The sequence below is a fragment of the Dipodomys merriami genome, unplaced genomic scaffold (genome assembly GCF_024711535.1).
Source record: "Dipodomys merriami isolate MVZ:Mamm:240054 unplaced genomic scaffold, mDipMer1.0.p SCAF_11, whole genome shotgun sequence".
Taxonomy (NCBI): Eukaryota; Metazoa; Chordata; class Mammalia; order Rodentia; family Heteromyidae; genus Dipodomys; species Dipodomys merriami.
Genome location: NW_027202382.1, coordinates 27433201 through 27664516, shown reverse-complemented (window position 1 = coordinate 27664516; position 231316 = coordinate 27433201). Strand labels below are relative to the sequence as shown.

The window sequence follows — 231316 nt, the reverse complement described above, 5'->3', positions numbered from 1 at the left end:
TGCCAATTTTTACATCTTACAACTGTGAAAATAGGACTACCTTTCTAAAACATATGTATGCTGCATGGAACTTAGTCTTAGCTTCATGAGCTCCATTCACTGCTCTAAATAATCATTGTCTGTGCCCCTGTTTCCTGCTAGCTTGAGGCTAGCACTCTACCACGGCGCCACTTCTGGCTTTTTCTGAGATGTTTCTTGGGAGTAAGAGTCTCATGAACTTTCCTATCCCTGCTGGCTTTGAACCACAATTCTCAGATCTCAGCCTCCTGAGAAGCTAGGATTATGCCTGTGAGCCCACTAGTGCCCAGTTGACCAGGCCATTCTTGTGAAAACGTTTGGAAACTATATCCTTATGTAGGTGGGGATATGCTCTATCTAGTTCCCATTTCAGAGTTGTTGTGTTGTTGTTGTTTAATGTTTCTGTGGCTGGAATACCTACCCAGTGATTAACCTGGAACTCATCTCCTTGTAGGTAAGGTTGGGCTTTGAGGCATCTGCTTAGGTCATGTAGAGGCTGGGGTTGCCTTGATTCTCATTCTGGATTGTGTAGGGGATAGCGGAGACCACTAGATGACACTCTTCTGAGCAAGCAGCCCATTTCTGTAATGGGATATTAGAGAACAAATGGTTTCACTCTTTATCTTCAAGTTTCGTCATTGTAAACTCTACTAATAAAACTACCATCTAGTCCATTCACCCCCATCAGAGACCCAGATTGTAGCATGAAGTTTTGGAACATGTAAATGTGTGTGTGTGTCTGTCTGTCTGTCTGCGTGTGTGCGTGCGCGCACGTACATACGCTCATGCGCATTAGTACTAGGACTTGAACTCAAATCCTGGACCCTGTCGCTTAGATTTTCTATTCCAGGATATCTTTCTACCACTTGAGCCCCAGCTCTATATTTGGTGTTTTAGTGGTTAAAAGAGTTTCACAGACTTTTTCTGCGCTGGCTGGCTTTCAACTGCAATCCACAGATCTCAGCCTCATGAATAACCAGGATTACAGGAGTGAGCCCATTAACAAATACTTATGTATCAGGTATACCATATAAATATATATGCCATATAGATAGATAGATAGATAGATAGATAGATAGATAGATAGATAGATAGATAGATAGAGATGTATATGTATATGGTAGGCCATGTTGTGAGCCCTTGGAGAGCACAGCCTTTTACATTTTGTGGGTAGATAGACCCACGGTGAGCAAGTAAAAGTATGGTGTGATATATCAAAGGGTAGTAGTACAAGGGCTGTGTGGGTGGTGAGGGTAAGTTCGGGATGTGATAAAAGCTAATTCAGGGTTTGGAGGCATGACTTAGTTGGTAGAGTTAGAGTGCTAGCCAATGAGTGAAAGTGTCAGGTACCAAGTTTGAGTCCTGCTCTTGGACCTAAGAAAAAGCTGATTCAGCCGGGCACCGGTGGCTCACGCCTGTAATCGTAGCTACTCAGGAGGCTGAGATCTGAGGATCGCAGTTCAAAGCCAGCCCAGGCAGGAAAGACTGTAAGAGTCCTATCTCTAATAAACCACTAGAAAACCGGAAGTGGCTCAAGTGGTAGAGCACTTGCCTTGAGCTGAAGAGCTGAGGGACAGCACCCAGGCCCAGAGTTCAAGCCCCGCAACCGACCAAAAAAAAAAGAATGCTGATTCAATGGAGTGGTTGAGAGGAAAGTCAGATATGCTCTGCATATCAGCTTTCAACTGCAATCCACAGATCTCAGCCTCACGAATAATCAGGATTACAGGAGTGAGCCAACAACATCTGATTAGGATATGTGTTAGATGTAAGGCAGGATGGAAGAAGAGTGGAACTGGAGACATGTGGAGAGTAGAAGTTCTGAAGTAAGGAAGGCAGAGGTATGTTATGGCTGCTGGGCAGGAGCAAGGGATCAAGTGAAGGTTTTAAGGTCTTATAATACTTTTGTACACTGATATGAATGAGTTGATAAAGAGCCCAATTCAAGATGCAGGAGAGAAGTGGGTATTTGTAGAAGCAGTGCTGGTTGTGAGTTGGCAAGAGTGCTGAGATACATCAAAGACCTGGGAGTCAAAGCAGACTCTCTGAAAACATTACAGGATGGAATAGGAGAAACCCTAGGTCTCCTTGGCACAGGCCGAAATTTTCTTAATAGAGACCCAGAAACACAACAAATCAAAGAAAGGTTGGACAAATGGGATTGCATGAAATTGCAGAGCTTCTGCATGGCAAAGGACATAGCTAGCAAGATCAATAGAAAGCCCACGGATTGGGAGACGATCTTCACTAGCCATACAACAGACAAGGGTCTCATATCTAAAATATACCTGGAACTCAAAAATACATCCCCCAACAACAATTTCTCAAAGAAACAATTGCCCAATAAATAAGTGGGTTAAAGACTTAAAGAGAAACTTTTCTGAAGAGGAAAGAAGGATGGCCAATAGACACATGAAGAAATGCTCAAACTCTCTAGCCATAAAAGAAATGCAAATCAAAACAACATTGAGATACCACCTCACCCCAGTTAGAATGGCTAGAATCAAGAACTCTAATAACAACAGATGCTGGAGGGGATGTGGACAGAAGGGAACCTTACTGCATTGTTGGTGGGAGTGTAAACTTGTTCAACCACTTTGGAAAGCAGTATGGAGGTTCCTCAAAAGACTCCACATAGAGCTTCCCTATGTCCTAGCAATCCCACTTTGGGGAATTTACCCAAATGTTCACAAACAAGAACATACTAAAGCTACCAGCACAACTATGTTTATTGCAGCATTATTTACCATAGCTAAGATAGGGAACCAACCCAGATGCCCCTCAGTAGATGAATGGATCAAGAAAATGTGGTATATATACACAATGGAATTCTATGCCTCCATCAGAAAGAATGACATTGTCCCATCTGTTAGGAAATGGAAAGACTTGGAAAAAATTATATTAAGTGAAGTAAGCCAGGCCCAAAGAAACATAGGTCCCATGGTTTCCCTTATTTGCAATTACTAGCATATGTCTGAGACAAGCAGAAATGGTCAGATAAGTTGATGTTAGGCGAAATGAACCCCAAGATAAGGATTCAAATGTTTTTTCTTTCTTGCTATTGTTTCTAACATATTTATAAGATGATTTCTTTGTTGCTTTGATGTGGGTATAATTTGTGGAGGGGAAGGGAAAAAACAAAGGAGGAAGCAACAATGTTTGATAAGAAATGTACTCATTACCTTGCCCATGTAATTGTACGTTATTTTCACAATTAAAAAAAAAAAAAGAAACCTCCCATGCTCCTTGATCAGGAGGATTAACATCTTGAAAATGGCTATACTGCCAAAGGCTATCTACAAATCAATGCAATACCCATCAATGTCCCAGAATCATTCTTTAATGAAATAAGCTTCTGCATGGCAAAGGACATAACTAACAAGATAAATAGAAAGCCCACAAATTGGGAGAAGATCTTCACTAGCCATACAACAGACATAGGCCTCATATCTAAAATATACTTTCAACTCAAAAAATTAAATCCCCAAAAACAAATCCCCAAAGAAACAACCACCCCATTAATAAGTGGGCTAAAGACTTAAAGAGAGACTTCTCTGGAGAGGAAATTAGAATGACCAATGGACACATGAAGAAATGCTCAACATCTCTGACCATAAAAGAAATTCAAATCAAAAGAACAATGAGATTCCACCTAATCCCAGGTAGAATGGCCATAATTAAGAAATCTAATAACAGATATTGGTGGAGATGTGGCCAAAATGGAACAATACTACAACAACAAAATGTTGTGACTAAGTACAGAGGGTGAACCAATGCAACAGAGATACTCACAAGATAATATGTTGGAAATGAACTTTACAACTTGAGGGAGGATTGGGTGGAAAGGAAAGTGGGAGAAAAACGAGGTAGGGGTTAACAATTGTCGACAAGGACTGTACTCATTACCTTACATATGTAACTATAACCCCTGTGTACATCACCTTAACAATAAAATTAAATTAAAAAAAGAGTGCTGAGATACATTGCATAATTGAAGCACATATCCTCAGCCTAGAGGCCACCAATTCATCCCTAATCAAAGGAAGGAGAGCAAGGACAAGGGCGCGCACGCGCGCGCGCACACACACACATGTATGTCAGTATGTAGGATGGTTGAGGTACATGCAACACTTTTTTTTCTTTTTTGTGCTCAGGGCCTCATACTTTCAAGGTAAGCGCTCTATCACTTGAGCTATTCCCCCACTACTCATTTTTTTTGTCCTTTTTTTTGTGTCAGTTGTGGGGCCTGAACTCTGGGCCTGGGTGCTGTCCCTCAGCTCTTCAGCTCAAGGCTAGAGCCACAGTGCCACTTTCAGCTTTTTCTGCTTATGTGGTGCTGAGGAATCAAACCCAGGGCCTCATGCATGCACGGCAAGCACTCTACCACAGAGCCGCCTTCCCAGCCCTTTTTGTTGTCTTTTAAGGCTGGGTCTCACAGTACAGTCCAGGTCAACAAGGAACTTGCTATGTAGCTCAAACTGACTTCAAAGTTACATTTCCCATGCCTCAGCCTTCTTAGTCCTGGGATTACAAGCATGTACCACCATTCCCATACCGCCAACATCTTTTTTGAATGCTTCAGTTTTCTCAATTTGGAGATTCCACTTATTTACTGGATATTTATTTTTCTTTTGGTATGTGCAGATGATAAAGACTATTTCTTGGCTCCATTTTAACAAGGCAGAAATCTTAAGAGATTTATTTTCTTATAATCATTTCCCTTCCAGATAATGGCAAATTACGTGAACCATTTCTAGGTCAACCAGGCAACTGAGAAATTTTGATTTTGACCACAGCTGAAGCAATTTGCTGTGGTGATGGCTGGAGGCACAGAAGGGTTCCTGAAGCCAGTGGGGCAGTGAGGGAAGGAGGGTTATAATTGATTTCAGATGCGCTCTGAATAACACTAAAGATAAATGTCCCAGAGGTAGATTATTGGAGAGCTCTTTCCCTGTTTCTAATAAAAGTTTCTTTAAAATTCCAAGATTTTTTTTCCTTGTAGATGCACATCATTATTCCAGCATGAATTAATGCTCCTGAAAAAAACCTAGACATATTTGTTAATGATTATCCATTTATTCTAATCATGAAAAGACTATACTGTCCTAGTTAAAACCCTGAAAAATATAGATATCTAAAAAACCAAAATTGATCAGTACATATGCATATGCATGTAGTTATCTTACTGAGATCATATAATTTTGCCCATTAATTTATATAGCTTTTTTCCTCATGATGGCAAACTTTTCAAAGTATAAAGTCAATATCCTTTTTATATAGTAGTTTTTTTTTCCCCTTATCATTTTCTATGTTATCTTTGGGGTTTCTAGAAATAAGTTCTTAGGGCCAGCACAGGGCTTGGGACAAGCAGGAATTAGGAAGAAGGGCTTAAGCTGGGCCTTCTGTATAATTTTTGTTGTTGCAGTTGTTTTGGAGCCTTGGATGGCCTTAAACCCATGATCTTCTTTGCAGAAAATTCTTGAAGAAAGGTTCTAAGCATATCAATGTTTGTGAATCATTATTATTTTAAATCACATTATACTTAATGCATATCGAGTGTTTCTTTAGTTTAAATGATGTCACAGACAATAGAGATGGTCTTCAAGTACTTAAAATATTTCAACTTGTATGTGCGTGCGTGCGTGCGTGCGTGCTTGCGTGTGTGTGTGTGTGTGTGTGTGTGTGTGTGTGTGTGTATGTGTTGGTATAAAGGCTTGAACTCAGGATCTCAAGTTTTCATTGTTTTTTTTCCACCAACAGTGAACTACTTCTCTAGTCTAACATTTTTCTGCTTACTTGGAGATGGAGTTTCACAGACTTTTCTGCCTGGGGTGTCTTTAAACTTTGATCCTTGAGCACTCAGTAGCTAAAGTTACAGACATACATGAGTCTCTAGTGCCTAGCCAAGTTATGGCTTTTTTGACTAACAATGGTATGAATGAAAGTGATATACATTCAGTAGAAACTATTCTCTACTTTTGAATTTGGATCCTTTCCTGGGCTAGCAGTATGTGGTATAATAACCTCTCCCAATGACACGCTGGGGGCCCTGGCTCCTGGTCAGCCTGGGGGTCATCAGCGTAACAGCAGCTCTATGCTGCCAGCATTTCTTTCTTCTTTCTTTTTCTTTTCTTTTCTTTTTTTTTTTTTTGGTCGGTCGTGGGGCTTGAACTCTGGGCCTGGGCGCTGTCCCTCAGCTCTTCAGCTCTAAGGCGAGCACTCTACCACTTGAGCTACAGTGCCACTTCCGGTTTTCTGGTGGTTTATTGGAGATAGGAGTCTAACGGTCTCTCCTGCCCGGGCTGGCTTTAAACATGATCCTCAGATCTCAGCCTCCTGAGTAGCTAGGATTACAGGCGTGAGCCACCAGCGCCCAGCTTCTTCTTTATTTTTCTATGTTGGTCCTGGGGCTTGAACTCAGGGCCTGGATGTTGTTCCTTTTTGCTTAAGACTAGTACTGTACCATTTGAGCCATAGTTCCACTTCTTGTTGTTTGCTGGTTAATTGCCAATAGGAATCCCACAGACTTTCCTGCCTGGGTTGGCTTTAAACCTATCATCCTCATATATTGGCCTTCTGAGTAGCTAGGGTTACAAGTGTGAGACATTGGAGATTAGCTTGAATTATAATTTGTTTCTTCCTTTCAAACTCAACACCACTTATCTGTTCTTTCTGTATCCTTCTGGATAGTGCTTCTGAATAGACGCATTGACTGTGGATATCGTTATCATGTTCCTGTCTTTATGGAAAATGCTCCAATTTCTTGCCATTCCAGGGGATGGTTGTAAGCTTTCAGTAGATTCTGTTTATCAAGTTAAGGAAGTTCACTTTTAGTATTACTTGCCAAAAATTCTGTAGAATCATAAATTATTTTTGAATAATAAAAAGTCCATTTCCCCTATCCATTGTCATGTTCATCCTATTTCCTTTTTTATTTTGTTAAAATGGCTGAATTATGCTAATTAAAATGTCTGATGTGAGCCTATCTGGAATTTAACTCAATGTCTTCTTTATTGTGCGTATTATGGGATTCAACATGATACTATTTTACTATTTCAATTTATTTATGTAGTTATTTCAATTTAATAGAAGAGTGGTTTATTCGTTTTATTCTTTGGGAATCAAAGGCTTTATAAACATACAATGAGTTAAGGAACCTTCCTTAATTTTTTGTTCTTTAAAAGGCAACACTTAATGCAGCTGATCTGCAAAAACAGTTGACTCAGTATACTCATTTGTGTGTGTGTGTGTGTGTGTGTGTGTATTTCATAATGATAACAAACTTTATTCTGGGAAGTTGTCTACAGAAATGGACACAAACAGTTCTTCCTATACCCTTGAAACTTGACTAATGAAAGTCCGTTATGCCTTTTCCTTCAGTTTGAGCCTGTATGACTGCCATTGGCCAATAGAATTCAGTCATACATTGTATTGTTACTAGTGGGTCTTAAGGGGCAGAGAACTTCTGTCTTGGTTCTCCTGGGATCACCTCATGTAAAGCAATGCACACTATATGAGTCTACAGAGAGAAGGTGAGATTCTACAGAGTTTGTCAAGGGACAAAGATAGACAGAGAGATGAAGAGACACAGAGAGACAGGGATAGGTTCAGCTAGTCCCCATCCATCCCACCCACCTTGATTGAAGCACCAGATACATGATCAAATCCGTGTTGGAACCTCCAGCTCCAGGGCTGCTTCATTAGCAGAATGTGTTGTTGAGTCCCAGCTATATCAAAATTTCTGAATCTTGGGAGCAGTAAATGATTCTTGTACTGAATTGTTATATATGCTTGGGACTATTTTGGTCTCTTATGATTTACTGCGATCTTTTGGATCATCTTCTTTTCTACCCACACCTCATATTGTTTTTAAATATTGTTGCATTAAAAAAAGTATGATAATGTGCTGGGTGCCAGTGGTTCATGCTTATAATCCTAGCTACTCAGGAGGCTGAGATCTGGGGTTTGAAGCCGGTGCAAGCAGAAACTCTGTGAGATTCTTCTCTCCAACTAACCACCAAAAAGCCAGGAGTAGAGCTCTGGCTCAAGTGGTAGAGTGCTAGACTTGAACAAAAAAGCTCAGATACAATGGCCTGAGTTCAGGATTCAGGACTGCTGTGAGCACATGAGTGTGAACACACACACAAATCTGGTAACATAATTCTTTCAGCTTATTCTTGTCAGTCAAAATATTGCAATCATTGTGTCTGTTTTTTTCTTTCAGATGAACTTCAGAGTCTTTTTTTTTTTTTTACTTTCCTAATGAGAATTGGAATCACATTCAATTTGCTAGTTTGGAGGGGGAAGAGTATGCGCAAGTTTATCTTTACAGTCTGAAACACAATTGGTCTTTTTTTATCTTCAAATGCCCATACATGTTTTTTGTTTGTTTGTTTGTTTGTTTACAATATTTTGTTGTCTTTACATGTTTTATTCCTTCACTTACACATTTGTTGTGAATTCAGAATTTCTTGATGGGCTCAGATGCAAAAGTGTAATAGCCTATTACTATCATTTGTACAAGATTTTGCACAATATGCATCGCATGATAATCTGGGCACATGGAATTATTTTATTTTCTACCCTTTTATCCCCTCTCTGTTTCATACTCTTTTCCCATTCACTTTTTAAATTTTCATGGTGCTTGGAATCATGATATGTATATTAATGTCATCCTTTGTCACATCTAAATTTGCAAATGGATAACCCATTTCCAGAATGCCTGGTAAAGAATAAGCCTTTGGACAAAACAGTTCTACACAGCCGAGGCTGACCAAACATGAGCCCTCTGTTGGTGACTCTGTCCTGTTGGCATTCCTCCTAGCTCACTGGGCAACAAGGCCTTTCTTGCCAGGGGACTCACGGACTATGTATTGCTGTGTCTCCACAGCCTCTTCTGAGAAACGTGAGCAGGTCATTTTCCTGGCCCTGCTGTGTGGGATGAACCAGAGGGTTCTTGGCTGTGACATCTGTTGCTTCTATCTTTTTCTCAAGCAACAGCTTTTCCTCTTTTTCCCAGTGGGTGTTTATTTCACTTGCTTTAAAGTAACTTTAAAGCTTGACTTACAATTTTGCTGTCAACAGTGATTGCAAGACCCTCAGCATGTAGCTGTTCACACATAAGCCATAGCAAAGCACAGCCCCAACAGGGCAGGAGCCTCACTTGTGGCCTGAAAGGAAAGATCCATTCAGTTACTTTCATGGCTTCTTATTTATCTCTATAATATATATGTATATACACATCTATTTTATTTATTTGTTTGTTTGTTTTACTGGTCCTGGGGCTTGAACTCAGGGCTTGGGCACTGTCCCTGAGCTGCTTTTGCTCAAAGCTAGCACTCTACCACTTGAACCACACAGCACCATTTCTGGCTTTTTTCTGAGTAGTTTATTGGAGATCAGAGTCTCACAGACTTTCCTGCCTGGGCTGGCTTTGAACTATGATCCTCAGATCTCAGCCTCCAGAGTAGCTAGAATGACAGGCAATTGCCACGGGTGCCTGGCTTTTTTGTTAAATAGTGTACAAGTGGTTTCAATTCAACATGTCAATGAAAGAGTATAATGCGTCTTGACTGTTACCCCCATTGTTCTCTCCTGTCCCTCCCAACCCCACTCATCCCCATGTTATCAGGTTCCATTTTCACATACATATATTGAATGTTGTAACTACATTCTCCCACCCTTCCTTTCTCCATTCCTCCTCCCTTCCTCTCTGGTATTCATTTCCTTAAACTATAAGTTAGATGTTCAAAGGACTTCCACCATTGCAATTCTCCCCCTGGTATACCATACTTTAGTAAATATATTTGTGTATATATGCATATGACTGTGTATATGTTTTCATATATGTTTATAGTTTCTATGTTACATTAACTTCCATCTATGAGAGAAAACATGCATTGTGGATTTGTATTTAAAGGAAACCTCTTGGTATGTGACTGCTGTCATTGCGATCATGTTTTAATGGCTGCAGATTGGCTCTTCCTTCCAACCTGTAGGCTTCAAGTAGGTAATTAGACCTGAAATGTCATTGGTGCTGTAATTGCTGTCATTCCCATTTGCCTGTGTCCAGTGGATAGTGTGGTGTGTCTGCTATGTTCACTGGGCACTATTTTACTTCAAAGCAATTGGTCCTCAAATTCAATTGGTCATTTAAAAAAATCCATAAACAAAGGAAAATTATTTTTCTAATTTTACATTACTTTCTTCTCTAATCATCTTAATTCAGTGCTCCTTAGCACATTTTTCTAAGTGAGAAGAAAACAAATTTAGAAATAAGTATGAGATTAGCCAACCTCCAAATTAGTTTCTATGGAAAAAATTATATAAGTAAAGTGTATGCATTGGATGATTTCCAAAGAAATATAAACATCTCTATATAATCAGGTGCTCTCAACAACAAATTTAAGATCGTGAGCTGTGATCATTGTGATTACAACTAATTAGTAGGTAATTATTAATCAGGTAATTGCAACGAATTATTTAATGAGCCTCACTTAGCATTTGCTTTAGTGCTACCAAGCTTGGTTTTAAAACTCCATATATGGCCAGGCACTAGTAGTTCATGTCTATAATCCTAGCTATTCAGGTGGCTGAGATCTGAGGATCATGGTTCAAGGTCAGCCTGGACAGGAGAGCCCGTGACAATAAACTACTCACAAAAAGCTGGAATTGACACTATGGCTCAAGTGGTAGAGCGCTAGCTTTGAGCAAAAGAAACTCAGTGACAGCATCCAGGCCCTAAGTTCAAACCCCAGGACTGGCACAAACAAAACAAAACCAAAACCCTCCATATATGACATGCCCTTTCCCAGTAATTAGGATGTAATTGCTACATAAAACTAAATACCCTTAAGCCAAATAAAACTAACAAAGTAAAGATATTAGCTACTGTGGATAGTAGGTAATTATATTCTAGAAATTAGAAGAAAACTCAGCTGCACAGAGGCTGGATTGAGACAAAGAGATCATGATGACTCCACACTTCCTTATGAATGTCATACACCAGTAAGGTAGGCTGAGAAATGAAGCAGAGAGCTTCTGACTCACCTCTACAATCTGTGCTTAGTTCTGAGAGACAAAAGATTCCTTGTCTAGAAAAAAAGCTCCCACCCCACCTCATCTATGTGAATTCTTTTGTAAAGGCATCAGATCTACTTTGCTGCCTCTCGAACTTCCATACACTCTCCCCACTGCCAATAAGGAATCTCTTTTTACTCAATGTCAGCAGCCTGACAGTTGCATAGGTTAAAGGAGCCAAGGACAGTGATGGGTTATGTCCCAAGATATGCCTTTGCTTCCAGTAAGGGGTCATATGTCAGGGAAGAAATGCAAAGAATGTGGAGAGTACAGAGAAGTCTTCCATGGCAGTATATCCGAACAAATCTAAACCTCAGAGTGTATCCAGTTTCCTATAATGGTCAGAGGCCTGAAGCCACACTAAAAAACTGTGCATACCTATGTGTCTAAGATGGAGATTTAGAGTAGATGAAGCGTGATAAGAAGCTATACATTCTGCTTCTGGGTAAGAGGAAGACCTAAATGGTTATCTCTTTGTTTAAACATAAAAAACAAAAAACAAAAACCCAGCCAGGCTCATGCCTGTAATTGCAGCTACTCAGGAGGCTGAGATTGGAGGACTGAAGTTCAATGTCAGCCTGGACAGGGAAGTCTGTGAGATTTGTATCTACAATTAACCACCAGAAAATCAGAAGTGAAACTGTGGTTCTAATGTTTTTTTTTTGCCTTGAGCAAAAAAAGCTCAGAGACAGTGTTCAGGCCCTGAGTTCAAGCTCCACAACTGACAAAACAAAACATCAACAGCAAAATAACACAAGGTTAATGAAGTACTCATGAATTTGGATTTTCCATACTACTATGTTTGGATAAATGTCCCTCAAAGTTCTCTGGGTTAAAGGCTTGGCATCATGGTGGTACTATTGGGAAATAGTGAAGTCTTTAGAAGTTCCATAAGTGATTGAAGGTGTTCCCTTAAAGGGGATTGTGGGAACTCAGTTGCTCTCTTTTGTCTCTTTTTTGGCTTCTTTGCCATGTGCTCCATCCACCCTGTACTTCTGACCATTACCATCTGGCACCCCCATCAGAGAATCAAAGAAATGGGTCTACCTAATCTCATACTGGAGACCCCAGGATTTTGAAGTAAATAAACCTTTCCTCTTTATAAGCAAATTATCTTGGGTATTTTGTTACAGTCATGTGAAGGTGATTAACATTCCATTATAAGAATTTATAATGTTTTTAGAAACTTAAACATATTTTAAGGACTGAGTATTACACTAAATGATATTTTCTTAGTTATTTCTCTGTTATCAAATATTTGTATTCTTTTTTTTTTTTTTTTTTTTTTTTTGGGTCCGGTTGTGGGGCCTGAACTCTGGGCCTGGGCACTGTTCCTCAGCTTTTCAGCTCAAGGCTAGCGCTCTAGCCTTGAGCCATAGCGCCACTTCCGGCTTTTTTCTTTTTGCTTATGTGGTGCTGAGGAATTGAACCCAGGGCCTCATGCATGCAAGGCAAGCGCTCTACCACTGAGCCACCTTCCCAGCCCCAAATATTTGTATTCTTAACTATCAAAAAGATATAATAAGCAAATCTGTGATAAAAATCTGCTGTAATTTAATTATTGTATTAGTATAGCAGAACTGGTAGATTTAGAATTACTTTAACACCTTTATATCGGTGATACCTCTGTTTATCTCTCAGCATTCTGTACATTTTGATTTGTTTTTTTTTAACCACAATATTGATTCCTAAGGATGAAAATATTACTTTATAATTAATCTCTGTTTAAGAAAGTTGCTTATTTTTGTGAGGTCAATGGTAAAATTGGCCATTATGATAAGGGCATTAGGAAGCATTTGCAAAACATTGCACATTTTGCATACTGCTTTGCTACATCCATATCAACAATATATTGCAAAATTAAAAATGGGGTTTATGCCTAGTGCTGGTGGCTTATGCCTATAATTCAAGCTACCCAGGAGGCTGAGATCTAAGGATCAAGGTTTGCAGCCAGTCGGGGCAGGAAAGTCTATGAGACTCATATGTCCAATTAAGCACCAAGAAATCTGGAAATGTAGCTGTGGCTCAAGTGATAGAGTGCTAATCTTGATCACAAAAGCTTAGGGATAATGTCCAGGCCCTGAGTTCAAGCCCCAGTACTGGCACACACACACACACACACACACACACACACACACACACACACACACACAATTGGGGTTTACAAAATCACATGTATCTCTGATCCTCATTTTGTAATTCCAATATTTATGTCTGAACAAATATATACATATTGAAAAGATAAGCTTTTCAAAATTCATGCAACAGTAAGGTTATAGTTCATTAATAATTCTTGGACTTCCTTGTTATTTTAAAATAATAATATTTATATATTATTTTTATAATCATTACATTTGATATTTTATACTTTAAGTCAACCTAAGAAGAATTAAATGAAAACATCTGTGTTAAAAATTTTAAATTGTTAATATGTTTAATCTACAGAAGCTATGGAATTTCATCAGAACTTTAGATACTCGCAGTTGGATGGTCAAAATTTCATGACATTTGATACTTATTTTCCATTGCTAAAGCAGACAGATCCTTTTTCAAGCAGATGAAAAATTGAGAATGTTAGAGAAATCTAAACAGTTCCACTTAAACTCAATAGTCATTTTTGAAGCCCAAACTAGAGTAAAATTTTTCTGGGTATGAATTAGCCAGCTGTAGCTTTTTAGCCTGCTTAATATTCTATATTGAGTGACACATGCAGCCAAATAAAGCAGCTGTAGCCCTCTGTAACCAGTAAAATGAGGAGCAAATGCTCTGGAGAAAATGAAGTCAAAACCTGGAAAATCGGCTGAACTATCTGGGTTGTTATCTGCTGAATAGGTGTGCCCTTTCACTGTGGAATTGGTGGTATGAAGGAACCCTGAAAATCCAGGGGTGTGGTGCTTATGGAAAGAACAATTCTAGCTGGCTCAGGGTCTCTCACACAAGAGGCCAATCCTTGCTGGGTGTGGTTCAAATTACCCCAGAGGCACCAGCAACAACTGTGCTAGTGTGTCAGCCTTGGAGCCAGGCTTTCCTGACTCAGATAAACAGCCCACATGTGCAACTCAGGAGCCAAGTCTCCATTTCCTACTCAGAAATTCCCATTGACCATAGCTAGTTCTTTCAGATCCAGCTGTCTAAGATGGCTTACCCTGATACTGATTTCCATCACTCCCCTGTCCAGGCAGCAGCAATCCTAAGAAGCAATCACCCTAGAGACACTGAAAAAACTCCTGTTCTAGAGAGAGAGGCAGTCTGGTGGGCCATGGAGTTTCCTTGGTCTTGCTCAGGTTCTGATAGATTGGACTACCAGTCGGCCCTGGGTCCCATCTTCACCAATTCCCACAGAAGATCTTTGTATCAGGAAGTAGATTCAAGTATACACATGATGTTGATCGAGATGCAGTGATGTGAATTAGGCAAGTTTTCAACCCCTAGTCTTCACTGGTGGTGATTGTGGAGAAACGAGGCTTCCAGGTGACATTCTGGCTTCTGTGGCTGGGAAAGGGAAACGGATACGCCCTAAGAAATTTGGGTGGGAACTTTAAGATGGTTTCAAGACAAGAGTTGGAGTGAACAAAACAGGAGAAAGGTAGATGAGACTGAAAGCAGATGGGTGTTTAATAATAAGGTATTTAGAGTCTTTCTTAAGGATGATAGAAAAAGGTAAATATGCTGCGTTTTGTTTTGAGGCTGCTCAGCATCTATTCCAATTTTTGGGGGGGAGACAATAAAAGAGAAAATTAGGTTTTTACCAAATGCTCGGGGCAGCATTTTGGCCTACTGAGCCAAAACCAGATGAAGGAGAGACATTGTTTGGGAACATCTTATCTCTGCCCATTCCTATCACCCACAACCCTGGAGAAAGTTTGCCCGAGGGCTCTAATTGGGAATTAGCACCCAATCAGAACATTGTGAGACCCAACCAATAAAGTGTCATCTTCCACAACACCTAACTGTAATATAGGCAACCAATCAGAACACAGCCCAAGGTATAAGAATCCCTAGATCAGAGCTACCGAGATGAGAAACAAAGAAAGAGCCACCTGTTGAAGACGAGAGGGTGGATGAGGGTGGAGGCCGTGGCTGATACTTTGGGATAAAGTTTTTCCACACATTCTTTCCACTGTCCTGGATTTTATTTGTTAAATTCCTGAGACAGGATCCAGAGGAGGCTCAGCAGGGCTGACTGTAGAGCTGCAACACTGGCAGGTGTGGTCTGCCACTGAACTACAACACTAATGAAGCATCAACCCCAACAGGCTGCAACCCTAATGGTCTCTCTCAGTTATAGAGCCAGAAGGGCTATGTGAGAACAACAGCAGAAAATTCTGTATCAACAGTACCTAAATTTCCATTTCAAAAATCACCTCTCTCCACTGACAGTCTTTTTGCCAAAAATTTAGCTTATGGGCAGAATTTTGAAAATCTCTATTTAATTATAATTAGTTTCATTTCAGCATTGTTCTCTGGGGATGGTATCAGGCTCCCTGACATTAAACTCTCCAGAGAAGTCTCTTTTTTATAAGTTTTGAAACCTTCCTTCAATCCAGGAGCTTCCCTAAATCCTTCCCATAAATTCTTCCTTTGTTTATAATAGACTCCATTTCTGGGGATCACAGAGAACCTTAGCTAGTTCCTTTCACCCCACAGAAGGCAAAATCTTGGAAGTTGAACCTTGAGATGGTCATGATTTTAGCATGATTTTACTGAAACAGAGCAGACAATTCTGTTTTTGAGAGGATAAAGCTATAACTTCAAAAATGTAAGATGTGAAAGAGTTCATTGGAGGCCAGTATGTATATTTCATTATTTGTTTAGAGTAGAGACTGAGAAAGTGACTTGATTACTTTTTCTCTCTAGTTTTTTTACATCATACTGCCTAGCCTCCACTTTCTCTTCCTTCCCTTTTACAGTTTTCTCAGTCACAACTTGATTTTCAGTTCTTTTTGGTAGTTTAGTGGAGACAAGAGTCTCACAGACTTTATTGCCTGGGCTAGCTTCAAACTGGGATCCTCAGCTCAGCCTGCTGAGAAGCTAGTATTGTGGATGTAAACCATCAATGGCTCAAGAACATTACTTATATCCAGGGAAATTCCCCTGTATTTTTATCTAGACAATATTCCTCCATTTCCCTCTACCTCAAAGTCAACAACTCTGATTTCTTTTTTTCCAAGATTACTTCCTAGTATGTTGGGTGAGCCAATGAGAGAGTTGCCTGGGTTTGTAAGTTACAGGGCTGGTAAAATATTACTAGAAATTTAACTAGAGAGACACAATTGTACTTAGTCCTCCTCTCAGGAAGAGTTGTGTAGTTGGCTGAAGAATGTTCTTTGCCTAGTTAGGCACTTAATATCGGAGATACTGGCTACTTCTAAGAAGTATGCGTTAGTTGTTCTTAATGGCTCATGGTTTTCCTGCAGAATTCAGTCTCTCTTTTCAGCAAAGGTTATACACATCTATAATCATATCTATTTGATATTCCCCCTAATAATTATTCTACTATACTTTCAAGTTATTTGGCTCAGAAACGTTCCCAGATTCTTTGGGCCCAAAGTGAAAGACAAACATGTGCTGAATAAGTTCAGGGCAACTCTGTCACCTTAAATATGAACAGGAAGATACTTATGAGGTCTATCTTCTTGCTTATTGCTAAGATACCCTTGATGGAGAAAATCTGACAAGGGAAGGAAGGGAGCATGGAGACTGGGCAGTGTGGAGGAAGGTGTCTATTTACTCCTTTTCCCAGTGAAGGCTTCATGAAGCCTTAGGCTCATCACCAATTGGTGCAACTCCAGTGTCCCATGCTTTCAGTCTACTTCTCTGACCTAGATAGAGGGGTGACCACATCACTTAGCAATGACAGGCTCCTTAATTCTTTCAAAAGGCAATATTTATCTATGAATTAAGATGTATGTGGTTGTCCAATCTTCCAGCACTACATTTTTACTGTACAGGCTTATTGTCCATCCAGTCCATTAAAGCCTCCTTCTCCCTTTTTTGGTATTGTCCCAAACCTTGAACATGGTTGAATTAAGATGGTAGCCAGGCCTAGGAATTCTGTCTTTGGGAAGGGGAGGGGATAGGCCAACATCCAAGAAAATGGATACAAATGGGGATCTATGTTTATTTGGGAGGTTCTGTAGCTCTGATTACCTTGAGGATTTGGGATCATGACCCTCCAAATCATGGAAGTAAACGTGACACTTCTCTCTCTCTCTCTCTCTCTCTCTCTCTCTCTCTCTCTCTCTCTCTCTCTCTCTCTCTCTCTCTCTCTCTCTCTCTCTCTCTCTCCATATATATATATTCTTTTTTGGGGGGGAGGGTCCGGTTGTAGGGCCTGAACTCAGGGCCTGGGCGCTGTCCCTCAGCTCTTCAGCTCAAGGCTAGCGCTCTACCACTTGAGCCACAGGGCCACTTCTAGTTTTTTTCTTTTTGCTTATGTGGTGCTGAGGAATCGAACCCAGGGCCTCATGCATGCAAGGCAAGTGCTCTACCACTGAGCCACCTTCCCAGCCCCTATATATGTATATATATATATATATATATATATATATATATAGTATATTTTTTCATTTAAAAGTCACTTCATAACTTGTAGTACAGTTAATCAGGGATTGAGGTGGGCTAGAAGTTACTAGAGCCTAGTAGTTTGAGATTAGCTTAGACAACATGGTGAAACTGTCTCAAAAAAAAAAAAACCAACAAAAAATACAACAAAGCAGACTGTGATGGCAAATATTTGTAATCCTAGCATTCTGAGGCAGGAGGATTGTGAATAAGAGGCTAGCCTGGCTATGTTGTTAAAGAAACAACAACAAAAAAACAAAACTAGGAAGTGGTGCTGGCTCAAGTGGTAGAGCACTCACCTTGAGCTGAAGAGCTGAGGACAGTGCCCAGGCCCAGAGTTCAAGCCCCATGACCAACAAAACAAAACAAAAACCCAGCTAAAATAAAAAAGGTTATTGTACAAAACAAAAGGAAAAAATCCATAACCTGTCACCATAACAATTTCTAGTGATATCTTGTTAGTTATTTCTCAGTTATTTCAAAACATTGACATATGCTTATTATAGTTGTATAGTATATGTTGTTTTATTTTACCTTTATTATCCAATCACAAGGATTTTCCTAGTTTGCATCCTTGAGATTGTTACTGTCTTAGGTTCCAAATGTGCCACAAGGCTTACAGAGAATAGGATGCGTAATTATTTTCTAGTCCTGGGCATTTTAGGTTGTCTCCATTTTGTGTAGTGTAAAGTAACTCTGTGATGAACACTTCTTTGCACATAATTTTTCTATGCTTTGGCACTTATGCACAAGTATGAAAGGAGATGCCTTCTAGGGGCATTACTGTTTGCTTAGGACCATGCATACCTTCCACGCAACACACATATGAATAGCTAACAAAGAATTAATAAATAGTCAAGACAGTAGAATATATCCTGCTCATGTTATAGTATTGTACCAGAACTCTAAGCTATAGGAGTCTGCTTGGAAGAGAATATATTATTGCTCTTTTGTTGGACTTATGTATTTAGGCAGAACTGATTTTTTTCTTTCTTTTTTTTGTGAGTCATGGGGCTTGAATTCAGGGCATTGGCACTGTCCCTGAGCACTTTTCCTCAAGGCTAGTGTTCTCTACTCTTTTGAACCATAGCTTTACTTACAGTTTTTGAGTGGTTAATTGGAGATAACCTCACAAGGACTCCTCAGATCTCAGCTTCCAGAGTAGTTAGTATTACAGACATGAGACACTGGTGCCCCACTAAGAACTGGGGTTTGAACTCAAGATCTTGTGCTTGTTTACAAGGCTATTACTCTATCACTTGAGCCATGCCTCTAGCCTTAAGTTCTTTTAATTGCTTATTATATTATCTTGTTGCTGTCTATTTTTATTGATGTCTTCAATTTTATATATACTACCACAACTTTTACACTGTGGTAGTGGTTCAAATATATATATATATATATATATATATATATATATATATATATATATATGTATTATATATTCAAGCTATAGATATTCAAAATATATATATTATGTACATTCAAAGTATATATTATCTGCATATATTTCAAATATATGCATTTCATACGTTATATGTATAATTTGAATGCTTATTATCATTAATTAGTGTTACCTGTTTGAATTAAATAATATTTTTTGTTTTTCATTCCAAAGTTTTAAGACATTTTGGCAGACCTGAAGTTAAATTTTTTTGTTTTTTTGTTCTTTGCTCTTGATTAATTTAAGAGGTTTTAATTATGCCAAGTTGTTAAATTACTTTAATACTTTGTGGTTCTTTTCAATGTCCTGTCATAATAAAGTTGCCACATTTGTTATACCTATATTTGATATCTTATAAAGCAAAACTATTAATATAACAGATTTTGAAATAGTGCGGTAGAACAGTGATCATCAGACTAGGCTTCAGGAAGTCGTGGAGCATCTGGAAAAGTAGATTCTGTCTCATCGGCTGCCTATTAAATGAATTTATTGCTGTACAACCCAGAGGTGGCTGACCTTGGTAGTTGTCAGAAGCAGCATTACCCTTTAAGGCTAAAGGAAAGAATCTGAGCCCTTATTATGTTTGACCACAGTATGGTGATGCTTTTACCAGAATCTCCTCTCAAGATCTGTGGGGCTCCCGGTAGATTACTCATGTGATGCCATCAGGCCTGTGTTCACCATGTTCCTGGGCCAACACAGCAGTCTCTTTCTGGCCTGTGTCTGATCTTTGAATAACATCTTATAATATGATAGGTGAAAATACATTAAAACAAAAATTATGATAAGCAAAGCACTCACCTTCAAGATGATTTTTTAAAATATTGACTCAAAGTTGAAATGTAATTATTCAAAGTGATAATGAGGATAAAAATAATATGTGGTAAAACATAGCGCTGTTTTTCAAATTATCTTCAGTCACAGCTATTGTGGCTTTGTAAGAAGAAAACTGCACTTGGGCATAGTGGCAGTACACACCCGTAACCCCACAGTCAGGAGGCTGAGTCTGGAAGATCTTTAAAAAAGTGTAAATGCATACAAGCTGAAAGTTTATTTTTCTAAGGAAAACACTGATTATACAATCTTGGAGAGAGACTTTCTCAGTGTGACAGCAGAAATTTCAGCAAAGTTGTTAGATTTGCCTGCCCAAGAAATAGAACATACTTAGTATAAAAGAAAAAAATAGTCAAAGCATTAAGAGATGAACCATATACAGGAAGCAGAGAAACAAAGACAATGAGAAATGTGCTTACAATCCACATAACAGATTGAAAATACCAGCCATAAACTATAGGTTTATTAGAAAAAATAAGTGTATAACAATTGAAAAATAGTAAAGGAAATCAGTGGAGAGTTTTCAATGGCCAACAAATATGTGAAAAAAGCTGCACTGCAGATGATAATAAAATGCAGCTCAAATATGTTTACTTTCTTCCATCAAACTGTAGATTAAGAGTTGTTATACTCAATTTAACAGCACAAGGAAACACTTTCACCATTGACAGGAACATAGACTAATACATCTGACATGTATTTTGCATCTAATATTTGTTAATTGAGTAAAATTTCAGGAGGACAAGTCTCTGTTTATCATTTATGTAACATTGTTCATAAATAGGAAACTTGGATTTTATATCACACTAACCCAAATTTGTCCCTTGACAGGGAGCCAGGCAGCTGGAGGAAGAAAATTCAATAGAGATTGCCTCTTCTTCCTTCAGTAAGGTATATGGCATGACTTCTGCAACATGCTTGTGACCGAGAGAGACATAGTGTTATGTAAACGTAGAAGTGTGGTATGGGGGCTGATAGATGACACTCTAGTCCTCATGAATCAGAATCTCTAGAGATAAGTCTAGGGAATTTGCAAGCTACCCAGAAGACTCCTAAATATGCTGAGATCTGAACACCGCTGACCTAAATGCCAGAAACAAAGGGGGAACGAATTAATGCAAGTCCTTTGAGATGTTCCATAACCATTCCAATCAGTAACTTGGATGTTGATTGAAGTATTGTTCTCCACAAAAAATTTTAGATCTCACAGAGCTGGCAGTTAATGAATATCTTGAAAAACTGTATCCAAGGCAATGGACCAAGACAAGAAGATCAAGATGAAATTCGATAGCAATAAATGTAAGGTCAATAGGGTTCAAATACCAACTATATACAGTGCAAGATGACAAAGATAGCCTTGCCTTGCTTGCACTGATGACTGAAAAAAATGCTTTAATTTATTAATTGATTCCATGTCAGTCAACATTGGAGTTAGCTGCTCAGGAAGGTTCACATAATTTTAGGATGGACTAATGAATTGAAGTTACTAAAAGCTGACAAGAAAATAGAACTTTATTTTGTGCCAATCAACACATCAAATGTATTCAGTTTAGCTACCAAATAATAAGCTATTCATAAACTAACCAATGAGAGAAAATCAAAAGGGTCATGAAATAATGAATATAGGGAGGCAGGGAAAGAAGGATTTTTCAGCCTGAAAGAGAATTAACCAATGCTATGGCCAAAAATGAAACTGGGTATTTCCTACTAAATACAGACTAAGAAATCTAGTTTAAATGACACTAGAAAATTTTGATGATAAAGTAAAGATATTTAACTCACAGAGTTATTATAAAATTTAAGTGAAACAATTGGAAATAACATGTGTCATATAATATTTACTCATGAAATAAAAGCTTGTCCAATAACACTTTTATCTGTACTTTCTGAATCTACCATAATCTCAGCCAAATAGACTATATCTTCTGCCTGCTGAGATCCATCAATACCTTCCTCAAAAAAAAACCTTACTGAGACCAAAGCTATGTCACCCTGCTCCTTCTCTTTTAATCAGTGGAAGCACAAATGAAGGCCTCATCATACTTATTGCTTCTTTACCCTTAGGCAAACCACTCTGCATTCCCCTACCCTCCAACCTCTCTTGACAGTTCTCCTGGAATGAGCTACAGCTCTGTGGACCACAGTACTTATTTGCATTATTTTCAGCCTATTGTCTGAGTTTTCCTTCTGCTTCCTTTGTTTAAGCAAAAGCATTGTCTTTCCCAAGAATACCTGAAGCTCTCCTATGTAACTACGTGTACCTTAGGACCAGAGCTGATGTCTTATAGCCGCCACTCTCCTACCATTTCATACAAAGCTTCTCCAGCAAAGCTTATTGCCTTATGTTTTATTGCCCTCTGCTTTATTTGCTTGCTACCCTCTGCCAACTTTCCAAAGATTTCCTCTACTATGAGTTCTAAAACATTGGCACATGGCTAGTAGTCTTCTCCAATCTCATTCTGTATGGCCTGAAGATGGCATTCACAGCACGGTCTGTACATTCTATGCAGCTACTTGTCCTCTCTTCTGCAAGCCCCCCCCCCCGCCCCCGCCCATGTAAATTATTGAAGCTTCTAATTGATCCACTTACCAAATTACGGAATCATCTGGTCTATTATCTATGACCATAATCTCCTATCAACAGTTTCTTCAACCTCTTTATAACATGTGATCCAGTAACTCTTCAGGAATCTTTTTTCTTCATTTCCTTTGTCTCCAGTTTAGAGTCTAGGACTCAGAATTTCAAAACCACTCCTTCCTGCTGTCAGGATTTCTCTGTCCCCTCTGTTTTGTTCATCAGCTGGGTCTTACAAATACCTGATCCTAGAGGAATTCACTCTCCGTCCATATCCATCTGTACCAAGTGCTCTGGGAGGAGGGAGTGTGGCGACAGTACTAGTCTGCTCACCCATTCTCCACAACAAAAATTCAGTCCTCCTACTTTCTCTCCTTTCATTCTGAAGTTTTGGACAAGAGAGTCATACATGTGGGTGAAATATTATGTATAGAAGGAAGTTTCTGGTATAAGTCTAGGGGCAAATGTCTACCTCCTATTCATAAACTTCCCAGTACATCCATGAGCAACCTGCTCCCAGTGCTCAGTTTCACAGAACAAACTCAATTCTGATTCAGCACAGCATTTGAGTTTTACAGTTTAGAATTCTTTTATTATAAGGTGCTCAAATTCCAGCCCCCAGGGCCTAAAGTGAGAGAGAACGATAGGTTGTATATAAATTTTTCTATTGTCAACCTGGAAATCATAGTTTGGGTAAGTATAATTATTATTCAGTTGTGTGATTATTCAATTAATGTTTATGTTGTTTGCCAGACTCAAAGATTCATTAGGGAAAAGACCATATTTACTTTTACTCACCATGTGTCCCCAGCCCAAGATACAGTTCTGATATTTTATAGGCATTTAATAGTCAATTAAATGAATACATTATTTTCTACTCTTAGGTATGTAACAATGTATTTGAATTTCTCTTACCTCATCAGTCCAAAATTTTACTTCCTCTAAGATTCATGCTGTTTGGGATCACCTGTCCTCATGGTCTCTTTTTCATCCTCACACTTCATTTCATATTAGTTATTTACAATTATAAAAATAAGTTGTCACCATCTGAAACCACCTTTGAACCAATCAGGATAACCTTGACAGCAAATAACAGAAAACTCCACTTTAATGTGTCCTAAAAACCTAAGGAAGTTGGTAACCGAAGCTGATTTTGTAATACATACCTATACAGCTCTGACTTTGCTTTTCTGCAGTCCTTGTGGCTCAAGCTGTCACCATACTGAAACAAGATGGCTGTGCCATAGTTTCATGGGAAACACCCAGACACTACAACCTTCAAAGGAAGAAGAAGTACTGATTTTTTTCTTATGCCTGCTTTCCAGAAGCTTCTCAGCAGACTTTTGCCATCAGAACTAATACACCACACTGGGCCCAGTCTTAAATCAACCCTTAATAGTCAGGAGTTGCATAATTTGTTCAGTCTAATCATTTGGAATAGATTGAGATTTATAGGAGTCAGCCATCTTGGTCTCTATCACCATTTACTTGAACTGTAATTTAGAATTCCAACTCTGATTGTACTTGCTACTGATATAACTTTTTCACTTTTTGACCACTATAGAATTTTTCCTTTGTTTTCTTTGTCTTCTGCAGTCTCTCAGTCTCCATCATATTTTTTAAACAATATTCAGACTGGTTTCCTGGTGATGTTGTCTCCTTTTCTTGATCCAATATTCAAGACTTTTACAGCATGTTCCATTTCTTTTTTAAAATATAATTTTACGGTTATTAATAAGGTGTTTGTTGTATATAGGGGTTACAATTCTAAAACTCAGGTAATGAGTACAATGCCTCCTCGACAATGTCACCCCTTCTTTTGCTTGCATGTTCCACTCTATTGTCACCATTACGGTTCAGCCTTCTTCATTCTTTTTCTGCAGTCGCTAAGCCAAAAAATGTCATAGGAAAAAGTCATAGCTCTACAAATTTGAATCACCATAAGTCATGTTAAACTAAACATAGCTCATATTGCCACATAGCCATTCTTCTTTCTGGTCAATTTGCTTTACAGGTTGTGGGTTGTGTTCTATTATATAAATTTACTCAGTTATATGATTTGGGGAAATAATTTAAGCTTTCTGAAACTCATTTATGTAACCTCTAAAGTGAAAAGAATAGTGCCCATTCCAAGGCCTGTTTTTACCCCATAAGTAGTTAAACTAAGGTCTGGGAATGTGGCTTAGTGGTAGAGTGCTTGCCTCGCATGCATGAGGCCCTGGGTCCAAATCTTGAGTACCACATAAACAGAAAACCTGCAATGGTCAAGTTGTAGAGTACTAGCCATGAGTCAGAGAAGCTCAGGGACAGTGTCCAGTCCCTGAGTTCAAGCCCCAAGCCAAAAAAAAAAAAGAAGTCAAACTATGGAAAGCAATGTGTCTATTCATGGCATGCATATTCATTAATGGTAGCTTCTATTTTAGTAGAAAGATCCTACCTTTCCCTACCACCATGTCCTGTACTTGGAATCTGTTCCTCTTTCCCATTGCTTCCCATTCTTTTTAATTGTCTTGATTTTTTGTTTTTGTAACAATACAGATCACTATTTGTAGATCTCTTGGTTTCCTTTCATTTCCAAATATACAAGGAACTGTATTCATTTTATGTACACCAAATGGCTAGCACATGACTTGGCACATGAAATATCTAGTGTTTAGACTAGTGAATTTAATATGTCCTCATTTTTAATGTTGATTTGATGAGATTAAGGTAAGAACAGGGAATAGGAATCATAATACAATGGTTTGGAAATTTGGTTAAATATTTGTTTGTGATAGTGAAAAGTATTCAAAAGTATGCCTGAAAGAGACTTGGATTCAAGAGATGTTTAAACAAAAAGATTCATTTAGCTCTGATAATTAACATAAACAAAACACAGATGAGTAAGCTAGCTTTATTTGTAAATAACCATTCATGATCCAAATCATTCCTCTGTATGACAGAGACTTCTCTATTCAATATTGCATCATGTCTCAAATATAAACAGTAAACCAAAGGGCTACAGACAATGATCACTCTGCTTTATGGGAGCAATAAAAGGAGGAGAACAAACACTTCCCTAGTAACTAGGCAGACATGTTACCCTTTCTGGGGGCAGGATGGGAATATACTATGTTTCTTGGGCACTTATTTGGAGGTTCAAGCAGGGGAGCACAGTGAAGAATGGTCCTAGCCAGGCGCTGGTGGCTCACACCTGTAATTCTGGTTACTCAGGAGGCTGAGATCTGAGGACGGTGGTGCAAAGCCAGCCCACGCAGGAAAGTCCATAAGATCCTTATCTCCAATAAACCACCAGAAAACTGGAAGTGGTGCTGTGGCTCAAGTGGTAGAGCATTAGTCTTGAGCTGAAGAGCTGAGGGACAGCGCCCAGGCCCAGAGCTTAAGCCTCACAACGACAAAAAAAAAAAAAAAAAAAAAAAGGAAAGAAAAAGAAAAGAAAAGAATGGTCCTTTACAGGGGAAGGTCATCATCTGTAATCAAGGTCAGAGATTTGGGAGGAGCCCAGTGAATAAGGAGGGGGACATCCACTTAGCCAGTCAGATTAGCAGAATCAACCCTAGTGAGCAACAGATAGTCTCACATTCAATCAACCACATTTCATACAAACTACCTAAATTGAATTTCTAGGGCCAATTCTTACATTACATTAAATGATCCTCCTTTTCTTACTCTTTATCTTTAAATAGTTGTACAAAGGAGTAGAATTCAACAAAGCGATTTAAATGAACTTTCTGGAAATGGATTTAGGAGAGACTATTAGAATGATTTTCTTTCCTTTTCTTTCTTTTGTTTTGTACTAGTGTAGGAGTCTTGAAGTCAGGAGTTTACGTTTTCACTCAGCCTGCTTGCTCATAGCTGACACTCTAACAGGCCCTGAGTTCATGTTTATTGTTGGGTAATCTGAAAACATATCTATAACTTACATTGATATTGAAGGAGAATAGATCAGCATTAGATCCAGAGAAGGAATACTTTTGAGGACTATAGAAAGTATAGATTGAAGATTGAAATAAAACCTAGCTTTGAAGTTCAGTTCTCTTGTTTGTCAACTGTAACTTTGAGTACTTAACTTCTCTTTGGGAATTAGGAAAAGATAATTGTTACTAAATTTCCTTTTCCCCCTTGTTGACTTTAATATATACCTTGATTTTTCTATTTTCATTTATCTCAGTTTTCAGATCCTTTGTTCTATGATTACTTTTCAGAGGAGTACCTCATTACTTTGCCTCTTTTTGCTTTTTATTTATTTGTGTATTTATTCGGTGAGAGGATTGACCCAGTGCCTTGTGTATGCTAAGCAGACACTCTTCCACTCCCAGTAGCTACTGACTTTTATTTTACTTAGGATTATCCGTGTGGGAACTTAATAAAACATATTCCAATAAATATAGAAATCAATTTGGAAGTGAATTTTAAGTCTTACCTATTAGTAAGTTCACCTTCATTCTAAATAGATTACACAGGAATTAGATAATAATAGATAATTATTCTTCTAAATACGATTTATTGATTTTTATTTATGTGTTTTTGTGCCAGTATGAACTTAGAGCTTGCCCCGTTCTCATTCAAGACTGGCACTCTTGAGCCACAGCTCTACTTCAGTGTTAGTTGGAATTAACAGTCTCACAGACTTTGCTGCTTGGGCTGACCTCAAACTATGATACTGAGATCTCAGATAGAATTACAAGCATGAGCCACTGGTGCCCAGCAATACAGATTTTCTAAATGTATAGTCACACAACATTCTTTATAGCTTCTGACTTTAGTTTTATTGAATTCCTCTTATAAATTGAGAAATTGAGGAACAGAATGTTCAGTATTGTGTCCTAGTTTGTATCTATAAAGTGACATAATCAAGATTCAAAACTAGATCTTTTTCTATTGGACCACAGTACTTTCTTCCTTATCTATGATTTTTATGTTTTATACCTTCCTACTTCTTGCAAATGTAGCATTGGTTTTATTCCTGAGATTTTTTTGTGTGTTTATTCTTATGGTGATTGCAAGTTCCTGTGCTCTATGCAAGATGTACTAGGTGTTGATACTATAGTATAGTTGCTCAGGTTTTTTTCTCCCTATTAAAAACATGAAATGTTACTGATCCAACTGAATCTAGTTGTTTTTTCTCTTTCTTTCTGGGGAGCTTGCCAGGATCTTGAAGTCTTAAATCACACATCTTAAATCTTTTACCACAATACCCGTACCCCAAAACATAGTATTCTAAATGTAAATAATGTAGCAATTTCCTCATATTTATTTTTGTATTTAAAAGAATCACACATTCCATCTGCAGTTCAAGATGAGCCAATAGGCAGATGTGTTACTTCACAAAAACGTGGGAGGAAAATCTACCCAGAGCATTATATTTAAAACAGATGTCCTAGACTCTGAACCGATTTGAAGAAAAGAGAAATTCATATCATAGAATGAAAAAGGAAAAAGTACTTGGAAAAAAAGAAACATTCATGTTACTTTATATTTCAAGAGGGAGATATGTTAAAATATTTTCTTTGGTTAAAGTTAATCAAGTATGGAAAAATTGATACTAAAGGAGGAAATGGAATAAAAGAAACTTTAAAGACTTCCAGACACTTTGAGTCCCGTAAGCTTTTCTGCTGTATTAGTTTGACTCTGTAACTGGAGAAATTGCTGACGAAACAAATTAGTACAAGACATTTCTCCGTTGTCGAATTAAGCTTCCAGAATCATGGAATTTACATTATACTTGGAGACACTCTGTAAAATGTGCTCTTCTGTTTCCCAAGCAATTGAAGACAACTGAATGTGAGCCCCTGACCCTCTGTCTGTCTGGGGAAACTTTTCTCTCCCTCTGTCTCTCTGTCTCTCTCTGTCTGTCTTTCTGTCTTTCTGTCTGTCTCTCTCCCCTAAATGCCTATTCACTTAAAAGCAAAACTGTCTAGTTTCTTTGGGAATTTAATGTTATATGAATGCTAATTTCTTGCTGAAATTGTATTGTAGACCCAGCCAAATAAAATGAAAGTGAGTAGTGTAAGTTTGTCCACATTTTTTAGATGTAGTACTATTTTTTTTAATTTTATTATTAAGTAGTTGTACAAATGGACTATACTTCTGTAAGTTGGGTTATAAATACAATGCATCTTGCTCAATCTCATCCCTTCCATCATTTCCCCTCATTCTCTCCTCTCCCATCCCTATTCTCAAGTGCTTGCCAGGTAGCACTCTACCACTTGAGCCACATCCTCCACCATTTTTAATTATTTTTCCACTAAGGTCGCACATGTTCAAAGTCCAGATGAGCCTGGACTTTGAACATTTTAGTAGCTAGAACAACAGACACAGCACCACACCCATCTTTTTATTGGTTGAGATGAAATCTCATAAATTCCCTCACTATGCCCAGTCTTCCATCCCTGAGGCTGACCTAAAATCTGTAATCTTCCCAATCTCTACCCGTAGAGTAGGTAGGATTAGCAGACGTGAGCCACCGAGCCAGACTCCTGCCTATAGTTCTTATATGACTTCTGGGTTAAGTACATTTCAGTTATTTCATGGGAGTTCAGAATTCTTCTGTAGAATGCAGCCTCTGTTTTATAGCCCTTAGGAGTCAAGAAAGATAAAGATGAAACTCAAAGTTTTGTGACTATCCCTTCAAAATAATGTCCCAGCCCTGAATTCCCCTGTTCTTTTAAATTTGTTGGGTCTTTCTTTTGAAGTGAGGTGGAAGCTATAATAACAATTGAAGGATACAAGGGATTTTTGACTTTTATAGGACAGTAAATGCTTTGATTTTTTATGTAAAACATCCATAGGATGTATACTAGAAGTAAGCAACACTATACTTAGGACATTAGCACTGGTTTTCAAATACTTCATTTATTTTGAAATATTCTGGAATAATTTTATAACCATTTCAGAATATTTAAACAAAGACAAAAGATAAGTTAATAATTAAATTCTTGTGTGTGTGTGTGTGTGTGTGTGTGTGTGTGTGTGTGTGTGTGTGTGTGTGTGTGTGTGTGTTGGTCATGGGGCTTGATCTCTGGGCCTGGGCACTGTCCCTGAGCTCTTCAGCTCAAGGTGAGCACTCTACCACTTAAGCCACATGGCCACTTCTGGTTTTCTGGTGGTTTATTGGAGATAAGAATTTTATGGACTTTCCTGCCTGGGCTGGCTTTGAACCATGATCCTCAGATCTCAGCCTCCTTGAGTAGCTATGATTACAGGTGTGAGCCACAAAGGCCTGGCTAATAATTAAATTCTTAATCATTAAATTGGGACATGTACAAGGATGTTTAAAATCACTGATGATTAAAAATATGATTTTAGGAATTATTTCTAAAATGGTTGCTTCTTTTAAAAATTCCATTAAACAATAAAAGAATCACTTTTTAAAATTCTCTATATCATTGATTGGCTCTTTAGCAATGTAAATAGAAACAAAGCTTTGAAATAAAATATGGAAACTGAGACCATACCAGAAAAAACTAACAACCTTCTTCCCAGCTCAGAGGAACTGGATAAGAGGGGAATATCAGGCTTTATTTTTGCCTTGATATGTGATATGTGCATGAGTCTGTGAGTGTGTATGTACATGCATGTGACATGAGTGGGTGAGTGAGGATATGTGAATATGTATGCATGTGAGCATGGACGCGTGTGCATTCATGCATATAAGTGGGTATATGGGTATATGCATATGTGTATGAATATATGTAGGCATGCATGCATATGTTCATGGATGTAACAGGAGTGGGTGACTGTGGATATGTGCATATGCATGTATACACGTGGACATGAGTGCATACACATGGCATGAGTGGGTGAATGTGGGTGTGTGCATGTGTATGCATGTGTCTGGACACACGTCCATGTCTCTAGCATGAGAAGGTGAGTGTGGATGTGTATTTGTGGGTATCCGTGTATGTGGGCATATGTAAATGGATGTGACAGCAGGTGCATGTGGATGTGTGCATGTATGTGTGTGAATTTCTGCAGTGATGGATGAGATGGGAAAAGGACAGAAGCAGTCTACATAAAGGGGGTAGCCATCAAATAAATAATGTCTAAAAGCTACAAATGAATAAATATGACTCTATTAGGGAAGAGAAGGGGAACAACAGAAGAGTGAGACAAAGGACAAGGCAGGAACCAATGCAACAGCGACATACACAAGACAAGATGTTGGAAATGATCTGTACAACTTGGGGGGGAGTAGGGGACGGGAAAGTAGGAGAAAAATGAGGGAAGGGGTAACAAGTTTGACAAGAAATGTACTTATTACCTTACTTATGTAACTGTAACTCCTCTGAACATCACCTTGACAATAAAAAATATGACTCTAAACATGCTCCTGAGACACATGAAGTAAATATGGAAGGAATCAGTTGTAAGAATAAAAAGCACTGTCATACAAAAGCAGAGAATGGGCAGGAGTCCTGGTGAAAGACCTTTTAGTTATGTGCAGATATAATTTTGAAAAATATAAAAGCTAAATTCAACATACATTAAAATATTTAAAGAGGCTATATTAATACAATAGAAGTTATTTTGATTTCATGGTAAAAGAGAAAATCAGAATGCAAGTTGTATATTTAGTGTAAGCCCCCTTATTAGCAACAACAACAAATAAAAACATAAATATGGAAGGAAAATATGTGGAAGTAATGAGATTTATGTGATTTTTTTGCCTTATCAATAAGTGATCTTAGTTGGTGTTGATGGTTCATGCCTATCGTCCTAACTATTCAGGAGGCTGAGATCTGAGGCTCTCAGTTCCAAGCCAGACTGGGTAGGGAAGTCTATGAGGCTCTTGTATCAAATTAAATACCAAAAAGCTGAAGATGAAAAAAAATAAAGCTGAAGATGGCTCTGTGGATCAAAGTGGTAGAGCACTAACCTTGAGCACAAAAGCTCAGGGACAGTGTCCAAGCCCTGAGTTCAAGCCCCAGTACTGACACCAAAAAAAATATAATCTTTCATAAGACAAAACCAAAACTAAAAATAACTAGTGCCCAAATGTGAAAACTGGGCAGAAATTCATATTTCCCTGCTATCCCAGGCTGGTCAAGGGATGCTGGCAGGTACATGCTCAGCCTCCATACAGTCTTGCTCACATAGTCTTGATCAGATAGCCTTCATTTCAACCTGTATCTCAGGGAAAGGAAAAGTGGTTTCCTTTCTAAGTCCCTCACCCCTTGGCTTCCCTGACTCTTGATAGTTAAGTGAGTTGAACAGCATACCCAAAGAAGATGCATCTGAGCCTCAGGTGCCTGTGACTGTAACTTTATTTGGAAATAGAGACTTTTCAGATATGAGTTAGTGAAAGATCTCCAGATGTGATTATCCTGGTTGAAGGATGAGTCCTAAGTGACCAGTGCCATTATTATAAAAGAAAAGAGACAATAAGTTACAAATATAGAACAGACATAGGGAAGAAGGCCAGTGAAGATGAAGGCAGAGATTGATTGGAGTGGTATAACCACAAGTCAACAACACCATAAGCCACCAGAAGCTGGAAAAAGCATGGAAGGACTCTGCCCTACCACTTTTGGAGAACATGTGCCTGCCAATACTTTGGTTCTGAATACTTTGATACTTCTGGGCTCTAGTTCTATGAGAGAATATGTTTCTGTTGTTTAGGGTTTTTTTTTGTCATTTTTTACAGCCACTCTAGAAAACTAATAAGTCTAGTACACTAAGCCAATGCTAATGGAGGAGAAGCAAGACTGAGCCAGCACATATTTTCCAGGCTTTCTTTCCCCTAAACCAGTTCCCTAAACTGCTGTTTGATAGGCCCTGTGCTGGGCCTCAGGGCTGGAGGATCAGCTTGACAAAGGGACTGTGTAGAAAGGCTGTATGCAAGGCCTGTCTCACAAGTCAGATAGGCCACTGAAGGACTGTGTTTTAGTGAAAAGAATTCGGGAGTGTGGAGAATAGTAAGGAGAATGAATAATAATGGAGGAAACTGGAGAAATGTCAGGACAGTGTTATAGTTTCGATGTTGAATAGTCTCTCAAAGGCCCATGGGTTAAATGTTTGTTGTTAGGAAGTAGTGGAACCTATGAGGGGAGGAGCCTAGTGGAAAGTCCTCGGCCAGGTAATTGGGGGTAAGCCTCTCAAGGGAATTGTGGGTAGACCCCTGAAGGGAATTGTGGGGCTCTGGATGCCCCTACTTTCTCTTTCCTTCCTGGTTCATGAGATAAGCACTTTGCTTTGTTCTGATGTACCGCCTGTCCACAGGCTCTGAAACAATGAGGCCAAATGATCATGGTTTGGAATTTCAAGAGATGTGAGCCAAAATAACCCTTTTCTCTTTATAAGTTGTTTCTTTCCAGTTGTTACACAGAGAGCTGTGTAACACAGATAGGGACTTTCACCTGAGGACCAATTCTGAGTACCTCAAAGTCCTAAGAAGGAGAAGCCTGTGATATTTGAGAAAGGAAAATCCAACTTGTCTATTATTTTACAGTATCAACTACAAGAAAGTAAACACAAAAAATTGTGGTTGGTGGAATCATGCAGAAGGAAACATGATAAGACATTGTAGTATGGTAGATTTAAAAACTTTCATAATAACACACCCAGTATTTTCTGAATATCTGACCACGTAGTAATCCAGATGCTGTTTACTTGGTACTTAAGTCTCCAGTTGAACTGAGGTGCTGTGAGGCCCTTTACTTACTTATGGAGATTTGGAAGCTTTAATTGGGGTGAGTGTACACAGTTCTTGAGTGGCAAAGCTGGGCCTCCTAACCCATGACAAGGTCTTGCAGTAGGAAGATGACAGAGTTGGCTAGAATGATACAGGTTTGTATTAAGGCAGTGGCAATCTGTACTGGTGGAGTCAACAGATGTAAGGGTAGTTCCAAAGGCCTATCTAAGGGACTTGGTGACCAACTGTGTAAGGAAAGGAGAGTTTAAAATGATACAAGCAAAGATACTGTAGTGGGGAAATGCAGTGAGACTACTCAGTCCACAGTGAAAATGTCAAAGATTTCATTGAGCGAAAAGTGCTGATGCGCCAGGACAGCACCTGGAGTTGGAATCCCAGGAAACAGCCCCGAGTGGCAGCCCACATCAGCTTTTAAACTTTTGGGCTAGGGCGGGGAAAGGGGGAGGCTGGGTGTTGGTTTTAGCCAATGATTGTTACAAGAAATTTGCAGGTGCTGGAAAGGTAGCTCAGTGGTAGAGTGCTTGCCTTGCATGCATGAGGCCCTGGGTTCGATTCCTCAGCACCACATAAGCAGAAAAAGCTGAAAGTGGCACTGTGGCTCAAGTGGTAGAGCACTAGCCTTGAGCTGAAGAGCTGAGGCACAGCACTCAGGCCCCATGACTGGCAAAAAAGAAAAAGAAAAAAAAAAGAAAAAAAAAAGAAATTTGCACCTTAAGTTTAAATTTCCTGCCAAGGTTTTGCTGTCAGGAAGCAGGGAAATAGAACAAAGGCTGGTGATAGTTGAGCTGGGTGAGGGCTTGCATTGCTCAGAAAATAGCAGAAGCAGAGTTGGAGTTACAGAGTTACAGGGTTACAGAGTTCCAATTACAGTTACTAGCTAAAATAGCTAGTTACCAGGAAAGTCTTATCCACAGCACACTTACATTTATGTCTTAAAATCATTCATAATCCATCCAATCCAAGTCAAATATTATATTCCATCTTTACTTCCACCACCATATCAATACTTCTCTCAACTTTTCCTTTCTCCTTTTGGAGTTCTTGTATATTGAACCCAGCATTTCTAACATTAAGTGTTTTGTGGGTTCAACTTAATATAATCTGCCTTAAGCAGTTTATTGTATCTTGAGCTACAACAGGAAAAGGACTGAATCTCATCTGAGATACCAAGTGGAACCCTATTCAGCAGTGAACTTTGTAGCAAAGACACAAAGCTCAAGTATCTAGACAACTGCTTCTCTTCTGAGTGGTTAGATTCCTAGAGAATCCTAGGATATTATCAATGCCTTAAATATATATATTTTTAAAGTTTTTTTTACTTCATTTTCTCTTGGTGCATACTTTATACGACACTTAAAATTTTCCTGAGTTGGCTTGCTAAGGCTCCCATAACAAAAATGGATTAAAATTATAGGAGGGCTGGGAAGGTGGCTTAGTGGTAGAGTGCTTGCCTTGCACGCATGAAGCCCTGGGTTTGATTTCCTCAGCACCACATAAGCAGAAAAAGCTGGAAGTGGTGCTGTGGCTCAAGTGGTAGAGCGCTAGCCTTGAGCTGAAGAGCTGAGGGATAGTGCCTAGTCCCAGAGTTCAGGCCCCACAGCAAAAATAAATAAAAAATAAAATAAAATAAAATTATAGGAGCTTAGTTCTAGATGCTAGAAGTCTAAGATTAAGATGTTAGTAGGGTGAATTTCTTCACCATCTCTCTGTATTCACACAATCTTCCCTCTGTGGGCATGCTTGTCTATTACGAAACTGCTTCTTATAAGTAGAATAGGGTTCACTTTATTTCATTTATTGTTTGTGTGGGTCCTGGAGCTTGAACTCAGAGCCTGGGTACTGTCCTTGAACTTCTTTTGCTCAAGGCTAGTGCTTTCCTACTTGAGCCATGACAGTTCCACACCTGGCTTTTTTTTGGTAATTTAGTGGAGATAAGAGTCTCATAGACTTTCCTTCCCTAGGCTGCCTTCTGAATTATGATCCTCAGATCTCAGTAATTAGGATTATAGGCATGAGCCACCAATGCTGGATTTCAAAGACCCCATTTTAACTGAACATACTACAGAGCTGGGAATGTGGCTTAGTGGTAGAGTGCTTGCCTAGCATGCATGAAGCCCTGGGTTCGATTCCTCTGTACCACATAAACAGAAAAAGCTGGAACTGGTGCTGTGGCTCAAGTGGTAGAGTGCTAGCCTTAAGCAAATGAAGACCAGGCACAGTGCCCAGGCCTTGAGTTCAAACTCCAGGACTGGCACAAAAAAGTGTTAACTGAATACACTACAGATCTTACTTTTCCATAGGTTCACTGGAGATGAGGATTTTGCCATATAGTTTTGAGAGTAAAGGAACAATTTATCCCTAACACTGCCCAAGATCTTGGGCAGTTCTGAACTCTATTCACTATCCTCAACTGTTTCTTGAAATGGTGAGATCAAGGCATTCAGTACACTTATTGAATCTGTGCAGAGCCAAAAGTGACTTCACTGTGGGATATGCAGAGAAGTTTTCCTCCCTCTTCCTTCATATGTGGCCTGTTTCCCAGAGCTAAATAGGAATTTCAGTCATTCTTTGGCTTTATTGCTGGCCATGGGGACATCTACATCTGATATTTGCAATGGATGAGAACATGGTTGGGTGGAAACTGAAGCTATTATTTGTTTAGACAGAAGTACACGGAGAGGCCGAAGGACTGGTGTGATCTCAGAGGGTGGATTGGAATTGGAAAGAAACATTAGAAGTCAGCTCCATGGAGTTGCTAGAATGATGGATCTTTTCCCTCAGTGCATCTCTCTCTGTGACAAGTCATTGCACTGACGCCATGGAAGAAAGTTTCCCTCCCACCCCATACATAATCCTGCTTGTTAGAGGAAAATTGTTTGAAAGTCTGTGTTTACTTTCTCATAGAACAAAGTGTATGTGTGTGTGTGTGTGTGTGTGTGAGAGAGAGAGAGAGAGAGAGAGAGAGAGAGAGACAGAGAGAGAGACAGAGAGAGAGAGACAGAGAGAGAGAGAGAGAGAGAGAGAGAGAGAGAGAGAGAGAGAGAGAGAGAGAGAGAGAGAGAGAGAGACGGGGGCGGGGGGGGTCTTGTGCTTTCCAGGCAGGTGCTTTATCACATGAACCATGCCACCAGTCTAATGGGAAAGTTTTTTAGTATGCTTTGTTTGATTTGGATTCATATAAGACTTACTTTGTGCTTTATTTTGGTTGACTATTTGTATTAGATCTCTACCAGCATGAGTAATGTTTCCTGGAGTCATGAGAGCATGATTTTCTTATTTTCAAGGTAGAGCAATTTTTCTGAGGACTAGGTCTCAGTGATCCACTCATCACGTGTCAGTGCCACAGAATATAATATTACCTCTCAAAAATTCAGCCTAGCTGGGCACTGGTGGCTCATACTTGTAATCCTAGCTATTTAGGGGGCTGAGATCAAAGCCAGCCTGGGGGCAGAAAAGTCTCTATGATGCTCTTATTTTCAATTAACCACTCAAAAAACTGGGAGTGGAGCTGTGGCTCAAAGTGGTAGAGCACTAGCCTTGAGCAAAAGAGGTCAGGGACTGCACCCAGGCCCTAAGTTCAAGCCTCATGACTGACCAAAAAAAAAAAAATTCAGTCAATTCTCAAACACAGAGAAGAGACTATCCAACTTAGGTGGAGAGAATTGTACCACGTTAGAAAAATCAGTGGTTGAATGATCTGAGCATCTATTTTTTTCTTAGCTTGTATTAGTTAAATAAGGAGAGGATTACATTGTTACATCTCCACACATTTCAGTCTCACACCCCCTTCTATCATACACCCTTCCTCAAGAATCTGCTTTTATTTCACCTGAGTGATCCAATAGGCTCACAAAACATTTTGGTATTTTTTTTTTTTTGAGCAGCAGGAGCACTGATTTTTGGATCTTGAAAGGAAGAATTATCTTATCCCTCCTCTGCAGATACTCTTTGTTTTTGTATAAGGTGGTTATAATTCTTGGTATTTAAAAAGTACAAAGTAATTAAGGCGATCCTACCTCTCATTTTGATCAGAATAGTCCTAGTGTTAACCTGTAAGCTTGGTGTAGTTAATAAATAGCCCTTTCATTCTTTAGATTGTCCCTGTTTAGATGATAAAGGATCTTTGTGTGTGTGTGTGTGTGTGTGTGTGTGTGAGTGTGTGTGTGTGTGTGTGTGTGTGTGTGTGTGTGTGTTGGTCTTGGGACCTGAACTCAGATCAAGGCCTGTGTGCTGTCCTTGAGCTTTTTTGTTCAGGGCTGGTACTCTACCATTTGGACCGCAGCTCCACTTCTGGCCTTTTAATGGTTAATTAGAAATAAGAGTCTTATAGATTTCTTTGCCTGGGCTAATTTCAAACATTGATCCTCAGATCTCAGCCTCCTGCGTAGCTAGGATGACAAGCGGAGCCTGTAACCTTAGTGCATACTGGATGTTTGAACAGTGAATTAATATATACCTACCCTTATCCTTCATTAGGGGAACAAAGATCTATGTCTCACCTGTGGCTTTCTGTACTTCATCATCCAACACAAATTGGAGTAGTACAATTCAGAAGCATAATTCAGCCACAGAAGTGATCATGTTTCCTTATATCGACATAAAGAGCAACTGTCCATTTTTTTTCTTTAAAAATAATGTAGTGATCAGGCCTGGCAAGTGCTTCATGGTCTTTTGGCTAAGATCAAATGTAGGTCTGAAGCCATTAAGGTTCTGGGAGGTAAAACTATTAACATAAAAGCAGAGTGACTCTACACATTGCTGGATTTTTATGTTATTTTCTTATTATATGGGATTTTTACATTTAACCTGGTGATGAGAATAACAACATTTAACTTTGCTATTAACATTGGTCCATTTGATCAGGATTTCCAGTTGTCTTCACGTGAGTTTCAAAAGGGTTAGTAGTTTTTGCTAGTTTGTCCTTGGACCTCTCCTTTTTAGAACACCTTGAGATCCTGGGACTAGAAGTCCTTTTACCTGTATAAAATAAATAACTGCTAAACCTTTCCACAATGACTAGGAACAAATGCTTGCATATGGAAAGGTCTTTGAGTACTCTGAGAGCAGGCAGGGCCTGGTATTGAAATCCTACTCTCCAGACAGAAAATGTGACACTAACACTCCAATTAGCATTAGCAGAACCTGTGGCCTAAAAACAGCTCTGGAAACCCGGACAATTGCTCCCAGGCATTTACTTAACACCTGTGTGCCAGGACAAAGGAAGGTTTATGGGGTGGGATCCTGCTAAGTGAACAAATGCCTAAAGGAATGGAGGAAACTAATTAAGGAGGAAAATCAGAAGTCCTCTGGGATTTCACTTCCTAAAGAGCTCCAAACAATTATGGGCTGGATTACCAGGTTCTGCTGATGTCATGTTGTTGGTCCTACTCTAGTTGCAAATCCCCACCATATATCAGCCCCAGGCATTGCGGAACACCTGCTGGGATGGGGCCTTCAAAGTGAAGCCTGGAAGTACAGAAAATACAGAAAGAGCTTGGGGCTAAGAGTTAAGACAGAAGGAAGTCCTATCCTGCTGTTGCTAGCTATATCTGAGATAACCTAAGTAGAGGGGACTGTGGGGTAGCATACAGGGGGATATTTCAGGTGGTCAGGGCACATGCAGAAAATGCAGAGCTAAGGAATAATGCTGAAGAGCTTCTGAGTATTCCAGCATCATAATACGGGCATCTAGGAGTGTCCTCAAGTACAGGTGAGCATAAGAGGAAATAAGGGTGAAATTGGGTCAGTCAGGATTTGGGTTAAGATGATGAACAAAGCACCTCATCTGCATGCCCTTCCGAGAGCAAACTTTGCAGGGGCAAAATCCATAAAGTGCCTGTGGGCAGAGAGGCATGTTGTGTAAGTCTGGAAGGAAAGGCAAGACTCAGAATGAGTTCAAGTGAGTAGGACAGAGATTCAAACCCTTAATGCAGGCCTCCAGTGGGAAAATAACTACCATCTACCCCTGAGTGACATACTGATTCATCATTAAAAATGGCACTTTATAAATAAAATAGAGCCAAGTGTGGTAGTACACACCAATAATCCCAGCTATGGCTGAAACTGGAGGAGCACTTGAGCTCAAGAGTTTGAGATCAGCCTGGACTACATAGTGAGACCTCCATCTTAAAACCAATGAGGAAATAATGCACACATACTTACATACATACATAGAAAGGGAATGCACACATCTGTACATACATGCATAGGAAATAAATCAGTCTTATGTAACTCTAGAGATTTCTTGAATTCTTGAATGAATCCCAAATACTTTTTCCATCATGTTTGGAGCTCTCAAGAAAAGAACTTTACATTTTGTAATTTAAGATTGTGTCAAGCAGTTGAAGTCCCATTTTAACATTCCCATCAGCTTCCGAAAGCTTTGTCTTTGCTTATTTTGATACTGAGCAAAGTTGTGGTAACAGTTGCTGAGGAAGAAGAGTACATGGAGTGGAAGAGTGCATGGAGTGGTTACACTTTCCGGCTTTGGATAGATGCAGACAGATTTAAGAAGCCGCTCTGACACTTGGGAGGTGTTTTGTCATCAGTAAAGTAGAGCAAATGACAATTGGGGATTAAATGAGATTTAAGCCCAAGCCATTGCATAGGAAGTTCTTGTTGTATGACAAAACCAAAGGATTTATGAACAGATCTGTTAGGGAAACAATTAACTATTGTTCTTCCAAATGCTGGAGAGTGGAAATCTGATTTTACTCTAATGTTGTCCAAGAACTTATCATTTGGTCAATCATTGACAGATTGTGGCTTTGCCTAACAATGTTCTCACCTGTAAATTCATTGATAACAGATGGAAATATTATTAACACTCCTATAGGTTTTGTTGATCCCTAAGGTAAACTGTGCAGATAGATAAACCCTCTCTATCTTTGTAGGTCACAAATTACATTATCATGGTAAAAAATAAGATCAAAACACTGAAGATTTGCAGGGCATTGAAAAGTCTTCGTATAAATATCAGTGAAGGACAAAATTACAACAATCTAGTTTAATGGTCTTATTTAGCTTTAGTTTATTATTCTAGAATCTGACACCTCATTCCATAAAATAGAATAGTTATTCTATTATTCTGCTGAGCAGAAGAGGTTGACTTTATAGACAGAAAAGTGTTAAAGAAAACAAGGAGAGAAAAGCAGATTGGTCATTTCAAAGCTACTTAAGATGAGCACAGTGGGACAGAACAAAAGAAAAATAAGTGATTGGTGAACATTGGGTTCTTTTGGGTTACCTTTCTGTGTAGGAACTGAGACAGACAGAAGAAACTTCAGTATCATAGTAATTAATGCTGGCCGATTTGGGAAACTTGGTAATTATCTCTAATACTGACAGCTCAAATCAGTGGCTTAGTACTTCTATTTTGACTTTTAGCCCAGTCTGCTGAGGCCTCACATATGAACCTACTCCAAAGCAATAGCCTCTGTTTTTATTTGCAACACTCCAAAGGTGGACACAAACCCTGTCTATTTGTCTAAATCCATACATCATACAACACCAAGAGTGAATTGTAGTTGTTAGTATTATGCTCACCTGTGGTCCTCAGCTCCACCCAGACTGGGCCCCCCTCCCATGCCTGGAGTTCCCTCCATACAGGTGACTCCTCCCTCACTCCGCCCAGATCCACCTGGGCTCCCATCCACCTCACTTCCGACCCCCAGACCCTCCTGCTACCTGGATGGGGATGGAGGCCATGTGCTCCCTTGTAGGGAAAATATGGCTCCTCTAATAAACCTTATAATCATCTTTCTCCTGTGCCTGCCTGCCGATACGTGGTCCCCTGGGATGGATATGTGGGATCCTCCTTCAGTAGTCACTATAGGTGATTATGATGGTTCAGTGTAGGCTCATTAGTATAACAAAGGTTACTACTCAGGTGGGGATTTTTGTAGTATTGGAGATTATGTATTATGCAGGTTTAGGGACTATAAAGAAATCTCTGTGCCTTCCTCTCATTGTTTTAAAGGGAGGTACTGGTGGCTCACGACTGTAATTCTAGCTACTGAGGAAGCTGAATTCAGAGAATCATAGTTTGAAGCCAGTCCAGACAGAAGAGTCTATGAGACTCTTATCTCTAGTTAACCAGTAAAATACTGGATTGGAGGTGTGGTTCATGCTGTAGCATGCCCACTGTGAGCATATGAGAATGTGAGTTCAAGTCATAGTACCAGCATATACCCCAAAAATTGTCAAAGAAATATAATATTTTAAGAGAGGCATGGTAATGGGGGTATAGTGGCTGTAATCCCAGTTATGGGTGATGGAGATAGAAAGATCATGATCTGGGGTCAGCTCTGGGCAAAAGTGAGAAGCCTTATCTGAAAAATAAAACATGAAGTCCTGAAGCTTGGTTCAAGAGATAGAGTACTTGCCTAGCATGTTCAAGGAAGGCCCTGAGTTAAAACACTGCTGTCATTCAAAAGCGTTTTGTACTGTTTATCATGTACCAGAAACTGCCTTTCTGTCTGAAATGCATCTTCTCATTTAGTTCAACAAGGATTCCATGAATACTCAATATTAAATGTAAATGTGCCCTTTATTAAGAAAAAATAGGAATTATCAAGGGATTGAAAGAGAGTACAAGCTCCTTTCCCATTCTGTACCCACTAAAAATATCATTTGACTTGCCCAAATTGTATGTATAATTTTTCTATATGTATCTTGTCCACAAAACAAGTTATCTTGATAGACTTGAATTTCTTCTGAGTTCTTCCATTTCTTTTGATTTCTAATCCAATAGGACAACAAGGGAGAGAAAAAAAACTTCAGGAAGTTTGAGAAGTACCGGTTTAAAGGTTGAAATGTCTTTCACTGGACTTCTAAGATCACCCTGCATATGATAAGGCATAGGGCTGCTCCTTAGGTAATTAGGAATTGGTCAGACAGGATGTAGTCTGCTCTGGATGGAACTAGAGCTGTACCACTCCTTCCAAAGAATTGCACAATATAGGCTATTTCTCTCTTCCAGAAATCTTTGGCTCCCCATCTTGCTTCACTATACCATGTCTTTCTGCCCCTAATACTTTCCTCTGGGAGCTCTCTCTTTTATTCTCTCTACCCGTCCAAAGTCTACTATTCTGTCATGTTAAAATGGTGATTTTTTTCAAACAAAGACCCTGCACATCAGAATGCCAAATGGGGCTATAAAAAGGCAGGCTCTAGGCACCATTCCAGGCTTCCCAAAGGAAATGGTCTGAAGGTGAGACACTAGGAATCTGCATTTTATATAGACCACTAGGCTGTCTTTGTACATTCAAGTTTGATAACCAACATTAGAAAATGGTGTGTTGTTTCTCCTAGGAAAGTTAAATGTCTAACTGATATGATCACTTTATACTAACAGCTATTAAATGAAAAGAAGGATATAGTCTTTCCATAGCCATTGTTCTCATCCCTAAGTTTATAGTAAGATCCCCTTGAGAGCTATGAAAATATTAAAAACCTTTCATGAGCCAAACTAGAGCCCAATTAAATCAGAATTATCAGAGAGGCCTTAGTCACCAGTATTATTTAAAGACTCTCACCAGGTAATTTGAATCTACAGTCACAATGAAAAACCACTCTTCTATGGAATGGAAGGAGGATAAGAAGTAGAGCAATGATTCCCAATTTAATATACACATAGATCACTTGGAGAATCTTATTTACATGGAGATTATGGATCTACAACTGGATCTTGCCTGAGAGGTTGTAATTTCTCTTTTTTTGAGATGGGATCTCACTATGAACCACATTGGACTTGAACATGAAATCCTTTTGCCTCTGCTTCCTGAGTGCTGTGACTATAGACATGTACCATCATGCTTGGCAGGAATTTGTACTGTGAAAACACATTTTCAGGACTCAGAACAAAGCATGAGAGGGTTCTTCTCAAATGTTCTTTGCAGCAGAATCAGCAGAACTGATGCTGTGTAATAGCTTGATGCTCAGACTGCACTCAAACAAATCTGCCAGAATTCTTGGGAGAAGAATTAGGCACAGGTTCCTCTTTTTTTTGTTTTTTAAATTTCTTGGGTGATTTTTATGTATAGCAAGGGCTGGGAACAAGTGCAGAGTGGAACAATAAATGCATGATAAATCTCAAAGAAGAGAGGGCATTTTAACCACATAGAAGCTCAAAGAAACAGTGATTGATCTCTAAACTGAGTGTGAGAAAATCTATATCACTGAACTTTCAAAATAGTAATTTGTTTCGCTTGGTTTATAGGAAAAGTATTGTGTTCTCCCTTAAGATTTACACACCACAAACACACTCACATACACACATGCGCACACGCACAAACACATGCACTTGCTTTGTACTCCTGTGTTCTTGAAGTTCCCAAGTTCAAATTATGATTAGGAGAAGTTTCATGCTTGGTGATTCTGTCATGTCACATTACTTTGCTGACTTTCTAAGACATGAAATCCAGATTTAAGAGATTTGTTTAAAACAAACAGTTTGGTGCACATGGAGACAAGAAACTAAATGGTACTGGCCAAGAAACTATCTGGAAGGGCCTCTCACTACTCTCAAATGCCTCTTGCTTGTCAGTTTCTGGGAGCATCCCAACTGGTTGTTTGGCGCATTGGTCTGATGACATGTAGGGGCTGTTAGACAGAGGGATTTCAGCATCTCACTCTGTTTAACTCCATCAGGACATGTATTTCACCTTTGTGAAATAACTAACAGAAGATTTTGGTTTACAAATCAGAGATTCTAAAAATAAATTCTTACCGGCACTGTTTCATTTGGCCTTTGCATTTTTCTCACTGTGTACTAAGAGGGGACTGATCTGATGTCAAAATGTTAGCTGTTAGGAAAACAGAGTAGAAGGGACAGAAGAGGGAGTGTAGAGATAAACTCAACAACCAAAACAGGCTTATTCAGAACAAACCTGAGTGGTACCTTCTGCACTGAAGTAGAGAGTAAGCAAGCCTCTCTTATAGGCTGAGGGTTTTTTAAAGAATATATGGGGGAAATGAGGTCAGGTGCAGGACAATTCAGGGATATGGGGCTGCAGGCAACCTAGATTAAGAGAGACGATTTAGTTGAGCAAAACTTAATAGCCAATTGCCATTCTCCTTGGAGAAACAGAGTTTGACCTGTCCTGATTCCATCGATAGCTAGCTTCTACTGCTATGACAGAATATCTAAGCAAATCAACTTACAGGAGGGAAGATTTATTTTGGCTCCTGCTTTCCGAGGTTGTGATTGATCCATGGTCAGATGGTGCCATGGCTTTCAGGCCTGTGGAGAAACAGAGCATCATGGTGGCCCGAGGATGTGGCAGATGATGCTATTCATCTCATGGTGGCCAGGAAGCAGCATGAGAGGTTGGGGTTTAGAACAAAATATAGGCTCCAAAGGCACATCCCCAAGGACCTGTGTCCTATAGCTTGAGCCCACTATCTGTGTTTCCATCACTTCTGAATAGCCATTAAATTGTGAGGCCAGAATCCTTATGATGCAGTTACATCTCCAAAGGCCTGCTGGGAACACGGCTGCATTGAGGACCGAGGCTTCAATCTATGAGCCAGATTCAAAGCACTATGTATCTCCAACTGACTCTGAACTCATAATCCTCCTGACTCAAGCTCCACAGTACTAGGATTACTGGTATGTGCTATCACTCCCAATAGCCCCTAAGTGCTTTAAGTGAATCTGGTTGGTTGCTTTTCTCTTGATGTTATCTCAGCCAACCAGGCAAATCTTCCCTAGTGATATTTGTGTTGTGAAAGATATAACCTACAAGGTTCCTGACTTCCTTGCATGTCTGAGTCCTGTGATGTTTTTATCTTGAGCTAAAGGTTGCAGCATTATAAGCCCCATATTTCCTAAAAGGAATAAGGTAGTATGCTTCCAAATGATTTCTCTAAAGGGAAGATGGGACAGTATATAAAATTCTCACTGAAGTCCTATTGACACGATTAAGAACATACAAATTCAAATAATCCGATTTTGATGAATTTAGGAAGTATTATCCTATTCCTTCTGCTTTTAACATGCAATATAGGGAAGAGGTGATGCTGGAGATAAAGAGGGTTAAAATGCCAGTTGGTGAGCCCTGTACTGTGGCTGCAGTGCCTGCCTGCCTGTAATCACAGCACTGAGCTGGAGAGAGAAGGATTCCAACTTAGAGGTCAGCCAGGGCTATGTAGCATGACCCTGTTTTCAATTGTTGTTTCTTATCTTTCAGAATCAGTCTTAGAAAATTGAGTAATTTGCCTCTTATCTGGATAATTATTAAGATTAAATGGGTTTATTTATTTACTTTCCTGTGCAATCAGTGTTAGCTACCTGTTATGTAGGACTCCCTTCAGAGGAGGAAGATGTATGGGAGAAGTCCCTGCACTTAAGTACAGATAATCTCTTTTTAGAGAGAAAAGAGGAATATAGCAAGGAAGAGTAGAAAGACTGACTATTGCCTGCCAGCAAGAGTAGTGAGGCCAGTTTCCCAGAGAGATATGAAAGAATCTCCTCACCAGGATGTTTGTATTAGCAAAGTGTGTGTATCTGTGGGTTTGTACAAATTCATGTAGGCATATGGTTGTCTTATAGATCTTAGACTCCATATGGCTAAACAACTGTTAACAACTAAGTTTTAAATTAGGAATTTAAGCCAGATACCAGTGACTTAGGCCTATCATCATAGCTACTCAGGAGGGTGAGATCTGAGAACTGCAGTTTGAAACCACGTTGGGCAAATCCATGAGATTCTTATATCCAAAAAGTTGGATGTGGAAGTATGGCTTAAGTAGCACAGCATCAGTCTTGAGCAGAAAAAAATAGGCAAGATGAGGCCTTGAGTTCAAGCCCCAGTACTGGCACATGCATACAAAATAGGAATTTAATTAATTAATAGAAACTGATTCAGATTTTCAAATTGTCAGTTTTAGGAATTTATGTCTTCCAGGAATTTATTTAATCTAACTTGGTAAAGTTTTGATACCAACAGTGATGATGATGTTAGAGAAATATACAAGACCATAACTTTGATAACAATTTAATGAACTCTCTCCTTGTTTTAATTCTTTCAGCAATTTAATGAGTTAAGCAAGGCTGATGTTGGCCCCACTGGTTGAGGAAACTGGATCTTAGGGAAATAGTGACTTGATTCAAGTACATACTTCGAGGAAAAATAGGACTAGAACTCTAACTCCAGGTCCTTTCCATGAAAGTTGATCATTACAGTATTCCTGCAGTTCCTCAACCCAGCTTTTGGCCCTCACCCTTTCTCTTACCTGTTAAACAGAATAGATTCCAGAACTTCTTTGTGAACCATTTGGTTTCTGTTTCTTAATTTTCCAGCTGAACTCCTTTTTCTGGGAGTCACAAACCACATAACGAAAGATAAAATAATGTGTTTGTTTTATTCTTTTTCTTGGTGAAAGGTCTTGGCGCACGAGGATAAGTTAGCTTTACTTGGAAATTTAAGATAATCAGAAATTGATTGCTGGAATCATTTTAATCACTTTATCATTTTAATCTTTTCATGCAGAATTAAAGATGGTCATAAGTCATGAGCTACAGGCAAGAAGGGTTGCAATATGTGTTTCTTCTAAAAGCAAAAAAATAATAATAATTAGAAGACTTTATCTTGGAAAGAATGAGGGCTTTGGAATCTGAGAGCTCTGACTTAAATCCCACCCAGCTAGTTAGTTACTGTCAACTCCAGTTGTCTCAATTACAAAATAAAGGTGATATTAAGATGGCTGCAGAGTTATTTTAAGAATTAAAGGGGGTAATATAAGGAAATTTCTAGTATGGCACCATTAAGGAGCTGAACTCATTGCAGCAACTATTTTATTACCTTATTAGCATGGAGAATTCTGGCTCTCTGAGAGCAATGGATAATCTTTTTATGTTTGCTGAGACCTTTCCTCCAGGTTCCTTCAAATGCATCAGGAAGAGAATCAGGGTTCAAAAGTCTTAGAAGAAGGTGCTGGATGATATGTTTACCTTCTCTTTGGCTAGAAGCCATTGTAGCCTTGATCACTGAGTGAAATCTGTAGTTAAGGGATTAGGTGTTACAGCCAGACTAATAGGCTGTGTATCTTTGTAAGCTTGATTTCCGATATCCATAGGAAGCAAATAAGATAATGTGCCTATTGCAGAATTCGCTAAAAATGCAATGAGATAATCTACAGAAGAGACTGTGACTATCAGAAAGAAATCAGTAAGGGTTGCTTTACCAGAGCAGCTCAAATTGGAGAAGAATGTGAAGGATGAAAATGATTTCTTGGTTCTCCATGAACTCCACATTGTGGATGCTTTCCCAGTCTGAAAACTATTTTTGAGTTTCCTGGTCATCTTTTTTTCATTAATTAATTACTTTACTTATAATCTCTTAAGAGCTAGTGCCTACTTCCCATCTTCTTCTAGAAACTAGATGACGGAAAGCCAATGAAATGTGATAGGTAGGTGAAATAGAACATGTCACCCAGGGTAGTAACCCCTGTGAACAGAGGGGTTACTTTTCTAACTTAGTAGTTGTTCTCATTCTTTTGTGGGGACTCCAAGAGGGAATCTTTCTAATTACTGTTAGAAAAAGCTGTCTGTTGGGGAGATGGAAGGAAGTGACCTGGGAGACAGAGGAACTTGGGGAAATGATGTTCAACACAGAGGGAACAAATGTTTTAAGAACCTGAAAAGGGGAGGAATAATTGTATGTTTCTAGATCTAAGAGTTAGAAAGTGGCTTGAGGAACTAGGGAGGGTCACACAATAAATTCAAGTGATGGCAGTCCAGGGGGTATCAAATGGGAACCAGAAGTCACATAAAGTTTTGCCACCCAGATATTTCAGAGGGAAACTATGTAGACGGAGCAGCTGTTATAAGCCAGTTGTATATTGCTGTCCTCTCCCTGAATTCTCACAGTAACACTCCTGGGTAGGTACTAATGTCATTTTCCTAATAGTAAAAATAAATGATTTAATTTGATCATTTAATCACAATTTGATGATAAGACAAACCATATACATTTTGAGATAATAAAATGAATTTTAAATAGGATCTTTTCCAAGGTCATGAAGCAAGTTCATGTTATAACTAGGCATCTTAATTCATTCACTTTAACATAGTTACTTTGCTTGCTGAAAAAGTCTATGAACTAATTCCATTGCAAATGTCAGCAGTTGTATGGAAGAAATGTGAGGTAGATGTGTTATTGGCCGGCAATAATTCACTAGGTGTTGAATAGTATAATTGATAAGGAGAAACGGATGTGAAATTTGATATAATTACAATTATTGATAAGGTAGAACAGTGTGTACCACACTACCAACTTTGAAACAATCTAAAACTATTTGACTATCCAAATGCAGACTCCATTCATTAAATGAGTTTTTATTCAACTATAAAATTATCTTCTCTCAAGGAAATGTGAGCAAATTCAGGCACTATATGGAATGTACATTGGGTAAAATTGAACTATGTAACTTGAAGGTAGGGACAGAATGGGGAAAAGTTGGGGAGAATGATAGAAGAGGTGGCATTGATCAAAATGCATTATACTTATAATCTGACTCATAGAATTGTAACCTCTTTACATAACTACTTAAAGATGAAGAAAAACTACCTCTCATCATAAAAATATTCCCTAGTTCATCTGGATTCTTAGGAATCCAGGACTAAGGAGTTCCCCCTCCCCCTACACACAACTTTTCAGGAAACCGTATGGTTCGAAGAGTAGTTGCCAGAATTCTTTCACCAAACCCCGAGGAATTCCCGTTGATCACATATGGCGGCTTCTATGAGCTCAGTCTCTTGCCTCCATTTTAATCAATAGCAGACCACTGGGTACTTACCAATTAAAAAAAGCCATCCACATATTTGGCTTGCCTTGGCATCAACTTCTACTTCAACAAATCTAGCCCTGAAAAAGAGATCTGTGCCAAGTCACGCAGGCTCACTGCCTCTTAATGTTCTAGGGAGTTGGGGTGGGTGGGGGCACAGGAATCTTCTACCCCCAAGATTGTTCTTCTGACTTCTTTTCTGAAAGACTGCTGGTATGACAAAGTGACTTCAGACTTGGCTTGAGACCCACAGAACATCCTCCTAAGAGTAGCATCCCGCCTTCTAAATCACCACCCACTGTCATCACCTTCTCAAAAGAGGTCACACAGAACTTTCCGAGGCTCTCTGGAGACCGATGGAGTAGGCATTTTCCATCTGATTTTACAAAATTGTTATTAATAGATCAACTTTCCCTCTTTTCTAGGAGCCACGGGCAAATTCATATGATCCATTTCTGCACTACTTGTTCTTTGCTTGAATTAGTTACTCCAACCATATTCGAATTCAATTTCTTGTTCCTATAGCTTTTCCATGTGTCTCCACAAATATTCTAACCACTAGGTTTGTAGCTGCCCTTTCAGAGTGAAGATTCCCTTCTGAGACTGGTGTCCATAGCTAAACCTTTTGGGGATGGATAATACCTTTTTCATATGCGATGCCCATATATGGTTTCCCTATTATAGATAGCTTTGGACTGTTCCTGCAGTTCTTCCCACTTTTTCCTTCTTCCTTGGCCAAGAGCACTAATTCTCATGCTGTATCTATCAGTCACTGCAAGGGTGTTAGTGCTGGGCGAGAGGGGGGGGGGGCGGGGGGAGCGGAGGGGAGTGTGAGGGTATATAGTTCCATTCCAGCTGAGATCATATTGGTCACCTTCTTGAATAATGTTTTCCATGATTCCCATTGTATCTGAAGTTGAAAACTATCCAGCTAATCTGATGCTCTGCTGGGAATCTCCTATGAGTAGGACTTTGATGTGTGCTGACTTTTCACCCTAGAGCAAAAATCTTTAATAGTTGACTATGATCTGTCCTTTGAGAGACTAGGATTGGGGAAGAGAACATTGGAATTTTATTCCGTGGAGCAAGGAACTTGGTAGAAACCTATTGAGGACCTATTGAGGACTGGGTTCATTCTCAGCAGTGAGTTACTATGTTGTTTGATTTCAGGAAGCAGATTCTGCACTTAGCCTGAGAAGTATAGCTTACTCTGAAAATTTAATCCGAATGAGGATGAGGATTGGGAATAAAGCATAGGCTAAGTATGCATAAGAGCTTAGATTCATTCCCTAGCACCAAAAGCAATTCAAAAACAAAAAGTACATGAAAAATGAGCTATGATACAGTGGCTCATTCCTATAATCCTAGCTACTCAGGAGGTTGTGATCTGAGGACTGTGGTTTGAAGCCAGGTCAAGCTGGAAAGTCTGTCAGGATTTTATCTCCAATTAACCAACAATAAATTGAAAGTGGAGCTGTGGCTCAAGTGGTAGTGTTAGTCTTGAGCAAAAAAACTAACAGACAGCACCTAGGTTCTGAATTCAAGCCCCTGTATTCTCTCTCTCTCTCACACACACACACACACACACACACACGCATACATACACACACACACAACTTAATGAGCTCCTAGTTCATTAATCATTGTGATCACGAATGTAGTTAGTGCTGAGATAGTTTCTTCTATTCAATGGCCTGTCACCATGGGCAGGGAAGAGAAAGACAGAGAAGGAAAGAAAAACAGTGATTTATTCCAGATTTCTCTTTAGCTAAGGTGTTCAAATTTCTTATGTAAAATTACCTTAGGGCAATGGAGTTGGCTTGCTTAAAAATAAGTAAAAAAAAATAGCCTAAAATCGACATCTTCGGGGGGGGGGGGGACTTTAATTCCTGAAAAGGTCAAAGGAGGTTGTTACAGGATTTCTCTTCCATCCTAGTATCAGAAGTTTTTGTCTTGTTTTTGTTTTCTGCTTTCACTTGTACTTGCCAATTCTTTTTCTTTCTTTCTTTCTTTCTTTCTTTCTTTCTTTCTTTCTTTCTTTCTTTCTTTCTTTCTTTTCTTTTCTTTTTTTTAAAAAAACAAATGTATATACAAAATGCAGGGTACCAAAATCAAGTAAAATGACAACAGGGGATATACCATAGGGGAAGAACATACAAAGGAAGCAAAAAAAAATCACATACTACATTTAAAACAACACCACCAAAGACAGACTTCTTGGGGTCCATTTTACTTAGCATCATCTGATATGGTCATATGTACATAGCTTTTGAGCTTTTTAGCTTATCTGATAAGATAATCCTATATGTATACTAATTATTGCAAATAGGGGAAACCATGGGACCTAAATTTCTTTGGGACTGGCTTACTTCACTTAATATGATATTTTCTAAGTCTTTCCATTTCCTAACAAATGGGCTGGTATCATCTTTTCTGATGGAAGCATAGAATTCCATGATACACACACACACACACACACACACACACACACACACACACACACATACACTTCTCAATCCACTTATCTACTGAGGGACATCTGGGTTGGTTTTTTATCTTAGCTGTGGTAAATAATGCTGCAATAAATATAGTTGTGCTGGTAGCTTTAGTATGGCCTTGTTTGTTTTCATTTGGGTAAATGCCCAAAAATGGGATTGCTGGGTCATAGAGGAGTTCTATGTGGAATCTTTTGAGGAACCTCCATAGTGCTTTCCAAAGTGGTTGAACAAGTTTACACTCCCACCAACAATGCAGTAGGGTTCCCTTCTGGCCACATCCCCTCCAGCATTTGTTGTTATTAGAATTCTTGATTCTAGCCATTCTAACTGGGGTGAGGTAGAATCTCAATGTTGTTTTGATTTGCATTTCTTTTATGGCCAGAGAAGTTGAACATTTCTTCATATGTCTATTGGCCATTCTTACTTCCTCTTCAGAGAAGTCCCTCTTTAAGTCTTTAGCCCACTGGTTAATGGGAGAGTTGTTTCTTTGAGGATTTGTTTTTGGAGATTTAATATTTTTGAGTTCTAAGTATATTTTAGATATGAAGCCCTTGTCTATTGTACAGCTAGTGAAGATCTTTTCCCAGTCTGTGCGCTTTCTATTGATCTTATTAGTTATGTCCTTTGCCATGCAGACGCTCTGCAGTTTCATGCAATACCATTTGTTCAACCTTTCTTTGATTTGTTGTTTCTGAGTCTTTATTAAGAAAACTTTGGCCTGTGCCAAGAAGACCTATAGTTTCTCCTATTCCTTCCTGTAATGTTTTCAGTGTATCTGCTTTTCCTTTGAGGTGTCTGTCTGCTTTTCCTTTGAGGTGTCTGATCCATCTGGAGTTGAGTCTGGTGCAGGGTGATATATAAGAATTGAATTTTAGTTTTCAACAAGTCTTTAACCAATTTTGTCAGCAGTGTTTACTGAAGAGGCTATCTTTCTTTCATCTATTTTTTTGCTCCCTTAACAAAGATTAGGTGGCTATAGGTCTGTGGGTTCATTTCTGGGTCTTTGGTTTTATTCCATTGGTCTTCAGTTCTGTTCTTGTGTCAGTACCAAAATATTTTGATTACTATGGCCTTGTATGAGAATGGAAACATCACCACAGAAACAACCAAGATCCAGAACATTATAAGGGAATACTTCTCAAATCTTTATGCTAATAAGTTTGAGAATCAGGATGAAATGGAAGAATTTCTAGCAAATATTGGATATGCCCAAACTAAACCAAGATGAGTTAAACAAACTTAACACCTATATCAAGCACCAAAATAGAAACAGCAATAAGAGACCTCCCAACCAAGAAAAGCCCAGGACCAGATGGGTTCACTGCTGAATTCTACAAGACCTTGAAAGCAGAACTCACACCAATACTCCTCCAACTCTTCAATGAAATTAAAAATGAAAGTTTACTACCAAACTCCTTCAATGAAGCCATCATCACCCTCATACCACAACCAGGCAGGGACTCATCAAAGAAAGAGAACTAGAGACCCATTTCTTTGATGAACATCGATGCAAACTTTCTCAACAAAATTCTGGCCAATCGACTTCAACAAGTCATCAAAAAAATCATATACTATGATCAAACAATATATGCAAATCAATTAATGTAAGACATCACATCAACAAGATCAAGAAGAACCACATGATTATCTCAGTAGCACAGAAAAAGCATTTGACAAGATCCAGCACCCCTTTATGATGAAAGCTCTAGAGAAGCTAGGAATCCAGGGAACATTTCTTAATACAATATAGGCTGTGTATGACAAACTTATAGCTAACATTATACTTAATTGCCAATTCTTTTAAACCACATCCTAGTACCTGGCAAACATGTGGAAATCCAAAACTAAAAACAGCATAGCACAAAACTAAGGACAAATCGGAGAAAGTTACTTTTCTTAAACATTGAATAAGTTTAGGAAAATATAAAGATATAAGCCTGTGGAAAAATAAATTTCCTTATATGAGAATAAATTTAACAAGGAAAAAGAGATTTGCTATCCAAGAATAGAGAGTTGTTTGGCAACCCTCTCTGAAGATTTGGTTCCTTTTCCCAGGCCAAGGTCTTTCCTAATAGTTATTTCTTGCTGAAAGGTTGTTGAAGGAAGTAGAATCCAGCTACATGAGAGGCCATAAGTAGAATGATTATGGTCTGAGAGAATCCTGGAGACAAAACACAAAACTCTGTATAAACAATGATGAAAGCAAAAAGGGCTAGGAGCATGGCTCAAGTGGTAATGCACCTGCCTAGCAAGTGTGAGGCTGCGAGTCAAACCCCAGTACCACCAAAATAAACAAATTATACTCAAATGAAGACATGTGCTGTACTCTAGTACATATAGAGTGATATTCTATAGCTTACATAAAATACTGAACTTCTAGATAAAATAATACCATTCTATATACAATCACAAATTCTATATGGACTAGTATCATATATACTGAAATATGGTTTGGTACATATTAAATATTATATATATTATGTATGTTACCTATTGTCTTACATGGTATATAGTATATATAAAATGTAAAAATACATGATGCCTATGATATATTATGGTATATATAGCATTTTGTATATTTAAATTTGTCCATAATCTATTTAATGAAAAGCAGTGATTTACTAGGTAAAAAGAGGAAATTACTTCAATTATATAAAAACTTTCCTTTAATATAAATATATACAATAAAATAAAATACTCTTTTTAAAGATCTCTAAGAAAAGTTGAATTTTCAAAAGTTCTTGGCATAGAAGAAACAGATTATGTCAGGTGCTGATGGCTCATGCCTATCATCTTGGCTACCTGAGAGGCTGAGATTTAAAGATGGATGCTCAAAGTAAGCTGGGGCAAAAAAGACCTGCAAGACTCTTCTCTCTAATTATCCAGCAAAAATCTGGAGGTGGAGGTATAGTTCAAGTGATCGAGTGCCAGTCATAAGCAAAAACAAAAAGCTAAGTAAGAGTGCAAGGTCCTGATTTCAAGCTCCAGTAACCACACAGAAAAAAGAAAGAAAAAGAGAGAGAATGAAAGAAACAAAGAAAAGGAACATTAGAATTTAGTAGGTATTTGTAGAGGTATGGCATAACTTAGTATTAGTTATGGGGCTGTGGCAACACTGGAGTAAGAATAGGGTGGTAAGAAGTTTAGCTAGAGAGAAACAAAGATTCTAAGACAAAGGAGAAATTCAGTAGGCAGTGAAGATTGTGTATAAATAGATGGAAACCTGGAATTTATAATGGAATTTAAAATTTAAGGCTAGAAGAGACTTTAGGAGAAAATAGAACACAGCCACTCTTGCTCACCTGTCAAACAAGACACCATCACATGCATTTTCAGGGGATGCTAACTTTGAAACCAGTGAGGCTTAAACTCAAATCTGTCTCTCTGTCTCTGTCTCTGTCTCTGTCTCTTTGTCCCCCCCCCCCCCCGGGTAAATAGAGCCTTTGAATTCCAAATTTCTTTGTCTAACACCGGCAGAGAAAGTGTTGCTTTGTGGAGAAAGAAAAAAGTGTTCTCAGGAGTGTGTAGAACATTGCTAATTACTATGTGAATGTTAATTTTCCACTCTCTCTAATCATTTAGGATGTCCATGCTTAGAGATTAGGAATCAAATTTGATGTGAAGATTTACTCAAAGTGAGACTTCCTTTCCCTGGTTTGTTTTTCTTCCCCTTTTTGTACTTTGTCACCCCTCATATCTGAATGACAAACTTGGACATATGCAGTGATTCTAAGTGACTACACTGTTTCTCAAGAGACAGCAATTCCTTTCTTATGCCTAGAAATACATAAAGAGTAGCCTTATTATGGAGAATAGCAGGGCAGATGACCAACAGCTGTCCCTGTAGGTGCCTAACTGAATGTGATGGCTGAATTAGGAAAGAACTAAGATTATTGCACAGCAGCAGATGGTGGAATGGAGAGTATTGGCTAACGAGTCTTTCCTGACAAGCCACTGGGGTGATAGAACTAAGCCTTTGGGTCACTGTGGATATGAGGTGAAAATTGTTTTTCAACTTTGAGATAATAGGCATCTGTCATGTTCTAGCAGAATCATCTGGACATGCACAAGATCAGAATGCAACTTGAAGCTCACTCACTAAGTAGGATTGTTGGAGAACTGAAGCTTTGAAAAGTCCATTATCTTGGGAGAGGCCATTCTGTACACTTAACCTATGCACTTTGGGGTTTGAGTGCCTTAGTCACTCTAGACAGAAGTAAATGGACATTGGCTCAAACTCCTTCTTTTTCTCCTTATTTTGTTTTTTCTATGACACATATACAGGGATGATTCTGTATATTATACAAATCAAGAGCCACGTGACTTGTGGTTATATGATCTTCACTCATAACTGTTTCCAACATGTAATATATCCCAGGGAATATATCCCAGGGGCATCTACATCAATTTGCCTATGAACAGACATGAGCCATCGTGCCCTTTCTCGGGCTGTGGTCTCAGTGGGCAAATGGAAAACAGACAGGCTGAATGCTGTGCTGTCTGACAGCAGCTTGGTCTGATGCCATTTGATAGTCCATATTTCAAATAAGGCACTAAGCCTTGCTCTTTATCCTCTCAGAACGAGAACCATGGGTCCAGGCCTAAAAAAGGAAAACGTTCAAAGCAGAACATGAAGAACTATGTTCCATTATAAGCTCAGGAGAAGAGGTGAAAAGTTTAAGCAAATGAAAAACAGAATCATCGTCAATGGCTAGGGATTGTGGTTCACATTCAACGTACCCAGCCATTAACCAACTTACCCAAGCTATCTTTTGGGGAGTGAAAGAAAAATATAAGCTATAAGATAGATGTTGAGTTATTTTTTTCCTTAGCATGACAAAATATAAGCTTACCCATCTTTTTCTTGATCTTTTGTGCTCTAGAGGAAAGATTTGAATACAGAGTGAAAGAACAGAGCATGGGCATAGGGAGGTAAAGCTGGTCTAATCAGAGACGGGAAAGGCCTGTATTATTTAGGATAAACAAGAAGGAGAGGGAGATTTAATTAGTTCCTGATGTTCCATAGAACACAGGCCAGAGATCTTAAAACCTAGTGGCTTATTTTTATTTGTGAATATATTTGATTTTTTATTTTAAATGAGTTTTCCATCTGTGTTGGTAGGATTCCAGTCAACGAACTTCAATTCTGGCTGCTTTGATCTTGTGCTCACCTTTCAAACCCATGAAAAGGTCTTTTTCTCCCCTTTATGTAAAAGTACTTGCAGCCAGTATTTAATATGAAAGAGACGTTCATCAAATTTGGGATAGGCATATTGAAGCTATTCAGGAGTTAGTACTTTCTTTCCCTGTCTCTTTTTTTTTTTCTTTTTTCATACTTTACCCTCCTCTGAATCTCAGCCCCTTGACTTTGTTTCCTGTTGTGGTTTTGTACAGATGAGGGAGATATAGCTGGAAATCCATAGAAGCCATTAGAAATGTGGCCTGAGAAGAATAGAAGGGAAATGCTGGGTAAAAGAAAAGTGTGTTAATTCTTCTGTGAAAGCTCTGAGTGACAGTGGGCTGAAAGTGGTTAACTCAGAGATCTGACAATTTCATTACTGTGTCTGCCAGATCTTGAAGTGACTTAGAGGTGATGTTTAGAAGATAATTTTCTGTGGGCACATTTCTTTCCTCTCTATCTCTAGGAAAGCTTTTTGTCCACACAGTGTTTAAATAGAGCAAATCAAGTAGGTCTCTTTGTGAACATTTGCAAATAAAATGGAATTTTGTATTCCAAAATCCAACTGGTGGTATTAAAATAGATCTCAAGTGAAAAAGGTTTTCAGTTTCTGGGTCATGAGGTCCAGTAATATGGGAAAATTTTAGAAGAAACTAATATTTTCCACTAAACTTCCTGCATAAAGTTTTTGTACTCTAATATTCAGTTAGGGGTTTTGTGTTGTGTTGTTTTGTTTCGTTTTGTTGAGACAGGGTCTCACTACATAGCGTGGATTGGCCTTTAACTTGTCATCTTCCTGTTTCACACTTCTGAGTTCTGGGATTATAGACTTTTTATGCCACCACTCCTGGCTAACATTTTTCCCCCCTCTAGACTGTAAACATAATTAACAGCATTTGTTGTTTTTGTTATTGTTTTTGTTGTTGTTTTATTTTTGCCACTTGTGGGTTTGGCCTCTGGGACTGGGCACTGTCCCTGAGCTTCTTTGGCTCAAGGCTAGCACTCTACCACCTTAGCCATAGCACCACTTCTGGCTGCTTCTGAGTAGTCTATTGGAAATAATAGTCTTGTGGACTTTCTTGCCCAGACTAGCTTTGAACTGCAATCCCAGATCTCAGCCTCTTGGGTAGCTAGGACTACAGGTGTGAGCCACTGGCACCTGGCAATATTTATGTTTTTCCAGCCTTTAGAGAAAGGTATTTAGTGAGAAAATTCTGATTAACATGAACTTAGGAAATAAGACAGAGTAACCATAGTTGCACATCAAATAGAATTCATTACCTGACCAAAAGTTTTCTTTACATTATAGACTCTGGGAATGTAAGTTTATATTTACTTTCATTTACCGTAATATAATTATTATGTAACTTCTCATTAATATAGCTTTCAATAAAAAGCACTGAAGTTCTAAACTTTAACTTTCTGTTTTTCATGAAACAACAACTAACAACTATGTTCTTTGATTATACTCCCAACTTCTGTAGCCAACATGTCTTGAAGGAAGTTCTTCATATTCTACTCAAAGAAATTTGATATCTTGTGCAATAATTAAAACTTTTTTACATGAAGTCTATAGGATGGGAGCTTTCTGGAAAGATCTTGAGTTAGTGAAATTGTAGCGAAGGAGAAAGAAGGCAAGACAATGTGAACATAAAAAAAATTTCCACATTGAATCACACATTCCAGATGATGGAAAAGAAAGGCTGGAGCAATAGGTCAGCTGTTTTAATGTCTCTCCCCGAATTAAAGAGGGGAGGGGACTTTATAGATCCCAGCTGTGCTTACTTTCGTGTTTCCTGGCTCTTTACTCTGCTGTATTCTGTAGTCTTTGTGTCCAAAGCTCAAGGGAGCATTTGACCAGCAGCTCCTGCACGAGCTAGTTTCCTTTCTTTTTTTTTTTAAGTAAAGAATATCTGAGATATTTTTGTTATGTCCAGCATATTACCATGAAGTTCTTAAATACCAGGCCAAGGCAATGGGAAAGAAGAAGAGAACAGAAGGAAGGAAGGAAGGAAGGAAGGAAGGAAGGAAGGAAGGAAGGAAGGAAGGAAGGAAGGAAGAAAGAAGAAGGGAAAGAAGAAAGGAAGAAAAGGAGGGAGGGAGAAAGAAAAGAAAAATGAATAGAAATTTGAAAGTGACTCAGTATATTCTGTTAAATTTCAAGGAAGGAATGAGAAAAGGATGCAAACAAGGAAGAAGGTAAAGAACTAAGAAATGAATTGGCCAGAAGGGCCTTAGTTTTTACTTCCTTCCTAGGTCAGTTGTTCTTCAATGCTAATGTACATTGTAATAATCTGGAAAGATTATAATCTGTGGAATCCCAGAATGGACTCACAATTTCTCATTTGTTTGGGCTGGTTAGAAGCATAGGAATGGTCATTTTAGCAAGAGCATTAATAGTCATGCTAGCTCACTTTTGGGAGCCTGGAGAGATTGCCTGAGTATGGGCAGGTGTACGTACTGCTATAAGCCAAGAGGAGGCCACATAAACAGAAAGGAGAATGAACATTTCCAGCCAGTTTAGGGGGTGATAACATGGAAGGAGGACTTGCCTAGTGAACAAAAGTAATGTTAGTGTGTTCAAGAGGACATGACTAGCTACCAAGATCCATTTGAGCTTAGAACATGCAGGTTTGCCTGAAGACCACCCAGACATAGAAGACTACCAAGTGGCAGCTAAGAAATGGATTAAATAGTCAGATGCCAGTGGCTTACACCCATAATCCTAGTTGCTCAAGAGGCTGAGATGTGAGGATAGAGGTTTGAAGCCAGTTTGGGCAGACAAATGTGAGAGAGTCTTTTTTTTTTTTTTTCCGGTCAATCATGGGGCTTGAACTCAGGGCCTGGGAAATTGTCCCTGAGCTTTTTCATTCAAGGTTAGTGTTCTACCACTTTGAGCCACACCTCCACTTCTGGTTTCCTGGGGGTTAATTGGAGATAAGAGTCTCAGGGACTTTCTGCCTGGACTAGCTTCCATCCATGATCCTCAGATCTCAGCCTTCTCAGTAAGGTAAGTTTACATGTGTAAGCCGCTAGCACCTGGTTCGAGAGACTCTATCTCCACCAAAAAGCAAGCAAAAATCTGGAAGAGGAGGTGTGGCTCAAATGAGAAGAGCACCGGCCTTGAGTAGAAAAGCTGAGATGTGCTGAGGTCAAGCCCCAATACCAGCCCAAAGAGAGAGAGGTGGGATGGGGGGAAGGGAGAGAGATTAAAGTAGCCTGCTTGTGTCTAAATTCTCAGATTACTAGGTGAGTTTCATATCCCAACCTTTCTCTGTAAGATACTTATTGCATAATACTAGAGAAAACATAAGAAAGTTCTACTGGAAATTAATAACAAAGCAAATGAATTGCTCTTATTTCCAGATGGTGAATTCTTTCTACTGAACTTATTTCCATTACTTTTTTTTTACCAGGGTACCTACCTGCTGTTAGAAAGGAGGTTGAGATTTAAAAGTAGCCAGTGGAAAACTTGCCCAGGTGTTTAAAGTCAAACTCTACCTGTGAGACTCTCTCTCAACTCCTTTCCTTTTGGTAATGGGATTGAACTCAGGGCCTCCTACTTACTAAGCAAGTGCTCTTCCAGTTGAACCATTTCACAGCCCTTTTTACTTTAGTTTATTTTAGACATGATCACCCTTTTGCCTAGGCTAGCATCAGACTACCATCTTCCTGCCTTTCTAATAGCTGGGATAAGAGATGTGTACTACCATGCTTGGCCCTTGTTTTTTCTTTTTATGCTTTTCTTTTTCCATTAATGTTATTTCAAACCATTTCCAAGGAAATATTATTATTAGTATGTGCATGTGTGCACATGTGTGTGTGTAGAACACACACACATGCACACATGTGTGTGTGCGCGCGCGCACACACACACACACACAAGCCAGAACTGGGACTTGAACTTCATAGCCTCTCTCTTGGCTTTTTGTTCAAGGTGCTCTACCACATGAGCCACATTTCCACTTCTGGATTTTTGTTGGTTAATTGGAGATAAGAGCCTCACAGACTTTTCTGCCCAACACATGATCCTCAGATCACAGTGTCCTAAGTAATTAAAACTGTAGTCACCAGTATCTGGTAAATTATTATTTTAAATCCACAATATGTTTCTCTAATACTTTTATGCATGAACATAGGCGATTATTTCACACATGACTGCTGTAATATTTCCTATCTTAGTAAATGATATATCCTTTCTTCCTATTACTCAGGGCAAAACCTTGGCATCATCTTTTCTTCTGTCTTTCTTGTATGTCAGCATAGTGGACTCATTCAGGTGTGGGGAATGTCTGGCCCTCAGAACATGTAAGTCCAGGATAGACTCATGTGCTTCTCATTGGCTTCCCACAGTTGTCTGCTGAGTTGATAATTAGGTATGGCCTGCAAATGCTGTTGTAAATATCCAAAAGCCCCTTGGTAGAAAAAGTATCCCCACACTTAAAAGCAAAACTCTTCCATTTAAAACATATACAGAATCTGTGTTGGGTACCAGTGGCTCACAGCTGTAATCTTAGCTACTCAGGAGGCTGAGATCTGAACTGCGATTCAAAGCCAAGCCAGGCAGGAAAGTCCATGAAACTCTTATCTCCAATTAACCACCAGAAAACCAAAAGTGGCACTATGTCTCAAAGTGGTAGAACACTAGCCTTATGCAGAAGAGCTCAGGGATAGCACCCAGGTCCTGAGTTCAAGCCCCATGACTGACAAAGAAAGAAAGAAAGAAAGAAAGAAAGAAAGAAAGAAAGAAAGAAAGAAAGAAAGAAAGAAAGAAAGAAAGAAAGAAAGAAAGAAAGAAAGAAAGAGAAAGAAAGAGAAAGAAAGAGAAAAGGAAAGAAAGAAAAGCTCTTCTTTTAAAATGTATAACAGAATCTATGGTGGGCATCATTAGCTTGCCGCTGTAATCTTAGCTACTGAGGAGGCTGAGATCTGAAGAATCTCATTTTGAGCCCATCAGCCTGGGTAGACAAATCCAAGAAACTCTTATCTTCAATTATCTGGCAAAAAGCTGAAAGTAGAGGTGTGGTCAAATGGCAAGGCACCAGTCTTGAGTGAAAAGCCAAGCAAGAATATAAGGCACTGAGTTCAAGCCCCAGTACTGGTGAATGTATATGCATGGGTACACACACACATGCACACACACACATATCTGACTTTCTCTCTCATCTGTCTTTCCTCTTTGGCTATATTGGCTCTACTTCCTTGCTGTTCATTGACTAAAGGATGCCAGTAACATCTTAGGACCACTGCCCTTTGCGTCTCTTCTCTCTGGAAGACACAGTGTTGCCCATTTCTCACCCTGTTGTCTGCTTTTACCAGGGCTATCAAATACTATCTTTCTAAAAGGTCATTTGCCACAATTTTATCCAACTTATGTCCATTTCTTTAATTTTCTTCATACCTGACATATTATTTGTTTGTTGTTTTTTTTTCCTGGATCTTCCCACTGGCTTAGAACATAGCTCTTGTGGGAGAGCTAGTTTTGTTCATTGCTATAGTTCCAAAGCCTAAAATAAGACTTTTCTGCCTTTATTAAGACTTGCTTTTGCCTTCTTTGACCTAATTTTGGAATGGAATTACAAGTCACCTTTAAACTTCCAAAATTAATTTTATGTACTTGTTTTGCTAATACATTCTCATGGAATCATGTTTATATTGTATCTAATATTGAATTGCTTTTCCCAATAAAACCTAAAAGATCTAATGAGATCTAAAATATCTCATTGGAAATAGCAATTTGAACTTTTTTTAAAGTCCCATTTAATTTCCTCAATTACATTATTTCTTGATTTTCTTCTTTCTGTGACTGCTTCTCCTGTAGTGGTTTTGTCTAAATAAAACATTAGAATAACAGCATCCATAGCCAGCCTGTGTTTTCTTAATAATCTTATTGGATTGTGTAAAATATCATTTGGTGGCTTCTACTCTTCTAGATATAATTTGAATGTCTTCTCTAAAACACATGGTAAAATTTAATTTCCTTGGCACAGTATTAAAAGATGGTCCTTTAAGAGGTGACTAGACTTACTATTTAGCTTGTTAGCTATGTCCCTTGCCATGCAGAAACTTCAGTTTGATGCAGTCCCATTTTCCAGTCTTTCTTTGATTTGTTGTGAGTCTGGATTTTTCCTTGAGAAGTTTTTAATCTGTGCCTAGGAACACTAGTGTTTTCCCTGACCATCCTATAATAGTTTTATGGTTTCTTACCTTCATTGAGGTCATTTTGAAATGATTCTGGTGCAGGGTATTATATAAGGATCTTGTTTCCGTTTTCTTCATGTAGATAGCCAGTTTTGCCAGTATCATTTGTTAAAGAGGCTGTCTTTCTTTCAACCTAAGTTTTTGGGCCTCTTATCACATATTAGGTGGCTATAGGTCTGTGGGTTCATTTCTGGGTCTTCTATTATGTTCCAGGGATCCACAGGCCTATTCTTGTGCCAGTACCAACTGTTTGTATTACTATGTTTGTATTACTGTTTGTATTACTATGGCTTTGTAATAGAGTTTGAACTTTGGGATTGATATTCCTCCAACACTGTTTTTCTGCTAAGGATTGTTTTTGTTATTCAAGATCTTTTGTGATTTTATATGAATTATTGGATTGCTTTCTCTATTTCATTGAAGAATGTTGTTGGGATTTTTATAGGTATTGCTTTAAATTTGTAAATTACTTTGGGAAGTATTGCCATTTTCATTATGTTAATTCTTCCAATCCAGGAGCATGGATGGTCCATTTTCTTTAATCTTCAATTTCCTTTATCAAATGTTAAGATTTGTACCAGCTATACATCAGACAAGGGCCTAATATTGAAAATATACTTAGTGCTCAAAAAAATTAAACCCCCAAAAAGGAAACCCTCCAAGAAACAACAACCCAATTAATAAATGGACTAATGACTTAAAGCGAGACTTCTCAGGATAAGAAGTTAAAATGGCCAGTTGACACATGAAGACATGATTAACATCTCTGGCCATAAAGGAAATTCAAATAAAAACAACACTGAGATTCCACCTCATCCCAGTTAGAATGGCTGCTATCAAGAAAGCTAATAACAATTGCTGGTCTATATGTGGCCAAAAGGGAACTCTATTACATTGTTGGTGGGAATGTATGCTTGTTCAACCACTCTGGAAAGCAGTATGGAGATTCCTCAAAAATCTCAACATAGAGCTATCCTGTGTCCCACCAATTTCACTCTTGGGCATTTATCCATTAGAGCACAACCAAGGCCACACTAAGGCTACCAACACAATCATATTCATTGCAGTATTATTTACCAGAGAAACATACGTTATATGGTTTCCCTCTCTTTGGAGGTAGTTAAAATGTGCCTATAAATCTACAAGTAAACACACTGGATGGTAAGCAAGGGGTTATAAATTTATTAACTGAAGCATAATAGGCTCGATGGACACTGCAAATAATGTAATTCTTTAGAAAGACTAAATCAAAACCCCTGGAAATATCCAGGAAATGGGTACTTGCAAAATGGGAAAGTGAGGCCAAGGGGAGAGAAATAGAAGAATGAAGGGTAGAAGGAAGGAGAATGCAGGCAAGAGTTCATTGTATATACCACAAAAATATTGAGAAACATAAGGGCCATGTGGGTTGAAGGGGAGGTGAAGATGTTGAAGTGATGACATTGCACTTATAAACTGATAAATTAAAGAAGGCATGGTTTGGGAGGTGTGGGTGAGAATGTTGAAAGGGGTGACATTGGTCGAGATGCACTGTATTCATAAACTGCTTTGGTGAACAGCAACTCCTCTCTATAAGTACTTATATATAATAAAAGTATTTTTAAGTGACTAGGTCATAAGGGCTCTACCTCACTAACAGGTTAATGTGATTTTAGCTAAAGTGAGTTGGTTATGAGGCAGTGGGTTCCTGATAAAAAGACAAGTCCCACTCCCATCCTCTCTCTCTCATACAGGCTTGCTTCCTTCCCTGCTTTGCTATGAGGTACCATGGAGGTCCGTGTCAGCACCAGGCTTTTGAACTTTTCGGTGCTCAGAAATATGGGTCAAATAAACCTCTATTGTTTAAAAATCACCCATCTATGGGGTCCTGTACCAGTAACAAAAAATACATGGAGAACATCCCTTCCCTTCCCTCTTTGCATAGGCCAGGAAGACATAAGGATCCTTATATCTTTAGACAAAGTAACTGTCCTAGGGCTGGGACAGAAAATTCACTTCTTTTCAAAATGTGTAGGCCAAAAGCAGACTTAAATTGTAGTTTCAGAACTGCCTTTTCAGTGAGTTCTTGGTTGCCAAGACCCCTCTCAGTTTATACTGTTATTTCCCAAGTGAGGCTAACCAGATTGATAAACGCTATACCCAGCACCTGGGATAAGGTGGAATCTCAGTGTTGTTTTTATTTGAATTTCCTTTATGGCTAGAGATGTTAACCATTTTCTTCATGGGTCTACTGGCCATTTTCACTTCTTATCCTGAGAAGTCTCTCTTGAAGTCATTAGCCCATTTATTAATTGGTTTTTTTTTGAGGGTTTCCTTTTTGGGGGTTAAATTTTTTTGAGCACTACCTATATTTTCAACTTTGGGCCCTTGTCTGGTATATAGCGGGTACAAATCTTAACATTTGAAATTATACAGTTTGCTCTTCAGTGTCTAAATGATTTTTAACTTTGAACACTCACATAACCTTTGCTTATAGGATTTCAGGAACAATAATGTCCAATTAGACATGTAGCTGCCATTTGGAAGTGGGAAGGGGTTCCCATGGTGACAAAGCAAGAGTAAGGTTTTATTGATAAACTAAGCTGTTTTACCTCATGTGATTTTGTGGTGGTAAATTCCAGTAGTGGAATTTTGCACACTACTGCCTACTTCCGAATTCAACTACAGACACTTGTCCATTGTATTATCTCAGCTGCCTTTACCAAATTCTAAAAACAAACACTAGAATTGAACACTCTCTATATAGGTCACAAGTTTTTTTTTGGGTCCGGTCGTGGGGCTTGAACTCTGGGCCTGGGCGCTGTCCCTCAGCTCTTCAGCTCAAGACTAGCACTCTACCACGTGAGCCCCAGTGCCACTTCCAGCTTTTTTTCTTTTGGCTTATGTGGTGCTGAGGAATTGAACCTAGGGCCTCATGCATGCAAGGCAAGCGCTCTACCACTGAGCCACCTTCCCATCCCCAAGTTTAATAAATTTTATATTCAGTATAGTTGTAGATTTCTACCCATGATAAAGTTTAATTTTTATAAATCAGACACAGTAAGAGGCTAAGAACAATAACTAAAATAGAACTGTTATAAGAATATAAGATTTAAATCTTATGAATTATTTCTGTAATTTCCCATGTAACATTTCATATGATCATAGATAACTGAAACTATAAAAGATAAGGTGAAGTGGGCACTGGTGGCTCATGCCTGTAATCCTAGCTACTCAGGAGGCTGAGATCTGGGAATCATGGCTTGAAGCCACCAGGGCAGAAAAGTCTGTGAGACTCTTATCTCCAATTGAACAAAAAAAAAACACAGGTAGATCTATGGCCCAAGTGGTAGAGTGCTAGCCTTGAACAAAACAGCAAAGGGAAAGTGCTCAGGCACTGAGTTTAAGCCCCAGTATATCACTAAATAAATAAATAGGAACATTATGGAATGGAGATGATCTATTATAAAAAAAATGGAGAAGGCTGTGGGGAATGATGTACAAAATCAAGGCCTTATAACAGGCATTCATTATAGTGCTATTTTTAAAAAAAGCTCCTCCTGTCCTCCCTCCCCGACCCCCACCCCCCAGAAGGGACTCAAATCATATAGACATTTCTGTCAATGGAACAATCTACTGTTGATTGGTCCAGGTGGGTGGAGCAGCTCTTTCCATTTCAATTAGTCACTCAGGGACATTGTTCCTCTTGTTGCTTTATCCATCCCTAGAGTGTTTTGCACCATGTTTGAATTATATCAAAGAGAGATCACAGACATTTTTTTCAGTCAAATCTTATGGAAAGTTGCATGATACTCTTCCACTCAACAATCTTCCACACTGTTGGTGAGAATTAATCACATGATCACAACTGGCTGAGAGATGGAGGCTCTGGCGGCACATCCAGGGGCCCCACTAAAATTCTATTAGCAGGAAAGAAGAGAAGAAAGGATTTCTGATGACCACTAGCAGACCTCCCCACCATGCTCATCTCTAGGAAAATGAATCTCCTGAGAAGTATGGAGATCCAACTCAATCATGGTTTCCTGAGAGCTTAAAGTTAGCTATGGCTCAGAGGCCAAAAAGGGAGTCTTTGACCCCTCACACAATAACAGAAAACTTCATTGTTTTTTACTTATTGGAATCAACTGTGGAGATTATTTTCTATCACCACCAAAATGTCTTGGTGTAAAGTACAGAATATTTTTGCTTTTTATTTTTTGCCTTTGTAGAAGGGGAAATCTAAGTTATGTTCTAAAAGGTGAGCTGTAGTCAGGGCTCTCCGCAAATCTCAGCCCTTTTGTTCTACCCTGGGCCTTCTTCAGAGGCTCTGCCCCCCTCCATCCCCCACTGCACAAAAGAACACAAGATAATCTTTCTCCAAATGGTCCAGGACTTCTGAGTTTTCTCCTCCCCCGAGAATGTCTTGGATACTGAGAGAAAAATATAACAGTGTTAAATAAATACAGGAATGCATTGGCTCATATAATATAAAAGTCCAGGGGACACATTATAGATGATACTGCTTGATCCAGGAGGTCAAATACGATATCAGAGTATGTTTGTCAATGCTACTTTTCTGGGTGTTGGCTTGCTCCTTTGCCAGTCCTCATTCTAGTAGTTTCTAACATTTCAAACTTTCAGATTCAGAGTTCTAACTACAGCCCTAATGGAGAGCAAATCTCTTTCTTATCGCCACCAACAAAAGAATCCAAGATCATTGCTCCATTGCCTTGCCTCATCCCTTGCTCATCTTAAAATAAATCAGTGCAACTACAAAGTTGAATGCTCTGAATGACCAGGACCACATTATATGCTGCATCCAGAGCAAAAGGTTAACACCCCACCACACAGTAGAAAGAAAAACATGGTGCTATTGACCAAAGGGAGCAAGGATATCAGGTGACAAAATCACAAATGCCTGCTAATCCAGTGACCTGTGGAGTTGATACTTCTGAATAATTTTAGGATGACTCTTAAATACTTGCTTTTAAGTAAGGAAATTCTTTAAACCTTTCAAACAACTAATTTACCCAAATCATCCTCTTGCAGTGTCATAGCCCACATGTTTGTGGTTATCATATCTCCATGGCCTTCCCTTGCAGGCGAGCATCTATCTTCCCACTAGGACCTAGTGACAGTGAATTATATCACAGTATTTACCAGGCTGTTTCTTGTAGTTTGATTTTACAGACTGTTTCCGTTTTCTATAACTTCACCCCATACTTTATTTCTAATGCAAATGCTTAGAAAATCGTAGGCCAGGGACTAGGAGCTCATACTCACAGGAGACTAAGATCTGAGAATCATGGTTCAAAGCCAGCAGGAGCAGAGAAGTCCATGGGATTCTTATCTCAAGTTAACCATTGAACAGCTGGCAAGAAACAAGCAGCACACCTTACAGGTTCATATGCCTATGCTACTCAGGAGGCTGAGATCTGAGGATCATAGTTTGAAGCAAGCCCAGGTAAGAAAATCCGTGATATTCTTATCTCCAATTAATCATAGAAAGAGTTGGAAGTGGAACTGTGACTCAAGTGGTAGAGAGCTAGCCTGGAGCAAAAAAGGAGGTCAGGGATATCTCGTAGGCCCAGAGTTCAAGCTCCAGTACTGGCAAAAATAAAGCTGGAAGTGGAGTGTGGCTCAAGTGGTAGAGCAGCAGCTTTGAGCAGAAAAAGCCAAGTAAAACTGTGAAGCCCTGAGTTCAGTCAAGCCACAGAATTGGCACACACACACACACACACACACACACACACACACACACACACACACACACACACATTATGTATTGACATAGATAAATGGAAATCATCCATTATAATAATAGTTTGTAAAAGAATTGTAGGAAATCAAGCATTTAATTGTCCCAATAACTGAACAGATCTTTCCAAGATTAATTTAAGATTAGTCCTATTGATAGGTAGATATTCTCCAGGGCTTGAAACTGACAGGGCATATCTCAAAATAATAGCAAGACTGATATCACTAATGGGGACTAGTTAGGGAGCAGAGATTGTAGTTTTAACATTGTCATCTTGCAGCAAAGTTAGATTAGGAGGAACTTAATTCAATGTATGTGGAGGAGATTAAGAACACAGACTGGGTTAAAAATCTTAGTTCTATGACTTACTCTGTCTATTTGATATTAGATCAGTAACTCGACTTCATTATCTATCAATTTCTCCATTTATAAATTGGAAATAATAATAATATTGGCCTCTCAGCATTGATGTGATGCTTAGATGAGTTAGTAGGTGTAAAAATGTTTAGAGTATTTTAAGAGCTATAAAAGTAACAGAATGGCCATATACATATAAAATTACTTCAGTGATGATGATCATTATTTTTTTCATGAAAATTCATACATAAATATTCAGCACACAAAGGAAAAGAAGCATTATTCAGTAGCAAGTTCCTTGAAGAAACAACCGAAGCACAAAGCCCACATGTTCTTTTATGAACCCAGCCTAAATTATCCACATGTGAGTAAGAAAGTGGGAATGACATAGTAATGGAAAAACAGGCTAATCAGCCCGCCCCACTTCCACATTCAACGGTGGAATAATTTATGGGAAAGCTCTCTCTCTCTTTCCAAGTTTCTAAAAGCTGCAATCACATCACTATATGGAGAGAGCTACAAAATCAAGCTCCAAACAATGAAAACATCAGTTTCTTAATGGAACAGCTCCAACCATCTGGCATTCATATGTTGTTTGTGGGGGTGGTTATTGTACAGGCGTAGTGACCCAACTCCACCTCCAGGCACAAAGCTTTCATGCAGGAAGTTTTTACCCTGGGCACTTGTGGCTGATTAGTATTACCAGAAGACGGTTTCCCCCACTCCAGTTCCTTTGTTACAATTACAAATTCAGGTCTATTATTTTTTTTTTTCCATGAGCACACATAAAGAAGGAAACTTCAAATATATTTGTAAGGAAAAAGAGTAGATAGAAGGACATTTTAGTATTTCAGAAAGAAATTTGTTAAGAAAATCTTAAAAAATATCTTTTAAAAGAAGTGTCCTGCTTCATAGGCTGGATATAGGCTTAATGGTAAGCAGTGATCTCCTCTAAATGGATTGCAATGAGATATTTAGGTAGCTCTTGTTTTACTTTAAAAATTTTAATGGAAAAAAAAACTTGAACCACACAAAGTAATAACATTTCATAGGTTTTTGCATAACTGTCTTTGTTTTTTGCTGGTCATGGGGCTTGAACTCAGGGCCTGGGCTCAGTCCCTGAGCTTCTCAGTGTTCAAAGCTAGCACTCTACCACTTGAGCCACAGTGCCACTTCCAGCTTTTATTTGAGTAGTTTCTAGGAGATAAGAGTCTGATGGACTTTTCTGTCTGAACTGCCTTGGAACAGTGATGCTTAGATTTCAGCCTCCTGAGTAGCTAGGACTACAGGCGTGAGCCACCAGTGTCCAGCTCATAACTCAATTTTATAAGTTTATTTTCTTTTCCCCTTTACTATCAATATGACCTATAGTTAAAGGTTTATTTTAGTTGGTATCAAGGTTTCAATGGCCCTCCTTCTCTCCTTCCTTCCTTCCTCCCTTCCTTCCCTACCTCCTTCCTTCCTTCCCTCCCTCCCTTCCTTCCTTCCTTCTTCCCTCCCTCCCTTCCTTCCTTCTTTCCTTCCTTCCTTTTTTCCCCCTCTCTTCCTTCTGCACTTCTTTTCTCTCAAAAAGAACAAAAATTTCTAATATATGTAAATACTAAATATATACTAATGTCTTGGACCACTTGGGTTCCTATAATAAAATGGACTAAACAGTAGCATAAAAAATGTTAAAGGTTCAGCAGTAGAGTGCTTCCTTAGCTGTGCCCTTCCAGGCCTTACAAAATATGTTTTTAATTGACTAATAATAATTGCATATATTTTATGGGTGTGGATGGCTTTTAAACAACAAGAACATATTACTCATAATTCTAGAGATTGGGAAGTCTAAGGTCAAAATACTGAAAGATTGTGTCTGGTGAAGGCCTTTTTTCTGGTTCACAGATAGTGTCTTCTTGTGCTGCTCTCACATGGCAGAACTGGCAGGGTAGCTCTTTGAGGCCTCTTATATAAGGCCACTAATCCTGTTCATGAGAGAATAGACAGAATCACCTCCCAAACACCCCACCTTTTAATACTATCACCCTGATTATTAGAATTCAACGGGAATTTGAAGAGGACCTAAGCGTTCAGACCACAGCTCAAATGCTAGAGGTGAAGTTAAGAGCATTTACTATTTATTGCTAAAAAGAAAATAAACTTTGGGGGAGTATGGGAAGGGATGGGAAGGGGAAACAGAGGAGGCAACAACGCTTGATAAGAAATGTACTGGTTATCTTGCCCATGTAATTGTAACTCCTCTGTACAGTATTCTCACAATAAAAAATAAATAAATACATTTTTTTAAAAAATAAAAAAAAATTGGTTATGCATTCAGCACCAGAAACTAAAGAGAGTAAGACAATAAACCTAAGATCAGTATAAAGGATTTGACCATGCACAAAACAATGAATGATTACACAACAATGAGTGAATAGGATTAATATATCTTAAATCTGTTTCTTTGTTTAGAGATTAGAAAATGACTGTTAGCAAAGCAAATTGTGTTTACAAAAAACAATCTACAGTATTAGGGTAAATGAAAGGGTAAGATACACTTAAGAAAATTTTATACCAATTCCAAGTCAGGCCATTTGGAAATCTCAATCAAAAGACTATTAAATAAAATGTATTTAAAGATAATTGAATGACTTAAGTAGGATATTAACTATTGAAGATACATGGCAAGGTCTGGTTTTCTCTAAGAAACAAATAGTGAGGCTAGTTAAGAGTTTAGAGGATGAAATGGAGTCATGGCTCAAGTGGTAGTGTATAAGCCTTAAATGAAAAAGCCAGGCAAGAATGCAAGACTCTAACTTCAAGACCCAGTACCAGCATGGGGGGGGGGGTAACAAGAAAAAAGAGAGAATATAGTGGGGTTGTTGAAGAGTAGTATCTATGAAAGGAAAAGGTGGAGAAGCAATATGGGGCAGGGAATAACATCAGATCAAGTTGTAGATCCTATAAAGTCTTTGCTAGCCCAAGATGGATCTTGGGAGCAAAGGTAGCCCACTAGAGATGTTTATCATTGGACAGAAATGGCTAGGCCTGTCTTTAATTAGTCATTGGTTGCCATGAGAAGAGAATACTCTTGATTTTTACTAGGTGCCCAGTCACTGGCTGAAGGAATAGTCCAGTTAGTATACAACCTCATCTCTAAAGCTAGAAAGGACTGAGAAGGTGCTAACTACTGTAGTCTATCAGCTAACTATACTTTCCCCTGACTGGTCCCTTGAAGGAGATTAGAATAGTACATATCCCTGTCTGCCATAATCTTACCCTTTGCTCTACATGGATCTGTTTCTAAGTTTGTTGAGGAAGCAATGCCTCCAGGAATCTGGAGGGAAAACTTAGAAGAAGGTTAGTAGGATTGACTGTTTTCATTAGTGCACTTAGTCCGAGAAACACAATTGGTACCCATCCTATTCCTCCCCTATTGTGCATGTTGATCCCTCAAACCCTCAGTTAAACACCTTTGCCAGGCTTCATAACTTGGCCTTCTCCTGGACCTAAACCCCTATTCCTCAGCAGTCTGTGTCCTTGGTACCAGTACTTTATTTTTGTAGTTGCTGTGTTTTCCTATTCATAGACACAATTGGTTAAAGGAGTATCAGTAGACACTGAAGCCATGCCCAAAGAAGTCTTACACATATTTCTCTGCTTCCATTTTAATAACAGCATCTCTATCTCCTCCTAGTAATCATCAGAGTGAATTATCCCAGAAAGGTTGTTGGTCATACTTCTGTCTCTAAACACAAGGACCCCAACATTCAATCACAGCTTATGGCACCAAGACATTAGTGTTGTCCCCTAAGGAAAATGTAGCAGCTCTAACCCTAAAGAACCCTAGTGGTACAGAGAGAAGACAAACATCCCAATGGTAGTGATGGCAAGTGGGGCCATTTTTGCCTTTATCTTCTTGGTTCATGTGTCCTTTTTTCCCCTCGTTGAAGACACAATACTATATGAAAGTCTCTGGCCCAATGCAAATATTACATCCTGAAAGGTAGTTCCCACCCTTGCCTTCTCCAAGTTGGCACTTCAGCTCTGTTTTCATCAGGATGGTTCATCTCTCAGCAGAAAGCTTCAGAATGGTAGAGAATATGCTGAGATCACATGGGCTTTATTTCCCTATAAACAATGCCCTGGGTTGTATGTTATACAGGATTCTAGGCCTGTGGATCAGACATTCCAAAGGTAATGATATATCCAGACTATGAACTGTTAATCCTTCTAAGTTGGAAGAGGCCCAACCTAGCCCAACCTAGCCAAACTTAGTTGACCAGGTCAATTTGGTTTCCTTTAAGATTAGTTCATACTAGGGATTCATAGTTATTCTCTATCCCTGGCACCTTAGATATTCAAAAGTAACACTAGACAGATGAGCTTTCTAAATACAGGTCTATGTGGTCATGCCCAGGCCCAGCCTTCCTGAGGGCCACGTCATTCGTTGTCTAATGGTGTCATTGCTGATAAAGACTGGCTCAGCATTCCTGCTATGGAAATGAACAGGAATTCGATCTCTTATCTATCCTTTATGGTTGAAGAGCTCTGAAGGGGAGGATCATGTTCATTCAAGTTCATTTTGGAATTGATTATGATATTCAGTTTAATTTGTACTTGCCAAAACTTGTCCCTAATGGGTGAAGTCCATGCTTTCTGAGTCTAAATTTCTACAAGTCAGTGCAGATCTATCTCTGGAAAGAAGTCTATTTATTTTCACTGTCAGTCTTTCAAGAACTTTAAGTCCCTCTAAAGAACTGTAAATATAATTTTTCATACTTTTCAATTCCTTCCTTCCTTCCTTCTTTCCTTCCTTGTCCTTCTTCCCTTCCTTCCTCTCTCTGCCTATCCCTCCTTCCTTCACTTGCTTCTTTTCTTTCTCTCATTTTTTTAGAGATCAGAGATATTAAGCTCACCAACATATTTTATCAAGGTTAATTTGTTATCCTCTTCCTTTATTCTGCTCCCACTGCATCTCTGAAAGATGCACACGCATGTGTGTAGGTGTACGTGTGTACGTGTGTGTGTGTGTGTGTGTGTGTGTGTGTGCATGCACATGACTGTACAGGGGCTCAAACTCAGGGCCTTGTGTTCTTGATAGTGCTCTACCACTTGAGCCACACTTTTACTTCCAGCATTTTGCTGGTTAATTTGAGATAAAACTCTCATGGGCCTGGGTTATCTTTGGGCCTCCATACTCAAATCTCAACCTCCTAAGTAGCTAGAATTACATGTGTGAGCCACCAGCACTTAGAATTTCATGTATTGTGAATATATTAGTAATTTGCTCTCAAATGTTGCTGACTAGTCTATGTGTGTCCGTGTATGTGTGTGTACGTGTGTGTGTGTGTGTGTGTGTGTGTGTGTGTGTTGCTTTTGGAATTTATTCTCTCTGCTCTTGGCAGAGAAATGTGGGGGGGGGGAGGGTTGTCAGAGACATTTGCTTAGATATAATCAGTGCTTAATCCAGCAGAGTGTGTGCAAAGGTTTGACATCTCCCTAACTTACTAATACTCTCTAATGCTGTAGAGAGTGGATCATTTGAATCCTTTTGTCTGATCCATACAGTCAAAGATAAAGAACACCGCTGAACCCTTGTGATTACATTTAAAAAATGTGAGTGAATGTAAACTAGTTAGTGCTCAAGTAGGTCAGAACAGGTAGATGCCTCTTCCAGAACATAAATACTCTGTATGTCTGTGTAACAGTTTCATAACTTTGCTTACCTTCTCAAAGGAAAAATTCAGAGCCTCCTGCTGAAGGAACATTAGCCCCTACTTGTTCTGCTTTGTTCTGGAAGGTATCAAGGGCCATGGAAGCAAAACAACAGGAATGACAATAAATCACACATTGCAGAAAACGTCTCTTCCTCAATCTTGTATCGAATGGACAATACTGTTCACAATCCTTCAATTACTCATTGCATCGCTTGAGGCAGACGACCTGTCGGTTACAACATCTCACAAAAACTCTTCTTCAACAAGTCATATTTTCTATGAAAGAAAGGAACAGATAATTTTTTGCACATTGTGTACAGAATTCTTCTCTGTTCTGAAAGGATGCAGATATTCTAAATATGTGAAAATTTTACTTAAAAATTAATGTTTTCAACTCATTAAAAACCCTTAAAATGGTGTGAGGTAGGGATCAATGTGTCAATCATCTCAGCATCATTAAATGAAATATGTTTGTCATACCAGTTTTCATCAACTCATTGGTCATTGGTCACTTATATGTAGTTTTGCTTCTGAACCTTTCATTACATTATTTGTCCTCAAGCCAGTTGTAGTCTTTAAGAATTCCCTTGGGCTAGGAATGAGAATGTGGCTTAGTGGTAGAGTGCTTGCCTAGCATGCAGTGCCACATAAACAGAAAAAGCCAACAGTGGAGCTGTGGCTCAAGTGGTAGAGTGCTAGCCTTGAGCAAAAGAAACTGAGGGACAGCGCCCAAACCCTGAGTTCAAACCCCATGACTGGCAAAAAAAAAAAAAAAAAAAAAAAAAGAATTCCCTTGGTTATTCCTAGTCTCTCCCCTTCTATACAGATTTTAGAGTTACTTTATCCAGGTTTGTGAAATTATTGCAATGCAAAGTACAGTGTTTTGTTTTGTATGTTTGTTTGTTTTTGTCCTTGGGCTTGAACTCTGGGCCTGTGTGCTGTCCCTGAGCTCTTCAGCTCAAGGCTAGCACTCTACCCCTTTAAGCCACAGCATCACTTCCATTTTCTGGTGGTTAAGTGGAGAGAAGAGTCTCACAGATTTTCTTGCCTAGACTGGCTATGAACCATGATCCTCAGACCTCAGCCTCCTGAGTAGCTAGGATTACAGGTGTGAACCACCAGCACCTGGCCTAGTGGTTTTTTGTTGTTTGTTTGTTTGCCTGCTAGTCTTGGGGCTTGAACTCAGGGCCTGGGTACTATCCCTGAGCTTCTTTTGCTCAAGGCTAGCTACCACTTGAGTCACAGTGGCCTTTTCTGTTTATGTGGTATTGAGGAATGGAACCCTGGGCTTCATGCATGATAGGCAAGCACTCTGCCCCAGTGTATTTTATTTTATTTATTTATTTATTTATTTTTGTTTTTTTGTGTTTTTTTTGGTCCAGTTGTGGGGCCTGAATTCTGGGCCTGGGTGCTGTCCCGCAGCTCTTTAGCTCAAGGCTAGCGCTCTACCACTTGAGCCACAGCACCACTTCCGGCTTTTTTCTTTTTGCTTATGTGGTGCTGAGGAATTGAACCTAGGGCCTCAGGCATGCAAGGCATACGCTCTACCACTGAGCCACCTTCCCAGCCCCCCCAGTGTATTTTATATACAGAATTCTTTTGCCCACAAATTTGGTGTATCTTTTTATTATGTATATTAATAAAATGGCCTAATTTTCTTCACACAGACACTAGTTTTTTACCCAAGTTATGATATGACATGCTGCTATTGTAAGTAGGACTTTTTTAGAATAAAAGCTGGGACTTTTTTTTTTTTTAACATATTGATCTTCTATTCAAGAATGTTGCTAAGTTCTTATATTTAACATAATCCTTTATTAAATTTGCTTACATTTCATAAATCATATTTTTCTTTTCTCTTAATTCTTAAACTGTGTAGATTCTTTTTATTCTTCTTTTATTATGTTGGCAAGGGCTTCATTACACTGTGGAGTATATACGGCCAAAGCTATTTTTTGTTTTATTAACTTTAAAAGGAAGTGTCTATTGAATTAACATTAAAAATAATGCTTGTAGAATGGAAATGGTGGCATAAACTTGTAACCCTAGTAGTCAGAGTTGAATACAGGTGAGTCTCCAGACCAAAGATAGCTAACAGAGAGTTCCAGTGTACTCATTACCTTGTTCATGTAACTGTAACCCCTCTGTACAGTATTTTTTATAATAAAAAAACATACAAAAAAGAATAATACAGCAAGATTGTCTTAAAAAAAAAAAAAAGAAAGAAAGCTAAGCAGGGTCATACAAACTTGTAATCCCTGCACTTGGGAAGCAGAGGAAAGAAGCCCTCCAGGCTGGGTTACACAGTAAGACTCCATCTCAAAACACCAAAAAAACAAAAAACAAAAAAACCAAACAACCCATAAAAAAACCCATACAACTTTCAAATTCAATAATAGTTTAAATTACGTTCACCTTCATCATTTAAAAAATCTGTATGTTTTATAGTACTTGCTTATTATTTAAAACATCTATGTCCACTAAGGTTTAGTTTTTACCCTAAAAAGCAGAACTAGCTCCTTCCGGCTTGAGCCTGCCAAAGGGCCACCCTTCTATCCTTGGTATGATCCCACCCCCTCTGGCTCTGATCAGGGTTACTAAACCTCCAGCTCTTGAAAAAAAAAAGTCTTATTTCTTTTCTCTATTGTCACTGTTGGCTTTATAGAAATTGATCTATTTTACCAGTGTTTTTTTATTTTATTTTTTTTTTATAAAACTAGCATTTCCCTCAGTGCTGGTGGCTTATGCCTCTAATTAGCTATACTCAAAAGCTGAGAGCTGAAGTTCATGGTTTAAAGCCTGCCTGGGCAGGAAAAGTTTTTAAGATTCTTACCTTCAGTCAACCACCAAAAAGCCAGAAATGGAGCTGTGACTCAAGTGGTAGAATGCTAGCCTTGAGCAAAAAAAGGTCAGGGACAGTGCCCAGGCCCTGAGTTCAAGCCCCAAAACTGGCACAAAAACAAAAGAAAACAGAGCAAAAAACACCAAGCAGTTTGTTTGGTTCACCCTTTCTATCATTTCTTTGTATCTTGGTCTACTTTTAATGTTCAAGTTGTATATATAATTGTATTTCTTTTTCTTTTTTATTATTTTTATTGTGAAAATACTGTACAGAGGGGTTACAATTACTTTTATTTATTTTTCTAAATTCTTTTCCTCTTCCTTGCTTTCAGAGCTAAACCTTTTTACTTGGATAAAGGAGACAGCAGAGACAGGATTTGTTAGCCCTTGGTCTATTTCAAACATTACCTGCGTTATTTATGCAAATATATGAGATCACAAAGGTGAGTACCCAGTCACTGTTTCTGAAACAGCTCACTGGGGCCCTGACCACATGGTGGCTGCCAGGCTGGTGTGCATGTAGCTCTAACTTTGAGTCCCTGTTTCTTCAGTCTCCTTTGCGGTTTCTTCCCTAAAGAGAGTGTTGTTGCTTTTTAAGTCTAAATTGGGCTGCCCTGCCCACCACTATCTTTGGTCTTTTAAAATAGAAAGGTTTTCTAAGGAAAATGGGAGAAACTCAGGAGATTCTAATACCCAGCTTGAAGAAGGACAGAAACTGTACCTGGGGAAATTGAAAACCTTTTCTCTAGGAGACTGAATTCTCTCAGCATATTGTCTCACTAAAATATATTCTTTGAATATATCAAAAATGTATTTTTTGAACCAATCTCTATTTAATAGATCGGAGGGAAAGTTTTCAACTGGTCTCTGTGATGATGGTTTTGGTTACTCTCTAGGTTTATTTTTTATTTAATTTTTATTGTTTATTTTATTTTATTTTTGCCATAGGGAAGGGAATATAGGGAAGAAAAAGACAATTGGGAGACTTGGCAAACCCTTTTGAACAAATAATAGTGCCACGGGCAGTGATAGCTAATTTTTCAATCCAAAGGAAATGTTCCTGATTAATAATAATCTGACAGAGTCTACAGTATTCTTTAACATATGAATATAAAAATGCTGCTAGTATGTCCATCATCAAACATTTTCTCTGGACACACACACACATACACACACATATATATATATATTTTTTTTTCTTCTCTCTCTCTCATGCTTGATGACACCAATTGCTTTTTAGCTCTGTTGAAACTATTTACAGAAACAGATCTTGAGAAATGCACCTTAGCAGAGAACAGGAGAGAAAGTTTAGGACAGAAAACATTAGGATGACTCTCCAACGAATAAATTTGAATGACCAAAAGAAGATTCTGGACAGGAGAAAACATGAATCAAGTGAATCAAGGTGAGTCCCCTTTTTTATTTCCCTTAAAATAACTTCCCCCAGGTTAGTGATTTAAGGAACCTATTCAAATACTTTATCTCACTTTGATAAAGACAACCTGGAGCCCTATAAATTAGATTGTATGGGTGTAGCCCCATTTTTACAGACTAGAAAGCAACTTCACTGAGAACATGACACTAGTGTAGATGGGTTAGTCTGTGTGCAGGTTTTGTATTGTATCTCATTTTCCCCTTTTATACTGCACACACAATGATCTACTTTTGATTGTAAAGTTATTGACCTAAAGCAAGCTGTGGAGGCAGTCTTCCTGAGACAGGCCTATGCTTGTCAGAAATACAAGTCTAGCCAGGCTGACCTTTGAGTTTGTGTTCTCCAGTTCATTTAGGCCATGGCAGAGCAAAATAAATAAGAGATAAAATGTTTCACAGCAAATAATGTTCTCTTTCTTCTTGACTCTCCTTTCCCTCCTCCCTTTCTCCCTCCCCCTCTCCCTCCTCCTCCTTCCCTCCTCTTTCTTTCTTTCAGTGCTGATAAGAACCAAGGGCCTTGACATGCTAGACAAGAGTTTTACCATTTAGGTACACTGACATCCTCTAACATACTCCTGAATATTCATACCCTGTTAGGACAGATGATCCCGCTTGTAGCTAGAAAAGACTGCCTAGTAGTTAAAATGTATGTGGCATGGAAGCCATTGCATTCCTTAGGACTACAAGGCATAAAAATCAATATATTTTTAAATATTCAAGCCTAGTGCTAAAAATCTCATTTGTAGCCAGGCACAGTAGCTCACATCTGTAATCCTAGCTACTCACTTCATCTTTTGAGGCTATCCCTGGCAAAAAGTTGAGCCCTTATCTGAACCTATCTGACCAGGTTTTGAGAGACCCCATCCCAAGTGATACACAGCTGTCATTCCAGCTACACAGGAAATATAAACAGGAGAACCTCAGTCTAGGTGAAAATTGAGGCCCTATTTGAGAACTAATGAAAGCAAAAAGGGCTGAGAGTGTAGGTCAAGTGGTGGAACACCTCCCCAACAAGAACAAGGTTCTGAGTTCAAATCCAGTACTATTAAGAAAGGAAAGGAAGAACGAAACTCAAGCAGAAATTACATTTGCATTGTGTGTTTGATAGTTGGGGAAAGGCTAACCATGGAAATAATTTTAAAACATTTTTTTCTCTTCATTAGCCATAGAAGTATTGATATTGAAAAACCTAATAAGTGAAGCATGTAAAAAAGTGAAGCATGGGAAAAAATAGCAAATAAGGGACTTTTCTAGTTAAAGTAAAAGCCTTTTTCATATAACCAATATATACTTTTTGTAGATTTTTTTAGGATTATATTGAACATTTTTCTATTTATCCTAATATATACCTTAGAGTTTAAGCTCAACCCCTGTCATTATTTGTAAGATAAGGGAGTGATTCTATATTTATATTTTATTTTATATTTATTTGCAAGGTAAGTGAATGTTTTTTTAAATATTTATATGTGTATGCATTTATATGCATTTCTGAGGGCTGTATACAAACATTAGCTCTATGCATGTATCAAAAATTAATGATTCACATTCGAAGTCAATTATTGTGAAAAGAATCATAAATTGGTAGGAAAAGAGAGAAAGCAGAGTCTTTAAAAAGCTGATCTTCAAAAAGAAACCAGAACAATGGTTTTAGAAAAGACTCAGCTTTGGGATGTAAGTGATCAATAGCCAGGACTCAGCTTTGGGAAGTAAGTGATCAATAGTGAGGACTCAGCTTTGAGCATCCTGAGTTGGGTCAAGGTTCTCAGCAGTGAATGGCGTGAAATGATCATGATGCCTTCAACCCGTCACTCACCGGTGGCTTGAGAAGTTTCCATCTGCTGCAAGAAGCCTTAAGGTACACCCCACCCCCACCCCGCCCCTCCAACTCTAGCTCCAGGGTTGGTGGTGCCCTCAGCCTCCGAGTCCAGGATTACAACCACGACAGCAGCACTCCCTGGCTGTCGGAGACCCAGTGGGATGAAAGAGTCCTGAGGTGTGGGCAATGCCCTGTGCCATTCCATGCCTGAGCTGATGAAGCTTTTGTTCCCAAAGCAGCTACAATTGATGAGGCAACTGGTGGCACACGGGAAGGCAGAGAATTGGGATGACTCCAGGCACCCTGGCAAGCCAGAGGAGGGAGGGAGGTGGTTAGGATGGTATGGCCAGAGAACCACCTCCTCCCACCGCTGGGTGCTCTCAAAGCACCAGGATGGGCTCCAGGAGCTGGCCCCCTCCGCTGAGCGTCCCGAGGCCTCGCGTAGGGCCGGCCGGCAGCTCCCGCCCACACCTCCAGGTGTGCCGTCCCCACCCTTACATTACTCTTAGGGAAAATTGATGGTTTGCCCTGGCAAAGTTAATTCCGCGAGGGAAGGGGGAAGAGAAATGTATATTCCTGGGTCTGGAAAACGAAGATTGCAGAAGGCAGCAGTTGTTTTTGGTCTGGAGTCTGGGGGACATAAAAAAAAAATCTGAGGCAGAATCTTTAGCCGCCTTTCTTCGAGCAAAGTCCGCTCTGTGTGGCCGCCTGCAGCCAGGGCTGAGCGCGGAGAAACTTTGCGCCTTCCGGAAAGATTAGAAACGGGCGCTGGGAGAGAGTGAGGCCTGACACCCGGGATTTTGCGGGAAGGGGTGGGGGGGGGCGCAGGATGTTTTCCAGAGCTTTCCACGTGGGGATGGACGAGCCGATTCACGGTGCGGAGAGCACAGCAGAGTCCTGCAGGCTGTCCCGGGGCGCTCGGGTGAGTGCGGGAGGGGTCGAGGCGCGGGTGGCCGGGCGTGCAGGGGGAGGTGGGCGTGTCCGCACCGGGGCTGGGGGGGAGGGCGGGAGGAGTGGGGGGGCAGAGGCTTGGTGAGATAATGAATGGCAGGCTTAGGCTCCCCGCCCCCCTCCAGTCAGCAGACCTGCGGGAGAGCAAGCGGGGCGCGGGAAGTTTGGCGAATGAATGGGGTGAAGGGGATGGCAGAAGTCAGGGGCGCAGGAGACACCACCGAGGTAAAAGGGGGTGTAGGGGGGAAGAATAAACTGGGACAGGGCGTCTGGGGGTGCGGGGAGTTGTTGACTGGTGCTACGTGGAGAAAAGAAAAGAAGGAGGAGGGAGGAGGGCCGGAGGCCGGAGGCCGGCCCTCCCTCGGCACCGCCGCCAGCTCCCGGGCTGGTGACTTCCTCGTCCCCCTGGCCCAGCGCGGCCGCTGGCACTTGGGTGTCCCGGGGCCGAGCGGGTCGAGCACTGGGCGCGGGGCACCGGGACTTGGTGGAGCCGCCCGAAGGCAGCCTCGGGGCGGTGGGAACCGGATTCCTGGCGGCCTGGGCAGGTAAAAGGGGCGGGGACAGCGCCCCCTGTGCGCGGAGTCCCCAGGCGGCCTCGGCTCTGGCCGGGCGCGCTGGGTCCCGCGGGTCCCACCGAGGACGGCTCTGGTGGTGCACGCGAGTGTGAGTGTGCGCGCTCCCGGGCCGGGTGTGAGTGTGAGTGCGCCCCCTCCTCGCGTCCCCCCGGCTGGGTATGAGTGTGAGTGCGCGCGCGCGCCCGGGGGGCCGGGTGTGAGTGTAATTACGCGCACACACACACACACACACACACTCCCGGGCCAGGTGTGAGTGTGAGTGCGCCCCAGTGTGCGCGCTCCCAGGCCGGGTGTGAGTGGGTGCGCGAGCGCGCGCGTGCCCGGCGGCCTGCAGGAGGCGACGGGAGCATCGCCTCTCGCCCCAACCAGTTAACCCAGCCCCGGGAGGGAAGTAGTCGCTGCCACCCGGGCCGCCCATGGCTCCCATCCCATGGCCAGGTCAGTGCGTCCGGGGAGAAAGGGGGGTCCATCCAAGGGATACGCAGAGGGGGCTTTGGGGGTGGGAACCGGGGAGGGCTGAGCCCGGGCCGCTCCGAGTTCCCTCCGGGGGCGCCGGGGACCTAGACGCCGGGGCGGCTCGGATCCTGCAGCGCTGCGCGGGTGGCACCGTCCATGCCCGTCCTCACCGGCTCTGCACACTTGGTGTAGGTTTTGGTGCAGTCGCCTTGCAAGTGTGCTATGCCAGGAACTAAGAAATGGCCAGGCAAAGGAAGGATCTGACTTTCGGTGGATGGCTTTTAAAAAAACATCTCTCGGCTCTTTTGGCTTGGGTAGGATGAGTTTGTTATGAATGGATTTAAAGTTTATGCTTGGTTTTTTTTTCTTTGCTTGTTCACTTGGCCTTTGATGTGTTAAGAGTGAGAGCGTCCAGGAATTGTGACTGCCTTCAGTCTGGGACCTGAGAATGTTAAGCTGTTCTCTCTCTCTCTCTCTCTCTCTCTCTCTCTCTCTCTCTCTCTCTCTCTCTCTCTCTCTCTCTCCACACACACACACACACACACCTCCAGCTTCCATGAAACCTATGGAGTTTTGGTAAATGTTGGTTTCCACAGAGCGTTGACTTGTGAAAGTGTCACTGAGAATATCTTTTTTCTTATTCCAAGAGGAAAGCCATTGGCAGTTGTAAACATGGAAAATGTAAAACAAAATTCTCTATTCCTTCAGGCTTTAAGTCTGTTTTTCATCCATTTGCGTAAGCATCCCTTGCTCAGCCAGCACAATTGGGAAGTCAGAAGTCTGCAACTCAGTCTGCAGTTCTGGCTGAAGAGGGACTGACTCAACAGACACTTGGAAAACTGTTGAATTCCTCCAAGAAGTTACTCCTTTGTCACACAGGGTGAATACCAAGGAAAAGAGAGGTTTGTTTCACTAGACTCATGCAGCTTCATTAACACACCAAAGCTTTGTGTGTCACCTACTTATTTCTGTCCTTGGCTCTCCAGAGGCAGCTTTATGAGCAACAATCCTCAGCTTATAAGTATATTAGGGCTGTGTTTCTTTTCTTGACTGTTGAGCATAAAGAAGCCTAATAGCACAAGAAGGAATGAGGGTGGAAGGCTGAGTGAGGGACAGGCTGGTGGACTGGGTGTCATGATCCTAGCCTACTGGTGCATGGCGTCCCCTAGTGGCATGACCCTAGCCGGCCAGGTCAGCTCCTCATCTCCATCTCCTCATTTGGAAAACCAAAGGGTTTGGTGGTCTTTGCCACTTCTTCCAGCAACCCAATAACTAGAGACTGGTAGATGGTCAACCCATAGCAGAATAGTAGGAAGAGAGGAAAGGCTAAAATGGGGAGATGATTGGGAAGGCAACAAAACTAGGAGGGTAGGATGGAAGAAAACCAGTACTAGGGGATGCCTGGAAAGGCCTGAACCTTCAGTGAACAGTTGATTTTCTCTACTTTTTTCCCCTTTTTCATTTCCAGAAGGGAGTCCGTAATGCTTTTTCCCCCTTAAGCTCCAAGTCTTTGTCATTTAAAACTGGAAGCTGCTTAGCCTTAAAATTGACCAGGCCAATGTGATCCTTGTTGTCTGACTTATTTCTGCTAGGTGTCAGTGGACCAACTTGCCATCAGCATTGATTGTCCCAGGGAAGAGTAATTGCCCAGGGCTGTGGGCATTCAGCGTGGCTCTCACAGTGGAGGTGGTGGGGGGAGATTAGAAGGAGGGGGAGAGAGTGGGGTGGAGAGAAAGATTAACAGAGTGGGAATGGAAGTGGTGGCCCTTTTGAAACTTTTACTTATACTCAAAATTAATCTTCTTCAAAATGTTAAGTTGATTTTTTATCCCCAAATTGTATCAAAGACTGTGAGCTTTTACTGTCTCTCTTCTGTTTGACTTATTAGAACATTCAAGGGAAATGTAAATCTCCATTGTGGAGTCTTTTTGATACATATGACATTCAGTCTAAAATTAGTAAATTATTTTAGGGCAAAGGATCATTTAAATGCTTAGTGAGGAAAGCTGTAATCTGAGCAGAATACACTGTATCATTTCAGCCCAGTAACAGGACTTTAGAAATGTATTTGGAATTCAAGTTTTTAAATGTCTGTGTTTGATGTATGAGGCCTGTCATGCTTTTATTTATTCATTATTTATGTTTATCAATGTACTGTACACTTAAAGAACATGATTCACTTTAAAAGTGAAGTGTAATATAGTAAAAAAAAAACTAAAAGAAGGTCTCAGTTTAAAATCTGAAAATATTCTCTGGTCTTGCTATTACAGTTGGGTTTCTTACTTTTGTCTATTATGTTACCCCCAAAGCAACAATACTTTAAAGATAATATTGTATTATTATTTAACCATCTTGTAGAGAGAGTTAAATTTTTAAGAAATCTCTTAGATCATTGGGAGAAAGGGAGAAAATTTGAATTCAGTAAGCAAACATTGAACTTGTATGATGAGAAGAAGAAAAGAGCTAGAAAGAGGTGCAAAGCAGAGTATAGACTGAATAGGTATATGAGTGTTATTTGGCTTGGCTGTGTAATAGCTCTGGGGTCTGTAAACCTTGGCATGCCGGCAGATGGAAAATTAAATTCTGACTCTGGCGAGGACTTCACAAGTCAAGCTTGAAGGATGATGTGCCTTTTAAAGGATGAAGTGGGGAGAGCAAAGATCTGTTATCCTGAGCCAGTGTAGTTGAAGTCCCTAGTGACAAATGCTGAAAGGTAAAAGTAGTGCATTATGGGAAGCTGGGATGTTATTTTAACAAGTCGTGCGACTTATAAGAGTCTTATTTAACCCCAAGCTACATGAAAACACGGAGTAACACATTTTAGGGGTCTAGTGAAAGGTGAAGGGTGAAAAGATACCAGGGTACCAAGTTTTTTTTTTTAATTTTAAGACATTAACTACCTTTCATTGGAGCCTTAGCCAAAATTTGGTACAAAAGTCAATGCACAAACATAAAGTTCTTAGGAGTTCAAAACATGTATTAGGCAAAACTTCTGAACCTCTTAAAATTAAAAGGTAGAATTTCCAACCATGTAAAACCTTTAGGAACAATTACATTAGCAAAAAAGCAAAAACATTTGGCAACAATTCAGATTTAAACCAAATACCCAAATTATTCAAATCACCTAAAATAATTTTTGTTCATATTTAGAATAGCATAGCCATTTTCAGTAAAAATGTCTACTCTTCCCATTTCTTAATCATCCCAGAACATGTAGCTAGCCATCTTCCTCCCTAGATTTAAATAACAAATACAGATTTTTATTCATGTAGGAGATTCTGCCATTTATCAGAATAGAATCATGAAAGTTTAATATCAAAAATGATCTCAAGCCAGTTGCCCAGTGGCTCATGCCTGCAATCCTAGCTACTGTACTTAGGAGGCTGAGATCTGGGGATGGTGATTGGAAGCCAGCCCAGGCAGAAAAGCCCTGTGAGACTCTTATCTCCAATTAACCACTCAAAAACTGAAAGTGGCGCTGTGACTCAAGTGGTAGAACGCTAGCCTTGAATACAAAGAGGCTCAGGGACAGCACTCAGGCCCTGAGTTCAAGCCTTACAACCGACCCCCAAAAAATCCCTTATCCAAAATGCTTACTTACAAGTCTTAGGTAGGAAATAAATTACGTTTTCTACTTTTTTTCTCCTTAGGGTCTTACCTATATGACTGGCTTTGAATCCTTATCCTCCTCCTTCAGCCTCCCAATTACTGGGATGACAGATGTTCACTACCACCCAGGGCTTCAGTTCTCTACTTTCTAGTAACACCTAATGACTGAGATTTTATGATGATGGTAGACTCCGTTGTAATTTGTGGCTAGTAAATTTTAGGATACTGTCACCAGTTTATTAGTTTTACTATATAAAATTTTTAGAATAAACTAGTATGTGGCTTCTCTCTCACTCCTTCCAGATTGATAGTGTTCTTTGTACTTTTTGAGGAACTTAGTAAAAACGGATGAGGTTATTGGTTTACAGCTGGGCCTTGGGCTTTTTGAGCATGGAACTGATGACCATGGGGACATTTTTGTTGTTCTTTGTTTAGGGAAGGGCCTGCTGTTTAATGATAATTTAAACATGACTCTGGCAACTGGCATTCTTGACCTTGTTTATGTTATACATAGTATTCAACCACAGCAGTCCCATATTTGCAGCACAGAAGAGAAACAATTATTATTAGCTTAGAAATGGGGTTAATACCCTTGTAAAGAATGAGGACAGGCTGTATGGAATGTGGAGGCTTTTTTAAAATGAAGAATGTATTTTATAGAAATAGCTCACTCAAGTTCTGTAGATTATTATTTAAGGTCTTAATATTTTAATTGCTAGCACTTTCTTATGTCTCTGGTAGAATCTTTATGGGATCCATTAGGAAGAGGTGTTGAACCTCCCCCACCACATTGGATAGATTTTTTTTTTCAGCCATAGGTCAAAGGTAGAGCTGCTTTCAGTAAAGGTTTTGAATTACCCTTGAACTTGGAGTGGCTAGACTACTAAAAAGAAAGATAAGAGATTTGATTAGCTTCTTTTTACTATCTTCAGGATACAATTTGAGTGAATGACCTTCTCAGCAGTATTTTTTACCTTCTGCAAGAAGACTGGGGTTTTGGAATGTTTAGTAAATTAAGCTAGCTGAGTTGAAGGAGCCCAAAGTTAGTGTATTTTATTTCTCAGGAGCTCAAAAGGGCACTATTTTAGTCCCACTGTGTGTGTGTGTGTGTGTGTGTGTGTGTGTGTGTGTGTGTGTGTGTGTGTGTGTTGGGAATGGGGGTGGCATTTAAATGCCTTGACATACTGTTTAGTAAATTAGTATGATTTTGAAGTCCTGTTATTATTATATTATTGACCTGTTGGTACAGACCAAAGGATATTATATTAATAATTGTCGTCTGACCAGTGCTATACAAATTCTAACTCTTCAAGTTCATGTAAAATTCAGTCTTTCCCACCAAAAGAAAAAAAAATGAAAGGGGACTATATCACTGCATTCATGGATTTAGGTTATAATTTATTTTCTTTTTGTGGTACTGTTTTTAAAAAGTGATATAATGACAGGGCAGAGTCTTAACTTTAGTCCAGTGCTAAAACAAACATGTACAAGCCTGAGAGAGGCAATCAGGCTGGGTTCATTGTATTATGGGAATAAAGGGAAACGACTTCAAAACCAGCCCTCCCTTTTTTTTTTTTTTCTAAGAGAAAAAGAAAATTTGACTAATGACACTTGGTCTGAGATCTCTATTGTAGGGTGGGATTTCCAAGGTTGTAATTTCTTAGTTAAAGGAACTCTGTTCATTATGATGGTTTGGATTGCCTAGGATTTTAAAGGTTTAAAACTCACTGGGCAAGGGCTGCTGTGAGCCTTATCCTTGGTAAGATTCTCTTAATTCATCATGTAAATACTGACACAATGACGAGATGAGATTTTGGGTCAATCTACTACATCCAGTTCTCTTCTTGGTGTTCTGTGACTAAACTCTCACCACCTTTATTGAAATTTTGCCCTAAGGGAAGGGTATTTCAAACTCTTCAATGGAGAACTGTATCTTGGGCCGAGGAATCAAGTTCTGTTCAACTCTGAGTTGAATACAATTCAGGTATATGCAATTAACTGTTGCAAATGAGCCTTGTGCTAGGTCCCAGGGGTGGGTGAGGGTGAAGAAGGCAGGATTTCTACCCTCCATGAGAAGCAAGCAGTCGGGTAACAGATGATTGCAATTCAATGTATCAAGGTTTTGAGACTGATAAGCTCTGGTACTATGGGATCCTCACTGGGGAAGGAGGGGAGTGGGAGGAGGGAAGAGGGGCGGTGGCTGACCTTTAGTGGTCAAGATAGTGGAGGTGGTAAGGAGGAAGGTCAAGGAGGGATGGAGGGATCCTGGGAGATTATTTTCTGGTGGGACTCTGGGAGATAAACTGAGCCTAGAGGAGGAAGAAAGGAATCTAAGGAGGAGGGCCTAGGAGGATTTCTACTTTGTTTAGTTGTGACTGGATTAATCAAAATGCTTCCCCTTTTATTATCATAAAATAGAGATATGCACTGATTACCCACTTGCCAAATCTGGTTTTCTTTTCTGTGTTCCTGGGCTTAATTCTTTACATTACTCATTCATTTGTCTTTGAACATTCATTTGTTGAATACTCAATCTATCCTGGAGGACAGTGGAGAAGGAGACCAACCCCCCCCCCCCCTTGTCAGGAAGCCTGCCTGCTGTCATATTTTGTGTATCACTAAAGTTTGGATTTACCTTCACACATGGGTGTTTTTTTTTTCTTTCTAGTTTTTCATTTTTAGGAACTCTTTTCTTCAAAATATCTTAGTGTTTTATGGTCAGATAGCTTCTCCCCCCTTAGGGAAGGAGATAGAGTTTAGTATTCTTGACTTCATTTTATGAACTTGAAATGTTCTGCCAAGATTTACCTGCTCATTGGAACGTTCCAGAGGCAGACACAGCCGGGTCTTATCTGTAGCTCTGGCTGCCTTCCATCTCATTTTGGACCCAACTCGTGTTTGAGTTTTCCTGTGCAACTTATGGCTTGTTTCCTAGAAAACTGGGCATCTGGTGTTTATGGGAAGTGAGACTTATTTGAGGTCATGCTTGCGTGATGCTTTTTTACTTAAGTATTTGTTGAAGCCACTCAGGAATACAAACACCACAGCAAAGCATTCTAATCAGAAGAAAAGAACGGCATATACTTATAAAGATACACATTTTGGGCGGGAGTGAGGTGGGGTGGGGGCAGGCAGTGATTCAAACAGTATGGATATGCCTGAAGTTACCACTTCAGCCTTACCAATCTGATACTACTGCTTTGTTATGATTTGGACAAGCAAATGGTAAACCTTCCATTCTTGCCCCTTTTTTATTCACATGTAGGAAACTATGGGGCTGTGTGTGTGTGTGTGTGTGTGTGTGTGTGAAGTTTTTATATACTCCTACATACTCATGTGCATGTGTCTGTACCCTGCATGCTGCATGTGTCTGTACCTGTCTCTTTTCCCTCTGTTCTCTTTCAACCTTTTAAAGAGGTTGTACCCGAGGCTAGCACTGAAGATGACAAGTCTGAAGCAAGCCAGAAGATCCTGCACAGCATTTTACTGGAACTGTTACAGCATGACATTACACAATTAAGAGTTCTTGTCAGAGTGATATGGATGTCTAGCAGTTATGAATGGGAAATGAAACTATTTCCAGCTGTGTGACAATCAAGATGATAAATATCACTGTAGAGCCTGTTATTCCCACGAGGACTCTGCTGCATCTGGGTCTCAGGCAAGAGGAGACAAGGGCATTCTGGAGCACGTGTGTCCCCAAACAAGGCACCAGTGGAAACCTATCACCACTTCTCGAGTCATTGTAGGCAGCATTCATTGTGGGAACACTAAACAAAGGACCTTCACCCCCACTCCTGTTAAAAAGTCTGTAATCTGCTGATGATAAGAATGGTGTGTTTTTACTGAGGAAGTAAGAGCTGAAACAGAATTGCCTTTTGCTAAGGGGCTACTTTGCCCTCTTGAACTGTGATTTGTTGGAAGAAGGATTATGTTTATGTCAAGAAAATGAGGCATTTGTCTTGTTCTCACTATCTATATTGTAGTTCCATAGAGGACTGCTTTCTTTACTTTCTGAGTAGTCCCAGAGATGGAAAGGTTCAAAGGCTAGGACCGGATGGCTGGCTTTTCCAGCAGGATTCAGCAGGATCTGTTTTCCAGTCACTTTATCTGAGATCCTGACCATTGAGTTTCATGCAGCTGATATCTTGGAGCAATTTTTGGTGGAGAGAGAGGGGGGTGGAGGGAAGGACAGGGAGGGGAGTGTAAAATAGCTAAAAACTATGGATCCTGCTCTGGAGTAGCTTATTGAACAAAGAGGGACATAGACACAGATGACTAAAGATCAGGCAGCCAGGGATAAATGCTGCAAACCAAAGTTTATCAAGCTGCATGTGTCTGAATGAATGGGTTGGTAAGTATTCCTTGGACTAGAAGAATTATTTGCATGACAGCAAGGGGCTGGTTTCTGGTCCATGGAGAAGTTCATTCCTTTCAGAAAGTATCGTTAGGAAAGACAGGGCATGCACGTGAGTGACAGGTTCAGCCTGGAATTTCTGGTTTCAGGTAGAGTGGTGGTGTGTATGTGAAGGTTGAGGAAGGTTCTGGAGATGGTTGGGGGTTAAAAAGGGCATGTTGATGCCATTTACAGATGGGACATGAAGGTGTGAAGATTGGTACAGGAAGTTTGTTAGTTTTAGACTCAACTAAAACCACTCTGGCAGAGTTGTTCGGCAGATTGCTGGAAACTTGAGTCTGAGCTTAGCTGAGAAGTCCCAGCTTGCAAGGTTCAGTCAGCAGTAACGTGTGTGTGTGTGTGTGTGTGTGTGTGTGTGTGTGTGTGTGTGTGTGTGTGTGTGTGTGTGTGTGTGTGTGTGTGTGTGTGTGTGTGTGTGTGTGTGTGTGTGTGTGTGTGTGTGTTTGAGTCTGAGCTTAGCTGAGAAGTCCCAGCTTGCAAGGTTCAGTCAGCAGTAACGTGTGTGTGTGTGTGTGTGTGTGTGTGTGTGTGTGTGTGTGTGTGTGTGTGCGTACTAGTTCTGGGGTTGGAACTTAGGGCCTGGCCACTGTCCCTTTGCTTTTAAGCTTAAGGCTGGCACTCTACTAGTTGAGCCACATCTCCACTTCAGGCCTTTTAGTGACTAATTGGAGATAAGATTTTCATGGACTTTTCTTCCCCAGCTGGCTTTGAACTGTGATCCTCAGTTCTCAGCCTCCTGAGTAACTAGTATTAGAGGTGAGAACCCCTAGTACCCAGCAGTATTAATTGTTATATGTTGAACAAGTGTTATGTGAGAGTGGGAGTGGCAAACTGGAGAGAACTTTCAGAGCAAGGAGGGGGATAGGTTCAATATTTTTACATGAACAAGACAGTTTGTTTCTTTAGGCTGTGATTGTCAGGCCTTTTCCATCTGAAAGTGGCAATGTATGTAATAAAACTAGCCTTGCAGGGGATAGAACCCAGGACCTTGAGCATGCTGGAACTATATCCCCAGCCCAGATTCTCTGGTTTACGCTAATACCAATCACTTGTAGGATGGAAAACAATATAGGGCAAGTAAATGTCCTTGTAAAGACCAGCTCTCATTGGGAATGCCACTCATGATTCGTTGTGACTGTTCTGCCTTAGTATAGGTATTTGTACATGAAACTTTGGCATCATTTATTGTTTAGTTTGTTCTGATAAATGAATGGATTTTAGCGTTTTTGTTTCTTGTGGATTAAGGGTTTCTGTTTCCTGAGTGCTTGAAAAGAGCATGGTTTTCTAAAGGTGACAAGTATGATTTCTATTCATTAGTTCAGCTACTACATTAATACTATTCACATGCTCTTGGCCCTGTTTGTCTGCTTGAACTGTTACAGGACAATAGTGCTCCTTTGGTGCTTCTCTATGAGTAGGCTGGGCTTCTGTCTATTTCTTTGTTTCTTCTTTCCTTTTTTCCCCCTGGTGCTTGGACCCAAATGTCAATTTCTTTGTAATACTTTCTATGTGAAATAACAGTATGAAATAATATAAAATAACCCTCTGTGATTTTTTTTTGTCTCCTGATATTAATGTTGCCAATTCGCTTTTCTTCTCTCAAATGACTTCATTTATCCATGTGATTTTAAACTGATGTCATTGTAGATCATATATTTGCTGCAAAGCAATATTTAGTTGGATTGGTCTTAAAGAACTTTTTCACCGGGAAACATTACTTTTATTGTAATGTGAATTTTTTATTAGAATTGTTCTTGTTATTTTTGTTTAGAAATTGAGGTGGGAAAATAAGATGCATGCCTTTTCTACTTGAATTCCTTGTTTTCATAGTTAAGTATATACTTGGAAGTTCAGATAGGTGTGGAATTTCTTTTCTTTTCTTTTTTTAAATGGCAGTTCTAGGGCTTGAACTCAGAGTCTGAGTGCTGTCCCTGAGCTTTTTTTGCTCAAGGCTAGTGTTCTACCACTAGAGCCACAGTTTCACTTCCACCTTTTTGGTGATTAATTGGAGATAAGAGTCTTAATGGATGCTCCTGGGCTCTCTTTGAGCCTCAATCTTTAATTCTCAGCTTCCTAAGTTAGCTAGACTTACAGGTGTGAGCTGCTGGTGCTTGGCCTGTGGAGATTTTATTTCACGTATTTTGGCATTGATTCATCATCTTTATTTATCTTCTTCTTAGGCTGATTACTGTATGGAACTAGCCAGGACTCCGGATTGTTGACCTGGCAAAACTTTATTTTCAGAATTGGAAACAACAGCTGAGTTTGTCTGCTTCTCCAAGGACATCTCACCCCTCAGTCAAGGCTTTGGCACGTTGAACTTTGGGATGAGTTTCAATTCCTACTCAAGATTTGACTATTTCAGAGTAGAATTCCACAAATCAACACTGAATTCACATCTCATTCAGATATGGGATAACACATTATGTAATAGCATTTCATTAGGAATCAGCCCATGTTTCATGTTCAAGTAGGGTCTTTCTGCAAGAGATTTATTATGAATGTATTTCACCTTTGCTATGGATTAAATCATGCCCCAACTAATACTAATATAGTGAAGCCCTAACCCCCCAATATATCTATGTTTAGAGGTAGGGTAATTGACATTAGTCAATTGGATTAGTCTCTAATCCAATAGGATTGTGGTCTTATAAACTGAGGTAGCTTTCTCCATTCACATGCGTGGAGGAAAGACCATGTGATCATCTAGTGAGAAGTAGAACTGTGGGAAAATAAATGTACATCATGTAAACCATGCAACTAGTCTAAGATGATACAGTATTCCATTCATTTTGGCCAGAAAGAAAAGCAGAATTAATTTGTAGTGGCCAGTAACTGTTTCAGGCAGATGCTAGTGGCTTCTTTTTCTGTCTGTCTCTTTCTTTTTCTCTCTTCATCCTGTTTGAATGGCATGAATAACTCAGTAAATGTTCTTAAAGTATGTAAAAATTATTGAACTTTTAAACACTGTTTGTTTTTATGTGAAATACTGCTTAACGTGCTCCTGTTTTGTTGTTGCTGTTGTTGTTTCTAAACCCTTTCCTCTTCCTCTCCCCTTTCTGTGCTGGGTGTTGAACACAGAGCCTAGACACTGTCCATTAGCTTTTTTTAAAAAACAAAACAAAATTCTTAAGGTATACTCTACCATTTAAGCCATAGTTCCACTACCGGATTTTTGGTGGTTAACTGGAGGTAAGACGTTCTTAGCTAGGCTGGGTTTGAACTGCAGTCATCAGGTCTCAACCTCCTGAGTAGCTAGGATTACCGGCATGAGACACCAGTGCCTATATTTTACCCCTTTTTTGAGACAAGTTCTGGGTAACCCAGACTAGACTCAGACTCTTGCTCTTTCTGCCCCAACCTATTACATTCAGGGATTATAGGTCTGTATTGCCTCATCTGACTAATGTATTGTTAAATGTAGTTTTAAAAATGGTTTTTGAAAGCATATTATGACAATACTTAAATAAGACCATTCATATTTACAGTTATCTAATGAATACATTTTTCATTTAATCCTATTAGTTTTATGGCTTATTTCCATTATGGACTGTTTTATGGTCTGCTTTTTACCAGAGGTAACAAATTTGTGGTTTTGTTTCTATGGTCCATTTTTAAAACCTACTCTTAAATGTGGCAACATATTCTGAATCATTTTTAATAGCCTAGTAATAATCCTTTAAGTTATTAAACTGTTCATTCAACCATTGTCCTATTTTTGGACATTGAGTTTTACATCCATTTCCTTGCTAGCTTAAAAAAAAAAAACATTTCACCCACAGCTTTTCACGTAATTTATTTTTACGGTATCAAAGAATTGATTCACTAATTTGAGAGTAGTTTCATTTGGATTTTCAGTAGACTTACAAAGGTTCTCGAACTTCGTATGCATGTGTGTGTGTCTCCTGGGGCTTGAACTCAGAGCCTGGGTGCTGTCCCTGAGCTTTTTTGCTCAAGACTAGCACTCTACCACTTGAGCCATTGCTCTACTTCTGGTCTTAGTCTTTCTTGTCCAGGCTGGCTTCAAATTAAGACCTTTAGATCTCAGCCTCCTGAGCAGCTAGTGCCACCAGCTAGTGCCCTGCTTCTTAAACATTTTTAACTTACAAAACCTATTGATTATGGAAATGAAAATGTAAACATAAAAAGGAGCCATAATGTCCACCTAAAGATAGTCTTATTTACTTGCAGCCTTTCCCATGCATTTTCTCTAGCTGAGAGCCCATTAAGTACAGCTATGGTCCTGTCCTTTCTCACCATACCTATAGGTGACCTTAGTTCCTTTCAGTAGCTGTGCCTTGCTGCACTGAGCACCTTTGTGTGCAAGGCTTTTTCCGAACTTCAGGTGATTTCCGTAGAGTACAATCCCAGTGACAGAATTTGCTGCCTTAAGCAGCAAAGAGGATTTTTTTTAAATGACTAGTGATAAGAAATAGATTTCCAAAACAGTGTTAGTGTTTCATACATCAGGGTTTGAGAAGAATGTAAAGGTAGAAATTAGTATGAACGAAATGTGGGTAGAACTCAGAAAAGAGCTAGGCTTTAATACAAAGAGGCTCAGGGACAGCACTCAGGCCCTGAGTTCAAGCCTTACAACCGACCCCCAAAAAATCCCTTATCCAAAATGCTTACTTACAAGTCTTAGGTGGAGATGGCCGGATGTCCTTGTTGGCTAGTTTTCTGCTGTGGTCATGCTCTGCACTCATCTGCTTTTGCATTCTGGCTTGATCTCCCTCAAGCTTCTCTTGGTGCTCTGCCTTTTTGAACACAGACTTTAATTTGCCACCGTAGTTATTTATTTTCCTTCCCAAGACTGTGATTTGAACTCAGTCTCTGCTGCTTTTACTCCTTGGCTTCTACTCTACCACATAAGCCATGTTTCCAACCCCCAAACTTTTGTTTTTTTTAGTTGCATTCATTTTTTGGCCAGTCCTGGGGGCTTAAACTCAGGGCCTGGGCACTGTTCCTGAGCTGCTTTTTTTGCTTAAGGCTGGCTTCCTACTACTTGAGCCATAACACCACTTCTGACTTTTTATGTTTCTGTGGTACTGAGGAATCAAACCCAGGATTTCAGGCATGCAAGGCAAGTACTCTACCACTAAGCCACGTTCCTAGCCCTAGATGCATTCACTTTTAAGCCAATGAAATAATATTCCTGGGAATGAGTATCATTCTGTGAGATAATGGGTTAACTACTAGAAAATGGAGCAAGCACTTTAAAAATTGATAACAAAGAATTAAAAACTAAAATATATTTACACCTGTACTTCTTTCATGGGTATATGTTGTATCAGTCCCTGTAGCCTTTTTTTTTTTTTTAGTTCCCAAGTGTCATTGGTATTATAGCCAAGAACCACTTTCGTCTTTAGGGAAATAAAATGACCTTCCTTAAGAGGTTTCATTTATCTATCACTAAACACTAAAAGTCACATGCAATACAGTTAAGTTATGACTTCTTTTTGTTGGTCATGGGGCTTGAACTCTGGGTGCTGTCAGCTCAAGGCTAGTGCTCTACCACTTGGGCCACAGGGCCACTTCCAATTATGACATTTAATTACTAATCTAATCATATGTTAGACCTTAGGAATATAAATGGATAATATGAACTAAGAAACTAAACAACCCTAGGACTGGGAACTAAATGACAATGCTATGCAATACATGATGCTAGAATTTAGGTTTTTGTTTAGTTTCCTATGGAATGAAATGAAATTTGATGAGTACAGGAAGGAAATGTGGAAAGAGGAAATAGGAGTGAGAATTTTGAAAGAGACCACAACTGAAGGTCCATTCCAGGGTACTAGCCATGTGTTAGAAAAGGGCCACACAGGGGTTGGGAAGGTAGCTCAGTGGTAGAGCGCTTGCCTTGCATGCATGAGTCCTTGGGTTCGATTCCTCAGCACCACATAAGCAGAAAAAGCTGGAAGTGGTGCTTGGCTCCAGTGGTAGAGCACTAGCCTTGAGCTGAAGAGCTGAGGGACAGCGCGCAGGCTCAGAGTTCAGGCCCCATGACTGGCAAAGAAAGAAAGAAAGAAAGAAAGAAAGAAAGAAAGAAAGAAAGAAAGAAAGAAAGAAAGAAAGAAAGAAAGAGCCACACAGTTGGCTGTCTTTTCAAAGAAGAAGGGTCAATCATTGTGTGATCCAGAGAGTCCATGGGATTAAGGACTAACCAGGGCGCATGGCCCTTCATAGAGCTAGAAGGAGAGAGGATGTCATCGATGGTTTGTCAGAGATTGATGATGATGATGATGATGATGATGATGATGATGGGGGAAGAGGAAGAAGAGGAGGAGGAGAAAGAAGGAGGAAGATAAGGAGAAGAGGAGGAGGAGGAGGAGATATGAAGGAGAAGGAGAAGAAGGAGAAGGAGAAAAAGAAGGAGGAGGAGGAGGAGGAGGAGGAGGAGGAGGAGGAGGAGGAGGAGGAGGAGGAGGAGGAGGAGGAGATATGAAGGAGAAGGAGAAGAAGGAGAAGGAGGAGGAGGAAAGAAGAAGTAGTGCTAGTACTGGGGCTTGATCTCAGGATCTCCTGTTGTCCCTTGACATTTTTACTCAAGGCCTGTCATGCAACCTCTTGAGCTACACCTCCGCTTCTAGCTTTCTATTGGTTAACTGGAGCTAAGAGGCTCCCAGACTCTCCTATTGGGCTGGTTTTGAGCCTTGATCTTCACATCTCAGCCTCCTTAGTGGCTAGGATTATAGGTGTGAGCCACTGGTATCTAGTTAGACAGTAAATATTTTAAAGTGATGGCCAGTGTCTCCAAACACAATCTTTAGAAATGTAACAGTGTAGTTTTTTTCTTTCTTTCTAATAGTATTGTTTGCTGTAAGTCTGTGGCAGTGGAGAACCATGAAAAATTCTAAAACAGTTCATTGCCCCAGTAGACTTCTGCTTCAGGAGCATTATTCGCTACAGAGCCAAAAGGAATGATTGTAGTTGGAAGGGGCTGTAATTTTTTTCTTGTGTAGGCTGTTTATAAAAGCATCGTTCTATGTATGGTTTTCCAAGTATAAAATTTATGTTCTCTACAAAAGATACATTTATGAAGGTAAAAGAAAGATACAGGAATGAGAAAAATGGAAGGTTAGTACTCTGAAATGACTTTAAAGATGAATGTTCAAGGATGGTCACATTCTGAGGTCTGAAGTGTTTGGGCTTCCATATGTACATTTCTGAGGAATAAGGTTGGGACCATAATGGCAGTGAAGTGAGGAGTTTGGGACACATCGAATGTGAAGGATATACAGGAAGGTGATTCTAGAATGTCTTTGGATATGTCAGAACACTGCCCAGTGAAGAACTCCACATTTGGTGTTTAAAACAATGAAGTAAGATTGCCTTGCCAGTAATATCCAACCTTTGCTTATTTCCTGAATTACTTGGAGCATGCTTTTGTAACATAACATGTACAGGAGCCCTACTTCAGACCATTTGATTCAGTATTTGAGAGAGAGGCTAGGGCAGCCATGTAGTGATTCTAATGTGTGTCCAGGGTCTAAGGTGAATGGTGTGGAAGCTAGTGGGGACACTCAGAGAAATGGTAGGAGAGAGACAGAGGGGCCTTCCCCTCTGTCTGCTGTGCCTGGCATCCTCTGCCATCTTTGTGATGGACATGCAAACTGGGGTCTGTGATGGACATGCAAACTGGGGTTTGTTTGATGGAAGACATGATGGGAGGAATGAAAAGGAGCAGAGAGAAATGAGCAATCATATCTGTTATTGTGGGCACAATTGGGATTAGAATGCACTGATGCATAGTGACTGATATATCTTTGGTTTTCTCCCTGGGGCCTCTGCAGGCTGTGAACAGAAGCAGAACAGACCAGTTTGGATCTTAATTGGAGTGAAATGTCAAAGGGCAGGTTGGTAGAAAGGAGTATGGAGGTTCCAGGCTGTTATGGTAGCTCAGGGGGCTGAGCATGGTATCAGGGCTGAGTACTGTGAGAACTGAGGTGGAAAGAAGAGATCTGCTTCTCAGCAGGAACAGGACAGGAAGCTGCGTAATTCACTGTCCAAGGATAGTATAGTGTACATGAGTGCAAACAGCTGTATAGATGTACATTTCAGTCAGAAAGAGGGATTTTGAAGTGGCATTGGGAAATGCTGGTGATAAAGGCCTAAGTAGAGTTGTCAGATGAAGAAATAACTGGGAAGACATTTTTAGATGTGTTAAAATTGTTCTTGATTCTGACTTGCTTAATGACTGAGCTGTTTGGAGGGTAAGGACATTGACTAGAATACTTGGGAGGTTCCTTTCAGCCCCATGATTTAACAAAATGTCATTTTCTTTTTTTTTGGGGGGGGGGTACAGTCATGGGGCCTGAACTCTGGGTCTGGGCGCCGTCCCTCAGCTCTTCAGCTCAAGGCTAGCGCCCTACCACTTGAGCCACAGCGCCACTTCTGGCTTTTTTTCTTTTTGCTTATGTGGTGCTGAGGAATCAAACCCAGGGCCTCATGCATGCAAGGCAAGCGCTCTACCACTGGGCCACCTTCCCAGCCCCCAAAATGTCATTTTCTTGAGAGCTTACTGTTCCTTTCCTCCTTGCTATTTGTTTGTTTGTTTATTTATTTATGTGTGTCAGTTCTAGGGCTTGAACTCAGGACCTGGTTGCTGCCCCTGAGGGTTTTTTTGCTCAAGGCTAGTGCTCTACCACTTGAGCCACAGCTCAAGTGCCTCCCCCTTTCCCTCTCTTGTTTGTTGGCTGGTTTCCTGCCCTGGTCGGCTTCAAATTGCGATCCTCAGCTCTCAGCTTCCTGAATAGCTAGGATTACAGGCATGAGCTACCAGCGCCTGGCCAACTCATCATTTTATATGGTACCAAGCTGGCCTGAAAATAGCCCCAGTAGTGTCAGAGAAGGCTAACTATAGCAAGAAATCTAAAGAAAGACTGTGACAACACAGACCATTTTTCAAACCTTACAGCTGTTAGGTGGGCCCAGTATGCTTGTTGCCAGGGTCACTCCCAAGCTTCTCTTCACTGGGTCAGGATGGATTGTTAGTGAAAACTGGCCCCTTGTGTAGTATACTCACTACACTTTGAACAATCACAGGTCACCTGGTGACCTCAACTCCAAGATCCAACTAGTGTGCACAGCAATCCCATTTTTATTGATCTTCTTGTAATTGTAAATGTTTGACAGATTATAGCCTCTTTACATGCCTTGAGAGTGCATCCATGCATGTTTTATCCAGTTCACTCAGGGTCAAGGAGTACAATGGTCAAACATGCATTTCCGTCTGCCAGTGTCTCCACCACACAGCTGGCTTCTGAGGCCTATAATGGGCAATTAGGACAGGAAGGAGAGGCATTGCTTCAGTTCTTTTTTTAAGGTAACATTAATTGGATTCATCTTTTACCGCATGGTAAGGGTCATGGTTATTACATGTACCATTTTGGTTTGGCATTTAAACTCTTTATTGTGGATTGGTTAGTCCTGGGCATTTCAGATTTAGTTTTGTGGTAGGATGTTTTGTCTGAAGTTTGAATCTGTATTTGGAACTGAGATGAAGTTGCCTGTTGAAAATAACAAAAAACAAAAAACAAATTCCCCCTAAGTGGAAAGGATTGTATAAGGAAATAAATCCTTATTCTAGAAAATAGAAAAATAATCCTTTAATTGTTTATTGTTCTTGTTGTAGCAAAAGCAACTTTGATTTTCAGTTTGATAATTGGAGAATGTTTTCTACATGACGCAAAGCTTAGTATTGGTACAAGAAAATTTGAAAATGGAACTTCTAAGAGTGACATTCTAGAACTTTCATAAAGCCACAGCCTAAATCCACTGGTCTGCCTTGAGTAGTCAGAGGAATTTCCTTTTCTCTTGTTTGAGGTTTTCTTCCATCCTTCTTTCTCTTTTCTTTCCCTTCTATTTTGGCAGGTTCCTCTAATGGTGTCTTTCTCTTTGTTATTTTGTTGGTTATGGTGTTTGAACTTGTCCTTGAACCTTTTTGCTCAATGCTAGCGCTCTACCAACTTGAGCCACAGCTCCACTTCTGGATTTTTGGTGGTTCATTGGATATAAGAGTCTAATGGACTTTCCTGCCCACACTGACTTGGAACTATGATCCTTAGATCTTAGCCTCCTGAGTAGCAAGGATTACCGGCCACCAGTGCCTGGCTCTATTAGTTTTTTAACCATTACCTGAAATGATTCAGTGTGAAAGTGTCAAGTATGAAAGGTATGAAAGGATCAAGTGGGAGTGAATAAACACTTTGAGTGATTTTTTTTTCCAAATTCAACTCCATCTAATATACTGTCCCTCTTATCCTGCCACATCTGAACATCTTTGTAGACAGTTTGGACTGTAATTTAAAGATACAAAAATACCAGTGCTTTGTTCTCATCTTGGCTGCAAGATCAGATGTAACCACTGGATTGTTTTAGTCACCTAATTTCTTCCTTTGTGGACTGTCAGTAGATTGGATGTGTTTGTGGATGTCTGTGCACATGGGCATATTGCTTATTTTTTTGTCTTGGGGCTTGAACTCAGGGGCCTGGGTGCTTTCCTTGAGCTCTTTGAGCCACAGCTCTACTTCCAGTTTTCTGATGGTTACTTGGAGATAAGAGACTCATGGACTCTTAAAACCATGATCTTCAGATCTCAGCTCTTGAGTAGTTAGGATTACAGATGAGCCACCAGCACCTGGCTCACATGTTGCATTTGTGTTGTAAAAACATGAACAGTTTAGCAAGCATTTATTCTCAACAGATACTGTGTATCAGAACATCCAGAGATACGTGTATGTACAGTGCTGAGTGGCGCATATAGTTTTTCATTCAACTGATATGGGAAGGATCCAAGACAACACATTTTTAGCAGAATACTGGAGGGCCATAGTGTCCTTGAGAAAAACTACATTTGGGAACATCCATTTTTATAAGTATGTTTCTCAAGATAGCAGCATTATTTTCCTTTGTGGTACTTAAGTTTGAACCAGAGCCTCATGCTTTATCAGCAGTTCTCTACTAATTGAGCTACAATTCTTGCCCGTTTTGCCATTGTTATTTCTCAGGTAGGATGTAGAGCTTTTGCCTGGACTAGCCTAGAATATGATTCTCCTGTGTACTTTTATTTACAGCTTTTTGTATAGCTGGAATCATGTGGTACTACCACATCTGGAAGCATTTTTCAGAGTTGTCGATGTGAGATGGTCTTTACATTAGACTATAGACTTGATTTCATTATAGTGTATTCTCTAAAGACTTCTAACCCGGAAAAAGAAGGAATCATTGAGAAAGAGGAAGAAAAAGAAACAGTTGATCCCATCCCTGTCTTTAGCAACTTCATAAACCTTGAAGTGTTTGATAGATTTAGAAGAGCAGCTGGGTGTCCTTGATGGCCTTTTTGATTTGCATGATTCAAAATCATATTTAGGAGAAAAATGTGTAGCCTTTGACATGTCTGTCTTTGGAGAAGGTAGTGAGCTTCCTGTTATTGAAGTGTTACACCAGGGTGCTATAGAACAGAGATTTCTGCAGGGATTAAAGCATTTAATAAGAGATGGAACTAGACAACCTCAGAAGTTGCCTTCCCATCAAGAAATCCTGTAAGTTTTTAAACACCATCCGTAAAATAGGACACTAAAAAAAAAAATCCAACCTAAAATAAGACTAAACTATAGTTGGTCGATAGATTACTTAAAACAAATACAGACACACAGCCACAATACTCACGTATGTGCACAGATGATAAATGTCAGGATAGTTTTAGGTTGCCTTTGAAGTTTATTGTTTGCAGGTGTAGACGCTCTTACGTTTTGGTTGTATTTCTAGAAGTAAAGTGCTCTTCAGCAGTCTTTGATGATTGGTTTTTACATTATGTCTGTTGAGAGTCTGGAAAGTACTACAAAATCTTTCCTTTAAAGATCAGAGGAACTAAAGATAAAATAAAGTAAAATTTCTCCTGGTATTTGGTATTCATATTCTTGGGCTAGGATTTGCCTTCAGAGGAGAGAGAAAGCCATGATATTTTGTGGGAGCTCAAGTAGGCACTATGAAAGTTTCCTGTCATTAGTGAATAATACATATTTCAAGAAACATGAAAGTGTGTTGCCTTTTGAATTCGGACTCCTAAATAAGCTAGTTCAAGGGCCATATCTGCTGTGGGTTTTGATTTCTTTGAGACGTGGCATCAGTCAAACACGGTCAGCTTTGTCCCACTCTCCCGTTTTTTGGTGATATTGGTGCTTTTTCCCTTATTGTGAAAAGCCACAATAGGTAGTGATGTTTCTGCTCTAATTGCCAGTGATTTTAAATATCAATGTGCTTCAACACAGGTGGATTTAACTTCTATCTTATTTCCCCGGTCCTTTTGCTTCCACTGCTGAGGGTCCTAGGGAATGAAAATTAAGGCCATATGTGTGTTAAAGTCAGGAAACCCTGACTGGCTATCTTGTTCTCTCTCTCCCCATATATTGATACAAGAAGAAAACTTGGACAGTAGGGATAGCCATTCTCCTGTAATATCTGTATGCTATTCCCCTGTAGGTTCTTTATAACATGTGCATGCATGAACACTGCATGTTTTCCCTTCACATCATGTGTAAATATGTAGATGTACTTCCAGTTTTGAAATAAGTTCCATTTTAAAGTGAAGATATCTTGCATAAAGTTTCATCCATATTTGATGGCCAACAACCACATGCCTTATATGTACATGTGCATATATACATATATACACAGTGCACATGTATACACATATACATAAATGCACACATGTATATATACACGTACATATATAAACACACACATATAGATAAATAAATATATTCCAAATTATGAAATAACAAATAAAAGTATATAAAAATATAAACTACATAAACAGTAGGGATAACAAATGCATATTTGTAAAACAAAATATTTAAATCATTTTGTAACCTCCCAACTATAATAAAACCTACTTTTATATGTATTATCCATTGATTAGAAAATATTTAAGTGAAGAATCATCCAAACTTTCACAAGATAGAAATATTAGCTATTAACATTCTTGGTATGTGCCCTTTCTTACATGCAGATGCGTATGTACTTAGTATTGTTTTCTATTTTTAAAATTATCTTCAAGTAGTGTACAAAGTGGATTCACTTCAACATGTCAGTTTATGAATGCAATACATCTTGATCAATGTTATACCTTTTATCATTCTCCCTTATCTCTCCCAACCCCATCTATCCCCTCAAATTACCTGGTTCCATTTTTACGTATGTACATTGAATATTTATGATAATTTCCTGGTCTTAAACAACTTGTTCTATTATGAAAGTGATGCATGGGACTGAGGATATAGCTTAGTGATAAAGTGCTTGCCTAACATGTGTGAGATCTGGGATTCCAGCCCTTGCACTGAAAAAGAGTATACATATTCACTCTCAGCTTTCCTCTCTGTCCCTGTTTTCCATTTTGGGTAATTTCTTTGCAGTAATGGTCCAGCTTACACATTCTCTTTTCAGCTGCTTTGTTTTTCTATCTGTTTGTTTATTTTGTGCCAGTCCGAGGTCTTGAACTCAGGGCCTGGGTGTTGTCCCTGAACTAGCTAGCAGAGCTAGCCCTCTACCACTGGGCCACAGCTCTACTTCTGGTTTTTTGGTGGTTCATTGGAGATATGAGTCTCATGGACTTACCTGCCTGTACTGACTTTGAACCATGATCCTCTTTTGTTGAATAGCTAGGATTTCACGTGTGAGCCACTGGCACCCAAGCCCATTTGTTGTTTTTGATATTTGTTTGTTTCCAAATATTTTGTGTTCATGTTTCCTTCCTCCTTCCACAATACCAACTTGTTGAGAACTTTTCCTTTGGGAAGTCTTGGAGAACTTATGGTAAACCAGCTTGGTTCAGAAGGAACTTATCTTTGATTCTGCTTTAATCCGTAGTCATATATTGAGATTTTTTTTGGGGGGGGGGGTGGAGGGAGGCAGGCCGTGTGAATAATATGAATTCTATGATTTGTTAAGGGCAGGAGTCTGGTTACAAATCCGTAGAGGATGTTCTTTTCTACCTTGATTCAAGACTGATTCTACCTTGATTCAATTAAATTTCCTTCCTTCTTCCTTTTGTGACATAGGTCAGTATTTTCTTCCATAGTTTGTCTGTTCACTACACCAGATTTTCTTTTTCCAGAGATTTTGATCTAACTTCTGTCCTTCTGATTTCTACCTACAAACACCAAAACTCAAAGTGGCCAGGGATTGAGATATTAACATTGGTCACATTCAATCCTCTTTTGCCTGTCTTGACTTCTTGATGTACTTTGCTTTCTGGTAGATTCATTACCTCTGCTAACTTAGTTGAGCATTTTTGGAGTAGAAATGTATATCCTTGTGTTATATGTTTGTGTATTCATATGCACCTATCAGTTTTAGACACTTCCATTTTGGAAGAATTTTCAAGAGTATTTTGCTATTGGTATTCCCATTTAAAAAAAGTGGAATAAAAAAAAGGAGGACATACTTCACCTGTAAAAAAAAATCTATCTATCTATTTATCTATCTATCTATCTATCTATCTATCTATCTATCTATCTATCTATCTATCTATCTATCTATTTATCTGTCTATCTATACATACATACATACATACATACATACACATATCTCTATGTAGTTTATTTAAATAATTTCCTTTTTTTTTTTTTGCCAGTCCTGGGGTTTGAACTCCAGGCCTTGGCACTGTCTCTGAGCTTCTTTTTTCAAGGTTAGCACTCTAACACCTGAGTCATAGTACCACCTCTTGCTTTTTCTGTTTATGTGGCACTGAGAAATCAAACTCAGGCTTTCTTGCATGCAAGGCAAGCACTCTACCACTAAACCACATTCCAGCCCCTAGTTCCTTTCTTTGTAATACTTTTGCTTTCAGTTTCTCTTTTACAAACAAGTTTGCAGTGGATGTCATCTGAGAGATACTTTAACATAGATTGCTGATTATCTCCCCACAGTATAGATCCTGCAGCAGAATTGCTAAGTCAAAAAGTATGCTTGACTGTTTCTGGATAACCAATGCCAGAATCAGTCTGAAAAACTGCTAGCATTGGGTCAACATGGAAAGTACTACCACTTCATGAACACCAAATGTTATGAATTTAGAAATATTCTCAAATGTTCAGGAAAAAGTACTTACACAATTTAGATTTCTTTAGTCAACCAATTTAAGTTTATTTTTACTTGATCTAAACATTTAATTCATATGTTAATTATTTTTAAACTTGAGATACTTATAGTTTAATCACTATTTTTTTCCATTTGTGCTTTATTTATTTACTTATTTATTTAATTTTGCCAGTCCTGGGGCTTGAACTCAGAGCCTGAGCTCTGTTCTTGAGCTTCTCTTTTTTGCTCAAGGCTAGCACTCTACCACTTGAGCCATAGTGCCAATTCTGGCCTTTTCTGTTTATGTGTTACTGAGGAATTGAACCCAGGGCTTCATGTATGCTAGCCAACCAATCTAAGCCACATTCCCAGTCCCTATTTATTTATTTTTTAATGTGGAGAAAATTTAATTGTTTAGGTAGTTAGCTCTGAGCCCTTCCCATTCTCAGATTATGTATTAGATTTCTTAGACCTTTCCCTGTTTTTTTTTTTTTTGGTAATACTGCATTGACCCTAGAAGAACTTCCAAAATACTAGGCAAGCTCTATCTCTTCTGTCACACTCCCAGTCCTAAGACTTTAATTTTCCTATCTAGTTCTAGTGTACAGGAAGTTCACTTATGCTTTGTAAAGGTTTATCTGACTGCATACCACTGTGCATTTATTCTAATTGCTTTCTTCTGTGCCTTTTTGGTGATGTGATTTAGATAAAGCTAGATTGTATGTGTGTGTGTGGGGTTCATTTTATCCATGGAAATTCCATAATTAAAATGTTTATAAAGGCAATGTTGAGCTCCAAAATGGGGGGAAAAAAGCACAGAAGTATATATTATAGAAGAGGAAGTGAATTAAAGTATGTGCTAAAGCAGAAGGCTAAACTACAATGCCTTACTATTTGAGGGTCCTCTTTTCCACCAATTCATGTGTTTCTTGTTCTTCCTAATGGCCATTGGGGATAGAGCATGTAGAATTGACTGGGCTCTTGGATTATCAGCGTTTGCAGTGACTTGAGAAAGCTGAAAAGACTATTACTAGCACTTTGTGTTTTGAGGAGTCTAGCCTTTTGCATGCATGAATGAATGGAAATTCACTGGTCAGGAAATAGTTCTGTTTAAATACTTAGGCTGTGGAGTTAGCCAATTGTTTACTTCATTTTTCATTCCTTATGGTTATGTGTCTTCATTCCTCCTTTTGTTAGTCAACAAATCTTGTCTGAGCATTGTTGACATGGATCATTAGATAAAAGGGTAATTATGGTGCTGACTTTGTACTCAAGAGGTTCAAAGTCCCATAGTTGCCTCATAAACAGAGTGTATTGTGGTGAATGTTGTCATTTACTTGGAAGGTGCAGAGATGATGGCATAGAGGAGGGCACCTCCAGCTCCCCGCTGATAGGGATGGTGAATGTGGCAATGAGAGGCTGTGAGACATCAGTGGGGCATTTGAGGATTGAAGTTAATGAGGAGTTCACTGTGTGGATGGGGAGTGGAAGCCGGCATTCCAGCTAATGAAAATTGAAGATGGAAAGGCATGATGTAGCTTGGTGTTTTCTAGGAACTCTAAGTACTTATGATGGTTGATGATTTGCTAGTGGATGAGACACAGGCGAGATCAGAGGAAAGGAGCTTAATGCTTGCCTCCTCCCCCTCATCCTTAACAATGGAGAAGGTTTCCACAGTTCTCTGTTAGATCACCATGGGAGGTTAAATTGGAGAGAGACAGAGAAATGAAATAAGATTAAAGACCTGTGCAATTGTCCAGGAGAGATGACCTGAACTAAGCAAATGATAGTGGAAGCTGGAGGGGGAGAGAATAGATTTGAATCCAACTGAAAAGCATAATCAGCAGGATTTAATGATATATTTGATACAGAAAAATAACAAGTTGGATTAGAGATTTTCTTTTTTACTTTGAAGTCTCTACATCTGAATCCTTAAGCTAAATTGCATAGCTAAGATACATCAACCCATTGGACATTGGTAGCTTAAGCCTGTAAGCCTAGCTGCTTAGAAGGCTGAGAGCTGAGGATCATAGTTGGAAGCTAGCCCAGGTAGAAAAAGTCTGTGAGACTCTTATTTCCAATCAACCACCAAGAAGTTGGAAATGGAACCCTGTCTCAAGTAGTAGGGCACCAGTCTAGAAAAGACTTCTTGAAAAGAAGCCTCAGTGCCAAAAGAATCATGAGATGGCAGTGTCTGTGGAATACATTGACATGTTTAAGATTGGACTAGAAGCCTCGCATGGTGGCTTACATCTGCCGTCCTACCTAGTTGGGAGGCTGAGATGGGAAGATAGCAGTTTGAGGCCAGCCTAAGGAGAAAACTTGTGGCATCAATAAAAGCTGGGCACAGTGGCTTGGGGTTATGATTCCTGCTGCCCAGAAAGTATAAATAAGAGAATCAAGGTCTAGGTCTTGTTTAGGGTAAAAACATGAGACCCAATTAGAAAAATAATTATGAAGGGCTAGGATATAACCCAAGTAGTAGAGCATATACCCAGCAAGTACAAGGCCCTGAGTTCAAGCCCAAGTACTAGCCAGTTGCCAGTGGCTCATGCTTGGGATCCTAGCTACTCAGAAGACTAAGATCTGAGGATCCCAGCTTGAAGCCAGTCTGGACAAACAAATCCAAAAGACTTTTTAACTTCAAGTAACCTACAAAATGGTAGAAGTGAGGATGTGGCTCAAGTGGTAAAACACCCATCTTAGTTGAAAAGCTAAACAAAAATACAAGGCTCCAGCAAGAGTTGAAGCCCAGAACTGCCCCCCCCCCACAAAAAAACAACCAAAAAAACCCAAAAAACAAAAACAAGAAACAGTACTACCAAATACTCCTTCCTCTTCCACAAAATAAAAATAAAATAAAATAAAAGATTGGCCCAGGGAGAATGAGCAAAGATAAGCAGAACAGGAAAGAGAAAGCAAAGAACTCCGGGGATGGGAGATGTTCAGGGGAGGCAGGCATAGACTCACACTTTTTTCTTTTCTTTTCTCTTTTTCTTTTTTGCCAGTCCTGGGGCTTGAACTCAGGGCCTGGAACTCTCCCTGAGTTGCTTTTGCTCAAGGATAGCACTCTACCACTTGAGCCACAGCACTTCTGGCTTTTTCTGTTTACATAGTCCTGAGGAATCGAACCCAGGGCTTCATGCATGCGAGGCAAGCACTCTACCACCTTTCCAGCTCATCACACATCTAATCACTGGAGGAAGAACCCCCCCTTCCCCCCCCCCCGCAAAGATGCTTGAGAAAGATCTATTAGGGAGGAAGAACCCCCCCCCAAAGATGCTTGAGAAAGATCTATTAGGGAGTTGGATAAGAATCAAGGGAACATGGTGTCACAAGTAGGGCAAGTTTAAAAAAGAATGATTAACAATGTACAATGCCACTGATGGGCCAAGTAAGATAAGGACTGAGGACAGAAAAATGTTCTTATTTAAAGGAAAGTGATCTTTTCCCAAAGTATTGGGGGATGGGGGCAGAAGCCAGGGAATCTGTGCAAGGGTAAAAAAAAAAGCAGTAAAAACAGTTTTTTCAATGTTCTTGGCTTTGAAACTGAGGATGGAGAAGAGGGACAGAGAGAGGAGGAAGAAAAAGAGGTTGAGGTCAAGGGGTATTTCTCATTTGTGAATAGGAATTTTAGCATGTTTTTGTTCTGAGGGCTGGGAATTGAGGGGTAAACAAACCTGAAGTTACAGAAGAAAGAATGAATGAAGTAAATTGTAGTTGAAAAATAGATAGGGCCAGAAGAGGATTAGTTTGGGTGGAAGAAATGTTCTGTTGAGTCCATGTTGGCCAGTTTGGGTGGCTGTGACTATCATGGAATGATCTAGGTTTTTGAGTTGTTTCATGAATATTTATGGGCACCAGGTACTATAGTACCTGCCCTCTGAGTAAATACTCGAGCTTTGATTATACCCTTATGGAACAATTAGTGCACGTTTTCCCATAAGTCTGAATTATGGGGATAAGTTTTTATTAAAATTACTAATGTGACTGTGATAGTGTTAATAGTTATTACAGGTCATTTAGAACAATGGTTAAAACTACTAAAATTACTGCTTAACCTAATTCTTGCTCTTATTGGGGCTTGAATTCAGGATCTGAGCACTATTCTTTAGACTTTTCTCTCAAGACTGATTTTCTACCACTGTGAGGCACAGTACCACTTCTGATTTTTTGGTGGTTAATTGGAGGTAAGAGTCCCCTGGACTTTCCTGCCTGGCTTGCTTTGAACTGTGATTCTCAGATCTCAGACTTCTGAATAGCTAGGATTACAGGCCTGAGGCGCCAGTGACCTGGCTTTGTCTCCATGAGCCATATGCATGTGAGACAGCCAAAGAATTCCTCAAGTATGTAGTGCCAACATCTCCTTTTCAGGCCCACAAGAAGATTGCTTTAGTTTTCATGCTCCATCTCTGTGGAAGGAAGAAACGCTTGACTCTGCCACATTGCATTGGCCCTTCGGTGACTCTGCCCATTCCATAGGACTGCTATTGTGTTTAGTCTCTGAAACTCCAAGTGTTGTCCATTGTACTCATCCTCCTTCTTCCAACAGGAAGATTTTCCTTCCAAGTAGGAAAACTCCTTAAGGCCTCCTGAGAGATGCCTGTGTTTTATAACTCTTTAATACCAATGGTACTTTTCAGTACCATTGTCCATAGTACCATTTTTCATAGTACCAAACATACTCTTTTCTGTTTCAATATGTGGTTCCTTCTATTAAGCACATTACATGAGGTGTCCACAGGAAAGAGGTATAAGATGATTTATTTGTGTGACACCCACTGGCCTCACTCCTGCCAGCCTCTACTTGATATGTACCTGTGCATTCCAGCTTACCTTGGAGTATTCTGGCTTGTTTGCTAAGCTGCAGAGAATCTTTCCTTCTCTGCTGAGACTGAGTCTCTGAGGTTTAAGTACTTTGCTAGTGACTCCCCAGAACAAGGGATTCCCCATGGCATCTCATGACCAGCCTGGACTCAGTTCTTCATCAGGGTAAGCAAATTCGGCTTCCTGTAACCAACCCAATTAGTTTAGAGAGAAGTCACACTCCCTTAGTATTTTAGACACAGCTTTTTGAGGCCTGGCCTTTATTTACAGACAGTTTTCATTGCTTTGTTCTATTAACCTAGTCTTGTGGATTCAGTATAAGTTAATATCCACTTACTTGCTCTCAAAGAGCAATGGACATTGTAGCATGTTTGTCTGCACAGTTTCTACCATTAGTTAGTTACATTATGTGAGAACTTTTCCAGTTTTAAAAAGGCGAGTTCTTTCAGAAACATTCATATTAGCTCCTAGTTCTGATTTCATGTGATGAACGTCAGCAACCCACAAATTGTGTGGTAAATTTAAATGATTATTGTGCTCCAAGATAGCTAGAACGCATATACATATTATTTGTGTGCTGAGGGAGATATGCAATTGATTTCCCAAGGGAATGGGTTTCCCAAGGAAGCCCTCACATGTTATTTGTTGTCTTATCTGAACGAATCAACTAGGCTGTCAGGACTCTGTTGCCCAGTAGGGGTAAAAGTGGGATTCTTGTTATTTCTGACATTAATGGAAAAATATTTCTATTAAGAAACCTATTTTTTTTAAAAGAATATTGTTCTGTGTTGAGTTTTAACATATCAAAATGATTCATTAAAATGGTTCATTGTGAGCTTGCTTACTGTTTTAATAAAGTTTACATTGTTCTAGATCGCTTTTGTTAGAATTAATTTTCACTCCAAATGACAATACTCTTAATATTACATTCTGTGGGAGAGATAATAGTACTTCCCTTTAAAATGAAAAAAAAAAGAAAAATAATAACAAAGCTTTCTTCCACTTCATATTTTATTTTTGTAGTGCTAGAGATTGAACCCAGGGTCCTGCCCATGCTAGGTAAGCATTCTACTATTGAGCATTGCACCCACAATTTTTATGGAACTATATTCCAGTGATGTCTGATAGAAAATATTCTAGTTCTCTAATGTCCACATAGCTCACTATCATGTTGCATAGTGCAGACTTAGACTTTGGAATTAAACCCACATGCTATTTCTAAGCAGTAGAGCTGCTAGCTAGTTTCAGAAGCCCCATTCTTTTGGGAAGACACAGCTCTACCTCCAGGCACCCATAGAGCTAAAGCCCTTGCTGGCTTGCCACCTGGCTTTCCCACTTAGGCTGATAAGCCAGCACTCTTGACAAGGAGGATGGCCCATGCAGAGGCTGAAACAAGAGACAACCTTGGCCCCTTCCTCAAAGAAGTCCTCTAATCAATGTGGGGCCTATTGTTCTCTGAGTTGCAAGTCAATGCTAAGAGACTTAGCTAGTAAGAAGGAAGTTCTTCCTATTGGAATTTTTGCTATACTCCTATCTTCAAGAATCAGACTTCTCTCATATTCAGGAAACCAAACCAACCAGTCTATTATTTATTGTGGTTACAGATTGATTATACTTTGTGATAAAATTTCTTTCTACAGAGCTTCTGATAGTGATGAGAGAAAGGAGGATCACTGTGTTATGGACTAATGTTTGTGTCCCCTCTAGAACTGATAACTTGAAATCCCAATCCCCAAGATTATAGCAGGAAGGCAGTGCCCTCATCAATGGAGTTAGTACCATTGTAGAAGAGAGTCCAGAGAGCTCTCTGTCCTTCACTTTACCTGTACAGTTACAACAAAGATTTCAGCCTACAACCAAAAGGAAGACCCTTACCAGAACTCAGCTTTCCTGGTATAGTGGTCTAGGACTCCTAGCTGAAGAACTGTGAGAAATAAATGTTTGTTGTTTAAGCCACATGGTTGACACTGATTATCACAGCAGTCCAAACTGACTCAAGCTAGTAGATAGCTATAGATTCTTTCAGAAAGCAGATCTTCCCAGGATGTTGCTGCTGGTGATTCTTGTTGCTTTCTTTTGTCCCTAAATTCTGGTGAATGTGGAGAGTGCAGGAGATCTAACACTTCTAACTTCTAGTTCTTACAATAAAATTCAGTGAATATGGATGATTTTTTTGGAGGGGGTGCTGGTCCTGCCCTTTGAACTAAGGGGCTGGGTGCTCTCCCTGAGCTTTTTTGTTCAAGGCTAGCACTCTTAAACTTGAGCTACAGGTCCACTTCCAGTTTTCTTGTGTGCTTAATTGGAGGTAAAGTGCTGTCCTTGAACCATGATTCTCAGATCTCAGCCTCCTAACCAGCTAGGATTACAGGAGTGAGCCACCAATGCCTAGCAAATATAGACACTTCTAATTAGTTCCATTCTTACAAATGGCTGGTTATTCTTGGTTTCAGAGTCATTTTGAGATTTTTGTCTTTTTTTGCCTTTATCTGGTGTGTGTGTGTGTGTGTGTGTGTGTGTGTGTGTGTGTGTGTGTGTGTGTGTGTGTGTGTGTGTGTGTGTGTGTGTGTGTGTGTGTGTGTGTGTGTGTGTGTGTGTGTGTGTACTGGGACTTGAATTTAGGGCTTTGTGGTTTCACTTGGCTTGTATGCTCGTGACTAGATCTCTGCCCCTTGAGCCACATCCCTAGCCCAGGTTTTTTTTTTTATTGTTGTTGTTGTGGTTATTATTATTCTGGAGATGGAGTCACGCAGACTTTTTCTTTCTGGGATGGCTTCAAACTGTGATCCTCTGACCTCAGCCACTTGAGTAGCTAGGATTATAGGCATAAGCCACTGGTACCTAGCCAGCTCTTTATCTGTATTTTTACTAGAAAATGGGTTGGGACATGGAAAATTTAGGCTGATATTATCTTTATTCAGAAGTCAGTTTATGACCAATTAAGAATTTCTTGATCAAACCACAGCTTTTGATCTGAATGGAATATTTGTACTAATATCAAAGATCTTTTAGACTTAATTATTTTTAAAAAGGTTTTGACAGCTAATGCTGGAACCATCTTTTGATAGCTCAAATTCCACTTGCAAATTATATAAAACCTACTGCTATTCATATCACTTTACTGTCTTATTATAGTTTAATAACTTTCAAAGCCCTTTGTGTAAATTAAAGATTGCCTTTCATTGCAGCTATAGTAGGATCTTAAGCTCATAAGCAGGAAATGAATTTAGAAAACCTCACCCTGGTCCTTGTCTTAACGGAGAGTTTTCTATTGACTTTTTCCAAACTAAAGCTATTGCTTTTGACAACATTCGCTAATATTCATGCAGTCTGTATTGAATAGGCTTCATTCTATAAGTCAACTCATATAATGTTGTGGTAGATGCATTTTGAAGATTTTTTTATTCTTGTGGGCTCATGCTGGGATGAAGTTCTCTTGAAAAATAACGTGCTGCTGGGTACCAGTGGCTCATACCTGTAATTCTAGCTACTCAGGAGGCTGAGATCTGAGGATCACAGTTCAAATTAACCACTGGAAAATCAAAAGTATTGCAGTAGCTCAAAGTGGTAGAGTGCCAGCCATGAGCAAAAAGAGCTCAGGGACAGTACCCAGGCCCTGAGTTTAAGCCTAACTACGACCACTACCACCACCACAAAAATCCAATCCCCACAAAAACAACCCTCCTCCAAAAAAACACATGCTGTGTGTGTGTGTGTGTGTGTGTGTGTGTGTGTGTGTGTGTGTGTGTGCGTGTGTGTGTGTGTGTGTGTGTGTGTGGTGTCCATAATTTCTAAACAGTATAACCTGCTCTCATCTGTTTTGCATTAGTCTGTAGAGTTTCAGTTGAAGTTGCTATTTCATAATTCAAAAGTTTTCTCCTGATTTTTTTTTTGGCAACCCTTACAATTGAACAGGTGAAATGATCTTCAATTTGAATAGAAGTCTGATTTATTTTAGTTTTTCAAAGAAAATGCCAAGCGGCTGGGAAGGTGGCTTGGTGGTAGAGTGCTTGCTTTGTATGGATGAGGCCCCAAGTTCGATTCCTCAGCACCACATAAACAGAAAAAGCTGGAAGTGGTGCTGTGGCTCAAATGGTAGCCTTGAGCTGAAAAGCTGAGGGACAGCGTCTAGGCCCAGAGCTCAGGCCCCACAACCGACCAAAAAAAAAAAAAAAAAAAGCCAACTCTATCTTTTACATGGGATATCAAAAGTACGTGAAACTTTTCTTTTTTCTTCTTTTAAGTCATTAACATTCTTGACATTTGTCAGAAACTTCAGTCTTGAATATTTACTTTCCAGTTCCATCAGGAGCCATTTGAGGCTACTGATACACCTAGATGAGCAGTCCAACAAGTGGTGGGTGTTAAAGTGTGGCCCCAGGACCAGCAGCACCATCATCATAAGAGAACTTGTTATGAAGTGTAGATTTAGGGCCCACCTGAGACCTACTGAATCAGAAGCTCAGTGGGTTAGAGCTCAACTGTCTTATATTTGAACAAGTGTTCTATTGAGTTTGGGTACTGCTTTCTGCAGTCTGAGAACTGGTATAAAGCAATAGTTACTGCACCTGGTTTTTAACCTAGCCTTACTTTGGGCACTTGTTGAAATACAGATTCCCACCCACACAGAGTCTGCTTCAGCAGGCTTTGGATAGGTTCCAGGAATCAGTGATTTTTATGTTCTGTGGCAAAGCTTGCTCTGCATTTACCTTGTATCCCCTGTAGTGCCAGATGTAACATATAATAATAAGGATTTGTTTTCATACAGATGTCTTTAAATAATTTTGATTTTAAGATAATGGTGTATAATAAAAGATTTGTTTTCGAATTAGGGAGATTTAAGTGAGTATAGGCATTTAGGTTCTACTCTATTGAAATCTGTGGTTAAATTATAGGTAAGTCTAAGTTTGTTTTGTGTTTAAGTTTCCATGGGTGATCTACCCTTTGGAAATCATGTACTCATATCTTCAATTTCAATTGAGGATTGGTAGAAGAAAATTGCCCATATGATAACTTTTACCAAAAATTAGTAAAAGTATAATCCCCCCTCCATTTTTCTTTCTTATTAATATGCAACTTACTGTTTTCTCTTTTGCTTTAGTTACCAGAGAAATCAGAATAAAATTGTACACTCAGTTTTAACATACCTATTCTCTTGTTCATTTTACTTAATGGTTTTCTTTTCAAACAATTTCCTATAAACTGGTTGAAGTTTTTTTAGGGGTGAGGTCCAGAAACTACAAATATGATGAAAATATCTGCGTTTGTTTTTGAAATGGGCTGCTTGTCTGGAGAATCCAGCATAGTTCTATGCCAATGTCTGACCTATCTTCTTCCATTTGATGGATGCACTGGTATTAGTGGTTGCCTGACCATGAAAGAGTTAATGTTTCTCCCTATCAGACATTGACATAGGCAGTGGGGAAAATCTGGTTCATTTTGTTTCAAAATACACCATACCTCAAATAAGTACAAACAGCTGTGATGCAGGCTCAGGGCCAAGATTATTCTCACAGTAGGCGCTGGTGAACTCCAGCTGAGAAGAGTTCATGTAACATGGATCTAAGAGCAGGATCCACAGCAGAGCTATCGGACCCCAGCAGGAGGAGGGGCTGTGCATGTCATCCTGGTCATCTTCACAGCCACCACCCAAAGAAGCGGGAGTGTTCCTCAAAGAGGTGTCCTCCTTTTTTTTTTTTTTTGGACATGGATTGAACACACCATGTTTTTCTATTGCAGCCCAGAATGACAGTGGTGTAATATGGGAGACATCAGGAAATACAAAGGATTTATACATTTCTTTCCTGCTTATTTATTTTTATTTTTTGCCAGGCCTGGGGCTTGAACTCAGGGCCCGGGTGCTGTCCCTGAGCTTCTTTTGCTCAAGGCTAGCTCTCTAGCACTAGCCACTTCTGGCTTTTTCTGTTTATGTGGAACAGAGGAATAGAACCCGGGGCTTTGTGCATGCTAGGTGAGCTCTCTACCACGAAGCCACGTTCCCAGCCCCTGGCTTTTTTTGTTTTGTTTTGTTTTGTTTTTGTTTTTTGGAGATAAAAGTTTCATGCACTTTCCTGCCCAGGCTAGCTTTGAACTGTGATTCTCAGACCTCAGCCTCCTGAATAGCTAGGATTATAGGCATGAGCCACTGGCACCTGGCTCTATTTATCTCTCTGACTTGGCTGAAAACTGAAGGAACATTCATATTAACCCTGGCCCTGTAGCACGTGACTTCTTTCACAGGCCTGAAAATCTTAGTTGGGTAGAAACTGTCTTCACTGGGAAGGCCTGTTTGGTTGTTTCTTCTGTTTATTTTTTTTAATGTATTATTTAATTTGATTTTTTATTTACTTTTTTCTCTTTTTAAAAAAGTATTATCAGTTTAGTAAAACATTTCCCCTCTTTTTTTTTCAGATTTCTCTCATACCATCTCAGCTGTTTTAGTCTGTTTTTCTTCCTTGCAGTGGTCCTCAACTTCCTATACATGTTACAAGTTTAGACATTTTCTATAGACATTCATTCTCTGCATGCTTGGAATGTCCCCATGTTTTTCTGCATGTGTGTGGTGGCATCTTTCAGGCTGATGGCTAGATGGTGAGAAGTCTTTGCTATGGGCCTCACAGCTTTTTTTAGGTCTCAGTTTGTTTCTAGGTCATATCTCAAGAATAGGACTCTGGCTAATTTGGGTTTTTACTATTTCTTCACTGTTTATTAAAGAAAAAAAATTGGTTCCTTTTCCCTTCCATTTTTCTTCCTTTTTGATAAACACATTTTAAAAGAATATCCACTGTGATATTTAAAATCCTTTCATAATTGGAAAATAGGAGGATACCATTCATGAAAGTTGAGTGCCCTTTCCCCCTTTGTTTGTTTTCATAGTTACCAAATAATTGTGAAAGAGAATGGTCACTTAATTTTCTCTGAGTCACCTTCCTTATTCTTCAGCAGAATGGTAAGGTTTGAAATGTAGACCCCAGGATTATTCTATTAAAGAGAGCACCAGTTTCTTCTTTCTGACCCCTCAAGTTTTAAAACTATGTTATGTAAATTCACAGGAAACCCAAGTATTTATATATCATCCATTCAGCTCCTAGAACAATGCTAGTTTTCTTTCTGCCCTTACTGGGTTAAAGTAGTTTTGCCACTAGGGAATTTTCTGGGGAAGAATGGTGGGTACTGGTAGCTGGATAGGATATAAAATTAAGTACCTCATTATTTTCTCCCTGCAGAAAAGTAGATGCTACCATTGTATTCAATCCATATTTGTTTTTCTCCCCCTTTAAAGTTTGGGCAGGATATATAAGTCTACACTTCAGTTGTATACTGTCTTTGTCTATAAGCTAAGTTTTATCTCCAAGCTTAATTAGAGGTTAGTGAGGGAAACTAGGCTTCTTATTTGGATCTTGAACTTTGAAAATAAACACAACTTTCATATTTCTGAATAGCACATTGTGGGCCAAACAACATCTGGAAAAGATTATTCTCACTGGTCGGCAGAAGAAATTTCATAATCTACTTGTCTTCAAAGAACATGGGCACCTTGTCACATTTCTGTACTCTGGAAACAGAAAATTTTCTGGTCACATTGCTGTATCATCTTCCTCCTTCTTTGTTTTTATTAAATGTAAATATATATCCAATAGTGTAATATTTATGTGGCTTTTGAAAATGTAGCCAGACTCGGTGGTATGATGCTTCTTGAGGCTCTCACTATAGTCCAGACTTCTTTTTCAAAAGATCTATTTGACTCTTGGCAACATGCCTCTTTGTGATTTATCTCAGATGTCTTTTGCTGTCTTCTCTCAAAGTAGGCATATGTGTGTCTGGGATAGTAATGTAATTTGTAATAGGAACTTCTATCCAGATTGATTTTTTTAGAAATTAAATTTATTCTTAGGCATGCCTGTTCTTGTGGCTTAGTAGTGACTTGTGAGCACTTTCTTCCATTCACAGACACTTTATTTGAGAAGTATCTTTCCTCCATTTGGCTCTTCTTCTCATTCCACCTTCTTACAGAAAAGTTGCAAGTATACTGAATAGTTCACATATATATCCTAACATCTTTGCATTATGTATCTCACAAACAAGGATGGTCCTCTATGAGTGTTTACAAATCACTATCACAAACTGTACATTAGTATTTTTTTATTTACTGTTGCTTGATTTTCAGATGCTATTCAGGTTTTCTCAGATTGTGACAACCACATCCTAGATAGCCCATAATTCAGTTCAGAATCTTGTTATCTGTCCTATCTCTTCTTAGTCCTCTTTAATATGAAATACCTTAATACTTTAATATGAAATACATTTGTTTTTGCTTTTGTGATTTTGATCTTTTGATGATTTTCTACATTTTCTCAGTTTTGGGTTGTCTCATGTTTTCTCTGGATTATGTTTAGATTTTTAAAAATTAATTAATTTATTTTTTATTGTGAAAATACTGTACAGAGGGGTTACAATTACATGGGCAAGATAATGAGTACATTTCTTGTCAAGCATTGTAGCCTCCTCCTTTGTTTTATGTTTAGATTTGAAACTTTGGCACAGGATCACAGAGGTAAATTTTCCTTGCATCCTGTCAGCTGGCGCACAGTAACTATCACCTTTGTGGTGCTGGGGCTTAAATTCGGAGCCTGGGTGCTGTCATTTAACTTTTTCACTCAAGGCTGGTGTTCTTCCACTTGAGATACATCTCCACTTAGGCCTTTTGGTGGTTATTTGGAGATAAAAGTCTCATGGACTTTGCTAACCTGGTTGACTTTGAAGGGAGATCTTTGGATTCTAGCCTCCTAAGCAGCTACCATTGTAGGTGTGAGCTACCATTGCCTAGAATTGTTTTACTGCTTAAATTAGTAACTATTATATGGGAAAGCTTTTGAGTCTGTTTTAATATTCATTTTATTAATCAAATTTTATGCTACAATGCACTCGTGGATTCCTATGTTTTTTTAGTGTTATAAATAATTAATCTGGTTGATTTTCCAGCAAGTTATCTTCTCCTGTTAAGGTGTTCCCATGATTCTTTGAGTATTGTCTTCACTGTTTTTACTCTATACAAAATGTATGTCAGTCTGCTAATCTTTTTTTTTCTTTTTTGCATTTTTTGTTACATAAGTCAGATAAGGAGTATATTTCTTTTTGAGCAATGTCACCCCTTCCCTCACTCTTTCCCTCCCCTTCCCATGCATGAGTTGGATAGTTTATTTTCAACATCATGTCTAGTGAATACTACTGCTGCATTTGTTCACCCTTTGTCCCACCATTTCTGTGTCCCTCCCTTACTCTCCCAGACAGATAAACAAATAAACAAGACAAAAGGAAAAGAAAACAAAAACAATAACAAAGAAAAAATCCTGATTTCATTTCATGGAGTTCATTTTGAAAAATGTTATTTTATATGATCAGATGCACATAGCTATTGCACCTTTGTTATTCTCTCTTAAGGGGAGAAGATCTCACTCTATGTGATTGCCTAGAGACCTATATATCATATAGGTCTCTATGATATATATATATATATATAGATATAGATATAGATATCATATCCTATATATATCATATATATATATATATATACTGGAATATATATATATATATATATATATATATATATATATGTGTATTTAACCAGCCAAAGTGTTTACTTATACATTTATAGGCACATTCTAGTTACCACAAATGAGGGATACCATGCAATCTATGTTTCTTTGGGTCTGGCTTTCATTTTTTTTCCAAGTCTTTCCATTCCCTACAAATAGTAAGGGTATCACAGATAAGTAATCTTTCCATTACAAATGCAAACAGTGTCATGAATGAGTAGGCTTTCCATTCCCTTACAAATGGTAAGGTATCATGGATGAATAGAATTTCATTGTGTATATATACATTTTCTTGATCTATTGGTCCCCTGAGAGGCATCTGGGTTGATTGCATATCTTGGCTATGGTAAACAATGCTACAGTGACATGGTTGTGCTGGTAACTTTAGTGTGGCTTTGTTTGTGGTCTATTGCATAAATGCGCAGGGTGGAATTGCCAGATCATAGGGAAGCCTCTATGCTTAGTCTTTGAAGGAATCTTTATTTCCAGAGTGGTTGGACAAGTTGACATTCCCACCAAAAGTGTAATAAAGTTCCCTTTTGGCTACATCCACATCAGCATTTGTTAGTGTCGATTTTCTTGATAATGGACATTCTAACTGGGGTGAGGTGGAATCTCAATGTTGTTTTGATTTGCATTTCTTTTTGATTGTTGTTTATTTGAGAGTTTATTGTTAGGGGGGTAATTTTTTAAGCTCTAAGTGTATTTTAGATCTGAAGCCCATGTCTGATGCATAGCTGGTAAAAATCTTCTCCTATCTTGTAGGTTTTCTGTTTATCTTGTTAGCTATGTCCTTTGCCATGCAGAAATTCTTCAGTTTGATGCAATCTGATTTATCTAGTTTTTCTTTGATTTGTTGTGATTCTGAGTCTTTATTAAGAAAGTGTCAATCTGTGCCTAGGAGCCCTAGTGTTTCCCCTACCCCTTCCTGTAATGTTTTCATGGTATCTGGCCTTACATTGAAGTCTTTGATCCATTTTGAGTCAATTCTAGTGCAGGGTGATATATAAGGATCTAGCTTCTGTTTTCTGCATGTGGATAGCCAGTTTTGGCAGCACTATTTGTTGAAGAAGCTATCTTGTTCCAACATGTGTTTTTTGCTCTCTTATCACATATTAGGTGGTTATATGTCTGTGAGTTCAGTTCTAGGATCAAGACTGAAATCAAGAAAGCAACTACATTTGTAATAGCCTAAAAAATACCTAGGAGTTAACCGAAGATGTAAAGGACCTGTATGGTGAAAAACTTTACAACTTTAAAAATCTGAAAGAAGAAATTGAAGCAGATTTAAGGAAATGAAAAAAAACATGCTCCTGGATTGGAAGAATTAACATGGTGAAAATGGCAATACTGTCTCAAACAATTTACACATTAAATGCAATAACCTATCAAAATCCCAACAGCATTCTTCAATGAAATAGAAAAAGCAGTCCAAAAATTCATATGGAATAATAAAAGACCTTGAATAGCAAAAACAATCCTTAGCAGGAAGGACAGTGTTGGTGGAATATCAATAAAACTTTAAACTCTATTACAAGGCCATAGCAATAAAAACAGCTTTGTACTGGCACAAGAATTTGCTTGATGACCAATGGAACAGATAGAAGACCCATCTACTAATCTTTTCTGTGACAAAAATACCTGAGCAAAACTACTTATAAGAAGAAAGGGTTATTTTGCCTCACAAGTTTCAAATTTTCCAGTCAATAGTCAGTTGGCTGTTTTTTCCTGGACCATGTGAAGAAGAACATTTTGGCAGGGAGCACATGGTAGAAAGAAGCTGCCCACCTCATGGTGATGGGAAGTAGAGAAAAAGAGAGGAAGATCTGAGGACAAGATGTACTGAAATGATCCACTCCCATAAATGAAACCCTAGGATTCCATTCCTCTGTGAGCTCATCAATTCATTGATAAATCCATCCATGAGATTAGCACCCTCATAATCCATTCACCCATCAATAACACTGCCAGCTTCAACACATGAGCCATTTGGAGAATATTTTGTATCTAAACCCTAACATTCTTCCTCTGGCACCCAAAGGCCTCGTGTCTATCTCACAATGCCTAGTGTATATAGACCATCTTTAAGATTTCCTGGAGCTTTAACAGTTCTAGTATAGCACCAGAGTCCAAGTTCAAAGTTTCCTCTTAAACTCAGGGTAAATTTAAGCATGAGTTTCTGTAAATAATAATAATAATAACAAATAACAATAAAATCACATTACATGCTTCCAGTGTTCCGTTGTGGGATAGACATACAATAAGTATTCCCATCCAAAAAGGAGAAATAGGAAACTAGAAAGGAGGAATTGGACCTAAGCAAGACTGAAACTCAGAAGGATAAACATTAAATCCAGAAGCTCCATGTCCAGCATCTTGACAGCCCTTTCTGTATGAACAAGCCAGCACCAGCCTCCATGGCCTCTCTTCTGGGCTGATGTTGTTCTCTCCCTGCAGCTCCTTGCAGATGTTCCAAGTTTTTGACATGCCTAACTTCTTGTGGTCTCTACCACCACTTCAGCATCTCTTCCATAGCTTCAGCTCCATTCTCTTCAAGCAATGTCCACAGGGAATCTGATCCTCCAAACCTTGCCTGGTCTCTAGGCCTTCCTTTGAAATCTCAGTGAAAGCCTCTATGACTCTATAACTATTACATTCTGCATGTCTGGAAAAACAATATGATGTGTATGAAGCCAAAGTTGGAAACCAGTTTAAGTCATAGCTAGGACCCATTATACCATGGCTACAAAAACCTCTTAGTGTCTGGATGGTAGAAGAGATGAAATGCAAAGAGAGGAAGAGGGAGACAATGAGTGAAAATGGGATTAATTTTATACATTGCATTGTTTTGTCTAAAAAGTTTGCTTTGGATCTTAATACTTCTTATGTCTGTCTTTAACTTTTAGAGTATTTGGAATATAGTTGTAATACCTTTTAATGGGCTTGTCAGTTCTAACAACTGTGTGTCAGTTTGTGCCTATTTGAACTGAGTGATTTTTTTTCACCATTGTGGGTCTTATATTCCTGTCTCCTTTTATGGCCAGTGATCACTGACTGGATACCAGAGTATGTGAATTTTCCATCATTGGATGCTGATAACTTTATGTTCCTATAAATAATCTCAAGATTTGTTCTGAGTGATAGTTAATTACCTGGAAACAATTTGCCTTGTTTTTAGTTCCTTTTAAGATTTAGTTCCTTTTAAGATTTGTTAGACATCATCAGGTCAATTTTTAGTCTAGGATCTCTAGTGAGGCAAGATACTACTGAGTATTCTACTCAATATCCCAGGAATTCTGAGGTTTTCCATCTTGCTGATAGGAACAGAGATGGATTCCAACTCTGAATTGAGTACCAGCTATTATTGCCTATCATCCATTTAGGTAGATGGATGGTTCTGTGGTCTCTAAACATTTTCTTACATGTATTCTCTGATGAATTTTCTTGTTGGCTACCCAAAATCTATTTTGTAGATTTCTAGAGGATTGTTTTAATCTTTCTATCTCTCTTCTTCCTGGTAATTTGTTGTATGAAATCTAGATTCTTTGAGCTTCTTGAATTCTCCCATTTTTTTTCTCTTCAATTCTGCAAGTTCTTTGGTTTCCACCTAAATTTCTTCTACAACATGGTCTGGATTCTCTTAAGGCAAAAAATCCAGTGTGACTGTAAGGCTACTCTCTCCTTTCCCCATGTTTCAGGGGTCAATGTCTTTTGTTGCTCAGTGTATATAGTTCTTTGCATATTTTATCTTGTTATTATTTTTAGTTGTTTAGGCAGGCAGTTGTATTTAGTCCATATTCATATTAACCTTGCACATTCTTTTAAAATAAGAAATTGATAAGCCCATACCACCTCAGAATAAAGCATAAATGTATAATCTTCTTGTATGTATGCTGTTTTCTCAAATAGGAGATAGATATTTGGGTACAGTTTAATTTGTTGGCTAGATAATACTGATTCACATGTAAATACAGTTTTAATAACTCATTTGGAAGTTAATGTATCTTGGATGTTTAGATTTTTTGTCATATGTAATACTGCCTTAAACATCCTTAACATTCTTTGTATAGCATGTTTCAAAGCCTCTGGCTATGTTTTAGGGTCTTGATGTACATCATATAAAATTTATGCATATCTACAATGTATTCCAGAAAATTTGTAACAATTTTTGCTTCTATGTTGACAATATTTTAAAATAATTATTTTCCTATACTGTGTACAAACCTACTAGAAAATTCTTTCAGGCTTAACTTTCTGATGTTGAGGTATAGATTTAGTCACTTTTTTATTCAAGCATTCCAAATTAATTTTGATGCATTCTCCCAGAGGTGCATGCATTTGAAGTTATTATAAACGATGGAAGCTGTCTCTGCTTTTGAAAAACTGTTATTCTGGGTAAATCATGAATGTAGCTACAGCCTCAGATATCAATATTGTCATTAGGTTTTTGACATGCTTATAGGACAGTGACCTTATTTATATAATTTTTAGCCTACTTCTCCAGTTTGTATGCTTTCCCCACCCCCATGTGGCCTCTCTTCTTTCCTCTTTCTCCTCACTTCCACTGTAAGCCTACATAGTATATGCCCTTTATTTTATGTTATGATGTTAAAAAAATCTTCTAAAGGGATTAACTGTGATTAGAAGAATCAAGCTTGTCTGAGGATTGGTTAATGAAGTTGTCATTCTCCTTGTCCTGATAACTATGGACCAGTGTGTCTCTGGATCCATGGCTCCCTTCTTACACATTCCATGATAAAAAGGCATCTACAATATCTACTAGGATACTTGTAACGTTAGGTAGAAATCCAAAGGGAAAAAAGCATGCAGGTGTTAAGATCAGAGATGTAGACCTTGTGCCCCTGGCTATGGGAAGGAACAGGATAGTATGAAGTCTTTTACCCAAGGAAGAATTCTTCTAATTTTTCTACCTTTCATTAAGATTTCCTCAATCTTCTTTCTTGTCTTCCTGCTTTTTTTTTTTTCAAGAAGAAGACCCATTTTTTTTCTTCTTCTGCCCTTCCTTCTTGGCTGATAACATTCTTTTGGCCTATTCTTCCATAACTCAGAAATATGTAGTTCTAGATTATTCCTGATCTAAAAGTCCTAATAGGAGTAGCACTCATTAGGAGTAACACTCCTACTTTTTAAGCATAATAACGTAAACAAGCTGGATCCTTAGATTAAAAACTCTGTATTTGACCAACATATCCCTTGCCTTTGTAGTGACCACTGTTTTGGATTTATTACATAACTTGTTTCTTTTACAGTTCATTTAGTCATTTTGACGAATTTCTGAAGGACAGCATTTCTTCTAATCTGGAACACTTCTGAAGTAAAAACTGTGTGGTTGTCCATCAGTTTTGAAGTCAGGACAGTGAACTTGTTTATATAATTTTTGGCCTAGTTCTCTAGTTTGTACAATGCTGGACTCTGAACTGAAAAGATCCATGTGAGATTGTGCAGATTAGTAGCTGTATTTCTTGTTGTGCAGACAACATTGGCAGGGTAGGCTGGCTCAGTTCCTTGAATGTAGCAGCCATATAGAAAGGATAATCAACTTTTAAGCTAGGAAGGTCAGAAGTTTCTGGAGATCTGTACACATAAGTGGTTTAAAAAAACGAAATTAAAAGCTGTGGGTGCTTGTGGCTTACAACTCTAATCTTAGCTACTCAGGAGGTTGAGATCTGAAGATCACAGTTCAAACCCAGCTTGGTCAAGAAATTCCATGAGACTCTTACCTCCAATTAATCATCAGAAAACTGGAAATGGAGCTGTGGCTCAAAGTGGTAGAGCACTAGCCTTGAGCAAAAGAGCTCAAGGACAGTGCCCAGGCCCCAAGTTCAAGCCCCATGACCACCACCACCAACAACAACAAAAGGAGTTAGGAGCACAAAATATATTGACTTCAGTGAAGATATTGAAGCAATATTTTAGGCTGGATACTCAGAGAAAGAGAAAAAAATCTGGTATTTTACAACAAAACATGAGAAATGTACTTGAATTCTCATGTGGTTTCTAATCTTTGTTCTGACTCTGCATGTAAAGCACATGGACTGATCATTCCTCTTCCATCCTTGCTGGGCTGTTGCCAGCCACTCCCCACCCTCCCCCCCCCCCCCAATATTCCAGGAGACAGAATGGGGAATCTGGATGAGAGGGTCAACATAGCCTTTCTTCCCCAAGCCTGTTTTCTCCTTCCATTTCCTTTTTGGTTTCCATTTCCATTTGATTTTTTCAACTTTAGAAATAAAATAGTATTGATTTCCCAAAAGGTAAAGACTTAAATGAAACCTAAGTCTTTCCCAAAGGCTCTTTGCCTTGAGGGTTTTTTTTTTAATCTTAGCTCATTAGTTGTATGTATTTTGATTATAAAAGTTTTTTCCCCCAGTTGTTATAACTGCAATTTTGGTTATCATTATCATCACATATCATCTGTGTTTATGTGGATTGACAATCAATTTAGACCAAAGCTCTCCTGAGCATATTATTGTGATTTGTCATCTGAATAGTTGTATGATGACAGAATGTATTAGTCATTTTTTATACCTGTGACGAAAGATCTGAGAAAAGCAACTTGAGGAAAGATTATATTTTGGCTCATGGTTCCCAAGGTTTCATTTCCTGGTCCACTAGCTCCATTGCTACAGGTTTGTGCTGAAGCAGAACATCTAGGTGGAGGATGGCAAGGAGGAGCTAAACTACTCACCTCCTGGTGGCCAGGAAGCAGAGAGACTGACAGGAAGTGACAAGGACAAGTTCTACCAGTCAAAGGCATTCATCTTCTCCAATCAGGCCTGCCTGCCTCGTACACTAGACACCACCTCTTCCAAATAGTCCTTTTCAGCTATGAATCTATCAATGAGCTCAGAGCCCTCATGATCCAGTAACTTCCCTCAAACCTATCAGCTGTTAAGCAAGCATATTTTATGTTCAAACCATAACACAGGGTGAGATATATTCTGTTAATCTTATATTTAAAAGTGCTTTTTTTTCTTGTCATTGCAAGTAAACGACAGCTTGATTGAATATAGAACTTTAATCATTCCTTATATATGTATGTATGTGTGCTGGGTGTGGGACTCTTGTATGCCCAGGGCTCATACTCTTGTTTGGTTTTTTTTCTCTCTTGTTCAGCTTTTTTACTCATGGCTAATGCTCTACCACGTGAGCATTCATCCAACCTGACTATTTTGCCTGTTTATTTGAGATAGAAAATCACAGACTTTTCTGCGTGCACTGCTGACTTCACACTTGGTTGCATTCACACACAAACACATTTAAACCATAGCGTGCAACCAGTCTCCAGAATTCTTTCAAAATCTTATAAACTGAAAACTTTCCTCCCTTCCTCAAGTCCAGGCAACCCGTATTGTATCTTCCATCTATGAATTTGACTGTTCTAGGTACCTCATAACTAACTGGAATCATATAGCTCTATCTTCATGTGACTGGCTTATTTCATTTTGTATATAATATTATCGGGGTTCACTTATGTCATAGTTTGTGTCAGGATTTCCTTACCTTTAAAGGCATAAAAATATTCCATTGAACGCCTGTACTACATTTTGTTTAGATGTCTTCATCTATCATTGGACACTTAGGTTTCTTCTACCTTTTGGCTACTATAAATAATGTTGTTTGAGCATGGGTATGCAAATAGCTTTCCAACATTATGATTTTCTTTTGGAAATAGATCCACTAGTAGGATTGCTGGATCATATCTATTATTAGTCTTTTGAGGAGCCTCCATACTGTTTTCCATAATGATTACACCATTTTATCATCCTGCCCACAGTGCACAAGGGTTCTAGTTTCTTCACATCACATTAACACCTATTTTTTGTTGCCTTTTTTTTGTTGTTGTTGGCCATTTCTTTTTTTGTGTGTGAAAATACTGTGTGTGTTGGCCATTTCTATAGCTTCTTTGAAGAAATTCCTACTCAAGTTCTTTGCCCATTCTATGACTATACTCTATTATCATTTTGTTTGTTTTAAAAGCAGAAGATAGGAAAGTTCTGTTGCTAGATAATTTGTGTTTCATGTGTTTTTCTCCTATGTGCTAATCATTCTTATGTTGAAACTTTATTTTCTATGTTCTGAATACGTAATTTTTAATTGACCCAATGTATTTCATTATTACAAATACATGTGCCTTTGTTTCTCTAAGCCAGACTTTTATGGCAACAACTAAGTGACACTTTTGGTTTTAGTAGTTGAAAACTTAGCTTAACAGTAATGTAGTATTTGCTCTGTATTTGTTCTGTATTTCATTTTGTAATTTAATTTTTTTTACCTGTTATAAGTGCTTGTAACTTTAAGCATCAGGTAAATGAGATAGCTCTGTGAGGCTTGCAAAAAAAAAAAAAAAGCAGTTCTCACTTCTCCCTTACCAGTTTGCCTCACCCAAGGCTACCGGCTACCATGGTCAATTTTAGGTTTTTATGTTTGATTTGCTCCCTAGAACTTTTACCTCTTTAAGATTTTTTTAATGACATATGATACATTACTTTCAGATATGTGGAATTCTGAGATTCTTTTTCTTCTACTTTTTGATTGCTAAGTTGTAAATCTTTAGAGATTCCCAGGTGAAAGGATGCCATTACACTACTTCCCAGCCCATCCCTCATCATTCCAGTAGGTTTGGGCAGGATTTTGACTAGGTTGGTGCTGTTAATTTTGGTTGTCAACTTGATTGTATTGGTTAGTAGAGCATACCTTGGAGTGTGTCTATGATGATATTCTAAGAGACAATTAAATCATAAAGGCTCTGACCTAATCAATGCATTAATCCCTTGATGAATTCAATGATGCCTTTGTTGGGAAAGGTAGTGAAAGGTATATGAAATGAGGCCTAGTTGGAGAAAGTAGGTCATTGAGGTCATACTGGGGGCTCTATCTACCTCTTCCTGTGTTTTCCTTCTCTGTTTCTTGGCCACCATGGTGTGAACTGCTCTGCCTATCATGATGGCACAAACCTTCTGAACATATGGGCTAAAATAAATCTTTCCTTCCTTATGTTGTTTCTGTAAAATATTTTGGTCAGTAAAAGTAACTAACGTAGCTAGTATTCATGATGAATGTGGTGATGACCTTGAAATGTCATTCAGACCTGAGCCATGTAGGATTCTATGAATCCTTTCACTCATTTGGAATATTTTTTATCTCATTTAAGTTAATCGTTTTATCATGCTTTCTTTATTTTCTGTATTTATATTACTTATTTTAAACCAAATTCTCTAGTCTAGAAAAGTGATGTATCTAGATGGATAGTCTATGAGTACTGCTTTTTGAGTCTCTTATCTGTTATTCAGGGTTCTCTTTTCACAATTATGTCAGGAATTCCCTTTGTTTTTCTTCTGTATTGATCTCCAACTTCCAGACATTACACACCTTCCTTCTCCTTATCTTCCTTGCCATGTCCCTGAAAGAATATCCTCCCCTTGAATTCTAGGTTGTAAATTACATTCCTAGTGATTGCTTCACTGTCTTCTAGCTTCCAGGGTTGCTACTGAGGAGTTCAAAGACTTTGATTCCTCATCCTTTGTTTATGAGTTTCCCAACTCATCTCGTGATGTCTTATAGGATTTTTGATTTAAATGATCACTGTTTTAAATTTAAAAAATAGTTGTCTATTGATTGATTTTTGTAGTGCTGCCTTAAACCCAGAGCCTCACACATGTTAAACAAATTCTGTATCACTGAACTATCCCCAGGGCCTTCTAATTTGAAAGCTGTACAGTTAAAAAAAAACAACCAATCATATTATCATAAGCCAGATACATGCTTAGTGTGGATCTGCTAAAATCTGGGTTGGAAGGTACACATTGGGCTCTTACACTCAACAAACAGGTGAGCCTTTGCTGATGGCAATGCTTTGAGACATTTCCTCTCCCTTCCCCCTATTTTCCTTTACTCCTTCATTCTGGAATTCCTCCTCTTTGTGTTTTATTTTATATTTTGGGCTGAATTCTTAAATTCACATTCCAGCCCTTCTAAATTTTGAGTTATTCGTTTTAAGCATCCTGTTTTTCTTTCAGTGAGAGCAGCATCTTTTTCTTCATGCTAACTATTGCAAAATCTTCTCATTTGCTTAGACTCCAGAGAGGAAAATCTAATCATCTTATGCCTTAACTGTATATAAGCCTGGAGTAAGATGTTAGTTCTCTCTATAGGGAGACAGATACTAATGAAGCCAAGTGAGGGATCTGGCCTGCCTCTATCTCATCTTGAGTTTCTAGTTTTGGGGTTATGAAATTTCTTTCAAGTTCATAATTCATATTTTCATTTCTTTTTATCTTTTTGGCTAATGGAAACTCTTTTCTGATCCCTATATTTCTTTCCATGTCCTTCCATGTTCAAAGATACTGCTATGTTCCTGAGAATTTTAAGAAAAATACTTATTTTTAAGCAAGTATTTGTTCTAATTCTAGATTAGTCCGTCATTTTGAACTATAATAACATATTTTCTTGGCTTAATGGGTTTGGATTTTTCTCTGTTGCTACCTTGAAGACAGAATCCTATGCATGTTCAGAATTAGATAATGCTCTGTTGTTGGTTCTCCCCATTATGCTGGAGATCTATTAAGAGACTTAAATGAGTCATTGCTTGACTGAAGTCCAGAATAAGGAAAAGGGTTAGGTTTGAAGTAGATTAATTTACCAATTAGAAATTTATCTTCCTGTGAGGCCTGGGGAAGGAGCCAGCATCAACTCTAGGAGTAATCAAATAGAAGTTTGCCTCAAATCAAACACTTGCTTTCAGATATTTGGTGTGGCACTTAGTAATTAGCAAGGTCATTGTCACTTGGCATGGCTGCTCTCCTCAGAGGCTGGCTACTAAAATTCTTTTCTCACAGATCTCTGGTGCATTCTTCATAGCAATATGTAAGTCAGCAGTAACTACTCAGCCAGAGATTACTTGCTGGGTTGGCCTCTGGAGCCAGGAGTCCTTTTTAAGGACTTAGTGTATTTTAAATACACCAAGCTCTCTTCCAGACTTAATTCCCTACAGCCTTTATCCTGCTGAACTAAGGGCACTAGTCCAGGTCTGTAGGGCTTTTGTTTGCTTCTTTTCTGCATGTGCAATTGCAGTTTCTCATGAGGAGGGTATTGAGCCTTAGTCCTTTGTCAACTTCCTGAGTTGATTTATCCAAGTACATATTTTTGGAGGTTTAAGCAATAGTTGAAAGCACTGTGTAGTTTCTAGGACTGAGTCAGGATAATTTCTGTTTGTTTGCTGTTAATTGTTATTTTTGTATGTAAGTAGACTGGCTTCAAACTCATGATCCTCCTGCCTCTGTCTCCTGAGTGTTTGCCAGGTGTGTACCACCGTGTCTAACAGGATAGTTCTTGTTCTTGTAATCAGTTGGCCATTTCTCTGGTTACCTAGCATAGAGGACTGAGCCTATGTGATTTCTTATTTGGAAATTGTATTTTCTTCCCTCAACTTATAATTTTAATTGTTCTTGAGCCTTACTAGCACATTTTCATTTGCTAAATTTTCTTCAATATTTTAGTGATAGTCTAAATATAATTTTACACTATGTATTTTTATATCAGAAATCGTTTTCATAGCAGGGTATTGATAGCTTACACCTGTAATCTTAGCTACTCAGAAAACCGAGATGTGAGGACCACAGTTCAAAGGCAGCTCTTGTAAGGAAGTCTGTGAGACTCTTATCTCTAATTAACCACCAAAAAGCTGGAAGTGGAGCTGTGGCTCAAGAGGTAGCATGCTAACCTTGAGCAAAAGAATTTCAAGGATAGTGCCCAAGCCCCTATATACTATGAGTCTTTAGGAATGAAATCTCATTGGCCTGTTTTTAATTATTTTTGTTATCAGGCTATTTATACATTCATCTGTCGATCCTACATAGAGCAATGTAATTTATATAATTAATAGAATTTATAATTCATATATAAGAAAGAGAAAGGAGAAATAAGAGCATGGCAGTCACAAAATGATGCCAGGAATATGCTCAGCATAAAGCAGTGCCTCCTGGGATCCTGTAACTTACTTAGGGTGAACCTTTGTCATGGAAAGAGAGGTATCCCTGTGCACATAGTCTTTTCCCTGGACCATTCATTTCAATTCAAGTGTATAAACAACGGGACTCTTTGCCCTTCTAGAAGTAGAACTGAAGAGAACATTGGCATTGTCTCAGGGCAGATGTGGAATTTAATGTTAATTGTTGTCCTAGGATAAATAGCTGGAGAACTTCACTATTTATTTGGTTAATAAAAATAATCACTCTAGCAGAAGAGAATTGAAAAGTTCCACTATTTAAAATGAGTAAAACCTATAGTGATGGAATATAGTATGAAGAATGTATAAAAAATAAAAATGACAATTTAAAGTTCGTAGAAATTGCTGCCTATCTTAAGTCATTTATTATAAAATCTGCTCTTCTGAGCTTGTGGTTTGCCTACCTGGTGGTATTAACATAGAGAAGCACTGTAAGATTTGAGATCAAAGGACTGGGATTAACTGTCCAACTTTACTATTCCTACTACAGAAGGCCTGGATCTTTATGAGCTCTGATTCATTACTTTTTACTGGATGGGAAATACTCTCCAAGAGTTGAAAAGTATTAGGCCTTAGCTTGTATGTTTGGGAAGCTAGAAGATATTTTTAACTCTTATTCACTATGCCCTGAGTTTTCTACAGATGTTCAATAAATATCTTAAAATTTTATTTTTCTTAGCTAGGCACTGGTGGCTCATGCCTATAATCAGTTGCCTGGCTACTGAGGAGGTAAGATCTGAGGATTGCAGTTTAAATCCATCCCAGGAAGGAAAGTCTATGGGAGTCTTATCTCCAATAAACTACTCAGAAAAAGTCAGAAGTGGTACTGTTTGGCTCAAGTGGTAGAGCACTTGAGCAGAAGAAGCTCAGGGACAGTGCCTAAGCCCAGAGTTCAAGCCCCAGGACCAGCCATAAAATAAAATAAAATATTTTTTGTTTTCTTTAGAGACAGGATTTTGCTTTGTTCCAGGCTGACCTCAAACTGGCAATCCTCCTGTTTCTGCTTCCCCAGTGCTGGGACTATAGATGTGTACCATCATGCTCAATTTAATGAATAACTTTTGATTCAACATAAGGAGATTCTTTCATGGGATGAAAACTATCTAAAAATGAAAATATTTTCAAAATCAAAGTGTTTTCTTAATTTCTCAATGCAAAATTTTTTCTTCTTCTGGACCAAACTATAGAACTAGGATCAGGCTCTTCTGGCGGGAATATGGCAGCTTTCTGAAGTTTTCTTTTTTCTTTTTCTTCTTTGTTGGTCCTGGTGCTTGAACTCAGGGCCTGGATGCTATCCCTTAGTTTGTTTGCTCAAGGCTAATGCTCTACCACTTAAGCCATAACTCCATTTCTGGCTTTTTGATGGTTAGTTGGCGATAAGAATCTTACCGACTTTCCCGCTTAGGCTGGCTTCAAACTGTGATCCTCAGTTCTCAGCCTCCTGAATAGCTAGAATTAGAGGCATGAGCCACTAGTACCCAGCTAAATTTTCTTTACAAAAATAATTTTACTTAATTTACTTTTGGGACAGAGCCTTGCTATGAAATCCTAGCTTCATACTCACAAGTCTTTGGCCTTAGCCTTCCGAGGGCTGAGATTTCTTCCCATACCTAGTTCACACATTGCTAGGCAAGCACTCTACTGTGTGAGCCATTCCCCTAGCCCTTTTGGTGTTTTTAGTTATTTTTCATGTAAGACCTTACATTTTTTTCAGGGGACTGTACTCAGACCCATAGCCTCTCAGCTTTACCTTCTACCTAGCAAGGATCATAGGTGCATGCCACCACAACATTAATTGAGATGAGATTTCTAGATACCTTTATGGCCCAGCCTTTGAACCACAGTCCTCCGAATCTCAGCTTCCAGATGGCTGGGATTACAGGTATGAGCCACTGTGTCCAGTTGCTTTTTGAGTTTTCTTAAATGATATATTAATAAGAAAATAGTTATACTTTGTGTTTATTTATCATCCTCTCTTTGAGGCTATCAAAATGATGTTAGAAATGCACTCTTCCTCACTCGTGAAATTTTCATTTATGAAGCCCCCAACCGGACACCTATCTGAATAGCTGCCTTACTCTGTAATTTCCTCCTATGATGTTGGGGTGTTTTGCCTTCTTTTTCTTGAAGAAATATAAATATGCATCTTATATTTCTTACTGGAATGGGAATTGTGGTTGCACTAATCCTGGTTCTTCCATTGACTGAAATGTGTGATTCTAGACCCTTCTCAGTTTTCTCATCCACATAGGGGTAGTGCTGAACTGGGTCATCTCTAATCATGTTAGTCCTCTGTTTCCCTTGTTCCCCTTACCCTTTAGATGCAAACTGTTAGCTCAAAATGTTAATTTCTTTCTTTCTTATCTTCTTCTTTATTTGTTGGTCATGGGCTTGAACTCAGGGCTTGGGAGTTGTCCCTAAGCTTTTCTGCTCATGGTGCTAGCCTGTCACTTTGAACCATAACTCCACTTTTGGTTTTCTGGAGTCTCATGGGCTTTCCTGACTGGGCTGGGTTTGAATTGTGATCCTCAAATCTCAGCCTCCTGAGTAGCTAGCATTACATGCATGAGCCACCAGTGCCAGACGCTCGCTCTCTCTTTCTTTTGCCTCCCTCCCTCCCCTTTTACCTTTCCCTTCCCCCTTTCCTGTTCCCTTCCCTTTCTTTCTCTTTACATTTCTTTTAACAGGATGGTTTCTTCTCCCTATCTCTTCATTCCCCCCCCCCCCAACTTGAAGCTATCTCCCCAGAACTTCTAAGCTGGCCCTCAGAATTGAATTTATCCTATGGAAATACATCCTCTTTACATCATTTGGACAAGTGAGAAGGAAGTCTTGATTTTCAGATGTTAGATCTTCCTTACCAGGTTCCTGTTTTTATGAAGCTAGTATTTGGTACTTGGTATGAGGGTCTTTTCTTCCTCTGATTAACAGTGCATCACTCTCATGTGCTAGTCCTCTTATACCAACTGTGGAGTTTTCTTTCCTTTTACAGGCACTGTATTTCTCCTAGCATGACTGTAATCTGATCAGTAACCGTGAGCCCTGCCTCCTGTGTCTGGCAACTGTGGAGCTGGGGCCTCATCATCGCCCCCAACTACAGGACCATCATGGCTGCCTTCTCTACTTCCACTCCTGTAATTTCACAGCCCCAGGTAAGTGATTCAGACCAGCATCCATTTAGGCTAATCACAGCTTGGTCAAATATTTAAATTGATTTTCACAAGGTGTGTTTCACTCTAGGGATTATGTATAGTTCTCTTATTATAATTTTGTGGGTACTTAGAAAATGGTGCTTTTGTGAGCCAGGTACCATTTAGTTCAGGAAGCAGCTGGAACAATGAACAATGGTTTTAGTGAACTGGCCTCTGTTCGGAGAGGGCCTTGGTTTTCAGCACTTAGGATGCCTGACTCTTATTCTGGATGCTGAATTCCAAATCAAGACAAGTCCGTGGCAAATTTTGCTGCTTTTCCTTTCTCAGTTTTTGTTGTTGTTATTGTTTAATGAAATATCTCAGGGTAACTTGAATCTGGTAAGTATCCCACTGCTGCCTCAGCATCTTCTGAGTAACTAGTATCTCCTCTTCTAGGAAATTGGAAGACAAAATTGATTCTAGAAACCTTTGAACAGTTTCTAGGAAGTACTTTTGCTGTCTGGGATGTCTCTGTTCACATTGTTGTACAACCTGCTCTCTGGAGTATTCACTGGACTCTGTGGGGCTCAGCAGGCTGTATGGTACAATAGGAACAGACTTTGGAGTCATTAGGCTTCAGTTGACAACCCTGTACCTTGGACTGTTGAACAAAGAGCCTGAGTCATGGTCCCCTCTCTCATTGTCAATTTCCTTTCCCTCATTTGGTCTTCACATGTTTTTTGTGGATTAAATGACAGAACACATGAAAAGCATGCAGAAGGAACTCAAGTGTAAGTGTAGTTTACTCCCATTTCATCTTCCTTGATCTTTACTCTTCAAGAGGAGGATCTTTCAGTTTTGATAATCATTTAGACAAAGATTAAAGAACAACTGTATAACTATAATAAAGAGCCATGTTGATTGGAATTTCCTTTTTTTTTTGGTATGGAATGTTACTCCATGTTTTTTATTCAGTATAATTTTGCGAGATGCTAAAATTTTGTCAGCCAGATACGTGAGGGCAGCTCATGCCTGTAATCCTAGCAAATCAGGAAGCTGAGTTCTCGAAATCAAGGTCAAAGCCAGCCTAGGAAGGAAAGTTCATGAGACACTTACCTCCAATTAACTGCCAAAAATCTGGATATGGAACTGTGGCTTAAGTGGTAGAGCACCAGCCTTGAGTGAAAAAACTGAGGGACAGAGTCCAGGCCCTAAGTTAGGTACTCACAAGCCTCAATACTGAGGCTTGAACTTGAGGTCTTTCACTAGCTAGGCGTGCTCTCTTCCACTTGAGCCACAATTCTAGTCTTTTTTATGGGGTTGTTATTTTTGAGATAGGGCCAGCCCTGGACAGCAATCCTCCCATGTTGCTGGGACAACAAGATGTGTACTATCACACCCAGTTTTCCTGTTTCCCAATTGTGTTTTCTTGGTAGCTTTGAATGATAGGCATATACCCCTATACCCAACCGTTTGTTGAGATGGAGTCTAGCCAACTTTTATTGCCTGAGCTGGCCTTGAACCATAATCCCTCAGTCTCTGCTATGTAGTTAGAACTATATGCTTGAGACATGGTACTCACCTTGCTTTTCTTTTTTAATTTAAGAAGGAATAAAGAAAATGAGGGAGAAAAGAGGAGAGGACATTTTTACTTTATTTCCTATGGGTGCTTTTCCTCCCACCCCCTCAAAAAATTAAAAGGCCTGAGGATCTGGCTTTGGTGGTACATGCCTATCTATAATCTTAGCTATTTTGGAGACTGAGATCTGGAGGATTTCTGTTTGAAGTCTTTGAGACTTTGATCTCCAGTTAACTTGCAAAATGTTGGACCAGGGACCTTGTTTAACTGGTGGGGTGCTAGCTATGATGGGAAAAAGCTGAGTGAGAGCTCAGGTCCCAGAATCACAACCAAAAACCAATAAAACAACCTCTTCAGGTTTTATTTTATCACATGGATAAAATGCATGCTGCTCTTCAATGCTTTTAGTATTATTTCCAGAATATTTAGTGTCTCCTCTATCATGTGTATTTCTCTTTTTGCCAGAAGGATCATTGCCTATTCAATACTTCATTTACTTTGGCTGTTTGGTTACTAGTAACCTCAGTGGGGTTTTTTGGTACCTGAGAAACTTGGAGAATAACTGAAGAGACTTAGTGTATGTCATCCGAGGTCACCATGTCAGAGTCCAATGCAGCTGTTCCTAGTGGCCACTATGTGAGCCTTTTGTAGAGTAAGCGAGGCCTTGGTGCTGGGTTCTGGACAAGACATGTCAGCATCCCACTGTCCCTGTCCTTTGTCAGCATTTCCAACAGTATCAACCTACCTGCTCATTACCCCTCTGACACAAGCGACTGTTAGCAGGCAAACAATATAAACACGTGAGAATAAGTCACTTAATTAAAACATTGAGCAATGCCTGAGGTAGAGAGGAGTCAATATAAGCACTTGGCAATGTGTACTCTTATAAATTTTCTCCCTCCTTCATTTGGCCTTCCCTCCACCCCTCACCTTTTCACTTTCTTATTTATTTATTTATTTATACTTCTATTTTCACTCCTGAGTGAAAACTTGTTCTTGCTAAGCAGTCACCATCCCTTAACCTGTTTGCTTTAGTTAGTTACTAGATAGGATTTCAGCTTTTGGGGCTGGATGCTGGATCCCCTTACCTACAGCTTTCACCATGGCTGGATTATATCCACCTTAGCTGGCCTTGACCGGCAGCCTTCCTCATCTCTAACTCCTGAGTATCTGTGATCCTGAGTATCTGTGCAAACTTTTTATGGTAAAATGACTGTATCTATTAAAATTGTTCATCTTTGCACATGTTCTGTTTCCTTCTCGGTGTCTATGTTAAAAAAACATGTGCTCATCTGAGACCAGGGTGGAATAAATATATAAAGATATTCATTGATGCATTGGTTACAGACCAAACAGTAAGAAGTTTCTCAGTATCCTGTAGTGGAAGACTTAATAAATTCAGAAGTGTATGGTTTATATTCAATAACATATCAGTAAAAAAAAAATTTGAGCATATCAACATAGAGCTATATTGCCCTAAAATACCCCCTCTTGTCCCCCTGGTACTGAAGCTTCAATTCAGGGCCTTATTTTTGTTTTCCACTCAAAGCTGGCACTCTAGCACATGAGCCATAGCTCTACTTCTACCTTTTTAGTAGTTAATTGGAGATGAGAATCTCAAAGACATTCCTGTCTGGGCTGCCTTCAAACTGTGATCCTCAAATCCAACCTTCTGAGTAGTTAGGATTATAGGTGTGAGTCACTAGTGTCAGGCTTACCTTAAGATATTTTATGAAGGTGCCTGGCTTGCCTTATGAGATTTTATGAAGGAGAAAGAAAACAAGATACAAAATAATTATTATAGGAAGATATCGTTAAAATGATTAAAACAAAATTGTATGCTTTTAGGTACATCAATGGAAATGCACAGTGGAAATTCTAGTACATACATTATCAGGATGATGATTCTTGGACTTGGACTTGGACTTGGGAAGATGAGCAGTCTCTCCAAAGCTTAATCCTACCCAACAAAAGCTCATTCATTTGTCTTTATTTTTTAATTTTTGGTTGGTTGTGGGGCTTGAACTCTGGGCTTGGGCGCTGTCCCTGCGCTCTTCAGCTCAAAGCAAGTGCTCTACTGCTTGAGTCACAGCGCCACTTCCAGTTTTCTAGCGGTTTATTGGAGATAAGAGTCTCATGGACTTTCCTATCCAAGCTGGCTTTGAACCATGATCCTCAGATCTCAGCCTCCTGAGTAGCTAGGATTACAAGCGTGAGCCACCGGCACACAGTTTCATTTGTCTTTAACTTCTTTCATGAACTTAAACTTAATTACAAATGTTCTCCTTGAGCCTCATTAATGAAAAGCAAAAAGGGTCAAGAAACACTGGAACACTGGAGTCTTCTAGTCAGAGTGGTTGAGCTAAAAGCTTGGCTCCAGCATTTATTAGCTGAGCCTGAGGGCAAGATAGTCATACCTTCCAAATGAACAGAGCAGTAATGAAGCCAGTCACATAGGGTTGTTTTAATGATGGCATGACAAAATAGGTATAAAACTTAGAATCATGTCTGACAGACATTGCCCATGTGTATTTGCAAGCCTTATTATTGTTCAGCAAGTGCTGTAGCAGGTCTGGGATTACAAGAATAAATGAGATAAATAGGCCTTTGTCCTGCTATTGCTCAGAAATATAGTGAGAGATATCCAGATAGAGAAACAACAAAATTATAATACTTTATCACAAATATTATGACACATATGAATGGATATTCTGCCTGTCAAATAGAGCAACCATCAGACATTTGAGGGTCAGAGAAGCTTCTTGAAAGATCAGCAGACTGGCAGCCAATGAATGAGTAGGAGTTATTTTTGGCATGGAAGAAGTAAGATGCATAAGTGTCAAATGCTCCAAGATGAGAGAGAGAACAGAGGTTAGAATTTAGCTCAAGATATTCTCAGTACTATGATATGAGGCTGTCACCATTGATGTCCCTAGTGCCATTTCTACTAGCTCACAAGAGCTGATAGTTGAATTTTCAAGAATTTCATGATTTGATTGACTTCATGCTGTAGCCACTGTGGAGTATTTACACTACCAGAATTGGCAAACTCAAAGTGTCAGTGGGAGATTTTGTAGGGCATTGTAAGCCATGTCAAGGAATTTAAAATTAACCTTCAGAAGTTGTGCAGTTTAATGATTGTCTAGGCTTTTGAGTCTTAGGTCTAGGTTCATGCCCTGACTTTTGACTATTCTCTTGAGCAGTCTCTTATTGTCAATCATGATAACTGAGTCTCACTGTTCTGATTATTTATATGGAACAGGGTTACTTTCAAATGGGAAACTAAGGCTGCTCGACAGGAATCAGTCATAAATTGGGATATTGGGGTCACAAGGTGAGGTGATTGTTTTTTCAGGAGGGATGAAGAACATCTTGATCACATGGTTACCGGCTCCTCCAGTTGGTAATGGGCCTCCTGATTAGCTTTTCCAATGTAATTTGTACAGTCAAATTTTAGTTCACAGCTTACTTGCTCTTGCTTCCAGAGCTATGCATTGATATCTTCTCTCCTACTGGTTGTATTCTCTAGGTTTGGAGAAGGTTAAAGTTATTTAAATGTAACATCATCTTAGTCAAAGACTAATGAGCAATTCACTACATCAGCTTAGTCTGGTATTGTCTGGCACATCCACCTGCATTCTTTTAAAGTGAATTCAGGGGCCTGAGTAAAGATAAACTCCCATCCAGTGTGAAAGGCCTGAAAATCCTTTTACAAGGCACAAACAACGGATTTTTTTTTAAAAAGGCTTTTGGTTTTGTTTGTTTGTCTATTCATTCAATAACAAAGAACATTTTTCTAGTTAAGGCTGCCTAATACTAGCTCTAAACTAATTAATATGAGCAAATAGCCTGTGATTGTTTCAAACAATAATAGGGAGAAAGCTTTCATTGTCACTCCAACTGGGATGGCTGTTTAGTTAGTGAAAGATAGGCCTTGTACTTTGAAGTGGAACAAGTTTTGATTCTCTGTTTTACTCCTGCTGGGACTGTAAGATGGTTGTTGTTTTCTCAAAGAGAGAGAGAGAGAGAAAGAGAGAGAAAGAGAGAGAGAGAGAGAGAGAGAGAGAGAGAGAGAGAGAGAGAGAGAGAGAGAGAGAGAGAGAGAGAGTGCATACCCAGTTTTCACAAAGCTAGATGATCCCAAGTTTTCTGTTTGTAGTTGATTAATAGTCTTGCTTTTCCAATGCTGATAATGAGCTTCCTTATACAAAAGCTCACAAGGATGCACTGGCAGATTGGAAAGGAACCTGCTTATCATTGGTTTAAGTTTATGTGTGGATATTGAGAAGGTAGGGTGAGGATGGCATAGGAAATAATAATAAAAAATCCTGATATTCTTAAAATAGTTCTTTTTCTGTTTCTAGGATTCTTATTAAGCAATCCGTTATGAAGGTTTAATCAGGTTACTATGGATACAATTTGAATTGAAGTTTTTATTTTTAATGGAGTCATTAGTTTAAAAACTGAGTATGTTATTTGGCTTCTCTCAAACCCAAGATTGATACTAGAGACCAGAATAGATTTTGAGAGTTTACAAGGTATTTAGCTTCCATCCCTATGAGTCCAGTGAGGGAAGGAAGCTTTCCATTTTGCTTTACTAGCTATTTCTTTCTGCCTCCCATGTGCTAAATGACCATTTTGGTTTTTAAGCCAAGGACTGAAAGGTATTTTGATCCTTGTAAGTGATGCTTTCATTAAAGGTGTGAATTTATGTAGATTTTCAGGGACTTAACAGATGGTTCAGTCTCTGAAGTAAGAAATCATGGATATCTTCTTGATAGTACTTTCTCTTAGACTGAAGTGTGAGTATTTAATTGCAGCATGAAATATTATTCATAACAGTATGAAGTTCCCAGTGTCACACAAGATAGTCTTCACTACGTCAGGTCTTGCCTGACATGCAGTTGAGAGTACACAGTCTGAGTGCATTTTGGCTCAAATCTAAAATACTATTCAAATAGTTAGGCAGTCTTTCAATAGAGGTATTTCTCTGCTTAATATTTTAGCTTAATATTTAGCTATAGACTTAAAATACTATGCATAGTACTCCAGTGTAAATGGAAAAAAAAAAGGGTCTGCCAACTGCTTTCTACTGTAGTATGACCCTTAAATCAAGCCCAGGCCTACGTTAGTTCTTTCCATTTTACCCATAATTATTCAGAGAGTTTTCTTACAGGGAGAAAATGGTTTCTGCTGCATATGGTCTGTGTATATGCTGTGCATATGTGTTATGCTAGAAGACTCATCAGATGAAAGCCAAGTTAGATAAACATTCTACAGAAAGCTCCAGCATGCTGCCAGGAATAAATGCATGTGGAGATAAACACTGAGATTTTTTTACTTATTCCATCTTTTAAAACCTGTTTCTATTAGACATTTGTTCTCCGATTGCCATTTAAATTCATTTATGCTCCCTTTGTGTTTATAAGTACTGATAAATTTTGAGAGGATATCTTATTTTGGAATCTGAGAGCACATTTTATATTTGCTTTTCATAAGATAAATTGTACAGGGGCACTTAGGGTAAACCACAGATAATACCTTCCATATTTGTTTATTTTTCTTTTTAATATATCTTTTTTTTCTTTGTCAGACTTGGAGCTTGAACTCAGGGCCTGGGCATTGTCCCTGAGCCTCTTTGTGCTCAAGACCAACACTCTACCACTTGAGCCATAGCACCACTTCCAGTTTTTAAGTGGTTAACTGGAGATAAGGGTCTCACAGAAACTTTTCTGCCTAAGCTGGCTTTGAATCACTATCCTCTGTATTCAGCCTCCTGAGTAGCTAGCATTACAGGCATGAACCACCAGTGCTCAGTTGTCTAATCTATCTTCAATGATTAGGAGCTCCTCTTTTTGTTGTTGGTGGTGGTGGTTGGGCTTTAACTGGGCCTGGACGCTGTCCCTGAGCTCTTCAGCTCAAGGTGAGCGCTCTGCTACAGCACCACTTCTGGTTTTCTGATGGTTTATTGGAGATAAGAGTCTCACAGACTTTCCTCAGATCTCAGCCTCCTGAATAGCTAGGATTATAGGAGAGAGCCACCAGTGCCTGGCCAGGAGCTCCTCTTTTATCTCTCAATGGGTGTATGGCTTTCTCTTTGTACCACAATGGTATAGGTTTGTCTATTCTTCTATGAGATCTCTGATTTGTTGTCTTTGAACTCTGTGATAGATTTTCCATAAACAAACTTAAGGTGGGAAAATGACCTGTAGTTTCTTCTATAATCACAAAGTCTAGAGGATAGCTGGTTTTGTTTTTGTTTTTGAGATCTGTACATTGTTCTCATAAGACTGTTGTTAAGAGAGGGAGAGTGCAGTCAAGAATCCAGTGAACATCCTACAGAATTAAGAAGACTGAGGAAAAGGGTGAGTAGTAGAAGAATAGATGTGCATATTAAAAGGGGTGACATTGATCAAGATATTGTATTCATAAGCTATTTTGTTAAATGGCAACCCCTTTGTACAACTACTTAAACATAGTAATAATAAAAAATTAAGAAATGTGAAGGGTAAACCAAAGGAGGAGGCTGCAATGCATAGTAAGAAATGTACGCATTATCCTGCCCATGTAATTGTAACCCCTCTGTACAGTATGTTCACAAATAAAATAAAATAAAATTAAAAAAATAAAAAAATAAAAAATTAAGAAAAAAAATCAACCTGGCCCAGGTGCTGATGGCTCAAATCTGTAATCCTAGCCACTAATGAAGCTGAGATCTAAGAATTGTAGTTCAAAGCCAGGCCAGGCAGGAAACTCTTTGAGGCTCTTATCTCCAATTAACTACTAAAAAAGCAGAAGTAGAAGTGTGACTCAAGTGGTAGAGCACCAACCTTGAGTAAGAAAACTGAGGAAGAGTGCCTGAGCACTAAATTCAAGCCTCAGTAACAAAACACACACCCAAAAACACAAAAAACAATTAGCCTGACTTGCTGTGTGATGTGGCTACCATTTGGTAATGCATAGTGTCACTTAAACATGTTCCTTAAATTAAATTTCTTCCGGTTACAACTGATTGTTCTAGAGGAACTCAGGGTGAGAAAGATATGAAAGCATGTTAATGCTAGCTCTTCAGTGTCCATCAGAAATGATCATGGAGTAGATTACTTTCTAGACTAAGCTGACAATGTAGCAGTTTTCAGAGATGCTGGAAGCCTTCAGTAGCAAGAAGTGGGGGCCTACAGGAAGAAAAGCAGGGAATGGTTGATGGCATAATTCCAAGGTCAGGATGGCCAGCAAGAGATTTCCAATCATTTGTACTTAAATGAACAGCCACCAGCTAGCATGTGGAGATTCTGGAGCCTTAGTTCAAGCCAGGAAGGAAGAGTTGGTTCTCTAGATTCAAGCTTGAACCCCAACTTCCAAGGCTTTGTGTGCTTAACATATCCTTGATTATGGTTGGTGAGGTTACCAAGTAGCCTGGCACAAACACTGGAGGGGAGGACCTGTCGAGTATTGGAGCCCATGATTCAGTGGCACAGGTTCAGAGCTTACCTCTGGTGGACATGTTGGGGTATATAGTGATAACACAGAACCTCCTTCTGGGAGACTTGTCCAGATGGAGCAACTCAGCTGCTGACCAGCCCATTCCATCCATTGTGCCTTTGAAGAATAGCTTGAAGCACAAGGATTCCACTGTATTTCCACATTGGATTTCAGCCCTATGGCAATGGAGAAAGAGGCTGAAGAAACAGGGTAAATCATGGGGACTCCCATAAGACAAGAGAATTATAGTCTTCAGCCACACCATAGTACTTTGCTCTTTCAAACAATGCATCAAGAATGAACATTTAATCTGAATTTTCCATTGTTTTTCTGTGTCTGTGCTGAGACTCAAACTCAGGGCCTTGTGTTCTTTCTTAGCTTTTTTTTTTTTTTTTTTTTTTACTGTAGGTTGGTGTTCTACCACTTGAGTCACAGCTCCCCTTCTGGATATTTTTACTGACTAACTGAAGATAAGAGTCTCATGGATTTGTCTGTCCCAGTCTGGCTTAGAATTGTGATTCATAGATCTCAGCTTCCTGAGTAGTTAAGATTACAGGTGTGAGCCACCAGCACCCAGCTTTGTTTGACTGCATTTTAGTATTTAAAAAAAAAACAGAAACTCATGGTGTAATTTATTTATTTTCCAGTTGATGAATATTTATGCTGCATCTACTAGTTTGGTTTATAAAAAAGTGGAAATGGAAAAATTGCTGTATGACTTTTTGTTGTTTTTGCCAAACCCTATTTCAAAGTTGTGCTGAGTTTTATTTTCACCAGGTGTGGTGTGATTCTCCTTACCAACTCAAACTTGCTGATTGTTGCCTATCTCTGACTCCTTGTTCCTCTGACCCCTTGTCAGAGTGATTTTCTTTCCACATGATTATGGGCCACTAAGGGTTTCTCTTCTGTGAATTTCCTGTTTTCATGTTTGCCCATTTTTCTATTGGACCGTTTGGCTTATCTCTTTTTGATTTGCAAGAAATTTTTGCACATTATTATAAAGCAGATCTTTATGTGTATTGAAAAGCTTTTTTTCGGTATTAACCATTAACTTTTCTATTCACTCATAAAGTTGTACACTGAAGTTTTAAGTTTTTGAGCAGTTATGATTTGTAAACTTTTTGTGTGTGTGCTGGTCCAGGGACTTGAACTCAGGACCTGGATGTTTTCCCTGAGCTCCTTTTTGCTCAAGGCTAGTGCTCTATTACTTGAGCCACAGCTTCACTTCTGGCTTTTTTTGTAGTTCATTGGAGATAAGAATCGCACAGACTTTTCTGCCTGGCTGGCTTTGAACTGCAATCCTTAGATCTCACCTTCCTGAGTAGCTAAGATTATACTCATGAGCCACTGGTGCCCCACTTGATTTGTAAATTTGATGTGATTTCTAAGCCCTTGGGATATGGAATCAGGAAGATTGTGAACAGGAAATGAATTCAAGGCTAGCCTGGATAATATCGGAGGACTCCCTATGTGACATCTCCTTCCCCCAGAAAAAACAATTAGAAATACAAATAATCCAGTTTGGGTTTGTTAGTTCATCTGACACTTTCACGTCTACCCCTGAGGCCAACTGTTCTGCTGCTTTGAGCACATGCTGTCCTTCCTGGGATTTTATTCTTTGGGATGACCAGTTCATGTTCACTGGGGCTCACCTGAGAGACTCCTGTGTAGCTGTCATGTGCAAGCAGTGAGAATATCAGGAATTCACACCTATGGTTTATGTTTGTTTCTTCTCAGAATTGATAGTAGTCCAACTTCATCAGATTACAATCATTTGTGATACACTTGTGGTCAGGATTTCTTGTTTACTTTTCTTTTTGAAGACAGGGTATGTCTATATGGCCTAGGCTGTCCTTGAACTTAAAATATTATTGCTTCAAGCCTTCAGAGGGCTGAGATGACAGAAAAGCACCACCACACCTGGCTTTATGACTTCTTAAGAATCTTTTAGGGGGCTGGGAAGGTGGCTCAGTGGTAGAGTGCTTGCCTCGCAGGCATGAGGCCCTGGGTTCGATTCCTCAGCACCACATAAACAGAAAAAAAAGCTGAAGTAGTGTTGTGGCTCAAGTGGTAGAGCGCTAGCCTTGAGCTGTAGAGCTGAAGGACAGCACCCAGGCTGAGTTCAAGCCCCATGACGCCCCCACCAAAAAAAAGGCTCTTTTAGTTTATTTCCCAAATTGGACTCTAAGCTGAAAAAGACCTCCTCCTTGGTCCCTGCAGTGCAAATAGAAATGATTACTCTTTTGTATGTGGTCTACTCTTCCACTGATATGGAAGTTGTTGTCAGGATTCCTCACTTAATGAGTGGGTTTTGGTTCTCAGGCATTGCCTCTGCCGAGGCCAGAACTCATTTTTTTTCCTCAGTGGTATTTAAAACGCAGTCTTCGTCTGTTTTTATAATTTCTTGCCAAGATAGCCTCTTAACGTAGTTTACAGTTCTCTTTTAGCACAGTGATGCTTCTAAAAACTATATTGTGTTTTACTAGTCATCTTAGTGAATTGGTGGCTTTTACCCTTCCTCCTCTTAGGGACCATTCAAAATTCTTTGAAAATTTTCCAAGTATGACAATGCACATTTTCTCAGCCTGGTAGAAAGGAACTTCAGCAGATTAAATATTTTTTATTGACTTAACATTTATTGTTTCCTATAGTTTCTTTTCCTTCCTCTCCTACTGCTCCTACTCCTGCTGTTCCTCCTCCTCCTTTTCTTCCTCCTCCTCCCCTTCTGCCCCCTTCCTTCTTCTTCTTCTGCTTTTCTCTTGTGCCAGTATGGAGCTTTGAACTTGGGGCCTAGCACTCTCACTTGGCTTTTTCTGTTGAGGGCTGGTGCTCTGCCATGAAGGGGTATGTCTCTGAGCTTTTTTGGCTGAAGGCTAGTGCTCTACCACTTGAGCCACAGCACCACTTCAGGCTTTTTTCTGTTTATGTGGTACTGAGGAATTGAACCCAGGGCTTAGTGCATAGTAGGCAAGCACTCTACCACTGAGCCACATGCCCAGCCCTACTTCTGGCTTTTTTGGTAGTTAATTGGAGATAAGAGTTAATTGGAGATAAGACTTGCCTGTCTGGGCTGGCTTTGAACAATTCTCAAATATCAGCTTCTTGAGTAGCAAGGATTATAGGAGTAAGCCACCAGCATTTGGCTCCATTGTTTCCTTTTACATTTTATACATTATATTATTGCAGATTCCTTTCTGAATTAATATTTAACATAAATGGGCCTTTTTAGGCAAATCGTTTATAATTTATTAGTTGCACATTCAGTAAAATTAAAAAAATAGGTGAAGAACTCAGTTGTGTTGGCATTGTTTTGTGCCTCTCTACTTCTAGGGGGAAATTGTCTTACTTTTTTTCTCTCTCTCTTTTTTAGCTAGTGTATTACTGTGTAGTTCAGGCTGGCCTAGAACTCATGATCCTCAAATCTCAGCCTGCAGAGTGGTAGGATTACAATTCATATGCTACCAAACTTGGTCTTTCTTTTTTTGTTGTTTATTTCTAATTTGAGGCTCAAAGAAAGGAGAGAGCTATTTTTCTTGTGGTTAACTTAATGGCATGTAAATAAATCTCTGCTACCTCTTTTCTAATTTTCATTGGTGAAAGTGATTATTTTAGATTTAAGGACTAGAGTTGAGAATTTGGTCTTAGAAAACCTTCATACTGGGGCTGGGAAGGTGGCTCAGTGGTAGAGTGCTTGCTTTGCATGCCTGAGGCCCTAGGTTCGATTCCTCAGCACCACATAAGCAAAAAGAAAAAAGCCGGAAGTGGCACTGTGGCTCAAGTGGTAGAGGGCTAGCCTTGAGCTGAAGAGCTGAGGGACAGCGCCCAGGCCCAGAGTTCAGGCCCCACGACCGGACCAAAATAAAAAAGAAAAAAAGAAATCCTTCATACTTTAATTTTAAAATGGGAAAATTGAGGCATAGAGCAGTAATAGAACTTAGTGGAGACCAGAGTATTTGGTGGAAATCAAATTCAGGTAGAGACCTGGTTAGTGAAGAGGACCCCTTGAGTTCCTCACCTTCTCTATCATTGGACTTCAATAAAAGTGGGAGCCACATTGGCTTTACTTGTATTTTGTTGCTGGCTGTCTATCCAGTTTAGATTAAAATCTCTTCACGTATTCTCTTCACATGCTTGCATTCTTACCTGAAAACATAGTAAATCACAAAGGTTTAATTACTAGTCTGTGAGTTTATGCCAGGTGTTCCCTTTTTGTCTTGGCTAATGAACACATAATTGTCTTGCAAGATGTTAAAGACTACAACATTAGGTGCTTGGAACTGGCACTCAAGTGTATCATTTTGATGCCCTTCCAGGTATAAGGACCAATGCCTGGTCATACCTGGCATTCCCTAAATGCTTGTGAGTGAATGCATGCAGAGCACAGGGATGATGAACTCCGTGTGTACGTGCCTCTTTAGAGTTCAGGCTTGGCACATTTGTGATGTCTGATGAAATCCCAGACAGGTTGATACAAACCTCTGAGATTTAGAAGATCTGCTCTACACAGGAGCCACTGAGGCCTGCTCCCACCTCTCTGAGATTTAGAATTATTGAAAGAGAAAATGGCATGCATGTGGGCTTTCTGCCACTGAGGACAATGTAATTTTAAACAATTCTACCTTATCTGAATCTTTGTCTGTTGGGAATGGCAAATGTGGTAATCCTTTTTATTGTAGAGACATTTATAATTGTAGTAGTTTTTTATTTTAGAGTAATTTTCTAAAAAAAGTTACTGTGTTTCCTCTATTTGTTTTGCAACAGGATATACTTTCATAAAGATGGGAAGAAAATCCTTTATAATCTTACCTGTAAAAATTTTACTGTTTTTTTTAAATTCTATGCAATGTTCATCTTTTGTCCACATTTTTTTCTTTTTTTCAGAAATATGAAAAGTCTTCATCATCTAACATTATTGTAATTTGTGGGTTTTGAAATTATTTTCAGTTTTTATTTTTTTAAAGTAGTTGTACTACAGGGTTTCAATTTATCATGTTCATTTATGAGTACAACGCATCTTGGTCAATGTAACTCCTTCCATCGTTCTCCTCCTTCAAATTACCTGGTTCCATTTTCACATATGTACATTGACTATTATAACGATACTCACTCACTTTTCCTCTCTCCACTCCTCTAATCTTCTCCCCTTGACCTTCCCTCTCCTCTTAAATGGTGGGTTTTGAACCAGCATATTTAAACTTTCTTTCTTTTTTTTTTTTGGCCAGTTATGGGGTTGAGCTCTGGGCCTAGGCACTGTTTCTCAGCTCTTCAACTCAAGGCTAATGCTTTACCACTTGAGCCACAGTTCCACTTCTGGTTTTGTAGTGCTTTATTGGAGATAAGAGTCTCATGGACTTTCTTGCCTGGGCTGTCTTTGAACCATCATCCTCAGATCTCAGCCTCCTGAGTAGCTAGGATTACAGGCGTGAGCCACCAGTGCCTGGCTTAAACTCACTTTTTTTTAATTGCCACAGTTGAATATGCTTTGCTTCTTAGTTGAATAATAAGATAATTTTACATATATTTTAATGCTTTCCCAGTTCAAGTTCTTACTGGTACAAGTAAGTGATCTTTGACCCTAGATTATTGTTATTATTTTTATAACTATAATCTCATTTAAGAATTATGTTAGATATTTGCTTTAAATTTACAACTGTGAAAAGTGATGCCTTATGAGTCTTACTTTGCCCGTATTTTGGTTCTTGTGTTCTTATTCTTGTTTTGCTTTGCTGCTTTTTATTTTTTCATTTTAGCAATTTATCTTTATTTTGTTTATTTTTAAAAATTATCTTTAAGTACTTGTACAAAGGAGTTTCCATTTAGCAAAGCAGCTTATGAATACAATGCATCTAGGTCAATGTCACCACTTTGAATATTCTCACCTCCCATCCCTTCCCTTACTCTTTTGAATTTTTTATTATATACATTGAATTATTGACTGCATTACCCCCTTCTCTTTATTCATCTTCTCCTCTTCCCTTGACATCCCTCTTCTTATTTGTTGCTTTTTGTTGTTTTGTTTCTTTTGCCTTTCTCATGACTTACTGTTACAGGTCAGTCAGAACTCCCTTGCTAGATCTCACCCTCCATCCTTCCCTGGTCCCTACCTTCCTGTCTCCTTCCCTTCCTACATGTCTTCCAGGAAGTACTGTGGTTTGAATGCAGAGCCTTATTGTTGGTAGGCAAGCACTATAGAGATTGTCTTTAGGAAGGAAAATCTGGATGATGTATATGTCTGATAGTATTCTTCATGTGAGAACATCAGTAGAGTTTGCTGTGAAATAAATTTGATCTCAAACATTTTATCCATAAGTAGAGATTCGGATTGTTTGTAGGAATTCTATTCCACAGGTATGGGAATCACTTAGTCTCTCCCTCTCCCTTCCTTCCTCTCTCCCTCTCTCCTTTTCTCCCTCTCTCTCTCCCTCCTTCTCACCCTCTTTCTCCTCCTCTATAATAGCAATAAAAATTAAAAAAAAGAAAGACCACAAATGAAGAGATTGGCTTAGGAGGCCAGTGTGGTAATACAAGTGATGATTCTAAGGGTGGAGTAGAATAAACAGGTTCAGCAGATATTTGAAAAGGAAAATTGAGATTCAGTATCATTGATTCAAACAATGAAGATGAAGAAGAAAGGTGGAATTCCCAAGTTTAGTACTCAGGCTACTTGGACATACTGAGTTGTCCAAACTAACAGCCTTTGGGATAGAGACTATTTACAGGAAAAACGTTTTGAAGATTATAAGGAAGATTATGAGTCACAGAAGAATCAAGAGAGGTAATCCATAGACAAGCCAATGATTTGCCTAGAGCTGGGGAAAGAAGGAAATGTGACTGGAAGAAAGAAAGCAATTGATGATGGAAGGTTCTTCAAATTGTAGGAAGAAGTGAGACTCAGGGTACTTGGAAGGCAAAGGTCATACCTCTTCTGTTGTAATGGAAGAGGGGGAAGGAATAGAGTATTAGACAAGTAATTTTACCTTTTTTGTGGTAGAAAAGTTGAGGGAGTTTCCATCAGAAAAATTTTTTTATTGTGAAAATACATTACAGAGTGGTTACAATTACATGGGCAAGGTAATGAGTACATTTCTTATCAAGCATTGTTGCTTCCTCCTTTGTTTCCCCTTCCCATCCCTTCCCATGCCCTCCCCCCCATCAGAAAATTTGTATGTTTTTCTGGCAATTGCTGCTAAAGGGGGAAGACAGGGCTCAAAAGTTTGAGAACAGTAGATAAGTTTAAAATAGTTACTAGTCTACATTGAATATGTAGAGTAACAATTAGGGAGAAAACCAGATTGTTGTGGGCACTAAAGTCCCAGTTGAAGAGAAAAACCATGAACTTAACACTAGTATCAGTGTGAATTTTCTCTAAGCCTTCTTAGGAGCTTTTAGTACATGAGAAATGGATGTTATTTTACTATATTGTCTTGAAAGTACAGTGTAGCAGAGAGGTTAAACGAGAAAGCCCTCTGTCCTCTTATCTAAGTTTCAAAAATCAAGAAACCATAAAGGTTTGTCATTATTTACTTAGTGGCAGAAACGGAATGAGTTTATGTGAGACTATTTTATAGATTTTTACTTATCAAACAATATATGTGTTCCTATGTTTTGTGTCACAAATGAAAATGTGATTATGGGTCTACCAGAAACTTTGCTGGTAATGTTATAGACTGAATCGTCACTGTAGAGCTGTTCTTCAAACAAGAGGAAATACAAATCTGAATTCCTGAAGGGCTTCTGATGATTCTAATGCCTTCAAGGAGAGACTGTGTTTCTGTAAAATCTTTAGCTAGATGAGAGAAAAAGGGAAGATGGGAAGGGTATTCCAATGGGATTAAAGCTGAGAGTCAAGGAAGTTGCTACCCTAACACACACACACACACACACACACACACACACACACACACACACACACACACACACACACACACACACACACACACACACACACACACACACACACACACACACACACACACACACACACAATGGTACTAGAAATCAGTACTGAATAAAATCTGAAGACTGGGAAGTTGAAATGAATACTTAGAATGTCACTAGTGTTTCCAAGGGAGAAAGTTGTGGGTGGTAGTAAAGTTCAGGGTGTGACCATGGGTGTAGGCAACTGTTGTAATGCAATCATTACAGATGAGGTCAGGAAAGCAAAAGCAAGAAAGGTAGATGAATGACCCAGAGTAATGACAAGATTTGGAGTGAAATAAAACACTATGGGCCAAGTTCTCTGATTTTTAATGAGTAAGGCACTGCAATATGTATCTAAGATGGCAAGAGATGTACTAGTTGTTTAATAAACAGAACAATTAAGAGGTAAGTTTTTATACAGCAAACAGTATGTAATGTTAATATTGTGATCTAAGAGCTGTTATAGTCTAGATAAGGAAAGAGACTTCAATATCCAGACATGTTAGAACACTAACACTTCAGTGTTTCATACTTTTTGGAATTTCTAGTATTTGTTAAAATTTGTATACAGCCTATGGAAATTCAGTAGAATATTAAAAAAATAGTGCTTAAATCTGTCATATTTATTAAGTAGTGTATTAGAAGCATGACAAGATAAAAAGAATATGAACTGTCTTCAAGTTTTTTCTAATTTTAGAAGCCTCACAAACTTAGTTTCAGAAAGATGTTAATTGTGAGATGTTAATTGTCTAGTTTCTTCTTTGTGACTTTTTATTTTCTACTTTTGTTTTTATTGTCTTATATGCCTCAATCCTTTTTGGATTCAAGTATTAGTATAAATGATAAGCAAATATATTCTAATCATTGAAAAATAGGTTAATGTGTTAGGAAGGATGTACTCCATGTTGAAAAGAATATATCTCATCTCATCTAAATATATTTTACTTCTGTGAGCAGTGTCAAGTATCAACTGTCCTTTGGAGGTTATATTAGGTCCTCCTCAGAGAAAAAGTCATGGGTTGGTTGATGGATGCTATTCTGGAGTTGAGGAGCTGTGGGGTAGGCTGTGCTGACCACAGGAATGTTCAACAGCAAATGCTGGCTTTGGCCAAGGAGCTTTCAATGCATTCTGACCTCTTTGAAATGTTAGCACTGATGAGTACAAATCATCTGTCACAGATTGACATATTATGTGAGCGTAAGAGTGCAGAATAGGACAATGATATCCTATCGATAAACCATGTGTGTTTACAGATTCCCTAAATAACAGGTCCAAATAAATTTTATCTGGTAAATAATCCAATTGCAAGTTTCTGTAAAATTTTTGTCTGTCTCATGTATTTTAAGCAAGGTTTCTGGGCCGTGTGGCTTTTTCTAGTAGACTTCAATGATATGCAGCCACCAAGCAGAGACCTTGGCATTTATATATCACCAAGTGTCTTTAATCTTGAGCACTGTTAGAAAACTTAGGCTAGTATAATTATAGAGTATTATTATGCAAAAAGTTGGCTATGTGGTTTCTCTTTTTAAACTATTTTTTTACCATCTTTCCTTCTTTCTCTTCTAGTTCACAGCCATGAATGACCCACAGTGCTTCTACAATGAGTCCATTGCTTTCTTTTACAACCGGAGTGGGAAGTATCTTGCCACAGAATGGAACACAGTCAGTAAGCTGGTGATGGGCCTTGGAATCACCGTCTGTATCTTTATCATGCTGGCCAACCTTCTGGTCATGGTGGCAATCTACGTCAACCGTCGCTTCCACTTTCCTATTTATTACTTAATGGCTAATCTGGCTGCTGCAGACTTCTTTGCTGGGTTAGCCTACTTCTACCTAATGTTCAACACAGGACCCAATACTCGGAGATTGACTGTTAGCACATGGCTTCTCCGTCAGGGCCTCATTGACACCAGCCTGACAGCATCTGTGGCCAATTTACTGGCTATTGCAATCGAGAGGCATATTACGGTCTTCCGCATGCAGTTGCACACACGGATGAGCAACCGGCGGGTGGTGGTGGTCATTGTGGTCATCTGGACTATGGCCATTGTGATGGGGGCCATTCCCAGTGTGGGCTGGAACTGTATCTGTGATATTGAAAATTGTTCAAACATGGCACCCCTATACAGTGACTCATACTTAGTTTTCTGGGCCATTTTCAACTTGGTGACCTTTGTGGTAATGGTGGTTCTCTATGCTCACATCTTTGGCTATGTTCGTCAGAGGACTATGAGAATGTCTCGGCATAGCTCTGGACCACGACGCAATCGGGATACCATGATGAGTCTTCTGAAGACTGTGGTCATTGTGCTTGGTGAGTTTCGTCTCCCAATGTACCTTACTATATGGACTCTGTCAGTATCTTATTGCATGATAGTGGTAAGCATCAATATGAATATTTACTACATCTCTATGCAGAATGTAGAGGGGATAAGGAAACTTCATATGAAAGGCAAGTGGCAAATTCAGCTTACCAACTCTACTATTACAGAATCAGCTAAATTGTGGTCTTTCATGATGGCCATATGAAAGGCGTCATTGAAGATTTGACTCTCTAAAATGGGAAACACTATAATATGTAAGGCCCAGGGCTCCATCCCAGTACTACTATGGTTGGGAAGACCGGAGAAAGAAAACACCAAAAACCCATCAAATTCATTTAGCTTTTGAAAGGTTTCCTAATATATGTAAGGAGTGTGTGACTTCATCTTTTTTTCAGTATTGACCATGGTTTTAAGCTAACTTCTCTGTTGGCTTTGAAATCAATAATCATATATATAAGCTTATATTCTAATACAATGTATGATTATATCATATATATTAAGTATATATGATATTATATATATATATATATATATATATATAATTTTTGTTGGTTCTCTATCATCTGAGCCAAGCCTCTAGGCCCTGCTTTTTGCTGCTTATATTTTGAAATGTAGTCTAGCAAACTCTTTTTTTTTTTGGGGGGGCGGGTCCAATTGTGGGGCCTGAACTCTGGGCCTGGACACTCTTCCTCAGCTCTTCAACTCAAGGCTAGCGCTCTACCACTTGAGCCACAGCGCCACTTCCAGCTTTTTTCTTTTTGCTTATGTGGTGCTGAGGAATCAAACCCAGGGCCTCATGCATGCAAGGCAAGCACTCTACCACTGAGCCACCTTCCCAGCCCTAGCAAACTTTTATGTAACCTATAAATTTCAGTCTTCTGGATCTCATCTTCTGAGGAACTGGGATTACCCAGGTGAGCTACTAGTGCCTAGCTAAATAGAAGATGCTTTATATACTATAAATATTCTTTTATTATGGTTATTTCATTGCAGTCTATTTCTAAGTTAGTCTTTGTATTTTATAATTGTTACTATACTGGAGGCAAGTATATAAAGATGTTATATAGATTTACGTAACAAATTGTGAATTAGTGATATTCTGTGCTACTAGTCTTCACAAAAATTCTCTCTCTGTAGTAACAGAAATCAATTCTAATTTTGAGGGGAAGACCAAGATTTTATTGTTTTTATAGATTCTAATAACTTTTGCCTTTAAATTTAAAGCAAATGTAAATTTAAATTATTTTTGCTGGATGAAAAAATTCTTGGTAGTGATTGGAAATAATATATTCATATACTTATGTATGTAGAAAATAGTTAAAGAAGATGAGTAAGTTCTAGGTTCTGACTGGCCTGTGGAAATACATTCACTCAAAGAATAGACATAGAATATTTCTTTAGTGGAAAATTGGTTTAAATCATTATTGACTTGACTTTCATTTTTTCCATAGATATATTGAGATTTATAGTTTATCTTCTTCCTTGCCTTGCCTTGCCTTTATTTTCCTTTCCTTTCCTTTCCTTCTTTTTCTGCCAGTACTGAGGCTTAATCTCTAGGCCTTGTACTCTCAGATTTTTTCACTCAAAGCTGATGTTCTGCTATTTGAGCCACACCTCCACTTCTGACTTTTTGTGGGTTAATTTCAGATAAGAGTCTCTCGGGTTTGTCTACCTAGGTTGGCTTCAAACCTTCATCCTCAGATCTCAGCCTCCTGAATACCTAGGATTTACAGATGTAAGCCACCAACAGCTGACATATGTTTAAGTTTTTAAACAGAACCTTTTAGAGACTGAGGATGTTGTTCAGTAGTAGAGTGCTTGCCTAGCATCTTTGTGGTTCAATCCTAGTATTGCACAAAACAAAGCAAGAATAGCAAAAACCTAATTATTTCATCTTTTCCTACAGATATTCAGTGGAAAATTCTTGTAATTTTGTTCTTTTTTGTTCTTCATAAAGCAGAACAGAGGAATGTAATTTGGGATATGTTTTCTGTGTACCCTAAAAGGAGACAGAACTATAACTATCATTAAATAAATTAACATTGTGGTTGGTGCATTGACCCCATTCTGTTTTGCTTAGGGCAGAGACACATTGGAAATCATCTCTGGCTGTATTGAGGTGACTTGCTTGTAGACCTTTAAGAATGAGATGCAGGACTTTCTCTCTCTCTCTCTCTCTCTCTCTCTCTCTCTCTCTCTCTCTCTCTCTCTCTCTCTCTCTCTTTCTTTCACTTCCTGGAGTTTATTTCAATATTATTTTATATGATCAGATGCACGTAGGCATTAGGCCTCTGTGTTCCTCTCCTAAGAGTATCCTCCTTTGGTTGCACTATGTGTGAATGCCTAGAGTCCTGTATAATTTATCATATCTCTGGATATTTTAGATTTAGCTTCTATATATGACATTTATTTTTTCTTATTTGTTGATCAATTAGGCAATATTGCTACTGGTGACCCCATCCCCTCAGTCATGAGATGATCTTACACCACTCAACAAAGCATAGTGGGAGTACAAGGATATTTTTCGTGTGTGTGTGTGTGTGTGTGTGTGTGTGTGTGTGTGTGTGTGTGTGTGTGTGTGTGTGTGTGTGTGCGCGCGTGCATGCGTGCTAGTAGTTAGGCTTAAACTCAGGGTTTGGGCACTATCTCAGCTTTGTCACTCAAGGCTGGTGCTCTATCCCTTGAGTTACAGTTCTACTTCTGGGTGGTTAATTGGAGATAAGAGTCACAGGCTTTCCTGTTTCAATTAGCTTCAAATGAGGATCCTCAAATCTCAGCCTCCTGAGTAGCTAGGATTATAGGTATGAACCATAAGAGTCTCACTCCTTGTACATTAATTATCAAGGAGACAGTAAACTTTTCTATACCCCCAAACATATATTTTCCATGATGTCGAGAAAGCACATCTTAATTACCATGGGTACTATTTTTGTATAAAACAAAATAACATGAGGTTTTATTGTGTGTATGCAACTGTTGATTTGCTGATGATCTCTAAATGTCACTTGGCACTGTTCAGATGTGTGTGCTTTTTTGCTAGTATAACTTCAAGAACTGTTTCTCCTTCATGGAACTACCTTCAGTAAATGACTACTAAGTCTGGACTATGAACCTGCCAGGCTCTTGTTTTATGTTTGACCTTTGTACAATATTAGTACCTTTCATCATACACTATACTTAATGATTCATATACAATTAACTTTTGTGCTTCATGGGTTGTTTTGCAAGTTGAGCCAATTATTTTGAGATTTTATTGAGCTACAATTTCAGTGTATACCTTCTCTAACTATCCCTTTCCCTGCCATAACCCCAAACCTCACACTTGAATCTAGCAGAAATAGTGTTGCTTTTAGAGATTTCAGCAAGCAAACATCACAAAGATTAATACCATTGCCTTTCTGCAGAATAAATATCGTAATTTCTATAGTCATAGAACACAGAGAACTCCAAGATGATAGATAGGTGAAGGATGTGATTGTAGTAGAGAAAGAAGAAATTAAATAAATGCACTTTTTGAGAAAAGCAGTAAGGATCAGAGAATGGGTATATATGATAGGATGTTTGGAAAGATTAGCTTAGAGAATTCAGTTCTGAATGTCAGATATTTGTCAACAGGAGGCTGAATAATATACTTGCAGTGTATGGCCTGTGTGAATTGTCTGTGCCTCTGCATATATGACTATAAGGGAGGGATGGTTTGATCTCAGAGAAGTGAGAGTTGTGGTCTATCCAAAGCTCATCTCTTATAGTCTATTGGCTTTTATTTTATTTTATTATTTATTTATTTTCATTCTGGCTTGGGCACATTTGTTTTCTAAGATCGAATCTCTGTCTGCTAGGGTGTCAGTTTGCTGAGGGCAGGCAGGCAGGGGTTATAGTGCTTTCTTTTCTGTTTTCTCTACATGCCTATAACTGTTGTCAGGCACAAAGTAGGTGCTCAATGAATAATTATTGACTGAATGAAAGTGGAGGAAAAAACAAATTTCTGAGCCTTCAGAACGGGATGCTAGAGTGAGCCACAGCAAATTAATTGTGGTAAATGATAATTTATTTGGTTGGTAGGGAGCCAAACCTTACTACACTTTTATTAGGTTCCATGGTTTATTTTCTTTTAATTTTATTTTTTCCCTTACTTTTTTTGGGAAAGGCTAAAAATGGATGGGTTATAGTTACCTAAGTCAGGCAAAAAATACATTTCCTTTTGGACAAGGTCACCCCTTCCCTAGCTTTCTATCAATTTTTCCATCCCATCTCATCCACAAGCTGTGTAGTTCATTTTCAACCTAGTGTCTAGTGAGTACCTTAGCTGCATTTGTTTACCCTTTGTTCCTCCATTTCTGTGCCTTCCTTTATACTCCCAAAGACAGACAGACAAACAAGACATAAAGAAAAGAAAACAAAATAGAAAAAAGAAAAAAATCTTCCCGTTTCCATTTCCTGGAGTTCATTTGAATGAATATTATTTTGTATGATCAGATGCACAAAGGCATTGTGCGTTTCTGATTTTCTCCTAAGTGTCTTCCTTTGGTTTTACTGTATGTGAATGCATAGAGAGCTGTGTAATTTATTATGTTGCAGTGTATTTTAGATCTAGCTTCTGCATATGAGAGAAAATATGCTGTTTGTATCTCTGAGTTTGGCTTACCTCACTTAACATGACTTGTTCTAGGTCCATTCATTTCTCTGCAAATGACATAATATTATTCTTTCTAATGGCTGTGTAAAATTACATTGTGTATAGGTACCTCACTTTTTTTCATCCACTCATCTATTGTAGGGCATCTGGGCTGTTTCCACAACTTAGCTATTATGCATAGTGCAGCAGTGAACATGGCTGTACCAGTGTCTTTATGATACCCTGGCTTGTGATGTTCTGAGTAGATGCCCAGGAGTGGTATGGCTGAGTCAGAGGTAAGATCTATATTTAGTGTTTTGAAGAACCTCCAGACTGCTGTCCAGAATGGTTTACATTCTCAACAGTGCAATAAGGTTAGTTGGCCAGTCTAACTCGGGTGACGTGTAATCTCAGAGTTGTTTTGATTTGCATTTCCTCTATAGATAGGGATGATAAGTATTTCTTCATGTGTTTCTTTGCCATTCTTACCTCTTCTTCTAAGAAGTCTCTCCCATTTAGGATTGGTTTATTAGCTTTGGGAGAGGTTAGTTTCTTGAGATCCTTGTATATTTTGATTGTTAGGCCTTTGTTTGATGTATGGATGGTAAAGATCTTCTCCCAGTCTGTTGGCTTATCTTTCTAGTTTAGTAACTATGTCCTTTTTCTGTGCAGAAACTTTTTAATTTGCTGTAATCCTATTTATCAAGTCCTCTCTCTGCCATACCCCTGGGACTCTTTTTCAAAAAGCTTCTGCCTATTCTAAAGTTTCTCCTGCTCCTTCTTGTAGTGGTTTAAAAGGTCTGGTCTGATGTTGAAGTCTTTGATTCACTTTGAGTTGATATTTGTGTATGGTGACAAAAAAAGATCTACTTTTAGTTTTCTGCATATGGATGCTCAGTTTTCCCAACACCAGTTATTGAAGAGGCTATCTTTTATTCACTGTATATCTTGGGTTTCTGCACCAAATATCAAATAACTGTAAGTACATGGTTTTATTTCCAGGTCTTCTAGTCTGTTGCATTGATCTTCAGGACCAGTTTTGTACCAGTTCCAAGATGTTTTTGATACCATACCTCTGCAGTAGAGCTTGAGGTCTGGGATTGTGATACAACAATCACTTTTTTTTAATAGAATTGCCTTTTCTATTCAAGGTCTTTTGTTTTGCCATGTGAATTTTTTGACTGTTTCTCTATGTAAGTAAAAAATTTCATTGGGATTTTGATGGGGATTGCATTAAATTCATAGCTACTTTTTGTTACTATGGTCATTTTTACAATATTAATTTTTCCTATTCATGGATATGGAAAATCTTTCCATTTCCTGTTGTCATGTTTGATTTTGTTCTTCAAATTTTTATAGTTTTTGCTATAAAGGTCTTTTGCCTCTTTGATTAGGTTTATTCCCCAATTTTCTTGAGGCTACTGCTAATGGAGGTGTTTTCCTGATTTCCCTCTCTGCTTGTGCATTGTTGTCATATAGAAAGGCTACTAATTTTTATTGGTTAATTTTGTATCCTGATACTTTGCCAAATTTATCAACAAGCTCCAGGAGTCTTTTGAATCCTTTAGATATAAAATCATGTCATCAGGAAATAGAGATACTTTAATTTCTTTTTTCCCTATGTGACTTCCTTTTATATCTTTTTATTGCCTTGTTGCTCTAGCTAGGAGCTCTACTGAAGTTCTGGAATGTCTTTAATTTAATTTTCTTTGAGACAGGGTCTCATCATGTAGTCCAGACTGGCTTTCATCCTGTCAATCATCCTGCTTTAGCTGAGTGCTGAGATTACAGGCATAAGCCACTATGCCTGGTTTATGTTCTGTGACTGCTAATTAAAATACAGTAGCTTGGAAAATGACTGGCTACAATGTGTGCTGTCAACAAGAGTGCTTCACTTTCATTTATTCTGGGGCTCACTATAACTTGATCACTGTGTATAGAAAGCCTCTGGTTTTGATTTTCACTATGTCTAAATGATCTATGGGTTTTAAATCTGCTCTTTTTGACCAAGAGAAAAGTTTGCTGGTCAACAGCTAAATTCCTAAGAGCCAACTTAAAAATAAAAGCATCTTAGTTGGGTTCCAGTGGCTCATGCCTCTAATCCTAGATTCTCAGGAGCCTGAGATCTGAGGATTGTGGTTTGAAGCCAGCCAGGGCAGGAAAGTCTGTGACTCTTATCTCCAATTAACCACCTAAAAGCTGGAAGTAAAGCTGTGGTTTCAGTGGCAGAACACTAGCCTTGAGTATAATAAGCTAAGGGACAGCACCCAGGCTCTGAGTGCATACCCCAGTATCCCCCTCCCCACACACACCACAAAAATTTGAGGTTTATGATGGCAATATCAACTGGTAAACATAAGCTTGTAGTTAAGCTACTTTTGAATGAGTACTTAATAATTATTTTCACTTGTTCACTACCTATGCAGTATCTATCACATGCCCAGTGTTAGCCTACCTTAGAAAATTGTATTCGCAAATAGCAACCCTGTGGCACATAGGTACCAATTTGATTTCTTATCCTTATTTCCTAGGTGGTAAAAACAGAGGCACAGAGAGGTTAGGTAACTTGCCCAAGGCTACATAGTACAGTAAGTATAAGGAGCAAGGATTCAAACTCAAACTTAGGAGTTCCACAGTTCATGTGGGAAAACTACCAACAAAGGCTTTATTTTGAAATGAAGCTTGCAGAGTAAGTGTGCTGTTAACCTGAAAGTCTGCGAACCCATTGATGCTGTCTTTCCCTGTACTTTGTGTCCTTGAGCAGAGAAAACTTTAAGGGAGACTTCCTTTGTCTCTTTTGTTTCTGGTGATGCTAAGGCTCCCATTTCAGTTGCCCTTTTCCATTGTTGGGCATTTGCAGTCCCAGCGACCCACTTGCTTCTCACTGAGGGAATATTTTGTTCAAGGTGTACTTAACTCAAAGTTCATTGTCCTCATGTGAAGTCACATCACCCTTCCCCAGGCTGGATTTCTCCCCACTTGACATTTTACCAAGAATTCCTTTTGCGTCTGTTCTGCCGTTGAGTCTGTACCAGTGAAGGCACTCTTCCTTATTTGACCACAGGCTGCCTTGAGATGTAAGTTCTTTCTCTTTCCAGCTCTATTCTTGATGGTGACAGTTTCGTTGGGATCATTGGAAGAGAACCAGAATTTGGAAAGAGAAAATCCTCATGAAGATGTAGTTTTTCTTTTGGAGCCTTGGGATGGGCATGAAGTAAAATCAATCTGGGTGGGGCTTCTTTCTTTCAGGAAAAAGAGGGAGACACTTGTTTTTCTACTTTAATCGATTTGGCCTAGAAATGGTCACCACCAGAGCTAAATTATACTTTATTACCCCTGTTCTCATGCCAGAGTAGGTATTTGGTACCACTTGTGTATCTGTACCTTGAACCAAAGACACTTGGCATTTTCCTCATTTTATATTTAAGTCCTTGCATTATGATAGGGTAAGTTATGTGTCTATAAAGATGATTGTGTGTGTGTGTGTGTGTGTGTGTGTGTGTATGTGTGTATGTGTGTGGGTGCTCACACGCGTGCTGTGTGCTAATATTGGGGCTCACTGTCCCTTAGCTTTTTTGCTCAAACCTGTGGCCTACCACTTGAGCCACAGCTCCATTTCTGGCTTTTTGGTGGCTAAATGGAGATAAGAATCTCATGGCTTTCCTTCTCCGGGCTGGCTTTGAACCTCAGTCCTCAGATTTCAGCCTCCCAAGTAGCTAGGATTACAGGCATGAGTTATTGGTGCCTAGCCTGAGCATTCTTGTCATTCTTGTTGTAAGTGCCAGAACTTGGATGCAGCTGTAGGAATCTTATAGACCATGTCCTTTGACCATGGCATTGATCGTCTGGTGCTTCTGTTTTCAGTGTAATTCAGCAGGTACACTAGTAGTACTAGTTACGTACTAAGGGGTAAAAAGGCAAATAAGTTGGGTGGCTCATGCCAGTTATCCTAGCTGCTCAAGAGGCTGATATCTAAGGATCAAAGTTTAAAGTCAGCCAGGGCAGAAAAGTCTGTGCAACTTTTATCTCCAATTAGCTAGCAATAAGCCAGAAGAAGAGGTATAGCTTAAGTAATGGAGCACCAGCCTTGAGTAAAAAGGCTAAGTGACAGCACTCATATCCTGAGTTTAATCACCAGTACTGGCACTGGGGGGAGGGAAGGGGGTCTGGTCATGGGGCCTGAACTCTGGGCTGGGCGCTGTACCTCAGCTCTTCAGCTCAAGGCTAATGCTCTACCACTTGAGCCACAGTGCCACTTCTGGCTTTTTTCTTTTTGCTTATGTGGTGCTGAGGAATGGAACCCAGGGCCTCATGCATGCAAGGCAAGCGCTCTACCACTGAGCCACCTTCCCAGCCCCAAAAAATCACTTTTATTTCTTCATGTTACAAGAGACTAAAGTTCCCAAGTTAGCTGAGAAAATTATGTCTTGAGTTAGTTCATGATCTAAACCAGGACCCAGGGGTTTCCTGACTGTCACTAAGGTTCTATTTTTACTGCTCCAAGGCTTCCCTCCTCTGTTTATTTCCATCTACACTTTCCATAACTTTCTTTCTTCTAAATACCAACATGGATTTATTTGGCTAGCCAGGCTTATGGTAAACATTGTGGCTATAAAGGTAACTGGATCCCATACAAAGGGTCTTTTTGAGTTTGATTACGTATAACCAGCTGGTAATCTCTGAAAAGGAAGCTTTGACAAAACGCAACTGACACTGAGTTGTTTCCATATTGTATAGCTTTTATACATATTAGCAGCATGGTATCTTTCTTAATAATAATGTGGTATTAATGTCTTTTTTTTGGGGGGGGGTCCGGTCGTGGGGCCTGAACTCTGGGCCTGGGCACTGTCCCTCAGCTCTTCAGCTCAAGGCTAGCGCTCTACCACTTGAGCCACAGCGCCAATTCCGGCTTTTTTCTTTTTGCTTATGTGGTGCTGAGGAATCGAACCCAGGGCCTCATGCATGCAAGGCAAGCGCTCTACCACTGAGCCACCTTCCCAGCCCAGTATTAATGTCTTTATTCAGCTGGTTCTTTTCCAAAATTAAATTTGGCCTTGTGTGTGTGTGTGTGTGTGTGTGTGTGTGTGTGTGTGTGTGTGTGTGTGTGTGTGTGTGTGTGTGTGTGTGTGTGTGTGTGTGTGTGTGTGTGTGTGTGTGTGTGTGTGTGTGTGTGTGTGTGTGTGTGTGTGTGTGTGTGTGTGTGTGTTTCTTCACGTTTCTACTCACTGAGGCTAGATACCTCTGGAATCTTCATTCTATCTGAACGATTCTGGTCAAGTTACTTTCTGCATTGATTTCTCTGTGTCTCTATCTCTAAGAGGAAGTTAGCCAATTTGATTTACAAGATAGTTGATGTTCTAGTCATTCTATAAATAGACAGTATCTATTCTATCAATAGAGTTAGGAGAGTAACTACTATGGACCAACCATGCAGAGTTTTCTAATAGAAAACTTAGAAGTGGAAATGAAGTAAAAGCAAAAGGCAATATTTTCTTTCTATAAATGGTGCTTCGCTCACTTGTTCACTTGTACAAACACTGTTTCACTCAAGGGGCTGGATGCGTTTATCAGAGATTGTCTCAAAGAAGTGACATTTGGGGCCTTTTTTTCTGTGAAGCGCTCTGTGGCAGGAAAAGAAGGCCTCCCAGTTGGTCATGTTGCTAGGGGAAGAGAGTGAACACAATGTCTCTTATTCCCTGGCCACAGGTAACCAAGTTACACATCCTGTTGCTCTGAAAAGGAGTTAAAGCTACCTCAAGTCTCCTTGGGTCCCCATGGTGTCCCTATGAAGGCTTCTTTGAGGAAGAACCTGAGAGAATATTCATGACAGCCTTGATTGTTTGGCCAGCCAGTGGTCTGGCTTGGCACTGTGTATAGTCGTCAGAAGAGACACCCTGCAAAGCTCCTACAGTTCTGCCCAGACCCCAAACCCCAAGCTCAGGTCAAAAGAGAAAACAACTTTCAAACACCACTTCTGTATACCCTCTGGTTACCCATCCTCATTCAAATATTTTTCCTCAGAAGAAACATTTAACAGAAACAAAATCCAGAAAACCACATGAACCTAACAGAGTTCCTTTTGAGGTATGGACAGAGGGCCCCAGGACATGAGGCTCTTTCTTATTTTAGATATATTAAAAGTGATTCAGACCTTGTTCAAATGAAACTCTGAATACTTGTGCTTGTTTTTAAAGGGAATAAATGATGTGGAGACTCTTTAATTTTGGGATGGGGGTGCACTGGGGATAAGTGTTGCCTACGAGATGCTGAGGTCTTAGGTTTGGAGTTAGATAACCAGGTAGACAGGTCTCCTCACAACCATGGCCCTGGGGAAAAAAAAGAATTCAACCTTTGTGAAACTCAGTTTCAGAAATAATAAAATAAGAAGAGCAAGACCTTTCTCATCAAGTGGTTATGAGTATTAGATGAATTAATTTATGTAAAGTAGGTAACTCAGTATCTGGCTTACTGAGAACACCTACAAAAGGGAACCAGGCCTTATGACTATCAGGTCTTATCCTGAAGCTCTCTACCCTTATTTTTTTTTCTTTTTGTCACCAGATCCACTATTGTGTATCCTGGTTGGGCTTTATTTTTGCAATATCTGTGATGTAATACAAAAGTAGTGTTGTGGTCTAGCCACAGGCTCTAATTGTAAGCAGTAAATTTCATTCTGCAATGTCCTATGCTTTCATGAAGCTATGTCCTTATTATAGCATTGCCCAGGCTTCACTTGTTGAACCTGTTCTATGTAGGAAAATCCCTATTAGACTATAGGACAGGGCAGTTTTGATCTACTAACTCTACAGGTGAATATACAGTATTTGAAGGTAAAAGTGATATTGGAATTACATGTTGAATAATGGACAGGGGTTAGCCAAATGTACCCAGGCAAAGGAATTATTTGCTAGATGGTCTTTATATATTGAATATAGTGAAATATTCAATCACTTTTTTTATACTGAAGTTATTATGTAGTTACATATGATAACAATTTCTAGTAGGTATACAAATCCTATCTACATTCCTGGGGGTAAAAAGGGTATCTTCTTTAGTTTTCACACGCTATTTATTAATTATTTTGCCTATATTTTTCCCACTGGCATAATACCTTATTTTTTAAAAGTTGACTATCAGTAATGATTAGCGTCATAAAATTAGTCATGAAGTAAATGGATTTGGAATGGTTACTAACATAAGGAATAGGATGGCTTTGTATATGTGTAAACTAGTATCTTATGAAAAAATAAGAAGGAGTCTAGAGTGACATGTGTGTGTTTCTGGACCTGAAAGATCATGACCAGAAAAAGATGACACTCACTTCTAAAGTATAATTGGAATGTGATTTTCTATATTATCTTTCAGTCTATAATAGTCTTGTAAGAATGTCTGTGGTTGATTTTTCTTGTTATTGTTATAGCAACAGAATACAAAGCCAGCTGTTGTATCTAGAAATGCATGATCCTAGTCTTGAGATTTACATTCTTTGGACTTTTAACATCAATTCTTTACACTTTATTTATTTACTTATTTGTGTTGGTGCTAGAGCTTCAACTCAGGGTCTCACATTCTTGTGTAGCTTTTTTGCTCAAGACTGACACTCCACCACTGTTCTGTACCTCCAGCTTTTTAGTGGTTAATTGGATATAAGAAATCTCATAGACTTTCTGTTCTGGCTTACTTTGAACTGCAATCCTCAGATCTCAGTTTCCTGAGTAGCTAGGAGAACAGGCCTGGGCCACCAATGCCTGGATTCTAAGCATCTTTTCTAAGCATCTGATATAGATGGACAAAATGTGAATGAGCATAGATATATGTGTGTATATACAATACGTATACATATATATACACACACACACACACACACACACACACACACATACACACACACACACACACATATACGTATCTCCTAGCATATATACAAAAATTGCCAAACTCAGCACCCTACACGTGAAGACATTCTACAGTCATGTGTTGTTAAGCAGTGGGTATGTGTTCTGGCATGTTGTGATACGTTAGACTGCTTCATCATTATGCAAACAGAGAACATTTAAACTAAGGCAGCCATGACATCACCAGGCAATATAATCTTGTGAGACTACTCTAGTGTATGCAGTTTATCGTTAGTCAAAACATATGATATACTAAAAAAAATAGTATTTGTTGTTTATTCATATGTATCTGGGGATACTGTATTTTATTTGGCGACTCTAAGATGCACATATGTCATTGGCTGGGAAATGAAGCATGTTAGAAAGCAATCAACTGTTACGTAGTTTTTCTTCTTAAAATTTTTCATTTTGTCCTAGAAAGATTATTAAGTCCATTGGGATTTCCCTTTACTCTGGAGATAAAGGGTCATATCCAGTTTATAGAGTCTTACATTTGTTTCTCCCAAACTATGCTTGTCTAGGAATAGGTAATATTGTAAGTATCTAGGTTAAAACTTTTCTTCTTCTATATATTCTTTGTCATACCCCTTGACAAAAGCGTTTTAGTACAATTTAGTCCCCCCCCCCGCCCCATGTAGGTATATTTATTTTTTTCTTGTGTTTGTACGTTTGATATTTTCAGGTCTAAATTATAGCTTTGTGCCTCTGAGAAGCAACTTTTAAATCATGTATTTGAGTGAAGATGATAGTGTCTAGACTGAATGTGGTCATAGCTTCACTGAAACCCTGGCAGGTCTCCTCTACCAATAGAGGACTTATTGTAATGATCCAAAACAAATATGAAGGTCTAAAAGAGTGACCCAGCAATGACAGGGTCTTTTTTGAAGAAGTGGGATTTAATCTGGCATTGGGAGCTTGGAAATTCATGGTTTTACCTATTTATCCTGCTGAAGTAGACTTTTATTGACACAAGGCACACTGCATTTTAAGCAGGGTTTTCCATGAGTTCATTCTGCATGGGCACATTTCTATACTTGAGAAGAGAAGGCCTCTCTTCATGTGGCAGGCATGAATCCATTTGCTGAAGTTATTTTTCTTTCTCTTGGAGAGAGGAAAAAGCTGTGTAGGAACCTAGCCTTAAAGGACCTGGTGAAGTGAAAAGTTTAGAAGCATCTATGTAGCCCTCAGTGACTCATTGCTTTATACTGAAGACATGACTCTGCTAACTTGGCTGACCACTTGGTGCTCAGCACTGTTCTTTTATACAGTGGCTCAGTTCCAAAGAAAAAGCCAGGCTATAAATTGAGGAGCTATAATCAGTGAGTTTCTGAATAAATCCAGGAGAGTCTATATTTAGACATTCTTTTAAAAGTGTTTATGTATGTGTGTGTGTATTAGATACTAAAGCATTAGCTTTATTTGATTTTGCAATTTCTAATATTTTAGGGGAGAAATGAAGATGTTTTAATTAAAAACACAAGTTCTAAGGCCCTGTGTATATATTCTAGAGTATTTAGGGTCACTCATACATGAAAGTAATTTTATTTAGAGTGGATGAAAATTCTGTAAGGAGCAAATCTGATTAATAAGGCTAGCAGTAGTATGTATTGCTATATTAATGGAGTAAGATGGTAAGATTGGTTTAAATCTGTAATAAAATTTCTTAATATTTTAGTTTCATCTGAATAAATTCTACCTTTTAACAAGGAATAAGTCTACCACCAAAGCGTTCATAATTTTAAAATAATATTAAGATTAGAAAAAAGAATAGGAAAGACATTTGCATTTGTATGCATTGATCTGCCTATAATATTTTAGTAAATAATTTGCTGCAGTCATGTGTTCAGTGTGTTCCTTGTCATTACTCATTTATAATTTTAATGATAATGGTATATGTAATTTTGTTCCCAGGTACTTTATTGAGATAGTGGCATATTTTTTATTAGCATAAAGAGTTGTACAAGGGATTTTCATTCTAACATGTCCATATATATATATATATATATATAACTTCTGGGATTAATTTGTTTTCATTAGACTTTAAGGACATTTCATTTTCATTTTCTTGCCTACCAATTTGAGCTCTCCCTGGGTTAATATTTTTAGTGTTAAGAACTTCTAAAAAGTTGAAATGCTTTACTAATCACCGTAGCTGATTAAGTGGTATTATGTCCCAAATAGAGTATATTTGGGAACAATTATAAACTGCCAGAACATCAGTCCCTTCGGTAATAAATACAGAAAATAGCTTGAGGATTATACATAATAATGAATGTGAAAGTTCTTTTTATAGGAAGCACCACGCAAATGGAAACTTGTGAATGCTTTTACAGCTGTTGCTTAGGGGACAGTGACCCAAATTAAAAAAGAAATATGTTTGGAATGATAAGTAAGAAATGTGATATAGAATGCAAAGTTATTAACTGTACTCTAGTTCCAGATTCTCTGCTTACTGGTTGGTGCGGCTTTGGGCAGTCCACTTGACTTCTAAGGCCACTTCCTTCTCTGAATCATGAAGGCCTACACTCCCATGAGTCCAATGTGATCTAAGTATGATCCAAGGACCACCACCATCTGAATCACCTGGGATGCTTGCTAAGCAGACTGAATTTCAGGGCTTCCATCCAGATCTGTCTAGCATCTTCATATTGGTACCCCGGCATTCATACCTCAGTCACAGAGACACACCATGGCTAATCAGGCTACTGGTGGATAGAATGTGAATCTGTAGACAGAACAAGGGTGCTGCTGCTACAGAGTCTATGAGTCTATGCTGTGAGGGGCCAGAGGACACTGGGCTGTTGTGCCATTATCTGTGTGCTGCTGTTGCTCAGTCTGTAACAGGAGCACTTGTGAATAAAGCTCGTCAACTGCCATTCCTACTTTGCCTGGCATTTCCTAGGCCTGCCCAAATTGGAGAACTAGCAGCAGTACAGTTCTCAAGAGAAACCCTCTATTTCTTCCAACAGAAGAGGTGGGGCAAAAATGCTTATTTTTCATTAGCCTGTTAATAATTGCATGTTTGCAGGGAAAAGATAAACCATTTACTTGCTCATAGATAGTTAAGGAATATTGCCCCATTTCTTCTTCCTCTTCCTCTTCCTCTTCCTCCTCTTTTTCTTCTTCTTCTTCTTCTTCTTCTTCTTCTTCTTCTTCTTCTTCTTCTTCTTCTTCTTCTTCTTCTTCTTCTTCTTCTTCTTCTTCTTCTTCTTCTTCTTCTTCTTCCTCCTCCTCCTCCTCATTCCGTCTCCTCCTCCTCCTCCTTCTCCTCCTCTTCCTCCTCCTCTTCTTTTTCCTCTCATGGAGTTTCCTGCCTGGGCTGTCTTTGAACTGTGATATTCAGATCTCAGCCTCCTGAGTAGCTAGGATAATAAGCATGAGCCATTGGTGCCCAGCTCCTTTTCCTCTTGAGAACAGGAAACCTAGAGCATTAGGGATTTGAACTCAAATGTTCCTGGGTAAGTTTAAACATCCAAATGATGCGAATACTTTAGCTATGTGACCTTAGGCAATGTATTCAGTCGACCTGTTTCCATCTATAATTGGGGAATGCACTTTCTCCTAAATGAGATGATTGTGAAAACGCTAAGGATGCTCACTAGTATGTGTTGAGGCAAATGTGACCTTCCCCTACCTTCCATGCCTACCTAGCCCTTGCATATGTTAAAGTACCACCTATTGCCAGCTACAATTAGTGGTTGCAACAGTTATCTAGCATGGTCATTCCTTGCGGCCATCTAGCTTCTTTCATAGGACTGTATGTGAGTGACATTTTCCTACTCTCTGAAGGTTCTATATTAGAGATTCAGTATATTCATATCTTTATTCCATCCATCATTCATTTAACTAAGGAATGTAGAATCCTAGTAACTCAATGTTAGTATGAAACTATCAGGATTTCAGTGTTCACACCACTTCCAGTGTCAGGCTTGCATGGTCTACGCAATGATGAGTAGCTAGGCAATGATGAATGTTGTGGTGTTTTACATAAAGCCATCTGCTCAGACATCCTGGATGCAAGAAACAATTTTATCCCCCTTTCACAAGGATGTTTATATGTTCAGATGTGTTATAATGTGTATGAATATGCACATATATAGAGAAGTCAAGCTATCTTCAGATAGATGGACTATTACATATGTATATATACACATGTGTATGTAATGTACTGTATATGCAAACGTCAAGAGAAGAGTTGTATTCTGAGGTGCCACCTGCTGGATCTGGTTCTTTTCCTCCTCCTCCTCCTCCTCCTCCTCCTCCTCCTCCTCGTGCTCCTCCTCCTCGTGCTCCTCCTCCTCCTCCTGCTCCTCTTCTTCCTCCTCCTATTTTTTGGTGTGTGTGTGTGTGTGTGTGTGTGTGTGTGTGTGTGTGTGTGTGTGTGTGTGTGTGTGTGTGTGTGTGTGTGTGTGTGTGTGTGTGTGTGTGTGTGTGTGCTGGTTCTAAAGCTTGAACTCAGGGCCTGGGCACTGTCCCTAAGCTTTTTTGCTCAAGGCTAGTGCTCTACTGCTTGATTTAACACTCCACTTCCAGCTTTTTGGTGATTAGAAATAAGAATCTCATGGACTTTCCTTCTCAAGTTGCTTTCCAACTGCAGATCTCAGCCTCCTGAGTAGTTAGGATTACAGGTGTGGGCCACCAGCCCCTGTCAGATCTGGTTCTTTTCTACTTAGTGCTGTGAAGAACATTGCAATTATATCTATCAGTTCAGTTCAAGTGACATATATTGCCTCTTCTGTGTGTGGAAAATAAATACGAAAATGTATAAAGCTTCTTCATTTACAAATGTAAGAAACTATGAGGCTGAATGGAAGTAAGGCTATGGCAGATATAATTTATGAAGCAAATTATAGCCCTACCTAGGAAAGGTATCATATGTGAATGACTAATGATTAATGAAAGGTAAGAGGTGACAGAGGCACCATAAAAGGAGATCAGGGGAAGTTGTCTGGGAATTTAGAGAGGATATCTGGGCAGTGATAGAATAGGCAAATTTGATAATCTTAGTTTTTGACTTGGGCATTGAGCTACAGGTGATGTTTGAGTACCTATCTATCACATCACATTTATTCCCCAACTACTGAACCATATTTTAGTATCTATCATTTTTTAAAAAAATTACTCAAGTAATTTCATATTGACTCTGGACAGAAAAAGGAAAAGCAAGAAAATTGAATATAATTTAGGAGCTTATTTTTGTAGCTAAGCCAGAATATTAAAGTGAATATACTGTTCCTCTATAGTAATTTGGGCTAATAGTTACAATTGAGATCATCAAAGTATGCAATTTTATAGTGTGGTATTTCAAAAATAGCAAGAAGCATTTTATTATGCTGTTCATCACCCATTGGAAGCCTGATATTTTTACACAAGGTTTAGTGTATCTGTAGTATAATTATAGTCATCTCTTGTTTTTTTTTTTATTAGAAATAACATTGAGATACACGTCTAATAAAGTGGCATTGTGAATTTGGTTACTTAATTGCTCAATGTTCTTTTGTAAGCTTGTTCTCTTTAGCACAGAGAATGCATAGTTTATCTCATTCATGTCAGTATCTCAATGGTGCTATACTGAAACCATTTACATTATTTTTAATCATGATATTAAAGACTAGAAAACCCACAAAAAGTGATAGACACTCCTTTGGGATTTAGAAGCTAAGAATAAATAATAGGAAGGCAATTGGTCATGTTTAAATATATATACTACTTTGAAGTACTTTGTACCATGTAAAGGTCTATATTTATTTCATTAGAAACCCAACAGCAGGACAGCTGAACAGTACAGTGCAGTGATTGGTTAACTGTGTACTTCCTGGATTTGAATCCTGATACTACTGCATACCAATGAAGTAAGTCAACATGGGCAATGGATTCATTCAGTTGTTCCAAATTTCAGTTTCTTGTCTGTAAAATGAGAGGCAGAGCAGGAACAGCAAGATATCAAAAGATTAAGAAAGATTATTGTACAAGATGTCAAGCATGTTGGTACTTGGTAGATGCTATTGTGAACTACATAATGTGTAACTTGTTGTTTTTTTTAAATCAAATGGTCATATTACTCTGCTGAAGTCCCATGTCCTTGACTTACTCATTACCTGGGTAAATCTTCAGTATATCATAAATAGAAACAGTTTAGAAGGATAGGAGCAGTCTCACTGCTAGGACCACTGGCACAGAGCTCTTTGACTAGATGTTCTGTATCAGAAGATCTTGGGACTCTGAAGGTAGATATGCAGCTCACTTCCAAGAGCCTTTACTTCCTATCTTACCTACACAACTAAACCCCCAATTAATGTTCCTATGATCTCCAGTTCAGGGTTGTTATTATCTCAATAATCTTTTAGTGCCCCTGGTTGACAAGAAATTGGACTTCGCAGTTTCATTTGTTAAACAGTTAGATTTAGTTGATTAACTATATCAGTGCTAATCAGTGAATTGCAATTTTGTAAAATGAAGCAGAATCACATAAATTCAAAATAGGTTTTTGTCTGAATCAGTGTGCCCACTGGGTAATGTACAGCACCATAAGACTTGGATTCAGATCTGACTCCATTATCTACAATTCCTGTTCTATAGTTGCCATAATACTTTTTAAAATTACAGCTGACATCATCTTGTAAAGACATGATGTCATAGAAGAAATGTAATGCCATCAAATGTTGAAGTTGTGAGTTACCTCAAGCTCGTAGTTCAGAGGGTATCAGACAAATGTCGTGTCGCTTTCCTTGAAATTTAAGATACCTGTCAGTGCTCCTCTGAATTTACTGTGCTAACATTGGAGAATAGTTCAGAAGCCAGAGCCTGGTGATCATGCTGGCTTACTTTCTTTGGGCCTATTGATTCCTCTTGCTCTCTAGTTCCTGTTTTTGTTTATTTCTTGGTTCTGGCTGTCTAGTTTCCTTCCCCTTTGCCCAGCAGCAAACACTTCCAAGGGCCATTTCTGAGCCTTTGTGTTGACATTCAAAGTTCCAGGCTGTATCCCACATGTAGTTTGTAAGTCAATCAATGTGTTGTAATTCCTATAGGACTTCTTTGATTCAGGACCACAGGGAGCATCTTTTCCTCTGCATGATTCCTTAGAGGCATGCCCATGACTTGAATCTGTGGCATCTGCATCTGTGTGGAAGGTAGGTAAGCCTCCTAGCTTTCCAGGGACAGTATTTTATAGCAGTAGACAACTTGTATACCCAGATCACACCTGATTCCTCCTGTTTCTTTGAGTTTCAACCCCAGAGAGAAATATTCAAGTGATCCATGGATCAAGCTGCTTGATTTTGTGTCCTAGATTCACCACCTCTTGCTTACTTATCTGCAACTCCAGATTCTTCAACTGGTGAATAGAGATAATATTAAATCTTACTTTATGTGAAAAATGAAACAAGAAAGTTTATGACCCCTCATCACAAGGCCATGCACTAAGCACTTAAGTCATAATTGTTACGATGATTTTATTCCAGCTATAAATTTGAGATTTCTCCTTTATTTTATAAATAAAGTAAAAATCCACAGTCATTTTTAAAGTTTTATATCTAGACTGGGCATGGTACATGTCCTTAATCCCAGTTACTTAAGAGGCAGAAGTAAGAGGATCATAGATTGGCCTAGGTAAAAATGTGAGACCCTATTGGAAAAACAAAGAGCAAAAGGACTAAAAGTATAGCACAAGTGGTGGAGTTTGTGGCCCTGAGCTTAATCCCCATTATCACCAAAATTATATATCTATCTTTGCCAGTTTAGGAAAGAAAGCCATACATATCAAAATGAAACCACATTCATGTCATATTTGGCTAATATATACTAACATCTTCACAGACATATAATCTCTTACGAGTTTTGAGAAACTATAAGTGTGTTAGTACAAGTATTATTTTGCTGAATTTAGAGATGATCAAATTGAATGTCAGAGAGACAATGTGACTTGCTAGAGATAATTCAGTATTCATGGCATCCCACATCCTAACCCAGGATTTGTCGTTTCATGGCTGGCATTTCTTCCTTGCTACATTACTGCCTTTAGTATTTTAAGAGTAAAAGTTCAAGTTAAAAGTGCAAGGCATAGGAACTAAGAAAGGAAGAGGCGAGGAAGTAAAAGATTGTTCTCTTTGATTTTTCTCAACAGTGGAAATTTTCTATTTCTCCCATGTCAAAGTTTAAATTCGAATTGATAGGAAAACAAAAATCCTCTGATAAGGAGACCATCATGCCTTTCTCCCATTCTTCTTTTTTCTCTAAATGTTGACCTGCTTAACTCTTTTCTCCATGCTAGTGTTTTTAATGTCTAACCACTTTCTGGGCACAGTGGCATGGAAATACAACATCAGGGTATAATTTTGTGTAGAGCATGGAGAACATGCTATTATGAAATGGGACCTCAGCTAACTAGCCTGGCAGCCTTTGACTGTGTTTTGATCTCCATGTCATAATGGAAATGAAACAATGCTTCCTCATATCAGATTTGTAAGATTTTGTTTTAGAGCTTATTTGGTGATTTTTCCCTACCCACATTAAGGTTGAAGGAAGGACCAGTAGTCATATAACGTTGGGATTGAAAGCCTTGTCTTGAATTCCTGGCCTTTTAACTATAGATTGTTAGTATTGCTTGACGCTGGTGGTGATCAAGCTGACTAGGTTCAACATTGACTGGTGTACTGAGGCAGGTTTCTTTGGGCAAGAAAATACTGAAACTCCTTCATGACATGGTGGTTGTCCTCGAGGGAAGGATCACGGATTGGGCTGGGGGGAGAGTCAGGGGTTACTTTAGTTTAAGTATTGGGAATATCTCACATGAGTAAACTTGGCCACATGTGGCATAGAAAGGTCCAAAAAAGAATTTGAGCTCTAGATACATTTCTTCTTGCTTATCAGTACAAGGCAGTTTGACTGCAAGTTGGTCTCTCTCTCTCTCTCTCTCTCTCTCTTTCTCTCTCTCTCTTTCTCTCTCTCTCTCTCTCTCTCTCTCTCTCTCTCTCTCTCTCTCTCTCTCTCTCTCTCTCTTTTTCTATCTCACTGGTTGGTAATGGGGCTTGAACTCTGGGCCTGGGCACTGTCCCTCAGCTCTTCAGCTCAAGGTGAGTACTCTACTACTTGAGCCACAGGGCCACTTCTGGTTTTCTGGTGGTTAATTGGAAAAAAGAGTCTCATGGACTTTCCTGCCTGGGCTGGCTTTGAATCCCAATCCTTAGACCTCAGCCTCCTGAATAGCTAGGATTATAGGTGTGAGTAACCGATATCCTGCTGGTCTTTCCCTTTTGATACTGTTTTTCATTGCTGTTTAAATGTGCTTTAGATTCTATTTTAAGTATAGCTTTGAGTATTTTGCAGTTTCTGTAGGTTAGAGATGCAATCATGGATTTGCCTACATCTGTGCTCATGATCTCAGGCTGAAATTAATACATTGGTTGATTTGTGTTCCTGTCTGATCTAACCAAGGAAGGATCAGCTTCTAAGGTCTCTCGAGATATTAGCAGAATTTATTTCCTTGTGTCTGTAGCATTTATGGACTTTTTTTTTCTTTAAAAGTGAGCAATGAAGAATCAGTCTGTTGCTTCTAGTCTCTGGCCTTTAACTGTTGTTTTTTTTTTTAAATGCTCATTTACTTAGGTCCCATGGATCCAGGATAATCTCTCCTTTGATCAATTTAAGGTCAATTTAACTACATCTGTAAAACCCCTTCTATTTCACAGAACCTCATCAAGAGAAGGCTAGCCTATAACCACTGCCATATTCTCTGTGTCAGAAACAAGTTACAAACATGTGTAAGGCTGTGGGTTTTGGATCCCCAGTTTTGGGGGAAAAAAGAAAAAAGGAAGCAAATTGGGTTTGCTACTGAGGGTGTGACTCAGTGTGGGTCATTGAAAGTGTTTCCACTTTAGAAAGCACAGATGGAAGAAAAAATTAGTTTTTGAAACATGCCATTCTTATCTGGTTGAAAACTGAAGGATGGGCTATGGTCTATTTCAGTATATGTTTATTATGTTTTTAAAAGGAGGTTGCACCAGGAATGTCTTCCCTTACTTAACATGTTTTCCTTGAGTTTTTGTCTTCTTTTGGCTCCTGAGGCAATTCCTTCCCATTCTCCTGTTTAGGCTTCTGAGGCATTCCTTCTCATTCTCCTATCTCTTGACCCATTCTTTCACTTGCACTTCCTCCAATTCCCATTTGTTTGTTTTGGAAATGCCACATTTCTAACCTGACAGTTCCCTTCATCCACCAAGCTCAAAGATGTTGGAGACTTACACATACCAGGCTACTTACTTCCTGAGTTCTGTGGTGTGGAAACAGAATCACAATCTACTTGTGACCTTCAGATAAGCCAGCACATCTGCTGGGGTCTGAGTGCCTGAAGAATGGCTCATGGGTGACAGATTTGAGACTATCTGCTTCTCACTAGTGAACTAGAAATGAAATCTTTTTGGTCTATAGGAGACACGATGGTCTCATTACAGGGGTAACTTTAAAAAATAATAACAATACTACATAAACAGTTATATATATATATGTACATAATATGTTTGTGTTTGTATATAATTAACTTTGTATTTCAAAAGGATTTAAGACAGCTTTAAAAGGTTCATGGAGTTCATAGGATAATGTTGAATTAAAAATAAGAAAAAAACTAGAAGAAAATACATGTAAGAAGATAATATGGAACCAAGCAAAGACATCCTTTCTAGCCATAAATGCTGATCTAAACACAATTAAGTCTCATTACTTGCTGGCCACAAAATAAAATCAGGAGAAATTATCCTTCTCTGTACAGAGTCCAAAGAGACATTCATTCCCCCATGGGATTCATTCCTCTGTGGTGGCCAGATTGCTTAGGTGTGATGTACTGAGCAATTCGGCATTCTTCAGAAAACATGTCAGCCAAGTCCTGTAGGTCATTTCTTACTTGTCAGTGAAGGTTGATGGCCTGTGAGCAAACAGTTGAGTAAAAGATATTTCAACAATGCAGCCTATCCATTTAACTTTCTGATACTGGAATATTGATTGTCTCGGACAGGAATCAAGTTTAGTACAGTGTTTCTCAGTCTTTGTAAAACATTGCCTGCCCTCTTCAAAATTTTAAGAACAGTTTTTTTTTTTTTAATTATGACTTGATGCTGGGTGCTGGTGACTCACACCTGTCATCATAGCTACTCAGGAGGCTGAAATTTGAGGATTATGGCTAGAAGCCAGTCTGAGCTGGAGAGCCCATGAGATTCTGATCTCCAATGGATTACTCAGAATAGCCAAAAGTAGAGTTGTGGTTCAGGTGGCAGAGTGCTAGACTTGAGCAGATAAAAAACAACAAAACACCTCAAGGACAGTGTCCAGGCCCTGAGTTCAAGTCCCAGGACCAACATTAAATAAAGTACATGCATACATACATATAGAAATACATAAATCAGTAAATAAAATTATTACTTGATTACAAGTTGCTTTGTATCTTCCAACTAGAAAGTTGTTGTAATAGTGAAAATGAACACACCCAGCACTAATCATTTTGCGATAACATCCCACAATGGTCTTTTTATTTTAAAAGCTATTATTTTTAGCTTATTTGAAAGAATCCAACTCACCATATGTATTATATTATCATTATTTCTCTAACTTATTTTCCCTAGATCATCTTTATTGATAGCATCTGTATACACTTATTGAAAATAATTTAGAATTATGTGTAAAATGTTTGAAGTCAGGAGAGGTTTTTTTTTTGGTAATTTTTGAGAGGGTAGATAAGACATCTGCAGCATTAGAAGTTCATTCTGCTTCAGTTGTGTGAAGGGAGAGAGAGGGGACAAAAACATGTCTGACCTAAGAGTTGGGACAAAAGAATAATTTGTGTCCTGTAGAACAAGGTCTCCTGGCTCTGAGTCACAAGTCCTGTGTGTGATATTTGTTTATGATTCACTTATTTATTCCAGATTACAAAAGTAAATCATATCCTATATTACTGTTTTATAAAATACAAAAAAAAAACCCTGAAGAATACAAGGTGAACTCAGTTTTCCTTATTAGTCAAATAGAGTTGTCAGGAGTTCCAATCTTATCAGATTCTTGAGAGGACTGTAGGAAAAGCATATTCAGTGTTCTTAGCATGGTGCAAGGCGTGCAGCATACCTTCAAGGGATGCTGGTTATTATATGTGTGAACACTTACACTTAAATATGTTTATATTAATACAGTGAAATTGATATGAAAATGTATCTTCTTTTGTCCTTTAAGTTTATAATCTAACTTCAGTGTATATTGACCCACTTGCTTGATTTTGGTCATTTATGTTACTATGATTTAAAATTGTTAATTTGATAATTTATTCAATTATTATATTGACAGCTACTCAAGAGAAATAAGCAGGAGAGGTAAAGAAGACAAATGTGTTTAATTTATCTTCTTTCTCAAGGAAATTACTTTCTGTTTTATTTCTGACAATAAGTATGAAAAAAGGTAATATATCTATCTAAAGAGTTTAAGGTGTTCGTGTATCCTCATATCTTTGCATTCTTAGAATTTTTAAAGAAAAAACACATCTAAAGAGGGACATGTGGTTGTACATATGTACACTTCTATATAATATATATTTATACGAGATGTCCATAAATGAGTCCAAAGGTGCAATTATAAATTTATGTTATGTCTTCCATTTATATACTGTTTTTAAAATGAAAAAAGTAAAGAAAGTTTCCAAATCATTTCATAGGGAATTTGAAAACAATCTAAAGTATTCTTGAAGATAATATCCACATTTTAAATAGATACCTGTATTGCTAGTGACTATAGCTTGCTCAAAGGGGCCTGATCACTGAATTTTGTCTTTTTTTTTCCCCCTCACCTTCCTTTAAAGCCAGATGGTTAGAACTAAGGATAGATTCTACTTTTGAGGATAGGATTAGCTTGAGAACTAAGACATTTTTATGGAGAAGTGAAACCAGGAAGTACCATCTCAGCAAACAAATTTTAAGATTTTTTTTTTCTGGGTCTTAAAGAAACAAAGGAAGTGTAAAGAGATAAAGGGAAGTCCCCCTGTGCATACTATATTAGGCGCTGTTCATGTATGTAGGAATACCCTGCCTCTATTTCAAGGGCAGCCAGACTGGACAAGAAGGAAACAATGGGTTATTCTTGCAACTAGGATTGATTTAGAAGCTTTTAGAATGCATTTATTAAAGAAATTTGTGTGGACAGTGAAAAAACTGTTTGAATGTTAGACAGCTACCTCAGAAGGCACTGGGAGACAAAAAAAGACTAGGACTTAGTCAGTTCTTGGTCTAGAATTTACTTTCCTTGGGATGAGAGGCTAGCATCTTTGCTGGGAAAGAATCAAGATATTTTTCAAAAAGAAGAAACAGTGGAGGACTTCTTTTTGACCCACATCTCCTTCAAGAGGTAATGGCCCTGATACTTCTCAAGTTTGGACATATCTTGGTAGTAGCATCTACTTATCAGCCTTGCTGTGGAGAAATGTCACCGATACATAGTTAAGCTTAGCCATTCTCTCCATTTTCAGCATCCCAGCCTTGTCCCACAACCTGTAAAATAGTCTTTTTGATCTTCCTGATAAGTAATTTAAATAGATTACTTATTTAAAGAAGGAAAGCTGAATTCTCCTATCCTAATATCTATCTTCACATGTTTGAAGGCTGTCCTTCAGCCATATTTCCTATAATTCCATTCCACTTGCTTTTTTCCATTGCAAATGGCCTTGTTGTTCCTTGGCCATCTTATAGGTTTATATGTTGTTCTATACTGGTTATTACATAGTTTTTGTAATGTATAAAGCTAAAGGTGGATATACTTACTAAAATGTGTGTGGATGTGTACACACAAATGTACAAAAGAAAAGACATACCTTCTACCAGCACTTATGTAGAGGTTTAACCTGGAAACTCAAGTATTTCTGTGTCTAATGATTACGTATCAGACAACTTTCTAGATCTGAAACTATGGATTTGAGCATAGAATGAAGTTTGAATGATAGCTTGACAAGTCAGCTGATTATGGTTTTAAGTTCTTTACCTAGGAAGTCGTACTGGCCTTCCTGCAGATGGTGTGCGGTAAAGGACAAATGTCATGGGGTCTCATTTGCTGTTCACATCCTTTCCTCCTTCCTATGTCACAACTTCCTGGTGCTGAAAACCTGCCTTTTCCTGGTTGACCAGTTACTCAATCCATCTGAGACCAGCTCCTTTATCCATTGGGATCAGCCCAAGAGAGAGGCAAGATCAGCATCATCTTGTCTCATGGGGAGGATGAAGAGGAAGGACAGAGTATTCTGTGACATTTAGAGAGATATCTCTAGCCCTTCTTCACATAGTTAGAATTAAAAAAAATGACACAAAGCCATGTGATGCCAAGAGGTTTTCCATCAGAGGCTTAAGACGGTATTTTAATAATTGGTTTAAATTTAGGCTGTACCCACTTCTGTAGTGGATAAAGGCCTGAATATCCAAACACCATTAATAATACCTCAATATTTGGAATGATAAACATCTAAAGATGGGTTTTATTGTGAAAGGAAAGGTTCTTGTCTTTCTGAAAAGAGAAAAAAAACTAAATAAAAATTCTTTCAAGCTAACAGAAAGGATTTTTTCCCCAAGTAAATCTCATTTTAAAAAACTATCATTAAAAGATGAAGTTTTCACATTTTATTTTCTAAACCCTGAGTTCAGGGGTCAGATTTTTGCATTTGTAGAGTTCAGAATTGCTTTTGAGGAGTGGAGATTCTGGTATTGGACAACCCAGATTTTATCGAAGGCTCTGTGATGGGAAGTAGGAATCATGTTTGCAATGAAGAGGGTCATAATGAAGAGACCTGGCCTTCTGGGTGGTCAAAAGAAGGGTGTGTTTGGAAAGAAGTCATGTTTTACTTTCCACTTTCATCAAGTATTTAAGAGCTTTGATTTGTGCCTTTGTTTCTGCATTCCTCCTGTGCTCTTCTTTCTCCTTTTTACCTACTCCATTACTCAAGACTTGCTACCTGTTAGGTTGGGTGTAGTCTGGAGCCTTCTGTTTTATATCTGTTCTTTAAAATAATCACTCAGCCATTCTACTTATAAGTGTTTAATCCAGACATCAACTAAGAAACAATTGAAACAGATAATAAGGATATGGAGAAGGCACAAGAAGGTGTCAGAAACATACAAATCTTCACTACCCTAGTGTCTCACTGGTAATTCTCTCTCTCTCTCTCTCTCTCTCTCTCTCTCTCTCTCTCTCTCTCTCTCTCTCTCTCTCTCTCTCTCTCTCTCTCTCTCTCTCTTTTTGGTAATGGGCCAACATGGGTCAACATGGGTCATGTTGTACTCTGGGCCTGAGCACTGTCCCTCAGCTCTTCAGCTCAAGGCGAGCACTCTACCATTTGAGCCACAGCATGCCATGTCCCAGTGTTCTGGTGGTTAATTGGAGATAAGAGTCTCATGGACTTTTCTGCCCAGGCTGGCTTTGAACTGTGATCCTCAGATCTCAGCCTCCTGAATAGCTAGGATTACAGGGGTGAGCCATCAGCACCCAACTCTCTTATCCATTTTGAAACAGAAAGCCAAAATCTCATTGAAGGTTTTGCTATGTGTAAAAGAAAAAGATGCCAAGTAAGTATATGGATGTATGTATATGATATTCTACCTGAGACACATAATTTAAAGGAGAAAAAATGTATTTGTTTCAGAGGTGTCAATCCATAGTGACAGAACTCTGTGTGTCTGGGTCTGTGGCGAGGAGTATGTCATGGGGGAAGGTCATGACAGAGAAATGCTGCTCACCTCATAGTGCTAAGGAAGCAGAGAGAGACAGGACAGAACTGAGGACAAGATGTACTCTTCAAAGCTGTGCCCCCCACTCCTATGACCTACTTCCTCCAAAAAGGCACCACTTCTAGTTTTTACCACCTCTCAATAGTGTCACCAGATCACAAATCTGTTGCATTAATTTGTTGATTAGGTGAGTGCCTTTGTGATCTGAATCTTAGTGATTAGATCCACCACCAGCTAGAGAGCAATGTTTGAACACAAGCCTTTTTTTAGGAATACTTCATTTTCAAATCATAGCACCCCAGGACATTTGCTTCCTCCATCAAAATAGTTCTTTCCAGTGCTATTGACTACATAGCACTTCTGGTAGCCCCTAAAGCTTCCAAGGCCTTTCAGGGAGTTGTGCTCATGTGAAGGAATTTCAGGTGCAAGGAGGAAGAGGGATTTCTTCATAGCATCTAGTTAGCAACATTATCTAGTGAATGATTTTGGACAGACTAGTATGTTCCACTGAGTGCCATTACTAAAAATATGTTTGTTCACTAAAGTTAGTCTTCACATTTTATTTCTATTTAGCGTTCAAAGATATTACATGATAAAACATTAAAATAGGAGGTTTTAGATTCAATACTTTAATAATGAAAGCTAAAATATTATGATTTACTGTAGTTAAATCTTAGTAAAAATAGTCATCTAGACACTTACTAAAAATTTCCATTAAGGATTATTTTAAAGTTACTTAATGCCTTGATTTTTTTTAAGTTGAAAATTTTTAATTACTTACTATTTCTAAATATTTAAATAAACCTATTTTTAATAATTTAATTCCTTACTGAAATGAAAAAAATATTCCTAAAATATGCATAAGGGAAGAAAAAAATGAGAAAAATATATTGACCATTTATTTCCCAGGGAAAAGAAAAGAGTAATTGATGATAAGCTAAATTATTTGAGTTGGGAAAGAGCCTTAGTTATTCTCAGTCTTCAGTAGTATAATTTTCTTTCTTATTTAATTGAGATATATGATTTGTACAAATATATGAGGCATCATATGGAAAATTCAACACACGTAATATGTAATGGTAAAATTAGCCTAAGAAGCCCTCTGTCTCCTAGAAGGTCATTCATTTCTGTGCTTATAATATTCTAATTGTTCTGCAATACATCACATGTTGTTATGGGTTATAGTTACTCTGCTGTGCTGTAGAACTCCAAGACTAATTCTTCCTCTCTGTCTTTTGGTACATCTTTCTTATTTACACTCTTCCTCCCCACTGCCCTTCCCCGTGTCTAGTGTTACTGTCCTCATTCTATGAGTTCAACTGTTTGTTTCCACAAATGAATGAGAGCATGTGATATTTGTCTTTCTGTGTGTGGATTGTCTCATTTAACATAATGATTTCCAGTTCCATCTATGTTTCTGCAAACCATAAGGTTTCATTCCTTTTGTGGATGAATACTATTCCATTAAAATATTAACATATATAATGTAATATTTATTGTGTGTATACTGCAGTATTTATTTCAGCAGTATTCTGAATTTCCAAGATATGAAATCAACCATCAAATTCTTAAGTAAAGCTTATCCCTTTATTGTTCATCATTGTTCCCCTCTCCTTGTCCGTGTGTGTGTGTGTGTGTGTGTGTATGTGTGTGTGTGAGAGAGAGAGAGAGAGAGAGAGAGAGAGAGAGAGAGAGAGAGAGAGAGAGAGAGAGAGGAGACAGACAGACAGACAGACAGACAGACAGACAGACAGACAGACAGAGAATGCATACCAGTACTGGAGTTTGAACTCAGGTCCTTAGCTTTTTCTGTACAAGGCTGATACTCTACTATTGGAGCCTTACCTCCACATCTGGTTTTTTGCTTTTTAATGAGCAAAAAACAATGGAGATAAGAATCTCTCAGATTTGGGGTGAATCAAGGGGGGGGTGAATCTTGTTGAAGTGAGATGACATAGATCAAGATGCACTGTATACATAAACTGCTTTGTTAAATGGCAAAAATTTCAATACATAACCTAAAAATTAAGGAAAGTAAGGGAAGGAGTGGGTTGGGGGGGGGTGAGAAGGTTGAAAGGTGTGACATTGATCAAGATGCACTGTATTCATAAACTGCTTTGGTGAACGGCAACTCCTTTTTGCACACTACTTAAAGATAATTTTAAACATTTTGTTTTAAAGAAGCTTTTGGATTTGTCTTCCCAGAATGGCTTCAAACTGAGTCCTTCAGATCTCAGCCTCCTGAATAGCTAGGATTATAGGGGTAAACCACCAGCATGAGGCCTTTTCCTCTTTGTTAAAGGTGATGACCTATTCAGATCTTAGCATTTCTAACTACTTGTTAACTTTTGTAGCGATGTAGCCACATTGAAATGCCAGAAAATGTACAGACATTCATAAAAATATATGTATTCCAGAATTTTTATTATAAAATTAAAATATTAACCTAAATTCATTTTATATGATTTAAGGATTTCTTTATAATCTAATTCTTAGAAACTGCTTAGTGTTCTTTGGAAACTTCTTAAGAAACTTCCGCCTTGCAAAGGGAGTGATTGAACCCAGGGCTTGCATGTATGAGGCAAGTGCAAGTTCCATCCCAGTTATTTTTAAGTTTTCCATTACACGGCATCTGATATCACTATAAAAACTTTGCTCTTACACATCAGACATGTAATTCATATACTTCAAGAATAGATTGGTTATAGCATGTTTTACACAGAAAAATATCCAAATTTAAGAAGTTTTAAATTTAAAAAAAAACATTTAAAAAATTCAAAAAAAAATCCTTTTTTTGAAGAGACCTGGAAAAAACAATAGTTGTTTCTTAATGTTTTTTGATAGTGCATTATCAACTCAAATAGACTTGTTGCTGTGAAACATTTTATTTTCCTGACTGTAGGAGTCAAACCCAAGAGAAATATTTAAATATGAAAATATTCTACCACAGAATGATTGGAATGTGTACTTTTATTAGATAATATTTTGAGGTGACCATTTTGGCATATGTTGTGTTAGTGTTAAGAAAGAACAAGTTATCTTGCATTTCTAGCTCAGGCCAAATTACAGATGATTTTCTTAATGATTAATCACCTCTCTTTATGCATAAGTTTTCTCCTAAAGTAAAAAACATACAGCTTGAGTACAAGTCATTATGTCGAAAAACGAACTTTACAACTTTGGCCGGGCAGGAGGGGTGGGGGAGATGGGAAGGGATAGGAAGGGGAAACAAAGGAGGAGGCAACAATGCTTGATAAGAAATGTACTTATTACCTTGCCCATGTAATTGTAGCCCCTCTGTACGGTATTTTCACAATTAAAAAAATACAGCTTGAAAAAATTGTTTATTTAAAAATATTTTTTGAAGAAAATCATTGTGTTGTAGTTACAAATAGAGAAGAAAGATCTCACTCTGTTTACAGAATGCATTATACCCCTGGTGGGAGAATCTAACTCTCCTTTTGGAGAGAGTAAAAGATGTGTGGTTAATCCCAAGAGTCTCAGTGATCTTAAAATATCAACCCAAGCATAGGAACTTTGTCTTTGAGTCAAGATCCTATCTATCTTGTCCATAGTTTTCTAATTTTATTTTCTTTGTCTTTGTTTTTATTGTCTTTAGTTGCACAAAGGAGTTTCGATTCAGCATGCCATTTTATGAATCCCAAGGAGAAATCCAATAAAATGAGCACCAGGGACATTTCATAATTAATATCTTGAGAACTGAAGTGAACTTGTATTAGGCTTGTGCTCTTTGACAAATTTGAAAAATTTTAAGTCATTTCTACTCCTCTTTTTCCTCATTTTTGGGGCCACTGATGATATGAATGTTGACTATTTTGTGGTTGTGTCACAAGTCCCTGAGGGTGTATTTCACTTGCTTGTAATTTTTTTTCTCTGTTGTTCAGGTTGAGTAAATTTTTCTTATCTCTCCTTGTTCAATGTTTATGTCTTCTGTCACTGTCATTTCACTAAGGAACTCACTGAACTTATTTTTGTTGCTTGTTTTTTGTTTTTTGTTGTTGTTTTTTTGTCTCAGGGCTTGAACTCTGGGCCTGGGCGCTGTCCCTCAGCTCTTCAGCTCAAGGCTAGTGCTCTACCACTTGAGCCACAGCACCACTTTCAACCTTTTCTGCTTATGTGGTATCAAACCCAGAGCCTCATGCATGCAAGGCAAGCACTCTACCACTGAGCCACCTTCCCAGCTCTGTTGCTATTTTTTTTAGTGTTATAATTTCCACTTTTTAATGTAACTTCTAATAATTCTTTGCTGAGGTTGTCTACTTTTTTGTTTCTAGAGAATTTGCAATTACTTGTCAGACCATTTTTATGCTGGCTCCTTTAAAATCTTGTCAATAATTACATCATCTGGTTTGTGAGGTTTAATCTGGTTAGTGTCTGTCGTCTGTAATTTCTCAATATAAATTGTGATTTTCTTACATTTTGGTACAATGAGCTATTTTTCATTGGCTTCTGAACATTTAGCTATCATGAAAAGACTTAGAGTTCCACTTAAATCTTTCCTGTTAGCCGATGGTTATCCTTTTAGGCCTGTAGGACTTCACCTAATTTTGTGGCCCATGCATCTGGTACCAACATCATTTTCAGAGTCTGTGTCTTGCTATTGTGGCTTGCTTTGTTTTTCAGGGCTTGGTAGAGCTCCTATTGGACCTTGCTGGTACTACTTTGGGTGAGTGAGTGGGGTGAGTCCCCTGGGTAGGACAAAAGGGAAGACATGAAGATTTCCTGGAGACAGGCCCTTGTACTTGTCCCAAAGGACAACACTTCCCAAGTGGAGCCTTTGTCTGCCTCAGAATCCCTTTTCCTAGTGTGGCCAGCCACCTCTGTCTCTCATGGAAAGAAGAATCTTGAAGGTTCATTGGATAAGAAGAATGAATCCTCCACCTCCCCTTCCCTCACCTGCCTCCAGCCTGGCCATTAGCCTCTTACTGACTCAAGGCTCCTGATCCATTCCTCTGGCTAGTGTGCTGCTTGAGGGTAAATAAGCCTACCTGGACTGTTGAGGTTGGGGATTTGGAAATAATGGGCTAGGCAGGTCTGTGGTGTCAGGTTATAAGACACCTCATCACTGAGGTGCTCCGACAGCCCTGGGATACCTGCTACCTAACCAGTCCACCTTCTTCCTTACTCTCACAGTTTTCTTTGGTGGTCTCTTGTATTCTGTTCTGTTCCATTTTGTTTTCCAGGGTTTGTATTTATACTTGACTGAGAAGAACTAGGACAAAGTTGATACTGTTTTGTCTAGACTGGAAATCTTACTCAGGGACTTTTTTTTTTTTTAAGAGAGAGAGCAGGAACTCTTAAGAATAACCATAATAAGCTGGGCTCACACCTATAATCATAACTACTCAGGAGGCTGAGATCTGATGATTGTAATTCAAAGCCAGCCTAGGCAGGAAAGTCTGTAAGACTTTTATCTCCAGTTAACCACTGAAAAACCAGAAATGGAGCCATCACTCAAGTGGTAGAACATCAGCCTTAGATGAAAATGCTAAGAGACAGTATTCTAGGCCCTTAGTTTAAGCTCTATTACCAGCACAAAGACAATAAGCAAAGAATACCCTTAATAGAATTTTTAAAAGCATTTGGTTAGTGGGGGAGAATTTAGCAACAAAAATGATACTTGACCTTTACACTCTACCTCTCATAGATCCCTGTGAACATCATGGAAACACACTCTACCTCTCCTACTTCCTGCCCCTAAGCAATCGTCACGGTCTTACTTCTCACGTTTTGGAGTGGAGAAGGGTTAAATGAAAGTCAGTTTCGGTTTACCACTCCCGTTTCTGAGGGAACTTGAGTCAGCAAGGCTCTATTCGTGAGCCACTACTTCTCCTTCTGCCTTCCTTTGAAGCTGCTTATCAGCCTCACCATACTTAACTTCCCAAGCCTGGGAAAATATGATTTGGATTTATTTAGATCTTATACATCAAACTCAAGGAGAGAAAGAAACTCTTAAGTATAAAAGCATAAATGGCCTGGCACCAGTGGCTCATGCTTATAATCCTAGCTACTCAGGAGGCTGAGATCTGAGTCAGCCCTGGCAGGAAAGTCCTTGAGACTCTCATCTCCAATTAACCATCAGAAACCCGGAAATGGCACTGTGACTCAAGTGGTTAAGTGCTTGCCTTGAGTTGAAGAGCTAAGGAACAGCACCCAGGCCCAGAGTTCAAGCCCCATGACCAACAAAACAAAAAGCATAAATGCCTTCTCTCTCTCCCTCTCTCCCACTCCCTTCTTCTGTCTTCTCACTTCTTCTCTCCCTCTCTTTCTTATTTTTTGAAACTGGGGATTGAACCTATAACCTCATACATGGAAGTCAATCTCCTTTTCAGAAGCAGTTCAGCATATATAGGCTCTTACTCTAAAGAGCAGTTTATAAGACCAGATTGAGGGAAAAAGTGGTTTTAGAGCTATAATTATATTCAGTTAACATCGTTAAGTGTTCTATGACTTAAGATGCCCCAGCCTTGAACACATGTGAGCAAAAATCTACAAAACATGGAGAAGTTCCTGAGGAAGGATTTGAGTGAGAGAGTTCAGATGAATAGATACCCTCTTCACTTTTAAAGGAAATAAAGAAAACTAAAAGAAATTTAAAAAATATAAATATAACTGTATATTATACAAATGGAATTTGTAACTTCTAAGAAAAATTTAAAATTCACCTGGGCACCAGCTACTCAGGAGGCTGAGATCTGAGGATTGTGGTTCAGAGCCAGCACGGGCAGGAAAGTCCTTGAGACTCTTATCTCCAATAAACCACGGAAAAACTGGAAGTGGCGCTATAGCTCAAGTAATAGAGGGCTAGCCTTGAGCTGAAGAGCCTGAGGGACAGTGCCCAGGCCCAGAGCTCAAGCCCATGACTGACAAAATTAATTAATTAAATAAATAAAATAAAAAAAATTCACAAATGACAAATTTCTCATTTGTTAACAAATTAACAAAAAAAAATTTTTGAGACATGGTCTCTATTTCAGGCTGACCTCAAACTTAGACTCTTCCTGCCTCTGCCTTCTAAGTGTTGAGATTCCAGGGGTGTGCCACCATACCTGGCCTATAATGTAATTTTAAACTAGCGACCTCATGGGGGCTGGTGAATCATCATGGCAAGGCCAGAGAACTGCAATTCAAGCTTAAAAATCCTGATTCTTCTTTTAGATGAATTGACATGTTAACGGAAAGGCTATAAAACTTTCTCAGATCGGGAAATACTTATGGCATAGGATTAAATTATAACCCTCTAGGACTTTTAGGCGAAACTGTCTCCTAAATTACTGTAGGACTGAAATGTATTGTTTCAGTTTTATTTTACTATTATAGGAGTGATAAAAATGAAAACCCAAAGATAGCCACATCCCTTATCCCTTGAGCCTGTAAATATAAACCTTGCATGGCTGCAGAGCCTTTGCAGATAGGAGGAAGGAGCCTGAGATAGGGAGCGTGTGCAGAATTGTTGGCTTTGGAGATGGAGGAGGGGTCACAAACAATGGAGTGTGGCAGCCTCTGGGAAAGCCAAGGAAACAGAATTTTTTTTTCTGCTCCAGAGCCCTGCCAATACAATTTTCACCTCATGACACCCAGGCCAGACTTCTGACCTCCAGATAGTCAATTTTTGGTGATCTAAAGCTCTGTGTATGTGATGGTTTGTATGGCAGTAATGGAAAACTACTGCACGTACTCAAGTTATTGGAAAGGTATTAATATTGGTTACTTCCTATAATTTTATATAGAAAAGTTTTCTCTAAATCACTAATTTCCCCCAGGAGATCATTTGGCAATGTCTTAGGACATCTTTGATTTTCACAACTCATTGGCATATGGTGGACAGAGGCCAAGGTTCCTGCTAAATCTTAGAATGGAAAGACTAGACCCCACAAGAAAGTAATACACATTCCCAAATGTCATTAGTACCATTGAGAAATACTCAATGAACTTGACGTGTGTACTCAAATTTGCAGGAGGATGAGGTCTGCCATGAAACTTGCTCCAAAATCATAGTTCTCCAGTGGCAAACAGAGTGGCTACTACATAGATGTGGCCACTTAAATTTGCACTTGTTAAAGGTGAATACATTTAGAAGCTCAGTTGCTCAGTATTTCCTCATTGTATTTCAAGTCCTTGCCAGCCACATAGACCTAGTGACTCGTGTATCAGATGGTTCTGATGTAGAACATTTCCCTTATTGAAGAAAGTTCTTTCTGGTAGTGCCAGTCTTCTAGACTTTGGCTACTCCAAGTATAGGAACTGCAAAGGTCATTGTCACCTGGGAGCTATTACGATGTTCTGAACCACTGCCTCCAAAATCGTAAGCCACATTGCAGTGTATGTTTTTAAATGCTCCTGCAGTACCTTACCCCAGAAGATTTCAATCTAGAAATCCCACTCTAGATCCAATTTTAATCTATGATTCTTTTTTGGTTCTCTGCATTATTTTTCTTACCTACATAAGTAGGGCTACTTTCCAGATTGTTTCTTGGAACATAAGAATAGAATAACAAAATACTCAAGCGTCAAATGAATTGTAATTGAATAATCAGACTATGCAATTAAATTTCACATTCTGAACTATCTTTTAAGTCTTCTAAGAGTCATCCTCAATGAATTGCACTAGGTATTATAAGAGATATAATGAAAAATGCATTTAAAAGATATTAACATCTCCAAACTGCAATAGGCCCGGTAAAATAACAGATGCTTGAAGAATAATGGTTAATTAAAAAGAAATTATCAGCAGCTTTTTGAAACAGAATGAGGGCCCTAGAAAGTATTAACAGCATTTGATTTGCACTTTTAGTGGTAAAGGGACTAATTAAATGATAGACTTGAGGCTCTTCATTAGCATAAGATGTCCAAATTAAGAAAGGCCATTCCTCCCTCCGGTTTAAACTGGAAGCAGATGTTTTGCTAACAGCTTGGAGCTAAGGGTAAATAAAGTAAGTCAAACTAGCAAATTTATTGGCAAAGTTTATACTTTCCCTAACAAATAATTTTCTGTGAGTTTAATCTGATTAGGATCTTGAGTTAAGAAATAGAAATGGATATAGGATGGGCCTCGTGTGGTACATGCCTGTAATCCTAGCACTAAAGAGGCAGAGGCAATAGGACCACAATTTGGGAGGCCAGATTACATAGTGGGAGCCTCTGAAGAAAAAGAGGAGGGAGGGGAAGGGAAGAAGAGTGGGAGGAGATGAGGGAAAAAGGACAAGAAAGGGAGGAGGGAGGGAGAGAGGAAGACATAAAAGTTGTGGGTCAGTGTAGCCAAAAAAACAAGATAAATGTCCAGGCAGGTCCTAAAGTTGCCTTCTCATTCCTCCCCCTCCCTCTCTCCTTCTGCACCCCCTTACCCCTCCTCCCACCCCCCTGCAACCCACTTCCTTACTGAGTGGATCTGTGGATGTGTTTGAGGAAAATAGATAAGGCAGGGAAGGAATGTCCTAAGGGAACCTTGCATCTGTCTTCACTGGCTTCATCTGGGGAGGAAGTAATGGGCTTAAAGAGCATAAGCACAGAACACTGGGTGTTCACAATTGGATGCACTCCAGCCACCGCCATAATATTGGATCTCATTCATTTTCTTTATCTTTTCATTTCTTTTCTTCTTTTTTTTTTTCCAGTCCTGGGACTTGAACTCAGGGCCTGGGCACTGTCCCTGAGCTTCTTTTGTTCAAAGGTACCACTCTCAAGTGTGAGCCACCACTACCCAGGCTGGCTTTGAAGTGCAGTCCTCAGAACTCAGCCTCCTGAGTAGTTAGGATTAGAGGTGTGAGCCAATGACACATGGCTCATTCTTTTTTTGTTTTGTTTTTTTTTTGGGGGGGGTCCAGTCATGGGGCCTGAACTCTGGGCCTGGGCGCTGTCCCTCAGCTCTTCAGCTCAAGGCTAGCACTCTACCACTTGAGCCACAGCACCACTTCCGGCTTTTTTCTTTTTGCTTATGTAGTGCTGAGGAATCGAACCCAGGGCCTCTGGCATGCAAGGCAAGTGCTCTACCACTGAGCCATCTTCCCAGCCCCTACATGGCTCATTCTTTTTTTTTTTTGTGATATATCTATATCTATATCTATCTATCTATCTATCTATCTATCTATCTATCTATCTATCTATCTATCTATCTATCTATAGTGTGTGTGAGTGTGAGAGAGAGAGAGAGAAAGAGAGAGAGAGAGAGAGAGGTGTATGTGTTTATGTATATCTCATTCTTAAAACCTGTTAAGCTTCTAGCAAAGTGCCAGAACAAGAACATTTATTATAGAACAATGTTGGCTAAAGATTTTTTTCTTACCTAAGAAATAGAGTAGCAATAACAGAAAACTCAGTAAAGTCCAGAAAGGTTTCCTGTTTCCCTGTGAGGAATGAGAAGGAAACCTTAACCAAATTAATTTTGATTTTCTACTTTAGTGACATTTATATTTTAGTTTCTTTCTCCTGGGGCAAATCCTTCCCCTAAATGCCTCAATTAAATTCATTCTTTACTCTTAAAATTATTTATATTTATATGTAAATGTATGCCAGTCTCTGAGTGTAAAATTGTGATAGGAGGGTTAATCTAAGGAATTTCAAGACTATTACTGACATTGCTACTATTAACTGAACTTTGACTGGAGTATAATGTAGTCTATTAGGATACATGGTTTTTATTATTAGAGCTCTAATTGATGATTTCATAATGATGTTTGTACGCAAATGAACTTAAAGCTATATTGAAATTCTCATTTATTTTTATTAACATAATTTAATTCTACAAGGGAGTTTCATTGATACACTTACATACATGCATAGAATGTATATCAATTAAATTTGTTCCCTCTGTTCCTTTTTCTGGGTCTCTCCCTCTTCTACATTCCCTTTTGAAGATTTTTTACTGTTAGATACAAGTTGTATTAAATACAAGTTGTATTAAATATTTATTCGGTCAAATAGATATTACCATTAAGTTTAATGCTGGAAGCTTAAACTTTATATGATTTTTATAATCTATTTTTTTAAATAATAGCTTGTAAATAAATACTAATATGAAAATGCTTAATAAATAACCTGTCACACCTCAATTCTCAGCTATGACAATAACTAATTTCTCACAGCATTTACAATGTTTTCTATGTATATAAGGATGAAGGGTATGTAAGAGTATGTGTGTATTTGTATATGAGAGTTTAGGTGACTAAGGTTATGTGAGTATTTGTCTATGAGGATGTAGGAAGAGTAAGGTTATGTGAGTATTTGTGTATGAGGATGTAGGATGAGTAAGGGAATGTATATATTTGTGTATGAAGATGTCTGATTCAGAAGGATATGTGTGTATTTGTATATGAGAAGTGGGATGTGTAGGGTACGGGTATATTTGCATACGAGGTTTTCATGTGTGTGTGCGCATATGAAGATGTTCTATGAGCAAAGGTATGTGTTGTGTTCATGCATTGCACATGCACCCATTCTTAACCTTTTTCTCCCCAACTTCATAGGTTACCCATAGCTTTTTAAAACATTTCTGCCCACAACCTCTGTCTCTTCTTCCTTTCACAGTAAAGCATCTTCAAGGACTCACCTTGACTTGCACTAGACATTTTCTTCCTGTTCTTTCTGAACCTTCCAATCAGGCTTCTATCCTTACAACTCTGCAAAGCTTTCATCCATGACCTTCTCTCACTAAACCAATGTTTCCCCTTGTTTTCAGGCTCCCCTTTGGTTCTCTCCTCCCCCAAATCTAGTTAGCAGCTTGTATCAGCTACAACATCAAAATACATGTGAAGTCAGTGCCTTCTCAGGTTCAGTCCCCCTAAAATCTTTTGTGTGGATGATTGCATGAGTTGCCAGAGGTTCTCCTTATCCTTATGTCTGTTCTTGCCCTCTCTGCCACATGTCTCCCTCTACTTAAGTGGAGATAGAGTCTCTCAGACTTTTTTCCGCCCAGGCTGGTTTCAAACCATGATCTTCAGATCTCAGCTAAAGTAGCTAGGATTGCCGATGTGAATACCAGTGCTGGGCATTGTCTCTCTCATTGTGCTTATTAGCGTGTTATGTGCTTTTCTTCATCCCCTCCAGAACCTAAGCACAATGAAAGCAGAGATTCTTTTTCTCTTTGATTCACTGCTGTATATCTGGTACCTAGAATAGCACCTGAAATATAATAGCTACATGTTTAAATGATTTTTTTTGAAAAAAGTTAATGTAGTATATAGCCTTGAAAGCTAATTATTTAGTTCTGACTATTATCAAAACCCAATTATTTTGGCCCCCAAACTGTATGTATATTCCAGGTTATCACCATTATATAGCTGTTTAAATAATTGTCTTATCTAATCAACTAAAAATGAGTGCAAAGCAGAAAGTGTGTTTCAGAGAAAATTAGGTAAATGCTTTGTTATATTCCATGAGGACATCTAACAAAAACTGAAATTGCTTTAAAAATAGCTGGAGAAAACAACTCTCAAAGTTTGTAGAAACCATGAAAAATCTCCAAGGCTTTTGCACTCAAATAACATTGCAAGAATGTTAAGTTCTGACTCCATATCAAGGGAGCCAAACTGGCAGTGGTGTGTGACGCTTAATTGGTGTGTGGCTTTGCTTGGAAAATGGCATAGAATTTTAGTCAAGAGACCCGTGTGCAAATAAAAGGCTTTGGTTTCTATATCAAAGAATTGGCAACTGAATACAGATTTATTTTTTAAGTCAAATAACAAGTCTAATGTATCATTTTAAAAATGATTTCTTGTTCTACAGATTTCTAAAATAAATTGACAATTAACCTCAATTGGGGTTTATCATAGGGCATCTATTGTAAATGTGTGTGTAGTTTTCTTTGGTGTGGCTTTTTATTTTCAAAGCGTAATTAGTAGTGTAAATTCTTTTTTTCATTTTTTGCCTCATAATATAATAATATAACTTGGAGATCATTTGGTATCAGTAAAGACAGAATCTCTCCATAACCTTTTTTTTTTTTTTTTTTTTTTTTTTTGGCCGATTGTAGGGCTTGAACTTAGGGCCTGAGTGATGTCCCTGAGCTTTTTTGCTCAAGGCTAGCGTGCTACCACTTTGAGCCACAACACCACTTCTGGTATTCTGGTGGTTTATCAGAGATAAGAGTCTCACTGCTTTGCTTTCCTGCTCAGGCTGGCTTTGAGCTGCAATCCTCAGATCTCAACCCCCTGAGTAGCTAGAATTACAGGCATGAGCCACTAGAGCCCAGCTTTTTAAAGGTTTTAAGAGCTGGAGGTCTGACTTGTGTTGGTAGAGTGCCGGCCCAGCAAATGTGATGCCCTGACTTCAAACACCAGTACCAACAGAAGTTTTGTTTAATAGGCTTAGATGGAAGGTGGACACCAATGGGAGGGGAGTCAGACTAAGGAAGAAGGTAGATATGGATGAGGATGATTATGATGGAAGTCGTTTATTTACATGTATGAAAACAGAACAATGAAACTTGTTGAAATTGTTTTATGAAGGGAGCAGGGGTGAGGGGGAGTGAAAAGAAGGATAAGGAAGGAGGCTGATCAGGATACCTTGCTCACATGTGTGGAAATGTTACAGTGAAGCTACTTGTACAACTAGTGTATGCAAATAAGAAAGTTTTTATTAACAACAACAACAATAAAGCTTAGCTTGGCTGTAGTGGCTCACATCTAAAATCCAAGCCATGCAGGAGACTGAGATTTGAGGAACAAGGTTGGAAGCCAGCACAGACAGAAAAGTCCATGAGATTCTTTACTTCCAATGAATCACCCAAAAAGCTGGAAGTGCAGCTGTGGCTCAAGTGGTAGAGCAGTAGCTTTGAATGAAAAAGTGAAGGGAAAATATGCAGACTCTGAATTCAAAACTCAGTACTAGTGCCTGTGCATGGAGGCGCGCGTGCACACACCACACACACACACACACACACACACACACACACACACACACACACACACACACACACAACTTAAAAATCCTTTGATAATTGGAGATATCTTAGGTTCACAGCTATCATATCATAGCAGAACAGACAGTACTTTGTTGAGAATCTGGGCTTTCTAAAGATCAAGCCAGGACACTTGGCAGCTAAAAGACCTAACTGTTCTTTAAAAGAATTATTGCACATGCAATTTTTGCCATTCTTCTTTTCATGTCTTTTGGACATAGAAACAAATACTTTTAGGATACAAAAAATATTTCACAAAATTTTCTGTTTACTTTTGGATTACGTTTTTATTTTCCCCTCTGTTAGCAGTAGGAGACTGAATTGTAGCGACATTTCCACTACATTTCTCTCTCCTTATCTTCTGAGTAATACATTATCTTGTTGATCAATGCTGGTGGTTCATGAAATGCAAAGAATAAAATCTACCGTATTTTGTATCTGCTGAATCCTAAGAGCATTGTGGCCAGATTTGAGCACTTGTTTGGATTTAGATCATTTTGGAAGAACCTTAATTCAGAGCTAGAACATTAAGTGGGTTGCAAAACTAATTATAAACTTCCTGTTACATGTTGAACTTTTTGCTAGGGAAAGATTCTGGGGGAAATTTCATTTATCCATTTAAAGACATAAATATTATTCAAGTCACCTTGGTAACAGCTGGGTCATCATCATGCAATATGTTTAATATTACTTTCTAAGTTAGATGGTGTTGGTCCACAATTGGTGACATTGATTTTTTTGTATGAGCTAAGATTTATTATTTTTAAAACAAAGAGGAGTGTTTGCTTTCAAATCACTTTAAGTAGTGATAAATTACAAGACAACATTCTTAGAGAGGATGATTTTGAGATTATATATACTTTCTAGCTAGAATGCTTTTGTATATATACACTTTAGAAAATAGGGGATAAAAGGAAAAGAGCTTCTAAAAAAAAGAAATATATAGTTTTAATGAAACAATATACCACCTAGTTATGCAAAAAGGAGCAATCTCCAAAGAAATTGAATGGTCCTAGAAACCAGTTGGTTCTGTTTGCATAGTAAATAAGAAGACTTCACAGATTATCTTCCCAGAGAAATTTTACCTTCCCTTTCTGTTATCCCAGAAAGAGTTTACCTTTCCTTTCATTTCTCTTTTCTTTTTCTTTTTTTTTTTGTGGTAATGGGAGTTTATAGAGAAACTTTATAACTTAAAAACTTAGGAGTATATCAATGGCATGCTTTTTGCTGTCACACTGAAATAACCCTTGAGTTTCTACTGACTATAATGGGGGGGGGGGAGACAGAGACAGAGAGACAAAGTGAAACAGAAAGAGAGAGAGAGAAAGAGAGAGAATGAAAAAGCCAATTAGAAGTTCAAGGGAAAACAAAAAGCCGTTCAAAAGTCACGTCTTAATCTAATTATCTCTATTGCCTAGCCTCAATGCAATGGACTTCTTGCTTGTTGGAAGTTATATATCACAGAAGGATAACTATGCACCTTTTTTTTCTTTTTCTTTTTTTTTCCAGTCCTGGAGCTTGAACTCAGGGCTTGGGCACTGTCCCTGAGCTGCTTTTTTGCTGAAAGCTAGCACCCTACCACTTGAGCCACAGCACCACTTCTGGCTTTTTCTGTTTATGTGGTACTGAGGAATTGAACCCAGGGCTTCATGCATGCGAGGCAAGCGCTCTACCACTAAGCTACATTCCCAGCCCCATAACCATGCATCTTTCTAGCAGAACCCACAATATAATACAGAGATGACCTGACATTGGGAACCCTGTTTCCTCCTTTTATCCCCACCATAGGCTTCTGAGATGGAGAAGGATGTTTCTGGCTGATATCTTTATTTGAGAGACAAAGAGTGAGGGCCTGGAGTGGTTAGCCTGTGTGTAGGACTGCTATAGAATTGATTCCCTTCACTTGTTTTATCACTTTGGGATGTTTGATGTTTTATTATTGTGGCTAAACACCCCCCCCACACACACACACACAATTTTTGCCAGCCAGACTGTAAGTCTTGAGTGCCTTCCCTAGAGATCTTCTTGGGCAAGGCCCCTCCCCCTCCCCCCCCCCCCCCCCGGCCACTTTTTTTTTCCTTTTAGCTTTGGTTTTGGAAGTTCCATATGTAAGCATAGAAGCAAAGTTCAGCTAGTTAGGAAAAAGGACACTGGAGAGGGGAACAAAGACAACTGATTGTGAGACCAGATGGTAAGCATTATACAGCCAATGGGTTGCATAGATTTGAAGGAAGGTATGGTAATAGGATCTTGGTTTGCCTCTGTGACCTGTTGTTCTAAAACAGCTTCCTCCCATCTTGCCTTGGGTGACTACATTCCAGTACCTCTCACTCCATTTTTGTGGGCGTTGGGGTAACTCCCATATTCCTTTTATAGGTGTCAAAAGAAAGGAACAAAGCTTATTCAGGGAAGAGCAACCCACAGACATGCTTTGAGTAGCCTCTTCCCCATCTGCCTTCTAACACTGGCCAACCAGGCAAAGTATCTGCCTGACAGATGAGTTTCCTAGGACTCTGCCCTCCATGAGCCAATGGCAACTGGACATCTTCTTCATCTGATATCTTATAGATCCCATAGACTAAATATACAAGGTCAATGCCATCTACCCCCTGTGCTCAGCAAACCTCACAAAAGCACCAATCAGTACTTTCTCCCATTTCCTCCCTCAGCCTAGGGTACCATGGGTCACCTTCTTTTCCCCTAACTGAAAACCTAGAAGTCATCTGGGACTTTTTCATCTTCCTCAACTCAGGTAGTCTGCTTCCTTCCTAAACATCTTTTCAGTCTGGCTGCATCTTTCTCTACACTACTGCTCTGACTCATGCTGGCATTGTTTCTCTTTCAGGAATTGGGGGGAAAAAGGGGGATTTATTTCCTTTTTCCTTGTCTTGATCATGCTTATTCTACTCTGGCACTAATGCTGTATCTTAAATGAAAATCTGACCACTAAAGTGAGTGAGATTAAAATAAAGGTTCTTGAGCCAGGCATCAGTGGCTCACATCCTAGCTATTCAGGAAGATGAGATTTGAGAATCACAGTGTGAGACTTTTTTTTTTTTTTTTTTTCTGTCGGTCATAGGGTTTGAACTCTGGGCCTGGGCACTGTCCCTCAGCTCTTCAGCTCAAGGCTAGCACTGTACCACTTGAGCCACAGTGCCACTTCTGGTTTTCTGGTGGTTTATTGGAGATACGAGTCTCACAGACTTTCATGCCTGGGCTGGCTTTGAACCACAATCCTCAGATCTCAGGCTCCTGAGTAGCTAGGATTATAGGTGGGAGCCACCAGCACCCGGCACGATATGAGACTTCTATCTCTAATGAACCACCAAAAAGTGGGAAGTGGTGGAACCTAGCCTTGAGCAACAAAGCAAAGAGACAGTATTCAGGCCCTGAGTTCAAGTTTTAGTAATGGAACACACACACACAAACATGAAGGTCATCATTTCTAATAATTCCTCACATGGTTTATCATTATGTGTAATCAGGGGTGAGAACCTGGACTGGACTGGAAAATTCTTGAATGTCTTAGCCAGATTCATAAGGCCTTTCATGATGTTAGATATCTTATTTTCTACTACTTCTCCTTCCAACTCCATGATAAATGATCATAACTTCCTTTGACCTTTCTACAGTTACGTATCATTCCTTTGTTTTATGCCAGAAACTCCATCAGAAATATGCCCAAAATGTACATACTATTAAAAGGAATGTCCCAAGTACCATATTATACTATTCACCAGCTTGGGTGGTGGTGTAGTGATTTTTCAGACTTTCCAGAACAAGCTGATACTTCCTTGTATCTCTTCTCCCTTTTCCTCCCTCATTCCCCCCCCTCCAACCCCAGCACTCAACTGGAAGTCCTTGGACTATCATAATCAAAATGATATAGTGTCTGAGCTTTATGAAATATCATGTCTTTATGGTTCCAACCAGGCTTTCATAATCTGCCTTGGAGAAATCTGCCTTCTCCGATGCTGTTCCACACGCACCCTCTCCAATGGCCATCACTACTGGTAGTCAGGAGAATGCTTAATTTAAAGAGGATTCTTACAACTTGCACCTCTCTGGAATCATCAAGATGCTCTGTGGGCCACAGAGGCAGAGAGTTAGCACTTCTCTGCGTTACAGATGCTGCCAGGGGGGCTTCTGCCCCTCATAATGGGGCTTTACCTCTGGCCCTGTGCTTGCCTAGGTGGGTGCTTTTACCACTGAGTCATGCCACCAGAACTATTTTCTGCTGATTGCTTTTAAGATAGGGTCTCCCTTCATGCCCAAGTGTATGGGTGTGATCACCTATCTCACCATAGTTAACAGGTACACATTACTATGTTCAGACCTCCCTCAGAACTTTTCTGCCTAGACTGGCTTTGAACCCTGATCTTCCAATTTCAGCCTCTCCAGTAGCTTAGATTGAAAATGTCAGCCACCATCTGCCCCATTGTTATTTTATTTAACTTTTTTTTAAAATGTGCAACAATAGAGCTTGAATTTAAGGCCTCTCACTTAGCTTTTTCTAAAAGCTCATCATTGGTGTTCGACCATTTGAGCCATGCCTCCCATCTAGCATTTTACTGGTTATTTAGAGATGGAGTCACACAAACATTTCTGCTCTGCTTGCCTCAGTCTGGGATCCTTAGATCTCAGCCTCCTAAGTAGCCTGGGTTACAGGCATGAGCCACTATGTAGCCAGGATACATAAGCCAGTAGCATCCATCTCATTAAAGCATTTTATTTTGTTTTTAGCACTCTAGGGGAAAATCCATAATCTGAACAAATTTGATTTTAGAATAATTTGCTTGCTACCTTATCATTTTCCAGTCCCTTCCTCTCCTCTGTAGTGCATCCTCATTTTTTTGGCCATTTTAATTCTCAATACCACTAGGAAAAAGAAGGGCAATAAGTAGAAAAAATACTGCAATTTTTTTTATTGTTACTGAGTTTTTTGTTTTTTTTTGTTTTTTTTTTTTTTTGGGTGTTGTTACTGGGGCTTGAAATCAGGTTCTCATGTTCTCACTTGGCTTTTTTACTCAAGGCTGGCACTTTACCACTTAAACCATACCTCTGCTTCCAGTTTTTTGATGATTAACTGGCAATGAGAGTTTCAGGAACTTTTCTGAGTTGACCTCAAACCACGATCCTCCTAAGTAGCTAGGATTACAGGCATGAGCCACTGGAGCCTGACTGCCTGCTGAGCCTATACTGAGTCACTGAAATATTTGATTGAGACTTGAAGATTTAAACAGTGTGGTTGGGTCTAATCTTCATAGAAAACAAAACCGAACCAGTTCTTCTCTGGACAAGGGAGAAAATTCTTACATTTTTTTAATAGTATCTACTCTTCTCAGACTGGGCTGTCCCCCAAACACTATGTCCAATCTAGCAGAGCACCTTACATTTTTTTGTTGTTGTTTAAAAGTAAGGACAAGGCCTGTAGGCTAGTTTCTAAGACCACCCCCCTTTTTTAAAGAAAGATTTTAATTTTCTCAAATCTTAACATTAGAAGAAATCATAATCAATAATGATTCCATCTGAATTCTGTTACTTCTGAACCAAGTCAAGCCAACTGAGTAGCTACCTAAGAATAAGGAATGTTCCCTCTGCTCCCTGGAAGGAAGATCTGTTTGCTTCTATCAAATCAGACTCTGAACTTGAACTCCATGAAAGCTCAGATAAAAGAAAGGGGAAAGGAGGCTTGAAAGTATATGCTCCCATTCATGAGGGGTGTGTATGTGTGTGTTTTGAGTTTCCAAGTAACTGAATAGTGGGACTGTGCATTTTCTATCCCCAGGAATAATTACCTTCCTGGCTTCTCGATGAATAATGCATTATTTCTGAAACCCAAGAGGCATCCTTTGATTTTCCTTTTCTATTTAGCTTTCTGAGCGATTTTCAATAAAGGAAATTCAAGGACTTTGGAATGAATGCTGTATTAACATTTTTATTGAAGTTCAGATAGCGCCTTGGCTATTATCTCCTGATATTTGGAATATTATTATTTTTTCTCTCTAAGGAGAGTCTAAGGTGTTGCATTTATTAGAAAATGAAACACATTGGACAGTCTTCAAAGTGAACAGCAGTTTAAAACTAATATACACTGGTATTACAGAACAAAGAGATTTATGGAGGCATTTTCCCTCTCCTCACTTTATTTTCATTTCCCTGCTGAAAGGGCTTTAAAAAAGGAAAGCTCATATTCAAAACTGGGCTGTTTGGGGATGAAATCTCATTTGTTGACATTTTGTGAAACTCATCCCTTGGGGCTAGTCCAAGGCCAGCTTATGCCAGGACTACCATTTAAATCTAAAGATTCAAAGTTACTTCTGGGGTCACTCTTAACCACTCCTTTACTCATTGTGTATCCTATCCTGATTGTCCATGCAGGCTCCATTAGGTTGTTGAAATGCACACAAGAGACCCACGGATCCCATTAGCTCACATCCCTTTAGTTGAGAATCCCCAGCAGACCCTAAGGGAGCAAACACAGTAATAAGTTTAATACACCTTACAACTTTCACTTGCCATAAAACCCAAATGAGAAGCCACTTCAGAAATGAAATTGAATTAAGAATAGAATCTATATCTCTCTTTCTTCTAAAATTACAGTCAAATCTTAGTCCAGTGCCAGTGGCTCACACATGCAATCCTAGCTACTCAAGAGTCTGAGATGTGAGTATCAAGGTTCAAAGCCAGCCCAGATAAGAAAGTTCATGAGACTCCTATTTCCAATTAACCAGCAAAAAAGCTAGAAATGGAGCTGTGGCTCAAGTAATAGAATGCTGGCTTTGAGTGAAAAAGCTCAGGAACAGCACCCTGAGTTCAAGCTCCAGTATTAACAACAACAACAACAACAAAGCCTAAACAAATCAAAAACAAAATCCCTCTGCTTTTCCCCCAATAGATCATGCTACAGAGCAGATCATAACAATATTGTTATTGTTACTATTACTATCTAGGTGAGTTTTTTTCCCCTAAATTCACTTAATCCTTACAACTAACTTTCATGAGGTGAATGTAATCATGTCCATTTTTTAGATGAGAAAACTGGGGTTAAAAAAAAGGTAATTAGGGATTTGAGCCATGACAAACTGAAACTACAAACTGTGCCTTAGCTATCAAATGATATTTATTGTTTATCTTTTGCCTGAACACTGTGTATTTATGAGATTTTTTTGAAGAAAATGTATGAAGTGTATATCCAGAATGCACTTTTACATGTCTAAATTGCTTAGCAAACTCTTGTGATTTTTTCAACTAATAAATATTTGATTTTAGTAATGTCTGAATTGATGATTATTAATATTATATATAATATAATGTTATATCATTACTATCTTCAGCTTATTCTAGAAAAGGGATACTTTATTTACCATAATGGTATGTGATTTGAAGTGCTAGGGTTTTTTGTTTTTGTTTTTTTGTTCTTGTTTTTGTTTGTGCCAGTCCTGGAGTTTGAACTCAATTCCCTTAGTTTTTAAATTTTTTCTCAAGGCTGGTGCTTTACCACTTGAGCCATAGCCCCACTTCTCGCTTTTTGGTGGTCAATTGAAGTTAAGAGTTCCACGGACTTTCCTACCTAGGCTGCTTTTGAACAATTCTCAGATCTCAGCCTGCTGAATAGCTGGCATTATAGGCATGAGCCATTTTCTAGGGGTTTTATAATAAACTGAAATCATTGCACTTTCCAGTTGCATATTTAATAATGATGCTTTTGCATTCTTTCTCTTTGAAATCCTTCCAAACCCTACCCTGTCATTTAGGTGCCTTTATCATCTGCTGGACTCCGGGACTGGTCTTGTTACTGCTAGATGTATGCTGCCCACAGTGTGATGTTCTGGCCTATGAGAAATTTTTCCTCCTCCTGGCTGAATTCAACTCTGCCATGAACCCCATCATCTACTCCTACCGCGACAAGGAGATGAGCGCCACCTTCAGGCAGATCCTCTGCTGCCAGCGCAGTGAGAGCACCAATGGTCCTACGGAGGGCTCTGACCGCTCAGCATCCTCCCTCAACCACACCATCCTCGCTGGAGTCCACAGCAATGACCATTCTGTGGTTTAGGAAGAAAACTGAGATGAGAAGCTGGCTGACTTCTCTGGAGGCACAGACCACCTACCTCTCCTCTACCTGCTTACTGGGCAAAGTGGGAAGAGGGAGTGGACAGAACAAAAGAAACTCGTGTACTTAAACACTAACCAATGGCAGTATTTGTTCCCAGGCCCCCAGGAGACTTGATAGATGGTGAGAATTAGGTTATGTGACCACCCTTGTCCCCAACCTTTTGAAAGTAGAAAGTGGGAGTTCTCGCGATGGAATTCAGAAATAAACTGGAGTGTCCAGTAAGATAGACTACACTAACTAACTAGACTTTAGAAGATCCTGTGTGATTTGGTGCCGGTCAGAAGAAATTCTGACCAATTGAGGCTACAACTTCTTCTTTACATACAGGTTTCCCTTTGGGTTTTATTTTCAAGAATACATTTCCTTTAATAAACATGTGTATACCTTTTGGCAGGATTGTGATGGGTAAGACTATAGACTGTTAAGCTACCATGGTTTTCTTTTTGTCCTTGTATAAGAAAACTGTAAATTAGAATTATTATTATTTTTTGCCTAGAAAGCATGCATGTAATGTATGTATACAGTATGCTTTACTTAAAAAGATAAAAGAATACTAATTTTAAGATTTCTAGGACAGAGAAGTTCTAGTTATGAAAAATAGTCTTTGTTTAGACTCTGAAAGAAATAATGCTTTAATCACAATATTACCTGTTTAAATTAAAGTGTTGTAACAAGTGTAAAGGGAATAGGGAATATGAACTTATCACCAAAAGATATACTCTAAAAAATCATATAGGACAAAACACAGTAATATTGTTTCTACATATTTGAAACCCCAAGTATGTTCTTTTTGCTCATATGTGAGAGAAAAACTTTAATAGCCTGTGGTTTTGAGTTATGCAATAATACTTACTGTAGAAAACTTGAAGATTGCAGAGATATGTATAAAAAGTAAAAGATAATTACCAATAATATCACAACCCAGAAATAACCATCATTAGTGGTCTCCTTCCATGTATGCCTATAAGCATATTATATACTTTCTTACATGATTGGGATAATGCTATAAACAACTTTATAACTAGTTTTTCATTACAGAATTGTCAGATTTTTTATGGTATTAAAATTTTTACAGAAATAATTTTAGTAGCTATGTCATATTCCATTTAATAGCTCCAACTCATTTCATTTAACCATTGCCATATAATTGACTCGAGGTTATTTCAAATTTTTACTGCTATAAAATTTCAAAAAATATGTTGTATATGTAAAACGTTGACCATAGATTTAATTACTTAGGTTGTATTCCCATGAAGGATTCTTTTTTAAATGTGAACTATCTTCTTATACCTGTACTTTTTATAAATAAGGATTTCCTACTTTTGAACTGCTTTGGTGGCAGTTGTGAGGAAAACCGGTTAAAATTCCTTTTTTTTTTACAAAAGAAAGGAAGTGGTTACTTTAGTTGAGAGTGACTTTCTTTTAATGTAACAGGATGGACTTGAAAGTCAACAGTCTCAGTTAACAGAACACTCTAGCCATTTCAATTTTTGTTTTGCAGGGAATGGGCCCCACTCTTGGTAGCCACGACTGTAATGTAATATAATACAAAGAAATTAAACATGCCATGTGAGTGAATGATCAGTGAATTAATTAGCTAGGGGCTCTTCTCTAGCAAGGGGATGGCATGACTGGGTGTGGGACTGGCTACCGAAACTGCCCACATGGACGGCTGTCACGTTAGGTGATGTCTATGTAATAATGCATTGTCCAGGCAAACTCTGGAGTGTTTCAGTTTGTGGTAAAGAGAAACTAGAAAGTAATGCAGTCTTGAAGCAGGTATGGGGAAGTGAGGAGGAAGTCTCAGAGGAAGAACCGAAGAAGGATGGCCGTCTAGGAAGGAGGAAATCAGTGCGTGGCCGGCATTTGAATGGAAAGGGTTGCTTTGTAGAGCACTTCCAGTGATGAGAATGTGGGAATCCGTTGGCAGAAAGGTGTCTGCGTGAATGTTACACAAAACACAGAGCATTTTAGACTGGAAGTATAGGAAATGAACTTGGACCTTAACGGAGGTGCCTATGTTGATGGGGGAGCTGTGGACTATTTGAAATGAAAAGCATCCTAATTGGACTTAATAAATCATTCTCAATCTGTGTTTGCTAACGTGTGGTTCTAATCACTGCTGTTTCTCTTGTTTGAGAGCCTTCTGGCTTGCATTTTTTTGTTATTTTTCCTGGGTCACCTGCTTTTTGTTTCTGCCACAAGATTGCTGAACTCTGAGGTGAAGAAAACACCTACCTTGCCATCCCTTTCCCTCCCCTTTCCTCTTCCCTTCATCCCAGATCTAGTCTGTTCAATCTAAGGCATTAATCTAGGGCAATCAGTCCTTCTATGTCTAAGAGATGGTGGTGTCTGTCCCATAAAAGGAGAGATAATGTTTCTTACCTCAACAGAATAACTATACAAGTGAGTTTATTTAAACAAGCAAAACAAAACAAAAAACACCTGGCTAGGTGTTGGTAGCTTACATCTGTAGTGCATTTTGGATACTATCTGACAGAAAACATGTGTATTACTTAGGGGCAAAATCTGTCATGAGTCTACCTAATGTCCATTCACATTCTAGCATTTATACAACGGGCTCATAATTTTCGTAATGTCCTATGCTTCATATTCACAGATTATTTGATAGTAATCAGTGTAATATCTCTTAAAACAATGAAACAAGAATGCACACTCCAAGGCCCATTAGCCAAATCCTCCAAGTTTTATATGACCTAGTTGGAGGTCAGGTTTTATATTTTAAAATGATTATGAACATATTTTGTGACATAAAGAATTCCATGGGATTCAGATTTCAGTGTCCATAAATATAATTGTATTAGAGTACAGCCATCTTATTATTATATGTGGTATTATGACTACATATATACATACAATAATGGAAGCATTCCGTAGTTACCATGGAGACTGCCTGGCTCTTGAAACCTGACATATTTTCTGTCTCCCCTGTAAAGAATAAAACCAGGAATGCCAAATTTTCTAGTCCTTCATTTAGAGGATTCCAGTTTCTAAGTATACTAAATTCATTTATGAACATTCAAAAGAGACAAAGGGCAAATTTGTCACAAGATCCCATAATCCTTCAGAGACAATTCTCACTTGAATCTTTGTATTAGTGATGATGTTCAATTTGAAACCATATCAGACTTAACAGAACAGCTTACCAAATCATGAAATTCTGAATATGTTCAGCATTCATCAGCCCTTTGTAAGTATGCCCTACATAGTTCATAATTTCTAGAGAAGAAATCTCAATACAACTGTTTCAGTCAGGAAATTAATAGCAATATAGAATCTACCATTTAATCTACAGATCACATTCAAGTTTCACCAATTTGTCCAATAACAGTCTTCAAAGCATAAGTCCCAGATTATATGTTTTCATCTCTCTGAGCCCTCTTTGATTTTTTTTTTTTTTTTTTTTGTCGGTCGTGGGGCCTGAACTCTGGACCTGGGTGCTGTCCCTCAGCTCTTCAGCTGTAGACTAGAGCTCTACCACTTGAGCCTCAGCCCCACTTCCAGCTTTCTCTGCTTATGTGGTGCTGAGGAATCAAATCAAGGACCTCATGCATGCAAGGCAAGCACTCTACCATGGAGCCACCTTCCCAGCCTGCTCTCTTTGATTTTGATCAGTCTTTTAATCTTTTTTTTTTTTCAAATCTTACTACCATGTTGCATTTATGGTGGGAGCCACTGCTTCCAGAAATCACTAATTTAAATTGCTTTACTGCCTTGCAACAACTATTATACATGAGGAAATTGGAACTCAGAGGGAAAACTGTAAGTATAAAGAAGAAAACAAGACGTCAGAAGTGGATGCTTGAACTCTCCCCTGGTGTTGTGATATTGCAGACATGTGTTTATCATAGCAAAGATAGATACTAAGTTCTTTTAAGTGCAAGGTAAGTTACCAGCATTGTAAATGGATAGAATGAAAGTAGAAAAATGGTGCTATCTACTAAAATGATTTGGGTGAAAATGATAAGATCATAAGGAGTTGTAAATTGCTTCTATCACCATTATCATTTAACTGATCCATTTACAATGTCTTGAGAGATCATTACCAATGTACAACATTCTTATATTACTGTGAATATTGCAAGCAAGATCCTTGATGAAGACTAGGATTTTGTAATGTTGACAGAAAAAAAAATAGTTAAAAATAAAATTACTCAACTAGGCACTGGTGTGTCAGGCCTGTAATCCTAGCTATTCAGGAGCCTAAGATCTGAGGATTGTGGTTTGAAGCCAAACAGGGTAGAAAAGTCCAGCAAAACATTGGAAGTGGAGCTCTGGGTCAAGTGGTAAAGGGATATCCTTCAGCAGAAAAAGCCAAGGGACAATGCCCAGACTTGAGTTCAAGCCTCAGCCCCAGCACAAAAAAATTGATTTAAATTTAAAAAAAAATCATACTGAGCACCAGTGGCTCACACTTGTAATCCTAGCTACTCTGGAAGCTGAGATCTGAAGATCCCAGTTCAAAGCCAGCCAAAGTAGACAAAAAGGAGAGACTCTTATCTCTTAACCAGTAAGCTGGAAGTGGAGTTGTAGCTCAAGTGATAGAGTACCAGCCTTGAGTGAAAAAGCTAAGCAGGTGTGCAAGGCTCTGAGTTCAAGGCTCAGTACTGACAGACAAAAGGAAAAAAATAATTACAAATTGTATTAAGAGTTAGGAAGACAATAATGTTATGACAAAGAAATTGAAAGACCAAAGGATGGACGAAGGCAGCGAGAGGAACGACTTCAAAGGAGTAGTCAGGAAAGCTTATGTTAGAATGGGAACTGTCCCTCTGTAAACCTTTCATCTTGAGCTGGAATTGCACGGAGGTATGGTTTTGTCAAGCTTTTGAACTTGTACCCAATCTGGTAATTAGTTCACATCAAACAACCCATTAGAAAAAAAATGGGCATAGGTCTGATGTAAGCACATAGGAATTTCCAACAAGCTATGAAGAAGCTTACTGAAATCAAGTCATTTGGGAAAGAAGAGTAAGTACAGGCTGTGCCAGGGAAGCTTGAAAGGCAGAAGAGCAGGCTTGATGACTAGAGTGATTTGGGAAGTCATTTTATCCTTAGAATGGTGAGGAATGAGTTAATGGATTTAAGTCAAGAAGCAGTCTGGTTTACATTTAAGAATAAAGAAGTCTAGATCAGAAGCTGCCACCTGAACTAAGATGAAAGATGGAGTGGAGGTACAGAAAGATATGTTTGGATGGTGGATGGATGGATGGATAGCGAGGTGTTTGGGAGCTGTTGATTGCTTGCATTAGGAGGTTTACCCAAGACATCATGAACTTGAACTCTGAATGCATGGGGAACGGAAATATGTTGAGATGAGCAAGTATCCAGGAAAGAAAGGAGAATTTTGCACTAGGGAACTAACTGGCTAAGATGTGGGGCTCAGAAGGTATCTGTGGAGTAAAGAGTTACATTGGTGAAGTCTTTTGGTTGTTCAGTTTTCTGCCAACATTTTGCTGTTTTCTTCACAGAGTCTCTAGTCTACTTGACAGGAATGAAGTAAAAAGAAAACTAGAAGATAGACTTAATATCTGAATACATTTTCCAGAAATGTGAAGGTGCATCTTTCCCCCAAAGTAAGGGCATTTGTATACAACATATTAGACCTTTATAAATTTGATAATACATTACAGAAATATATCCAAGGTAAACATGTATCACTTTGTTGTGAATTTAAATGTAGATGATTGATGATTATTGCTCACCAATATTTTGCCTTTTGTTTACCCCCTTTCCTGGACTCTGGGGAAAGTACAGTTGTGTTGCCAGGTCCATGTGACTAATAATGGCTGGTGGACTGTGAATGGTGTGCAGTAGCATTTCTAAGCTGATGAAGTAAAAAGTCCTTTTCTACTTCCCAGGCCTTCCACTCCCCAATTCCCTGTGAGGCAAGACTCATCTGCTGGTAGAATAAAACCCTTACCACCTCATGCTGAATGAATTCTTGACCAAGAAACATGCATTTTCTGTTTCCAGTGAGATTTTGTGGTTCATTTGTTACTGCGGTCTAACTTATCCTGGTTAAGAAATAGTACTTTTTTTTTAATTTAAATTTTATTGTAAGGGTGACGTCCAGTGGGGTTACAGTTATTAAGTGAAGTGCATTTCTTTTTTAACAGTGTCACCCCCCCCTTCATTTTCTCCCAGTTTTTCCCCTGCTGACCCCACCCCCTAACTTGTATAGTTCATTTCCAACATAGTGTCTAGTGAATGGCACTGCTGAATTGCTGAATTGGTTCACCCTTTTTCCCACTTTCTGTGCTTCTCCTTGCCCACACAACAAAGGGTACAGAAATAAAAAAACAGTGACAAAAGGGAATAAACCAAAAGAAAAGAAAATAATAATAACTGAAAATAGTATGACAAAAAAAAACTCGTTTCCATTTCTATTCTTACTTTCCAAGCTCTTTGTTGATGTCAGGTTTCATGGTGTTTATCTCCTTATTAATTTCACCTTCCATTTCCTACACGAGGCATGTAAAGTTTCTGTTTGTTGATGTCATCTTGAATGTTCTGTATTTTTTCTTCACTTCTTCCCTGTGTTCTTCTATTTGTTTGTGAAGCTGACCTTTTATTTCATCGGCCAGTTTTCTCATCATTGCTTGACTGGTGCTTTTGTTCTGCTTTGCACTCACTCGAGTCCTCCCTGGAGTTGTTGGTTTTTGAGAGTGGCATGTTGTCTTCATTGTTTATGAATTTTGTGGTCTTTTCTCTATACATAAATATAAAGTGGCATGTAGGCATTGCTTCTTTGTGTGATCTGCTGTGATGTATGCATCTGGGTTCAGGGTCTGTAGGTATTAGGCATTAGGTAGGTATTAGGTCCAAAGGCTTTTGTGCCTTGTTAGGCACGAACCATGGCGCTGGGAGGGGGGGCTGTCAGTAGCACCCCACGCTAGGCTGGATCAGAGGGGCTTCTGGGGCCGCTCTGCTGTGGGTGAGGGCGTCCCATGCATCAAAGCAACCGACGGATTTGGGGGGTCAGCTTGGCCCAGACCCTAGGCGCTATGGGCGGGGGCATCCCACATAGGGACACCCCAGAAGGCTTTTAGAGGCTGTCTGGGTGCAACCCTAGACGTGGTGGGCTGGGACTTATGTGCCAGGGCTGTGGGGTCCGGCTATGTGCAGACTCCCCAACCTGGCCCTGCAGGCGACAGGTGCATGGCACCAATAGTGGGCCTTGGGGCCCAGCAGAGCCTGGACCCTGGGTGCTGCGGGTGACGGGCACCGTCCCTCTTGGGGATATACAGGGGGGATCGGTGGGTGAGGACCCCCCCTCCCCTGCGGGGTGCTGGCAGCTTCCCACGTGGGGATGCAAGTGTGGGCTTTTAGAAGCCCCGGTATGCCCATGCTCAAGTGGGAGCGCCCCAGCCACAAGCAAGAAAGCCAGAGGGAAGTTGAAGGCCCATCGTAAAGCTTGCCAGTGTCAGGGTCCTGGCAAGCCCTTCCGGGTTAAGAGGTCAGGCCAGTGGTTAAAGCCCTGGCGAGTCCTTCCGGGTAAGAGGTCAGGCCAAGACCACTTGTGGGGTTAGAGGCTCCACCATTAAGGGGCGGGCTTGGTGGGCCAGGCGAGCCCCTTCCAGCGCCCAGAGGACCTGCCTGACTCGGGGAATGAACTCCTGGAGTTGCTTTGTCTCTGCAAATGGTGCACCTGCTGCGCACCCCAGTGGCTGCTGGTCTGAGGTTCTGGATCCCAGGTATGTCCTTGCGGCCTGCTGGTGAGGTTGAGTGTGTGTGGAAGGGGAGAGGAAAGGAAGAAAAATAGGGATGGCTCTCCAGCTGAAGCCTGTGGGTGATGGCAGCCTAGCTGGGCGCCCGCTTGGGTTTCTCCATGTTGTGTTTCCTCTCTTGTACATGCTTCAATTTGAATTTGCTTGGTTGGTGCCAAACTCTTGATTGTTTCTAGTTTGTTCGCTGGGTGACTTGGAGAGGAGTTCCATACTAGAGGGTCTGCTTCTCTGTTTGATCAGAGGGAGCTTGGGTTAACCCCTGTCACTACTCTGCCATCTTGATTCTTCCTGAGTACTCACTTTTTGTAGTTTTTGTTTGCTGTTGTTTGCTGGTGCTGGTTCTTGAACTCAGGGCCTGGGTACTGTCCCTTAGTTAGTTTTGTCCAAGGCTAGTGCACTACCACTTGAGCAACAGCTCCCTCTCGGCTTGTGTGTGTGTGTGTGTGTGTGTGCTTAATGGAGATAAGAGTCTCATGGATTTTCTTGCCCAGGATGGCTTTGAACTGCTATCCTCAGATCTCACCCTTCAAGTAGCTAGAATTACAGGCGCAAGCCACCAGTGTCTTATGCCATTACCTTTTTGATGAACATTAAGGTCCTTTCTGTTCCTTGCCTTTCCTGGATTATAGGAAATGTACATTTAAAATTTAAATTTTAGTAGAGGGTATTATCATAATGAAAATAAGAGCATACCTCAGTGAAACAAAAAGTAAGAAATCAACAGTCAATGAAAACAAAACTGGCTCTTTGAGTAGATCAATGAAATGCATAGACTTCTAGCTAAGGAAGAATAGGGAAGGCATAGTGACTTATGCCTGTAATCTTAGCTAGTTGGGAGACATAGTTTAGGAGGATTGCAGGTCAAACTTCTCAGGGTTTTAACCTAGACAAAAAGTACCTGAGACATCATCTCAACCAATAAAGCTGCTCTGGTAGTGTGTGCTTGTCACCACAGTTACCATGGGAAGCATGAACAGGAAAATCATAGTCCAAGCTGGCCTGGACATAAATTTGGGATCCTATTTGAAAAATAACAAGCAAAAAGGGCTGGGGGTATAACATCTGTCTAGCCAATGCAAGATCTTGAATTTAAACCCCAATATCAGGAAGAAAGGAAGGAAAGAAAGGAGGATGTAAGGAAGGAAGAAAGGAAGGGAGGAAGGGAGGATAAAGGGAGGAAGAGAGGGAGAAAGGAAGTAGGGAAAGAGGAAGAGAGGAAGAGGAGAGAGTAGTATAGTTTCCATGGACAGGAGCTTTGTCTACAACTCTGAGAATCTATTAAGTAGGCCAATTTCTTGAGACTCAGTCTTTAAAACTCACACAAAAAGGCTCACTTCCTCTTTTCCTCTTTCCCCATTTCTTCCTTGTGAAACCTTTTTATTTTATTTTTTTGTCGGTCATGGGACTTGAACTATGGGCCTGAACACTGTCCCTCAGCTCAAGGCTAGAGTTCTACCCCTAGAGAGCCACTTCCGGTTTTTTGAGTGGTTAATTGGAGATAAGAGTCTCATGGACTTTCCTGCCTGGGCTGGCTTTGAACTGTGATCCTCAGATCTTAGCCTCCTGAGTAGCTAGGATTACAGGCATGAGCCACTTTACCCCTTTTGAAACCTTTTGTAAGCATATGACCTATTAAACATCTTCTACATATTCAGGAAAGAATGATAAGAAAGACAGGGTCTCTATCCTTATAATCCTCTAGAATGGAGGTGAGCCATTGGAAGAAGACATTATATAAGTGTCAAGGGTGTTACAAACAAGGCTTATTGGAGAAAGTGACTTTAAAATTTACAGCTGAAAACTGTGGACATGATCTAGGTGAATCGCATTATGTAAGAAAGCTGATGGAATACAATGTTTCATCAGATAAACATTTAAAAACCTGTAGTTAAGGCCTGAAAGATTACATATACACATACAGCGTGAATAACAGGCTGGCATGAGAATAATTGTTAGGAGCTACATAAGGAAGAACCCTATAATTCAAGCTAAAGATTTTTTTTTCTTTATTCTAAGGAATGAGTACTTCTGGACTGGGGAGTTGATGAAAAGATAGGCGGTTACAAAACTTGCTGGTTGGATGATGGTATTGATGGATCAGGAGTGAATTAATGGAGAACAATGCAATGTCACTAATGTATCTGAGGTGAAAGATAACATTAGCTTTGTTGAGTGGCCTGGATGAAAAGCAGTGGGCATGTGTTGTATACTTTGAGGTAGAACCAGCCAAGATTTAGTGACTGCTCAGATATTGCTTACAAGGTGAAATGATATGGAAAGTTCTTTTGTTTCAAGTTAAAGTAGTGCAGTCATTTAATAAGGTAGCAAATTAGACCAAGGACCAACACATTGGGAGTGAGGGTAGATAAGAAGAAGAAAGAAGTTCCGTTCCAGAAGAAGATAGTAGGAAAGGCTACATCTGAAGTTGGTCTTTGATGAAAAGAGTTGGCCAGAAATCACAACTTGAAATTTACTGGTACATTGATGGCTCTAGAAATAGAAACATTCTTTAGATTTCCCAGAGAGAGCTCCAGAATGAGGAGAAATAGAGGCCAAAAACAACAACAACAACCACCATGGAGAAATGGTCATCTATGCAGGTAGAAAGCATCTCTTGTTGGAATTAATAGTAGCATAACTGGAAAATGGAATTGATATCCAAATAAATGGTATATTTCTTTCTGTATTCACAATTGTAAGGTCTTTCAGTTACATTTTAGACATTTTTGTTTTGTTTTGAGGTTGACTATTCAAAATTAGTTTTGCAAACTAGTAGGAAGTGGACTTTGAAGCAGTAATGAGAAGACTTTTCTTCTAACAGAAGCAATCTGGTCAGAATGTCTTTGCTGAAATAAATAGATTCTCAGAAGTTTTGGTCTCTTTGACTTCCTGCTTAAACTTAGCTTGTATTATGATCTGTTTTAGGTCACAGCTAAAGTCTGGGCTGGAGGAGGGCAGGGTGGGGCAGGGATTCATTTAACAGTGATTACTCAGAGGAACAAAGTGGTTGTTTAAGTGACTTCAAGAAGACAGGACACTGTCTGGTAACAACAGAAAAATGTTTGCTAATATCTACACAAAGGTTTTCGGCTGATAACCTTACTGTCTGCTAATGATAGTTGTTCTTTTTAGTGTCTGATTTTGGTTTAATGTATTCACACACAGAAATAGGTGGACAAATTAAATGATCAGATTTCACTGTGGGGGAAAGAATAATCATTATAAAGTGTCCTAATGATTAACTTCATGTAAATTTACCTCAGTCTGTTACAGCAGAATTTTTCACTTGTAGGAGTCAAATTAATTTTTCACCTTCCACTGAATGGCTAGAACTTAGTGTTCTGTCACTTGAACTACAACTCTATTTGTTTGTTTGTTTGTTTACTTTTTAGATGGGGTCATGCAATTTCACCTTGGGCCAGTCTTAAACCATGATTATTCTCTAAGGTGATAAGGAGCTGAGATTACAGGCATGCCCCAGCAGACCAGATCCAAAGATAGGAACATTTTTGCACCTTCTAAATGTGACTAGAGATTTCAACCACATATGCTGATACATACCTATCTGTCTGTCTATCTATCCATCAAGCACACGTAGATTACATTGTAATCTATTTTTGTTTCTTTGTCTGTTGCTACTTTTTTTTTTTTTTTTTTTGTCGGTCGTGGGGCTTGAACTCTGGGCCTGAGCGCTGTCCCTCAGCTCTTCAGCTCAAGGCGAGCGCTCTACCACTTGAGCTACAGCACCACTTCCGGTTTTCTGGTGGTTTATTGGAGATAGGAGTCTCATGGTCTCTCCTGCCCGGGCTGGCTTTGAACCGCGATCCTCAGATCTCAGCCTCCTGAGTAGCTAGGATTACAGGCGTGAGCCACCAGCGCCCGGCTGTCTGTTGCTACTTTTATAAAACACATTTCTATTAACTTTTCCTGCAGAGACAGATTGGTATATCTCAGTTTTTAAGCTGCTGCATGATGTTCTATTGAGTTTAATAGCATCTATTTTGTGTGGGATAAGGATCTTATATCATAATAATTATTTCCCTAAGATAAAGTCCTAGAAGTGAAATTGTTGGTTAAAATGTGCTTTCAAGGTTGTTTGATTTGTTTCTGTACTGTTGATTAGAAACAATCCTTTGACTTAACCAAATTGGTATGTGGTTATTTCTTATTTTTTTTTTTATTCTGTGGTTATTGAACTCAGGGATTCATGCTGCTAGCCAAATACTCTACCACTTGAGCTGTACTTGGTACTGTTTTTCTCACTTTTAATTTTTTTTTTGTCAGTTGTAGGGCTTGAACTCAGGGCCTTGGCACTGCCTCTGAGCTCTTTTGTTCAAGGCCAGCATTCTACCACTTGGAGACACAGCTCCACAGACTTCCCTTCCCAAGCTGGTTTCAAACTGTGATCCTCAGATCTCTACAACCTGAGTATCTAGGATTATAGGTGTGAGCTACCCACACCTGGCTTAGCCTCTTGATTAATTTTTTTTTGGGGGGGGGTCCGGTTATGGGGTCTGAACTCTGGGCCTGGGCGCTGTCCCTAGCTCTTCAGCTCAAGGCTAGCGCTCTACCACTTGAGCCACAGTGCCACTTCCAGCTTTTTTCTTTTTGCTTATATGGTGCTGGGGTATCAAACTCAGGGCCTCATGCATGCAAAGCAAGTGCTCTACCACTGAGCCACCTTCCCAGCCCCTCTTGATTAATTTTCCAACTCTATAATTGTGTTTGCAGTATATATCTAATTATATCTAATATACAGCAATATCTTTTTTTTTTCTTTACCATCCATTTCCTGGGGCTTTGTGCAATAGCATTATGTAGCTGATTCTCTCTATTATTCTTTTATGCATCCTTATTTTCTTTTGTCCTAACTTCCCATCTTGAAATCATTTTCTAGTTACTTAGAAGTCATATACTTAAAAAATGTTTTTGAAACCATTTTAACCTCTGTCACTAATGAAAATATATGTTTTTCTACTTCAGAAATCTGCCACAGATTACTTCCCTCTGACCTTATTTCCCCCAAATCCTTGATATATTAAAAAATTTTGCATATTTATTTTCAGATCCTGGTTTCTTACAACACAGTGACTCTTTGAAGGTTCTTTGCTTCATCTGTCAGGGGCCCCAAAGATAGCTGTACTTTGCTTGGTATGTTGCTTACTCATTTGCTCATTTGTTCATTTTAAGCCTCACATCTCTTTTTCCCCACTTTAGGCCAAATCACTTTTTTTTTCAGCTTCCATAAATGATATCCATCCTCCTTTCCCTCATGAAGCATACTTTGAATGTGTGAAGAAAATGTTTTTTTTTTTCTTTTTTCTGACAGAAACAATTTTGGCTGATTTTATAGTTCTTGAGTAATATTTTTCTTAGACAATTGTAAACATTGCCTTTAGAGTAAGTGTTTCAAGCACACAAGTGGATGATGCGCTGGTATATTATTATAGCCTAGGATTTCATCTTTATTTTGGAACTCTACCTTGCTCTCTGTCTTCCAAATGTCTCTGGTATACTTGAGAAAGATGAACATTTTCCATGGATGAATGCGAAATTCTGTTTTCATTCTATCAAGTGTGTCAATTATGTTTCAGAATCTTTGCCATTTTCTTTGTTTTCTGCTTTTCTGTTATCAGCTGAAAAAGATACATTGAGATTGCCTATTTGGATGGGATACTTGGGATTTTTTTTTATTTGTGGAAGAAACCTGAGTCATATAATTTGAAGCTGTTTTATTAGGTATATCCATGTTTAAAATTGTTTTCTTATTACGTTAAATTTAGTGTCATTAAGTAGTGGCATTTGCTATTTCTAACAATGTTTCTTTTAGTTTAAAAGTTTTAAATTTTATACTATTGTAGCTATCATTTCTTCTGAGGACTTAGTGAGTCCTGATGTAGACCTCAGTCAGCTCACAGAAATTTTCTTCTACTGTTTCTTAAATGTGTTCTTTAGTCTCCTTCTGCAGGACATCATTTTATAGATACTGCATCATCTTCATACTGGATCATCATGTTTATATTAATTACAGACTTCTTATCACTTATATTAATTGTCCTTGTTTACTCTGGATTCTGTAGTATTTTCCAGTTGAATAGAAGCGTTAGGAGATCATGGATTAATGTACTTCCTGTTTAATATCTTGGTCCTGGATACAAGCCACACAAAAAGAGGTGCCTAAGTAATATTTCCTGGAATGGCTGATGAATTCCTGTGGTGCTATTCTATTCTGATGTTTTTCAATAGTCTACCATTCATTCTGTTATTACAAGTCTTTTTTTTAATATTATAAACCAGTTTTTCGTAACAACCCACCCATTCTTGTTCTTGGCCCCTCTTCCTATAGCAGCCTGTGACAGTTTTACACATCCATACAGCTTGTAAAATTTCACTGAAAATACACATTATGGTTTATGTGTTTGTATATGCATGTGTGTGTGTGCGCACGTTCTCATGAGTGTGCACCAGTACTGGAAGTTGAATTCAGGGCCTCTGGCTCTCACTTGACTTTTACACTTAAAACTGGCACTCTACCACTTAAGCCACAGCTACTTGAGCCATACCTACACTTCTGGATTTTTGCTGACTAATGGGAAACAAGTTTCTCATGACTTTTCTGTGTGGGGTGGCTCTGAACCTTGATTCTCAGATCTGAGTTTCTTGAGTAGCTAGCATTACAGGTGTAAGTCACCAGCACTTGATGTGCATTGTGACTTTTAAAAATATTTTTCCCTATTTTTGCTCTTAGGTGTTTCTCTGTGAGAAGCAGCTTTGACACTAAGCTAGGATCCTCTTTATTGTATTTTTTTTTTCCAGTTGTGGAGCTTGAACTATGGGTTTGGGCGCTGTCCCTCAGCTCTTTAGCTCAAGGCGAACACTCTACCACTTAAGCCAGAGTGCTGCTTCCGGTTTTCTGATGGTTAATTGGAGATAAGAGTCTCATGGACTTGCCTGTCCGGGTTGGCTTTGAACTGTGATCTCAGATCTCAGCCTCCTGAGTAGCTAGGATTACAGGCGTGAGCCACCAGTGCCCAGTGAGGATCCTCTTTGTTTCAGGATACTTTTGCTGAACTTTTAATAAAAAGCAGTGAAGGAAGAGCTTCATCTGTATTAGAACTGATCTGAGTCCTTCAGCAATGACGTATATATGTCACTTTGGTATGCTCTGTGTGGCTCAGTCTGATGACAAAGAGGGCAAAGTAGCAACTAGAGAAAAAATTGAGAAGTCTTGTAGCCACACAGTTCTGTCCCACTAGTTGTCAATATTAAGATATTGTGTGAGTAAAAAAAAAGGCATTAAAACAATAACCACACAGAGAAATGGCTTCCCTTTCTTTCCTGGCTACAACCTGGCAGTGGAGCTGTCAAGTTCCCAAACACTGGTTTTCATCCAAGGGTCACTATTGCCAATTCTCTGGAGACTCTTGGGACTTCTGATCCAGCTCTACTCTTAGTATTTGAATTTTGTTTTTTGATAGGGTCTCTATAGCCTAAGTTAGTTTCAAACACTCTGATTTTATTATCTCAACCTCAACCTCCTGAGTACTGGGATTATAGGCCTGCACCACCACACTTTGCAACTCCCCTTCCTTCCTTCCTGCCTTCCTTGCTTCCTTCCTTGCTTCCTTCCTTCCTTCCTTCCTTCCTTCCTTCCTTCCTTCCTTCCTTCCTCCCGCTTGCCCGCCCGCCCGCCCGCCCGCCCTTCCTTCTTTCTTTCTTTCTTTCTTTCTTTCTTTCTTTCTTTCTTTCTTTCTTTCTTTCTTTCTTTCTCTCTCTCTCTCTCTCTCTCTCTCTCTCTCTCTCTCTCTTCTTTCTTTTTCTTTCTTCTCCTTTTCCTTAATTGCTTCCTCCTTCTTCTGCTTCTTTTTGGTGCTGATACTAAGGTTCAAATTCAGAACCTTGCTCTTGCTAGAAAGGCACTCCCTCACTTGAGCCATACCCCAGCCCTTTTTCCTTTCATTATTTTTTGAATAAGGTCTTCTGGTGGGTCTAGGCTTTAATCCTCCTATTTAAAATTCTTATGTAGCTGGCATGGTAGGTGTACACCCAGCTTTTTATTGGTTAAGATGAGCACCCTATGAACTTTTTGCCTAGAGTGGCCACGAGCTGTAATCCTCCCACACTAGCCTTCCTTCCCAGTGTCTAGGATTACAGGTATACAGGTAGCAGCCACCAGGACTGGCAAACACTACTCTTTAGTGGAAGTCAAGTACTCTGAACTTGTCAGTTCTGACATTTTCTCAGAATCTTCTGCTTTTCAGGTTAAGTCAGCAGAGCTTTTTACTGTGGCAAACTTCTTGGATAGTGAGCTTCTATGTTGATTAACACCAGGCATTGCTGAACTTTATGGCTGCTCTGAGATGGTCAGACAGCTCTTATTTAGACCATGGGATGTTCTCAATCCAAATTCTTCATGGATATACTGCTGCACATTCTTGTATCTTTCCTTTGCTTTCATAGGCAGCTTCAGATCAGTCTTCTTGGATTCTAGACTTCAGGAGATACAATGATTTCTTCCTTTCCTTGAAACCATGTAAAACTTGGAAGAAATAATGAAAAGCATGCCCAAAACTTTAGAGACTATACTTATATTTTTGCATGCATCTTGATTGATGGGTTTCAGGATTTTTCTGTGCTAGCTCTTCTATTGTTAACTGCTTTCATTATGATTCAAACTTAGTAATTATGATAGTATATTTCCCTAATGGACCACAAAGAACTCACCCATCAAAAGGTCTTTTTCAGTGAGTCACCATGAGAGGAATTCAGAATTGAATCTACCTTGATTAGTTCAAAGCTTTTTCCTGTCTTTACTAGAAAGTTAGACTTGTCCTCCTTCCCTGTTTATTAACACTACACAGGGACTTTGTGGGTTCCATGGGACTTGCAGTTTAGCAGGCTTTAGACACATTTTGTTTTGGCAAGTTGCCTCCAAAAGCTTGAGGTATGACAGCATATGGTGTGGTTAGTACGCCACAGACAGGCATAAAGGAAGTCAAATCCATGTGCTTTTTGTAGGAGAGTCTGTTGCCCCTCCTGACTGAAATGATCAGGGACTCAGTCTTCCAATGAGAAGAAACTCTTGTTGCCTTTGACCAACACAGAAAATGATTAAGTCTTATGAGCTGATTTGTAATAGTTTTTGATGATGGTAGAGGGTCCATGATTTGTCTTTCTGTTCATACTGTCAAAGGCTATCTTTCAAGGGGCAAGTGAATGAAACTAAATACCTGCTGTGTCAACTTGCACTCAGGAATTGGTCTATTGTGAAAACTCCATTGGAGAAGCAAAACAGAATTCAGAAGAAAAATAAATTAATATTAAAAGTTTTCTCAGCACTGGGTGCTTGTGGCTCATGTCTATAATCCTAGCTACTCATCAGGTTGAGCTCTGAAGATCATGGTTTGAGGCCAGCCCAGTCAGTCAAGTCTGTGAGACTCTCATTTCCAATTAACCACCAAAAAAGCCAGAAGTGGAACTGTGGCTCAAGTGGTAGAGCGCTAGCCTTGAGCAAAAGCTCAGGGAAGTGCCCAGGCCCTAAGTTCAAACCGTAGAACTGGGTCTCTGCCCACTCAAGTGTTCATTTGCCCAACAACTGGCAGACTCTTAGGTAGTGTGGAGGCACTTCCTTGATTTAGGTTGAGGGGAAGAGGGACATCTAGTGGTAGTTTGCAACCAGGAGGACTTTTAACCTCAATTTAACAAAACCTAGAAGCTCCTGCCTTGACAGCAGAATAAATATTGAAATACTTCCTAGGAGTTTGTCCGTCTATCAACTTCCATTTTTAGTAAGGAGGCACTGTGGTCACCCACTTGGAAGATATGCAGAGACATGATTTAAAAAGCAATTAAAAGTATCTCCAGCAAAACGGAGAAGTTAGACCATAAATATTGTTTCTGGGATTTCTGCCTGTAAGAGTTGTGTGTGATGAGTTGTAATTTTGACAAGAGGGTCACAGGATATAAAAGAAAAAATAATCTATCTACATAATTTCAGTGTCCTCCCTCTCCCAGCTTGGCTTTCCTTCCCCACTCCCCTCTGTGGACCAGCTCTCTCTGCCTTACTGACTCCTGGAAATAGTGGAAGGGCAAAAAAAGACCTGAGGAGGACGGATGAGTGGAGACAGGGGAAGGTATGAAATGAGTTCCTGTACTAACTCAGAAGGAAAATAAGGGTTTTGAATTGGGTACCATGTATTGTTGTTTTCAGGGTTGTATGTTTAGACTAAATCTTCTTTGCTTTAAAAAAAAACAAAAACAAAAACAAGTGAGCCCAGCACTGGTGACTTACGCCTGTAATCCTAGCTAACTCAGGAGGCTGAGATCTGAAGATCATGGTTCAAAGCCAGCCTGGGCAGAAAAGTCCGTGAGACTCTTACCTCCAATAAACCACTAGGAAACCAAAAGTGGTGCTGTGATTCAAGTAGAGAGCTCGCCATGAGCTGAAAAGCAAAGGGATAGCACCCAAGCTCAGAGTTCAAGCCCCATGACTGACAAAAACAAAAATGAAAACAAAAAATTGTATCTTTTTGAATGTGACTTCCAGGAACCATTCTCAATTGTCATGAATGAGAAGGCGAGTAGTCTGGGTGAGGTCTAGAAATGTACAGTGGAGAATGGTTCATCTCGCTCTAGCAAGTTTGGAGAGGGCACACTGATTGTCTATAAGGGAATTGGGCCTTCTTGCAGCAAGCTCTGTGTGGATTGTGAGGTTTGCTCACTGTGTAGTTTTGGCTCACTGTTCACTAGGAAGGCCTTCACTTTCAATTTCTAGGTTCTGTATGTATACTTCGTTTAATGTGAGATGGTCATTTTCATCATAAAGTTATCTTTTTGCATGAAATCTTTTGAAAAAATAGAAACATTTAAAAAGTATCTCATAATTTCACTTACCAAATAACCATTTTTGGTGTATCTTTTCTGTTCATCTCTTTTCTAGGAATATGGCATCTAATGATAGCATATAAATAATTTTGCTTCCTGTTTTCCCCCATTTAACATGATAAGACAAACACATCCTAGATAGATCCATTGTGATCACAGCCACCATTTGTAGTGTGTGTGTATAACCATCAAGTTTTGTTATAAATTTGTTATAAATTTATTAACATGGAAGAGTTAAATACAATATTTCTGTATCACCATGTAAAAATGTTGCCAGTACAGGCATGGCTGCTTCTCACCTATCGTTGTGTATCTGGCTCTCCAAATAACTGCAACAATACTTTCTTATTATGAGAACATTGGGGTATCAAAGTTGCCTTTCTCTGGATTCATATCAAGATTCTCTGCTACCTATTCTTTTGGGCTTGCAATGCACTTAGACTGTGAGCAATCTTTTAAGTTTAGCATCTTCCCAAGACAGTGCCTGGCAGATTTCTTCTCTTCTAACAAATCCCTGGCTTACCATAATTTTGTGCACCAGCTTTTGGAATACTAAACTCTCCATGGAACTAATTTTCTTTGCTCAGGGCAAAGAAAAATGCAGACACAAATTTTGAGAAAACCAGTCTTTTTACTTGTCCAAAGTTCCAGATTTCAAGGGTCTTTGAATAACTAAAGCTAAAGCTAGTTTAATCATGGTAGAAAATCAGCTATATCTTCCCATGGTTGATGTGTCCATAAGCAAAGGATGTTGTAGGCACTGGTCTTGTAAAATGATAACAAATTTAAATCTAAAAATAGTTTTAGTTAGGGAATTAACTACTTAAAGGAAAGGGCTCAAATTCCATTTACTAGGGAGAGAGTAATGCTTGGCAGGCTGTCTTAGAATTCAAAGTTCAGTCCTTGGCTTGAATTATGCCAAGTACTCAGTAATAATGGCAGCTGTTCAAATCACCAGCTTTGCTTTCTAACTTGTCTTGGAGAGGCGCTAGACAGGAGACTGTAAGAATGCTAAAGAAGGAGATAGGCAGGACAAATACACCACACTGGACACATCAGTTAATCTGCTGTTACTGTAGACCAAATACCAAGCAGCCACAAAACTCAAGTTCATGTAACAGTGAGCATTTAGCATATCTATCTATCTAGCTAGCTAGCTAGCTATCTTTTATGGGTATATAAATAGGTATATATATATAGGCATATATATAGGAATATATAGATATATAGGTGTATATATATATATATATATATATATGAAAGCCCATAACATATATAGGTATATATATGAAAACCCATAAAAATATATATGTATATATATATGAAAACCCATAAAAGATATATATATATATATATATATATATATATATAGGTATATATGTATAGGTTTAAATAGGTATATATATAGCTGGTCAAAGCTGGACTCAGGTCAGCTCATTCTGCTCCAGATGCTCCTTCTGGAATGTTCTCCTAATGATGATAGAAGCTTGTGTAAAGGGGTTTGCAACTGGCACATTACGGTCAAAGAGCCAAGGCCAACCTTAAAGTTCAGTACAAGGAAAAAGACTTTGATCAAGATGAGGACTTTGTAAATGTTCTTGTGGAAAGGACAAATAGACAGATCCCAAGAGGATGAGAAAGGAGGAAGACTTGGCTTTAGAATAGAATAACATTCCAACTGAAGGAACAGAGAGTAGGAGGACAAGGTTCATGGAACAGCACGAGGTGTTTGAGAACAGAGGAGTAGTAATGAGGTAAAGGTATGTTGGGAAGAGATTGAAGATGTAAGGTAAGATGAGCCAGATCATGATGAGCCTTGGGCACCAAGAAAAGAGCTTAAATAATTTAGAGGCATGGCAAATCTCAGATTTGCCTTTGATAAAAGACAGTTGTGGAGGACTATATAATGAAAAAATAGTGTGACAGGCTGGGAAGGTGGCTCAGTGGTAGAGCACTTGCCTTGCATGCCTGAGGCCCTGGGTTCAATTCCTCAGCACCACATAAGCAAAAAGAAAAAAGCCGGAAGTAGCACTGTGGCTCAAGTGGTAGAGCACTAGCCTTGAGCTGAAGAGCTGAGGGACAGCGCCCAGGCCCAGAGTTCAGGCCCCACGACTGGACCACAAAAAAAAATATGGTATGGCCAAGAAAGGTGGGGGGGGGGGGGAGGATCAGTAGATGGAGTGGAGAGACTAGAGAAGGAAGAGCCATCTAATCTGGAATTCAGACAGTGGAGGTGGGATGATGAGGAACAAGTGATTTACAAAATTGATAGAACCCATGGGAACTGATCTAGTTGTAGAGGTTATAAAAAGAATCCTTGCTTCCTAGATTTGTTACTAAAGTGTCATTCATAGACCAGTAGCATCTGAGAAATTAGTTTTCTGATGTAGACAGTCTGGACAACATTAGAGGTAGAGGTTACTTCAGCTTGCACCCAGTTGCACTGCCTCTTTATGGTTTTTGTTCAGGTGTGTAGCTTTGAGTCTCAGGATTAATATCTGGGGCATAAATCTATGAATATGAATGAAAGTACATAGGGGAAATGATTTTTTTGTTGTTATTGTTGGTGCCAGTACTAGTAGGGCTTGATCTCAGAGCCTGTGCACTCTCCCTTAGCTTTTTCCATTCAAGACTAGTGCCCTACCACTTGAGCCATCACAGATCTATTTATTGCTTTTTTGGTGGTTCATTGAAAATGAGAGTCTCACAGATTTTCTTGTAGAGGCTGCCTTCAAACTGTAATCCTCAAATCGTGCCTCCTGTGTAGCTAAGATTACAGTAGTGAGACATTACACTTGGCTGGGAGAGTGACTTAAACTCAAATAAATGAAGCTGGAGATGGATCCTAGATGCAAGAGTTAGGATTACGAATACAGATATTGGGTTAATTTGGGTCTCAGACAAGAGGTTCTGACTTCAAATTGGTTTTTATTGGGCACATTCCAGATGTTGGTCTGCTTCTAAAGATAAATTAATCTGCCAGATAACATCTTAGCCACCAAAGCCTCTATACAAGAAGGGAGAGTAAAGGTGCGTAAGTGGATGATTTGTCAAAATTTATTTGGTAAGTTCATTAAGTCAAATCTGTAGGATACATGAGTAAGCCCTAGTTGAACAGATCTATTTGGGTTCTTGCAAAGCTGTGGATTCCCTTCTGCCTGGTCCCTGGTGACCTCAGCAGTACACAGATGCTCCCTCCCAGTGTCACTCTGTAATTTCCTCGAAGCCACACAGGCTTCAAAGGCTTCTGAGGTCCTTTTGCTTACTCCACACAACCGGATGTTTGAAGTAGCATGTCAAGTAAAAGGGGAATATAAAACATTGGCTCTGAGCTTTTCCACTTTCTTGCAAAAGTTTTCCCTTTTTCTGCATGGGTGATAAATTCTGTAACTAATAAATGTCAAATCACCATAACCTAAAGATCCATGAAAAATCCTCTCTTCCTTCCAGTTAAAATACTGACATATAAAAATAAACTATGAGTCCAACATTGTGGTTTCAAACATACTTTTTTTCAAGCAAAATAGGCATAGGGAAAGAATGTCAAGAATTTTAACTGGTCGGCATTTTTGGGAGATGAAGCAGGACTTAACGATTTCCAGTTTATGGGGACCATTCAGCCTGAAAGACAGATTTCAGCTCTAACCTCCCACTCCCATCTTTTCTTAGAGGCATTTATATCTACATGTACTTATCTTCTTGATTTTTTTTCTCAGAGACTTTCAGTTTCTTGGATTACTGAACTTCAGTATTATCAAAAAATGTTTTAAGTTGATTTTTCTGTTTGTATAATCTAAGAAATCGTTATTTTATATTTTCTTTTCCAAGAGAAGCTTCTTTTTTTAATTGACTTATTGTCTAACACTATAGTAGCTTAAGGTAGAATAAGCCGTGTCTTCTTTGCATCACTATTAAGTGTTGGAACTACTTGATATAAAGTTCTTCTGTTCTTGGTTACTAAGAGGGGATTTTATCAATCATTTCTGTCCTCTTAGAAATAGCTATGTAATCAAATGCCTCTGCCATATAACTTTTAAAATGAAAATATGACATTAAACATTACTAGATTTCTTGAAATTGAACCATCCTTATATTCCTAGATTAATCCCTACCTACTCATAGGTTTTCATTTTTATGATACTTTATGGAAATAGCATGGCAATCATTTAGAGTTTCTGTTCCAAGGGCAGACTGCCTACATTGAAATTCCAGTTCTACTGCTTGGACAAAGTCCTTGAACTCTCTCTACTTTGTTTTCCTCATCTACATATGGAGGTATTAGCCACTGTTATAAGTACAAGGGGTATTGGTATGGTGCTGATAGTGAGGGAAGTGAAACTTCCTTTTAGGGAGTAGACAAGGGAGTGGAACTTCCTTTTAGGGTTATAAAAATGTTCCAAAATTGATGATGATGATTGCATAATTCTGTGAATATAGGAAAAGCCACTGAATTTTATAGTATTTTACTCTATTAAAATGTTAACTAAACATTAAAAATGTTAACTAATATGAATGATATGACTATCAGTAAGTGTTCAGTGTTGAGGATGTGAGCTTGAGTTTCACACCTGTTAGTTATGTGGCATCAGGTAAGTTGCTTAACCTTCCGTGTGTCATCATTCCTTTAGTGTAGAGGGAAAACAATAATGGTATTTATTTCTTGGGATGTTCATAGAAAACAAAAGTACTAATACATTTAAAATGTTAAGGATAGTGTCTCACACAGCAAGTCCCCAGTAAATATTAACTTTTTATTAAAATGTTGGCAGATGGGGGGAGGGGGGAGGCAGGGAAGGGAAGTGAAGGGTAAACAAAGGAGGAGGCTGCAATGCTTGGTAAGAAATGTATGCATTATTCTGCCCATGTAATTGTAGCCCCTCTGTACAGTATGTTCTCAAATAAAATAAAATACAATTTAAAAAAAAAAAAAAAAAAATAAAATGTTGGCAGATTATTTAGGACTGGTAAATTAGGTTGGTTCAACTTGAATTGCAGTTCATTGCCAGCGGGCAGGAAGTCCATGATACTCTTTATTCCAGTTGACCACTAAAAAGCCAGAAATGAAGGTGTGGCTCAAGTGGTAGAATGTGAGCCTTGAAAAAAAAAAAGTTAAGAGATAGTTCCCAGTTCATATCCCAGTACTGGCAAACACACAAACTTATAGTTGCTCATTGTTCTTCCTTTAGTTTTCTTTTAAAAATAACTTTCTTTTGTAATGGAAGACATATTCTGTTACTCTATATCTACTTAAAAATTATAAGCAAGGTCAGCCCTGGTGGTTCTTGCATGTAATCTCACCTACTCAGTAGGCTGAGATCTGAAAGATTGTATTCCAAAGCCAGTCAGGGCAGAAAAATCCATAGAATCCAAAGGAGGGAGTAACAATGCTCAACAAGAAATGTACTCATTACCTTACTGATGTAACTGGAACCTCTCTGTACAGCATCTTTACAAGGAAAAAAAATTAAATCCATGAGAATCCATTCCTCAAAAAGCAAGGCTTAAAAGTATGGCTCAAGTGATAGAGCAAGTCAAGTGATAGAGCAAGAGCCAAACAAGCAAACTGAGTGAGCAAGAGCATGAGGCTCCAAGTTCAAATCCCAGTACTGCTATTCCCTCCATAAAATTATAAGCAGGAAAAAAATAAAAATGAAATGAACCTATGAGCCCATTGTTCTGAAATAGTCATTTAAATCAATTTGACACACAACCTTTTCCCCTTCTTTTTTATTCTACATAGATATATGTATATGTTTTATTATATAAATTAAGAATATATCTAGTATATTTAGTATGTTAAATATGCATGTAAGATAAGTTAGTGAACACTGCATATAACATAGCAGGAATAATCCACATAATGGGATTATAATAATCATACTATATATTTTGACTTTCAAATTTGATGACTCAAACATCTTTTCATATCATTAGTATCCCCTAACCATTTTAATAGGTACATGACAGTATATATGATGTACCAGCAAGGACTTAAAACAATTCATATGCATAACTTCAGGTCTGTAGGAGATAGCATACTCAATTTAGACTATTTTGTTATACTTTACCACTGGGATATTTCTTTTCTCTTTTTTTTTTTTTGGGTCCGGTCATGGGGCCTGAACTCTGGGCCTGGGCACTGTCCCTCAGCTCTCCAGCTCAAGGCTAGCGCTCTACCACTTGAGCCACAGCGCCACTTCTGGCTTTTATCTTTTTGCTTATGTGGTGCTGAGGAATCGAACCCAGGGCCTCAGGCATGCAAGGCAAGTGCTCTACCACTGAGCCACCTTCCCAGCCCACCACTGGGATATTTCTATGTGAATTGTCTGATGCATTATTTTGAGTCATGTGAATTGGTCTGCTCACCACCTATGCCCTCCCTTGCACCGCCCAGACTGAAAGTTAAAATCTGTACCTCACACATATTTTCATATTCAGTTTTGTTGGTTAGATACACTTATGTGGAACTTGATTCTGCAAGGATGATATGAAGACAAAGTAAAATGCTACCTCTTTTGTCAGTCATGGGATTTGAACTCAGGGTCTGGGTGCTATCCCTGAGCTTTTTTGCTCAAGTCTCCCACAGTACTACTTTGAGCCAGAACTCCACTTGCAGTTTTTTGGTGGTTAATTGGAGATAAGAGTCTCATAGACTTTGCTCTCCAGGCTGACTTCGAACCATATGATTCTCAGATTTCAGCCTCCTGAGTAGCTAGGATTATAGGCATGAGCTACCAGTGCCCAAGCAATGCTATCTATTTTTGAGGCAGAAACTAACAAAGGCAGCATGGTTGTAGATCTGGCAAATATAGAAGCAGCTTAACAATTTGGCGCTGACTTTCTTGGCCCAGACTTGCCATATGGTTTTGAAAGTCATTCCTGGCTGTATTATCATCTTTTTCCACCTCCAGTCTTTTTAATGACTTTGAAAGCCATTGGGTAACGTGCAATAAGTTCTCTTCTGCTTAAATTTGCTAAACAAACTACTGGAATTTTAAGTGTAACTCGCTAACTAGTTTATCTTCTTCCTACTGATTTAAAATATAACCTTTATTATATAACCTTTACTGTGTACTGAATCTTTATACATACTTTAGTTATTTTATTTAGAATTTTCTTATTTATTCTACTGTTAATGCAACATTTTGGGTTACTATAGCTTTATGGTAATTTTTAATACATATTTGGATAAATGCTCTTTTACCCAACAAATTAATGTAAAACCTTATGGACCATATAGCTTTTCTTCTAGATTTACGCTCTTGCCAAATTCTGAATACATCTTCACTAAGCTTTAATTTAATTCAGGAGTTAATTTACATCTTATAGTACTACTAGTCATCTTTAAACATTTCATTTTCATGAATATAATTTAGGGTGTTTGTGGTCAGTATTATTGCTGTTTATATACACCTTACACAATTATTTTCATGTCAGTTCCTAAGTATTTTATTTTTTTGTGATTTTGAGAGGGATATTTTAACCAGTGTTATCTATGATAAATTTATCATTTTATTTTTAACTATACATGTTCTTATAGCCTGTTATTTATCTTTATCATTATCTGTTAAATGTTTTCCTTTGTAATACTTATGACTCATCGTATTGTGTGAATGTATAATTACTATGGTATGGTTTGATGAGATATCTGTTTGACTGATCAGCTTTGAGCATAGGCCACATTATAAGAAGAGGAATCCT

At 39.0% G+C, this 231316-nt stretch overlaps 1 protein-coding gene across 4 annotated transcripts; it reads left to right on the top strand.

The window, feature by feature from the left end:
- Nucleotides 1–81580: 81580 nt before the first annotated feature.
- On the top strand, nt 81581–207083 carry Lpar1 (lysophosphatidic acid receptor 1). 4 transcript variants are annotated; one of them, XM_070011501.1, is made up of 4 exons: nt 81581–81644; nt 135258–135417; nt 153945–154692; nt 204619–207083. In XM_070011501.1, exons 2-4 carry the CDS (start codon nt 135373–135375, stop codon nt 204918–204920), a joined length of 1095 nt encoding a protein of 364 aa, XP_069867602.1. In that variant the 5' UTR covers nt 81581–81644; nt 135258–135372; the 3' UTR covers nt 204921–207083. The 4 variants fall into 4 exon arrangements, with proteins under 4 accessions (XP_069867602.1, XP_069867592.1, XP_069867591.1 ...); XM_070011491.1 differs by lacking the exon at nt 81581–81644 and adding an exon at nt 81810–81898; XM_070011490.1 differs by lacking the exon at nt 81581–81644 and adding an exon at nt 82053–82218.
- The last annotated feature ends 24233 nt before the right edge of the window (nt 207084–231316 follow it).

Coding starts and splice junctions, on each gene's coding strand:
- Lpar1 (XM_070011501.1), top strand. CDS start 135,373: ATGGCTGCCTTCTCTACTTCCACTCCTGTAATTTCACAGCCCCAG. Junction 135,418..153,944: donor CTGTAATTTCACAGCCCCAG/GTAAGTGATTCA, acceptor TTTCTCTTCTAG/TTCACAGCCATGAATGACCC. Junction 154,693..204,618: donor GACTGTGGTCATTGTGCTTG/GTGAGTTTCGTC, acceptor CCTGTCATTTAG/GTGCCTTTATCATCTGCTGG.